This window comes from Cervus canadensis, chromosome X (assembly GCF_019320065.1).
Source record: "Cervus canadensis isolate Bull #8, Minnesota chromosome X, ASM1932006v1, whole genome shotgun sequence".
Classification (NCBI taxonomy): Eukaryota; Metazoa; Chordata; class Mammalia; order Artiodactyla; family Cervidae; genus Cervus; species Cervus canadensis.
The window spans coordinates 80,242,083-80,502,065 of NC_057419.1; the positions used below are offsets into that span (position 1 = coordinate 80,242,083).

A 259,983-nucleotide genomic window follows, 5' to 3' on the forward strand; every position below is an offset into this window, starting at 1 on the left:
TTTGATCTTTGTTAATTTGATTAATATGTGTCTTGGGGTGTTTTGCCTTGGGTTTATCCTGTTTGGGACTCTCTGGGTTTCTTGGACTTGTGTGACTATTTCCTTCCCCATTTTAGGGAAGTTTTCAGCTATTATCTCCTCGAGTATTTTCTCATGGCCTTTCTTTTTGTCTTCTTCTTCTGGAACTCCTATGATTCGAATGTTGGGGCGTTTCACAGTGTCCCATAGGTCCCTGAGGTTGTCCTCATTTCTTTTGATCCTTTTTTCTTTTTTTCTCTCTGCTTCATTTATTTCCACCATTTTATCTTCTATCTCACTTATCCTATCTTCTGCCTCCGTTATTCTACTCTTGGTTCCCTCCAAAGTGTTTTTTATCTCATTCATTGCATTATTCATTTTTAATTGACTCTTTTTTATTTCTTCTAGGTCTTTATTAAACATTTCTTGCATCTTCTCAATCTTTGTCTCCAGGCTATTTATCTGTAACTCCATTTTGTTTTCAAGATTTTGGATCATTTTTATTATCATTATTCTAAATTCTTTTTTCAGGTAGATTCCCTATCTCCTCCTCTTCTGTTTGACTTGGTGGGCATTTTTCAATGGTTCTACCTGTTGGGTATTTCTTTGCCTTTTTCAATCTTGTTTAGATTGCTGTGTCTGGAATGGGCTTTCTGTATTCTGGAGGTCTGTGGTTCCTTTTTATTGTGGAGGATTTACCCAGTGGGTGGGGTTAGACGATTGGCTTGTCAAGGTTTCCCGGTTAGGGAAGCTTGCGTCAGTGTTCTGGTGCGTGGAATTTGATTTCTTCTCTTTGGAGAGCAATGGAGTGCCCAGTAATGAGTTTTGAGTTGGGTCTATGTGTTAGGTGTCACCTTGGGCAGTCTGTATGTTGACATTCGGGGCTATGTTCCTGTGTTGCTGGAGAATTTGCGTGGTATGTCTTGCTCTAAAACTTACTGGCTCTTGGGTGGTGGTTGGTTTCAGTGTAGGTATGGAGGCTTTTGGACGGTCACTTATTGCTTAAAGTTCCATGAAGTCAGGAGTTTTCTGGTGTTCTCAGGTTTTGGGCTTAAGTTTCCTGCCTCTGGATTTCAGTTTTATTCTTCCTGTAGTCTCAGGACTTCTCCAACTATACAGCACTGATAATTAAACTTCTAGGTTAATGGCGAAAAGATTCTCCCCCGTTAGGGACACCCAGAGAGGTTCACAGAGTTACATGAACAGGAGAAAAGGGAGGAGGGAGATAGAGATGAGAAAAAAAAGAAAAAGGGGGACTCAAGAGGAGAGAGACAGATCTACGCAGCTGTCTGTTCCCAGAGTGTTCTCGTATCTCAGACACCTACAAGGATTCACAGAATTGGACTGGGAAGAGAAGGGGGAAGGAGGAAATAGAGGTGTTCTGAGGTAGAAAACAGAGAGTCAAGATTGGGAGAGAATAATCTTCGGTTTAAAGATAGGGCTTCTCTTTTTTTTTGGTAAGGTTATAGTGTAGTGAAAATGAAAATGAAGAGTAGTAGAGGAGTACTAGAGGACTTTAAAAGAAATAAGAGAAAAAGAAAAATAGAAAATGAAAGAGAAAACGGAAAGAAAAAAAAAGAAGAAAAAAGAAAAAAAAAGAAAAAAAAAACAAAAAAAAAAAGAAAGAAAAAAAAATTTTTTTTTCCCCTAATTAAAAAAATCGTGAAAATCTATGAAAATGAAAGTTAAGGAGTAATGGGGGAGTAATAGGGAATTTTAAAGGAAAATAAAAGAGAAAAAATAAAAAAGAAAAATATAAAAAGAAAAAAAAATTTTTTTTTTTTTTTCCTTACTTAGAAAAAAAAGTAAAAATATATCTAGGAGTTTCTCTGGAGCTGCTGCGGTCAGTGTGGGTTCGGCTCAGTTTCAGATAGCTCCTCGTTCCAGCTTACACTTCTCGATATCTACAGGGCCCTTCCAGTGAAGTCGGTGTTTTCTAGAGGGATTTTAATTTGTTGCACCAGTCCCTTCTGAAGCGGTTCCCTTTGTTTATTTGGCTTCTGTTTGCCGGTCTCTTCAGAGCCTCATTTCCGCCCTGACACAGGCGGGCGGAGGTGGACTCTTATTCAGTCAGCTAGTTCCGTTGCGCTGCTGGGAGGGGCTGACGCTGCGGGGAGGGGCTGGCGCTGCGGGGCGGGGCTGACGCTGCGGGGAAGGGCTGGCCCTGCGGGGGCGGGCTGACGCTGCCGGGAGGGGCTGACGCTGCTTTCTCCGTCTGCCGCTGCTCAGGCTCCCGGCTGTTCTATATGGAGCGCGCCCCGCGCTGCGCTAGGTTCCAGCCCTCGGGTGTTACACAAAAGCGCGGAAGGAAAAGCTGCGCCTGCTCTCTGTGCCTTCCCCGTCAGAGCGGTCCAGGCAGCGAGGGGCTTGATGGGCGCACTATCCCCAGGTGTGGCGCACTCACTCCCTTCCGCGGACCCAGTCTCAGTTTCCGCTGGCGCAGTCGGGTGCGCGCGCCTTCCGCCCTCTGCGTCCCCAGCCCCAGTCCCCGCCCGCGCCGGTCGGGTGCCTGCGCCCTGTGTCTCGCCGCGACCTTCCCCTCCCCCCTGCCTCCTGCCTCCGGCGGGGCTGGGCGGGTCCGCAGCCTGCGACCTCTTCTTGGGACTTTCTCCGTCCCTTTGTTCTGGGAACGGCCGGCAGTGTGTTCCGGCCGGTTTTCTCTCTCTCCCTTGGTCTCCCACAGTTCAAGTTGGCACCTCACAGAAGCTCCCTCCGATTGTCCTCAGGGCACTCAGGCCCGGACCCTAGCCCAAGCAAGGCCGCCTAAGACTCCCTTCCCGGGACGGGTCTCCGTCCTTAGCTCTTTTGTCTCACTTTTTATCCTTTATATTTTGTCCTACCTCCTTTCGAAGACAATGGTCTGCTTTTCTGGGCGCCTGATGACCTCAGCTAGCGATCAGAAGTTGTTTTGTGAGGTTTGCTCTGCATTCAGTTATTCTTTTGATGAATTTGTAGGAGAGAAAGTGGTCTCCCCGTCCTACTCCTCCGCCATCTTGGCTCCTCCCCACAAGTACTTCTTTATCCACTTTTCTGTCAATAGACATCTAGGTTGCTTCCATGTTCTGCCTATTATAAATAGTGCTGAAATGAACAATGGGATACATTTCTCTCTTTTTCAATTTTGATTTTCTCAGGATATATGCCTAGGAGTGGAATTGATGGGTCATATGGTGGTTTTATTCCTACTTTTTTCAGGAATTTCCCTAATGCCTTCCATAGTGGCTGTATCAATTTACATTTCCCACCAACAGTGCAAGAGTGTTCCCTTTTCTCCACACCCTCTCCAGCAATTATTGTCTGTAGATATTTTGACAATGGCCATTCTGACTGGAGTAAGGAGATATCTCATTATAGTTTTCATTGCATTTCTCTAAAAATGAATGATGTTGAAGATCTTTTCATTTGTTTGTCAACCATATGTGTATGTCTTCTTTGGGGAAATGTCTGTTTAGGTCTTTTTCCCACTTTTTGATTGGGTTGTTTGTTTTTCTGGCATTGAGTTGCATGAGCTGCTTGTGTATTTTGGAAATTAATCCTTTGTCAGTTGCTTCATTTGCTATTATTTTATCCCATTCTGGGGGTTGTCTTTTCACCTTGCTTATAGTTTCCTTTGCTGTGCAAAAGCTTTTAAGCTTAATCAGGTCCCACTTGCTTACTTTTGTTTTTATTTCCGTTACTCTAGAAGGTGGGTCATAGAGGATCTTGCTTTGATTTCTGTCATAGTGTGTTCTGCCTATGTTTTCCCCTAAGAGTTTTATAGTTTCTGGTCTCACATTAGATCTTTAATCCATAGTGTGTTAGGAAGTGTTCTAATTTTATTCTTTTACATTTAGTTGTCTAGGTTTCTTGGCACAATTTATTGAAGAGGCTGTCTTTGCCCCATTGTACATTCCTGCCTCCTTGTTAAAAATAAGGTACCCATAGGTTCATTGGTTTATTTCTGGGCTATCTACCTTGTTCCATTGTTCTATATTTCTATTTTCATGCCAGTACTATACTTTCTTGATGACTGTAGCTTTGTAGTATAATCAGAAGTTAGGAAGGTTGATTCCTCCAGATACATTCTTATTTCTCAGGACTGCTTTTTCTATTCAAGGTCTTTTGTGTTTCCATATGAATTATAAAATTTTTTGTTCTAGTTCTGTGAAAAATTACATTGATAATTTAATAAGATTCACATTGAATCTATAGATTGTGTTTGGTAGTATAGTCATTTTCACAATATTGATTTTTACCACTCAGGAGCATGTAATAGCTCTCCATCTGTTTATGTCATCTTTGGTTCCTTTCATTACTGTCTTATACTTTTCTGTGTACAATTCTTTTGTTGCGTTAGGTAAGTTTTTTCCTAGATATTTAGTTTTTTTTTTTTGTTGTTGTTGCAATGGTAAATGGCATTGATTCCTTGATTTCTCTTTCTGATTTTTTATTGTTAGTACATAGAAATGCAAGTGATTTCTGTATGTTGATTTTGTATCCTGCAACTTTGCTAAATTCACTAATTAGCTCTAGTAATTTTCTGATACTATCTTAGGGTTTTCTATGTACAGTATCATATCATCTGCAAACAGAGAGAGCTTTACTTCCTCTTTTTTGATCAGAATTTCTTTTATTTCCTTTTTTCATCTCTGACTGCTTTAGTTAGGACTTCCAAAACTATGTTGAATAATAGTGGTGAAAGTGGACACCCTTGTCTTGTACCTGATATTATGGGGAATGATTTCTGTTTTTCACCATTGAGAATAATGTTTGCTGTAGGCTTATCATATGTGGCCTTTACTATCTTGAGGTAGGTTCCTTCTATGCCCATTTTTTGAAGAGTTTTAATCATAAATGTGTGCTGAATTTTGTCAGAGACTTTTTCTGCATCTATTGAGATTATCATATGGTTTGTATCATTCAATTTCTTAATATACTGTATCACATTATTTGATTCATGTATATTGAAGAATCCTTGCATCCCTGGAATAAATCCAACTTGATCATGCTATATGAGCTTTTTGATGAGTTGCTGAATTCTGTTTGCTAAAATTTTGTTGACAATTTTTGCATCTATCTTCATCAGTGACATTGGCCTGTAGTTTTCTTTTTTTTATGTTGTCTTTGTCTGGCTTTGGTATCAGGGTGATGGTGGCCTTGTAGAATGAGCTTGGAAGTGTTCCTTCCTCTACAATTCTTTGAAAGAGTTTTAGAAGAATAGGCATTAGCTCTTCTCTAAATGTTAGATAGAATTCTTCTGTGAAGCTATCTGGTCCTGGGCTTTTGTTTTAGTTTTTGGTTTTTGTTTTTATTTATTTATTTATTTTAATCACAGCTTCAATTTCAGTGCCTGTGATAGGGTTGTTCATATTTTCTATCTCTTCCTGGTTCAACCTTTGAAGACTGAACTTTCTAAGAATCTGTCCATTTCTTCTAGGTTATCCATTATATTGCCATATAGTTGTTCATAATATCCTCTTATAATCCTTTGTATTTCTGCATTGTCTGTTGCAATCTCTCCTTTTTCATTTCTAATTTTGGTGACTTGATTCTTCTCTCTTTTTTTCTTGATGAGTGTCACTAAAGGCTTGTCAATTTTGTTTATCTTCTCAAAGAACCAGCTTTTAGATGTTTTAATCTTTATTACTGTTTTTTTTTTCATTTATTTTACATTTATTTCTGCTCTGTTCTTTATGATTTCTTTCCTTCTACTAATTTTGGCTTTTTTTTTTCTTTTTCCAGTTCATTTAAGTGTAAAGTTAGGTTGTCTATTCTATGTTTTTATTATTTCTTGAGGTAGGATTGTATTGCTATAAGCTTCATTCTTAGAACTGCTTTTGCTGCATCCCATAGGTTTTGAGTTGTCATCTCTTCATTGTCATTTTTTTTTCTAGAATTTTTTAAATGTCCCTTTTGATTTCCTCAATAACCTGTTGCTTATTTAGAAACATGTTGTTTAATCTCCATGTGTTTGTGTTTCTTAGTTTTTTTCTTGTAATTGATACCTAGTTTCATAGTGTTGTGGTCAGAGAAGATGTTTGATAAGGTTTCAATATTCTTAAATTAACTGAGGTTTGATTTGTGACACAGTAGGTGATCTCCCCTGGAGCATGTTCCATGTACTCTTGAGAAGAAGGTGTATTCTTTTGCATTTGGATAGAATCTCCTGAAGATATCAGTGAGATCCATCTAATCTAATGTATCATTTAAGACTTGTGTTTCCTTATTAATTTTCTGTTTTGAAGGTCTGTCCATTGGTGTGAGTAAGGTGTTAAAATCTCCTACTATTAATGTGTTACTGTCAATTTCTTCTTTTATATCTGTGTTTGTCTTATGTACTGAGGTGCTCCTATGTTGAGTGCATAGATATTTACAATTGTTATGTCTTCCTCTTGGGTTGACCCCTTGATCATTATGTAATGTCCTTCCTTATCTCTTGTAATCTTCTTTATTGTAAGGTTTATTTTGTCTGATATGAAGAGTGCTACTCCAGCTTTCTTTTGCTTCTCATTTGCATGGAATATATTTTTCCATCCTCTCACTTTCACTCTATATGCATCTTTAGGTCTGAAGTGGGTTTCTTGTAGACATCATAAATATGGGTCTTGTTTTTGTTCCTGTTCATCAAGTCTGTCTTTTGCTTGGAGCATTTAATCCATTTCCATTTAAAGTAATTATTGATATGTATGTCCCTATTGCCATTTTCTTAATTGTTTTGGCTTGATTTTGCAGATCTTTTTCCTTGTCTTATATTTCTTAACTCTATAAGTCTCTTTAACTTTTGTTTTAAAGCTGATTTACTGGTCCTGAATTCTCTTAACTTTTGCTTGTCTGAAAAGTGTTTGATTTCTCCATCAATTTTGAATGCGATCCTTGCTGGATACAATAATATTGGTTGTCGGTTTTTCCCTTTCAGTACTTTAAATATGTCCTGCCATTCCCTTCTGGCCTGCAGAGTTTCTGCTGAAAGATCAGCTGTTAAATGTATGGGATTTCCCTTGTATGTTACTTGTTGCTTCTCCCTTGCTGCTTTTAATAGTCTTTCTTTGTGTTTAGTCTTTGTTAGTTTGATTAGCATGTGTCTTGGTGTGTTTCTCCTTGGGTTTATACTGTATGGGACTCTTTGTGGCTCTTGGACTTTATTGTCTATTTCCTTTTTCATATTGGGGAAATTTTCAACTTTACTCTTTTCAAAAGTTTTCTCATACTCTTTCTTTTTCTCTTTTTCTTCTGGGACCCCTGTACTTTGAATGTTGGCACGTTTGATATTATCCCGGAGGTCTCTGAGACTATCCTCAGTTCTTTTCATTCGTTTTGTTTCTTTCTCCTCTTCAGAAGTTATTTCCATCATTTTATCTTCCAGGTCACTGATTCGTTCTTCTGCTTCAGATATTATGCTATTGATTCCCAACTGAGTGTTTGAATTTCATTAATTCTGTTGTTTGTCTCAGTATGTTTATTCTTTAATTCTTCTAGGTGTTTGTTAATTGATTCATGCATTCTTTCCATTTAGTTTTCAAGGTTTTCTTTTCTTTTTTTTTTAAATCATCATTATTCTGAATTCTTTTTTAGGTAATTTGCCTATTTTCTCTTCATTTATGTGGACTTCTGTGTTTCTAATTTGTTCGTTTATTTGTGTAGCATTTCTCTGCCTTTTCTGTATTTTTTTTAAATTATTGTGTTTGAGGTTTCCTTTTCCTAGGCTTCAAGGTTGAATTCTTGTTTCCTTTTGTTTTTTTGCCCTCCTAAGTTTGATCCAGGGGTTTGTGTAAGCTTCCTACAGGGTAAGATTTTTGCTGAGTTTTTTGCTTGTTTTGTTTTCTTTCTTTGTTTGTTTTTTCCTGTGATGGTCAAGGCTGAGTCCAGTAATCCTGGCTGCTGATGATTTGGTTTGTAATTGTGTTTGTTTGTTATTTAGATATGAGGTGTACAGCACAGGGTGCTACTTGTGGTTTGGTGATGCTAGACCTTGTATCCACCTGGTTTCCTTTGTGTGAGTTATCACTCTTTGATACTCCCTGGGACTAGTTCTTTGGTATTCTAGAGTCTTGGAGTCAGTGCCCCCACTCCAAAGGCTCAAGGATTCATCTCTGGTCAAGAATGAAGATTCCAGGAGTGGTCTGTTATGTCATTAATTGAGATTAAAGCAAACACCCCCAAATGAGAAACCAAAGAAAAACCCCAGACAAATGGCAGTTGCACACTTAGACAAATAATAGTTAGAATAATGGAATATACACATATACATATTCACCCATAAGCAAAGTCAAATCAGTCCAACTAAAATAAAGTACCATAGACTGTCCAGGTGAACAAAGGAAATAAAAAATTATATCTACCAGTTAAGAACAAAACTAACTAAAGCACAAACGGGAAAATGAAATGAAAGCAAGGTGCCAAGTTAGGAATAAAGTAACGGAAACAAAACTAACAAATATGTTCAGAGGAAAATAAAGAAAGAAAAGAAAGAATAGATACACATAGTTAAATAGAAGTAAATAGAGAAGATTTATATACATTAAAGATTAACAGCAAGGGGAAAATAATAGTAGGAAAAGCAAACAAAGAAATAAATGTAGAAAATCTAATAATAGGCTTAAAGAATTAAAATTTTAAAAAAAGAAAGGAAAAAAAAAAAAAAAAAAGGAAAACTCCACAGAACTCAAAAACCAAACATAGAGGCAGACATTTATAAAAACAATTAAAAATGTGACTGAGAAGAGAAAAAATAAATCAAAAGTTTAATTAAATTTCATAGTGCCAAGAAAATCGACATTTACAACAGAGGGGCAAAGAAAAGGAAAAAGAAGAAGAAATCCAAAATAATCTACAGAACAAGTCAAAACATAAAAATGATAAATGTTTTTCTCTGAGTCAGTGCTGTCAGAGTCCTTTCTCTCGCTGGGAGTCAGAGTCCACCTCACCTCCCTAGGATGCCCTCCAACACTGAGCTGATCTCTGGACCTGCTGTGGGGGCAGCTCAGATTCTAATCTAGTCCTACTCCTATGTGTACTTGCCACCAATATCCATAGCTATCGAAATTAGTGCGTTTTCTTTTGTGGGAGCTCTCAATGACCTTTTATATATTCCATAGACACAGAGTCTGCCTTGTTGATCATGTGGACTTAATCTGTAACTTGTACAGCTGGTGGGAAGGTTTTGGGTCTTCTTCCTTAGCCACACTGCCCCTGGGTTTCAATTGTGGTTTTATTTTCATCTCTGCATGTGGGTCATACACTGGATTTTTTTCCTGAGGCTTCCCTGGAGGACATGTGTTTGCCCCTTTGAGGGCCAGGTGTGGAGGTGGTGTCAGCTGCTTGGTTTGCGGGGGTTCTGGCAGCACCTGGTATTGAGGGGAGTTGGCAACTAGGACAGCAGGGAATATAGTGATCTAGAAGGATATGGCACCCAGTATTGGCCAATACACTCCAGTATTCTTGCCTGGAGACCGCCTCCCTCCCTGACAGAGAAATCTGGCATGCCACAGTCTCCAGGGTCACAAAGAGTCGGACATGACTGAAGTGGTCCTGTGTACATAAATGCAAGAATTGTTTTGCCTGGGGCAGTTCTGCCCCAGTGAGAGTTGAGAATGAAGGTGGCACAGTTGTTTGGCTTGCAGATACCTTGGCAGTGCCGCGTGTGCAGGGACACAGACTTCCTCTGCCACAGGAGTTATGTCCCTATCAGAGTCTTTTTTCGAGCCTCTTGTAGCTGGCGATCAGTAGGTCTCTTTAGCCAGTATTTCTCAATAGCTCCAACAGTTCAGGCATTTTGAGGACTCCCTTGCCTGGGATCCTTCTCTGTTGTTCAGCACATCAGGCACATAGAGGGGCCCCCTTTACTGGGGTCCTACTCTGTAGATCAGCAGGTCAAGCACTTACAGGAGCACCCTGGGTGGGGTCCTGCTATGTCGTTCAGTGAGTCAGGTGTTTGATGGGCCAGACTCTATTGTTCAGCTGCTAATGCTGGCATATGGGGAGAGAGAGGCCATGGTGATGGCTCCACTCACGACGCATGACTCAGCAGTATCACCTTGCTTCCATGGCTGCCCCACTTTGCTCCACTAGCATTTCCCACCACAGTCTTCTCCCTCACCTCCCCTCAAGCCTTCCCTCTGCAGTCAACAGCAGCCCTCGCCCTGGGATTGCTCCACAATCCCTAAAATCTAGCTCCCAGCCACTGCATCCCTGTCTGGGGTATGTATGGCTGTGGCAAGGACTGTCTGATTCTCATTTCATTTAGGCTGCCACAGATCTGTTGTTTCACTCTCAACCTTAAATGTTCCTCCTCTGAGTCAGACATTTGCTTTGATGTGGGGATTGGATCCCTGTTCCAGTTTCCCCACTCGCTGAGGGCAGGTCTAGTCCTACTAATACTCCAGTTTTTCCCCCTAATTCCTTCATCCTACCAAGTCTTGCATGGTTCAATATATTCTTTTCTTTTGGTCAGGTACTCCTGTCCACTCTCAACTGATTTTCTGCATGCACTTCTGTGTCTGAAGGTGTATTCCTGATATATCCATGGAGAGAGGTATACTCCACATCCACCTACCCCTCTGTCATCTTGTTCCCACTCTCTTGCCACCTCTTTTAGTATCTTCTGTTTCTGTTAGGTCCATGCCATTTACGTCCTTTGTTGTCCCCATCTTTGAATGAAATGTTCCTTTATTGTCCCCATCTTTGAAAGAAATGTTCCTCTGGTATCTCTAATTTTCTTGAAGAGATCACTAGTCTTTCCCATTCTATTGTTTTCCTCTATTTCTTTGCATTGGTCACTGAGAAAAGCTTTCTTATCTTCCCTTGTTATTCTTTGGAACTCTTTATTCAGTTAGATATATCTTTCCCTTTCTCTTTTGCTTTTAGCTTCTCTTTCTTTCTCAGCTATTTGTAAGGCCTCCTCAGACAACCATTTTGCCTTTTTGCATTTCTTTTTCTTGGGGATGGTCTTGATCCGTGCCTCCTATACAATGCCAGGAACCTCCGTCCATAGTTCTTCCAGCACTCTCTCTATCAGATATAATTCCTGGAATCTATTTATCACTTCCAATGTATAATCACAAGGTATTTGAATTAGATCATACCTGAATGGTCTAGTGGTTTCCCCTACTTTCTTCAGTTTAAGTCTGAATTTGGAAATAAGGAATTCATGATCTGAGCCACAGTCAGCTCCCACTCTTGTTTTTGCTGACTGTATAGAGCCTCTCCATCTTTGGCTACAAATAAGATAATTAAACTAATTTCAGTCTATATTGACCTTACGCTGATATCCATGTGTAGTCTTCTCTTGTGTTGTTGGAAGAGGGTGTTTTCTATGACCAGTGGGTCCTCTCAGCAAAACTCTGTTAGCCTTTGCCCTACTTCATTTTGTACTCCAAGGCCAAGTTTGCATGCTACTCCAGGTATCTACTGGACTCCTACTTTTGCATTCCAGTCCCTATAATGAAAAGGGCATTTTTTTTTTTTTTTGTGGGGGGGAGGGGTGTCTTGTAGGTTGTCACAGAAATGTTCATCTTCTTCACCATCACTGTTCGGGGCATAGACCTGGATTACTGTGATATTGAACTGTTTGCCTTGAAAAAGAACAGAGATCATTCTGTCCTTTTTGAGACTGAATCCAAGAACTGCGTCTCAGACTCTTTTGTTGACTATGAGGGCTACTCCATTTTTTCTAAGGTATTCCTGCCCACAGTAGTAGATATAATGGTCATCTGAGTTAAATTCCCCCATTCCAGTTCATTTTAGTTCACTGATTCCTTAAATGTTCACTCTTGCCATCTCTTGTTGTGACCACTTCCAATTTACCTTGGTTCATGGACCTAACATTTCAGGTTCCTAAGAAATGTTCTTTACAGCATTGGACTTTATTTCTATCACCAGTCACATCCTCAACTGCATCTTGTTTTTGCTTTGGCTCTGTCTCTTCATTCTTTTAGGTCAGAGTAAATTTTTATATTATTAAAATTTTATGCTACATGTCATGGAAAGCCTTTGTAATATGAAGACCAATATTCCTGGGTATCTCAGCAAAATTTCTGGTTTCTTTGCCATATATTCCATTCCTTCTGGACAAGTTCCAGTTCATCATTTTCTTAAGAGAAATATACCCAAGTGTGGTCTAACCATTACAGAGTAAATTTAGAGTTTTGTGCTCTGTTTCTGTATTTCAGATTCTTATTTATTCACTTAAGATTACATCAGTTATTTCTGTAGTCATATTCAGCTATTGATGTGAAAAATCAATGTGATGTGATGTGAAAATAGAAAGTTAGAATTTCAGGGAACCACCAAAATATTTAATCCAATCTCCTCAGTTTGAAAATAAAAAGACCAAAACTCAGAAAATGAATTTACAATAAATTCCTGAAACAATTTTCATACTGTTATAAATATCTCACTGTATTTTGTTCTTATTATATTAGAAGTGTACAATTTCTTCTTAGTAGTTTTGGTCATTTTTTCCAGGCTGTTAAGAGATTTTTGCCCATTGAATATGTCAAACAATGTATTTGACCATCTTCTGAACTTCACTGCATATCTGAATAACCATTTCTTCACCCAGTCAAGTCTTTCACAAAAACTTTAAAATAGAATAGGATAGAAGACCTCATTGCTATACCATGAGAACTCTTCCTTTAGTAAGACCTTCATGCCTTTACTATCTGTCTAGTTACTCAACTAGTTACAGATATATCCCTGTCTTATTGATTTGCTTTTGCATATTATGGGGCTTCTATGATAGCTCAGTTGGTAAAGAATCAGCTTGCAATGCAGGAGACCCCAATTTGATTCCTCAGTCAGAAAGATCCACTGGAGAAGGGGTAGGCTACACAATCCATTATTCTTGGGCTTCCTCTGTGGCTCAGCTGGTAAAGAATATGCCTGCAGTGTGGGAGATCTGGGTTTGATCCCTGGGTTGGGAAGATCCCCTGGAAAAGGAAAAGGCTACCCACTCCAGTATTCTTGCCTGGAGAATTCTATGGACTGTAGAGTCCATGGGGTCTCAGAGTCAGATATGACTGAGCGACTTTCACTTCAATCTGCATATTATACCATCAACAGGCTAATTTCTTCACTGTATTCCACAAGACAGTAATTTCAACTTTGATTGTGCATTCTATTTGCTTAGTTTGGAATAACTTAATTCATCTATTGATTTCTTTATCCTTTAATGCCAAGACGTCCTCTTTGTAGATTTTCTGGATGACTTAAATCCCCAGTGACTTCTTTTTAAGGGAAGTCCCTCTCCATTTCTGCAGTATATTACTTAACATATGTTTATATTTTCTTTTGTATTCTCTAATCATTTTCTATGTGAAAATTGTATCACTAACATTTTTTAATGATACTGAGTTGACTACCCTTGCATTACAAATTATTATCTCACCACTGAAACCTATAGCTAACTTCATACTCAGTGATGAAATGCTGAAAGCATTTACTCCAAGATCAAAAACAATACAAGAATGTCCTCTTTCAGGCTTCCCTTGTGGCTCAGTGGTAAAGAACCTGCTTGCTTCAATCTCTGGTCTGGGAAGATCCCACATGCCATGGAGCAACTTAGTCCATGGCACCATAACTAATGAGCCTGTGCTCTAGAGCCCATACCCTGCAACAAGATAAACCCACACAATGAGAAGCCTGTGCACTGCAACTAGAAAATAGGCCCTGCTTGCTGCAACTAAAGAAAAGCCTGGTGATGTGACCTGGCACAGTCAAAAATATAGATAAATAAATAAATAAAATTATTAAAAACAATGTACTTTCTCAGCATTTTTATTCAGCATACTATTGGAAGTCCTAGTGACAGCAATCAGACAAGAAATAAAAATAAAAAGAATCCAAATTTGAAAGGAAAAGTAAAGCTGTCACTGTAAATGGCACAATACTATATATATATATATATAATCCTAAAGATACCACCAAAATTACTATAACTCATCAATGACTTAATGTACAGACATCTATTGTGTCTATATATTATTAACAAACTATCAGAAAGAGGAAGAAAAAGAACCCCTTTTATAATTGTATTAAAAAAATAGCATACCTAAGAATAAACTGAACCAAGGAAATAGGAAAACAAACAAACAAACAAACAAACAAACAAGACACTGATGAAAGAAATTGAAGATGACACAAATGAATGGAAAATACACCATGCTCATCTGTTGTAAGAATTTATATTGCTAAAATGATCGTATCCCTCAAGGAAATCTACAGATTCAATGCAATCCCTGTCAAAATAGTAATAGCATTTTCCACAGAACTAGAATAAATAATTCTAAAATTTGCATGGAAATCCCAAAGACCTGGAATAGCCAAAATAATCTTGTGAGAGAGGAAAAAGCTGAAGGTATCACACTCTCTGATTTCAACTACACTATAAAGCTACAATAATCAAAAGAGCATGTTTAGACTTCCCATTCAAGATGGCAGAGTAGAAAGACATGGACTCATCTCCTCCTGCGAGAGCACCAAAATTACAGCTAGCTGTTGAACAGCCATTGACAGAAGGGCCCTGGAAACTACCAAAAAAAAAGTACCTACGTCCAAAGACAAAGAAGCTGCAGCAAGACGGTAGGAGAGACACAATCATGTTAAAATCAAATCCCATAATCCCTAGGGTGGGTGACTCACAAACTGGAGAACAATAACACCAAAAGAGTTCTTCCACTGTTGTGAAGTTTCAGAACCCCACGTCAGGCTTCCCATTTTGGGGACCCGACAAAGAGACTAGTAATCCCCAGGAAATATGACCTTAAAGGCCAGTGGGATTTCAGCATAGTATTTCAACAGGACTGGGGAAACAGAGGCTCCAGTCTTGGAAGGCAGAAAGAAAAGCTTGCACCATGACTTAGAGGAAATGAGCAGTGACTTCACAGGAGACTGAAACAAAACTACTTGCTAGTGTTGAGGGGTCTCTTGTGGAGATGTGGCTTGGCAGGGACTAACCACGGGGAACTGGTAGCAGTAGTCTGGAAGGCCCCCTTTGGGAACCTTCTTGGAGATCACCATTAACCCAACCATAGAGCCCTTAGACCCAAGGGCTGGGTCGCCTCAGGTCAAAAAACTACCAGACAGGGAGCACAACCTTGCCCATCAGCAGATAATTGAATTAAAGCTTTACTGAGCAAGGCCCTGGCCACCAGAGCAAGACCCAGTTTTTCCCATCACCAGTTCCTCCCTTCAGGAAGCTTACATAAAGCTCTTAGCTCCCTCTGTCAGAGGGCAGATAGAAGAAGCAAGAAGAGCCACAGTCCCACAGTGACTAGAACAAAACCACATTAAAAAAAGTTAATCAGCAGGAAAAAGCAAAATGTTTGTTTCAGATGAAGGGACAATGTAAAACCACAGAAAAACAACTGAATGAAGTGGAAATGGGCAACCTTCCAGAAAAAGAGTTTGGAATAATGATAGTGAAGATGATTCAGGATCTTGGAAAAAGAACAGAGATAAAGACTGAAAATATGCAATAAATGTTTACAAAAGACCTACAAAAACTAAAGAACAAATAAACAGAGATGAATAATACACTAGAAGGAATCCATAGCAGAATAACTTAAGAAAAGCCAGATAAATAACCTGGAGGACAAAATGGTGGAAATCACTGTCGCAGAACAGGATATAGTAAAACAGAAAGAAAAGAAATGAAGACAACTTAAGAGACCTCTGGAACAACATTAAATGCATCCACATTTTGCATTATAGGGGTCCGAGAAGAAGAAGAGAGAGAGAAAGGACCTGAGAAAATATTTGAAGAGATAATAGCTGAAAAGTTCCCTAACACGGGAAAGGAAATTGTCTACCTATTTTCTGTAGGTAGGCCTTTTTCTTCTCTTGTGTTTCCTGCCTAGAGAAGTTCCTTTAGCATTTGTTGTAAAACTGGTTTGGTGGTGCTGAGTGAGTTCTCTTAAAATTTGCTTGTCTGGAAAACTTTTGATTTTTCCATCAAATCTGAAGGAGAGTCTTGCTGAGTAGAGTTTTCTTCATTGTAGGTTCTTCCCTTTCATCAGTTTAAATATATCATGCCATCCCCTTCTGACTTTTAGTTTAGGTTGAGAAACCAGCTGGTAGCCTGATGGGAGTTCCCTTGTATGTTATTTTTCATTTTTTCCCTTGTTGCTTTTAATATTTTATCTGTCTTTAATTTTTGCCAGTTTGATTACTGTGTGTCCCGGCGAGTTCCTCTTTGGGTTTATCCTTTCTGGGACTCTCTGTGCTTCCTGGACTTGGTTGCAAAAGAGAGGGATGTGCAGGGGGTGGGTTAATTAGATGAAGAGGATTAAGAGGTATTAGCCTTCAGTTATATAATAAATAAGTCAGGGAGATGCAATATACAGTATAAGGAATATGGTCAATAATATTGTAATAACTTTGTGGGAACAGATGGCTACTAGACCTATTGTGGTGCTCATTCCATACTGTTTGTAAATTCCATGTCATTATGTAGTACACCTGAAATTAATATAATGCGACACTTAAACAATGTTTCAATTAAAGTATACCCCAGGACATGAGTAGGTTATATAAAAATACTATGTCATTTTATATAAAGGAGTTGGGCATTCTTGGATTTTGATATCTGTGGGGGCTTCCTTGTACCAATCCCCTATGGTTACCAAGAGATACACACATACAGACACATACATGAATTTGTCCTACTAATACAACTAAGTAGTAAGTTTCCACATTTTACCTTCGTTTCTCACTGTGCTGCTTTGTTCTCTCCCCCACACTCTCAAATACCCCACCAGGCTTTAGATTTGTGCTATGATAAAAGGAAATTTCTCCCAGTGTATTATTTTTGTACACAATTTATTCTGTGTAAGTAGTTTATTCTATTTTTTACTTGGTATTATGATTTTATAATTATCTTCATAATGACTGGTTTATCTTTAATTTGTTTATTTTTCCTTTTGTGCATCAGTTCAGTTCAATTGCTCAGTCCTGTCCGACTTTCTGTGACCCCATGGACTGCAGCACGCCAGGCATCCTGTCCATCACCAGCTCCCAGAGTTTACTCAAACTCATGTCCATCGAGTCCGTGTTGCCATCCAATCATCTCATCCTCTGTTGTCCCCTTCTCCTCCCACCTTCAATCTTTCCCAGCATCAGGGTCTTTTCAAAATGATTCAGCTCTTTGCATCAGGTGGCCAAAGTATCAGAGTTTCAGCTTCAACATCAGTCCTTCCAATGAATAATCAGGACTGATTTCCTTTAGGATTGACTGGTTGGATCTCCTTGAAGTCCAAGGGACTCTCAGGAGTCTTCTCCAACACCATAGTTCAAAAGCATAAGTTCTTTGGTGCTCAGCTTTTTTTATACTCTCTCACATCCATGCATTACTACTGGAAAAATCATAGCCTTGACCAGACAGACCTTTCTTGGCAAAGTAACATCTTAGCTTTTTAGGATGCTGTCCAAGTTGGTCATAACATTTCTCCCAAGGAGTAAGCATCTTTTAATTTCATGGCTGCAGTCACCATGGGCACTGACTTTGGAGCCCCAAAAATACAGTCAGCCACTGTTTCCACTGTTTCTCCATCTATTTGCCATGAATTGATGGGACAAGATGCCATGGTCTTTGTTTTCTGAATGTCGAGCTTTTTTCACTCTCCTCTTTCACTTTCAATAAGAGGCTCTTTAGTTCTTCTTCACTTTATGACATAAGGGTGGTGCCATCTGCATATCTGAGGTTATTGATGTTTCTCCTGGCAATCTTGATTCCAGCTTGTGCTTCATCCGGCCCAGTACATCATGTTTCTCATGATGTACTCTGCATATAAGTTAAATAAGCAGGGTGACAAGATACAGCCTTGATGCACCCCTTTTCCTATTTGGAACCAATCTGTAGTTTCCATGTCCAGTTCTAACTGTTGCTCCCTGACTTGCATACAGATTTCTCAAGAAGCAGGTCAGACAGTCTGGTATTCCCATCTCTTTCAGAATATTCCACAGTTTCTGGCAATCCACACAATCAAAGCTTTGGCATAGTCAATAAAGCAGAAAGAGAGGTCTTTCTGGAACTCCCTTGCTTTTGCGATGATCCAGCAGATGTTGGCAATCTGATCTTTGGTTCTTCTGCCTTTTCTAAATCCAGCTTGAACATCTGGAAGTTCACGGTTCACTTATTGCTGAAGCCTGGATTGGAGAATTTTGAGCATTACTTTACTAGTGTGTGAGATGAGTGCAACTGTGTGGTCGTTTGAGCATTCTTTGGCATTGCCTGTCTTAGGGATTGGAATGAAAACTGACCTTTTCCAATCCTGTGGCCACTGCTGAGTTTTCCAAATTTGCTGGCATACTGATTGCAGCACTTTCATACCACCATCTTTTAGAATTTGAAATAGGTCAACTGAAATCCCATCACCTCCACTAGCTTTGGTCATAGTGACGCTTCTTAAGGCCCACTTGACTTCACATTCTAGGATGTCTGGCTTTAGGTGAATTATCACACCATCGTGATTATCTGGGTCGTGAAGATCTTTTATGTACAGTTCTTCTGTGTATTCTTTCCACCTCTTCTTAATGTCTTCTGCTTCTGTTAGGTCTATACAATTTCTTTCCTTTATTGTCCCTATCTTTGCATGAAATTTTCCCTTGGTATCCCTAATTTTCTTGAAGAGATCTCTAGTCTTTCCTATTCTATTTTTTTCCTCTGATCCTTTGCACTGATCACTGAGGAAGGCTTTCTTATCTCTCCTTGCTATTCTTTGGAACTCTGCATTCAAATGGGTATATCTTTCCTTTTCTCCTTTGCTTTTCACTTCTCTTCCTTTCACAGCTATTTATAAGGCCTCTTCAAACAGCCATTTTGCTTTTTTGCATTTCTTTTTCCTAGGGATGGTCTTGATCCCTGTCTACTGTACAATGTCATGAATCTCCGCCTATAGTTCATCAGGCACTCTGTCTATCAGATTAAATCCCTTATATCTATTTCTCAGTTCCACTGCATAATCATTAGGGATTTGATTAGGTCATACTTGAATGGTCTAATGGTTTTCCCTACTTTCTTCAATTTAAGTTTGAATTTGGCAATAAGGAGTTCATGATCTGAGCCACAGTCAACTCCCAGTCTGTTTTTACTGACTGTATAGTGCTTCTCCATCTTTGGCCGCAAAGAATATAATCAATATAATTTTGATGTTGACCATCTGGTGATATCCATGTGTAGAGTCTTCTCTTGTGTTGCTGGAAAAGAATGTTTTCTATGACCATTGCATTCTCTTGGCAAAACACTATTAACCTTTTTCCTTCTTCATTCTGTACTCCAAGCCCTCATTTGCCTGTTATTCCATGTGTTTCTTGACTTCCTACTTTTGCATTCCCATCCCCTATAATGAAAATGACATCTTTTTTGGGTGTCAGAAGATCTTGTAGGTCTTCATAGAACTGTTCAACTTCAGCTTCTTCGGCATTCCTGGTCGGGGCATAGACTTGGATTACTGTGATATTGAATATGGTTTGCCTTGAAAACGAAAAGAGATCATTCTGTCGTTTTTGAGATTGCATCCAAGTACTGCATTTCAGACTCTTTTGTTGACTCTGATGGCTACTCCATATCTTCTAAGGGATTCTTGCTCACAGTAGCTGATATAATGGTCATCTGAGTGGAATTCACCCATTCCAGTCCAGTTTAATTTGCTGATTCCTAAAACGTGGACCTTCACTCTTGCCATCTCCTGTTTGACCACTTCCAATATGCCTTGATTCATGGACCTAACATTCCAGGTTCCTATGCAATATTGCTCTTTACAGCATTGGACCTTGCTGCCATCACCAATCACATCCACAACTGGGCATTGTTTTTATTTTGGCTCCATCCCTTCATTCTTTCTCGAGCTATTTCTCCATTAATTTCCCTAACATATTGGGCACCTACCCAGCTGGGGTGTTCATCTTTCAGTGTCCTATCATTTTCCCTTTCATAGTCTTATTATATATCTGTATCAAAACATATTTTTGTCACCAAATCCATAGGCATATATTTTTTGTTCTGGTTTCATTCTGTTTCAAACAATTGCACAATGAACAGTTTAATACACGTCTCCTAAGGTGTATGTGTGAGAGTTTCTATTGGTCACATGTTTGGGAGGGGAATCCTTGCATTACTGTTATTGGGAATGTGCATTTAAAGTTTATTAAATGTTGGGAAAATGGTTTTACTAGTAATTTAAAGGTAACTCTTGTGACATAATCTCATATCCTTATCAATTATTGGTATTTTAAGTCTATTTAATTTGTGCCAATGGACATGAAAAATGATGTCGCTTTCATAATTCATTTGTACTTTTCTGATCACACATGATTCTGAGCTTTACTTCACATTTTGGGGGAACATGCAGTTTTTTACTTTACTTCTGGATTTTCTGTTCACATAAATTGTTTTCTTTTTATATTGCTTGGTTAAATTTACTGCATTTTTGCAAAATAGTTGTGGACAGTACTGATTTCCTACACAGGAACCTGTGTGTGTGTGTGTGTGTGTGTGTGTGTGTGTGTGTGTGTTGTGTACTGATAGCAGTTTTATGAGAACAAAGTTGACATGTTAAAACAAAATTCAGTAAAATGTTTGTTGTCAGATGATAGTTTTTTTTTGTAATGTAAACTAATGCAGTTTTAAAAATCAAGACTAAAATGTTAGCTTTCCTATATTAGGATGGCCAAAAAAATCATTCGGGATTTTCTGTAACTGGAACAAAAGTTTTGGCCAGGCCTAATATTTTGTACTGAAAGAGGCTAGCATATTTTATTTTTTCTCTTTTTCCTTGTACAGCACATAGTGCATTTTTTCGCATTTCCTTATTACTTTACTTTGATCATTCTAAACCAACAGTCTTGCTTATAGACTTACATAGAAAAGATAAATGACATCATTCAAGTGAACTGTCAACTGTTAAGAACATTCCGTTTACCGTTTTTTATGAGAGAACAGTAACTCTTTTTAACTCTTAAAACCCTTAACCACTTTTCCAACCATCTCAATATGTTCTGCCCATCCCATTAACTAGCATTTTACTCAGTATTGAAGGCTATGACTTTTCCTGATTTTTTCATAATGTTCCATAAAACATAGAGATGTGCTCAAATAAATTTTTCCAACAATAAAACCCTCTGAAATAATGGTTTTATAATGAGAAATTGTATTTTTACTTTGCCTGTTTTTAGACAATAAACACCTTATAGATTAAATTGCCATTTTTGTCCTCACAGTATCTCACAAACTATGGAAAAGGCATATATTTTCTTTACTTTCTTTTACAAAAACAACTTGAGGCACAAGGCAGTTTTCATGATTTTGCTCACACAGAACACATAAGGGAACTGAGAATAAGATCAGTTCAAAGATTTCTTTTTAGGAAATCTTTATTGACTTCTCTCTAGTTATCTTTTGATGACTATGCTACTTTCATTTTATGTCTTTATTTAATCCAGGGGGTCCTTGAAGCCACATGCCCTGATAAACTTAGGCCATTCTTTTTGAATGGCATTTTATTCAAAACATTTTAACTATAAACTAGATATAACCATTTCATGGAGCTCACCATTTTTGCATGATCAAGGAGACATTAACCAGAGTTTAAAGAAATAAAACTGTTAAACAGAGCCCTTATATTATTATAAACTTCAATATATACATATTCATTCAGCTTTGATATTAATTAACATCTACAATTGCCTGTGAAAAGCTTCAGGTAAAATTTCACATTTGTGTATACAGTTTCATCTGTCCTCACAATTCATAATTTGAGAAATGTGGTTTGCATAATGTGTATTATAACAATTTCCACAGCCTGCACCTCAGTTCTCTAGTAGGTAGTTAATATAAAAAAAAATGACTCAAGCAATTTGCTCTACTGTTACTAAGCAGATACCAAACACAGAGTTATCCTTAAAACTTCTGACCTTGTAAACTTGAGCTCAGTTTTCTGCTCTATATAATGTTGTTTAGTAGCTAGGTCACATCTGACCCTTGCAACCCCATGGACTGTAGCCTGCCAGGCTCCTCTGTCCATGGGGTTTCCCAGGAAAGAGTCTATATTATATAACAATATAATTTAAACTGTATTGAAATTACTTTGAATCTGGCTTATTATGCTTAATTCATTTAGATTTTGGAGTTACAATTTTAATCAACTTTCTCTCTCTGTATAGAATGTGGAGAACCTTGGGTTCTCACTAAAAACACTTCCTAAATTGTTTCTTTTGGCCCTCTCTTATTCTCTTTCCTCCAATCTTGCAGACATCTTTACATAAACTGATCCACTTATAAGGCTTTTCTTTATATATATATATATACATATCCCCTTTATTTTGGATTTCCTTTCATTTAGGCCACCACAGAGCATTGAGTAGCGTTCTCTGTGCTGTAGAGTAGGTTCTCAATAGTTATCTGTTTTATACATAGTAGTGTATATATATATATAAATCCAAGTCCCCCAATTCATGCCACCACTCCCTTCCCCCCCTTGATATCCATATGTTTGTTCTATGTCTCTATTTCTGCTTTGCAAATAGGTTAATCTATACCATTTTTCTAGATTCCACATATATGCATTAATATATGATATTTGCTTTTTTCTTTCTGACTTCCTTTACTCTGTATGACAATCTGTAAGTCCATCCATGTCTCTGCAAATGGCATAATTTTATTCCTTTTTATGGCTGAATAATATTCATATATATATATGTATATATATATATATACCACATATTTTAAAACTTAATTTCTTTTTTAACTGAAGCATAATTGCTTTACAGAATTAACTTTGATGTTTTCTGTCAAACATCAACAAGAATCAGCCATAGGTACACCCATGTCCCCTCCCTACTGAACCTCCCTCCCATCTCACTCCCCATTGTGACACATCTTCTTTATTCATTATTCTGTTGATGGGCATTTAGGTTACTTCTATGTCCTGGATATTATGCTGAGAAAAATGGAGTGCATGTATCTTTTTGAATTATGATTTTCACCAAGTATATGCCCAAGAGTGAGATAACTAGATCACCTATTTTTAGCTTTTTAATAGACTCCCATACTGTTCTCCATAGTGTTTGTATCAATTTACATTCCCACCAACAATGTAGGAGGGTTCCCTTCCTCTCCACACACTTTCTAGAATTTATTATTTGCAGACTTTTTGATGATGGCCATTCTAACCAATGTGAGGTGGTACCTAATTGTAGTTTTCATTTTCATTTCTCTAATAATTAGTGATATTGAGCTTCTTTCTATGTGCCTTTTGGACACCTATATGTCTTCTTGGAGAAATGTCTGTTTAGGTCTTCTGCCCATTTCTTTATTGAGTTTTTAAAATGTTTTAGGGATTAACATATTTTAGATATTAATCCCTTGTTAATTGCTTAATTTTCAAATATTTTACCCATTCTGAGGTTTGTCTTGTTTATGGTTTCCTTTGCTTTGCAAAAGTTTTTAAGTTTAATTAGACCCCATTTGTTTATTTTTCTTTTTATTTTCATTAGTTTAGGAGGTGGATTAAAAAAGATCTTGCTGTGATTTTATGTCAGAGTGTGTTCTCCCTAAGTTTTCCTTAAGAGATGTATGGTATCTGGCCTTACATTTAGGTCATTAATCCATTTTGAGTTTACTTTTGTGTATGGTGTTAGGGAGTGTTCTAATTTCAGTCTTTTACATGTAGCTGTTCAGTTTTCACAGCACCACTTATTGAAGACACTGTCTTTTATCCATTGTATATTGTTGCCTCCTTTGCTATAGATTAGGTAACCATGGATAGATATATGAGTTTATCTCTGTGTTTCCTATCCTCTTCCTTGATCTGTATTTCTGTTTTTGTTCCTGTACCATATGATCTTGATTACTGTAGCTATCTAGTATAGTCTCAAGTCATAAATTGAATTTTATTTTTTAAATTTCTTTTGATTCTAAGCATAATTTTTCTTTGAAGAAGCATTTTAGCTATTAGTATTATAATTAAACAAAACAACATAGATCCATTTTATATTTTTCAAAGATATTAAACACATTAAAATTTTATTGGGAACTTATTATTAGTAGAGACAGATGAGTCTACTTTTGTGCTCAGTTCAGGTAATAACAATGGCTATTACTTTTTAATGAAATGAGATAGATGTGAGCAAAATTCAGTCATATTTGTGATTATAGATGTGAGCACTGAAGAAAGTTAGTTCATCTAAATCAGTGGATAAATTGAAGGAGTTTCCTTCAATTTATCATTCAATTATTTGATCTCCTTTTGCAGAGTCAGGAAACTGAGAGGGACTATGAGTCAATATTAATATTTTTTAACCTTCTTCAATATTTCATAGTGATTTTGGGCACAGTGACTTAGGACAGGATTGGTTGCGAGCAATGTGCTTAGCATTCGACTTTTCCAATCAGATATTGCTTTTCTTTTCACCATAGTGCTACCTGTAGTGGTTTGTGTCAAATGAATAGTTCAATGTCAGGACCATGATAGGTTGTTGATGTGTAGCTTTTACTGCACAGAAATCTATGACCATGTTACTTTAAGTTTTATAATCATATAATTACTGGAAAGAAGTAGAACCTAAGTACATTTGGATAATGTTAACTATGGAGGTGTCCTAGTAGCTAGCTAATTTAATTTGTTGTCCAGGATCTTATTCATAATGCAACATCATTAGCGCATATAGCTGCTAAGCTGGTGGGAGTTTTCAGTTTGTTTGCAGACTGGTTCCCCAACCTGTATAATTCTTAATGATTTAGAAGGGTATTTTAAACCATAACCATTTTTGCATTTTCTTTTTAAAATGCCAGCACTTATTGAGATAGTAAATTCTGTGATAATAAAATAATTTAAAATTTTTCATTCATTAGTTCTACTAGGTATTTATTAACATTAACTATTTAATATTTCACTAATTCCACATATATTAAATAGTATTAATAGATAGCAAGCAGATAATAATGAAATGGGTAGGAAATGATTAATAAAATATAATTCCTATCCTCACATACATCTTTATTTTTGTTTGAATATGCTTAAATCTTTCTTTTATAATCAGAAACTTCAAAGGGACCCTCATGCTTCATAATATATTATTGTTTTTATTTTCTAGATGGTTTATATACTTTTTTAGTCACTCTAAATTTTGTGTCACATATGTAAGAAAATGGTCATAATCTACATACTTTAAACAAACAAACAAAAAAAAACACACTCTTGGTAGAATCATACAAAGCATTGTATTATCAATGTTTAGATTTTGACAAGTATTGTTCATAAAAGATACACAGGGAAATACACAATTATATCGAATTGTTAACAAGCTCAGGGAATATATAAAACAAAATTAGGTTGCTGTTTCTTAGTATCCAAGAAGATATTATTTAGAGCTGCTTAGATGGCAAATTTAGTGATTCTTCTTGTGCCTACCACGTACTGTTTGCACTTCTATTTTAATACTTTATTCATTCTGCTTGGTATTTGCAGTTTGTTTACTCTTTGTCCAACATTGTGTTTTAGGCATATTGGGGAATACAAAGAATGTTATCTACCCAGATAACAGAAAGGGAATTTAGTTGTCAGGACTCACTGTGCCTGGGACTCATCAGAATTATTTGAGATTCTCTTCAGTTGTTTATATGTTAAATATCAGGAACTGACATCACAGTCACCAAGGAGAGAGGATGATACAAGTGAACACTGAGGTTTAAGGAGCCTACTGGAAAATAGGTTGGAAAGTTGGAGAAAGGAGTAATGTGTTTGTAACTGGTATAAAAATCTGCTGTATATCTATCTGTGTATTTATTAATTTCTTAGTGCTAGAAAAATATAAATATGCAAATTAATAGATATTGATTTATTATAAGGAATTGACTCGATTATGGAAGCTGACAGGTCCCAAGATTGTAGTCAGCAAGTTGGAGACCCAGAAGAGCTGATGGTATAGTTCTAATCCAAAGGCCTTGAGGTGTTGAGACCCAAGAAGAGTCAATATTTCAACCTGAGTCTGAAGTCAGGGAAAAAAGATAGTGTCCCAGCTTGATGGCAGTCAGGCAAGAGAAATTCCCTCTTGTTTGGGGAAGTGTCATCATTCTGCTTATTCAGGCTTTCAGAGGATTAGAAGAGGCCCACCCACATTATAGAACTTCCCTTGTGGCTCAAGCAGTAAAGAAACCACCTGCAATGCAGGAGATAGCCTGCAATATAGGAGACCAGGGTTCAGTCCCTGGGTCAGGAAGTTCCCCTGGAGAAGGAAATGGCAACCCACTCCAGTATTCTTGCCTGGAAAATCCCATGGACAGAGGAGCCCGGCAAGCTACAGTCCATGGGGTCACACAGAGTTGGACATGACTGAGCATCTAAACCACCACCACCCATATTAGGGAGGACGATCTATTACTCTATTGATATAAATGTTAAACTCATTCAAAAACACCCTCACAGAAACACCCAAAACAATACTTGACCAAATAGCTGGGTACCCTGTAGCCCATTTAAATTGACACATAAATTTACTACTATACATACACAAAAAAGAGGGGAAAGGAAATGGGATATTAGATTTATAGAAAACTGCAGGTATATTTTCTACTTATAAATTTTAAAAAATCCATTGCAAGTATAAACTTGGAAATTTGTTCAGCCTCTCCATATTATACATGAAGAAACAGATACAAACAAGTAAATGACTTGTTCAAGATCATACAGCTCATTAACCATAAAACCTGAACTAGAATCAAAACCTTATAATTTCAGTATTCTTTCTAAGGATATAGTGGTATAATTCCCCCTTATCACATGTGTGCATGATATGTAAGCTATAAAGTTCAAATTAAATTTCAAAACGGTATTGGCGAATACATTCTTTATACATTACTGTTATAGAAACATTTACCCCTGTACAAAGTAGAGATTATGAATCAGAGATTTCAAAGTACTTTGTGCACAGTTATTACTGAGATATGTGACAATTTGGAGTTACTTCAAAACATGCCTTTTGCACATCCTCTCATACGAACTTTTGAACAAAGAAAATAGACCTTTAACACTGCCTGTGAGAGTAAAGAGCATGATAAGGAAGTGTTTATACAGGCACTGAGCCAGAATAGACTATTCGTTTTCAAGTTTTGGTTTGTGAGAGAAGACATGCCTTCCTACCTATGAGCTTAGAAAAACACTGTTCTCTTCCTTCAGATGTAGACTTAAAATACTGTTAATACATCCTCTAGTGTTTTTAGCCATAGGTAACCAACACTTTATGTTTCTGAAATTGTTCAGGTTTTCAAACAAATATTTCTAAAAAGATAGTCACATTTTCAGACATTTTGTAAAAAATAACTACAAATGTGCATGAGGAGAATGGTGACAAGATACTTTTCCTTAATGAACCACCTTCAAATTTTCCATAAGAACACCAAAATAGATCATAATGAATTCCTTGTTACAAATTCTCCTAGGACAAAATGTCACATTTTTAGAAGTGGGCTGCCAGGAAATAATATCTGACAGAGGGTGGGGTGAGTAGAATTTAGAAACAAGTGTTTTAAAACACTTTGCTTTTGTTCACTTGCTTGGACTTAAAAGCCAAAACTACTATATACTTCAATTAGGAAGGAGCTGGGTTAGATATTTGCAAGTCCAGGCGGGAAGGCTGGGGGTTTGCAAATCTAGCAGCTGGAGCGTGTTGTGGTGGCTGCTTTCCTGTGCTAAGCTGATTTACTTGTTTAAGGTCTGACCTCATCATCCTGTCGGTGTGGGTTCCCACCTACACTGTTAGCTGCTGCTTTCTGCTTCAGCTGGAAAGCTGGAAGTATTCGCAGTGTACCACAAACAGTGGGGGAGGGGGAACAAGAAAGACTGCTCTCTCCACACTTGTGCTTTTGTTAGTCCTACAGAAGAGGCAGAAAAACAAGAGATAACAAAGGCTGTTTCCTTTCTGTGAGAGAAGGCTTTCGTCTTTCCTCCTGCAACAATGTCAGTATCTGGCAAGAAAGAGTTTGATGTGAAACAGATCCTAAGACTACGCTGGAGATGGTTTAGTCATCCTTCTCAAGGCTCACCCAACACTGGAAACTGCCTTCAGCAGGAAGGATATGAGCATAGAGGGACCCCGGTTCAGGGCAGACTGAAGAACCACTCTCGGGACAGAAATGGACTGAAGAAAAGCAACAGTCCTGTCCACCAGAGCATACTACCATCAGTGCCAGAATTGGCCCCTGCCCATCAAAGAGCCCTTCAGAACTGGCACTCACGAAAACTGATAGAACATCTTCGAGCAAATGAAGATACTCCTAAAGCAGTTCCAGGGAATTTGTTCAAAGAAGCTTATGAGAAACACTCACAAGATGTGGAGATGATGGCTGATGACAATACAGAAGATTCTACAGCAGGGTAGGAGTTTTTGAACACATAACAAAGTCATAGTTAGATTAATTTATCCTCTAAAGTGCTCATTTAGTGTTTAAATAAAAGTTTCATAATTTCTGAATTTGTATGCAGCCAATCAGGGTGTCCAAGTAATCCCCTTATCTAAGTCTATAAAGGAATATAGTCATAGTACATACTTTTGGTAATTAATGGGAAATATGCTTCAGAGTTGTGAGTTTACTTTCTCCATTCCATTCTGATTCTGTTAAGAATTCTGTTTCAGTTTTTAGAGATTAGTAATTATTATAATTGTTACTTTTCTGTAAATATCCTCTGTGGCTTGAATGTTCATATAGTTGTGTTTCATTCTTTCTTTTTTTGTAAAATTGTGATGGATTACATAGAGCTCTTTCTGACTTTGTCAGGCCAGCTCTGACTGCTCAGCACATCCTTGTTTATTCCTTAGTACATAGTTACCATACTGATGCTTTGTTAAATATTATCTTTATGTGAGAGTATGGAACGGCATTTGAGATTTATTTCAAATAGTATTAGGTTCCACAGCTAGTTTTCATTTATGAAAATATTTTGCATAAAACAAGTAATGAAATGCTGCTTACAGCAGTGAGATCTTAAAGTAGGAAATGGAACATATCAACTATTTTAGGATATTGAAATGTAATAAGAAATGATAATAAAGTGTTGTGTAAGTATAGCTCATAAAATCTTTGACCTCATTTGTATTTTTGTGTCTACCAGTATTGTTTGATTCTGTTTTATATTTTGGTTTTTTGGCCACAAGGCATGTGGGATCTTAGTTCCCTGACCAGGGATAAAATTCACACACCCTGCATTGAAAGGTGGAGTCTTAACCACTGGACCACCAGGGAAGTCCTGCACCAGTATTGTTTTAGTAGAAGAAAAGTATGTTCCCTCCTCTAATGCTGTCTAACATAACTTAATCTAGTATATCTTTACTTTATTTTCCTGTTTTCATTATCAGATTAGTGTAGACACAACTAATGATTTTGGTAATGTAATTACAGTGTAAAAGGCTATAGTAAAAAATGTATTTTTGAAATGGCTTAAATTTTATAGCAGTTCAACATGAAGGTATGCTAATTTATTTAGAAATCTGGATATTTTGTATATGGTATAAGTGTGGGCTTTCCCTGTGGTTCAGATGGTAAAGAATCTGCTTGCAATGCAGGGGACCCAGGCTTGATCCCTGGGTTGGGAAGATCCCCTGGAAAAGGGCATGGCTACCCACTGCAGTATTCTTGCCTGGAGAATTCCATGGACAGAGGAGCCTGGTGGACTACGGTCTATGGTGTCACAAGTATAGATGAGAAAGACTGGCAAATTCGCTTCTAGATAAAATTTTTTTCAGTATATCTACCTTGACAGTTCCTTGCGTCCATGATTTTTAAGTATAATTAATAGAAAAAAGGAACATAATAATATTATGACAAAAGGAAAAGCAACTGTGCAAAATGATGCTTTACAGGAACTCAGGCTTTCTGTATGAAATGTAAATAACTGTGGGGAATGCAGGTTGTATTTAGTACAAATACTTGAACTTTGAAAATAATATATAGTCCATACTTTAGATGAAGGGGATTTTCAAATTATCTCCCCTTATCATGAACAACAATTTTAAAAACTGCTAAATTTGGAAGTTAATATTAAATACATTTGACTCTGTTGTGGGCTTCCCTCATAGCTCAGTTGGTAAAGAGTATGTCTGCAATGCAGGAGACCTGGGTTCGATTCCTGGGTTGGGAAGATCCCCTGGAGAAGGAAATGGCAAGCCTCTCCAGTATTCTTGCCTGGTAAATCCCATGGACAGAGGAGCCTGGCGGGCTACAGTCCATGGGGTCGCAAGAGTCAGACACGACTTAGTGACTAAACCACTGTTGTAGGGAAGTTAAATTATCCACTGTGAATTCGTGACAAAAATTTTTTGAGGGTCCCTAAATTTATTTTCTTGCATGAGAATATATTTACAGTAAGTTAGCTGTTAAATGAAAATGCCAGATAAAATGTCAAATATAAAGTGTCACCAAGTAATATTTTAAAAATATATTTCTCCTTTTATTATTTAGTGTTCATATTCTAAAAAAGTTCTGTTAATATGCTATGGTTACAGTGCAAAGTTAACATTTATTAAAATAAATACAGGAAGTGGTTTTATAGATGTGCCAGGAATATTTTAAGCCGAAGAGAAGAGGTAAATTGAGCACTTAATTAATTGAAAATGATGGTTTATTAATCTATAATTACCCATTCTGAATTATTTCATCTTGGGTAAAGAAAGTTTGATAAGGAACTTTCTTATTTCCCACTTCTCTAATGCCTCTTTTTAAGCAAAACTGGGGAGCAGGAGGAAAAGATCCTGCAAAGTTGGCAGCAACCTACTATCCCCTCAGTAGAACTCTTGTGGTTAAATAACAAACAAAAATGGAAGTCAGTGTGGAGAACATAAGGTGAGTTCTAACACTTGGGGAAAAGTAAGGGTCCTTAAGTCATCCTGCTTTCTACAAATATTGCAGGGAATAGATAATGGACTAGTTTACCAAAATATAGTTGAATAACCTATAATTAAATCTAAAACAGATAGTAAAGCCAAGATATTAAAATTATATTAATACATTGGATAGGGAATTTTAAAACCCAAATCCATTCTATGTAATTGAATTTTAAGTTTGCATTTTATTTAGGAGCAGCTCTGCATCATGGTCCCACACTGTGTGTATGCACGTATCAGCATGCCTGTCATCAGAGGCTTAGGCTCAGTTATCATCTCCTTTTTGTTTCAGTTCCGTCAGTTCAGTCGCTCAGTCATGTACGACTCTTTTTGCCCTATGTGTACTAACTCTGCATCTTTGCTTCCCACAACAAGCTTGCTCAATGTCCTTTCTTTTCTTATATCATCCTTAGAATTCAAAAAATCAAACTATTTTGACAGTGTATTATGATCATGATTTTATATGACAGAATATTGTCATATGATTATATATATTAATTATTTATTTATTATTAGTAATAATTATATATATACATACATACATATATATATATATAAACTGCTCATGAAGAGATGATTTTGTAAGTACCCAGGAGTATAAAGTTGTTAAACTGCACTTGCTAAGACAAATGTGGTTATCTCCTCATTGTGCTTGAGAACACTGAATAAAATCCTGACGACCTGTGTATGGGCCCAGAGCAACATGCCCCAGTACAAAGTTGAAGATTCACAGGGATGTTTAGTTTTAAGGAATTGGCAGCAATGGGAATCATACCCTCACCCTATATGTTTCTGTGTAATTTGCTATTTGTATGATATATGATTTTGTGAATCTTTGGCAATATTACTCTGTTAGACAAGCCTCAAAATTCTATTTTACACCTTCTTGATTTTCAAGTGAGGTGTGCCTAGGGAAGAAAACGGAAGATGTCACTGTAAATTGTGATATCCTGAAGAAGGAGGGATTGAATGAATAAGATTTATAATTCATTAATAATTCATTCCACAAATATTGAGCACCACTGTGTGTCAGGCATACTTCTACACACTGGCGATAAACCAGGATCAAATCAGAGAACATGTTTTCATAGAGTATACATTCTAATAAGGAGAGAAACAATACAAATAAACCAAATGTAGTACTTTAGTAGTTGTAAGTAGTATGAAGAAAACATAATTAGAAGGAAGAAAGAGAAGAAAGGATCCTACTTCAGATAGGGAAGGACTGTCTGATGAAGTAACATTTAAGCAGAGATCTAAATGAAGTGAAAGGGCAGTCATGAGGATATCTGACATAAGAATTCAAAGCAAGTGAGAGGTTACTGCTGCTGTGCCACATGGGAGTCTATAACATCCATTCATATTTTTTCTTATTCAAATCAATACCACATGTCCCTACACAATCCATTGATTAATGTTTCAAACACTCTTAATTTAAGTGGTGAACTCAAAAATATGCCCTGCCTGTTGCTTATTACAGTGACTTTAAGATCACATGCGTATCCTCATGGCCACAGGGGTGACTTTCCATTCACCCTTTAACCATGGTGCCATTTTGTCCTCTGGGGATCTGGCTCTTCAGCCAGCAGACTATATGCTTCAGGTACAGAGGCCCCATGCCCTTTGTGAAAATGGACACATGATGATTTATTTGTTTTCTTCACAAAACAATCCAGATATGTCCAAACCAAATGCATTGTGTGTCTTCATCCTCAACACAAATCCACCTGTAATATGGAATATGCTTGGGAAATATTTATGCATAAGAGAAATCTTAAATAATAAAGCTTACTGTAATATCTTTTATCATAAAGTAGGAAGTAAAGTATGTGAGTATTTACAGGGAACACTTTCCAGAAAGACAGAACGGCAGTTTCAAGAGCCCTAAGATGGAGTGTGCTTTATATGTTCAAACGCAAGAAGGCTAGTGCAGCTGGAGTAGGGCTTTCAAAGGGGAGATTAATAGCAGATAGTTTTGAAAAGGCAACAATAACACAGCATTAAAAATAATAAGCATCTTTTACAGACATTTACTATATGCCAAGCACTAAATACATGTATTTTCTCATGTTCCCAAGAAAATTTTTGAATAAGAAGAGTGTTCACATCATTCTCTGGGTACTGTTTTATTGTATATCTGTTGTTGTTGCTTATCTTCTTTCAAGACAAAATTATGTGGCTTTATTAAGTTCAGAGTTAGGCTTTGTTTACTTAATTTTATACTGAATTACTGAGTAGTAACTATTATTTCCAAGGAAATAATAAGGAACATACTACAATTTTATTGTTGCTTATAGAAAGTTTAAGATTAAATCCCTTTGTCTATGGGTTAAAATGTACTATATAAAACTACACAAGTTATTCAATTGCTTTATTAAACTAATATAATTTTTAGAGTGTGTTAACACATAATTTAAATATAGTGCAATGTTTCCTAATATTCCTAATTCCTAATGGAACTTCTGTTGGTTGATTTTAAATCCTTGCTAGGCACAGCCTGTTTACTGAGAATGAGGCACCATGGTCTTCACAACTCATTCTTAACAGTGTGGTATTGTGTATATATTTAGGTTAACATTAGTTAAAATGTATTTAATATTTGAGAAATGTGGGGCTCCTTTCTATCTAGGGACCTTGCAATATGTTAGGACCATGTTTCTTTAAATATTATGATTACACACCTATAGTTGTTACTTCTGATATTTGAAAGACAAGAATCAGTTTCCTTCTGCATTTGGAAATTTAAATAAATAACTCAAAGTATCGGGTACTACTTAATATGTGATTTCAAGAGCAACATATTGATTACATTGACCTGCTACACATTGCCTAAATGTTCAGACACTTAGTACTTTTAGAGTTTATTTTTTTTTGAATTGTATATCTCCTTTTTGACTTTCATTAAGACATCAACCTCTTAATACTAATCTTTTTTTTAATTTCTTTCCTATGACCTTATAAGTAAAAATAGTTTCAATGCTATACACACACACACACACACACACACAAACAAACACATACACATGTGTACACACATATGTCATGTGTATACATGTAAGAAAAGGGAAAGTGTTAGTCAGTGTTGTGCCCAACTCTTTGTGAGCCATGGAATGTAGGCTACCAGGCTCCTTCTGTCCATGGAATTCTCCAGGTAAGAATACTGGAGTGGGTCGCCATTCTCTTCTCCAGGGGCTCTCCCTGACCTAGGGATTGAATCCGGGTTTCCTGCATTGCAGGTAGATTCTTTACTGCCTGAGCCACCAAGGAAGCCCTGTTTACATGTATATGTTATAGACATATATGTGCATGTGTATAATACATACATACACATATACAAACACATGCACACATACATGTGTGATGTGCATATACACATGTACATATATGTATATCGTGTATATAGTGTTCAGTGTTCTACAAGCTGAACCTGACACATCATGTGCAATAAAGTAGAAAATCCTCAAATAAATAGTCATGGGATTATGTTGAAGGGACACAGGAGCCAACTGAAAAAGCTCTCAATGGTCAAAGCTGGAACAATTTTAACAAACAAAAAAATTATTATAAACCTAATCAAAAATAAACATTCACAAGTCTGTATTGATATAGATCAATGACTAAATAAATGAGTTAGAGAAAAAAACAAATCTCTTATGTAGAAGAATTCCAAGTAATTTGTGTACATACTCTTCCTCAAGGAGGTGGAGCTGAATACTGTGCCTTATATGTGGGCTGCACATAGTGATATCTTTTAAAAAAGTGAGTATAGTCTGGAAGCATTGTAGGGGAAGAAAACGTTTACAGTGGAGAAATCTGAAGAATACTTGTCTCAGCCAGGTAATCTAGATTAACATGAAAACTGCTTAGTCATGTTGACAGTATATACACTTGGTATGATGTGATGAGAATGGCACTTAACTTCTGTCCGCTACCTCCAAAAACTCATTGTTACCATCTCAATCTAATCATGAGAATAACATTCAGTTCAGTTCAGTTGCTCAGTCGTGTCTGACTCTTTGCAACCCCCATGAATCACAGCACACCAGGCCTCCCTGTCCACCACCAACTCCTGGAACTTACTCAAACTCATGTTCATCTAGTTGGTGATGCCATCAAGCCATCTCATCCTCTGTCGTCCCTTTTTCCTCCTGTCCACAATCCCTCCCAGCATCAGGGTCTTTTCCAATGAATCAACTCTTCTCATTAGGTGGCCAAAGTACTGGAATTTCAGCTTCAGCATCAGTCCTTCCAATGAACACCCAGGACTGAGCTCCTTTAGGATGGACTGGTTGGATCTCCTTGCAGTCCAAGGGACTCTAAAGAGTCTTCTTCAACACCACAGTTCAAAAGCATCAATTTTTCGGCGCTCAGCTTTCTTCACAGTCCAACTCTCACATCCATACATGAACCCTGGGAAAACCATAGCCTTGACGAGATGGACCTTTGTTGGCAAAGTAATGTCTCTGCTGTTCAATATGCTATCTAGGTTGGTCATAACTTTCCTTCCAAGAAGTAAGAGTCTTTTAATTTCATGACTTCAGTCACCATCTGCAGTGATTTTGGAGCCCAAAAAAATAAAGTCTGACACTGTTTCCACTGTTTCTCCAACTATTTCCCATGAAGTGATGGGACCAGATGCCATGATCTTAGTTTTCTGAATGTTGAGCTTTAAAACAACTTTTACACTCTTCTCTTTCACTTTTATCTAGAGGTTTTTTAGTTCCTCTTCATGTTCTGCCATAAGGGTCATGTCATCTGCATATCTGAGGTTATTGATATTTCTCCCGGCAATCTTGATTCCAGGTTGTGCTTCATCCAGCCCAGTGTTTCTCATGATGTACTGTGCATATAAGTTAAACAAGCAGGGTGACAATATACAGCCTTGGCCTACTTCTTTTCCTATTTGGAACCAGTCTGCTGTTCCATGTCCAGTTCTAACTGTTGCTTCCTAACCTGACCAGGCTGAGAAACCTGAGCAGGTTTCTCAAGAGGCAGGTCAAGTGGTCTGGTATTCCCATCTTTTTCAGAATTTTCCACAGTTTATTGTGATCCACACAGTCAAAAACTTTGGCATAGTCAATAAAACAGAAATAGATGTTTATTTATTTATTTTTTTTCTGGAACTCTCTTGGTTTTTTGATGATCCAGTGGATGGTGGCAGTTTGATCTCTGGTTCCTCTGACAGACCCAAATGGGAGGACCTTTTTTTTTTTTTTTTTTTTCCTTTTTAAATCTCTTGTCTTTAGTACTTAAACAGTCAATGTCACCATAAAAAACCAAAGTCTGAGAAACAGTCACAGCCAAGAGTAGCCTAAGAATCCATGGTGAATAAATGTGATATGGAACACAAAAAAGACTTTAGATAAAAACTGAGGCAATATGATAAAAGAATGGACTTAACATAATTATGATGTATGAAAACTTGTTAATTGTAACAAGTGTGCCAGACTAGTGTAAGATATTAATAATAGGGGGAATTGGATGTGTGCTTTATAGGGACTTTCTGAAAGAATCTGGTCCACTGGAGAAGGGAATGGCAAACCACTTCAGTATTTTTGCCTTGAGAACCCCGTGAACAGTATGAGAAGGCAAAATGATAGGATACTGAAAGAGTAACTACCCAGGTCGGTAGGTGCCCAATATGCTACTGGACATCAGTGGAGAAATAACCCAAGAAATAATGAAGGGATGGAGCCAAAGCAAAAACAATACCCAGTTGTGGATGTAACTGGTGATAGAAGCAAGGTCCGATGCTGTAAAGAGCAATATTGCATAGGAACCTGGAATGTTAGGTCCATGAATTGAGGCAAATTGGAAATAGACAAACAGGAGTTGGTAAGAGTGAATGTTGACAATCTAGGAATCAGTGAACTAAAATGGACTGGAATGGGTGAATTTAACTCAGATGACCATTGTATCCACTACTGTGGGCAGGAATCCCATAGAAGAAATGGAGTAGCCATCATGGTCAACAAGAGAGTCTGAAATGCAATACTTGGAATGCAATCTCAAAAACGACAGAATGATCTCTGTTCGTTTCCAAGGCAAACCATTCAATATCACAGTAATCCAAGCCTATGCCCCAACCAGTAATGCTGAAGAAGCTGAATTTGAACTGTTCTATGAAGACCTACAAGACCTTTTAGAACTAACACCCAAAAAAGATGTCATTTTCATTTTAGGGAGCTGGAACACAAAAGTAGGAAGTCAAGAAACACCTGGAGTAACAGGCAAATTTGGCCTTGGAGTACAGAAAGAAGCAGGGCAAAGGCTAATAGAGTTTTGCCAGAGAACGCACAGGTCATAGCAAACACCCTCTTCCAACAACACAAGAAAAGACTCTACACATGGACATCACCAGATGGTCAACACCTAAATCAGATTGATTATATTCTTTGCAGCCAAAGATAGAGAAGCTCTATACAGTCAGCAAAAACAAGACCGGGAGCGGACTGTGGCTCTGATCAGAAGTCCTTATTACCAAGTTCAGTTTAAACTGAAGAAAGTAGGGAAAACCACTAGACCATTCAGGTATGACCTAAATCAAATCCTTTATGACTATATAGTAGAAGTGAGAAATACACTTAAGGGACTAGATCTGATAGACAGAGAGCCTGATGAACTATGGACAGAAGTTCATGACATTGTACAGGAGACAGGGATCAAGACCATCCCCATGGAAAGGAAATGCAAAAAGGCAAAATGGTTGTCTGAGGAGGCCTTACAAATAGCTGTGAAAGGAAGAGAAGTGAAAAGCAAAGGAGAAAAGGAAAGATATACCCATTTGAATGCAGAGTTCCAAAGAATAGCCAGGAGAGATAAGAAAGCCTTCCTCAGCAATCAATGCAAGAAATAGCGGAAAACAACAGAATGGGAAAGACTAGAGATCTCTTCAAGAAAATTAGAGATACCAAGGGAACATTTGATACAAAGATGGGTTCGATCAAGGAAAGAAATGGTATAACCCTAACAGAAGCAGAAGATATTAAAAACAGGTAGCAAGAATACACAGAAGAACTGCAAAAAAAATCTTCACTACCCAGATAATCACGATGGTGTGATAATTCACCTAGAGCCAGACATCTTGGAATATGAAGTCAAGTGGGCCTTAGAAAGCATCACTACACGCAAAGCTAGTGGATGTGATGGAATTCCAGTTGAGCTATTTCAAATCCTAAAAGATGATGCTGTGAAAGTGCTGCACTCAATATGACAGCAAATTTGGAAAACTCAGCAGTGGCCACAGGACTGGAAAAGGTCAGTTTTCATTCCAATCCCAAAGAAAGGCAGTCCCAAAGAATGCTCAAACTACCACACAATTGCACTCATCTCACACGCTAGTAAATTAATGCTCAAAATTCTCCAATCCAGGCTTCAGCAATACGTGAACCGTGAACTACCAGATGATCAAGCTGGTTTTAGAAAAGGCAGAGGAATCAGAGATCATATTGCCAACATCTGCTGGATCATCAGAAAAAAAAAAAAAAAAAACAAACAAACAAACAAGAGAATTCCAGAAAAAACATCTATTTCTGCTTTATTAACTATGCCAAAGCCTTTGTCTGTGTGGATCACAATAAACTGTGGAAAATTTTGAAAGAGATGGGAATAGCAGACCACCTGATCTGCCTCTTGAAAAGGTCAGGAAGCAACTGTTAGAACTGGACATGGAACAACAGACAGGTTCCAAGTAGGAAAAGGAGTTGTCAAGGCTGTATATTGTCACCCTGCCTATTTAACTTGTATGCAGAGTACATCATGAGAAATATTGGGGTGGAAGAATCACAAGCTGGATTCAAGATTGCTGGGAGAAATATCAATAACCTCAGATATGCAGAAGACACCACCCTTATGGCAGAAATTGAAGAACTAAAAAGCCTCTTGATGAAAGTGAAAGAGGAGAATGAAAAAGTCGGCTTAAAGCTTAACATTCAGTAAACTAAGATCATGGCATCTGGTTCCATCACCTCATGGGACATAAATGGGTAGACAGTGGAAACAGTGCCAGACTTTATTTTTTTTTTGGGGGGGGGGCTCCAAAATCATTGCAGATGGTGACTGCAGCCATGAAATTAATAGACTCTTACTCCTTGGAAGGAAAGTTATGACCAACCTAGATAGCATATTAAAAAGCAGAGACATTACTTTGCCAACAAATGTCCATCTGGTCAAGGGTATTGTGTTCCCAGTGGTCATGTTTGGATGTGAAAGTTCGACTGTGAATAAAGCTAAGCACCGAAAAAATGATTCTTCTGAACTATGGTGTTGGGACAGACTCTTGAGAGTCCCTTGGACTGCAAGGAGATCCAACCAGTCCATCCTAAAGGGATCAGTCCTGGGTGTTCATTGGAAGGACTGATGCTGAAGCTGAAATTCCAGTACTTTGGCCACCTCATGAGAAGAGTTGACTCATTGGAAAAGACCCTGATTCTGGGAGGGATTGGGGGCAGGAGGAGAAGGGGAGGCCAGAGGATGAGATGGCTTGATGGCATCACCGACTCGATGGAAATGAGTTTGAGTAAATTCCAGGAGTTCGTGATGGACAGGGAAGCCTGGCGTGCTGCAATTCATGGGGTCGGAAAGAGTCGGACACGACTGAGCGGCTGAACTGAAGTGAACTGAACTCATACTATCATTATACTATCACATTTACCTTTAAAAATGTACAATATTTTAGCAAAGGATATGCTGTAAGGTAAGGGAGGGAGTTAGAAAAGGCTAGGTTTAGAAAAAGCGCAAGACCGGCACTTTACAGGAACAGATCACCTTTAATGAGGCGAGAAGGGGTAGCAGTCAGAATAGCGAGGTGCTGAACTCACCCAAGAAAATAGTAAGTATATATAGGCATGTCTGTGGAAAGTTACTGTCTTAAGGGGGCCTGTTCTTCTCCAAGATATTTTGGAGTAGTTATCTCTTAAATGGCTGGGGCAAGGAATTTTGGAGATTGGCCAGAGGCTGGACCGGCTGGGAGCTGGGCGTAATCAACCTTAATGTCCTTTTTTTTTTTTTTTGCGAGAGAGTTCTTAGTGTCACATAGAATGGTGGGGAGGACCTGGAGGGGAGTTTTAACTCCAGGCTATTTTGAGCCATGTAACTTTCCTTCATATCCAATAAATAGATTTCATACATAAATACTAGTAGACCAACTAATTATAAGAATTTAGTATGTGGCATCATTTGTTTTGCTTATTTTTGTCCTTTGGCAACTGATTAGAAGGACACCAAATCAGAATCAGTGGGCTGTTATTAGATTGGTGGAAAAATAACAGCAATTTTGGACCCTGAATCTTAACTCATTATAACTAGGTGCAGATGCATCGTTATTAATCAAAACAGGAACCATTACAATCAACACATTTTTTCAATAAGAAATGTTCGTTTATTCCTGGAGCAAAAAAAAAAAAAAAAAAAAAATCTATGCTTCAAGATTTGGTGAACTCTTAGAAAGCATTTTCTATGTCCTGGTGGTTGTGGAAGCATTTTCCCTGCAAAAAAAAAAAAAAAAAGTTGTCAAGATGCTTGAAGAAGTGGTAGTCAGTTGATGAGAGGTCAGATGAATATGGGAGATGAGGTAAAACTTCGTAGCCCAATTCACTGAACTTTTGAAACTTTGGTTGTGTGACATGCACACACATGTCATGAAGAAGAATTGGACCCTTTCTGTGGACCAGTGCCAGCTGCAGGTGTTAGTTTTTTGGTGCATCTCATCAATTTGCTGAGCATACCTCTTAAATGTAATAGTTTCACCGGGATTCAGAAAGCTGTAGTGGGTCAGATGGGCAGTAGACCACCAAACAGTGACCATAATCTTTTTTTTTTTTTTTTTCATAATCTTTTTTATTGGTGCAAGTTTGACTTTGGGAAGTGCTTTGGAGCTTCTTCTCAGTCCAACCATTGAGCCAATTATTGCTGGGTTTGTATAAAATCCACTTTTGGGCGTACATAACAATCTAATCGAGAAATGGTTCATTGCTGTGTAGAATAAGAGAAGACAACACTTCAAAACGACAATTTTTTCTTTTATTTGCAGTCAGCTCAGGATACACCCACTTTTTTTTTCCCATTTATTTTTATTAGTTGAAGGCTAATTACTTTATAATATTGTAGTGGTTTTTGTCATACATTGGCATTAATCAGCCATGGATTTACATGTATTCCACATCCCAACCCCCCTCCCACCTCCCTCTCCACCCGGTTCCTCTGGGTCTTCCCAGTGCACCAGGCTTGAGCACTTGTCTCATGCATCCAGCCTGGGCTGGTGATCTGTTTCACCCTAGATAATATCCAGTTTCCTTCAAATGCCAAATGACCATAAAATGATCAACATTGAGTTCTTGGGCAACTTCTTGTGTAGTTGTAAGAGGATCAGCTTCGATGATGCTCTCAGTTGGTCATCATAAACTTCCAGTGGCCGACCAATATGTTCCTCACCTTCAGGGCTCTTGTCTCCTTTGCAAAAAAACTTCTTGAACCACCACTGAACGGTATGTTTATTAACAGTTCCTAGGCCAAATGCATTGTTGATGTTGCAAGTTGTCTCCACAGCTTTATGACCCATTTTGAATTAGAATAAGACAAATGCTTGAATTTGCTTTTTCCTAAAATCATTTCCATAGTCTAAAATGCATATAAAGAAAACAGCAGGTAATACTTCATTAGCAAAATCATAAATCAATAAATATGCATTAAAATAATGTATAACATAACCACAGTCATTTAAGAATGTATTCCAGTATCAAATGGCAAAGTTCAACAATGTGAAACCAAATTTACTTTTCCATCAACCTAATACCTCTTCTATGCAAAAATCCTATACATTGGCAACCAGATAATATCCTAAAGGTAATCCTAGGAAAATCAGCTAAAGTTATGAAACAACTAAAAACTACATGAAATTTCAGTTCCTATCCTGATGATATTGATTGTGTGTAACATTTGGTGTGGACCAACTTTTAAGGGCATCACAATTGATAAAGTCATAGTTGGAAACTCATTTTATTTAAATCACTCCAGAATAAACGAATCAAATTCACTCAATCAAGTCCAACTCTTTGTGACCCCATGGATTATACAGTCCATGGAATTCTCCAGGCCAGAATACTGGAGTGGGCAACCATTCCATTCTCCAGGAGATCTTCCCAATTCAGGGATCAAACCCAGGTCTCCTGCATTGCAGGCAGATTCTTTACCAACTGACCTACCAGGGAAGTCCTTGAATCACTCCAGAACACCGTGGATACTAATGAAGTGGCATACATTTATTGGTGCTTTCAAATGAAAACATAGCCTTCTATGTTTTTTTTCTGTTTCTTTATATTGCTGTCTGTAGTTTATCTCTCTGAAGGAAAATAATGGCACACATAAAACACACTTCTGTATATAAAAATCTTTATTACTCCATGCTACAATGAAAGATGCGGGCATTGAGTATATTTTATTCATGGTGATTACATTCCATTAAGGTTATAATTTCACTAAAGAGAGAGTGAAAAATGTATACCCATAGTGACTGAGAATTAAGATTTTTAAAATAGACTTTAAAATAACTATTTAATAGAATATAACTAAAAGTGAGAAAATCTAAATCAAATAGTTTTCATTATCTAATGTTTTAGGATGGAACAGGTTATTACTGAAAATGTATCCCACATAAGGTTTTACTCTGAAAACATTATAAAATATGTATTTCCAAAATCAATATATAGATATAATACATATCACTAGCCTTAGCACTGAAGGAGAACAATACCAGTGATCATATTATTGAAGCTATCAGAAGTGAATGCTTCATTACTCCTGGTCAATCTTTCTTAGCCTGTTACTGTTAGTCAAAGTGACTTAGCCTTTGCATACTTTCAAATGTTGTTTTACAGAATGGAAACTGTTGACCTCCTCACATACTGTTGTTTCTTCAGGAGCCATACTAAACCCCTTGCCAATTTTTTCAGCGGGTATTTAACATAGGTGATTTATTATTGGCCATTCCAGTGCTAGCTCAGTCAAGAGAAGCTATCTGTTAAATATGCTTGTCCACATTTTCCCTGTAAAACTATTAATAGATTGCTTTAGCACAATGGCATTTAGATGTCCTTTTTTGGTGAATGTTGATTATATTAGCTATAACAATTCCAATTGGCAATTACATGTTTAACAGATGATCACATAGCACTTTAGGGCAGCACGACTATTTAATTTGGTCTGAATTCTGTTGTAACAGTCAACAAATATTTGTTTAACTAAGATGTTGATATTTGTTTGTTTCCTCCATTCAGCAAGTGTTTATTGAACTGGCACTCTGAAGATGAAAGATAAGTAATAGAGGCTGATTCCCACTAGTGACTTACAATACTGTTGGGGAGATAAACTGCATCCACTTGGAAAGTTTTATGGCAATAAAAAAAAAGAGTGTATTGCAAAAAGAATTTAAGTTAATTGGTCATTAAGACCAATAGGCATTCAGAGACAAATAATTCTTTTGACCAGAGAAACTTTAGAAAGTTCCATATAGGGACGTGATTTGAGATCAGTCTTAACGATGGGTAGCATTTTGATGCAGATATGGAAAAGAATGAATCCTAGGTAGGAGGACAAACACAGTGCCTTGAAAAAGGCCCTGAAACGCGGTGTGCTCAAATGGCAGATTTCAGTTTGGCTGAAGTGAATGACATATTTTGGAGAATAGCATAAAATTAAACAAGAAAGGAAAGTTAGGCATAGATTATGGAAGATCTTAGAAGACAGAATAAGAACCATCTGGACTTTATCTTAGATGTCTGGGTTTATTAACCTCCAAGAATTTACTGAAGTATTTTGCATCTGTGAATAATTTTACAAAGAAGTTCCACTTGCTTTCTTCAGATTGCATCAGGAAAAAATAAAATAGAGATTAAAATATCTCCATAAAAAAAAAAAAGAAAGAAAAGAAATATCTCCAGCTGGCACTGGAGCTGCAGCTGCATGGTGCTGGAGCAGTGGTTGCACGGTGCTGGAGAGGAAGCTGCGTGGCACTGGAGATATTTTGAGGAGATACCCCACGTCCAAGGCAAAGGAGAAGCCCCAAAATGATGGTAGGAGGGGCAAAATCACTTTTAGAATGAAACCCCATATGTGCCAGAGATGCTCAGAGTGCTCAAACAAACCTTGTGTGCACCAGGACCCAGAGACCCCCTAGAGTCTGAGCCAGACCTGTGTTTGAGTGTCTCCTGTGGAGGTACAGGTCAGCAGTAGACTGCTGCAGGGACAGGGGCTCTGGGTAGAGCAGATCTAGGTATGGCATAAGCCCTCTTGGAGGAGATGGCCATTAACCCCACGACAGAGTTGCCAGAACTTACATAGGACTGGGGAGACAGATTCTTGGAGGGCACAAACAAAATCTTGTGTGCACCAGGACCCAGGAAAAAGGAGCAGTGACCCCAAAAGAGACTGACCCAGATTTGCCCATGAGTATCCAGGAGTCTCCGGTGGAGGCATGGGTGGGTGGTGGCCTGCTACAGGGGTGGGGACACTGAGTGTAGCAGTGCATGCATGGAACATTTTGAAGGAGATCGGCTTTATCTTCATTGCCTCCACTGCAGTTTGGCCTCAGGTCAAATAACAGGGAAGGGGCACATTCCCACCCATCAACAGAAAATTGGATAAAAGATTTACATCAGAGGGCAGACAGAATGAAAACCACAAGCACAGAAAACTAACCAATCTTATCACATGGATCACAGCCTTGTCTAACTAAATGAAACTATGAGCCATGCCCTGTAGGGCTACCCAAGATGGATGGATCGTGGTGGAGAATTCTGAAAAAACGTGGTCCACTGGAGAAGGGAATGGCAAACCACTTTAGTATTCTTTCTTTGAGAAACCCATGAACAGTATGAAAAGGCAAAAAGATAGGACACTGAAAGATGAATTCCCGAGGTCGGTTGGTGCCCAATATGCTACTGGAGATCAGTGGAGAAATAACTCCAGAAAGAATGAAGAGAAGGAGCCAAGGCAAAAACAACACACAGCTGTGGATGTGACTGGTGATGGAAGTAAAGTCCAATGCTCTAAAGAGCAATATTGCATAGGGACCCGGAATGTTAGGTCCATGAATCAAGACAAATTAGAAGTGGTCAAACAGAAGATGGCAAGAGTAAACATCAATATTTTAGGAATCAGTGAACTAAACTGGACTGGCATGGATGAATTCAACTCAGATGACCGTTACATCTACTACTGTGGACAAGAATCCCTTAGAAGATATGGAGTAGCCATCAGAGTTAACAAGAGTCAAAAATACAGTACTTGGATGCAGTCTCAAAGAGGAGAGAATTATCTCTGTTCCTTTCAAAGTAAACCATTCAATTTCAGAGTATTCCAAGTCTATACCCTGATAAGTAATACTGAAGAAGCTGAAGTTGAACAGTTCTATGAATACTTACAAGAACTTCTAGAACTAATACCCCAAAAAAGATGTCCTTTTCATTATAGGGAAGTGGAGTACAAAAGTAGGAAGTCAAGAAATACATGGAGTAACAGGCAAATTTGACCTTGGAGTACAGAATGAAGCAGGGCAAAGGCTAAAAAAACTTTTGACAAGAGAATGCACTGGTCATTGCAAACACCCTCTTCAAACAACACAGGAGAAGACTCTACATATGGACATCACCAGATGGTCAACACTGAAATCAGATTGATTATATTCTTTGCAGCCAAAGATGGAGAAGCTCTATACAGTAAGCAAAAAGAAGAACAGGGGCTGACTGTGGCTCAGATGATGAACACCTTATTGACAAATTCAGACTTAAATTGAAGAAAGCAAGGAAAAGCACTAGACCATTCAGGTATGACCTAAATCAAATCCCTCATGATTATACAGTGGAAGTGACAAATTGATTCAAGGAATAAGATCTGATAGACAGAGTGCCTGAAGAACTACAGACGGAGGTTCATGACATTGTACAGGAGGCAGTGATCAAGACCATCCCCAAGAAAAAGAAATGCAAAAAGACAGAAATGCAAAAAGGTCTGAGAAAGCCTTACAAATAGCTGTGTAAAGAAGAGAAATGAAAGGCAAAGGGGAAAAAGGAAAGATATACCCATTTGAAGGCAGAGTTGCAAAGAATAGCAAGGAGACATAAAAAAACCTTCCTCAGTGATCAATGCAAAGAAATAGAGGAAAACAATAGAATGAGAAAGACTAGAAATCTCAAGAAAATTAGAGGTACCAAGGGAACATTTCATGCAAAGATGGGCACAATAAAGGACAGAAATGTCATGAACCTAACAAAAGCAGACTATATTAAGAAGTGGTGGCAAGGATACACAGAGGAACTATGCAGAAAAGATCTTCATGACCCAGATAATCACGATGGTGTGATCACTCACCTAGAGCCAGACACCCTGCAATGCGATGTCAAGCGGGCATTGCGAAACATCACTGTGAACAAAGCTAGTGGAGGTACTGGAATTCCAGTTGAGCTATTTCAAATCCTAAATGATGATGCTGTGAAAGTGCTGCACTCAATATCCCAGCTAATTGGGAAAACTCAGCAGTGGCCACTTGATAGGAAAAGTTCAGTTTGCATTCCAATCCCAAAGAAAGGCAATGCCAAAGAATTCTCAAACTACCACACATTCGCACTCATCTCACATGCTAGCAAAGTAATGCTCAAAATTCTCCAAGCCAGGCTTCAACAGTACGTGAACCATGAACTTCCAGATGTTCGAGGTGGATTTAGAAAAAGCAGAGGAAACAGAGATCAAATTGCCAACATCCATTGGCCATTAAAAAAAGCAAGAGAATTCCAGAAAAAAAACATCTACTTCTGCTTTATTGACTATGCCAAAGTTTTTGACTGTGTCTATCATAACAAGCTGTGGAAAATTCTTTAAGAGATGGGAATACCAGACCACCAGACATGCCTCCTGAGAAATTTATATTCAGGTAAAGAAGCAACAGTTAGAACTGGACATGTAACTACAGACTGGTTACAAATAGGGAAAGGAGTATGTGAAGTCTGTATTTTGTCACCCTGCTTATTTAGCTTATATGCAGAGTACATTATGTGAAATGCCAGGCTGGATGAAGCACAAGCTGTGATCGAGATTGCTGGGAGAAATAACAATAACCTCAGATATGCAGATGACAACACCCTTATGGCAGAAAGTGAAGAAGAACTAAAAAGCCTCTTGATGAAAGTGAAAGAGGAAAGTGAAAAACTTAGCTTAAAACTCAACATTCAGAAAACTAAGATCATGGCATCCGGTCCCATCACTTCATGGCAAATACATGGGGTAACAATGGAAACAACAACAGACTTTGTTTTGAGGGGCTGTAAAGTCACTGCAGGTAGTGACTGAAGCTATGAGATTAAAAGAGGCTTGCTCCTTGGAAGAAAAGTTATGACCAACCTAGCCAGCGTTCTAAAAAACGGAGGCATTAGTTTACCAACAAAGGTCCGTCTAGTCAAAGCTATGGTTTTTCCAGTTTTTCCATCATGTATGGATGTGAGAGTTGGACTATAAAGAAAGCTGAGCATAGAATTAATGATTTTGAACTGTGGTGTTGGAGAAGAGTCTTGAGAGTCCCTTGGACTACAAGGACATCCAACCGGTCCATCCTAAAGAAGATCAAGCCTGAGTATTCATTGGAAGGACTGATGTTGAACCTGAAACTCCAGTACTCTGGCCTCTTGATGGGAAGAACTGACTCCTTTGAAAAGACCCTGCTTCTGGGAAAGATTGAAGGAGTGAGGAGAAAGGGACAACAGAGGATGAGCTGGTTGGATGGCATGACTGACTCAATGGATATTAGTTTGAGTAAGCTCCGGGCATTGGTGATGGACAGGGAAGCCTGACATGTTGCAGTCCATGGGGTCACAAAGAATCGGACACGAACGAGCGACTGAACTAAACTGAACTGAGAAATTAAAAACTATGATGTTTTTTTATGAAGGTCTGGTTGAATGAGATTTCAGTACTCAACACTTCCCTATACATTTGAGTTAGTGATTTTTAATTTCTAAAAATATCTTTTAGCTTTATTTTGTTTTTATCGTTACAAGAACACAACATTGAGATCTATCCTCTGAACAAAATTTTAAGTACACAATACAGTATAGACACAAAGTTGTATAGCAGAACTCTAGAACCTACTCTTGTATTATTGAAACCATACCCACTGAACAACACCTTTCCATTCCCTACTCCCTGCCAAATACCATTCTACTCTGTTTTTATGAGTTTGATTGTTTTTTGTACCTCATAAATTTGAAAACATAGTTTTTGTCCTTTTGTGACTGGCTTATTTCACTTAGCATGATGTGCTCCTGATTTACTCATGTTGTTATATAAAGCCCAATTTCTCTAAGATGAATAATACTCTATTGTGTGTCTATACATAATACAACACAGTGATACTCTACTACAATAATACTCTGTTGTATTGTATATACAATATTGTCTTTATGCTTTAATCCATAAGTGGACACTTAGGTTGTTTCTGTGTCTTGGATATTGTGACTATTGTTGCAATTAACACGGTAGTGAAGATACCTCCACAAGAAAGTAATTTCATTTTTTTTTAAGATATATATCCAGAAGTAGAATTTCTGGATCATGTGGTAGTTCTATTATTAATTTTGAGGGGGAAGTTCCAAACTGTTTTCTGTAGCAGCTGCACCATTTTACATCTACACCAACATTGTACAAAAGTTCTAATTTCTTCACATCTTCATAAACACTTATCACTTTTTTTGTTTTTGTTCTTTTTATTGTAATAGTCCTTCTAACACATTTGAGATGTCTCATTGTGAGTTTGATTTGTATTTCCCTGATGATTAGTGATGTTGAACACCTTTATATATATATGTTGGCCATTTGTATGTCTCCTTTGATGAAATGTCTATTTAAATTCTTTGCCCATTTTTAAATTAGGTTGTTTCTTTGCTATTGACATGTGAGTACCTTATATAGTTTAGATATTAACCCTTATCAAATAGATGGTTTACAAATATTTTATTCCCTTACATAGGTTGCTTTTGAGTCTTGTTTCCTTTGATATGTAGACACTTTTTAGTTTAATGTATTCCCACCAGTTTATTTTTGGATTTTGCTGGTGTTTGGTATTATATCCTGAAATTATTGCCAAGACCATTGTCATGAAGCTTTTCCTCTGTGTTTTCTGCTAGGAATTTTATAATTTCAGGTTTTCATTAAAATGTTTAATCCATTGTGACTTGGTTTTTGTGTATAGCATAAGGTCCAGTTTCATTATTTTGCAGGAAGATATCCAATTTTCCCAACACCATTGTTAGAGAGGCTATCCTTTTCCCAATGTCAGTTGTTGGCAGCCTTGTCAAAGATTAGTTAACCATATATGGGCGAATTTGTTTTCTTGGCTCTCAATTCTGTTTCATTGGCCTATAAGTCTGTTTATGCCAAAACCTATGCTGTTTTAATTGATGTTGCTTTGTAGTGTATTTTCAAATCAGGATGTGTGTTGCCTCCAGATTTTGTTCTTTCTCAAGATCTCTTTGGCTATTTGAGGTATTTTGTAGTTCCATATGAATTTTAGGATTTTTTTTTTTTCTATTCCTGTTAGAAAATTCCACTGGGATTTTGATAGAGACTGTACTGAATTTGTAGATAGCTTTGGGTTTTATTGGCATTTTAACTATTAATTTTTCTAATCTGGAAACACGGGATGTCCTTCCATTTCTTTGTCTTTAATTTGTTTCACCAATTTTTTATAATTCTCACTTTATTAATCTTTCATCTTCTTGATTAAATTTTTTCCTAAATGTTTTATTCTTTTTGATACTTTTGTAAATGGAATTATTTCTTAATTTTCTTTTTAGGTAAGCCTTTGTTAGTGTAGAAAAAAGGACTTTTATATGTTAATTTTTTATCCTGCAAATTTACTGAATTTGTTGATTAGTTTTTCCAGTTTTTGTTTTGTTTTGTTTTGTTTGTTTTTTTGTGTTTTTTTTGCAAGAGTCTTTAGGTTTCTCTACATTTAAGAGCATTTTGTCTGCAAACACAGATAATTTGTCTTCTTCCTTTCTAATTGTGATGAATTTTATTTCTTTTTCTTCTTAATTGCTCTGGCTAGGACTTCCAGTATTATGTTGATTTTAATGGAGTGTGGGAGGCAAATCATTTTCAGAGACACTAGTTAAATGAGCTGTTCCTGAAGCAATTATCTTTCCTCATAGTACAGATAGGATATTGGACTTCACTGTGTCTAAGAATCCTCTGGGGATCTTGTTAAAAATGTAGTTACTCAAAAAAAAAAAATGTAGTTACTCAGTATCTACTATCAGAGAATTTAACTTACTCATTTAAATTGAGATTTAGGATTCTGAATTTTAACAAACTTCTGAACCAAACTTAAAAAAAAGAAAAGAAAAGAAAAAAGAGACTTGGTCAACTCCTGCAAACCCAATTTGTCAGAATTCCTACAGGATCCCAATATTTTATATATTGATAAACATGCAATAAATAAAAATGTTGACCAAGAAAATGTCTTAAAATAGCCAACAACACTAATTTAACTTTTTGTTCTTAATGTGTAATGCATTTTATTAATTTCTGTGAAAGGATGACAAAGAAATAAAAACATAGATCCTACCCCTATGGAGTTTACAGTTGGAGTGAAAAAGTACACCCCCTCAACAAAACTGTTAAAAGCAATTACAAGGCAGCAGCTCGGTTCAGATCTCCTAGTGTTTAGTATTGAAACTATCCAGGATAATGAAGATGGAAGTAGGATTGATGACTCAGGACATGTTGAAATGCAAACACCAAGTTTAATCCGAGAATAGAAACAAATTTCAACCACATGGAAATTTTTATTATTGTTAATATCAACCCAGAAACAAAATAACCAATCACAATTTAACATCACTGTGGTCCCTCAACTCTCAGGTGAGCAATTTTGAAGGCTGGACAATGATTACTAAGATAATGTTGTATATACTATAGATATTTATTGAAAATACTGATTATATTTTGGAACATTACCTGCAGACTTGCCATCACCTGCTCATTCCCATAACTAATTCACTGCTCTTCTCTTTCTTTCTCCTCACATTTTTTTTGGTACTTGAGAGTTACTCTCTTCACCTTCTCTGTTATCTTTGCTCTCTGTATAAGCTAATACATTAAAAGTATGTAAGTTTAAAATTGTAATCCAAATTAAAGCAGCAAAAGGGAGAAATAAGGTATTGTCATTTTAAGTTAGCTAGGAAATGAGATGAAAAATGAAGCATTTCTCCACAAATTATGAATCTGATTAAGGTAATTTTAATAATAGATTTAGTAATCATCTTTCAGAAGTACTTGGCTGATCTAAATATTTTGCTACTTAAGGATAACACAAATTTGATAGCAATTACCATACATCTTGATAATATATCAAGATAATTTTATTTCTATATAATGTGCTATACATATACTTGAATTTGTCACATATGATCAAAGCAAGTTTATATGCTATAATTATTTTCACAACAATTTCATAATTACTTCATAACCATTTTCTGGAGAAAAAATAAATTTATGCTCTGATTTTTTTTATCTGTTTTCAGCTGACTTAAGTGTCTATAATTATTGAACATTTACGTATATCAAGATTTTGGTTAGAAAGATCTTTTAAAGAAATGGATGATGTGAAAAAAGCCTAAAACATAGAATGACTACAGCTAATTAGGGACAAAAATGGGACTAGAAGTAAAATTTCCTGACTTATTTACTTTAACCATTCTATTCTCTCATCAGCTTATTCAACCCCTTTCTTCTGGTAAATCTGTCAGTGTCCAAATATCATTATAACTGATGTTTAAAAGTGTCAATATATTGTAAAGTAATTAGCCTCCAATTAAAATAAATGAATTTATATTAAAAGGTGTCAATGTAAGGCTGATTACAGAATTTCTTATAATTAAATGTGTGAAATAACTGTTACATTTTAAATCAGATAACTGCCACAACAAATACGTCAGTTCAGTTCAGTCACTCAGTCATATCTGACTCTTTGCAACCTCATGGACTGCATGCAGCAGGCCAGGCTTCCCTGTCCATCACCAACTCCCAAAGTTTGCTCAAACTAATATCCATTGAGTCGGTGATGCCATCCAACCATCTCATCCTCTGTCATCCCTTTCTCCTCCTGCCTTCAACATTTCCCAGCCTCAGGGTCTTTTGCAGTGAGTCAGTTCTTCACATCAGGTGGCCAAAGTACTGGAGTTTCAGCTTCAGCATCAGTCCTTCCAATGAATATTCAAGACTGCTTTCCTTTAGGATGAACTGGTTGAATCTCCTTGCAGTAACATGACTCTCAAGAGTCTTCCCCAACACCACATTCAAAATCACAAATTTTTCAGCACTTAGTTTTCTTTGTAGTCCAACTCTGACAACTATACATGACTAAAAAAGGGCTTCCCTGGTGGCTCAGACGGCAAAGCGTCTGTCTGCAATGCTGGATACCGGATTCAATCCCTGGGTCGGGAAGATCCCCTGGAGAAAGAAATGGCAAACCACCCCAGTTCTCTTGCCTGGAAAATCCCATGGACAGAGGAGCCTGGTAGGCTACAGTCCATGGGGTCAAAAAGAGTCGGACACGACTGAGCGACTTTACTTTACTGGAAAAAACATAGCTTTGACTATGTTTGCAGACATTTGTCGGCAAAGTAATGTCTCTGGTTTTTATTATGCTGTCTAGGTTGGTCATAGCTTTTCTTCTAAGGATCAGGTGTCTTTTAATTTCATGGTTGCAGTCATTATCTGCAGTAATTTTGGAGCCCCCCAAAGATAAAGCCTGTCACTGTTTCCATTGTTTCCCCATCTATTTGTCACAAAATTATGGGACTGAATGCAATGATCTTACTTTTCTGAATACTCAGTTTTAAGCCAACATTTTCACTCTCCTATTTCACTTTCATCAAGGGGTTCTTTAGTTCTTCTTCTCTTTCTGCTATAAGGGTGATATCATTTGTGTGTCTGAGGCTATTGATATTTTTCCTGGCAGTCTTGATTCCAGTTTGTGCTTCATCTAGCCTGGCATTTTGCATGATGTACTCTGTATATAAGTTAAATAAGCAGGGTGACAATATACAGCCTTGACATAATCCTTTCCTAATTTTGACCCAGTCTATTGTTCCATGTCTGGTTCTGTCACTTCTTGGCCTGCATACAGGTTTTTAAGGGATCAGGTAATATGGTATGGTATTTTCATCTCTTTAAGTATTTTCCAGGTTGCTGTGATTCACACAGTCAAGGGCTTTAGCATACTCAATGAAGGAGAGGTAGATGCTTTCCTGGAATTTCCTTGCTTTTTCTATGATCCAACATATGTTGGCAATTTGACCTTTGGTTCCTCTGCATTTTCTAAATCCAGCTTGAACATCAGGAAGTTCTTGGTTCACATACTGTTTAAGCCTGGTTTGGATAATTTTGAGGATTACTTTGCTAGCATGTGAGATGAGTACATTTGTGTGGTAGTTTGAAAATTCCTTGACATTGCCTTTCTTTGGGATTGGAATGAAGACTGACCTTTTCCAGTCCTGTGGCCACTGCTGAGTTTTCCAAATTTGCTGTCATATTGAGTGAAGTACTTTCATAGCATCATCTTTGAGGATCTGAAATAGCGCAAGTTGAAATCCATCACCTCCACTAGCTTTGTTCGTAGTGATGCTTCCTAAGGCCCACCTAACTTTGCAATCCAGGATGTCTGGCTCTAGGTGAGTGATCACACCATCATGATTATCTGGGTCATGAAGTTCTTTTCTTGTATAGTTCTTCTATGTATTCTTGCCACCTCTTCTTAATATCTTTTGCTTCCGTTAGGTCCATACCATTTCTGTCCTTTATTGTGATCATTTTTACATGAGATATTCCCTTGGTATCTCTAATTTTCTTGAGGAGATCTCTTGTTTTTCCCATTGTGTTGTTTTCCACTAGTTTTACATTTATCCCTGAATAAGACTTTCTTATTTCTGAGTTGTTTTATTGTGCAATCATCAACTCTGGGCTTAAAGAAAAAAAAAAAAAGTTTGTCCTTTTCTCCCCTTTGAGAAGTCAAGACCTGTTTCTCCTTCTCTAGGGCTCTGGATCCCTTTCTCCTCCTGGGGGCTTCTTAACAACTTACCTAGGAATTCACTCTCTCATTCCCCCTTTTGTTTTAGGAGAATTATGTTGCCAAGGTAAAGGGTCATCATTTTCATTACATAACTACTTCCTGTTGTGATGTGGCACTGTCTCTAAACTGTTGATGCAACATATTCTCTTAACCCTCATACTGAGGGTCTCTGATCCAGTGGCCCCAAGTGATAGTTTGAGGAGGATGTTGCATTTATAATAGCCTGGACAACCATTTGTAATCTAAAGCCTTTCATGTGGTTAGAAACAAACCTCATTATACAGTTAAAGATGTAAGGCAAAATAGTCATTAAAACAACTTAAAAGCTAATCAAACTTAAAAGTCACATTATGTCCATAGTTAAGGTACAATGTCAGTCTATCTTAGTATTGTTAGATGTTATCAGATCAAGAAGAAGCATCACATATGATTGTTATTGGTGAAAGTATTCACAGAGTTGAAAAAAGTCATTTTCTTTAGGTGGAGAAATCAGCCATGCAAAGCCTTTCCCTGATGGGGAGGTTGAAAAGCTGAACGCTGAGTCGCATAGTAATTTCTAAGGTTTTAGGATCTATTGAAATATTTGTGCACAAAAACGGTCTGAAATTCAGACAGTCCCTTCTTCTTAGGGGCAGTTTGAGCCCTCATTAAAGCTATGGGTAAAACTTTAAACACCAACTTTTTGTGTTTCCTTAGTTAGCTGATGTAGATGCCTCTTAATAATATCATTAGACTTTTTAACTTTTTCTGAAGATTGGGGTCCCCAGGAACAGTGTAAGTGATATTCTATTCCTAGAGCTTTCAACACCCCTTGAGTTACAGCAGTTTTAAGGACAGAGCCATTGTCACTCTGAACTTTAGAGTTTAAGATCCCAGCTACATCATGAGAAGTCAGTACAGTAAGATTTGTGCATTAGTAATCCTATGAGCATTCTTTGGGATTGCTTTTCTTTGGGATTGGAATGAAAACTAACCTTTTCCAGTCCTGTGGCCACTGTTGAGTTTTCCAAATTTGCTGGCATATTGAATGCAGCACCTTCACAGCACCATCTTTAAGGATTTGAAATATCTCAACTGGAGTTCCAGCACCTCCACTAGCTTTGTTCATAGTGATGCTTTCTAAGGCCCGCTTGACTTCACATTCCAGGATGTCTGGCTCTAGGTGAGTGATCACACCATCGTGATTATCTGGGTTGTGAAGATCTTTTTTTGTACAGTTCTTCTGTGTATTCTTGCCACCTCTTCTTAATGTCCTCTGCGTCTGTTAGTTACATACAATTTCTGTCCTTTATTGAACCCATCTTTGTGTGAAATGTTCCCTTGGTATCTCTAATTTTCTTGAAGAGATCTCTAGTCTTTCCCATTCTGTTGTTTTCCTCTATTTCTTTGCACTGATCGCCCAAAGAATGCTCAAACTACCGCACAATTGCACTCATCTAACACGCTAGTAAAGTAATGCTCAACATTCTTCAAGCCAGGCTTCAGCAATACGTGAACTATGAAATTCCAGATGTTCAAGCTGGTTTTAGAAAAGGGACAGGAACCAGAGATAAAATTGCCAATATCCACTGAAACATTGAAAAAGCAAGACAGTTCCAGAAAAACATATATTTCTGCTTTATTGACTATGCCAAAGCCTTCGACTGTGTGGGTCACAATAAACTGTAGAAAATTCTGAAGGAGATGGGCATATCAGACCACCTGACCTGCCTCTTGAGAAAGCTGTATGCAGGTCAGGAAGCAACAGTTAGAACTGGACATGGAACAACAAACTAGTTCCAAATAGGAAAAGGAGTATGTCAAGGCTGTATTTTGTCACCCTGCTTGTTTAACATATGTGCAGAATATATCATGAGAAACGCTGGACCGGAAGAAGCACAAGCTGGAATCAAGATTGCCGGGAGAAATATCAATAACCTCAGATATGCAGACGACATCAATCTTATGGCAGAAAGTAAAGAGGAACTAAAAAGCCTCTTGATGAAAGTGAAAGAGGAGAGTGAAAAAGTTGGCTTAAAACTCAACATTAAGAAAACTAAGATCATGGCATTTGGTCCCAATACTTCATGGGAAACAGAGGGGAAACAGTGGAAACAGTGTCAGACTTTATTTTTGGGGCTGTAAAATCACTGCAGATGGTGACTGCAGCCATGAAATGAAAAGACACTTATTTCTTGGAAGGAAAGTTATGACCAACCTAGACAGCATATTAAAAAGCAGAGACATTACTTTGCCAACAAAGGTCCGTCTAGTCAAGGCTATGGTTTTTCCAGTGGTCATGTATGAACATGAGAGTTGGACTGTGAAGAAAGCTGAGCGCAGAAAATCTGATGATTTTGAACTGTGGTGTTGGGGAAGACTCTTGAGAGTCCCTTGGACTGCAAGGAGATCCAACCATCCTAAAGGAGATCAGTCCTGGGTGTTCATTGGAAGGACTGATGCTGAAGCTGAAACTCCAATACTTTGGCCACCTCATGAGAAGAGTTGACTCTTTGGAAGAGTCCCTGATGCTGGGAGGGATTGGGGGCAGGAGAAGATGGGGATGACTGAGGATGAGATGGCTGGATGGCATCACTGACTCGATGGACATGAGTTTGAGTAAGCTCTGGGAGTTGGTGGTGGACAGGGAGGCCTGGAGTGCTGTGATTCATGGGGTCGCAAAGAGTCGGACACGACTGAGCGACTGAACTGAGCTGAACTGAAACTTATGAGCTTTAGGCATTAGCAAAACAATGGTGATAATTACCCTCAAGCAATGTGATTGCCATATCCTTTTTTTTTTTTTTTTACTTAACAAACTAAGCTCTGATCCTGCAGGCAAGCTCAAAGTTGGAGCCTGCAGGAGTTTGAAGAGCCTTTTGAGTGTCTGGGGACCAAACCAGCTCGTCAGTTTAGGCTTGTTGAGTTTCAGTTAAAAGTTTATATGACGGCCAGGCAAGTTACCCATAACCCGGAATCCAAATGCTGCAATAGCCTGTAATGCCCAAGAATCATCTCAGTTGTCTTAATGTCATAGGTAGAGGATGATTTAGTATAGGTTTAACTCTAAAAAATATCCTTCAAATTAATGACTGAAAAAATAATTGGTTCTTTCAGGAATTTCAGGCAATAAACTATAAGGATTAGGTATTTATTATTCGTATATTTTGAACAAGTTTCCATTTGCCATTTGACAGTTTTACACCCAGAATAAGAGTGTTAGGACATTTTACCTACCTTTGTACCATAAAACATAGTTAACTCATCTTGTTCATTCCGTTTGCAGAAAATATCTAAAGCATTCAGTCAATTCAAGAATAGATGTTTTGCTTTATATAATAAATTGTCTATCATCACACAGAGGCTTCACGGTACACTCAGTTGTGCAAGAACAAGACAAAGAGTATCTCTGGTCAAGGAATCATCTACTCTTTTGGCTTCTGCCCATTAATAGTATGGGTAATCAAGAACTAAGATCATATTTATGTTGGTATTCCAAAGTAGGTCAATGTCGTAACTTTATTCAAAAATGAGGAGGTAATTAAAATAATAGTTTGTCTGAAAGCTAACCAACAAATACACTAAAACAATTAGGTCTTATTCTCTTATTTTCCTCTCAGCAATATAAAACTGGTAATAAACATATCTATGTAAAACTTTCAAGATAACTTTTAAAGTTACACTTTAACTTTTTTTTCTTTAAGCCCAATTGTCAGAATTCACATAAAAGTCTTATAATCCCCTTTCTTACCCTCTAGATAATTTAGTTAGTCTTCTGTTGATGGCTATACAATTAGTAAGAGTTTGGCCATGACAGATTTTGTTTACTTCTATGTTGAAAGAGGCTTGCAAAAATAAATGGATAAAAATTGCTGGTTGTACTCAAAATTCTCTGCCATTAAAATGAGAAGAAAATACTGGGAAAAAATATGAAAATTCATGAAACATCAGGTATTGCTTCCAATCAAGCTCAAATAATAGGTATTTACCCTTAATAAAATTATTTCCTTTTCTATTTCCCGTGTAACATGAATTTTTACATATTCATGAGAATTCTAGTCATCATTTAGCTAAAACATCAATCTGCTGAAGAGTGCGAAAAAGGCTCATGTGGGGGATATACCAAAATTATTAAGTTGCATTACTTTGTCTTTCATTTTGAATGAATACACTGATAGTCTTTCTAAGATTCTATTAAAACTGTGTAGACAGTTAATTAAGTCATTCTTAAATAGATTGATCACTTCATACTTTTAAAATATAGTTTGAAAGTGTTTGTAAAAGGTAGAATTTAAACATATATATATACCTATTTATTAAAATTTTATACCAAATCGCTTCTATTTTTTATAAGTAAATATAAACAATTTATTTTGTTTAATTCTGAAAGTGTACCTAAAAAGCACTTATATACTAATGAACTATTAATCATTTGTAATGATTAGACCATTTATGTCTTTAGTACTTTTAAGGTATTTCTTATTTTGTACTGATGTATGTAGTACCATTAGTGAAGGACACTGAAGGCTTGGGATGCATGAGATGATTTATTGATAGTAATGAGAGCAGTATGCATTGTGACATCAAAACACACCCTACTTATTGAATTTAAGACAGTTACTTAATTTCTTTGATTTGTAAATATCTTTATATTGAGGAATATCTTAATTATTCATCTTTGCTACCACTGCTATAGTGCTATTTCCCAAAAGGCATGCTTTGACCCTTGTGTGCAATCAAAAAAAAAAAAAAGGAAACTCATTATATCTAACACAATAATATGCCTTCTCCTCCCTATGTCCATCACCCTAAAAAGAAGAATGGCTCTTGAATTTATAATTACAGTGTTCGGATCACAAAAAGAGTCATTAAGGTCAAGGTCATACCTACACTGCTGAAAAATAATCAAGTGAATATGTGTGTAACTGAGTAAATTAAATATTTCTAGATATTTTCCCAATTTTGCTGCTTTAGTTGATAATGTGGGAACCAAGAGATCATTGATTTGGTGCAAGTTGTCCTTTAAAAATACATCTCTTTGACTACAAAAGACAGATGCAATAAAACAAGATAATTTTTATATATAATACTAGTTTGAGTTAGAAATAATGTTTTCTCCAGTGATTTTTTAAAATATATATCATATGATTTTCTAGTTTTTCAAATTTAAATGGAAATTCATGAATGACTGTGATTTTCATCTCAAAGGTCCAATAATAGTGTTCAACTCACACACACACACACACACACACACTCATACAAACACAAAAACACATGCACTCTTCCCAGAAAACGTCAAGCTTTCAAAAGCCATATCCTCTTTTCAATATACAATTAAATAAATATGATTTGTTTTACTCATGAATGCTTAAATAAATCTTAACTAATTTCAGATTTTACTTGTCTTTTTTAAAAGTTGTTCAATATCTAATTATTTTTTTCAATAGCTATAATCACTTTCTTCTCATTTAATGGAAACTAGAAGCACATTGCCAGAAAAAGAGCCATGGCAACATTTATATTTTTTGGTTTATATAATTAATTCAAGTTTGCTGAGAATTGACTCCAGAGTGCTACAAAAGTCATTATGAATTAGAAGGACATTTTAATATGAGCCCCCAAAATGTTCTTTCTGACTATGTTATAAAGTCAGGGTTGTGTTAGGAACCAACAATGGCAAAAAGATAATGTTTACTTGCCTAGGCATGAATGGTGAGTAGTATTGGTAATGGCTAATTACCCATTATAATGGGTGAGTAGTATTGATGTTAATTTCTGGAGACTACTGCATTTTGTTGTTGTTCAGTCACTAAGTCAGTCACTAAGTTCAAATCTGTGACCCCATGGAATGCATCACCAAAGCTTTCCTGTCCTTCACTATCTCCCAGAGTTTGCTCAGATTCATGTCCATTGAGTTGGTAATGCTTTCTAACCACCTCATCCCCTGCTGCCACCTTCTCCTTTTGGCTTAAATCTTTCTGACTCATTGGAAAAGACCCTGATACTGGGAAAGACTGAAGGAGAAGGAGAAGGGGACAACAGGGGATGAATGGTTGGATGGCATCACCGACTCAATGGACATGAGTTTGAGCAGGCTCCAGTAGTTGGTGATGGACAGGGAAACCTGGCGTGCATGGGGTTGCAAAGAGTCTGACACAACTGAGATACTGCACTGAACTGAACTTTCCAGTATGAGGGTCTTTTCCACAGTTAGCACTTCAGATTAGGTGGCCTAAATACTGGAGCTTCAGATTCAGCATAAGTCCTTCCAATGAATATCCAGGGTTGATTTCCTTTAGAATTGACTGATTTGATGTCCCTGTATACCAAGGAACTCTCAAAACTCTTCTCCAGTACCACAGTTTGAAAGCATCACTTATTTTGCTCTCAGTCTTCTTTATGGTCCAAATCTCACATCAGTACATAACTACTGGAAAAAACATACCTTTGACTGTATGGACCTTTGTTGGCAAAGCGATGTCTCTGCTTTTTAATATGCTGTCTAGGTTTGTGATAGTTTTCCTTCCAAGGAGTAAACAAGGTTGTTTACTTGGAATGTTTAATTTCATGGTTTCAGCCACAGTCTGCAGTGATTTTGGAGCCCAAGAAAGTAAAATCTGTTTACTTGGAATGTTTAATTTCATGGTTTAGCCACAGTCTGCAGTGATTTTGGAGCCCAAGAAAGTAAAATCTGTCACCTCTTCCATTTTTTCCCCTTCTATTTGCCATGAAGTGATGGGATAAAATGCATAGTCTTCATTTTTTGAATGTTGAGTTTTAAGTCAGCTTTTTCACTCTCATCTTTCACCTTCATCAAGAGGGCTTTTTAGTTCTTATTCATTTCCTGCCATTAGAGTGGTACTACCTGCATATCTGAGGTTGTTGATATTTTTGATTCCAGCTTGTGATTCATTCAGCCCAGCATTTCACATGAGGTCCTTCCTCTGCATAGAAGTAAAATAAACAGGGTGACAATATACAGTTTTGGCATATTCGGTTCCAAATTTTGAACCAGTTCACTGTTCCATGACCAGTCTGTTGCTTCTTGACCCATATAAAATTTCTCAGGAAGCAGGTAAGGTGGTCTGGCATTCCCATCTCTTTAAGGATTTTCCACAGTTTGCTGTGACCCACACAGACAAAGGCTTTAGTGTAGTCAATGAAGCAAAAGTACATGCTTTTTTCTGGAATCCCCTTTATTTTTCTATGATCCAAAGAACGTTGGCAATTTGATCTCTGGTTCCTCTGCCTTTTCTAAACACAATTGTACATCTGTAAGTTCTTGGTTTACATACTGCTGAAGTCTACCTTGAAAGATTTGAATATAACTTCCCTAGCATGTGAAATGAGAGCAACTGTATGGTAGTTTGAACATTTTTTTTTTTTGGCATTGCCCTTCTTTGGACATGGCATGAAAACTGAAGTTTTCCAATCCTGTGGCCACTGCTGAGTTTTCTAAATTTGCTGACATATTCAGTGCATCACTTTAACAGCATCATCTTTTAGGATTTAAAATAGCTCAGCTGGAATTCCATCACCTCACTGGCTTTGTTCATAGCAATGCTTCTTAAAGCCCACTTGACTTGACATTCCAGAACGTTTGTCTGACTCTAAGTGAGTGACCACACTGTTGTGATTATCCTAGTTATTAAGATCCTTCTTTATTTATTTTATTTATTTTGTATAGTTGTTCTGTGTATTCTTGGGCTCCCCTGATGGCTCAAATTGTAAAGAATCTGCCTGCAATGCAGGAGACCTGGAGTCAATCCCTGAATTGGAGAAGATCCCCTGGAACCAGGAAAGGCTACTCACTCCAGTAATCTTGCCTGGAGAATTCCTTGAAGAGAGGAGTCTGGTGGACTACAATCCATGGATGGCAAAGAGTTGGACACGACTGAGTGACTAACACTTAAACTTTTTTCTCTTGTGCATTCTTGCCACCTCTTCTTAGTCTCATCTGATTGTGTTAGGTCCTTACTGTTTCTGTGATTTATCTTGCATGAAATGTTCCCTTGATCTCTCCAATTTTCTTGAAAAGATATCTTGTCTTTCCCATTGTACTGTTTTCCTCAATTTCCTTGCATTGTTCATTTAAGAAACCCTCCTTATCTTTCCTTGCTATTCTCTGGAACTCTACATTCAGTTGGGTTATATCTATCCCTTTCTCCCTTGCTTTTCAGTTCTCTTCTGTTCTCAGCTATTTGTAAGGCCTCCTCAATCAACCACTTTGACTTCTTGCATTTCTTTTTCTTTTGGATAGTTTTTGTCACTGCCTCCTGTACAATGTTATGAACCTCTGCCCATAATTCTTCAGGTACTCTGTCTATCAGATCTAATATCCTGAATCTATTCATCACATCTACTGTATAATAATAAAGATTTACTTTGGATCACACCTGAATGGCTGAATGGCCTAGTGGTTTTCCCTACTTTCTTCAATTTAAGCCTGAATTTTGCAATAATGTGTTCATGATCTGAGCCACAGTCAGCTCCCGGTCTTGTTTTGGCTGACTGTATAGAGCTTCTCCATCTTTGGCTGCAAAGAAGGTGATCAATCTGATTTTGGAATTGACCATCTGGTGATGTCCATGTGTAGAGTCTTCTCTTGTGTTGTTGGAAGAGGGTGTTTCCTATGACCAGTGTGTTCTCTTGACTAAACTGTTATTATTAGCCTTTTCTCTGCTTCATTTTGTGCTCCAAGGCCAAACTTTCCTGTTTCTCCAGGTATCTCTTGACTTCCTACTTTTTCATTCCAGTGACCTACAATGAAAAGAACATCTTTTTTCAGTGTTAGTTCTAGAAGTTCTTGTAGGTTTTCAGAGAATCAGTCAACTTTATCTTCTTTGGCATTAGTAGTTGGGACATAGACTTGGATTACTGTAATTTTGAATGATTTGCCTTGGGAATGGAGATCATTCTGTCATTTTTGAGATCCACCCAAGTACCAGATTTTGGCTTCTTTTCTTGACTCTGAGGGCTACTCCATTTCTTCTAAGGGATTCTTGCCCACAATAGTAGATAAAATGGTCATCTGAATTAAAATTGCCCATTCCTGTCCATTTTAGGTCACTGATTCCTAAAATACTACTGTTCTCTCTTGCCATCTTCTGTTTTACCATCTCCAGTTTTTCTTGATTCATGGACCTAACATTCCAAGTCTTTATGCTGTATTGTTCTTTACAGAATTGGATTTTACTTTCGTTGCCAGACACATCTATAACTGAAGATCATTCCTGCTGCGGCCCAGGCACTCCATTCTTTTTGGAGTTTTAGTAATTGCCCTCCATTCACCCTCAGTAGAATACTGGACACCTGCCAACCTGGCGGGCTCATTTCTCTGTGTTATACCTTTTTTGCCTTTTCATATTGTTCATGGGGTTCTTGTGGCAAGAATACTGGAGTTGCTTGCCATTTCCTCCTTCAGTGGACCAAGTTTTGTCAGAACTCTTCACTGTGACCCATCCATCTTTGGTGGCCCTGCATAGCATGACTCGTATTTTCGTTGAGTTACACAAGCCCCTCACCATGACTAGGCTGTGATCCATGAACAAGTATTACTGTATTTATCTACCAAATTTTACTGTGTGTGCTGCAGTGGTATAGAATCTACCTGCCAATGCAGGAGATGCATGAGACTCAGTTTGGATTTGTGGGTTGGGAAGATCCCCTGGAGAAGAAAATGGTAACCCACTCTAGTATTCTTGCCTGGAAAATTCCATGAGCAGAGGAGCCTGGTGGGCTACAGTGCATGGGGTTACAAAGAGTTGGGCTCAACTGACTGACAGAGTATTAGTGCTAAATTTCGCTAGGTATGGTAATTTAATTAACAGAGCAATAATCTAAGATGACAAAATTGTCCTTGAAAAAAGTAACAATTTTTAGAGGACTGTTACTATATTTAGAACATATAATTAAAAGAGAAAATTATTTCTAGAAGTTCCTACTTAGTAAATTCTACTCATCCTGGCCACTTGGGAATTCATAATTTGAATTCAGTTTATTTAAAGAAAATGCTTATTTTTGTGGATTCTTAAGGGAAAATCCCACCCACTCCAGTACTCTTGCCTGGAAAATCCCATGGACGGAGGAGCCTGGTAGGCTGCAGTATATGGGGTCGCTAAGAGTCGGGCACGACTGAACGACTTTACTTTCACTTTTCACTTTCATGCATTGGAGAAAGTAATGGCAACCCACTCCAGAGTTCTTGCCTGGAGAATCCCAGGGACGGCGGATCCTGGTGGGCTGCCGTCTATGGGGTCGCACAGAGTCGAACACGACTGAAGCGACTTAGCAGCAGCAGCAGCAAGGGAAAATCCCAAATTCTGTCACAGTATATCACTCATGTGGTTTTGAATATAAGCTTCACCTAGCTTTACATTCCCCATCCTCATTCCTTTGTCTCTCTCTTCTTAAATTACAAAGAGTTTTGTGAGAAAACTTGAAGAGATATAACACTACAGGTTCCCGAAACTGCACCTAATCTTATATTTGTTACTGCATATATAATCTTATATATATTGCTTTCCTTTCTGGACATTGTTGTCCAAACCTTTGACTTTCACAGATCTCATTAAAGAGTGATAGGCTCTTTAAGAACTAAAATAAATCGCATGAGGTGTTCATTTTAATTCCCTATTTTATAAATAATCGTGACTAAAATATACAGTAACATTTGAGAAGAGAGCACTGCACAGTATATACAAGAATTTGCCATTTTAAGGAGATTATAAAATGCAAAAAAGACCAAGAATATATAAATTATAGTCTTCATATCATATATGCAATATAATGTACAGTGTATATATTTATAGACATTCATATATTCTTAGTAATGTTAAAACATTTAGTCATCTTTTCTTTAAATTGTTTCTTGCTCATTTTTGTGGAATCTCCTCCTGAGGACTTATCATTCAAAGTCTGCTGCATTTAATAAAGGGTTATAAGGAGGACTTAAAATTATTTTTTCTCAATTATAACTTTTTGTCCTTTTTTAAAAAATATAATTGAGCTCTGTTTTTTTTTTCCCACAGTGTGTCCAGTTCCCTTTATGTCTCCTGTCTATCATGGCAGTTTAACTGGTTTGCTTGAAGTGTCTGATTTTCATAGTCAATGATTTTTTTCTGGGTTTCAGCAATACTAAACATGTTTTTATGACTTTTTCCCCTAAATTTTCCATGTCTCCATAAAACATCTAAAATAATATGTCATTATAAAGTAATTAGCCTCCAACTAATAAAAATAAATGAAAAAAAAAAGCCTAGTTGATTTTCAAAGTGAGCTGTGACTGAAAAGCAGCAATGCAAATTTGTAAATAATTATTGTATCAATATCTATGAATTTTAAGCAGGCATCATTGAAAGATCAGTTCTGAGCTTTTACATAATAATACTCTCTTGCTGCTCTGCCAAATGCAAACAAATTTTCCTCCTGTCTCTTCATTTGCTCTGTGTTGTTAGCTGCAAACACAGAGAATAATTGCTAATTGTTATGACCAGCAGACAAAGTGTGACTTTGTAGTTTATGGCTTGTCTACCATAGAAGAATCATTATTTTCTTGGTCTACCACAGTTTGTATTTGATCTGCTCAAAATACCAAGCATCACTTATTTTGTGAAACCAATAGAAATGAAAAAGCATGAAATGGCGAATATGGTAAAGAAAAAATTAATTGTTAAGAGCAATGGAATTTTTCTTCAATTCGTGCTAACACACCTAAGTTGCCCAATGTTTTTAGCCAAAAAAAAAAAAAAGAGCTATTTATGGCTCCATACCCAACCAGGGATATTTTTCTTCCACACTATATATAAAAAAGCATGAGAGGGTGCACTCTGGATTTAAAGTATCAAAATCAAAGGCTAGTTCTGCAATATTTCTGTGTTATGACCTCAAGTGAATTATTTAACCTCTCAGCTTCTGAGTTTTAATATGAAAAAAATTATGTGAACCTATTTCATATGGTTGTGTGGAAGATAATTGAGGCAATAAAGATAAAGTTGTTGAAATAGTATCTTAAATATAAGTATTCAGTAAATGTTAGTTATCATTTACATTTTGAACAGTTTTCATCATACTTCATTCATCTTATGTAATAATGCAGATTGTTAAGCATACTATTGTTTCTTTTTTTTCCCCTTTATTTATTTATTTTTTTTTCCAGTGGGTTTTGTCATACATTGATATGAATCAGCCATAGATTTACACGTATTCCCCATCCCGATCCCCCCTCCCAGCTCCCTTTCCACCCGATTCCTCTGGGTCTTCCCAGTGCACCAGGCCCGAGCACTTGTCTCATGCATCCCACCTGGGCTGGTGATCTGTTTCACCATAGATAATATACATGCTGTTCTTTCAAAACATCCCACCCTCACCTTCTCCCACAGAGTTCAAAAGTCTGTTCTGTACTTCTGTGTCTCTTTTCCTGTTTTGCATATAGAGTTGTCATTACCATCTTTCTAAATTCCATATATATGTGTTAGTTAAGCATACTATTGTTTCTTACTGGTGATAGTAACTATCCCTTAATTAGTCACTGCTAATCATTGAGTTAATTACTTTATAATAGGTATGTCACTGTTATTTTACCAGTTCTTTCATTTAATTTCTCATTTGCAGAGATTTCTACATGTATTCATAACCAAGTCAATTATAAACATACTTCTCACCTTTGCTAAAGTGAATATTTGGAATGGTAATATTTAGCAGGTAACATTTTCTATACCAGTGGCTGATTCATGCAGATGTATGGCAAAAACCACCACAATATTGTAAAGTAAATTAGACTCCAATTAAAATAAATAATTTTAAAAAATATCTATTTTAATGTACCACTGTGTTTTTTAATTGTGGTAAAATCAAGTTAACAGAATATAACCTATAAGATAATAACCAGAGGGATGGGATGGGGAGGGAGGCGGGAGGGGGGATCGGGATGGGGAACACATGTAAATCCATGGCTGATTCATGTCAATGTATGGCAAAAACCACTACAATATTGTAAAGTAATTAGCCTCCAATTAATAAAAATAAATGAAAAAAAAATAAATAAACACTTTTAAGTCTGTTGATAATCTGGAAACACATTGTGGGACATGAATGCAATAAATGTTTCACAAGAGTAGGTAAATTCTCTATAAAGGAACAAAGAGTAAATATTTTGGGTTCTTCAGCCCATTAGTCTCTGTTGCTACTTCTCAACTCAGACTTTATCTCAAAAGAAGTCTTAGATAATAAGTAAATGAATTAGTATGAGAGTATTCCAGTAAGATCATATTTATGAACATTAAACTTGAAATTGTACATTAATATCTGTGTGCCCCTTTGATTCTGTTAACCAGTAAAAAAAAAAAAAAAAAAAAAACGTAAAATCCATTTTTAGCTCACAAACCATACAAAACAGATGGCTGTCTGGATTTGGCCCATGGCTATATCATTTGTCAACCCTTATTCTAGAAGCACTTTGTGAGACATGAAGGGAGTGTATTCCACAAGAGACAATCATGAAAATTCTGTCATTTTGACAGCCTTAGCTGAAATACTTTAAGCCTTGGATTTTCCCACTCACTGAGTCTTGGTCTTATTTCAGTAATATTTTGATTTAACACTTTATTTAGATTCAATTTTGTATGTCAAAGTTCTCCCACTACTATTAAGGAAGCTAAGATAATTCTGACTGAACTTTTTTTTTTTCCTTTTGTTTTGCACTGATACAAAATTGTAAATGAAAGTCAAGAAGGTGTATTTATTAGAAATTCCTCTCATGTCTGGAAAACAAAAATCACCTGAAAGTAAAACTCTTTAAACTACTATTTCATTCATATATCAATAAACATTTAGAAAGCATAATATATCCAAACTGCAGTCAAAGCGTGGGTCAGTGGTAGCCTGCTGCAGGGTCAGGGGGACTGAGTGCATGGGACATTTTGAAGAAGATTGTCATTATTTTAACTACCTTCACCTTAGTTTGGCCTCAGGTCAAAAAACATGGAGGGAGCACAGCCACACCCATCAACAGAAAATTAGATAAAAGATTTACTGACCATGGTCCCGCCTATCAGAACAAGACCCAGTTTCCCCACAGTCAGTCTCTCCCATCAGGAAGCTTTCATAAGCCTTTTATCCTTATCCTTCAGAGGGCAGAAAGAATGAGAACCACAATCACAGAAAACTAATCAAACTGATCACATGGACCACAGCCTTGTCTAACTCAATGAAACGATGAGCCATGCCATGTAGGGCCACCCAAGACAGATGGATCGTGGTAGAGAGTTCTTACGAAACGTGGCCCACTGGAGAAGGGAATGGCAAACCACTTCAATATTCTTGCCTTGAGAACCCCATGAATAGTATGAAAAGGTAAAAAGATAGGACACTGAAAGATGAACTCCCCAAGTCGGTAGGTGCCCAATGTGCTACTGGAGATCAGTGGAGAAATAACTCCAGAAAGAAAGAAGAGAAGGGGCCAAGGCAAAAACAACACGTAGCTGTGGATGTGACTGGTGATGGGAGTAAAGTCCGATGCTATAACGAACAATATTGCATAGGAGCCTGGAATGTTAGGTCCATGAATTAAGGTAAATTGGAAGTGGTCAAACAGGAGATGGCAAGAGTGAACATTGAAATTTTAGGAATCAGTGAACTAAACTGGACTGGAATGTGTGAATTTAACTCAGATGACCAGTATATCTACTACTTGGATGCAATCTCAAAAACGACAGAATGATCTCTATCCATTTTCAAGGCAAATTATTCAATGTCACAGTAATCAAAGTCTATGACCAAACCAGCAATGCTAAAGAAGCTGAAGTTGAATGGTTCTACAAACACCTACAAGATCTTCTAGAACTAACACCCCAAAAAGTTGTCCTTTCCATCATAGGGGACTGGAATGCAAAAGTAGGAAGTCAAGAGATAGCTGGAGTAACAGGCAAATTCAGCCTTGCAGTACAAAATGAAGCAGGACAAAGGCTCACAGAGTTTTGCCAAGAGTTTTCCATGCTGCTGGTAATAGAAAACACTCTCTTCCAACAACACAAGAGAAGACTCTACTCATGGACATCACTAGATGGTCAATACCAAAATAGACTGATTATATTCTTTGCAGCCAAAGATGGATAAGCTCTATAGAGACAGCATAAACAAGACTGTGAGCTGACTGTGGCTGAGACCATGAACTTCTTATTGCCAAATCCAGACTTAAATTGAAGAAAGCAGGGAAAACCACTATACCATTCAGGTATGATCTAAATCAAATCCCTTACTATTATACAGTGGAAGTGACAAATAGGATCAAGAGATTAGATTTGACAGACAGAGTGGGTGAATAACTATGGATGGAGGTTTGTGAGGCAGTGACCACACCCAAGAAAGAGAAATGCAAAAAGTAAAATGGTTGTCTGAGGTGGCCTTACAAATAGCTGAGAAAAAAAGAGAAGTGGAAGGCAATGGAGAAAGGGAAGGATATACTCATTTGAATGCAGGAGAATAGCAAGCAGAAATAAGAAAGCTTTCCTAAGGGTTCAATGGAAAGAAATAGAAGAAAACAATAGAATGGGAAAGATTAGAGATCTCTTCAAGAAAATTACAGATACCAGGGGAATATTTCAAGAAAGATGAGCACAATAAAGGACAGAAATGGTATGCACATAATGAAGCAGAAGATATTAAGAGGAGGTGGCAAGAATGCACAGAAGAACTATACAAAAAGATCTTAATGAGCCAGATAACCACGATGGTGTGACCACTCACCTAAAGGCAGACATCCTGGAATTCAAAGTCAAGTGGGCCTTAGGAAGCATTACAGCAATAAAAGCTAGTGGAGGTGATGGATTTCCAGTTGAGCTATTTCAAATCCTAAAAGATGATGCTGTGAAAGTGCTGCACTCAATATGCCAGCAAATTTGGAAAACTCAGCGGTGGCCACAGGACAGGAAAAGGTCAGTTTTCATTCCAATTTCAAAGAAAGGCAATGTCAAAGACTGTTCAGACTACCACACAATTGTATTCATCTCACATGCTAGCAAAGTAATGCTCAAAATTGTCCAAGCCAGATTTCTACAATATGTGAACTGTGAACTTCCAGATTTTCATGCTGGTTTTAGAAAATGCAGAGGAACCAGAGATCAAATTGCCAACATCCACTGGATCATCGAAAAAGCAAGAAAGTTCCAGAAAAAACATCTACTTCTGCTTTATTGACTATGCCAAAACCTTTGATTGTGTGAGTCACGGCAAACTGTGGGGAGTTCTTCAAGAAATGTTAATACCAGACCACCGTACTTGTCTCCTGAGAAATCTCTATGCAGGTCAAGAAGCAACAGTTAGAACTGGACATGGAACAACAAACTGGTTCCAAATTGAGAAAGGAGTACCTCAAGGCTGTATATTATCACCCTGCTTATTTAACTTATATGCAGAATACCTCGTGCGAAATGTCTGGCTGGATGAAGCACAAGCTGGAATCAAGATTGTCAGGAGAAATATCAATAACCTCAGACACACAGATGACACCACCCTTATGGCAGAAAGCAAAGAAGAGCTAAAGAGCCTCTTGATGAAAGTGAAAGAGAAGAGTGAAAATTTTGGCTTAAAACTCAACATTGAGAAAAGTAAGATCATGGTATCCAGTCCCATCACTTCATGATAAATAGATGGGGAGACAATGGAAACAGTAAGATACTTTATTTTTGGGGCCTCAATATTATTGCAGATGGTGACCACAACCATGAAATTACAATATGCTTGCTCCTTGGAAAAAAACTTTTGAACAACCAAGACAGCAGCGTATTACAAATCAGAGACATTATTTTGCCAACAAAGGTCCATCTAGTCAAAGCCATGGTTTTTCCAGCAGTCATGTATGGATGTGAGTGTTGGACTATAAAGAAAGCTGAGCACCGAAGAACTGATGCTTTTAAACTGTGGTTTTGGAGAAGACTCCTGAGAGTTCCTTGGAATGCAATGGATCAAACCAGTCAGTCCTGAAGGAAAACAGTCCTGAATATTCATTGAAAGGACTGATGCTGAAGCTGCAAGTCCAATACTTTTGGCTACGTGGTGGAAAGAGCTGACTCATTGGAAAAGACCCTGATACTGGGAAAGATTGAATGTGGCAGGAGAAGGGGATGGCAGAGGGTGAGTTGGTTGGATGGCATCACCAACTCAATGGATATGAGTTTGAGTAAGCTCCGGGAGTTGGGATAGGACAGGGAAGCCTGGCGTGCTCCAGTCTTTGGGGTCGCAAAGAGTTGGGCATGACTGAGCAACTGAACTGAACTCAACCTTATCAGAAAAAAATGATGTATTAAACAACTACTTTCCAGTTGCTTGCATTCTAGTAGATGATATAAGATAACATGCTTACCAAGATCAGTAATATAAGATAAAATGTAAAAAGTGCTACAATAATAGCATGTCCAATAAGTCATAGATATTGATTATATATTGTGAAGTAAATTTGAAAAATGCTTACAAAACTGTACCCTTAGTATTAAAAAAAAATATGAAACTGTAACTTTAGTCCTGGTATGTTAACTATTGCTATATTTTGTGTTTGTATGATGTATTTATTCCTTTGGGCAATAATTAGGTGCCTAATAGTTTCACAAAAAACAAGATGTTTCTCTATACTGGGAAAATGTTTATGCTAAGGTAAAGCCAGATACCTAAAGTAGTGTTGCAGACCTGGATTTGTTTTTAGAGTCCAGTGACATAATACTTCATTCTTGCTTCTGGAGTCTTGATGGCAGGACCTTATGCTGGCAATGTGTAATTTGAAGAAAATGAGAAAAACACCTCAAGTCTCACATATTCTGTCCTTATCTACCTTGCTAATTTACACATTGTGGGGGGAAGATTACTTTTTTTTTCTTCAAGGCAGTAAATAGCCCTGGCTTTTATGCTAATGGTTTTATAAAGGATCATATTTATTTGCAGACCTCTACTCTGTTTTCCACATGTTGTTAGGTTAATTTTATCATAATCCAAATAAGTTAACCATGAATCAAAATGGATCCTTAAATTTATCATAGTCCATTAACTGCTTAAATTACTAGAATATTAAATTACTGCTAACAACTAGATATTGTTACTTGTAAACAATGTCATCCCAGAAATCCACTTTAGCAAATAAAAGAATATTTAGATTTAATTAAATATGAGATAGAGATATATTTGGAAAAATAATCCAAAATATAGAAAAGAAACTTTATCAATAAGAACAAATTCTAAAAATGACCAATATGGTTTGAAAAATTGAAACATGTATTAAGAAACAGTTAACATTGCTCTGGTATTGAAATACAGATATGTACAAAGATATCTTGCCAAAGTTATTTAGTTGTAATGCACTGGCCACCAAGTTACAGATATATGAATGTGCATTTTTCTAAGATTTTTCTAACATAATTTTATAATCACATCATCAGAGTAAGATCAATTAGGCTTTTAATCAAGATCCATGTAAACTTATGTAATGCTACTGTTAAAGCATCAGTCCTTCCAATAAATATTCAGTCATTTATTTTACATAATTTCAGTTATTTCCACGCCTTGGCTGATATGAGCAATGCTGCTATGAACATAGGAATGCAGACATGTCTTTGATATGCAGATTTTATTTCTTTAGTAGAGAAACCTAGAATTGGGATTGTTAGATCATATGTAGTTCTATTTTTAATTTTTTGAGGAAACTCCGAACTGTGTTTCATAACAGATGCACTATTTTTCATTCCTACCAACAGTGTAAATGGTTGATTTCCTTTAGGATTGACTGGTTGTACCTCCTTGCTGTCCAAGGGACTCTCAACAGTCTTTTCCAACAACACAGTGTGAAATCATCAATTCTTCGGTGCTCAGCCTCCTTCATGGCCCAACTCTCACATCTGTACATGCCTACTGGAAAAAGCATAGCTTTGACTAAACAGACTATTGTTGACAAAGTGATGTCTCTGCTTTTTAAAAAACTGTTTAGGTTTGTCATAAGTTTTCTTCCATGGAGCAAGCATCTTTTAATTTCATGGCTGCAGTCAGCATCGGCAGTGATTTTGGAGCCTAAGAAAAGTCTCTCACTGTTTCCATTGTTTCCCCATCTATTTGCCATGAAGTGATAGGGCTGGATGACATAATCTTAGTTCTTTGAATGTTGAGTTTTAAGCCACCTTTTTCACTCTCCTCTTTCACCTTCATCAAGAGGCTCTTTAGTTCTTCTTCCCTTTCTGCCATAAGGGTGGTGTCATCTGCATATCTGAGGTTATTGATATTTCTCCCAGAAATATTGGTTACCCTTGTGATTCATCAGCCTGGCATTTCAAATTATGTATTCTGCATATAAATTAAATAATCATAAATTTAAAAAATAAAAATAATCAGAGTGACAATATTCAGCCTTGAGGTACCCTTTCCCAATTTTGAACCAGTCCATTCTTCCATGTCTGGTTTTACATATTGCTTCTTGACTTACACACAGGTTTCTCAGGAGGCAAGTTAGGTGGTCTGTTATTCCCATCTTTTGAAGTTTGTTGTGATCCACACAGTCAAAGGCTTTAGTGTAGTCAATGAAGCAGAAGTAGATATTTTTTTGGAATTCCCTTGCTTTTTCTGTGATCCAACAGATGTTGGCAATTTGATCTTTGGTTCCTCTGTCTTTTCTAAATCCAACTTGACCATCTGGAAGTTCTTGGTTCATGTAATGTTGAAGCCTGGCTTGAAGGATTTTGAGCATTACTTTGCTAGCATGTGAATGAGTGCAATAATGCAGTAGTTTGAACATTCGTTGACATTGCCCTTCTTTAGGATTGGAATAATAATTGACCTTTTCCAGTCCTGTGGCCACTGCTGTGTTTTCCAAATTTGCTGGCATACTGACTGCAGCACTTTAACAGTATCATATTTTAGGATTTGAAATAGCTCAGCTGGAATTCCATCACCTCCCCTAGCTTTGTTCATAGTGATGCTTCATAAGGCCTGCTTGACTTCACACTCCAGGATGTCTGGCGCTAGGTGAGTGATCATACCATCGTGGTTATTCCAGTCAACAAGACGTTTTTTGTACCTTTTTTCCTGTGTTTTCTTGCTGCCTCTTCTTAATCTCTTCTGCTTCTGTTAGATCCATACCATTTCTGTCCTTTATTGTGGCCATAATGACATGAAATGTTCCCTTGGTATCTCTAATTTTCTTGAAGAGATCTCTCGTCTTTCTAATTCTATTGTTGTCCTCTATCTCTTTACATTGCTTGTTCACTTAAGAAGGCTTTCTCATCTCTCCTTGCTATTCTTTGGAACTCTGTATTCAAATGGATATATCTTTCATTTTCTCCTTTGTCTTTCACTTCTCTTCTTTTCTCAGCTATTTTAAGGCCTCCTAAGACATTCATGCTTTTGAACTATGGTGTTGGAGAAGACTCTTGAGAGGTCCTTGGACTGCAAGGAGATCCAACCAGTCCATCCTAAAGGAGATAAGTCCTAGGTGTTCATTGGAGGGACTGATGCCTCCTGTACATACACTCCATTCATTGTTCTTCAGGCATTCTGTCTACCAGATGCAATCCCTTGAATCTATTTGTCACCTCCACCTCAACTGTAAGTGATTGATTTAGGTGATACCCGAATGGCCTAGTGGTTTTCCCTTCTTTCTTCCATCTAAGTAAGAATGTTGCAGTAAGGAGTTCATGATCTGAGCCACAGTCAGCTTCCAGTCTTCTGTTTTTCCCTTTGGCTTACTCTATACAGCTTTTCCATCTTCGACTGCAAAGAAGATGATCAATCGGATTTTGGTGTTGACCATCAAGTAATGTCTATGTGTCGAGTTGTCTCTTGTTTTGTTGGAAAAGCGTGTTTGCTATTACCAGTGTGTTCTCTTAGTAAAACTGTTAGCCTTTGCCCCACTTCATTTTGCACTCCTAGGCCAAACTTGCCTGTTACTCCAGGTATCTCTTGACTTGCTAATTTGCATTCCAGTCCCCTATGATGAAAAGAACATCTTCTTTGGTGTTAGTTCTAGAAGGGTCTTATAAGTTCATAGAACCATTCAACTGCAGCTTCCTTGACATTGGTTGTTCAGACATAGACTTAAATTATTTTGTATTGAATGGTTCCCCTTGGAAACCAACTGAGATCTTTCTGTTGTTTTTGAGATTGCACCCAAGTACTGCATTTTGAACTCTTTTGTTGACTATGAAGGCTAATCCTTTTCTTCTAAGAGATTCTTACCCACAATAGTAGATAAAATGGTCATTTGAATTAAATCTGCCCATATCCATCCATTTTAGTTCACTGATTTCTAAGATGTTGATGTTCATTCTTACCATCTCCTGCTTGACCACCTCCAATTTATCTTGATTCATGGACCTGACATTCCAGTTTCCCATGCAATATTTTGCTTTATAGCACTGGACTTTACTTTCACCACTAGACATCTACAACTGAGCTTCGTTTCCACTTTGGTCCAGGCGATTCATTCTTTCTTGAGCTATTAGTAATTGCCCTCTGCTCTTCCTCAGTAGCACAATGGACACCTTTTGACCTGGGGCTCATCTTCCAGTATCATATCTTTTTGCCTTTTCATAGTGTTTCTGTTCATATGGTTCTCACGGCAAGAATACTGGGGTGATTTGCCATTCTCTCCTCCAGTGGATCAAGTTTCATCAAAACTCTCCACTATGACTCATTTGTCTTGCATGGCCCTGCATAGCATGGCTCATAACTTCATTGAGTTACACAAGCCCTTGCCACAAAAAGACTGTGATCCATGAAGGGGAGATCACAAATTAGCTTAAGCCAAAACGGCTTCTTTTATTTCAAGAATGCCATTCTTGTTCTCTTTCTCTGAGGACCCTCGAACTCATCTGCTTACAGGAAGGCCAAGAAAACCCAGTGTGGCTTTTGAAGGTTTGCTTTTCTTTTTTAAGTTTCTGCAGCTATTATATCAAATATGTATGTAAGAAAATTGGACTCACAAACTGTCTCTTTTGGGAAACCTCCCAATTTCTTAGATGCCTGAAGAAATCTGACCTATTACAGCTGTTACAATTATCCATATCTTGATAAAATTTTATTATATGGTTAGTCATTATTAGTCTGTATTTAATCTCTGAAATTAACCAAGAAACAGACAAATGAGAAAAGATGCTTTATAAAGAGAGATTTATTTAGTAGTTAAGACTCTGACTCTCTATGGAGAGACTATCTGGATTCAAGTTCTGACTGTGTTGTTTAACAGCTTTATGACAAGCAGTTTACTTACCAGTCTGCACAGCCTATTTCTTTATCAGTGAAATTAGTTTAACAGAGTTGTCCAGAAGATGAAGTGAGTTACACTATAAGGGCTATGAGAAGTACTTGTCATATAGGAAGTGATTATTCGGTGTTAGCTAGGATTGTTATTGATATTGACACTGTAGGTGGAATTCATTTCAGAATATAAAGATTGCCTTAACATAAGTAATCGAAATTCTCATAATTATTCCTAACCTTTATATGAATAGGAAGAATAAGACAATCAAAGTTTGTCTAAATCTGCTTATATTTCTAGATGTTATAGATATTAGCACAGTTTTTTCTGGTTTAAAGTCTCTTCAAAGATGCCATGGCAATTCCAAGCTTAGCGTTTATCTAACCTTATTCCTCTTGAGTTTCTTCTCAATATTTCAAAGTCAGTTTAACTGAAACTCAGTGAGGAAAATAAATCGCAATATAGTATAAGCATACAAAATATGTGTGGAGAAGGGACAAGATAATCGATACTTCAAGGCAACGGTATTCCCTTTTGGTTCATATTTGTTTTGATGTATGTAGACATGCATGACAACACTAGGCCTTTAATATATTTTCTTGAGATTCAGATCATAAGACCTTCTAAAGCAAGGATCCCTAGCCTCTGCATGGCTTACCAGTACTGGTCCATGGCCTGTTGGGAACTGGGGCTGCACAGCAGGAGGTGAGCAGCAGGCAATGGAGCAAAGTTTCATCTGCTGCTTCGCATTACCATCTGAGCCATCCTCCCTGCCACCAGCACCCCCCCACACACACCGTGCTGCCCTTATTCCATGAAAAAAAATGTCTTCCAAGAAACTCGTCCTTAGTGCCAAAAAGGTTGGGGACCTTTGTTATAAAGAAAGTGGTGGGCTATTCACATATGTTATATAGTGCATGATTCATCAGCACTTGTACATAGGTAGGATCTCAATAAAATGTGCTATCAAAAAGTCTACAAATAATAAATGCTGGAGAGGGTGCAGAGAAAGGGGAACACCCTTACACTGTTGGTGGGAATGCAAACTAGTACAGCCACTATGGAGAACAGTGTGGAGATTCCTTAAAAACTGGAAATAGAACTGCCATATGACCCAGCAATCCCACTGCTCGGCATACACACCGAGGAAATCAGAATTGAAAGAGACATATGTACCCCCAATGTTCATTGTAGCACTGTTTACAATAGCTAAGACATGGAAGCAACCTAGATGTCCATCAGTCGATGAATGAATAAGAAAGTAGTGGTAATATACACAATGGAATATTACTCAACTATTAAAAAGAATGCATTTGAATCAGTTTTAATGAGGTGGATGAAACTGGAGCCTATTATACAGAGTGAAGTAAGTCAGAAAGAAAAAAACACCAATACAGTAAATTATGCATATATATGGAATTTAGGAAGATGATAATGATGACCCAATATGCAAGACAACAAAAGAGACACAGATGTAAAGAACAGACTTTTGGACTCTGTGGGAGAAGGCAAGGGTGGGAAGATTTGAGAGAATAGCATTGAAACATGAATATTACCATATGTGAAATAAATCTCCAGTCCAGGTTCAATACATGAGACAGGGCAGTTAGGGCTGGTGCACTGGGATGACCCTGAGGGATGCGATGGGGAGGGAGGTGGGAGGAGGTTCAGGATGGGGACACATGTACACCCATGGCTGATTCGTGTCAATATATGGCAAAAACCACTACAATATTGTAAAGTAATTAGCCTCTAATTAAAATAAATACATTTACAAAAAGATAAATAAAATATGCTGAATTGAATGAATCAGTATTTTACGTATTTTTTCCCCATAAGAAATGAGAAAGTAACATCTTCCAATCATTTAACATTTGGTGCAGAGGAATCATTCGTAATGCTTTTTCTGTGTAGGAAAGTCTGCTCACTCAAATTTTATTTTCACTAATTAATCTTAGGTGGTAAAATACTACAGCAATGGGATTCGGAATCTGTTTTGAAAAGATATACATTTTTTAACTGTATATATCCTCTTAGGACTATGAATTCAATATGTATTCAAGAATTATCTGTAATAAGTACATCAAAACCCAAACTGTTCTTCTCTGTTTATATGAGTTATATTTTTAGCTTGCAAATGATCGTTTCTCATATATCTTAAGACTGCCTTCTCTTTAAATGATAGATATTTCCCTTTGGTTTGGTAAACTCTTTTCAACAGAATTAGTCTACCATTTGTTTGAAATATTACAAATTCTGAATTAGCAAAGTTCAAATTAAGATGTTTGACAGGACAGTTAAAATAATTAATGCATGTGCTAAGTTGCTTCAGTCTTGTCTGACTCTTTGTGACCCTATGGACTATTTCTATAGCATGGGATTCTCCTGACAAGAATGCTGGAATGGGTTGCCATGTCCTCCTCCAGGGGATCTTCCCAACCCAGGGATACAACTCGCATTTCCTGCATTGGCAAACAGGTTCTTTACTGTTAGTGCCACCCGGGAAGCCCCAATAGTTAACATGAATGCAGAATATACTGACCCTTTAGCATTCCATTTGATAAAAATGATGATGGAAAACTTCCCAAACCTGTTAGAGAAATTTGAATATCTCATCATGTGAACCTCACATGTGAAACTCACTCAGTCATGCCCGACTCTTTGTGACAGGCTCCTCTGTCCATGGGATTCTCCAGGCAAGAATACTGGAGTGGGTCACCATGCCCCTCTCCAGGCAATCTTCCTGACCCAGAGACTGAACCTGCCTCTCTTACATCTCCTGCATTAGCAGGTTCTTCATTCAGCCTAAAGGTATATTAGTTAATCAACCTTTGATTAATCAAGCTTTGAGAATTGAATAGTCTTTATAATGTTCTGTCAGAAATTTTTCTGCCACAAGTAGAATTTTTTCTACTTTTATTTTTTAATTCTGTTCATATAACTACACTCTGAAAGATATCACTTTTTCACAGGTTCTGAGTATTTTAAACATCTGAAGTAAACATATAATCAGATTCACTTGATCCTATGAATGGTTCAGAAACATGGTTCAGCAAACAAAACTGTTATGTGATTCTCAGAGGATGCCAAACATGAGTTTAGAGGATTGTACTGTGCTGCTTTAAATAGAGCATCCTTAAATCACTGAGAGGGTGTGATTATTTCAGTACATCATTTATACTTCTGTCACTATGTCATCAACAGCTCTACGTTGGATTTGGTGATAGCATCACTCTCTGAAAAAAAAACCAAGAACAATGAATGTGGCCTAAATATTCAGATAAAGCATATATACAAATTACAGTAAAGCCATCCAGCTTAATTAGATTAAGATAAAACCTGTTATTCTGCTTTTGTTTCTTCTTGTAGTTTCTGTTTACCAAGAACACCATAAATCAAAGATTTGGTACAAGAGTTTAAAAAGTATAAATCAAAATCAAAACACTTCATTATAAATATGTAAATTTATTTTAAAAAATAAATACCATTCCCTCCTTTCATGTGTCTCTTCTAAAATCTGGTATATGCGTGCTTGCATGCCAAGTTGCTTCACTCGTGTCTGACTGTTTGTGACCCTATGTACTGTAGTCCGCCAGGCTCCTCTGTCCATGGGGCTCCCCAGACAAGAATACTGGAGTGGATTGCCATGTTCTCTTCCAGGGGATCTTCCCCACCCAGGGATCGAACCCATGTCTCCTGTGTCTCCTGTATTTGTAAGTGGTTTCTTTACCACTGGCACCACCTGGGAAGGCCAAATTCTGGTATAGAACTACATAGCTTTTTTTTTTTTTTTCCTTCTAAAATATCCATAGGTAAGATTTTTTTTTTTTTTTTTAGAGTACGATAAATGACATAGTTTCAAGAGTCCAGTCCTCTTGAAACAAGGTCTAAAAGTTGAGACTCTAAAATGCTGAAGTTAGTAGGTCAGTCAGGAAACTAATGCCGTTTTCAAATGACTTCTAAGCCAAGCATTCCCCAGATACCTTGTCTTCTTATATTAAAATATCTTGAGTTAAAAATGTAATTATCACAATGGAATATTGCTCAGCCATAAAAAGGAACACATTTGAGTCTGTTCTAACGAGGTGGATGAAACTAGAACCTATTATACAGAGTGAAATGAGTCAGAAAGAGAAAGATAAATGCCGTATTCTAACACATATATACAGAATCTAGAAAAATGGTATTGAAGAATTTACTTAAAGGGCAACAATGGAGAAACAGTCATAGAGAATAAGCTTATGGACATGGGGAGAGGGGAGGAAAGGGTGAGATGTATGGAAAGAGTAACATGAAAGCTTATATTTCCATATGTAAAATAGACAGCCAACGGGAATTTGCTGTATGGCTCAAGAAACTCAAACAGGGGCTCTATATCAACGTAGAGGGGTAGGAAGGGGAGGGAAATGGAAGGGAGGTTCAAAAGGGAGGGGATATATGTACAGCTATGGCTGATTCATGTTGAGATTTTGCAGAAAACAGCAAAATTCTGTAAAGCAATTTTCCTTCAATAAAAATAAATTGATTTTAAAAATCTAATTTCTAGGTCACTAATTTGCAATCCTCACATTTTATCAATATAATGAGTGATTTAAGAAGCTTTTTGAAATTGTAGTTCAAAAATTAGAGAACTTCTGTCTCAACAATCTTATCTTTTTTGAGATTTTCTTCAGAATACATGTACACTTTTTTCCATTTATTTTTATTTGTTGGAAGCTAATTATTTTACAATATTGTAGTGGATTTTGCCATACATTGGCATGAATCAGCCATGGTTTTACATGTGTCCCCCATCCCGATCCCCCCTCCCACCTCCCTCTCCATCCCATCATTATTTGGAATATAATACAAAGATTCCAACGTTCTGTAAGTTAAATGTGCAATGTCTAAAATGTCTAATGTTAAATGGTATTGTGGAATACTAGAAAGAAATAAGCCTTAAGATCAGACAGATCTTGGTTTGGCGTGAAGCTTAACTCTTAATTTACTAACAACATAATATTAGGCATTAAAAAAATCTTTCTGAGCTTGAATTTCCATTGCTGAAAAATAGAGATAAATTTTAACTTATAGTGAATATTAAATGAGTTAATATATGAGAAAATAACTAGCATGTTGCCTGGCTTATTATGATTACTAATATGCTGGCAATGTATGAGAATATGTAAGTCTTCCTTTTCTGATAAGTGAAAACCAAAATACAAGACTGTCTTATATTTACATGGGAATTTGCACCATAGCTAAAATGATAAACCACAGAGTTCATACTAAAATGAATTTAGATATATTGCTGTTCAAACTGTCTCCTACCATGTAAAAACTTAAGTATCCCATAAAGCAAGTGTCAGTTCTGTCAGCTCCCTTTTCAGCCTTACGAAGATGTTTTTGTTGTTATTTTTACAAAAATTCTTTTGGATCTAAAAGAAGAAAAACTCTTTTTGTAAATAAATATTTCACTTGATTAGCAAGTTAATATTGATTTTACTATGCTGGAAGAAGAGTAAAGACATTTAGAAGATATTTGAACATTACCCAGAGTAAATATATTAGCATGATACTCAACCTCTCCCTATTACTAATTTAATTATATTTAATTTAGACATGTAAAATTGATAGAAATTAATCATATTTTAGAATGAAGAGAAAGAGGTCACAAGTACAAGAAAAACAATTATTAAAGAGCTAACATTTTTCTATAATCATTATCATTAAAATTCACTATCAATAGTTTTCTTTATTTTTGTCCTGTGGATTATTTGTCTTTCATTACATTTTATGTCAAAACTAAGAAAAGCAACAGAAAAATCAAATAGCATTTGGAATATATGGTACTCTAAGTAGTAACACTTTAGCTTCCAGCATTCTCCTGAGAAAATCTTTTAAAAATATATTCTTTTGTCTTTATATGATGATATACAACATGTTAGTCTTATATTCCACATATATATCTTTATTATAGTCTCTAATTTTCATTTAGAATATAGATATGAGTATTCATTTTTCCATTTAATCTAGATCTAGGACTTGACATATACTTGGTAGCACACTTTCACTAAGGTGAGTAGGACTGCGATGTGTGTATCTGCCCAGATATATATCCAGACAATTTTTGTAAAACAATATTAGGGTTATACCAAGAAAGCTTGGAAAAGAATGGCACTAATGAGTATTTTTATATATACCAAATAGACTTCCATGGTGATACCAAAAAGGAAAAATATACATGTCTTGCTGGCAGACTTATAAACGTATAGGAAACAAGTATAACTCTTCATATTGGAAACACTTTGATATGCTTTATTTTCATCTCTAATAGTTTTTCTGTTTATATTAAATGAAACACTTGATAGGCATCAGAGATTCAATATATTATGGGAAATGTGGAAAATGTGCCTTGATTATGATAACTTATTGAAAAAGGAAATTTGAGTCGACATGTACCAATACTTAGTGATTTGGCAGCATTACTTGCAAATGCTTATACCAGATTTCATAACTTATTCAGAATTCTATAATTGTTCATTTTTGTTAGTAGATTAAAATTGTTATTTTGAATGGAAATATATCCATACACAATATTAAAATCTTTAGAATTATGAATACCTATAAGTAAAATTAATATATTTTCTAGGCATCATTCACTTGTCTAGGAACATTCATGATAAAATATTTTATATTTAAAAAAAATAAACCATAGTTAAAGAATTCTATCATTAACACAGGACTTCCCAGGTGGTGCTAGTGGTAAAGAATCTGCCTGCATTGCAGAACACACAAGAGACATGGGTTTGATCCCTGGGTCAGGAAGATCCCCTGGAGTAGAAAATGGCAGCCCACTCCAGCATTCTTGTCTGGAAAATTCCATGGCAAAGGAGCCTAGCAGGTTATTTCCATGGAGTCACAAAGAGTTGGATATGACTGAGCACACTGCAACATCATTAACACAGGAAGTTGATCTCTGTGTATTTAACATAAGTCACAAATTTTATGAATTTTATAAAGCAGATGAAGAACAATAATGTTACTGAGTCCAAGTCTTTACTGCTCCTTCATGACAGGCTAATAAATTGAGAGGTGAAGTTTTGGTGCAAAGAATAGCAATTTTATTCAGAAAGCCAGCCGACTGAGAAGATGGTCAATTAGTTCTTTTTTTTTTTTTTTTTTTTTTTTAATATACTAAAAGGGGCAGAGGTGGCTGGTTGTTACAAACTCCTTGGTGCCAGAATTGTTTGTTCTTACAAATGTCCATGTAGATCTGGTCACATATTTCTGAAAACCTCCAACAAGACAGATATTATTCTCTTTTCCACAATGTTTTGTCTTTATGTCTCTATATGAATGACACATACTATACCTTTAAATGTCAAGCCTGGAAGGCAGAGAGTTGAGAATGGGTTATGAGGTATATTTCAGGGGTTTTTTTTCTCCATTATATTAGCATAGTAAAAAAAAAATACTATCAGTAGTCCTTAGAAAACCATATTAAAACAATAAATAGGCAAACATTTTAATACCATATTAAAAACTGGTTTGGAGACTGTATACTTTCCTTGTCTCACCCGTTGTTCTCATTAGGAAACCCAAAGCTATAGCAGTTGCTATATAAAGCTTTCAGTTCAGTTCAGTCCCTCAGTCGTGTCTGACACTTTGCTACCCCATGGACTGCAGCATGCCAGGCCTCCCTGTGTATCACCAACTCACAGAGTTTACTCCATCTCATGTCCATTGAGTTGATGATGCTATCCAACCATCTCATCCTCTGTTGTCCCCTTCTCCTCCTGCCTTCATCTTTCCCAACATCAGGGTCTTTTGCAGTGAGTCAGTTCTTCACATCAGGTGGCCAAAGTATTGGAGCTTCAGCATCAATCCTTCCTATGAATATTTAAGAATAATTTCCTTTAGGATGGATTGTTTGGATCTCCTTGCAGTCTAAGGGACTCTCAAGAGTCTCCTCCAACACCACAGCTCAAAATCATCAATTCTTTGACACTCAGCTTTCTTTATAGTCCCACTCTCACATCCATACATGACTACTGGAAAAACCATAGCTTTGACTAGATGGACCTTTCTTGCAAAGTAATATACTGTCTACATTGTCTGCTTTATAATATACTGTCTACATTGGTCACAGCTTTTCTTCCAAAAAGCAAGTCTCTCATCAGTCTGAAATTTAACACATCAATCTTGACATCAAGGCGACTGTCATTTATGTATAGACTGTATGTATGGCTCATAATTTTCATTTATAGATCTCTTTCACATAGGGTTTTGTCCAGCATAGTGTAACACCCCCCCCCCCCAAAAAAAAAAGGGGAAGAAGAAGAAAGAAAGAAAGAAGAATTAGGTTCTCTTCAGTTAACTAACTTTTCCCAAAAGAAAATACACCAAACAGACCATTAGCTTTTCTTGATCCTGCTGCTGTTTAAGTCACAATTTTATATTTTTTTTCCTTGTCCTTTAAATTTGTGAATGTCCACCCCAACTCTGTCTGCCATACCCCTATCTCCCCAGCCAAAATGAGCCAGTGAGCCCTAATAAGCTGCTACTTTTGCCCCCTCATGTCTGGGCAGAGAACAGGCACATGAGGGAAGCCTACAGGCAGAGGCAGGGCCAAAGCCAAAGCACAACACCAGGGACTATGTAGGCAAAGGAAAGAAGAGGAAATTACTTCTGCAGCAACAGATATAGGAATTAAATCCCTACAATTAGCCTGAGACTGTGGACTTTGGGGGCAATTATAGACTTTGGAAGCAAGTACAAACTGGACTAAGGCCAGATTTGAGTATAAACTGATCCCACACTGCTCAAAAAACCTTTGGAAACCTTACTAGAAATATTGGAGGATTTTCTGAGTAGGCAGATTTACTGGAGCTCACTGTGTGGAGGGGTCAACAGAGAAATCATGAGGACATTCTTCTGCTAACACTCTCTACATTTTTTTTTTTTCTTTTTTGTCCTTTTCATATTGTTATAATGTTTTTTTCTTCATTATTCCTTTAATTTTTAAAACAAACTTTTTTTTAAAGCACCTTAGTTTTAAATAATTCCATTTTATGTTATTTTCTTATTTTATAGTACTATTCATAACTATTATATTTTCCCGATGTTTTTAATTTTCTATTTTTGCTAGGCTACTTTTTAGTATTCATTTTCAGTTATTCATTTGACTACTGGCTTGAATGTTCTCTTCTTTTTTCATTCCTGTTTTTCTCCATTTTTTCCTTTTTATCTCACACCCTTCTTCTTTGTAAGGGTGTGAGTTTCTTTGGGTGTTCTGGGATATTGAGTGTTATTTCCACCATTAGTCTTGGGCTTTGTTTTCTGCACTGTATGGCCTGTGGAGTCTTGGTGCTACACTAAGGAGTCAGACATGAATCTCCACCAGGTAGGAGACCCAAATCCAGGACTTTGGATCACCAGAGAACTTCCAACCTGATGGAACATTAAGTGGCAAAACATGTCCCAAAGTCCTCTATCTCAGCACTACGACAAAACCCCAGCCAATAGCCAGCAAGCCGCATGCCAGATATTTCACACCAGACCTTCAGCAAAACAGGAACACAGCACCACACATGAGTACATAGGCTTCCCAAAGCCATACCAAGCCCATAGATACCAGAAAACACACTATTGGGCCTGGCACTTCCCTTCAGAGGAACAAGATCCAGTTCTTTCCACCAGAACACAGGCATGAGTCCCCTAAACCAGGAAACCTTCACAAGGCACTGATCCAAACCCAGTCACAGGGGGGCAGACTCCAAAATTAAGAGGGATAATGACCTTCCAGCCTGCAGAAAAGAGATCCCAAACACCATAAATTAAATAAAATGAAAAGAAAGATAAATATGCACCAGATGAAGGAACATGATAAAAACTCCCAAGACCAAACAAATGAAGAGAAAATAGGCAGTCTACCTGAAAAATAACTCAGAGTAATGATAGTAAAGATGATCCAAAATCTTGGAAATAAGATGGATGCACAGATAAACAGACTGGAGGCACAGATTAAGAAGATACAAGAAATGTTTATCAAGGACCTAGAAGGAGTAAAGTATTGACAATACAATGAACAACACAATATCTGAGATTAAAAATACACTAGAGGGAACCAATTGCAGAATAACTGAGGCAGAACAGGTAAATGAGCTGGAGGATAGAATGGTGGAAATAACTGAAGAAGAGTAGAATAAAGAAATAAAGAATAAAAAGAAACAGGGGAACAGGGGAAATCTCAGAGACTTCTGGGATAAAATTAAGTGTATCAACATTCAAATTATAGGGGTCCTAGAAGAAGAAGAGAAAAAGAAAGAGTGAGAAAATATTTGAAGAGATTATATTCAAAAACTTCTCTAACATGGGAAAGGAAATATTCATCCAAGTCCAGGAAGAGACATATTAATCAAAATAATGAAAATTAAGCACAAAGAACAAATATTAAAAGCAGCAAAGCTAAAGCAACAAATAATATACCCATATAGTTACCATTGAATCCCCATAATGCTACTGGCTGAGCTCTCAAGATAAACTCTGCAGGCAAGAAGGGAGGGGTGAAATGTACTTAAAGTGATAAAAGGGGAAAAAAGCTACAAAGAAGACTACTCTATCCAGCAAGGATCTCATTCAGATTCGAAGGAGAAATCAAAAGCTTTACAGACAAGCAAAAGTGAAGAGAATTCAACACCACCAAATCAGCTTTAAAACAAATACTAAAGGAACTTCTCTAGGCAGGACACAAAAGAAAAAGAAAAGACCTACAAAAACAAACCCCAAATAATAAAGGAAGTGGTAATAGGATCATGCATATCAATAATTACCTTAAATGTAAATGATTTAAATGTTCCAACCAAAAAACACAGATTACTTGAATGAATACAAAAGCAAGAATGTGCTGTCCACAAGAGACCCACCTCATACCTAAGGACATGTACAGACTGAAATTGAGGAGCTGAAAAAAAGATATTCCATGCAAATGAAAAGCATAAGAAAGCAGGAATAGCAGTACCCATATCTGAAAATAAAAACAGACTTTAAAATAAAGACCATTAAAGAGACAAGGAAGGACACAACATAATGATTAAAGGGTCAATCCAAGAAGATATAGCAATTTTAAATCTATATGCACCCAACATAGAAGTAACTCAATACGTAAGACAAATGCTAACAACAATTAAAGGAAAAGTTGACAGTAACACATGATAGTGGGGGAATTTAACACCCAACTCACAACAATGGACAAATGATCCAGACTGAAAATTAATCAGGAAACAAAAGCTAGAAACAATACATTGGCCCAGTTAGACCTAATTGATATCTACAGGGCATTTCATCCAGAAAGAGTAGATTTCAGGTTTTCTCAAGTGCATATGGAACATTCTCTAAGATAGATTACATCTTGAGTCACAAATAAAGCCTTGGTAAATTTAAAAAAAATTGAAATAATTTCGACCATCCTTTCTGATGACAATGCTATAGTATTAGATATCAATCACAGTGAAGTTACTATAAAAAGCACATGCACATTCAGGATAAAAAATACACTTCTGAATAACAAAAAGGTCATTAAAAATTTTAAAAAGGAAATACAAAATACCTAGAAGCAAATAACAAGGAAAACAGGGCAACTGAAAACCTATAGGATGCAGTAAAAGCAGTTCTAAGAAGGAAGTTTATAGCCATACAAGCCTACCTAAAGAAGGAAGAGAAACATCAAATAAACAACTTAACTCTACACCTAAAGCAACAAGAAAAAGAACAGAGAAACCCCAAAGATAATAGAATGAAAAATATATATATAAATCAAAGCAGAAATAAATGAAAAAGAAATGGAGACAATAGCAAAGATGAATAAAAACTTGTTCTTTGAGAAGATAAACAAAGTTGGCAAACAGTTAGCCAGACTCATCAAGAAAAAAACAAATAAACAAACAGTGAATCAGTATAATTAAATATGAAAAGGGAAAAGGTGCAACACACAATGCAGAAATACAAAGGTTGATAAGAGATTACTGCAAGCAACTACATGCCAATAAAATGGACAACCTGGGGTAAAATTGGCAAATTCTTAGAAAAATATAACTTTCCAAAACTGAACCAGGAAGAAATAGAAAACATAAGGAAACTAATCACAAGCATGGAAATCAAAAAGGTTTCCAACAAATTCCAGAGCCAGATGGCTTCATAGACAAAATCTACCAAAAGTTTAGACAAGAGCTAACCCCTACATATCCTGCTAAAGCTATTCCAGAAAGTTGCAGAGGAATGAAAGCTCCCAAACTCATTCAACAAGGCCACCATCACCCTGATATCAAAACCAAACAAAGGTGCCACAAAAAGAGAAAATCACAGGCCAGTATCACTGATGAACATGGATACAAAAAGTCTTCAACAAAATTCTAGTAAACAGAACCCAATAACACATTAAATTTATCACACATTATGATTAACTGAGCTTTATCCCAGTGTGCAAGGATTCTTCAATGTATGCAAGTCAATCAATGTGATATACCATAGTAACTAACTGAAAGACAAAAACCATATAATTATCTCTATAGATGCAGAGAAAGCTTTTGAGAAAATTCAACACCCACTTATGATAAAGAATCTCCGGAAAGTAGGCATAGAAAGAACATCTACTGTGCTGTGCTTAGTTGCTCAGTTATGTCCAACGTTCTGTGACCCCATGGACTGTAGTCAGCCAGATTCCTCTGTCCATGAGAATTCTCCAGACAAGAATACTGGAGTGAGTTGTCATGCCTTCCTCCAGGTAGAAGGAACATACCTCAACATAATTAAGGGCATATATAAACAAACCCACAGCAAACATTATTCTTAATGGTGAAAAAGTGAAACCATTTCCTCTAAGATCAGACAAGATAAGGGTGCCCACTCTCACCAATAATATTCAACATAGTTTCAGAACTCCTAACCACAGCAATCAGAGAAGAAAAAAGTAATAGAATGAATTGAGATGAGAAAAGAATAAATAAAATTCATTCTTTGCAGATGACATGACACTATACATAGAAAACTCTAAAGATGCCTCCAGAAAACTAATAGAGCTAATCAATGAATATAGTACAGTTGCATGATATAAAATTAGAAATTCCTTGAATTCCCATATACTAACAATGAAAAATCAGAAAGAGAAATTAGGGAAACAACAACATTCACCATTGCAGCAAAAATAATAAAATATCTGGGAATAAACTTATCTAAAGAGACTAATAACCTTTATGCACAAAACTATAACACAACAGTGAAAGAAATCAAAGATGACACAAACAGATTAAGAGATATACCATGTTCTTAAATTGGAAGAATCAATATTGTAAAAATGACTACACTACTCAAAGCAATCTACAGATTCAATGCAATCCATATCAAACTATGAATGGTATTTTTCATAGAAATAGAGCAGAAAAAAATCACATTGTTTCAGGAAAAAAAAGATACCAAACAGCCAAAGTAATCTTGAGAAAGAAAAAAAGGTGCTAGAGGATTCAACCTTCCTGACTTCAGACTATACTACAGTAATCAAGACAGTGTGGTACTGGCACAAAAACAGAAATATAGACCAATGGAACAATACAGAAAGCCCAGAGATAAACCCACACACTATGGCCACCTTACTTTTGACAAAAGAGGCAAGAATATACAATGGAGAAAAGACAGCCTCTTTAGCAAGTGGTGCTGGGAAAACTGGACAGATACATGCAAAAGAATGAAACTAGAGCACCTCCTAGTACCATACACAAAAATAAACTCTAAATGGATTAAAAACATAAACATAAGGTCAAAAACTATAAACCTCTTAGAGGAAAACATACCACACTCCTTGACATAAATCAGAGCAAGATCCTCTATGACCCACCTCCTTGATTAATGGAAATAAAAACAAAAATAAACAAATGAGACCTAATCCAACTTAGAAACTTTGGCATAACATAGTAAAATATAAATAAAATGAAATACAATACTTAGAATGGGAGAAAATAATAGCAAATAAATCAACCAACATAGGATTGATCTTCAAAATATACAAGCAGCCCATGCATCTCAATACCAGAAAAGCAAACAGCACAACAAAAAGTAGTCAGAAAACCTTAACAGACATTTCTCTGAAGAAGACATACAAATAGCTAAGAAGAGGTACTCAACATTGCTCATTGTTAGTAAGTAAGTAAAGTCGCTCAGTCATGTCCGACTCTTTGCGACCCCACAGACTGTAGTCTACCAGGCTCCTCTGTCCATGGGATTTTCCAGGCAAGAGTACTGGAGTGGGTTGCCATTTCCTTCTCCAGGGGATCTTCCCGACCCAGGGATCGAACCCGGGTCTCCAGCATTGCAGACAGATGCTTTACTGTATGGGCCACCAGGGAAGCCCAAAGAAAGTGTCTGACTCTTTGTGACCCTATGGACTGTAACCCACCAGGCTCCTCTGTCCATGGGATTTTCCAGGCAAGAGTACTAGAGTGGATTGCCATTTCCTTCTCCAAGAGACATGTAAATCAAAACTATAATGAGGTATCACCTCAAACTGGTCAGAATGGCCTTCATAAAAAAAAATCTACCAACAATAAATGCTGGAAAGGATGTGGAGAAAAGGGAACCCTCTTGCACTGTTGGTGGTGATATAAATTAAAAGAGCCACTATGAAGAACAGTATGGAGATTCCTTAAAAAAAAAAAAAACTAGGAATAAAACTACCATATGATCCAACAATCTCACTACTGGGCATATATCCTGAGGAAACCGTAATTTAAAAAGATACATGTACTCAAATGTTCATTTCAGCATTATTGACAATAGCTAAGATATATAAGCAACCTAGATGTTCATTGAAAGAAGTGGTAGTACATATATGTAGTAGAATATTACTCAACCATAAAAATTAATGTATTTGAGTCAGTTATAATGAGGCAGATGAACCTAGTGCCTATTATAAAGAATGAAGTAAATCAGAAATAGAAAAACAAATATAATATATTAACATATATATGGAACCTAGAAAGATTGTACTGATGAAATTATTTGCAGGGCAACAATGGAGATGCAGACAGAGAACTGACTTGTGAACGTAGTAGGAGAAGAAGAGGGTAGCATGAATAGAGAGTAGCATTGAAACATATACTTTACCATATGTAAAATAGATAGCTGGTGGGAATTTGCTGTGTTACTTAGGGAGCACAAAGTTGGTGCTCCTTGACATTTTCTAGAGTGGTGGGTGGGTGGGAGAGAGGTTCAAGAGGGAGGGGACATATGTATACTTATGGCTGATTCATGTTGATGTATGGCAGAAACCAGCCCAATATATAAAGGGATTATCCTCCAATTAAAAATAAATACATTGGAGAGGGAGGTGGGAGGGGGGATCGGGATGGGGAATACATGTAAATCCATGGCTGATTCATGTCAATGTATGACAAAAACCACTACAATATTATAAAGTAATTAGCCTCCAACTAATAAAAATACATGAAGAAAAAAATAAAAATCAGTGAATATTAATTATTGCTTTCACTTTTGTTTCATATGTAATCTGTATATCCCAATGAAGGTAGTCAAATGCTAGTGCTGAACATGCTGTGCACTTTTCTACTACCAGGCATCTGGCTCAGAACTGCCATTACTTCACTCAGGGAAGACCTTCAAAAAGGGTCTCACTGCAACCAAATGCTAGCTATTTTCATTTTCTTTGTCAAGTCACTGTCAGGTGAAGTCTAGAACTGCCCTTCAGACTAACTCTGAGCAACTTCTTCCCAATGACTCAGTTCCCAAGTGCAGATTTCTCTTTTCTCAGTATTCATTGCCCGTTACCAGGTTTTGTAAATGCCCCATGGTTTTACTGGTGTTTAACTTCTATTCTTAGTCTACATTTTACTTTGCTACTTCTACATTCCTTCCAACATGTTATGAGAAGTTTAGTTGGGCAAAATAACAGCAGTATAACACTTTCAAACTTTTATTCACCTTGTTCTCCATTCCTAAAACGTCTTTCTCATTCTTTTCTGCTCAGCCAGGCCATGTCCATCCTTCAAGGCTAAGCTCACCTATATTCTTACTGTATCCTTCTAAAGCTATCCTATTTTTTTCTTTTCTGCTGCTTTCACTGATCATTGTAGTACTAGATGGTGATTATTATGATCAGATTATTATGATTGTAGTGTCAGTGCTGGTGCTTTTGGTGACTATGATAGATAATATTTAATGAATACTTCCTGTTGCATTATTTTAAAAAAAATCTTTGAGGTTGGCACTATTTTACAGATAAGAGGAACTGAGTATTAGGGAAGATTGGTAAATTTCTTAAAGTAATTAATTAAGTGTTGGAATGGAAATTAAGACTTTATCTGAGTAAAAGGTCTAAGTTCTTAATGACTACACTACACTGTTTCCTCTAAAGTTTTATTAATTTTTAAAATGCAATTGATGTAATTAATATTTAATAAGTTTTTGACATCACTTGTGATTTTGTCATTTATTATTGTTAGGTGCATGTAGTTTCTTTCAGCAAATGTTTATAAGCTAATGGCAAAAAGAACCTGACCTTATCATATTCAATTTTATATATGGCTTACTTTAGTTTTCTAGGACTGCCATAATGAAATACCACAGACTTGGTTATTTAAACAATATAAGTGTACTTTCTCATAATTCTGAAAATTAGAAATCCAAGAGCAAATAATTTTTTGTTTTGTTTTTGCAAATAAATTTTAAAATCTCAGAAGAAAGTGATTTCAACTTTGATGCATCATCATTTATAATAATTAAATAACAAAATTTTGAAATATATTGTCTGAAATATTAACAAGTGATAAACCTTCAGAGATGGCAAATGCTTTGGATTGAATGGAAATATTTTAGTTTCTGTTATTATCTATATATAATATTTCTTTACAAATAACAATTTCAATAATTTACAACAGATAATATCTTAAAATATGATCACATATGATATTAGGCTCACCAAAAATTTGTTCAGGTTTTCCCGTAATATTGTATAAAAGCCTGAATGAATTATTTGGCCAACCCAATATATTAAAAGACTTATTTGACTTGACACAAAAGAATGCATTATTTCTTCAGAGAAAAATCTAATACTTACTATAGATTTAAAATGCTGCTTAACTTATGTCACTCACAATCATAATATCTGCATGACTACAAGTTTATATTATGTGCATAGCTATCTTAGAAAGAAGAAGTTTTAAGTTTGTGATTTGCTCTTGAGATTTAATTTGTCCACTTCCAAGACTCCAAATGTAGTAAAGTTCAAGCTGTGTTTGTGCTCAGTCACTTCAGGTGTGTCAGACTCTTTATGATCCTATGGACTGTAGCCTCCTAGGCTCCTCTGTCCATGGGATTTTCTAGGCAAGAATACTGGAGTGGGTTGCCAAGCCCTCCTCCAGGGGATCTTTCTGACCCAGGGACTGAACCTGTGTCTCTTGTGTCTTCTGCATTGGCGGGTGAGTTCTTTATCACTAGAAAGTTCAAGCTACAATAGCATTTAAAATGTGCGTAAAAAAGTAATACCTTCATTAGACACTTACTGAATGCCTTTTATTTGCCAGGAAAAGCACATGGATGAAGCTTTAACAGCTCTCTAAAAAAGTCAGTACAAAAATTTTATTTAAGCAATAAAGTTGTCCCCCTGAATATAAGAGAACAGTTCTTAATACATACAAGCATCATCATATACAGAAAAATATAGAAATTAATTGAAAATTACCTTTTCTATAATGGGTTTTAGGAACTAAGGCAACACCATTAGAAGACATTTTAGGAGCTAAGGCAACACCATTATAAGAAGGCTAAGTTTCCATTTAATCTTCCTGGCTCACTTGAAAAGTAGGACTTACAAAAGAAAAACAAAAAGTATGAAGCTACTTGAGAAATGCTTAAATATTAATTTATGCACTCTGTTATCACCAACTGGTTCTTTTTTTTTTTACCTTTTTTAAAATATGAATCATTTTTAAAGCTTTTACTGAATTTGTTGCAATTTTGTTCTTGTTTTATGTTCTGGTTTCTTGGCTGTAAGGCATGAGGGATCTTACTTCCCTAATCAGGGATTGAACCCATACCCCTTGCATTGTAAGTCAAAATCCTAACCACTGAACCACCAGGGAATTTCCTTGTTGTGTTATTGCAGCATTTGAACTATGGTAAAAGACACATAATATAAAATAACTACATTCAGATTTTCAACTTCAAACTCAGAAGCTTGCCAAGAATGGCTTTACAAAGTATACTTTCATTGTTTAAAGCTTATATTTCCAAACAGCCTTCCAAAGTAGCCTCCAAAATTAATCATACCCTCACCATTTTTTAAAATACCACTTTTCATTTTTTCTTAAAGTAGTATTTTACAAAAGAGTTTTGCAGCAATAATCTCAAAGATTTGTGGTTTTTTTAATACTTGTTTTACTGCTAATCAGAAAATAGGAACTTCAAGTATTCTTAAAATTAAATAAAAATTATAGTGTAAAGCAGAAAGTGAAGAGGAACTAAAAAGCCTCTTGATGAAAGTGAAAGAGGAGAGTGAAAAAGTTGGCTTAAAGCTTAACATTCAGAAAACTAAGATCATGTTATCTGGTCCCATTACCTCATGGGAAATAGATGGGGAAACAGTGGAAACAGTGTCAGACTTTATTTATTTATTTTTTTTTTGGGGGGGGGCTCCAAAATCACTGCAGATGGTGACTGCAGCCATGAAATTAAAAGACACTTACTCCTTGAAAGGAAAGTTATGACCAACCTAGATAGCATATTAAAAGGCAGAGACATTACTTTGCCAACAAAGGTCCATATGGTCAAGGCTATGGTTTTTCCAGTGGTCATGTATGGATGAGAGAATTGGACTGTGAAGAAAGCTGATCACCGAAAAATTGATGCTTTTGGACTATGGTGTTGGAGAAGACTCTTGAGAGTCCCTTGGACTGCCAGGAGATCCAACAGGTCCATCCTAAAGGAGCTCAGTCCTGGGTGTTCATTGGAAGGACTGATGCTGAAGCTGAAACTCCAGTACTTTGGCCACCTCATGCGAAGAGTTGACTCATTGGAAAAGACCCTGATGCTGGGAGGGATTGTGGGCAGGAGGAGAAGGGGATGATGGAGGATGAGATGGCTGGATGGCATCACCGACTCGATGGACATGAGTTTGAGTAAACTCTGGGAGTTGGTGATAGACAGGGAGGCCTGGCATGCTGCAATTCATGAGGTCTCAAAGAGTCAGACACGACTGAGCGACTGAACTGAACTGAACTGAAAGCTTCTGTGATGTCAGTGCAATGGTGAGTTAAGAATCTCCAGAACCCTTGTCCTCTATATAAATATCAAGTAAGCAATCACAGTTTGATTTAAAAGGCTTTTTGGGAGCTTTGGAAGGAAATCAAGGATATACAGAAGTCAAGCAAATCAAGAAAAAGTCATATTGAAATCAATAGGAAATTTCATGGAATTTTTGCTTGCTCTTGTACCAGGGTGGCACAGCACAACTGGATGTAGGCAACTTATTTCTTCATTTCTCCCTCAAGTTATAAGAAATGAGTGAACATTTTTTGCTTCTTTCTGGTCTATCTACAGGATATGAAGCAAACTGATTTCAGTATTGCCTAACTCAGTGCTCAGATGAGAATAGCAGGGTGGTTTGAATCCCAGGTTAGAAGTCACAGAAAGTAGTGGCAGGTATCACAGCACGTGAAAAATGTAGAAAGACTATAGACCCATGGAAACCTGGGGGCAAGAGATTATAGGCAAAGGGATACAGTAGAATATTTAAGGCCCAACAAAGAAGCAGAGGTGAGACTTAGAGAAATTAAGACATGCATAAACAAGTGTGTATATGTGAGATTGGTATTAAAATGCACATATGCAAGTCTACAGAGATGCATTTTCAAAAAGGGCCTGAAAAGACCTCAACCTTCATGCTGGGCAGATTAGTGAAAGACTTCCCCCACACTGAACCATCATGCAAAGATTAGGAAAAGTGGCTGTTTTTCCAAATACCCAGTTTTAACAAAAGATCATAAGACATGCAAAGAAACGTGGAAACATGGCTCATTCAAAAGGAGCAAAATAAATATCCATAAACTGACCTTAAAGAGCCACATATTTTAACATTTCTAGACAAATAACTTAAACAACTTTCTTAAGTATCTTCAAAGAGCTAAAGGAAAACACAGGAAAGGAATTAAAAGAAGTCAGAAAAGCAATACATGAACAAAATAAGGATATCAAGAAAGAGATAGAAATTACCAAAAAAAAAAAAAAAACAGAAATTCTGGATGTGAAAAATACAATACTGAATTGAAGAATTTACAAGAGAATTTCAATAACAGACTTTAACTTACAGGAAAAAGATCTGTGAATTTGATGAAAAGTTATATGAACTTGTGATTATAAGGCAAGTTAAATTAACAAGTTATATGAACTTGTGAGTCCTTACAATTATACAGTGGAAGTGATAAATAGATTCAAGGAATTAGATCTGATAGACAGAGTACCTAGAAATATGGGCAGAGGTTCATAACATTGTGCATGAGGCAGTGATCAAGAACACCTCCAAGAAGAAGAAAGGCAAAATGGTTGTCTGCAGTGGTTGTCTGAAGAGGTCTTTCAAAAAGCTGAGAAAAGACGAGAAGCTAAAGGTAAAGGAGAAAAGGAAAGATACATCCATCTGAATGCAGAGTTCCAAAGAATAGCATGGAAAGATAAGAAAAGCTTCCTAAGTGATCAATGCAAAGACATAGGGGAAAACAATAGAATGGGAAAGACTAGAGATCACTTTAAGATAATCAAAGATACCAAGGGAATATTTTATGTAAAGATAGGCACAATAAAGGACAGAAATGGTATGGACCTAACAAAAGCAAAATATGTTAGTAAAATGTGGTTAGAATACACAGAAGAATTACACAAAAAAGATCTTCATGACCCAGATAGCCATAGTGGTGTGGTTACTCACCTAGAGCCAGACATCATGGGGTCTGAAGTCAAGTGGGCCTTAGAGAGCATCACTACAAACAAAGCTACTGGAGGTGATGGAACTCCAGTTGAGCTATTTTGAATCCTGAACGATGCTGTTGTTAAAGTGCTGAGCTCAATATGCCAGCAAATTTGGAAAACTCAGCAGTGGTCACAGGACTGGAAAAGGTCAATTTTCATTCCAGTCCCAAAGAAAGGCAATACCAAATAATGTTCAAATTACCACACAATGGCACCCATCTCACACGCTAGTTAAGTAATGCTCAAAATTTCCCAAGCCAGGCTTCAACAGTACATGAACCAGGAACTTCCAGATGTTCAAGTTGGATTTAGCAAAGGCAGAGGAACCAGAAATCAAATTGCCAACATCCATTGGATCCTAGGAAAAGCAAGAGAGTTTCAGAAAAACATCTAGTTCTGCTTTATTGACTATGCCAAATCTTTTGACTGTGTAGATCACAACAAATTGTGGAAAATTCTTCAAGTGATTGGAATACGAGACCGTTTGACCTGCCTTCTGAGAAATCTATATGCAGGTCAAGGAGCAACAGTTAGAACTGGACATGGAACAGCAGAATGCTTCCAAATTGGAAAGAAGTTTGTCAAGGCTGTATACTGTCACCCTCCTTATTTAACTTATATTCAGAGTACATCATGCAAAATGCTGGGCTGGATGAAGCACAAGCTGGAATCAAGGTTGCCAGGAGAAATATCAATAACCTCAGATATGCAGATGAGATCACCCTTATGGCAGAAAGGGAAGAGGAACTGAAGAGCTTCTTGATGAAAGTATAAAAAGAGAGTGAAAAGGCTGGCTTAAAATGCAACCTTCAAAAAACTAAGATCATGGCATTCGGTCCCATTACTTCCTGGCAAATAGATGGTGAAACAATGGAGACAGTGAGAGACTTCATTTTCTTGGGCTCTAAAATCATTATAGATGGTGACTGCAGACATAAAATTAAAAGACACCTTCTCTTTGGAAGAAAAGCTATGACCAACCTAGACAGCATATTAAAAGGTAAAAACATTACTTTGCTGACAAAGATCCATCTAGTTAAAGCTATGGTTTTTCCAGTAGTCATGTATGGATGTGAGAGTTGGATCATAACGAAAGCTGAGCACCAAAGAACTGAGGCTTTTGAACTCTGGTGTTGGAGAAGACTCTTGAGAGTCCCTTGGACTGCAAGGGATCAAGCCAGTCAATCCTGAAGGAAATCAGTCCTGAACATTCATTGGAAGGACTGATGCTGAAGCTGCAACTCCAATACTTTTGGCCACCTAATGTGAAGAACCGACTCATTGGAAAAGACCCTGATGCAGGGAAAGATTGAAGGCAGGAGGAGAAGGTGATGACAGAGGATGAGATTGTTGGATGGCATCTCACACTCGATGGATATGAGTTTTGAGAAAGTTCCTGGAGTTGGTAATGGACAGGGAAGCCTGGCATGCTGCAGTCAATTGTGTCACAAAGAGTCAGACATGACTGAGCAACTGAAATGAACTGAATTGATATGAACTTATCAAATCTCAAAAACACAAAGAAAAAAGTGAAAACTGTGAATGGAACCTTAGAGAATTAAGAACTATCATCAAACAGAACAGTATATTCAGAACTAAAATCCCAGGAGAAAAGAGAGAAAAGGGGCAGAGAAGCTTCTTAGAACACTTAATAAGGTCTTAGACATATGTTATTAATGAACACTTGAATGGAAAGGTGTTTAAAAAGTCTTACAGTATCATCCCATATATTGTTCATTTACAAAAAGAAAAAAAAATTACATTAAGAAAACAAAGATCTGGCAGTTACCATCTTAAACAAGTAATCATCTTAGCATCAGCAGCAGTGAGGCAGCTTGACATTCTGTATCTCTACTGATGCACTAAGAGATGCACCACAGAGTGAGAAGTTGTAATTTAAATATACTAAGAAAAGAAAAAAAGTTTTAAAAGGCATATTAGAACTATAGGGGCAATTATTCCATACAAATCTATCATATTAGATTTTACTGAGCTATTCATCTCTAGTGTTGCACACCTTAAGATGTAGAATATCCTTATTCCTAGTGATAGCTTACAGTGAACGATGTTGGAATTGTGATCTCCGAAGAAGATTTAGCTTTGTGACCAGGGACCAGGCTTGATCACTCAAGAACTTTTGTGTAGCAGAGTTTTATTAAAGTATAGAAAGGGATAGAGAAATCTTCTGACATAGATATCAGAAGGGGGATGGAAAGTGCCCCCAGTCACTAGTGCCTTATATACTTTTACCAGACCCACTCCCACAACATACATCTTAAATTATCAAGATTAAAGCTAACAACAGAAAGGTCTTACCGGACCCACTCCCACAATATAATTTTAAGATAACAGGATTTGTCAGAATGTTCTTAAGAAGGAAAAACATGTCCTTGAGCAGAATACATTGTTGTGATATAGTTTAAGATGAGTTGTTTTGTTGTGTAATCATTAGCTCATAAACTGAGAGAAAATAATATCTTATGTGACTAAGGCAAAGCAGTGTAGAAAAAATTGTTTGTCCTTTTCTCCTCCTTGAGAGCACTGTACCCCTTTCTCCTCCTCAGGTACCCTGGACTTCTTATCAACCTACCTAGGAATTGACTCTTTCACTAGGAAATGAATGCTTATATATTCAGGGATGAAGTGTCACATTGTCAAAACTTACTTTCAAATGATTCAGTAAAGCAGATAAAGTATTTGTGGTAACAGTTAAAAGTTGGCAGATCTTGGGGGATGTTATACTTTTTTTCTTTCCCTTAAACTTTTTTGCATATTTAAAAATTTCAGTGTCAAAATGTTTTCTAAATTCTTGAAATTCATCAAGATCATTAGCATCAATTCATCTCTTCTATGATCGTGATTTGTGAAAATATAAAGTTGTAACCAGTCAATTAATAAATATTTATTGTGCTCCTACTTATATACTTAAAAAGAAGAAATAATGGTAGTGAATTCCCAAAATTTGAGGAGAGATATAGATTTGAAATACAAGTAGCTAAATGAACTTTATGTAGGATAAACCAAAGAGACCCAGACACACTGTAATGAAATTGTAAAAGACAGAGTTGTCTAGAAAGCAGCAAGAAAGAAGTGAGTCAGTACATACAAGGGATTATCAATAAAATTATCAACAATTTTCTGAGAAGAAACCTTGCAAGACAGAAGGCAGTGGTATGATATACATTTGTCCCTCAGTATCCATGGGGAATTGATTCCAGGACCCACCACAGATACAGAAATCTGTGGATGGGTTCAACCCATGGATATGAAGGGCTTACTCTAAATAAAGTGTTGAAAGAAAAAAATATCTTGAATATTCTATATCTGTAAAAGCGGTCCTTTTTACAGGTGGCTCAGTGGTAAAGAATCCACCTGCCAATGCAGGAGACACAGCAAATGCAGGTTCCATCCCTGGGTCAGGAAGATCAGCTGGAGGAGGAAATGGCTACCCACTCCAGTATACTTGCCTTGAAAATCCCATGGACAGAGGAGCCTAGCAGGCCACAATCCACAGGGTCTCAAAGAATCAGACATGACTGAGTGACTGAGCATGCATGAAACCTTATCATGGTAATCATTTCACAATATATATGAATATCATTATCACATTGAGCATCTAAAACTTAATGTATTGTGTCAATTATATCTCAGTAAAGCAGAAACTATAAAAGTTGAAATAGGTTTATTTTCTTGATGGGAAACAATTGTAAACTGTTGTGCAACTCTCAGGCTTGAGATTCTCCAGGCAATATTTCTGATGTGCAATGAATACTTCATGGAGAGGCTTCAGAACATAACAAATTTGAAAAAAAAAAAATCCAGGTTATGCCTACAATTCTACCATATCATACCTAATGATTTAATTGTGATGTCAATAAAAAATTTTAAAAGTGGTTTGTATTTTGAAATTTATGTTTGTGCATATAAAATTAACATGAGGTCTGCAGCTGAAACATACATAGTTACATCCATTGTTACATTCCAGATATAAATACTAACCATGACACTTCAATTTAATGGAGGTTAGGGAGCAATAATAGCAAAATATTTAGGATTGGTGGGCAAATATTGTTTACTTTAATTCAATCTATTTATTTTAGAAGCAGAAGTGTCTAAATTTCCACTGGATATTTGCACACTCACTAGGAGAAACAAACCATATTCTCACACTTATCCCCCTTTCAGATTGGCTACACAGCATGCTGAAGACATGAGTGTTAGCAGATCTGAGGAGCAGTTCCATGCGGTAAACCATGCACAAAAAACTCTTCAAAAAATGGAGAACTACTTGAAAGAGAAACAATTGTGTGATGTGTTACTCATTGCTGGACACCTCCGGATTCCTGCTCATCGGTAAGTATACTAAGTATAGCAAGTATGAATGAGAAAGGATCAGTCCATTGATTATAAATTGGAGCTTTCAGGAAAATAGATTTTTATGTCATTATATTAAAAATGCACTAGCCCCTATGATCCATGTCACCCTGTGATATTTAAAAGAGCTAAACATTAGAGAAATTAGTGAAGAAAAACAGCACAAATTGTCTAAAGAAAATCAACAATTTACTTTTCTAATTTCACTATACTTTACTGAAATATGAAAGATGTATGCAGAAAGCATACTTATCAGTATTACACATTTACTGACTGTATTTCATGCTTTTCAGTGATATTATGGACTGTTTGAAGTTCCTATGAAACATTTCTCTTTCTAGGTTGGTTCTTAGTGCAGTGTCTGATTATTTTGCTGCAATGTTTACTAATGATGTGCTTGAAGCCAAACAAGAAGAGGTCAAGATGGAAGGAATCGATCCTAATGCACTTAATTCCTTAGTGCAGTATGCCTACACAGGTAAGTGCTTGGTCTGTATTAACTCATTCAACCCTCACAATATCTCTACATCATATAACTCACATTATTATTAGCCTGTGAGTCCATTATTAGTTAGTGAGAAAACGGAAGGATAGACCAATTAAGTAAATTTCCTAAGGTAGTAAGTGACAGAGTCAGTATTTAAATTCAAAAGTATAAAAGAGGAAGAGGTAAATAATATGCTATAAAATTTGGGATCATGAGAAAATATAGCTATATTAACACAAAGTTAAAAGTGCATGTCTGTCTGTCTCTCTCTGTGTCTCATGTTGTGGATACATTCTCATTTGTAAAACTAAGAGTGGAAATGGAATATTCTACCCCTATAGATTTAGTTTCTTTTCTTGAAATAATAATGTCATATTTACTCAAACCATATAACAAAGGTAACAGGAACAGTTTAGGGGCAAAGAAACATTCATTCATTCATTCCAAATTTATTGAGGAATGATTCACAAATATAATCATACATATTTAAAGTATACACGGGGCTTCCCTGGTGGCTCAGACAGTAAAGAATCCACCTGCAAAGCGGGAGTCCGAGGTTCAATCCCTGGGTTAGGAAGGTCCCAGGAGAAGGGAATGGCTACCCACTCCAGTATTCTTTCCTGGAGAATCCCATAGACAGAGGAGGCTGGCATGCTACAGTCCATGGGGTTGCAGAGTGAACATGACAGAGCAACAAATACATGCACACACATATACATTCCTTCAGTTCAGTTCAGTCACTCAGTCATGTCCGACTCTTTGCGACCCCATGAACCACAGCACTCCAGGACTCCCTGTCCATCACCAACTCCCGGAGTCCACCCAAACCCATTTCCATCGAGTTGGTGATGCGATTTAACCATCTCATCCTCTGCCATCCCCTTCTCCTCCTGCCCTCGATCTTTCCCAGCATCAGGGTCTTTTCCAGTAAGTCAGCTTTCCGCATCTGGTGGACAAAGTATTGGAGTTTCAGCTTGAACGTCAGTCCTTCCAATGAACACCCAGGACCGATCTCTTTTAGGATGGACTGGTTGGATCTCTTTGCAGTCCAAGGGACACTCAAGAGTCTTCTGCAACACCACAGTTCAAAAGCATCAATTTTTCGGTACTCAGCTTTCTTCACAGTCCAAATCTCACATCCATACATGACCACTGGAAAAGCCATATCCTTGACCAAACGAACCTTTGTTGGCAAAGTAATGTCTCTGCTTTTTAATATGCTGTCTAGGTTGGTCATAACTTTCCTTCCAAGGAGTAAGTGTCTTTTAATTTCATGGCTGCAATCACCATCTGCAGTGATTTTGGAGCCCAGAAAAACAAAGTCAGCCTCTGTTTCCCTGTTTCCCCATCTATTTGCCATGAAGTGATGGGACCAGATGCCATGATCTTAGTTTTCTGAATGCTAAGCTTTAAGCCAACTTTTTCACTCTCCTCTTTCACTTTCATCAAGAGGCTTTTTAGTTCCTCTTCACTTTCTGCCATAAGGGTGGTGTCATCTGCATATCTGAGGTTATTGATATTTCTGCCAGCAATCTTGATTCCAGCTTGTGCTTCATCCAGCCCAGCATTTCTCATGATGTACTCTGCATATAAGTTAAATAAGCAGGGTGACAATATATAGCCTTGATGTAATTTTTTTCCTATTTGGAACCAGTCTGTTGTTCCATGTCCAGTTCTAACTGTTGCTTCCTGACCTGCATACAGGTTTCTCAAGGGGCAGATCAGGTAGTCTGGTATTCCCATCTCTTTCAGAATTCTCCACAGTTTATTTGATCCACACAGTCAAAGGCTTTGGCATAGTCAATAAAGCAGAAATAGATGTTTTTTCTGAACTCTCTTGCTTTTTTGATGATCCAGCGGTTGTTGGCAATTTGATCTCTGGTTCCTCTGCCTTTTCTAAAACCAGCTTGAACATCTGGAAGTTCACGGTTCATGTATTGCTGAAGCCTGGCTTGGAGAATATTCAGTATTACTTCACTAGCGTGTGAGATGAGTGCAATTGTGCAGTAGTTTGGGCATTTCTTGACATTGCCTTTCTTTGGGATTGGAATGAAAACTGCCCTTTTCCAGTCCTGTGGCCATTGCTGAGTTTTCCATATTTGCTGACATATTGAGTGCAGCACTTTCGCAGCATCATCTTTCAGGATTTAAAATAGCTCAACTGGAATTCCATCACATCCACTAGCTTTGTTCGTAGTGATGCTTCCTAAGGCCCACTTGACTTCACATTTCAGAATGTCTGGCTCTAGGTGAGTGATCACACCATCATGATTATCTGGGTCATGAAGATCTTTATTGTACAGTTCTTCTGTGTATTCTTGCCACCTCTTCTTAATATCTACTGCTTCTGTCAGGTCTATATTATTTCTGTACGTTACTGAGCCCATCTTTGCATGCAATGTTCCACTATATGTGTATGTATGTGTATGTGTTAGGTCCATACCATTTCTGTCCTTTATTGAGCCCATCTTTCTTGAAATAAACTAGATATCTCTTCAAGAATGATGGACTCAATAAAAGACAGAAATGATATGGACCTAACACACATATATACCTATACATATAGTGGAATGATTACCAAGATCAAGGTAATTCACACATCTCTTATAGTTAACCCTTTTTCTGTTGTTTTGTTGGTGAGACCACTTAATATACACTTTTAGCAACTTTCAAGTATGCAGTACCCAATGCTAAGTCGCTTCAGTTATGCCCAACTCTTTGCAACCCTATGGACTGTAGCCTGCCAGGCTCCTCTTATCCCTGGGATTCTTCAGACAAGAATACTGGAGTGGGTTTCATGCCCTCTTCCAGGGGATGTTCCTGATCCAGGGATCAAACCTGCATTTTCTATGTCTCCTGCATTGTCTGAAGGATTCTTTACCACTAGTAGCACCTGGGAAGCCTGCAGTACCCAATACCAATACCATTAACTATAATCACCATGCTGCACTTCATATCCTAGAACTTCTTATAACTGAAAGTTTGTACCCTTCAATCTACATTTCCCCATCTTCCCTTCATGCCTCTATTCCATATATAAGTGACACCATATAGTATTTTTCTTTCTCTATCTTATTTCAGTTAACATAATGCTCTCCAGTTTTATCCATGTTGTCACAAATGGCAGAATTTCCATCTTTCTCATGGTTGAATATTATTCTTGTGTGTGTGTGTCACATTGTATTCATTCACTAATCTGTCAGTGGATATTTAAGTTATTTCCATATTTCATGAATAATGCTGCAATAAACATCGCAGTACGTGGGGTCACAAATAGTCAGACATGATTCAGTGACTAAAGAAAAACAACAAAACGTGGGAGAGCAACTACCTCTTTAAGATCCAGTTTTCCCTTTCTTGGAGTGGAATTACTGGACCCTATGGTAGTTCTTTGGCCACCTGATGAGAAGAACTGACTCATTTGAAAAGACCCTGATGCTGGGAAAGATTGAAGGCAAGAGCAGAAGGGGACCACAGAGGATGAGATGGTTGGTTGGCATCATCAACTCAATGGACATGAGTTTGAGTAAGCTCTGGGAGTTGGTGATGGACAGGGAGGCCTGGCATACTGCAGTCCATGTGGTCACAAAGTGACTGAACTGAACTGAACTGATGGTAGTTCTAATCTCTAATTTTTTTGTAAGAGCCTTCTTACTATTTGCCATAATGGTTAACCCAATTTATATTTTCACCAACAATGTACAAGGGTTCTCTTTTCTCCAAAGCCTCACCAACATTAACTGTCTCCTCTCATTTTGATAGTAGCCATCCTAACAGGTGTGAGGTGATATCTCATTGTGGTTTTTATTTGCATTTCCCTGATGACTAGTGATGTTGAACATCTTTTAATGTACCTGTTTGTTATTTGTATGTCTTCCTTGGGAAAAAAAAATTTCTAAATTTCTATTCAGATTCTTTGCCCATTTTTAATTGTATTATTTGCTTTTGTGCTATTGAGTTGCAGATATTTTCTCTCATTCTGTAAGTTTCTTCTCAATTTATTTTTGTATCCTTTGCTGTGGAGAATTTCTCTAGTTTGATGTTGTGTCACTTGTTTATTTTATCTTTTTCCCCTGTGCTTATGGTGTCTTACCCAGAAATTTTTTTTCCAAGACCAAGGAGTTTTATGCTGTCTTCTTCTATGGGTTCTATGGTTTCATTCATTGAGAAATGAACATCATTCTTCATAACCAGGCCAAGTTTCAATGTCTACAATAGGTCAAACTTTTTATCTGATTCTGAGAATAGTTTGTACTTCTGAGTTTCATGAGATAGAGGCAGGGCTCTCTTTTCAAAATCAGGATAGGAAACAACACAAGAAAGTCTGCTAATGGACTGGATCCCTTTACAACATATTTTAAAGGCTGAACCAAATATGGTATTATTCTTTTTTATAGTTATGCAATTAGATAGAATCCATATTATGGTATTTTAGAGAGAAAAATTATAAAATAATAATTCATAGTTTATATAATCCATATGAAATATTCTTTACAACTTCTCTAAGCTTGGCTAAAACTATAGAAACGTAACTTATCAAAATAGCATAACATTTACAATGATTCATCAGTAATTCTTGCTTAAAAATAATGATGCATCAATAAAAATTAAACAGCTTAAATTGCTCTGATCTTGATTTTTAAAAATCTTTATAGATATTTTAGCATAATCTGTTTTCTATACCTAAGAAAATAGTCATAAAAGCAGTTCTTTACCTGAGGACACTTGGCAGCATTTTCTTTCCTTTAAAAAAGTGCTAGAGATTAATTCCAGGTATAATATTTGAGCAAAGTCATCCTAATCAGCTAATACATGCAGATGCAGAAAAAAAAAATTGACATATAAGCTTAATGTTCTTATTTACCAAGACATTTTCCCACACAAATTGAAGTAGCTCAGTCGTGTCCGACTCTTTGCGACCCGTGGACTGTAGTCCGCCAGGTTCCTCCATCCATGGGATTCTCCAGGCAAGTGTACTGGAGTGGGTTGCCATGTCCCTCTCCAGGGGATCTTCCCGACCCAGGGATTGAACCCAGGTCTCCCTCATTGCAAGCAGACACTTTACCGTCTGAGCCACCAGGGGAGCCCCATGATCCTTAGGTAATATGTCATAAAGTTTCTTGAGTCATAGTGTAGACAATATTTGATATTAGATTTATATACAGGTCTAATATGGTATATAAACAAGCAATTGCTGTTCTTTGCAATGATAGTACTCACAGTTCATTTGCTCCAGTTGTTTTTCATAATCTTGTTCCTTTCAGCCATCTTGTTAGTGTTTGTACAGACTCACTTGCATATATTCACCTCAAGTGGCATTCCCTAAATAGTCACTATACACTAGGGAACAAAAAAATAGCCCTATTAATGAGATAAATTGAAAATTTTAGCTATCTCACATATTTGTGTCTTTCTTTATGGAATATATAATCATTCTTTAACTTTTCAAACAATCTAGGTGTCCTGCAATTGAAAGAAGATACTATTGAAAATTTGCTGGCTGCAGCTTGTCTCCTGCAGCTGACTCAAGTCATTGAAGTTTGCTCCAATTTTCTTATAAAGCAGCTCCACCCTTCAAACTGCTTAGGGATTCGATCATTTGGAGATGCCCAAGGCTGTACAAAGCTCCTAAATGTGGCACATAGATACACAATGGTAAAATCAATTGATCCATGTTGTATTTATAATATATTAACACAGTATCTAACCTAATGAAATGTTTACTGATATATGTGTGTGTAGAACCATTCCAAGGTAAATATTATAATGTTGGGACAACATTAAAAAACAATATAGATTTATATAATTTTCAAATTACTTGCACATAATAAATATTAGCTAAAAATATTGGTCTGGTTGATCTGTACACAGACAAATTTCACATTTTTGATGGTAAAAAGATTTAATTAAACCTCAAAACTTGGAGAAGTGAACATATTAGCAGTAATTAAACTGGACAAGTATATATTTCAAGTAGAATCCACAGTAATAAGAAATATAATTTTCCTGATGTTTGTATACTATTAGAACTTCATAAAGTTGTACAAATTATTGTTCCTAATGAAATTCAGATATCATTCCATATGTAAAAAGGAAATATTAATGGATCAGTGTTAACTGGAGGAGCTTAAGAGCTGTCAAAATTAGTAAATCAAACCATTCTATTGAATGGACTTTTTACTTTCCAGTTAAAACATGTAATTTAGTTTTAAACAATTCAGAGTTAAATTCCTTAATTAACTTAAAGTTCCTCTCAATTCTACTAGTAATTATAATAAACTAAATGAACATGTTTGATGTGTTAATTATTTAAAAGTGGCATTGGATAAGACTACCTTTATTCAGTCAAATGACAGTGACATGAAATATAGATTATCTGTAGGGAGACAAGTAGACAGAGGATATTAAATAAATCCTTACCATTCATGCTAAATCAAATTAAAAGATAAAATTTCAAGCTAAGAAAATAGCTACATTTATTTTAAGATTCAAAAATAAAAGACAAGTGCATAAAAGCGAACAATAAAGAATCACAACTAAAAGCAACAATAAAATTAATATTACAATTCTGTAATTGAGATGCATATAATTAAAACATATTTCTAGAGTTTTATATAGACCTTAAAATTTTCAAACTTGCAATATTTGGATTCTCTAAAAAAATTCTTGTAAAACTTCCTCTCTGTTCTTCCCACACTTGGTCATTTTTCAATATTTGACGTTTTAAACATGTTCCTGAAATGATACCTTTATATTGAGAATCATATTATAATGGATTGACATTTTAACATGTTATTTCGTTATGCTATTTGTATTCATATGTCCTAAATATAGATGCCATATAAACTATAGAACAGCAGTTCAAATGTTAATCCTACTACAAAAGCCAAACATGAAAACTTCCTGTTAAATTACTTAAATTCTTGAACTAAGTATTAACAGTTTCCTGTCTGGTATCTTACTCTTGCCGACAAAACACATTCTGATAAACAGCTTGAATTATTTTTGTTGCTCAAAATGAACTTGTCTTCCTTTTCCTATTATGTGACTGAAACTGAATGCTAAAGCAGGATGTACATAAAAATGCAATAATGTCTCCTTTAAGCCCTCTTTAGTTATTTTAGTATCTATTATAAATGTGGTAAAATATGCCAAGATCATGCTATAATAATGCTTTTATAATACTGCATTGATAGTTTAAAATGCAAATAACTTTAATGTCTAAGAATAATGTTAATCTCCAAAAATTTAGTTAGTCATTTGAACCATAGACTGAAGAAACAGATTGCCTTCTCTAATGTGAGTGGGCCGCATCCAGATATATCCTCATAGACACACCTAGAATAATGTTCGGCCAGAAGACTCCATGGCTGAGTCAAGTCGACACATAAAATTGACCGTCACAGTCATATAAATAGTAGTCTGCATCGATGAAACATTCAGGAAATAGGTTATATTCATTTAATATGATTTAACACAATGTAATTGTGGATTTTAAAAGATGAATACCAAATCAAGGGCAGACACACACACAAAAAAAGACACTTGGGAAGGTGATTAGAAGAAAATGTTTACCTTGAAATTAGGAGTAAAATAAAACAGTTAAAAATTAATCTTTAAACTTGACTAAATACCTGTTTTATACTATTGGATATTTCAGTGCCATATGTATATAATTTAATTAGCCATTGAGGTTTTACATACTAAGCTAATCTCCTTTTTTTTTTTTTTTTCTCTCTCTCTATTTTTATTTTCTTTCATCGGACAGTAGATAGAAAGGAGAACGAGATACGGGATCATGCATAATAGTTGTATGATTTCAAAGTTTACATACACTACCAGTAATAGGTAGACATAAGTTTTGCAGTGTTTTATTTTTTTCTTAACACTTTCATAAAAATTATATCATTTATGAAAGTCAGTTGCAGTATCAAATAAAATGAAGTAGACCTGAAGGCATAGATGTGAGTCCACACTTAGTCATTTACTGTGCAGGAGATCAACCAATTCATAGCCTGTTTTCTCATAACAGTAATTACACTTTCCACAAGATTGCATTGGTGATGACTTAATGTTTGTGAAAGAAATTTTTAAAGTGTGAAGTGCTGTACAAGTGTAATGAATTATTAGTTTTAGTACTAACTTCACCACTTTGCTATAGGTGAGAGGGTTTTCAACAAGGAACATCTGCTATAGTAAAATGAACAGTTCTCCCCCTGGTGCTTGCCTTAGTCACCAGCAGGCTCTTTGTCTAAAAAGGCAAGTCAACTTGGAATTTACGGTCTTAGAGCCTCCTGATGGGACTATCAAGCCTGATAATTGGTGTATGGAGAATTTTGTTATTAGGTTAACTGAGTTTCACAATGAATAAACTCAAGGGGATAAGTGGTTCATTGGCAGAAATCTCACCTCCCACAATGACTAAACTCAGAATGGAGATGAAAGAGTGATCTGGTTTATCCAGATCCCCCAGTTATAAAGAGGCTGTCTTAAGCTGCTTCCAAAATATCAGTTTACTAGGCAATGTAAATTACCAACTAGACATGTTTATATAAATTTTTAAAGTATATTTTACTGCATTTAAACTTAAGATGTTCACTATGAAAAATATTGGAAATGGTAATTGTGTTGTCAAAGAAAAATATATAATATTATAAATAGGAAAAACATAGTAGTATTTTGATTAAAAAAAGTTGAAACATAACTGTCTGAGATTTGATACTTGACAAAAATATAGCACAAATGACAGAAGGGAGAATTAAGGTAAAATATATAAAAATTGAAAGATAGCCCCACTCTCCCTCAACAAACAACTCCATGAGAGTCACTTTCAGATAAACCTTAACTTGTAGATCTTTATTCATTATAAAATATACCTTTGCCTTGATTAATAGATCATGTTTTTTCACAAGAGGAAGGAGTTTTTAATTGAACTCTTTTTTCTCATCGTGAAATAATTCAGTATGTTGCCCCCTCAAATGCATAGCCAGAGCTACCTCCCCCAGGCTTTCTTTGGTTCCTCAGTTTCAGAAGTCACATCCAACCCCCCTCTTATGGGTGGCAATGGCATCTATTTTTTATAAATGCATATATCTGTCTCTCTGACTTTTTCTGAAGTTTAACAAAGTGAAATTCTTTGATAAGCTTATTTTGTTAAGAAGTTAAAGTACAAAATTTCAGTAGCTCTTTCTTTTCTAGGAACACTTCATCGAGGTAATACAGAACCAAGAATTCCTCCTCCTTCCAGCTAATGAGATTTCAAAACTTTTGTGCAGTGATGACATTAATGTGCCTGATGAAGAAACCATTTTCCAAGCTCTAATGCTGTGGGTGGGGCATGATGTGCAGGCTAGGCAACAAGACCTAGCAATGCTGCTTTCTTACATCAGATTGCCGTTACTTCCACCACAGGTATGGGAACTTACCCAGGTAATGGAAGTTATAGTTCTAAATGACAACTGGACATTAATCTATTCTTTATTTGTTTTATACGGAGAATTTCTAGCACAGGATTTGTTTCACAGAAGGACAATACAGACTTCGGTTAGCAATATTAATAATAAGAGATGGGGAAAGAAGATTTAATAAAAGACCTACAGATAATCTCCAAACTTCAGCATACTCATTAGTTTCAGTTTTCTCTCACCAAACAGCACTTGTAACAAGCAGGGGAAATGACTAAATCTCTTTTTCTTTTCCTACCACCTTCTAGGAAAGGTGATAGTAATTATTACAGTAGCATCCCAGAGAAAACTCTAGGAATGAGTTAGATTCTGGATCAAACCTAGTAACTAACATGAGTAATTAACTACTATGATTGAAACCATGTTAAAGAGTTTCAGATGCACTAGAGCATCATTATAGTCAATAATCAACTTTATTGAAATACATAACAATGTTGTGTTAGTTTCAAGTGTATGGCAGATTTTATGTATATAAATATATATATTACATACATACATATATATATATACATACAAAATATACATATATATATATATATATGTTTTCATATATATATATGAAAACAGAGCATAACACCCTCCAGGATCATCCATGCTATTGCAAATGGGAATTTTTTTTTAATGGCTGAGTAGTATTCCAGCGTGTGTGTGTGTGTGTGTGTGTGTGTGTGTGTATACACCACATCTTCTGGTGAGTAGGGTTATGTCTCTGCTCAGTTAGTTGTTTCACCTGAGGCATCCCAAGATTAGTGCCTATAGTCTGTTGGATGGGGGCAGGTCTGGCTGCTAAGGCTATTAAGCTAAAGGGAATTTTCCAAAATGGTCCTTGCTAGGACCAGTGTCCACATGATAGAATGAACTCCCACAATGGTTGCTGCCCATGTCTGATTCTAAGGTGAGCTGCTGTCTATTGCCTTTCCTGGTGACTCTAAAATCAGCTGGTAGCTCTGACCCTGTCTCTTTTCAAGTTTCTGTTTTTTCCCTGGATCCCAGACCATGTGAAATTTTGTGTGTCCCCTTTAAGTATAGAGTCACTATTTCTCACAGCCCTCTGAGTCTCCTGAATATAAACCTTGCTGGCCTTCAAAGCTAAATAGTCTGGAGTCTTCCTGGTATAGGACACCTGCGCTAGGGAGCCTAATGTGGGGCTTAGAGCCCTCCCTCTTTTGAGGGGTTGTAGTTATTCTGTTTGTGGACCACCCACCCTAGGATTGTGCGTCTTGACTATACCAAGATTCTATCCCTCCTACCCAACTTGTGGTTCCTTCTTTACATCTTTAGTTGTAGATTATCTTTTCTAATAGGTTCTGGTCTTTTTTTTTTTTTTTTTTTAATCGATAGCTATCCTGGAAATAGTTGTAATTTTCATGTGCCCGGGAGAAGAGATGAATTCAGAGTCTTTATTCTCTGCCATCTTTGGAACTTCCAGTATATATTTACTGTTAAGACTGGAAGCTTGTTTGAAACTCAGCTTCTCAGGCCCCCAAAATCTACTGAAAAAATTTATGCAGTTGAAGCCAAGGAATCTGTATTTTAGCAAGTTTTTCAGGTGACTCTTAAAAATGTGACATTCACTGGTGTACAGGATCAGAAACCCTTAATTTAACACTGCATAAAGGAAGTACCTGGAATCTCACCAGCCAAGTCAAAACAGTGATCCATCAGAGATAACAAGTGGGGTGAGAACAGAGCTGAGTTTAACCAGTGCAGCACAGGAAACTTCAGGGAAGTTTTATGGGGTAAGATTAGTACTTCCTTTTCAACAACCTGCTTGCTCTTCCTGACAATATCCTATGACAGATAATGTGGACTCCAAACTTCTAAGAACCAATCTAAATGACCCTTGGAAAAATTCTTAAAACGCTCTTAACTTCTCCTCAACTAGTCTCAGGAAGAATACTTTACTTAGATTTTATTTCATTTAATTGGGGTCATATTATCTGTCAGGCAATATTGGTTAGAAAGGATTGATATCATATACTACTGACGATGAATTACCTAATTACTAACACATGTACTTTACCTGTATATACATGTACATATATAGATAAAAAAGCACCTGCTTTGTGCTTTGATTTGATGATAAAGATGCAGCCCCCATGGTGATATTACTTTAATTGGGCATGTTTGTGCTACCTCCCTTAAATCAACCAAAAATTTGACTGTTTCTCTAGCTACATGCAGTTGGACAGGAGATGCTTGCTTTGTGAAGACACAACCATTTACTTTGCTTTCAGTAACACATTTTATGAGTGCTTTTTCACTTTTACTCCTGGAGATTTTATGCAAAATACATATTCAAATGAGGAATAGTATGTCAAATAAATTGGCATTAGTAAATTAGTTACTACCATGAGGCTTTTATTGATAAAATGCTACTTAAGTAACTTAAAATATTAAATAATAACACATACATTAGAATTAGCTTGAGTTTCCCCCAAAATTATATAAATGAAAATGTTACATCTAATGATCTGTTCTTTACTTCATATACCATGCATCATTACTTTTCAGTTACTGGCAGATCTTGAAAACAGCTCCATGTTTACTGGTGATCTTGAATGTCAGAAACTCCTGATGGAAGCTATGAAGTATCATCTCTTACCTGAGAGAAGACCCATGATGCAAAGTCCTAGGACAAGGCCTAGAAAATCAACTGTGGGAGCACTTTACGCTGTAGGAGGAATGGATGCTATGAAAGGTAACAGAAGCAAATTAATTACTCTTCAGTTCAGTTCAGTTTAGTCGCTCAGTCGTGTCCAACTCTGTGTGACCCCGTGAATCGCAGGACGCTAGGCCTCCCTGTCCATCACCAAATCCCAGAGTCTACTCAAACTCATGTCCATCGAGTCAGTGATGCCATCCAGCCATCTCATCCTCTGGCCGCCCCTTCTCCTCCTGCCCCCAATCCCTCACAGCATCAGGGAATTTTCCAATGAGTCAATTCTTCACATGAGGTGGCCAAAGTATTGGAGTTTGAGCTTCAGCATCAGTCCTTCCAATGAACACCCAGGACTGATCTCCTCTAGGATGGACCGGTTGGATCCCCTTGCAGTCCAAGGGACTCTCAAGAGTCATCTCCAACACCACAGTTCAAAAGCATCAATTTTTCCACGCTCATCTTTCTTCACAGTCTAACTATCACATCCATACATGACCACTGGAAAAACCATAGCCTTGAACAGATGGACCTTTGTTGGTAAAGTAATGTCTCTGCTTTTTAATATGCTGTCTAGGTTAGTCATAACTTTCCTTCCAAAGAGTAAGCGTCTTTTAATTTCATGGCTGCAATCACCATCTGCAGTGATTTTGGAGCCCCCAAAAATAAAGTCTGACACTGTTTCCACTCTTTCCCCGTCTGTTTCCCATGAAGTGATGGGACCAGATGCCATGATCTTAGATTTCTGAATGTTGAGCTTTAAGCCAACTTTTTCACTCTCCTCTTTCACTTTCATCAAGAGGCTTTTTAGTTCCTCTTCACTCTCTGCCATAATGGTGGTGTCATCTGCATATCTGAGGTTATTGATATTTCTCCTGGCAAACTTGATTCCAGCTTGTGCTTCTCCCAGCCCAGCATTTCTCATGATGTACTGTGCATATAAGTTAAATAAGCAGGGTGACAATATACAGCCTTGACATACTGCTTTTCCTATTTGCAACCAGTCTGTTGTTCCATGTCCAGTTCTAACTGTTGCTTCCCGACCTGCATATAGGCTTCTCAAGAGGCAGGTCAGGTGGTCTGGTGTTCCCATCTCCTTCAGAATTTTCCACAGTTTATTGTGATCCACACAGTCGAAGGCTTTGGCAGAGTCAATAAAGCAGAAATAGATGTTTTTTCTGGAACTGTCTTGCTTTTTTGATGATCCAGCAGATGTTGGCAATTTGATCTCTGGTTTCTCTGCCTTTTCTAAAACCAGCCTGAACATCTGGAAGTTCACGGTCCACGTATTGCTGAAGCCTGGCTTGGAGAATATTGAGCATTACTTTACTAGCATGTGAGATGAGTGCAATTGTGCAGTAGTTTGAGCATTCTTTGGGATTGGAATGAAAACTGACCTTTTTCAGTTTAATTACTCTTAACACCCTCCAAATTGTGAGGGCGGTATTAAAGCTATATTGAAATGTGTGCACCTAAAGCTAAGTTTTATAAATAAAGTAATATAAATTTTCTGACACATTTTTCTTATTATTATTGCTTTATGGGATATAAGCCTTTCATTAGAGTTCCTTAACTGTTAATAGGTACTTTTTCTCTTATGAAAGCAGTTTATTTTGCTATGTATGATACATTTAATGTATTTATATTGAAGTATAGACTTATAATATCATATCAGTTTCACGTTTACAGCATGGTGATTCAGTATTTTTTTAGATGATACTCTAAATTATTACAAGATAATGGCTGTGTTAGTATACTGACAGGGAGGGAGGTGGGAGGGAGGATCAGGATGGGGAACACATGTAAATCCATGGCTGATTCATGTCAATGTATGGCAAAAACCACTACAATATTGTAATTAGCCTCCAACTAATAAAATAACTGGGAAAAAAATGAAGAAATTAAAAAAAATAATAATGGCTGTTATCCCCTGTGCTATAAAATGTATTCTTTCTACTTGTCCATTTTATTAACAGTAGATTGTATATGTTAATCCTACACATCTAATTTGTCCCTCCCTCCTTCCCTCTCACTTTTAGTAGCCATATGTTTGTTTTCTATAATATATGTGTGTATCTTTTTCTGTTTTGGATATACACTCATTTGTGTCAATTTTATTTTATTTCACATATAAGTGATATCATGTACATATTTATATTTGTCTGACTTATTTCACTAAGTTTAATATTGTCTAGGCCCATCAATGTTAGTGTAAATGGCAAAATTTCCCTCTTTTTGGCAGAATAATATTCCATTATGTGTGTCTGTATATATATGCAGACACACACAATGGAATATTATTATATATTTTTATTATATATTATATTATATATACTATATATACACATATTATATATATATATATATATATATATATATATATATACACATACACACACATATCGCATCTTTTTAATACATTTGTCTGTTGATGACACTTGGGTTGCTTCCATGTCTTGAGTAATGTGTATAGTTCTCCTGTGAACATTGTAGTGCATACATAATTTTGATTTAGCGTTTTTGTTTTTCTGTAGATACACCCCAAGAGTGGGATTTCTGGATCATATGATAGTTCTATTTTTAGTTTTTGAGGAACCGTCATACTATTTTCCATAGTGGTTATACCAATTTATATTCCCAACAATAGCGTACAAGGGTTCCCATTTATCTACATCCTCTCCATCATTTGTTATTTGGAATCTTTTTGATGATAGTCAGCTGATAGGTGTGAAGTGATATCTCATTGTGGTTTTGATTACCTTTCTTTAATAATTAGCAATGCTAAGCATCTTTTCATTTCCCAGTTAGCTATCTTTTTGTCTTCTTTGGAAAAATGTCTATTCAGTTCTACCCATTTTTTATTTTTTTGTATTGAGTTGTATGAGCTACATATTTTTGATATTGATTTCTTGTATTTCACATAATTTGCAAACATTTTCTCCATTCCATAGGATGCCTTTTCATTTTGTTGGTGTTTTCCTTCACTGTGCAATAGCATTCAAGCTTAATTAGACCCAGTTGTTTATTTTTTGCTTTTATTTCCTTTGCCTTAGGTGATGGAACCAAAAAATATTGCTGTGATTTATGTCAAGTAGTGTTCTGCTTTTTTTTCCTAGGAGTTTTATGGTGCCAGATCTTACATTTAGGTCTTTAAACCATTTTGATTTTATTTTTGTATATGGTATGAAGGAATATTCTTATCTCATTATTTTTCATGTAGCTGTTTAGTTTTCTCAGCACCACTTGTTGCAGACTATCTTTTCTCCATTGTATATGCATGCCTCCTTTGTTATAGATTAATTGACTATGTGTGTGGGGGGCTTATTTCTGTACTTTCTGTTCTGTATCATTGATCTTTGTATGTGTTTTGGTGCTAGTTCCATGCTGTTTTGATGACTTTAGCTTTGTGGTATGGTCTGAAGTCTGGGAGGGTGATACATCCAGCTTTGTTCTTTTTTTTCACAAGGATGTGTTGACAATTTGGGGTATTTTGTGACTCTTATGGCAGCAATTTTTTTTTTTTTTTTAATTTGAGCATTCGCTTTGCAGCCTAAGATCTTTTCAGGGAGAATTTAGAGATTTCTCATAAGTGGAAGGGATGAGGTCCTCCAAATTTGCTTTTTGACAGAAATAGGAGAATGACTTCTAATTTCTTGCTGTCAATTTCCTGATAGATGACCAAAGACCATTTACAAATAAACTTGAAGTGTTGATAACAAGATCAGCAATTCAATTCTGTAATAAAAATAACGATTTTACAAAAGAATTGTTTGCAATAGGAATAGGGAAAAATTTCTGAATCCATCATGTCTAACTTGAATACTTCTTAAAACATTATTTCCCACAGTTCTGTCTCTTTGTACTGATTTCTACCTATAGAACCATGTTGCCAAAACAATGAGGCAAGGATTTTGTAATTAAGAATTGGCTATGTAGGAACTAAAATCAATTCACTTAAAATTTGCCAAATCATACATGGAAATGTTTTGACGCCTTGTAGAAAATGATGCAAAAATCAAAGTTTTATGCTTCTGAAAACCTATTTTTTTTTTGGCATGTGCAATTGGAAGTCCATATAGGAAATATGTCAATTAATAATAAATATGTATAACAAGAGTTTGCAACTGTAATTATTTTCCAAAATTGTAGAGTAACTTCACAAAACTGTGTTCTTCAGAAAATAACAAATACAGTAAAATGTTATAATAGATTTCAAGTCTAGCAACTTGATATTTTACTGCATTTTTTTGAATAGAAAGAACACACACAGAATTTAAAAGGTGTCTTGTCTGATATTAAATCAAAAGGGTACTAAGCATAAAATGCAAAAATGGCTATCTATAATATTTGATTTTTAAAAAGTCCAACTAGCGGAATGAGAAATGGAAAAATTTGTGTTTATTTGTTTGGTTTTTGTATTTATTTACTTTTTTTGTTATTTTTTTCAGGTTCTTGTCTTTTAAGTTAACATTACACAAATTAATATATTACACAAGATGGTAATATGTATCTTCAACTCCTTAATAGCTTACAAAAATGAGTGAAATGTGAGTCTATAATCCCTTGACTCTGCTACCAGAGTTTGATATGGAAAGAAGTAAAGCCATCATTTTGAGACTCTTGAAATACTTAGTATATGAAACTATAAAAAGCTTTATGGAAAGTTGCAGAAAACTACAATAATAGTGAAAATTATTATAATACCTGATCCTTGATTGGCAATTTGCAGACATCATTCCTAATTCTCACAGAAATGCTACAAGATAGATTTTTATTACCTTAATTTTAGAGATGAGGAAACTAAGGCTCTCAAGGTTGGATAGCCATGCCAAGGAGAATCATCTTAGAACTACTGGACAGGGAATTATTACTCAAATTTAATGTTCTTTGTTGCTATATTGCCGCTATTTTATTTTTTTTTAATTTATTTTTATTAGTTGGAGGCTAATTACTTTACAATATTGTAGTGGTTTTTGCCATACATTGACATGAACCAGCCATGGATTTACATGTGTTCCCCATCCCGATCCCCGCTCCCACCTCCCTCCCCATCCCAATCCCTCTGTGTCTTCCCAGTGCACCAGCCCTGAGCACTTGTCTCATGCATCCAACCTGGGCTGGTGATCTGTTTCACCCTTGTATTGTGTATTTTATTTTTTTTATTTAATTTATTTTTTTTTCAATTAGTTTTATTAGTTGGAGGCTAATTACTTCACAACATTGCAGTGGGTTTTGTCATACATCGACATGAATCAGCCATAGAGTTACATGTGTTCCCCATCCCGATCCCCCCTCCCACCTCCCTCCCCATCCCAATCCCTCTGGGTCTTCCCAGTGCACCAGGCCCGAGCACTTGTCTCATGCATCCCACCTGGGCTGGTGATCTGTTTCACCCTTGTATTGCGTATTTTAGATGAAAGAGCACCAACAACAAAACTGACCCCTCTCTTTGAGGGTTTTAGAATAGAAAAACCAGAGTGAGCACATAGGAGCAAAAAAAGAAAGAAAAGAAAAGAAAAAAAAAAAAAACTATGTAAAGCAAAAATATTAAGGTGGTAGCATTTATCTATGTAAATCAATATTGCATTTTAAAAAATATCAATTTACATTCTTAAAAAATTTTCTATATGCATGCCTTTTTTTTTTTTACAATGTGTAGTTTTTTTTGTTTTTTGTTTTTTTATCTTTATAAGATACTTTTTGAACTTTCACCATTTGATGCTTAGGGAATATAGTATTTCCTCAGTCTTTAATTCCTTTTGACTCATACAATTACCTTGGAATTAGTTGCTAAATATAGATACCACACAAGTGTCTGGAATTAACTATAACCCCTACCGTGTTTATTAAAAGAGTCATCAAAAAGTTGTAAGTATGATCACTCAGTCAAAATTTTTAAATGGTTGAATGCTAAACTTCAGGCTTTTGTGCATGCCAGGTAGTCAGTAAAGTTTCACATACTAAAATGATGAATTCTGAGAGACAGTGTGGCAGGGAACAAATAAAGGCTAATATAGTGATTTTAAGTTCACTTTAATAATAGATGGAAGAAATCACTAAATTAGATATATTCACAACTACAGGAACAATCATTCTAAACAATACCACAAAGTTTAGTTGATCTTATTGGCCCTTGAATAGATCATAAGTGAGCTGAATCAGTTCAGCTCAGTTCAGTCGCTCAGTCATGTCCGACTCTTTGTGACCCCATGAATTGCAGCACTCCAGGCCTCCCTGTCCATCACCAAATCCCAGAGTCTACTCAAACTCATGTCCATCGAGTCGGTGATGCCATCCAGCCATCTCATCCTCTGTCGCCCCCTTCACTTCCTGCCCCCAATCCCTCACAGCATCAGGGTCTTTTCCAACGAGTCAACTCTTCACATGAGGTGCCCAAAGTATTGGAGTTTGAGCTTCAGCATCAGTCCTTCCAATGAACACCCAGGACTGATCCCATTTAAGATAGACTGGTTGGATCTCCTTGCAGTCCAAGGGACTCTCAAGAGTCTTCTCCAACACCACAGTTCAAAAACATCAATTCTTCAGCGCTCAGCTTTCTTCACAGTCCAACTCTCACATCCATATATGACCACTGGAAAAGCCATAACCTTGACTACTTTGTTGGCAAAGTAATGTCTCTGCTTTTTAATATGCTATCTAGGTTGGTCATAACATTCCTTCCAAGTAGTAAGCATCCTTTAATTTCATGGCTGCAATCACCATCTGCAATGATGTTGGAGCCCCAAAAAATAAAGTCTGACACTATTTCCACTCTTTCCTCATCTATTTCCCATGAAGGGACGGGACTGGATGCCATGATCTTAGATTTCTGAATGTTGAGCTTTAAGCCAACTTTTTCACTCTTCTTTCACTTTCATCAAGAGGCTTTTTAGTTCCTCTTCACTTTCTTCCATAAGGGTGGTGTCATCTGAATATCTGAGATATTATTGATATTTTTCCCAGCAATCTTGATTCCAGCTTGTGCTTCTCCCAGCCCAGTGTTTCTCATGATGTACTGTGCATATAAGTTAAATAAGCAGGGTGACAATATACAGCCTTGACATACTGCTTTTCCTATTTGCAACCAGTCTGTTGTTCCATGTCTAGTTCTAACTGTTGCTTCCTGACCTTCATATAGGTTTCTCAAGAGGAAGATCAGGTCGTCTGGTATCCCCATCTCTTTCAGAATTTTCCATAGTTTATTGTGATCCACACAGTCGAAGGCTTTGGCAGAGTCAATAAAGCAGAAATAGATGTTTTTTCTGGAACTGTCTTGTTTTTTTGATGATCCAGCAGATGTTGGCAATTTGATCTCTGGTTTCTCTGCCTTTTCTAAAACCAGCCTGAACATCTGGAAGTTCACGGTCCACGTATTGCTGAAGCCTGGCTTGGAGAATATTGAGCATTACTTTACTAGCATGTGAGATGAGTGCAATTGTGCGGTAGTTTGAGCATTCTTTGGGATTGCTTTTCTTTGGTATTTGAATGAAAACTGACCTTTTCACGTCCTGTGGCCACTGCTGAGTATTCCAAATTTGCTGTCATATTGAGTGCAGCACTTTTACAGCATCATCTTTCAGAATTTGAAATAGCTCAGCTGGAATTACAACTTTGAAATGAAGTAAGAAGCAATATTTGCAACATTTTTGGGCAGAAAGTTGACAAACACAGAAAAAAATGTGAAGTGAGTCCCAAAGAAAAAGATTAGTTAAGAAAAGGAAAACTCTTTTTCAATCAAATACAGAGTTGCCATAATAAGCCTGCTAGATGATCAACATTTTGATTAGTTGGAGCAACTGAACTGCAGAAGTAGGAAAATGGGCTAAAGACATTTCAGAATTAAAGATACAAAACTATCAGTCATATGTGTTCATAGATGCAGATAAAAGATATGGAATAAATTCATATTTTATATTTTATTTAATGTTTGGAAAAAATAACTTGGCTTTAAGCAGACTTCTACCTCATTTCAATATAAGTCTTCTATATATAGTTGATTAATGTAGCTTGGTACAATTTCCTACTTACTTCATCATTAATAGCTCCATAATTCTAGTAATTAGTGCAGACTAGTTTTCATTTCAGGAAGATCTCTTAGAGAAAATTAGAGATACCAAGGGAACATTTCATGAAAAGATGGACACAATAAAGGACAGAAATGTTATTATGTGAATCATGTGAAATAACACTGAAAGCCCATTTAAAAGAAATTTTCCTTTCTGTTTCTTTAGTCATTTGCATTTTAAATAAACACATACACACACACACCAAATTGAGTAAAATAAAAGGGCATAAATTAGTATATTGAATGTTCATAGGAAAGTAAAACCATAATGGAAGTGTAAACAGTTAGTAATACATTCCAAAGCAGTTTTTATTGTAAAATATGGTGTCTGGAACCTGTGCTAGTACTACCAGTAGCATATTATAGCCAAAGAGGTCATTATAAACATATAAACCATATATATTAAGTAAATATATTATTCTAACTTTTCCATTTGGATTCAGAAGTGGTGAAATATTATCCTTGCCTTGTCTTATGGGTTGGGGAATTATCTGAACTACTTATTTTAATTTGAACTGCAATCACCAATTCTATACTATAAATATAGATACATAAATATAATATGAATGATGAAAAATTTTTACACAAGTAGTTTTTAGCATTGTTCAATATCCCTTTAACAGGTACCACTACAATTGAAAAATATGACCTCCGGACCAACAGCTGGCTACACATTGGCACCATGAATGGGCGTAGGCTTCAGTTTGGAGTTGCTGTTATTGATAACAAACTCTATGTTGTGGGAGGAAGAGATGGTTTAAAAACTTTGAATACTGTGGAATGTTTTAATCCAGTTGGCAAAATCTGGACAGTGATGCCTCCCATGTCAACACACAGGCATGGCTTAGGTAAGAGTTTAATGTTGCATAGTTTCTAAAGATTGTACATTTACTAGAACTTAAATAAGTGCATATCATTGTAATTTAGTCATACTCTTCTATTCAAAATGTCTGAAAATTCTGAAAAGTTTAAATAAATGGTAAAATCCTGTGAAAGTTTTTTTCCTTGTTTCAGGTGTCATACTCATTGTAATTTTACCTCCATTCCACTAGTATTTTAAAGGGGTCCCAATTCAGGAAGGATAATGTCTTATAGAAAGAATGAATTGTTGAGGAGCATGCAACTACAAGTTTTCTTCTAAGGTCAGTTTAGAGAAAGAAAAAAAAAAAAAAAAAAACACTTGCTAATGGAGAGACATTGTGTTTCTAGTTACTAGTGTCCCTTCCCATAAGAATCAAATCTACATTTAGGCAAAAGCCTTTGGATGCAGTTTGAAGTCAGGACTATTTAGGAAAACCACTTTCATTGAGAGCAGCCCTAATTTATACTTAAGTCAGAGGTTCCCAAGAAGTTTAAGAAGGGATAGATACTTCTTGAACAGTGAGGAACTTTGATTCTCCTGATGGCTTGTCAAGGTCCGCTTTTCTTCATGCTAGACTCCGTATGTTTCAATACTGCAGAGTTTTTTTTTTTTTTTAAGAAAAGAATAATTGCATTGCTTTTAAAGAACCAAATTTTACACAGCTAAATTGTGACATATCCAGGATGGGTATTGTTTGCTCCAATATAAATGACAAATAATATCAAATGTAATTATTAAGTTCAGTTCTGTAAGTGTGATTGTTTTTAGAAAACATATCTTACAGAGACACCAAAGCAAATTTTAAAACTCGTAATTAATTGCTATTGCTAAAGGGATAGAAGAGGTAGAGTGGATGGCAAATTGAGATAGTGAAGAATGTGGTGGGAGGAACCAGTAATGTGAATTCCTAGTGCGGATGAGAAACAGAAAGGAACTATTCATAGAATCCAATGGAAAAAATCAGCCAAATATGGAGAAGCCCTATACAGTCAGCAAAAACAAAACTGGGAGCAGACTGGGGTTCAGATCATGAACTTGTTATTGCCAAATTCAGATTTAAATTGAAGAAAGTAGGGAAAACCACTAGACCATTCAGGCATGACCTAACTCAAATCCATTATGATTATACAGTGAAACTGATGAATAGATTCAAGGGACTACATCTGATAGACAGAGTGCCTGAAGAACAAAGGACAGAGGTTCCTGACATTGTACAGGAGGCAGGGATCAAGACAATCCCCAAGAAAGAGAAATGCAAAAAGGCAACAAGGTTGTCTGAGGAGGCCTTACAAACAGCTATGAAAAGAAGAGAAGGAAAAGGCAAAGGAGAAAAGGAAAGATATACCAAAGAAGTACAGAGTACCAAAGAAGAGCAAGGAAACATAAGAAAGCCTTCCTCAGTAACCAGTGAAAAGGAATAGAGGGAAACAATAAAATGGAAAAGACTAGAGATCTCCTCAAGAAAATGAGAGATACCAAGGGAAGGTTTCAGGCAAAGATGAACTCAATAAAGGACAGAAATGGTATGGATTTAACAAGAGCAGAAGATATTAAGAAGATGTGGTAAGAATACACAGAAGAACTAGACAAAAAAATCTTTATGACCCAGATAATCATGATGGTGTGATCACTCACCTAGAGCCAGACAGCCTGGAATGTGAAGTCAAGGGGGCCTTAGGAAGCATCACTACAAACAAAGGTAGTGGAGGTGATGGGATTCCAGTTGAGCTATTTTAAATCCTACAAGGCGATGCTGTGAAATGACTGCACTCAATATGCCAGCAAATTTGGCCAGTAGTGGCCACAGGACTGGAAAAAGTCAGTTTTCATTCCAATCCCAAAGAAAGGCAATGCCAGAGAATGCTCAAACTACCTCATAATTGCACTCATCTCACACGCTAGTGAAGTAATGCTCAAAATTCTCCAAGCCAGGCTTCAACAATACATGAACCATGAACTTCCAGATGTTCAAGCTGGCTTTAGAAAAGGCAGAGGAACCAGAGATCAAATTGTCCACAACCATTGGATCATAGAAAAAGCAAAAGATTTCCAGAAAAAAAAATCTACTTCTGCTTTATTGATTATGCCAGAACCTTTGACTGTGTGGATCACACTAATCTGTGGAAAATACTTCAAGAGATGGAATTATCAGACCATCTGACCTGCCTCCTGAGAAATCTGCATTCATGTCAAGCAGCAACAGTTAGGACTGGATCTGGAACAACAGACTGGTTCCAAATTGGGAAAGGGGTATGACAAGGCTGTATATTGTCACCCTCCTTATCAAACTTACATGCAGAGTACATCATGAGAAATGCTGAACTGGATGAAGCACAAGCTGGAATCAAGATTTACATGAGAAATATCAATAACCTCAGATATGCAGATGACACCATCTTTATGGCAGAAATTGAAGAAGAACTAAAGAGCCTCTTGATGAAAGTGAAAGACGAGAGTGAAAAAGTTGGCTTAAAGCTCAACATTCAGAAAACTAAGATTATGGCATCTGGTCCCATCACTTCATGGCAAATAAATGGGGGAACATTGGAAACAGTTACAGACTTTATTTTGGGGGGCTCCAAAATCACTGCAGATTGTGACTGCAGCCATGAAATTAAAAGACACTTGCTCTTGGAAGAAAAGTTAGGACCAACCTAGACATCATATTAAAAACAAGAAACATTACTTTGCCAACAAATGTCTGTCTAGTCAAAGCTATGTTTTTTCCTGAAGGCATGTATGATATGAGAGTTTTACTATAATGAAAGCTGAGCATGGAAAAATTGATACTTTTGAACTGCGGTGTTGGAAAAGACTCTTGAGAGTCCCTTGGACAGCATGGAGATCCAACCAGTCCATCCTAAAGGAAATCAGTTCCGAATATTCATTGGAAAGACTTATGCTGAAGCTGAAGCTCCAATACTTGGCCACCTGATTTGAACCACTGACACATTTGAAAAGACCCTGATCTGGGAAAGATTGAAGGTGGGTGGAGAAGGGGATGACAGAGGATGAGATGGTTGGATGTCATCACCGACTCAATGGCCATGAGTTTGAGTAAACTCGGGAGTTGGTGATGGACAGGGAGGCCTGGCTTGCTGCAGCCTATGGGGTTGCAAAGAGTTGGACATGACTGAGTGACTGAACTGAATAGAACAAATTTCTTTTTTCTTTTTTTTTTTTTTTTTTAACAAATTTCTAACTAAACCTCAAAAACCCCTGTCTACTAAGATGTCCTATGGGAATCATTTTTATCCCTTTAATAAAAATATGGGAATAGAAAGATCTATCAGAGTTATTATTTGTCTAAGATTCAGTATCATATCTCATTTATCTTTTATATTTGAAAAATGACATTTAAACTGTGACAGAAACATCATCTTCCCTTTTCTGTTAATCATAAGAAATGGTGTGTTTGCCTACTTTCTGTGACTTTAGCATTATAACCATGATAACATTCCATGATATTTCCTGGGGTTAAAAGACCATATTTAGTTTTAGTTTCAAATCAAGATTGGCAAATTATTCATTAAATAGCTATTTACAAAACTATTAATAGACAAAAATCAAATTTTTAAGTAGTTCTTTCCTTGTAAAATGAAACATCCAGTATATATGCCCTACCTAGGTGAGCTCTCATGCTATTTTTATCCTTTAGGTGTAGCCACACTTGAAGGACCAATGTATGCTGTTGGTGGCCATGATGGATGGAGTTATCTAAATACTGTAGAAAGATGGGACCCTGAGGGACGTCAGTGGAATTACGTGGCCAGTATGTCAACTCCTAGAAGCACAGTTGGTGTAGTCGCATTAAACAATAAGTGAGTAGAGCCAAACATGCATGCTTTTGCTCCCATTTTATGTAGTACAACACTTCAATGATGTGATATACCTAACAATAAGCATTCCCGGTGACTAGGACATCATAGTAATGGATTGTAAAAGGCCTTTGTTGGAACTCTCCCTTCATTATGATGGAAAATATTTATCTAAAATGAACACTTAATTAAATAGCCTGAGACCAGCAGTAACATTACTACCTGAGATCTATTTAGAAATGCTGAACCTTAACCCCAGTCCAGACCTCCTGAATCAGAATAGACATTTTAAGAAGATCCTCAAGTAACTTGTATTACACATTAACATTTAGAAACACTTTTGTAGGCAAGCCAGTTTCAATCTTACCCTTAAGAAGCTACCATTTTTTGGTTATAACTTATTCTCGACTTATCAAAACTTCAGTCTGTTTCTCTAATATGCTAAGTCTTTTTTCTCTTTATAACTCACTCTCCTAAGTGTTCTAGAATTATAGCTAGTCCCATCTTTCTGAATCTTTCCTACTTTCTGATCACTTTCCTATGAGAGAAAATAATATATTGAAACTTGATGATATTAGAAGTTTCTACAAGCTTGAATTATTCTTTTTGTAGGTAACTGGTAATTGTGTGCTTTCTGAAAAGGGATCTTTGGAGATCATGACAAGCATATAGGAGGAACTTGAATGATGAAAATTTCAGACATCAGGATGGGTCAGTGGCAGGAGACAATTTTGTGTGTCTGTATCCATAAAGTCAGTATCTCATCATATAATTGGGTTCAATAGAAAGTTCAATGCAGATATTTTTAGCACCTTGTGCACAAAGTAAGAACAGGAAACCCAGACTTACAGTTTTTTTAGGGTTTAAAATACTCCTAAATCTGATTATCTTTAGCCTAACCTGAATGATATCCTGTCACTCAGTAGTGATCTCTTACCTATTACAAAAGAGGCTGAAATAATTGAACTTAATTTAATTTTGTCTTGCTAACTTGCTATTTTTCACAACTGAGCATGAAGGGCAGTTATAGGCATATAGTTTAATAAATGTTGATCTTCTCTATTGGTGTGGGATTAAATTTAAATTAGACTAAAATAATAAAAAAAATCTACTTCTGCTTCATTGGCTACACAAAAGCCTTTGACTGTGTGGGTCACAACAAACTGTAGAAAATTCTTAAAGAGATAAAAATATCAGACCACCTTATCTGCCTCCTGAGAAACCTGCATGCAGGTCAGGAAGCAACAGTTAGAACTGTACATGGAACAATCAGTTCAGTTCAGTTCAGTCTCTCAGTCGTGTCCGACTCCTTGTGACCCCATGGAACAATGGACTGGTTCAAAATTGAGAAAGGAGTGTGTCAAGGCTGTGTGTTGTCACCCTGCTTATTTGACTTCTGTGAAGGGTGAAGTGAAAGTCGTTCAGTCATGTCTGACTCTTTGTGACCCTGTGGACTGTAACCTGCCAGGCTCCTCTGTTCATAGAATTCTCCAGGCAATTATACTGGAGTGGGTCTCCTGCAGTGCAGGATGATTCTTACCAGATGAGCATCAGGAAAGCCCCCTCTATACAGAGTACCTCATGAAAAATGTTGGACTGGATGAATCACAAGCTGGAATCAAGATTGCTGGGAGGAATATCAACAACCTCAGATGTGCAGATGATAGCACTCAAATGGCAGAAAGAAAACAGAACTAAAGGGATTCTTGATGAGGGTGAAAGAGCTGGCTTAAAACTCAGCATTCAAAGGATGAAGATCATGGCATCTGATTCCATCACTTCATGGCAAATAGGTGAGGAAAAATGGAAACAGTGACAAACGTCATTTTGGGGGGCTCCAAAATCACTATGGATGGTGACTGCAGCCATGAAATTAAAAGAAACTTGCTCCTTGAAAGGAAAGCTATGACACAACTAGACAGTATATTAAAAAGCAGATATAATATTTTGCTGACAAAGATCTGAATAGTCAAAGCTATGGTGTTTTCAGTAATAATATACGGTTGTGAGAGTTGGTGCATAAAAAAGGTGGAGTGCCAAATAATTGATGCTTTTGAACTGTGGGGCTGGAGGAGAGAGTCCCTTGGACATCAAGGAGATCCAACCAGTCAAGCCTAAAGGAAATCAACCCTGAATACTCATTGGAAAGACTGATGCTGAAGCTGAAACTCCAATACTTTGGCCAGCTGATGTGAAGAGCCGATTCACTGGAAAAGACCCTGATGCTGGGAAAGATTGAAGGCTGGAGGAGAAGGGGATGACAGAAGAGGAGATGGTTGGATGGCATCAGAGACTCAACGGACATGAGTTTGAGTGGACTCCAGGAGATAGTGAAGGACAGGGAAGCCTGGTGTGCTACAGTCCTTACAGTCACAGAGAGTAGGCCACGAGTTAGCAACTGAACAACAATAACAAATTAAAAACACTGCTAATCAAAAGAATTGGCATTTTAAAATTTATGAGAGAAATGTTATAGATAACACATCTTTCTAGGGAAAACAATCTGGTTTTTAGGTTTCATCCTATTCCCTTAGCTATTTGTTAAATTAATATCTTCTTAGTTACAAATTTTTTTACACTAAATAAAGTAGCTCACTAAGACATTAGAGAGTCTAATGCTAGGCAATTAAATTTAGCTAAAATTGTAAGGTTCCTGGATTTGGGTTTTGGAAAGATCTTATCAACTTTAAAAATGTTCAGCTTTATTGTAATTTAGTAGATAAATACTACAAATGCTTTTGTTATCTCTTTCCTTTCTCTGTAGTTCATTTCCCATATAAACCTTTAATCTATTATATCAAAGAACCTTTCAAAATATTATGAAGCAGGTAAGTTTGGGGTAAGGTAGACTTGAACAAATGCCTTCACAAATTCAGGCCTTTCACTATAAAATACTGAGGGAGTAGAATGCACTGTCCAATGCTGTGTACAGTGTATTTTCACTTTCATTCTATGCACATATATACACGCATACACATACTTCTGTCTTTATTCTAGGCTATATGCTATTGGTGGACGTGATGGAAGTTCCTGCCTCAAATCTATGGAATATTTTGACCCACACACTAACAAGTGGAGTCTGTGTGCTCCAATGTCCAAAAGACGTGGAGGTGTAGGAGTTGCAACATACAATGGATTCTTATATGTGGTTGGGGGTCATGATGCCCCTGCTTCTAACCATTGCTCCAGACTTTCTGCCTGTGTTGAACGGTAAAATATTTCTATTTATTCATTATTTATTTGATTATTTTTTTTCAGAAATAAGGAGGATTTTTAAGCTACCAAAAAGTAGTTTTCCAAGTAAGTGTTAATCCTTTCAGAGGTTTAATTATTTTTAAAATTTTATCCTTACTCCTAGGCTCAAAATATTTTGAAGAAATCCTGCATATGCATTCCAGATTCATCATGAGAAGTGTATGAAAAGAATGCATTGTTTTATCATTTAATAGTCACTCTATAAAATGAGACCGAAGTAAGAGTAAATATATTTTTATTACAAGCTATATTACTCAACTATTCACCAGCTCAAATCACAACTTTACTGTTTCAAAAACTGAATCAGTTCTCAAAGGATAAAGGCTTATCACTGCAAAATAAACAGGAAAAAAATCCCAAAGAGATGTGTTTATAATGTTCTGAACAATGACTGTATTGCATTAAGTATTTAATTTCTCACAGGTAGCTTCTTTGAATGGGAGACATTAATTTGGATTAACAAAGTGTGCTACATTTTTGTCTGTCATGTTGCTTTGTAGCTTTACCACTCATGTTCTATTCCTAAGATGGGAAGATCCCCTAGAGAAGGGAATAGCTACCCACTCCATTATTCTTGCCTGGAAAATTCCATGGGCAGAGGAGACTATCAGGCTACAGGCCACTAGATCACAAAGTCAGACATGACTGAGCAACTAACATTTTCACTTTTCCCTTTCAAGATAGAATGCATGAACACACACACACATTACATATATATGTGTCTGTGTGTGTGTGTCTGTGTGTGTATATAAAGTGAAGTGACATCACTCAGTTGTGTTCGACTCTTTGTGACCCCATGGACTGTAGCCTACCACACTCCTCTGTCCATGAGATTTTCCAAGCAAGAGTATTGGAGTGGGTTGGCATTTCTTTCTCCAGAGGATCTTCCTGACCCAAGGATCGAACATGGGTCTCCATCATTATAGGCAGATGCTTTACTCTCTGAACCACTAGGGAAGTCATATATATATATATACACACACACTCACACACAAACGTAGCAGCTGATAATAACCTAAGTCCAAGTGACAAATTTACAGTCAGTTAAGTTATCAGAATTCAGAAGACAGATCCGTATGGATGGCATCCTCAAGAGAAATTCATGAACCAGGTAGAATGTGTACTTTGTACGCATAAAAAAAGAATGGAGGGAATTTCAGATCTAGGGAAAAAATCGCAACCCAAGCCATGAAAGTAAAGGAGAAAGCTTCATAGATATGAGCAGAGACTTTAGACATAAAGGTATCTGGAAGAGCAATTAAAAACTCAATTACGTACCATATTTTTGATAGCCAGAAATGTCAAGATGAAAACTTTTGAATTTTATCTCGCAGACAAAAGGATAATTAAATTTGGGAGAAATGGAATATTACAATGAAAAATAGTTTGAGGAAAATTGATTTAACAGTCTTCCCTGTCCATCACCAACTCCCGGAGCTTGCTCAACCTCAGGTCCATGGAGTTGGTGATGCCATCCAACCATCTTATCCTCTGTCATCTCCTTCTCCTCCTGCCTTCAATCTTTCCCAGCATCAGGGTCTTTTCCAATGGGTCAGTTCTTCACATCAGGTGGCCAAAGTATTGGATATTATAGTTAAATATATGTGGGCTTCCCTGGTGGCTCAGAAGGTAAAGCCTTTGCCTGCAATGTGGGAGACCTGGGTTTGATCCCTGGGTCGGGAAGATCCCCTGGAGAAGGAAATGGCAACCCACTGGAGTACTCTTGCCTGGAAAATTCCAGGGTTAGAGGAGCCTGTTAGGTTACAGTTCATGGCATCGCAAAGAGTTGGACACAACTGAGTGACTCTAATGAGTCAGTTCTTCACATCGGGTGGCCAAAGTATTTGATGTTATAGTTAGATATATGTAAAAGTGAGCTTTTCCATATCAGTTTTCTCCAGAGTTAGTGAAGTAATAACTGATCACCTATTCATTATGCCATATTATTTTTTTAGTGTGGCAAAATATATATAACAAAATTTATCATTTGAAGCATTTTTAAGTACACAGTTCAGTGTCATTAAGTACATTCACATTGTTGTGAAACATTATCATCATCCACCTCCAGAATATTTTTCACTTCCTCAGATTGAAACTCTATCCTCATTAAACAATAAATCCCCATTCCTTCCTAACTTCAGTCCCTGGCAGCCACCATTTTACTTTTTGTTTCTATGAATTTCATAATTTTAGGTACCTAATAAAAGTGGAGTCATAAATAATCCTTTTGTGCCTGGCTTATTTTACTGAGCCTTATAATTCTTCAAGTTCCATACAAGTTATAGCATTTATCTGAATTTCTTTTCCTTTTTAAAGCTGAAAAATATTACATTATATATACATACCACATCATTTTGTTTATCCACTCATTCATCAACTTACAATTGGGATTGCATCACCTTTTGACTACTATGAGCAATACTGCTAGGAAATAGGTGTACAGATATCTGTTTGAACCTGTGCTTTCAATTCTTTTGGACATACACAGAAGTAGCATTTCTTTATCATAAATTCTATTTTTAAATGTTTAAGAAACCTCCATACTGTTTTCCTTTGAAGCTGCACCATTTTATATTCCCATCAGCAAAGCAAAAGAAATTCAATTTCTGTACATCCTCACCAACACTGATTTGTTTTTCATAGCTATCCCAATGGATTTGAAGTGATATCTCTTTGTGTTTGTGATTTGGGTTTCTCTATTGGTTAGATATGTTGAGCATCTTAGCATGTGCTATTAGTCATTTGTACATCTTCTTTATAGAAATGTCTATTTCAGTTCTTTGCCCGTTTTTATTTGGGTTGTTTGTCTTTTTGCTGTTGAGTTATAGGAGTTCTTTATATATTCTGCATATTAACCTCTTGTCAGATATGTGATTTGCACATCATTACTTTCATTCCATGGGTGACTTTTGCACTGATAATAGCACTCTTTGATGTGCAAATGTTTTTTAATATTAAATCCAATTTTTCTTCATAGTTTGTGTTTTTGTGGTCATAACCAAAAGATCTTTGCCAAATCCAATGTCATAAAACATTTCCCCTATGTATTCTTATAAGAGTTCCATAGTTCTAGCTCTTATGTTCAGACCTCTGATCCATTTGAGTAAATTTTTTTATATGGAGTAAGGTAAAAATACAACTTCATTATTTTACAGGTGCATATCCATTTTTCCTATCAATATTTGTTGAAAACTCTGTCCTTTCCTCATTGAAGGGTCTTGGAAACATTCTCAAAGATTATTTTACCATGTATGTGAGGGTTTATTTCTGGCTCTGTATTCTATATCATTAGTAATTATATGTCACTATGCCAGTACCACATTCTTTATTATTGTAGCTTTCTAGTAAGTTTTGAAATCAAGAAGTATTAAACCTCAATCTTTGTTCATATTTTCTCAAAATTATTTTGGATGATCTGGATCCCTGAGATTTTATATATGTTTATAATGGGTATTTCTATTTCTGCAAAAAAAGTTGCTGGGGTTTGGATAGACATTGCATAGATTCTGTAGATCACTTGGGTGATATTTTTCTACCTCATGGTGTCTTCTTTAATTTCTTCTTTTCCAGTGTATTTGCATTTTATTTCTCTATGTTGAATAGAAGTGGTGAAATTTCCTATTATTGTCTTATTCTTGATCTTGGAGAGAAAGCCTTCAGTCTTTCCTCACTGAGTATTATAGATCCGGGTTTTCTATATCTGGCCTTTATTATGTTGAGTTGGTTTTATTCTGGTCCTACTTTGGTTACTGTTCTTATCATTAAAAGATGATTGCAAATATTTTGTCACATACTTTTTCTGCATTAGTTGAGAGAATATGTGTTTTATCCTCTTCATTCTGCCAGTGTAGTGTATTTAGCTCAGTTCAGTTCAATCCAGTGGCTCAGCCATGTCTGACTCTTTGTAACCCCATGGACTGAAGCACGCCAGGCTTCCTTGTCCATCACTAAGTCCAGGAGCTTGCTCAAACTCAGGTCTATCGAGTTGGTGATGCCATCCAACCATCTCATCCTCTGTTGTCCCCTTTTCCTCCTGCATTCCATCTTTGGCAGCAACAAGGTTTTTTGCAATGAGTCATTTCTTTGCATCAGATGGCCAAAGTATTGGAGTTTCACCTTCAGCATCAGTCCTTACAATAAATATTAAGGACTGACTTCCTTTAGGACTGACTGGTTTGATCTCCTTGCAGTCCAAGGGACTCTCAAGAGTCTTCTCCAACATGACAGTTCAAAAGCCTCAATGGTTCAGCTCTCAGCTTTCTTTATGGTCCAACTCTCATATCCATACGTGACTACTGGAAAAACCATAGCTTTAATTAGATGGACTTTTGTTGGCAAAGTAATGTCTCTGCCCTTTAATATGTTGTCGAGGTTTGTCATAGCTTTTCTTCCAAGGAGCAAGCATCTTTTAATTTCCTGGCTGCAGTCACCATCTGCAGTGATTTTGGAGCCCCCCCAAAATAAATTCTTTCACTGTTTCCATTGTTTTGCCACCTATTTGCCATGAAGTGATAGGGCCAGATGCCATGATCTTAGTTTTTTGAATGTTGAGTTTTAAGCCAACATTTTCACTCTACTCTTTCACTTGCATCAAGAGGTTCTTTACTTCCTCTTTGCTTTCTGCCATAAGGGTGGTGTCATCTGCATATCTGAGGTGATTGATACTTCTCCAGGCAGTCTTGATTCCAGCTTGTGCTTCATCCAACCTGACATTTTGCATGATGTACTCTGCATATAAGTTAAATAAGCAGGATGACAATATACAGCCTTGATGTACTCCTTCCCCAATTTGGAACCAGTCCCTTGTTCCATGTCCAGTTCTCACTGCTGCTTCTTGACCTGCTTACAGATTTCTCAGGAGGCAAGTAAGGTGGTCTGGTATTCCCATATCTTTCAGAATTTTCCACAGTTAATTGTGATCTACACGATCAAAGGCTTTGGCATAGTCAATAAAGCAGAAATATATGTTTTTCTGGAGCTCTCTTGCTTTTTCTATGATCCAATGGGTGTTGTCAGTTTGATCTCTGGTTCCTCTGCCTTTCTAAAACCAGCTTGAACATCTGGAAGTTCTTGGTTCATGTATAGTATGTAGTGTATTACTTGGATTGATTTTTGTATGATAACCCATTGTTTCATTCCAGGAAGAAATCCTACTTTATTATGATATATAGTCATATTAATAATCTGGTGAATTCAATTTACTAGTACTACGTTGAACATTTTTGCATTCAGTATTTATTAGGAATATCAGTGTGTAGTTTCCTTATAGTGTCTTTGTGTGTCTTTGGTATGAATGGAATGCTGACCTTACAGAATGAGTTTTGATGTGTTACTTTTTTCAATATTTTGAAAGATTTTGAGAAGGATTAGTGTTAATTCTTCTTTAAATACATGATAGAATTCACCAGTGAATCCATCTGACCTTTGTCTTTTCTTTGCTGTGAGATTTTTGACTACAGTTGATCCTAAGGCAACATGAGTATGAGCTGCACAAATCCACTTATGTGGATTTTTTTTTTCAATAAATAAGTACTACAGTACTACTGGGCTCAATGAAGCACAGGCTGGAATCAAGATTGCTGGGAGAAGTATCAACAACCTCAGATATGCAGATGACATCATCCTTATGCCAGAAAGTGAAGAGGAACTAAAGAGCCTGTTAATGAAGGCAAATTAGGAATGAGAAAAATCTGGCTTAAAACTCAACATTCAAAAAACTAAGATCATAGCATCCCGTCCTACCAGTTCATGGCAAACAGATGGTCAAACAATGGAAACAGTGAGAGACTTTCTTTTCTTGGACTCCAAAATCACTGCAGATGGTGACTGCAACCATGAAATTAAAAGACACTTGCTCCTTGGTAGAAAAGTTATGACACACCTATTAAAAAGGCATATGACATTGCATATTAAAAAGCAGAGATATCACTTTGCCAACAAAGGTCTGTATAGTCAATGCTATAGTTTTTCCAATAGTTGTGTATGGGCCTGAGTGTTGGACCATATAGAAGGCTAAGCACCAAAGAATTGATACTTTCAAACTGTTGTGCTGGAGAAGACTCTTGAGAATCCTGTGGACTGCAAGGAGAACAAAGTCAATCCTAAAGGAAATCAGTCCTGAATATTCATTGGAAGGACTGATGCTGAACCTGAAGTTCCAATGCTTTGGCCACCTGACGCGAAGCACCAACTCATTGGAAAAGACCCTGATGCTGGGAAAGATTAAAGGCAGGAGGAGAAGGGGACAGCAGAGGAAAAGTTTGTTGGATGGCATCACTGACTCAATGGACATGACTTTGGGCAAGATCCAGGAAATGGTGAAGGACTGGGAAGCCTGGCATGCTGCATTCCATGGTATGGCAAAGAGTCAGACATAACTGAACAATTGAACAAGAACAACAGTACTATAGTAAATAGATGCTACAATCTATAGTTGGTTGAATCCACTGATACAGAACCATGGATATGGAGAGATGACTAAAGTTATACACAAACTTTCAACTGTACAGGGATCCTCTAACACTCACATTGTTCAAGGATCAACTGTAATTTGCTAGGAAACTTGATCTCCCTACAATTATAGGTCTATCATGGTTCAATCTTGATGAGTTGTGAGTTTCTAGAAATTTATCCATTTCATCAAGGTTAATCAAATTGTTAGTGAACAATTTTATCTTTTTTCTCATCCTCTCTTTTTCATAAAAGCAGTATTAATTTCCACTTCCTTTGATCTTATATGTGTTTTGTCCTTTTCTCAAACTCAATCTACCTAAAGGTTTATCAATTTTGAAATTTTGCAGAACCAACTCTTGATTTCATTGCTTTTTTTCTATTTTTTTCTATTATCTGTATTACTTATCTATGCCCTAACCTCTATTGTTTCCTACCTTATGCTAACTTTAGGTTTAGTTACGCTTCCTTTTCAAGTTTATAAAGGTGTAAAGTTAGGTTTTGATTTGCAATTTTTTTCCTTTTATATGTAAGCCTTTAAGGTTATAGACCTTTCTTTGCATTCCATAAGACACTTGTGAGTCATGTTTTCATTTTCACTTGCTTAGATATATTTTCTAATTTCCCTTATAATGTATTATTTGACTTGTTTAAGTGTGTATTCTTTTATTTCTATCTATGTGTGGACATATCACTTTTCCTTCTGTTGTTGAGTTAGAATTTCATTCCACTGTGAAAAGACTGCAAGTTTTCAGTCTTTTAAATTTATTAAGATTTGTTTTATGACCTACAATATGCTTTATCTTGGATAATATTTCTTGCTTGCTCATGAAAAATGTATCTTCTGAGTTTTAGGGGAGTAGCAATTGGCCTATAGTTTTTCATCTTTCATGTACTTACTGATCTTCTGTCTGGTTTATTCTATTCATTATTGTAAGTGGGGAATTGAATTCTACTAGTACTATAGAACCATATCTTCTTCTCGATCTTCCCCATCTTCTCTTCCTCTCTTTCTTCTTCTTCTCTTTCTGTTTCCACTTCTTACCTTAGAATGCATATATTAACCCACCTGATGTCTTTTCAGAAATCCCTTAGACTTTGTTCACTTTTCTTCATTCTTTTTGCTCCTCAGACTTGGTCATTAAAAAAAAAAAAAAAAACTTGTTTTCAAGTTCACTTTTCTTCCTTCTGCTTGCTCAAGTCTCCAATTAAACCTTCTAGTAAGGTTTTATTTTTTTATTTTTTTGTTGTTTATTTATTTATTTATTTTTGTCATACATTGATATGAATCAGCCATAGATTTACATGTATTCCCCATCCCGATCCCCCCTCCCACCTCCCTCTCCACCCGATTCCTCTGGGTCTTCCCAGTGCACCAGGCCCGAGCACTTGTCTCATGCATCCCACCTGGGCTGGTGATCTGTTTCAGCTAGTAAGGTTTTAAATTCAGTCATTTCATCTTTCAGCTCCAGAATTTATATTTTTTTCTTCTTTATAACTTATTTCCTCTGTTGACATTCTTATTTTGTTCATTTATCATTTATCTGTTTCCTTTAGTTTTTTGCCTGTTTTTCTTTTTGCTTTTTCAGATTATATGACAGTTCTCTTAATATCTTTCTCTGGTAAGACAGATGCCTGTGTCACTAACAGAAATGGCTCTGGAGGTTTATTTTGTTCTTTTGAGTAACATTCATTTTCCTATTTATTTGTATGCTTTGTGATGTTTGTTGAAAACTGGACATTTTGAAATAACCTTCCCAGTCCTTACAGATTGGCCCCATACATAGGCAGACTGTCACTAATTAATCACTAATTATGTTCTGTGTTTGAGACCAACCTAGCATTAAGATTGAGATTCTCAGACCTCAGAGGTATGGATGTGACTGGTGATGGCAGTAAACTCTGATGCTGTAAAGAGCAATACTGCATAGGAACATGGAATGTTAGGTCCATGAATCAAGGCAAATTGGAAGTGATCAAACAGGAGATGGCAAGAGTGAACATCGACATTTTAAGAATCAGCAAACTAAAATCGACGGGAATGTGTGAATTTAACTCAAATGACCATTTGAGTTAATATCTACTACTGTGGGCAGGGATTCCTTAGAAGAAATGCAGTAGCCATTATGGTCAACAAAAGAGACTGAAATGCAGTACTTGGATGCAACCTCAAAAATGACAGAGTGGTCTCTGTTTCCAAGGCAAACCATACAGTATCACAGTAATTCAAGTCTATGTCCCGACCAGTAATGCTATAGAAGCTGAAGTTGAATGATTATCTAGGACTAACACCCAAAAAAGATGTCCTTTTAATTTTAGGATACTGGAATGGAAAAGTAGGAAGTAAAGAGATACCTGGAATAACAGGCAAAACTCGTCTCACACGCTAGTAAAGTAATGCTAAAAATTCTCAAAGCCACGCTTCAATAGTACATGAACCATGAACTTCCAGGCATTCAAGCTTGTTTTAGAAAAGGCAGAGGAACCAGAGATCAAATTGCAAACATCTGCTGGATCATTGAAAGAGTTCCAGAAAAAAAAATCTACTTCTGCTTTATTGACTATGCCAGAGCCCTTGACTGTGTGGATCACAACAAACTGTGGAAAATTCTTCAACGGATAGGAATACCAGACTACCTGACCTGTCTCTTGAGAAATCTGTATTCAGGTCAAGAAGTAACAATTAGCACTTGACACATGACAATGGACGGGTTCCAAATCGGGAAAAGAGTATGTCAAGGCTGTATATTGTCACCCTGCTTAACTTATATGCAGAGTACATCATGAGAAACGCTGGGCTGGATGAAGCACAAGCTGGAATCAAGACTGCATGGAGAAATGTCAATAACCTCAGATATGCAGATGACACCACCCTGATGGCATAAAGTGATGAGGAATAAAGAGCCTCTTGATGAAAGTGAAAGAGGAGAGTTAAAAACGTTGGCTTAAAGCCCAACATTCAGAAAGCTAAGATCATGGCATCTGGTCCCATTACTTCATTGCAAATAAACGCGGAAACAGTGGAAACAGTGACATACTTTATTTTGGGGGCTCCAAAATCACTGCAGATGCTGACTGCAGCCATAAAATTAATAGATGCTTGCTCCTTGGAAGAAAAGTTAAGGTCAACCTAGACCACGTATTAAAAAGCAGAGACATTATTTGCCAACAAAGGTCATGATTTTCCCAGTAGTCATGTATGGATGTGAGAATTGGACTATAAAGAAAACTGAGATCCAAAGAGTTGATGCTCTTGAATTGTGATGTTGGGGAAGACTCTTGAGAGTCCCTTGGACTGCAAGGAGATCCAACAGTCAATCCTAAAGGAAATCAGTCATGAATGTTCAGTGGGAGGGCTGATGCTCATGGTGAGACTCCAATACTTTGGACCCTGATGTGAAGAACTGACTCAATGGAAAAGGCCCTGATGCTGGGAAAGATTGAAGGTGGGAAGAAAAGGGGACGACAGAGGATGAGATAGTTGGATGACATCACTGACTCAAAGGACATGAGTTTGAATAATCTCCAGCAGTTGGTGATGGACAAGGAAGCCTGGTGTGCTACAGTTCCTTGCTTCACAAAGTGTACCACATGACTGATTGACTGAATGGAATTACAAATAAAGTAACTGACGAATGATTAATCTCCATAATAAGCAAGCACCTCATGCAGCCCAATAACATAAAAAAAGAAAACCCAATCAAAAATTGGGCAGAAAACCTAAACAGACATTTCTCCAAAGAAGACCTTCAAATGCATAACAAATACATGAAAAGTTGCTCAACATTGCTTATTATTAGATAAATGCAAATCATAACTATGATGTATCATTTCACACTGGTCAGAATGTCCATCACAATAACTCTACCAACAATAAATTCTGGAGAGAATGTGTAGCAAAGGGAATCCACGTGCACTGTTGTTGGGAATGCAAATTGATACTGATTCCATGGAGAAATGTATGGATATTTCTCCAAAAAAATAAGAATAAAACTACCATATGATGCAGCAAATCCCACTACTGGGCATACACCCTGAGGAAACCATAACTGAAAAGACACATGTACCCCCACTGTTCATTGTAGCACTATTTACGATAGCCAGAACATGGAAGCAACCTAGATGTCCATCAACAGATGACTGAATAAAGATGTGGTACATATATACAATGGCATATTTCAGTTCAGTTCAGTCACTCTGTTGTGTCCGACTCTTTGTGTCCCCATGAACCACAGCACACCAGGCCTCTCTGTCCATCACCAACTCCCAGAGTCCATCCAAACCCATGTCCCTTGAGTCAGTGATGCCATCAAGCCATCTCATCCTCTGTCATCCCCTTCTCCTCCTGCCCTCAATCTTTCCCAGCATCAGGGTCTTTTCCAATGAGACAGCTCTTCGCATGAGGTGGCCAAACTATTGGAGTTGCAGCTTCAACATCAGTCCTTCTAATGAACACCCAGGACTGATCTTTAGGATGGACTGGTTGAATCTCCTTGCAGTCCAAGGGACTCTCAAGAGTCTTCTCCAACACCACAGGTAAAAAGCATCAATTCTTTGGCACTCAGCTTTCTTTATAGTCCAACTCTCACATCCATACATGACTACTGGAAAAACAACAGCCTTGACTACATGGACCTTTGTTGGCAAAGTAATGTCTCTGCTTTCTAAGTTGGTCATAACTTTCCTTGCAAGGAGTAAGCATCTTTTGATTTCATCGCTGCAGTCACCATCTGCAGTGATTTTGGAGACAAATAAATAAAGTCATCCACTGTTTCCACTCTTTCCCTATCTATTTGCCATGAATTGATGGTACCAGTTGCCATGATCTTAGTTTCTGAGTGTTGAGCTTTAAGCCAACTTTTTCACATGCCTCTTACACTTTCATCAAGAGGTGCTTTTGTTCTCTTCACGTTCTGCCATAAGGGTGGTGTCATCTGCATATCTGAGGTTATTGATATTTCTCCTGGTTATCTTGATTCCAGCTTTGCTTCTTCCAGCCCAGCATTTCTCTTGATGTACTCTGCATATAAGTTAAATAAGCAGGGTGACAATATACAGCCTTTACATACTCGTTTTCCTATTTGGAACCAGTCTGTTGTTCCATGTCCAGTTCTAACTTTTGCTTCCTGACTTGCATATAGTTTTCTCAAGAGGCAGGTCAGGTGGTCTGGTATTCCCATCTCTTTCAGAATTTTCAAGAGTTTATTGTGATCCACACAGTCAAAGGCTTTGGCATAGTCAATAAAGCAGAAATAGATGTTTTTCTGGAACTGTCTTGCTTTTTCGATGATCCAGCGGATGTCGGCAATTTGATCTCTGATTCCTCTGTCTTTTCTAAAGCCAGCTTGAACATCTGGAAGTTCACGGTTCACGTATTGCTGAAGCCTGGTTTGGAGAATTTTGAGGATTACTTTACTAGCGTGTGAGATGAGTGCAATTGTGCAGTAGTTTGAGCATTCTTTGGCATTGCCTTTCTTAGGGATTGGAATGAAAACTGACCTTTTCCAGTCCTGTGAGCACTGCTGAGTTTACAATTTTCCTGACATATTGAGTGCAGCACTTTCACAGCATCATCTTTCATGATTTGAAATAGCTCAACTGGGATTACATCACCTCCACTAGTTTTCTTCATAGTGATGCTTCCTAAGGCCTACTTGACTTCACATTCCAGTATGTCTGACTCTAGGTCAGTGATGATATCATCGTGATTAACTGGGTCATGAATATCTTTTCTTTTGTGTGTGTGTGTGAAGTTCTTTTTTTGTACAGTTCTTCTGTGTATTCTTGCCACCTCTTCTTAATATCTTTTGCTTCTGTTAGGTCCATACCATTTCTGTCCTTTATCAAACCCATCTTTGTATGAAATGTTCCTTTGGTATCTCTAATTTTCTTGAAGAGATCTCTAGTCCTTCCCATTCTGTTGTTTTCCTCTATTTCTTTGCATTGATCGCTGATGAAGGCTTTTTTATCTCTCCTTGCTATTCTTTGGAACTCTGCATTCAAATGGGAATATATTTCCTTTTCTCCTTTGCTTTTCACTTCTCTTCTTCTCACAGCTATTTGTAAGGCCTCCTCAGACAACCATTTTGCCTTTTTGCATTTATTTTCCATGGAGATGGTCTTGATCCCTGTCTCCTGTACAATGTCATGAAAGTCCATCCATAGTTCATCAGGCACTCTATCAGATCTAGTCCCTTAAATCTATTTCTCACTTCCACTGTATAGTCATAAGGGATTTGATTTAGGTCATACCTGAAAGGTTTATTGGTTTTCTCCACTTTCTTCAATTTAAGTCTGGATTTTGCCATAAGAAGTTCATTATCTGAGCCACAGTCCACTCCCTGTCTTGTTTTTGCTGACTATATCGAGTTTCTCCATCTTTGGCTGCAAATAATACAAGCAATCTGATTTTGGTGTTGGCCATCTTGTGATGTCCATGTGTAGAGTCTTCTCTTGTGTTGTTGGAAGAGGGTCTTTGCTATTATGAGTGTGTTCTCTTGGCAAAACTCTATTAGTCTTTGTCCTCCTTCATTCTGTACTCCAAGGCCAAATTTGCCTGTTTCTCCATGTGTTTCTTTACTTCCTATTTTTGTATTCCAGTACCCTATAATGAAAAGGACATATTTTTTTGGGTATTAGTTCTTAAAGGTCTTGTAAGTCTTCATAGAACCTTTCAACTTCAGCTTTGTCAGTGTTACTGGTTGGGACATAGACTTGGATTACCATAATATTGAATGGTTTGCCTTGGAACAGAAATCATTCTATTATTTTTGAGATTATCATGTGTAAAATAGATAGCTAATAGGAAGTTGCTATACTACACAGAGGGAGCTCAGTCTGGGGCTTTGTGACAACCTGGAAGATTGGGGTGGGGTGGGAGGTGGGAGTCAGATTCAAGATGGTGGGGATATGTGGCTGATTCATTTTGAAGTATGGCAGAAGTCATGTCAGTATTGTAAAGCAATTTTCCTTTGATTAAAAACAAATAATTTTTTTCTTAGTTTTAAAGATTAACATTTTGGTTTTTTATTTTTATTTTTTCATTTATTTTTATTAGTTGGAGGCTAATTACTTTACAATATTTTAGTGGTGGGATGTTTTGAGAGAATAGCATTGAAACAAAAACAAATAAATTTTAAAAACTAAATTTTTTTTTTTCTTTTAGGCACCAAAATTTTTATTAACCCACCTTCTTGCTCTCTTTTAACATTATAAACCAAATTAACCTCTTTTTGACCCAGAGCTATGATGGGAACCATCAAGTTACAATGTGCTTTTATGTTTCTCTGGCCCCTCTTAACCACTGGCTGTCATTCCTCTTGTCTTTTCTCACTTAACAATATATTCCAACCCCTGTAAAATAGGGACTAAAAGTACCAACCTCATTGTTCTGAGGTTTAAGAGAATGCTAAGCACTAAGCCAGGCTCTCCGGAGCATTCAAACTCCCACAGTTCCTCCACACCCTTTGACACAGCTCCTTCTCATCTGTCCTGGGCTGAGGAACCAATGAACCTGTAAACCAAGAACATGAGTCTAAAGTCCACAGGCCAAGTGAAGGCCTGGATGGTAAAGTGCATGGGCTTTCTGACCACCACTGCCAACTTCCAGCTTAAGGAAGGACTGAGTGAGCAGTTCCTGAACCCCTGAGCTCATGGTTCCCTGTGGGTAACCCCCATGTACCTCCATTATGACCAGCGCTAGAGGAGGGACTTCTCAATTCCCCCTGCCACACTTGGAACAGCATGAGGGATGCAGCAGAGGCCAAAGACTGAGTGACAAGCCCCAAGGAGTCGATGGGGAACATTATCAAACCAATCTCAAAGGTGGTGCCATTTGCTCTTGGGGAGGAGAGGTGGGACCCAGGCAAGGACAGCAGCTGGAAGGCAAAGGGCAGGCCCGGTTCTCAGTAGCGGTAGTGATCAGGCTTGAACGGGCCTTCGCGGGGCATGCCCAGGTACTGGGCCTGCTTCTCAGTCAGCTTGGTCAGCTTCACATTCAGCTTGCCCAGATGGGCTTCAGCCACGGCTTCATCCAGCTTCTTGGGCAGGAAGTGGACCCCAACAGGGTACTTGTCTGGGTGGGTCCAGAGCTCGATCTGCGCCAGCACCTGGTTGGTGAAGGAGTTGCTCATCACAAAGCTAGGGTGGCCCATGGCACAGCCCAGGTTGACCAGCCGGCCCTCGGCCAGCAGGATGATGCAGCACCCGTTCTTCAACAAGTAGCGGTCCACCTGGGGCTTGATGTTCACCTTCTCCACAGCGTTCTCGTTCAGCCACTTGACATCGATCTCCACGTCAAAGTGCCCGATGTTACACACAATGGCATCATCTTTCATCTGTTCAAAGTGCTGGCCAACGATGATGTCGATACAGCCCGTGGTGGTGACAAAGATGTTGCCCTCCTGACAGGCCTCATCCATGGTGGTCACCTCATAGCCCTCCATGGCAGCTTGAAGTGCGTTGATGGGGTCAATCTCCGTGATGATGACGCGCGCCCCGAATCCCCTCAGGGCCTGGGCACAGCCCTTGCCCACGTCGCCATAGCCCGCGACCACTGCCACCTTGCCCGCAATCATGACGTCTGTGGCCCGCTTGATGCCATCTATGAGGGACTCCCGGCAGCCATAGAGGTTGTCAAACTTGCTCTTGGTGACAGAGTCGTTGACATTGATGGCCGGCACCTTCAGGATCCCGTTGGCCATCATCTTGTACAGGTTGTGGACCCCCGTTGTGGTCTCTTCAGAGATGCCTCGGATGCCTGACAGGAGCTGCGGGTACTTGGTGTGGATGAGGTTGGTGAGATCACCACCGTCGTCCAGAATCATGTTGAGGGGCCCGTCCTTGAAGTGCAGCGTCTGCTCAATGCACCACAGGTACTCCTCGTCCGTTTCGCCCTTCCAGGCGTACACTGGAATGCCAGCCTTGGCAATGGCAGCTGCTGCATGGTCCTGGGTGGAGAAGATATTGCAGCTGGACCACCGCACCTCAGCACCCAGGGCAACGAGGGTCTCAATGAGAACGGCAGTCTCCACGGTCATGTGCAGGCAGCCGGCAATGCGGGCGCCCTTCAGAGGCTTGGAGGCCGAGTACATTTCCCGCATGTGCATCAGGCCCGGCATCTCGTTCTCTGCCAGGTCCAGGGCCTTGCGTCCCCAAGCGGCCAGGGTGATGTCAGCGACTTTGTAAGGCAGCTTGTCTGACATGCTGGCAGCGTTTCCGCACGGAGTGATGCACGCAGGCGAAAGGGGCCGGGCCTAGGGCTGGGAAGAGGCGCGGGCTGGGCGGCGCCGGGTAGGGCTTATAATAGCCATTTTCTTTTAATAAATTCAAATTAGTGTGAGATTTTCTTTCTGGAATACTAAAGTCTTATGTTTTTGTCTATTTCAGTATTGGAGGCTTTTTGTTTTATCTTAGTGGTTTAGCTTGTGTTGCATTTACTTGGTTTCTTATTTCTAAATGTATTGGATTAAGAAATTAGCTTTAGTCTATAAAGCATACATTTCATAAGGAAAAAAAAAAACTAGAATACATAAAAAAGTTTAATGAAGTCACCTTCCTCTCTTTCATTATTATGCCAGCATTTTCCTGGCTTTACTTAGAATGCCTGTAATTGTGTAATTCTATGTTGAGACCTGAAATAATGAGGAATTTGACTGCATTTTAGCACTGTAGATTGTTCACCATGAAATTAGCCTTACAATAATATGAGGTGTCTAAATCAATTTAAACAGGCATTTACACATACAACTAGGAAAATATAAACCCAAGGGAGGAAGCTGAATATACAGTTCATAATTCAGTCTACAAAATTAAATAGTTACCAACATATCCTAATAACTAATATTTAATTTTGTTTGCTGATATAATTATATTTCCAAATATACCACTTTTAATTTAATTTTTAATGGGAAAAAAGCACTTCATGCATACCAAAAAATGTATAGTATACTAGTTAAAAACACTAGATTTGGAGTCAGAAAGATCTGGGTGCAAATCCCAGATCTGTTATTTGCAAGTTATGGGACTTTGACCCAGTTACTTTACACCTCTAAACAGTTTCCTCATGTGAAAAGTGGGAATAATCAACCTCATAAGATACAGAATATTGAGTGTGTTGCCTGGCACATATTAAGTACTTAATGGAAGCTAGTTGCTGGTATTATTTTATTTGTATTATTTTATACTTAGTATTATTATTACTATCATTATCCCCTTATTAGCATTTTCTTTTAAAAATACTAAAGAATTAATTAGTGCTAATGTATAATTTTTGAAAAGTTATGCCTTTGATACAAATATGAGTAACATGTTAAATATTTTGAGTAATTCATTAATGTGGTAATTCATAAGGTATTAAAATTTTTTCAAAGAATTTTTGAAGAAAATACATAAAAACAGTTAGGAAAATGCTGAAAAATGCAGTAAAATCATTCATAGATGCAAGAGTAGTTAGTATCCTATAGACAATAAAACAATACTTGGGAGGATCATCATTTGGGGTTAGAAATTAAGTCTATCAATAATCTTAAATTGATTAAATCTTAAATGTCTCTATCAAAATCTTAAAATTTATTTTATTGTTATGTATAGGAATCACAAGAAAATTCAGTTTTCTACAACTTAATTTCTACACTTATAGAGTTGTAAAATAGTCTTGTCAGTAGAAAGTCAAAGATGCACACTCTATGGAATTAGATAATTCTCATTTCCATGTCTTAGACAATATTCCTGAAACTCTTTTTCTACTCAGACATCAACAGCTTGCCATAGGAGTCTCATCCAGTTAATTACGATAATCATTTAAATTAAAGTTTTCTAAAACCATCACATAAACTTGTGACTGCTGGGTCAGGGATTACCATTTCTATAATGCTGATGAGAAAATTATGGCAAAGAAGTAAAGCAAATAATCCATAATTACACCAAGTGGACGAATAAGTCTGTGACCAGTTCCCTTTACTTATGTCTGCATTTTATCTCCACTAGAATATATATACTTATAACCAAAGTAAGGAGAAACCAAAAAGCAAGAGAGAAATAAAATGGGAGAAACAGGTGTGTTTAATTTGAAGGTGATGCAGTGGCTAGCTTTTTCTTTAATAACTGCTCCTGTGTGTCCTTACAGATAATAACCAAGGTGACAATTTTCTTTCTTCAAAAGATTCTACATTCTCCAAACCTCTCTTGTTAATCAAGCAGTGTCCAGATATTAACATTAACCAGATTTTTGAACATTTATTATCATGTACATGCAGAAAAATCTTGGTCTCTGGATGCCAATCTATAAAAGAATCCTGTGAGCTCTGGTTCACCAGTCATACGTGTGTGTACTTGTATGAGTGTATTCTGTTAGCTGAATGCATCATCAATTAACAATCACAATTGTGTTGAAGATTCAGCTTAGCTAAAACACATAGCTGTGGATCTTCTGGTTGTGGGTTTCAGTATAACATCATAATTTAAGGTGAAATCCTTCATGATGCTCAACAATATATGGTGGATATTGGGGATATCTTAATTATTGCTTATTTCAGATATTATTGAAAATACTACTGGATGTGAAGACCAAGTTCAAGTGAAAGCTGGGGTTATATAATTTAGATTATGATTAAACAAAGAAAAACAAAAATCAGATGAGTAATACAAATATAAGGAAATTAACATGGTAATAAGTGAAAATATCTTTTGTAAAATAAATGTTTTCTTTGGCATTTACAGATAGGCCAGTATAAGATCAGAGAGAAATTCCACATATAACTGTATACGTTTTTTTGTTCACTGGTGTTTAAAACTATTTAAATCTTTTTTCTACAATAGAGAACCTTTTTAAAATTTAGTTTAATTTATTTATTTTTGGCTGTATTGGGTCTTCTTTGTTGAGAACAAGCTTTCCCTAGTTATGGAGATTGGGAGCTGCTCTTCATTGTGGTGTGCTGGCTTCTCATTGCAGAGGTTTTTCTTGTCTGGGAGCATAGGCTTCAGGCTCGAGGGCTTCAGTAGTTGCAGCATGTGAATTTCAGTAGTTGTGGCTCCTGGGCCCTAGAGATCAGGCTCTGTAGTTGTGTCCCATGAGCTTGATTGCCCCGTGGCCTGTGAAATCTTCCCAGATTTGGAAATCAAACCTGTGTCCCCTACACTGGCAGGTGGATTCTTAACTACTGGGACCACAAGGAAAGTTCTGTTCTCTTCTTTTAGATTTTATTATTATGTATTGGGTTCAAATTTTAGGAAATAATTCCTGGAAAGATTTTAATTAATACAGATTACTGAGTGCTCTGTCATTTTGCTTATAAAATATGTTTGAGGATGAAGAACTAACTTCAAATTAAAATGGAAATAAAAACCCCAGGGTCCTGTAAAGATGAATAAGAACTTTCATAGAAGAAATAATAAGAATAAGAAAAATAATAAAACTGTGGTCACTGTAACTACAAAGAGTATTAAAACCATGGTTACCATAGCTTATATAACAAAAAGGCAATTATATTCTGATTTACTTAAAATATGAGCTCTCATAAACAAGATCAGGCATCACATGCATAACTTTGATAAAGAATAAGAGAAAAATGTGTTCCATTATACTAAATGGCAAAAGGGGCATTTTTCACATAATGTTCAGATGACAATGTGTGAAGTTTCCTCAGAAAATCTGAGAACTGATTAAATAAACGCATGGCATTTTTTAAAGGAAATTGACTTTCACTATGCTTTGAGTGTCCTCTGGTGGCTGAAGAGAATTCTATCATAGCCTTAGTATTTATTACTCGGATTACATTTACTATTTATAGGGTATTTTTAAATTTATTTTTATCAGATAAGTATATATTTTATTAATGTATATTATTTTTAATTTTAACACTGCATAACTTTATTTTCAATTGTCTGCCTGAACTTCTTAAGGTATGATCCAAGAAATGATTCATGGTCAACTGTGGCACCTCTGAGTGTTCCTCGAGATGCTGTTGCTGTATGTCCCCTTGGAGACAGACTCTATGTGGTTGGAGGATATGATGGGCATACTTATTTGAACACTGTTGAATCGTATGATGCACAGAAAGATGAATGGAGAGAGGTACTCTCAATTTAAGTATCCAAATTGATATATTTCAGGTTTTAATTCAAAAATTAAAATATATGTTTGGAATTCATCCCATTCTCTTCCACTCTAGGGCTGAATAAAATTCTTTTAGTGAAATTTATAGCATGTGCTTTATTTAGCTATAGAAAGTTATTAATTGAGCTGTTTGATCATTAGTAGGATTCATCAGTATTTATATAAAGTGAGGACAAGACATTTTCTAAGGTTTATGGACTCAGTCCTCTTATAGAAAAGTGAATCAGATTCAATAATCCAAGAGCTTTACTCCCTGACAAATTTTCTATGTATTCATTTTGACTTGAGAAGCAAGGAATAATACCTTTATCTACAAATGTTTGTCCCTTCTTATTGGCTGATGCCCAGGGGAAAAATCTCTTAGTCTCCTCCTTATAAAGATTCTACAAATTGCAACACTCCTAACTACTAATTAGTCATTCAGGGATTTGGTGCACAGTAAAAGACTGGAATTAAACCCTCTAAAGAGTTCTGGGTATCAGCAGAAGAAATTTTAAGGAAAATATTAATATAAGAAGGGGCACAGAAAGAACATGAGTTTCTATCTCTTTACTCCAACAATATGATTCATTATGACCCTCAGAAACACTCAAGTTCTGCCATGTAGTTAGCTCTTAAATTTACAACGGTTAGGACCAGCTAGAAATGGAAGAAAATATTTAGCAAACAAAGATGTTGGCCAAATATGATTAAAAAAATGTTTTTCTAACCTTGTTTAAATTATTTTTCTGAAAATTATAGATAAGTAGTTAAGAGATGTAGATTCTATTTCAGGTATTTCACTTTTTCATTGTGTAATCTTGCAAAGGGTGAAAGAGAACAACTAGATAAACAGATTGTAACTACTATATCCCTAATTATTTTCATTCATTTTCTTGCTTATCCGTAACAAGAACATTGAAGGATGAGTATTATTAGTTTCAATTTTTTAAGTGAGAAAATTACAAGAGAGGTGAAACTTAAGCAAGACCACCTGTCCTTCAAACTCAGATCTACTTCATTTTAAAGACTATGCTGTTTCCACATTGGAATGTTATCTTGGCTGCATTTTCCATTGTCTTTATACAAGGTGAAGGCTGGGCCAGAATAGCTGAGGACTTTTTCAACTCCAATATATTATGCCAAAGACAGAGTTCATTCAAACAGCATTTCTTTCTTTGTTTTTGTTTTCTGCATTAGGAAGTTCCTGTTAATATTGGAAGAGCTGGTACATGTGTTGTGTTGGTGAAGCTACCAGAAACTATCTTTATCAAAGGGGAGGAAACGAAATAATCTCAAGAAATGGAGCAGGAAGAGAAGAGGAAGAAGAAACTTGTCCTTTCCTTCGATTAGTAATCAAACATGAAAATTCTTGTGCCATTTTAATGTGTAGTTATAAATGCTCTCATTTGTGAAGCTAAAGTAAGGTTCGAACATTAACTACATATAGGTGTTTAGTGTATATGTTGCTGCAGTTAATATAAATGAAAAGTCAGTAGTCTAGGTTTAGCCTTATTATTTTAAAATGTTAAAAACGTTTCAGGGAAATTGATAGTGACCAAAGTATTAAAGGTTATAAGAGTATGAGTAATTTTAAGTTAGTCTGATAAGTTAAAAAAACATTACAGTATACTAACACATATATATGGAATTTAGAAAGATGGTAAAGATAACCCTATATGCAAAACAGAAAAAGAGACACAGATGTACAGAACAGACTTTTGGACTCTGTGGGAGAAGGCGAGGGTGGGATGTTTCAAGAGAACAGCATCGAAACATGTGTATTATCTAGGGTGAAACAGATCACCAGCCCAGGTTGGATGCATGAGACAAGTGCTCGGGCCTGGTGCACTGGGAAGACCCAGAGGGATCGGGTGGAGAGAGAGGTGGGAGGGGGGATCAGGATGGGGAATACATGTAAATCCATGGCTGATTCATGTCAATGTATGACAAAAACCACTACAATATTGTAAAGTAATTAGCCTCCAACTAATAAAAATAAATGAAAAAAAAAATTTTCTATTTCCAAAAAATATAAGCACCCTATCATTTGGAACATAACTAATATAAAAGATCTAAAGCTTAAATTACAACATTTGATTTTCAGTAAGACATCATCTTCATATTCAAACAGTATCCCAAATAGCTAAATAGTACCTCACATTTACCAAGAGGTAAAAAAAAAATAGGTTAAAAAAAAGCTCATACATAATTTGTTATGCTGATCATAGTATGTTAACATTTTCACAGACATTCTTTTTATAGTACCATCTTTCACAGCACACATACAGATTTGGTAATTCCTTAATATGTTGTCTTGTTAGATTTGTTACCAGTAAAATAGTATTGTAATTTCATATACACAATTTATACAATATAGTGGTAACTATCTATCATATTGATACAAACTGTGACCTTAGCTTTTAAGTGTCAGGGCCTCACTTATATAAACATTAATATTATCCTTAAACATTTCTGCAAACTCTTGTAACACCTGTCATTATAAACAAATTTTAAAAATCAAAGCAATTTTTAAATAGTAGTAAAATTGAGATGTTCTGCAATATTAACACATGGAAACACCAAAATATTCAACATCCGTCGTTAACTCTATATCTTTTATGTGCAGTACACACTTTTATTTTAATTTTGTATTCATCCAGTAAAGAATGTTAAGGATATATGTAATCAGAAAGTCTTTAAATTAAGAAACAACAAAAAAGCCTAACTGGGTAGTATTTTACTTTTAACTTCTTACTTCCATGTTCAATTATTAAAAAAAAATAAATAAGAAAGTGCCAAAAAAAATGACTTCTTTATGACAGTAACTTTTCAAGTAAATTACAATTTTAGAATTTCTGCAATATGTTCTTTTAAATGAATTTTCGTATTGTAGTATGTGAAACAAACAAATAAAATCTGGAGATGCTTATAAAATGTACTACCTTTTAAGTTTTAAAAAAGAGCAACATAAACATATGAAGATATTTGTGCTTTGGCAAACTGAATTTAAATAAAATATATTTCCTCTGGTTATAAAGAGTGTGGCTTTAAATTATGTCAAATGCACCTTTAATTGACTTTTTAATATTCAAAGTTTCAATAGCTAAAATATTTAAATATGAAAATAAAATTCTCCTGTTTTGTTTCTTATTCCTGTCATTCACTGTCTTTAATTCTAAATAAAGAGCTATATACATGTTGAGTTTTAAGGGTAGAGATGGAAGCATAGAGATGCTATTAAAAAAAAAAAAAACACACACACACACCACAGAGTTCTGTTGGATTTTTAAATTCCTACCTTTTCTAAATCAATGCAGAGATAGAGTTACTTTTATCTGCAGAACAAAGTTTGACCTGTCAAGTTAAATTGGAGTATGATCCAGTGGGAAAAAGAAAGATCAAAAGACCTATCATAGCCAGTGGCCAACACTCCACTTCTGGGGCTATATTCAAAGGAAATGAAAACACTAACTTGAAAAGATATCTGCATCCTCATGTTCAGAGAAGCATTAATTACAAAGGCCAAGATATGGAAACAACCTAAGTGTCCACTGATGGATGAATGGATAAAGACACTGGGGTCTGTCTACCTACCTATCTATACAATGGAATATTATTTTGCCATAACAATGAGGAAATCTTACCATTTCAATAACATGGATAAATCTAGAAAACATTATGCTGAGTGAGATAAGTCAGAGAAAAACAAATATTACTTTATGATCTCTTGTGTGGAGTCTAAGAAAAAAGAGACTAAAAAGCCAAACTCATAGAAAAACATATCAGACATGTGGTTACTAAAGGCAGAGGGTGGATGAAAGAGGAATTGGAGGATTTTCCAGTTAAGATGTGTTTGTGTGTTAGTTGCTCAGGTGTGTCTAACTCTTTGTGACTCTGTGGAATGTAGCTTGCCAAGCTCCTCTGTCCATGGAATTCTCCAGGTAAGAATACTGGAGTGGATACCCATTCCCTTCTTCAGGGGATCTTCCCAAGCCAGAGATTGAACTTACATCTCCAGCACTGCAGGCAAATTTTTCATGAGCTACCAGGGAATTCCCAGTTATAATATAAATAAGTACTAAGACCATAATGTACAATGCAATGATTATAGTTAACACTTTTTTAAATGTAATACATAGGAAAGTTTTTAAGAGGTTAAGTCCTGTGCTTTCACACAAGGAGATTTTTTTTTTCTTTTTCTTCTTTCTCTTCTCTTTATTATATCTATATGAAATTATGGATGCTAGCTGAGCCTATTGCAATGATCATTTCACAATATATATGAATTAAGTCATCATGCAGTATGTATACAGTGATGCATTCATTGGGTCAATAAGACTAGAAAAAAATATATATTGTGCTGGGGCCACTATGGCCTAGCTGGGCTGCTAAAATCTGAGCAGATCTGAGCAGTCAGAATGGAGAGCTGCAGAGGCTCAGAGTACTAAAGTGCAACTTCACCTGCTTCAGTCAAATCTAGTTGGAGAAGGGAGTCACAGGGGCAGCCTCTTGCCACCATGACATGATGGAAATGACCTATCAGTATGGTTTAAGGTGACACAGATAAGAAAGGGAATTACTAATTTATAAACTCTTTCAAAAAGTGTAAGCGCTGATGCATTTAGACATTATACTCACATTGAAAAGAAAATATTGATTTTTCTTTAATCACTATAACCTTGCTCTCAGATTACCACCGCTCTGCAGCCCTCAGACAATATTATGATGACTGTCCAGACAGCTACTTTCTCATTATATTTATGGGGAATGTATGAACTTCTAAATATCTTCTATACTGCACAGGAGCTGAAGGAGACTCTAGGCACTAAACACAGGTCCTCTCTCTGCTTAACTATGCCATCCATCAACTTGATTCAGATTTGGTTGCTGGCACATTTTGATATGGAGCAAACACTGAAAAGAAGTCTCCCAAAGGGAGACTAGTTGGAGACTCCCAAATGGAGTAGAGAACTAGATGGAGTAGAGAACTAAAACTTGATATGGAGGGAACACTGAAAAGAAGTCTCCCAAATGGAGACTCCCAAAAGGAGTAGATAACCAGATGGAGTAGAGAACTAAACTCTAATTTCAGGTTTTCTCTTAAGCTCTCTAACAAGTTTCTCATCCCAAGATCTTATTTTGAGAAAAGATAAAAAAGACTATAAAACATGTATTTCTTCATCTGTCATCTTTGTCTTACCACAGGTACCTGAAGTAAGTTACCTGAAGAAGAGGGACAGATTTTTCAGTTACTTTTGCATTCCTGTTATAATCCTAATCTGCTCCCTTGTACAGACACACACACACACACTCTGCATACACAAACAATGGGAGAAATGAGCATATCTAGCAAAATACTGCAATCTCATACATGATAAATGTTAAAAGGTAAATCACATTAATAACTTTCAAAAACAATACTCCTGTGTCACAAATATTTATTTAGGATCTACTGTGTCTTAGGCCCTAGTGATATACACATAAATTAGGACTAAGTCTATGAAATCTCTACCAAATCTAGGTCAATATAATTTAGATTATATTCTGAGTAATGGAGAATCAGTATTTGATGGTCTCTCCTCTACAAAGGCAACTGAAATTTCCAAATTCACATATCATCTAAGGTCATGGAGATCCTCATACAAACAGCCTGATTCCACAAGCTAAATTCAGTATCTATCTGGGTGGTTACATAATCCTATCTGGATCATAATTAACTAGACCTTGCCAGAATACACACAGGTTCTGGCCCTTGGAGAATAACTAGTCTTATAGAAGAACAAACCTGAAAACACTTAATCAGAAGATTCTGAGAAAGTGATGTAAGCAAAATGGTGGCATAGGAATATCTGCTACTTATTCCTTTCCCTCCTCCTCACCAACATCAATTTGAATAATTAACCGTGCATGAAAATACCTTCACAAAGCAAATATTCTACGTGAGGGAACCACAGCACATAGGTGAACCACAGAAATAAGAAAGAACACGTTGATGAGTGTAAAAAAGATAGATTCATGCTACCTCATTACACAGCTCCTAAGCTAAGGCAGCCCAGTGTGAAAAGAGACACCTTCGGCATGGGAGGAGAGTAAAATGAGTGCCCAAATTTACCACAATCCCCAAAGAGGACCCACCCCAGTACCAAGTCAATTCTCACAGCTCTAGGTAGCTTGCTGTAGGCTCCTGCAACCTCAGGCCCCCACTCATCTTGGTACCTGTTGACTCCAGTGGCCACAGGCAGCTCCAGCAGCCCCCAAAGGCATCCTTGGTACCAGGCTCCCAGTAGACTCCCATGAACGCAGACTTCCATCTCACTCTGGGACCTACTGCAGCCAAAGATGGAGAAGCTCTATACAGTCAGCAAAAAAAAAAAAAAAAAAAAAAATTGTCTAGGGTGAAACAGATCACCGGCCCAGGTTGGATGCATGAGACAAGTGCTCGGGCCTGGTGCACTGGGAAGACCCAGAGGGATCGGGTGGAGAGGGAGGTGGGAGGGGGGATCGGGATGTAATACATGTAATTCCATGGCTGATTCATGTCAATGTATGACAAAAACCACTACAATATTGTAAAGTAATTAGCCTCCAACTAATAAAAATAAATGGAAAAAGAAAAAAGACCGGGAGCTGACTGTGGCTCAGATCAGGAACTCCTTATTGCCGAATTAAGACTTAAATTGAAGAAAGTAAAGGAAAACTACTAGACCTTTAAGGTATGACCTAAATCAAATCCCTAACGATTCCATATTATATATGGAAGTAAGAAATAGATTTAAAGGACTAAAACTGATAGAGTGCCTGATGAACTATGGATGGAGGTTCACGATATCGTACAGGAGACAGGGAGCAAGACAATCCCCCCAAAAAGAAATGCAAAAAAGTAAAATGGCTCTCTGAGGAAGCCTTACAAATAGCTGTGAAAAGAAGAGAAGCCAAAAGCAAAGGAGAAAAGGAAAGATATACCCGTTTGAATGCAGAGTTCTAAAGAATAGCAAGAAGAGATAAGAAAGCCTTCCTCAGTGATCGATGCAAAGAAACAGAGAAAAAACATAGAATGAGAAAGACTAGAGATCTCTTCAAGAAATTTAGAGATACCAAGGGAACATTTTATGCAAAGATGGGCTCAATAAAGGAGAGAAATGGTATGGACCTGACAGAAGCAGAAGATATTAAGAAGATGTGGCAAGAATACAAAAAAGAACTGTACAAAAAAGATCTTCACTACCCAGTTAACCACGATGGTGTGATCACTGATCTATAGCCAGACATCCTGGAATGTGAAGTCAAGTGGGCCTTAGGAAGCATCACTACGAACAAAGCTTGTGGAAGTGAAGGATTCCCAGTTGAGCTATTTCAAATCCTGAAAGATGAGGCTGTGAAAGTGCTGCACTCAATATGTCAGCAAATTTGGAAAGGTCAGCAGTGGCCACAGGACTGGATAAGATCAGTTTTCGTTCCAAACCCAAAGAAAAGCAATGCCAAAGAATGCTCAAATTACCACAGAATTGCACTCATCTCATGCTAGTAAAATAATGCTCAAAATTCTTCAAGCCAGGCTTCAAAAATACGTGAACTGTGAACTTCCAGATGTTCAAGCTGGTTTTAGAAAAAGCAGAGGAACCAGAGATCGAATTGCCAACATCTGCTGGATCATTGGAAAAGCAAGAGAGTTCCAGAAAAAAAAAACATCTATTTCTGCTTTATTGACTATGCCAAAGCCTTCGACTGTTTGGATCACAATAAACTATGGAAAATTCGTCAAGAGATGGGCATACCAGACCACCTGACCTGCTTCCTGAGAAATCTGTGTGCAGGTCAGGAAGCAACAGTTAGAACTGGACATGGAACAACAGACTGGTTCTAAACAGGAAAAGGAGTATGTCAAGGCTCTATATTGTCACCCTGCTTATTTAACTTATATACAGAATACATCATGAGAAGCACTGGGCTGGAGGAAGCACAAGCTGGAATCAAGATTGGTGGGAGAAATATCAATAACCTCAGATATGCAGATGACACCACACTTATGGCAGAAAGTGAAGAAGAAATAAAGAGCCTCTTAATGAAAGTGAACGAAGATAGTGAAAAAGTTGGCTTAAAGCTCAACATTCAGAAAACTAAGATCATGGCATCCAGTCCCATCACTTCATGGCAAATAGATGGAGAAACGGTGGAAACAGTGGTAGCCTTTATGTTTTTGTGCTCCAAAATCAATTCAGGTGGTGCCTGCAGCCATGGAATTATATGACACTTGCTCCTTGGAAGAAAAGTTATAAGCAACCTAGACTGCATGTTAAAGAGCAGAAACATTACTTTTGCCAACAAAGGTCGGTCTAGTCAAAGCTATTGTTTCTCCAGTAGTCATGCATGGAGTGTGAGTGTTGGACTATAAAGAAAGTTGAGCCCTGAAGAATTGATGCTTTTGAACTGTGATGTTGGAAAAAACTCTTGAGAATCCCTTGGACTGCAAGGAGACCCAGCCAGTCCTTCCTAAAGGAAATCAGTCCTGAATATTCATTGGAAAGATTGATGCTGAAGCTGAAACTCCAATACTTTGGCCACTTGATGTGAAGAGCTGACTCATTTGAAAAGACCCTAATGATGATCTGTTTCACCATAGATAGTATACATGCTGTTCTTTTGAAACATCCCACCCTCACCTTCTCCCACAGAGTTCAAAAGTCTGTTCTGTATTTCTGTGTCTCTTTTTCTGTTTTGCATATAGGGTTATCGTTACCATCTTTCTAAATTCCATATATATGTGTTGTGAAGTAATTAGCCTCCAACTAATAAAAAAATTTAAAAAAAAATAAAGGCAAATTGGGTTTTTAAAAATAAAAAAAAAAAAAAAAACCTTCAGCAGGTAACTTAAACACCCTCTTCGGTATGAAAAAAAAATGATTTGCAGTTAATAGCTTTAGATTAGCCCATTTTAATTCCTTATTCTCTAATAAACATTTTGTCTACAAAAAAAAAAAAAAAAAAAGACCCTAATGATGGGGAGGATTGAAGGCGGGAGGAGAAGGGGATGACAGAGGATGAGATGGTTGTATGGCATCACCGACTCAATGGACATGAGTTTGAGTAAACTCCAGGAGTTGGTGATGGACGAGGAGGCCTGGCATGCTGCAGTCAATGGGGTCGCAAAGAATTGGACACGACTGATCGACTGAAATGAACTGAACTGAACTGTGTCCAGCAGTCCCAGACAGCATCCATTACTTCAGGCAGTTTTTTGGCTCCAGGTTATTAGAAGGCCCTTTTGAATTCTGTTCTCTGCCAGGAAACTGGCCAGTTCCAGCAGTGCCAGGTGACTGGTGGCCAGAAGTGATTCTTTCTCTCCAGGAAGCTTCTTTGTCTCCATGCTTCCAGATGCCTCCATGAACCGAAGCCCTCAATGCACTCTGGCACCTGCTGGCTCTCACAGATTTAGGCATCTCCAGTGGCCCCAGGATCCCAACCCACCAATGTGCCAACTGACTCTCTTGGAACCAAATTCCTAACAAACTCTCGTCAATACACGCTCTCAGCTTACCCCAGCATCAGTTGGCTCCTATGGCATCAGGTAGCTCATGTAGCAACAGATTTCAATCGTGCCCCAGCATATTCCAGTAGTGGCTGGATTCTACTGCCCTGGATGTCTCTTGTAGCCTCAGGTTCCCAATAAATGGCAGAGACACAGGATTAAGAGAGAATCCAGCAGGTACCATTGCCAAACTAACTACAATATCAGAGACTTTCATAACCCATTCCAGCACCATGGAATTCAAGGACTCCAACAAGGAGGAGAAAACACTCCCAAACTAATTTTACAAGGCCAACATTACCCTGATACCAAATCCAGATAAGAATACCACAAAACAAGAGAAATACAGGCCAATATTACTATGAATATAAACACACACACACACACACACACACAATCAGCCTTAAAGAAGAAGTAAATACTGATACTTGCTACAACTTGGATGAAACTTGAGTTATGCTAAGTGAAATAAACGGCTCACAAAAACACAAACGCTGTATGATTCCATCTATATGAAATATATAAAATAACATAATTCATAAAGACAGAAAGTAGAGTAGTGGTTAGCAGGGATTTGGAGCCGGGAATAATAGGAAATTAATGTTTAATGGGCACAGAGTTTCAGTTTGGGGTGATGAAAATGTTCTGGTAGTGATGATGGCTACACAACAATGTAAATATAGTCAGTGTTGCTAAATTGTTGTTATTTTTGTCTCTAAGGTCCTGTCCAACTTTTTCCAATCCCATGGACTGTAGCATTCCAGGCTCTTCTGTTTCCCACTATATCCCAGGATTTGCCAATTACACTTAACTTTTAATGTTAATTTTATGTCATGCATATTTTACTACAATGAAAACAGAAAAATTAATGGATCATAGACCTAAACGTAAGACCCTTATCTAAGAGGGTTGTGTAAAACATTACTAAGCCTCTTAGATTAAAATTTAGGAGTTAATTTGCATGAACTCTGATAATGTTTTCTTAGAATGGCTCCAAAGTCATGGTAATAAAAGACAAAATAGATAAATTATACTTTATCAAAATTAAAAATATTGGTGTTTTAAAAGACACTATCAAAAAATCTGAATGGGATAAACTTGATATCTGGTAGGTGGTTTGCATCCAGAAGTTTTTAAAAAAAATAACTCACTAATGAAATGATACTTAATCCAATTTTAAAATGGGCAAAGGATTTTAATAGATATTTCTCCAAAAAAGATATGCAAATGTCCAATAAACACATGAAAACAAGCTCAAAATCATTAACTATCAGGAAAATACAAGTTGAAACCATAAAATAATAGTTTATACATGTTCTCTTTCTGATTTGTCATTGTTAGTTTATAGGAATTTAAGAGATTTATTTTGTGTATTAATTTATATCCTGCAACTTTACTATATTCATTGATAAGCTCTAGAAATTTTCTGGTGGCATTTTTAGGGTTTTATATGTGGAGAATGATGTCACTGCAAACAGGGACAGTTTTATTTCTTCTTTGCCAATCTGGATTCCTTTTATTTCTTTCCTTCTCTGATTGCTGTGGCTAGAACTTCCAAAACTAGGTTGAATAACAGTGTTGTGTGTGGGTACCGTTATCTTATTCCTGATTTTAGAGGAAATGCTTTCAGCTTTCCACCATTGAGGATAATGTTTGCTGTGTATTGGTCGGATATGGCCTTTATTATGGTAAGTGTATTCCTTATATGCCTACTTTCTGGAGACCTTTTTATCATAAATGGGTGTTGAATTTTGTCAAAAATTTTCTCTGCATCTATTGAGATGATCATGTGTTTTTTATCTTTCAATTTGTTAATATGGTGTATCACATTGATTGATTTGCATATACTGAAGAATCTTTGCATCCCTGGGATAAAGCCCACTTGGTCATGATGTATGATCATTTTAATGTGTTGTTGGATTCTGTTTGCTTGAATTTTGTTGAGAATTTTCACATCTAAGTTCATCAGTGATATTGGCCTGTGATTTTCTCTTTTTTGTGGCATCTTTGCCTGGTTTTGGTATCAGGGTGATAGTGGCCTCCTAGAGTGAGTTTGGGAGTTTTCCTTCCTCTGCAATTTTCTGGAAGATTTTGAGTAGGATAGGTGTTAGCTCTTCTCTAAAGTTTTGGTAGAGTTCACCTGTGAAGGCCTCTGGTCCTGGGCTTCTGTTTGTTGAAAGATCTTTGATTACAGTTTTGATTTACAGCTTGTGATTGGTCTGTTCATATTTTCTATTTTTACCTGGTTCAGTTTTGGAAGGTCATATTTTTTTTTAAGAATTTGTCCTTTTCCTCCAGGTTATTTATTTTGTTGCTATATAGTTGCTCATAATAGTCTCTTATGATAATTTGTATTTCTGTGTCATCTGTTGTAACATATTTTTCATTTTTAATTTTATTGATTTGAGTCTTCTCCCTTTCTATGGCAAAAACCAACATTATGTTGTAAAGCAATTATCCATGCACAGATGGCTATGTTTAAAATAGGTAACAAGCAAGGATGTACTGTATAGCACATGGAACTCTGCTCAGTGTTATGTCGTCGCCTGAATGGAAGGGGGTTTGGGGAAGAATGGATATGGCTGAGTCCCTTTGCTGTTCACATGAAACTCACAGAATTCTTAATTGGCTGCACACCAGTACAAAATAAAAAAAGTTTAAAAAATAGTACACACTCACTAGGATGACTGAAATTTTAAAAGATAGGTGTAACACGTTTGGCAAGTATTTTTGAAAAATTGAAAGAATCATATATTGCTGGTGAGAACATAAAATTATGCAGTCTCTTTGGAAATAACTTGATGATTCTTCAAAATGTTAAACATAGCATTATCTACCATATGACCCAACAATGCCACTCCTAGGCACAAATCTAATAGAGACCAAAACATGTATTCATGCAAAAATATGTTCTTGGATGTTCATAGTAGCATTACTCATAATAGTTAAAAATGGGGTAAAGTATATTCACCTGATGAATATACAAATATGGTATATCCATAAAATGGTAAGTGAAGTAGTCAGTAATGACCCACAGATTCAGTTAACGTTCAGTCACTCAGTCATATCCAACTCTTTGAGATCCCATGGATTGCAGCACGCCAGGCTACCCTGTCCATCACCAACACCTGAAGCTTGCTCAAACTCATGTCATTCGAGTTGGTGATGCCACCCCACCATCTCATCCTCTGTTGCCCCCTTCTCCTTCTGCCTCCAATCTTTCCCATCATCAGGGTCTTTTCAAATGAGTCAGTTTTTCACATCAGGTGGCCACAGTATTGGAGTTTCAGCTTTAGCATCAGTCCTTCCAATGAATATTTAGGACTGATTTCCTTTAGGATAGACTAGTTGGATATCCTTGCATTCCAAGGGACTCTCAAGAGTCTTTTTCAACATCACAGTTAAAAATCATCAAATCTTCAGGGCTCAGCTTTCTTTATAGTCCAACTCTCACACCCATACATAACTACTGGAAAAACCATGGCTTTGACTAGACAGACTTTGTTGGCAAACTAACATCTCTGCTTTTTAGTACTCTGTTCTAGATTGGTCACAGCTCTTTTTCCAAGGAGCAAGCGTCTTTTAACTTCCTGGCTGCAGTCACCATCTGCAGTGATTTTGGAGCCCCCCAAAAAAGTCTGCCACTGTTTCCACTGTTTCTCCAACTATTTGCAATGAAGTGATGGGACCGGAAGCCATAATCTTAGTTTTCTGAATGTTGAGATTTAAGCCAGCTTTTTCACTCTCCTCTTTCACTTTCATCAAGAGGTTCTTTAGTTCTTCTTTGCTTTCTGCCATACAGATGGTATCACCTGCGTATCTGAGGTTATTGGTATTTCTCCTGGCAATCTTGATTCCAGCTTGAGCTTCATCCAGCCCAGCATTTCGCATGATATACTCTGCATATAGGTTAAATAAACAGGGTAACAATATACACCCTTGACGTACTCCTTTCCCGATTTGGAACCAGTCCATTGTTCCATGTCCAGTTTTAATGGTTGCTTCTTGTCCTAAATACAGATTTCTCAGTAGGCAGGTAAGGTGGCCTGGTATTTCCATCTCTTGAGGAATTTCCCACAGTTTGTTGTGATCCACACAGTCGAAGGCTTTGGCATAATCAGTAAGGCAGTAGATGTTTTTCTGGACCTCTCTTGCTTTTTTGATGATCCAGAGGATGTTGGCAATTTGATCTCTGGCTCCTCTGAGTTTTCTAAATCCAGCTTGAACATATGGAAGTTCATGGTTCATGTACCTGGCTTGGAGAATTTTGAGCATTACTTTGCTAGCCTGTGAGATGAGTGCAATCATGTGGTCATTTGAGCAACTACAAATTCTATAGCATGAAAATAGCCATAGACAATGTGTAAGTGAATGTGAGTGGCTTTACTGCAATGATACTTTATTTATAGACACTGAAATTGCAATTTTTGCTTATTACAAAATAATATTCTTTTAATTGTCGTTCAACTTCTTAAAAATGCAAAAAAAAAAATGTTCTTAGCTCATGGGCTATACAAAAACAGAGTGTGGGCTATATTTGGTCTTCTGCCTGTGGGCTGCAGTGTATGGATCCCAACTCTAAATTCTTGTATTTGTTCAAACCAAAGGCATAGTAGTTAACAGCTTGGGTTTCAAAATTAGTCAGTCTATGTGCAAATGCTGGCTTAGATTTTTTTTTTTTTAATCTGTAAAGTAGGAATAACAGTAAAGTCAATAATAGTAAAGACCTCTTAAAGTTGTTGAGAATAATAGGAGTTGATTTGTAAAAAGAGTTTAGAAGAGTACTGAACATATGGAAAGCAACCAGTAAATGAAAAAATATTACTGTATGTTAAGTCCTATCCTAGATGTTTTCAACACATCTCATTCCAGCCTCAGAATAAGCCTTGCATGTATGTATTATTATGCCTCTTTAAAGGACAAGGAGTCTGAAGCTCTGATAAAAATGATTTGCACAATATTACATAGCTGGTAAGCAGGAGGGCCTGTCTCAGAGTCTGATTCAAATTTGTATCACTTCAGAGTTCATGCTTTTGCCCCTGTGCTGATCTCTGTGCGTCCATTTGCATTATACTATTGATAAAGGATCGAACTCTATCAACTTATTCATTTAATAGTGCCAAAATTTGTTTAAAGAATTGTTGATATTCACAATCAACATACTATTATGTGCATTTATACAAAATATCTTGTGAAATTCAAGAAGATGTGACAGTGTTATGGTTAGGTTTCTTTTTTTTTGGGGGGGGGTTACATTTATTTATTTATTTTTACTGGTAAAGGAAAGCACTTTACTGGAAAAGGAGAGCAGAGAATAGCATAGTAAGAGAAGTCAGGAGAACTGCTCTGCTACGTGGCTCATAGTCTCACTGTTTATTTTGTTTTATTTTTATATTGGAGTACAACTGATTAAAAATGTAGTGTTAGTTTCAGATGAACAGTGAAGGAATTCAGTCATACAAATACATGTATCCATTCTTACCCAAACTCTTCTCTCACCCAAGCTGCCATATATCATTGAGCAGAGTTCCCTGTGCTATACAGTAGATCCTTGCTGCTTGTCCATTTTGTAGAATATTTTTAAATTAAATAATTTATTTTTTAAATTTTTTTGAATGCACTGAATCTTTGTTTTGTTGCACTCGGTCTTTTTCCAGTTTGGCAAGTGGGGGCTACTCTCTAGTTGCCATGTGTGGGTTTCTCATTGAGATGGTGTCTCTTGTTGCAGAGCACCAGCTCTAGGGCATGGGCTCAGTAGATGTAGCACGTGGGGTTAGTTGCTCTGTGGCATGTGGAATCTTTCCAGACCAGAGATTGAACTCATGCCACCTGCATAGGCAGGAGGATTCTTTAGAGCTGGACCATCGGGTAAATCCTTGATATTCATTTTAAATATAGCAGTATGTACATGTTGATCCCAAACTCCGTGACTATCCCTCCCCCCCCCCCCACCCTTCATTCCAGTAACTGTAAGTTCATTCCCTGTCTGTAAATCTGTCCCTGTTTTGTAAATAAGTTGACATATAATTTCTTTTTACATTCCACATATAAGGGATATCATATGATATTTCTCTTTCTCTGTCTAACTTACTTCACTCAGTATGACAATCTCTAGGTCCACCTATGTTTCTGCAAATGGCATAATTCCATTTATTTTTAATGGCTGAGTAATATTCAATTGTATATATGCACCACATATTCTTTATTAATTCCTCTATCGATGGGTGTTTAAGTTGTTTCCATATTTCCACTTAAGTTAAGGCTATTGTAAATAGTGCTATAATGAATATTGAGGTGCATGCATCCTTTTAGACCATGATTTGCTCTGTATATATATATGCGCAGGAGTGGGATTGTAGTGTCATATGGTAGCTCTATTTATAGTTTTTTAAGAAACCTCCACACTGTTTTCAATAGTGGCTGTACCAATTTACATTCCCACCAACAGTATATAGTAGGGTTTCCTTCTCTCCACATCCTCCCGAACATTTATTTTTTTGTGTATTTTTTGATGATAGCCATTTTGATTGATGTGAGGTCATATCCAATTGTAGTTTTGATTTGTACTTTTTTAATAGAGTGATGAGAGATTAGATGAGTTGGTACAATGGCATCACCGATGCAATGGACATGAACTTGGGCAAACTCAGGGAGATGGTGAGGAACAGGGAGGCCTGGTGTCCTGCAGTCCATGGGGTCATGAAGAGTCAGACACAACTTGGCAACTGAACAACAATAATTAGCCATGTTGAGCATCTTTCCATGTGCTTCTCTCAGTCATATGTTTGTCTTCTTTGAAAAAATAGCAATTTAGATCCTCTGCCTACGTTTTGATTGGACTGTTTGTTTTGATGATAATAAGCCTCATGAGTTGTTTGCATAATGTGGAGACTGAATCCCTTACCAGTCACATCATTTGCAAATGTTTTCTCCCAGCCTGTGAGTTGTCTTTTCCTTTTGTTTATGGTTTCCTTTACTGTGCAAAAACATTTGAGTTTAATTAAGTCCCATTTATTTATGACTTTATTTCCGTTACTATTGGTGATGGATTGAAAAAGATATTGCTGCAAGTTATGTCAGAGAGTGGGCTTCCCAGGTGACATGTTATTTTTGTTCAGTCACTAAGGCGTGTCCAACTCTGCGACCCCACGGACTGCAGCATGCCAGGCTTCCCTGTCCTGGAGTTTGTTCAAACTCATGTTCATCGAGTCAGTGGTGCCATCCAACCATCTCATCCTCTGTCCCACCTTTCTCCTCCTGACCTCAATCTTTTCCAGCATCAGGCTCTTTTCCAAGGAGTCAACTCTTCGCATCAGGTGGCCAAAGTAATGGAGCTTCAGCTTCAGCATCAGTCCTTCCAATGAATATTCAGGATTGATTTCCTTTAGGATTGAATAGTTGGATCTCCTTGCTGTCCCATGGACTCTCACGAGTCTTTTCCAGTACCACAATTTGAAAGTATCGATTCTTCAGCATTCAGCCTTTTTATGGTCCAACTCTCATCCATATATGACTACTGGAAAACCATAGCTTTGACTATATGTACCTTTGTTGGCAAAGGGATATCTCTGCTTTTTAACATGCTGTCTAGGTTTGTCAAAACTTTTCTTGCACGGGGCAAGCATCTTTTTAAATAAAGTCTGTCACTGTTTCCATTTGTTCCCCATGTATTTGCCATGAAGTGTTGTGTTAGTTTCAGTTGTACAATAAAGTGAATCTGTTATATGTATACACATATCCACTCTTTTATTTTCTCATATAGGTCATTACATAGTATTAAATAGAGTTCCCTATGCTATACATCTGTTGGTGATGTTCATACTTCTAAAAAGTATACATACAGAAAAAATTTTCCTTTGGTTCATTAATTGTAAACTTATTGACTTCCTATCATAATAGACTTAGCTATCTTCTACCTCCTCCTCTCCCTTCCCAACTGCCCCTCTTCCACTGCTTCCAATATATAGGTAAATCACTGCATCACTTAAATCATTAATCAGCACGTTCATAGTTATTACTATGTAAACACTCACTGAATAGTCAAGTCTTGTCATCATATATATTTATTTACATTTTCCATATCTTCAGGCTATTATTTGTTTAGTTTTTTTCTTTGCATAATTTTCCAGTTGTTCTTAATTCTTTCTAGATGCACCATGACATTATTTATTATAGCAGCTGCTTTGCTGAATTTAGTTTTCTTGGATACCTCCTTCCTGGGGCCACCATCATTCTGCTCTAATCTGGACTGCTTTCTGCAGTTTTGCCATATGATCATTGTTGTTCTTAGTCACTAATTCATGTCCAACTCTCTTGCGATCCCATAGACTGTAGCCTGCCAGGTTCCTCTGCCCATGGACTTTCCCAGCAAGAGTACTGAAGTGGGTGGCCATTTCCTTTTCCAGGGAATCTTCCCAACCCAGTGATCTGACCTGCGTCTCCTTCATTGCAGATGGATTCTTTACCACTGAGCCAAAAGGGAAGCCCCCATATAATTGCTACACTGAGACTAATCTTCACAACTCTCTTGAATAAGACTCATTGATCCCTAAACCTAAGAATGACATTTAGCTGGTACATAACTATATGGCAGAGTAATCAACATCCCTCTTGATTGTTTGAGAATCTATTCTCAATAGTCAATGTCATGAAATATTGGTTGTTAAACATTTTTAACATTATCTTAAGGAACTCAGAGTTTTGTGATTCCTTACTGTATACCCTTATATTGTTGGCAAACATGTTCTTATAATAGATTTTCTAAGGATCTCCCTATTTCCCAACCATGATCTCTGTTCTAAATGCTTTCTCCAGGTCTGAAATTTTCTTGGATTCTATGGGAACATATCAGCTCATTTTCTATCTTACAGCAACTTACTGTAACCTATTGCACATCAATGTCCCTTCATCATTGGCTTTTATGACTTGTACAGTTTTCATTTATCTAACTTAAACTATTAAAATATTACTGTAATGCTAAAAGCTGTTAAAATATAAATTATAATGGCCTCAATTTAGAAGAAAAATTTTGTAACATTTTCCTGTAGATTCTTGCTTTAAATAGCTCTTTGCCTTTAAAATTGATTTTTCCATTATGGATTTAAATCAAAATTTCTAAGGATAATCTTCTTGCACCAAGTTTTGTAGTCAAATTAAGTCCTCTGAACAGAAGTTTTTAATTTAAACATAAAATACTTTAGCAGAATAGGAAATAACAGGACAAATCTCAAGTTAAAACTGGATACTGATTGTCTGGAAAACATTATATCTAGTATACAAAGAGGGGAAAATATTTCAGAAATGTTACATCTCAATGCTTGGTATATTGCCCAGAAAAGCACAGCTTCAAGAAGACTTCTAAGGCTTCAAGAAGAGTAAACACCAGCTGAAGTATCAGGGAAACTCAGCAAAAGTAAATCTAAAAATATCATCAGTACAATACATAAAATATAATTCCAATTATTAAGTGGCAAGTCATTAGAAAATCTTTAAAATGAACTGAACTGTCACATTCAAGAATGGAATATACAATGTTACCATTATTATTATTATTAGTTTTTTGTTTGCTATGCATCTTTGGGTATCTATCTATGTGTGTTAAGTGTACTAAGCAAATAAGTAATAAATGCAGCTTAGCACTAAGGAAAAAATGAGAAGAATACTATTCAATCAGTAAGTGGTTCTTTTTTCATTTATGAAGTATATTTTAATTGAAAAAAAAAGATTCTTAGAGAAAAATGTGACAAACTGAAAGTTGATGAAAGCAGTGTTGTAAAGGAGGTGCCTAAGAATATATTTTTAGAATATACTGTGTCCTTCCTTTTTTTATCAAAGTAAAGTTGAGGTTTCAATGCCAGTTTAATAACAATCCTTCTTAAATATATGTTGTTTGATAAACGGCTTTGGGAATGCTCTTGAGACTATTATACTTGAAAATCAAAGAGGTTTTGATAAACAAACAGGCTCCAATTGAGATGAAGGTGACAGCTTCAATGATAGTAATTGGATATTGAAGATTAGATGAAGAGAAATGTGAATATATATTTAAAAAAAAAAAGTGGTCTTAAAATGTCTTAAGCTTCTGGAACAAAATAATGTGGAAGCATTCCAAGATCCTAAAGAGAAACTGATCTAAGGCTATTTGGATTATTTCAAAGAAGGAAAAAGTCTAACCCTGAGATTGATTTAGTGTTTTTTATCCTACTTAGAAATTCTCACATGAGAATCTTTTTTTTTTTATTATTATTATTTTTTTTTCCAGTGGGTTTTGTCATACATTGATATGAATCAGCCATAGAGTTACACGCATTCCCAATCCCGATCCCCCCTCCCACCTCCCTCTCCACCCAATTCCTCTGGGTCTTCCCAGTGCACCAGGCCCGAGCACTTGTCTCATGCATCCCACCTGGGCTGGTGATCTGTTTCACCATAGATAGTATACATGCTGTTTCTTTCGAAATTATCCCACCCTTCACATTCTCCCACAAAGTTCCAAAGTCTGTTCTGTATTTCTGTGTCTCTTTTTCTTGCTTTGCATATAGGGTTATCGTTATCACCTTTCTAAATTCCATAAATATATGTGTTAGTATGCTGTAATGTTCTTTATCTTTCTGGCTACTTCACTCTGTATAATGGGCTCCAGCTTCATCCATCTCATTAGGACTGGTTCAAATGAATTCTTTTTAATGGCTGAGTAATATTCCATGGTGTATATGTACCACAGCTTCCTTATCCATTCTTCTGCCTCAGATATTCTGCTATTGGTTCCTTCTAGATCATTTTTAATTTCAGTGATTGTGTCTTTTGTCTCCATGGGTTTATTTTATATTTCTTCTAGGTCTTTGTTAAACATTTCTTGTATCTTTTCAATCTTTGTTTCCAGGCTATTTATCTGTAACTCCATTTTGTTTTCAAGATTTTGGATCATTTTTATTATCATTATTCTAAATTCTTTTTCAGGTAGATTCCCTATCTCCTCCTCTTTTGTTTGGCTTGGTGGGCATTTTTTCATGTTCCTTTACCTGCTGGGTATTTCTCTGCCTTGTCATCTTGTTTAGATTGCTGTATCTGGAGTGGGCTTTCTATTCTGGAGGTCTGTGGTTCCTTTTATTGTGGAGGATTTACCCAGTGGGTGGGGTTAGACGATTGGCTTGTTCAAAGATCCTGGTAGGGGAAGCTTGCGTCAGGTTCTGGTGGCGTGAACTTGATTCTTCTCTGTGTGGAGAGGCAATGGAGTGCCCAGTAATGAGTTTTGAGATGAGTCTATGTGTTTAGTTGTCCTGGGGCAGCCTGTATGTTGGATGTGCAGGGCTATGTTCCTGCGTTGCTGGAAAGAATTTGTGTCGGTTATGTCTTGCTGTTAAAACTTATTGGCTCTTGGGTGGTGGTTGGTTTCAGTGTAGGTAGGAGGCTTAGTGGACGCACCTTATTACTTAAAGTTCCATGTAGTCAGGGAGTTTTCTGGTATTCTCAGGTTTTTGGGCTTTAAGTCTCCCGGCCTCTGGATTTCATTTATTCTTCCTGTAGCTTCAGGACTTCTCCAACTATACAGCCCTGATAATAAAACTTCTAGGTTAATGGCTAAAAGATTCTCCCCCGTTAGGGACACCCAGAGAGGTTCACAGAGTTACATGAAGAAGAGGAGAGGGAGGAGGGAGATAGAGATGAACAGGAGGAGAAAAAGGGGGACTCAAGAGGAGAGAGACAGATCTATGCAGCTGTCTGTTCCCAGAGTGTTCTCCGTAGCCCAGTCACCTACAAGGATTCACAGAATTGGATTGGGAAGAGAAGGGGAAAGGAGGAAATAGAGGTGTTCTGAGGTAGAAAACAGAGAGTCAAGATTGGGAGAGAATAATCTTCGGTTTAAAAATAGGGCTTCTCTTCTTTTTTTTTTTGTGTAAGGTTATAGTGTATTGAAAATGAAAATTAAGGAGTAGTAGAGGAGTACTAGAGGACTTTAAAAGAAATAAGAGAAAAAGAAAAATAGAAAATAGAAGAGAAAAAGGAAAGAAAAAAAAGAAAAAAAAAGAAAGAAAAAGAAAAAAAAAAAAAGAAAAAAAAATTTTTTTTTTCCCCCTAATTAAAAAATCGTAAAAGTCTGTGGAAATGAAAGTTAAGGAGTAATGGGGGAGTAATAGGGGATTTTAAAGGAAAATAAAAGAGAAGAAAGAAAAAAGAAAAAAAAGAAAAAAATTTAAAAAATTAAAAAAATTTAAAAAAAAAAAAGAGAGAAAAAAGTAAAATTATATCTAGGAGTTTCTCTGGAGCTGTTGCGGTCAGTGTGGGTTCGGCTCAGTTTCAGATAGCTCCTCGTTCCAGCTTACGCTTCTCGATATCTACAGGCCCCTCCGGTGTAGTCAGCGTTTCCTAGAGGGATTTTAATCTGTTGCACCAGTCCCTTCTGAAGCGGTTCCCTTTGTTTATTTGGCTTCTGTTTGCCGGTCTCTTCAGAGCCTCATTTCCGCCCTGACACAGGTGGGCGGAGGTGGACTCTTATTCAGGTAGCTAGTTCTGTCGCTCTGCGGGGCAGGGAGGGGCTTGTGCTGCAGGGAGAGGCTGGCACTGTGGGGACAGGCTTGCGCCTCGGGGATGGGCTGGGGCTGCCGGGAGGGGCTGACGCTGCTTTCTCCGTCTGTGCTGCTCAGGCTCCCGGCTGTTCTATATGGAGCGCGCCCCGCGCTGCGCGAGGTTCCAGCCCTCGGGTGTTCCACAAAAGCGCGGAAGGAAAAGCTGTGCCTGCTCTCTGTGCCTTCCCCGTCAGAGCGGTCCAGGCAGCCAGGGGCTTGGTGGGCGCACTCTACCCAGGTGTGGCGCGCCCCCTCCCTTCCGCGGACCCAGTCTCAGTTTCCGCTGGCGCCAGTCGGGCGCGCGCGCCTTCCACCCTCCGCGTCCCCAGCCCCAGTCCCCGCCCGCGCCGGTCGTGTGCCTGCGCCCTGTGTCTCGCCGCGACCTTCCCCTCCCCCCTGCCTCCTGCCTCCAGCAGGGCTGGGCCGGTCCGCAGCCTGCGAGCTCCTCTCTGGACCCTCTCGGTCTCTTTGTTCTGCGAACGGCGGGCAGTGTGTTCGGCCGGTTAATTTACTCTCTCTCTTTTGGTCTCCCACAGTTCAAGTTGGCAACTCACAGAAGTTCCCTCCGATTGTCCTCAGGGCACTCGGGCCGGACCCTACCCCAAGCAATGCCGCCTAAGAGCTCCCGGGACGGATCTCCGTCCTTAGCTCTTTTGTCTCACTTTTTATCTTTTATATTTTGTCCTACCTCCTTTCGAAGACAATGGGCTGCTTTTCTGGGCGCCTGATGACCTCAGCTAGCGATCTGAAATTGTTTTGCGAAGTTTGCTCTGCATTCAGTTATTCTTTTGATGAATTTGTAGGAGAGAAAGTGGTCTCCCCGTCCTACTCCTCCGCCATCTTGGCTCCTCCTCCTCACCTGAGAATCTTGAGGAAAAAAGTGGATTTGTGAATTTAATATCATTTATTATTTTCTCATAGAAGAATCTGCAAGTCCTTTATAACATAATTTTATAAATACAACAAAAACAGGGTGGACAATCATAACAGTATAGAGCCAAAGTGTTAGGTTTCTATAGATAATGTAAGTGTTGAACAAGTGGGTATAGTTAAAATAGAATGACATAGCTCAAACAGTTATTGTATTTGATTTAATAAGGAAACTGGCAATAAAGAAAAATTTCTTTCCTTGTGAAAAGTTACTAGTCTAGACAGACTAGTAATATTATACTAGTAATATACTAGTAATATTATAATATAATACTGCACTAGGTCACAAGGGCCTTCTTATAGCCAGAAGATGCTCAAAAGTATATCAATAACCAGAGGCTTTCTTCACTGTGATTGAATAAAATAGATTCTCCAGAGTATATGAAAGAAACATTGAAAGGGAAAAACTTTCCTTTCTCTTAAAAAATGAATGACCACAATCACAATGAATTTCCTTGTTATGTGACTTCAATTCCCCAAGAATATTTTGTCTACTGTTGATACCCATTCAGAGCTATTGTTAACTATATACCGCTTTAAGGGAGACACATATGTTTCTATAAAGCAGTATCATTTTACCTCATGAAAAAATAAGACCTCAAAATGTCAATGGTATTTTTCTTCCTCTATTCTATTTTCTTATAGCTTGAGTGTTTTTATTAAGAGGAAAGGGTGCACACAAAGAGTCACAGAAGATACTGAGTTAGACTGGCTCACTAAAGATGCCATAACTCAAATATCCCAGTCAATTAGCCTTGGTCGTGAGCCAAGAAGGGAGAAAAAAAACAAAAAGAAAACTTTCACAAGACTCTGCACAATTTGTTCTAACTATGGATAACATTCAAAGTAGGTTGAAAGTTTTAATTTACACAATTAAGTAATTAAAGAAATTTCAATTGTACCTCAAAAAGGAGCCTTTGTAGAGCAGGGTCACAGGGTATTCAAAAGGAATATCCTAATTCAGTTCAACCCCTCTTATGTATCTTACACTTTTCCTCAGCATTAATAGTCTATAGTAAATCAAATCCCTTACTATTATTTAGTGGAAGTAACAAATAGATTCAAGGTGTTACATCTGATAGACAGAGTGCCTGAAGAACTATGGATGGAGGTTCGTGACACTGTACAGGAGGAAGGGATCAAGAACATCCCCAAGGAAAAGAAATGCAAAAAGCAAAATGGTTCTCTGAGGAAGCCTTACAAATAGCTGTGAATAGAAGAGAAGCAAAAGGCAAAGGAGAAAAGGAAATATATACCCATTTGAATGCAGAGTTCCAAAGAATAGCAAGGAGAGATAAGAAAGCCTTCCTCAGTGATCAATGCAAATAAATAGAGGAAGATAATAGAATGGAAAAATCTAGAGATCTCTTCAAGAAGATCAGAGATATCAAGGGAACATTTCATGCAAAGATGGGCACAATAAAGGACAGAAATGATACAGACAAAAAAGAAGATGATATTTAGAAGACATGGCAAGAATACATAAAAGAACTATAAAAAAAAGATCTTCATGACACAGATAATGGTTTGATCTCTCACCTAGAACCAGACATCCTGGAATGTGAAGTCAAGTGGGCCTTAGAAAGCACCACTACAAACAAAGCTAGTGGAGGTGCTGGAACTCCAGTTGAGCTATTTCAAATCCTGAAAGATGATTCTGTAAAAGTGCTGCACTCAATATGCCAGCAAATTTGGAAAACTCAGCAGTGGCCACAGGACTGGAAAAGGTCAGTTTTCATTCCAATCCCACATAAAGACATTGCCAAAGAATGCTTAAACTACTGCACAATTGCATACATCTCACACCCTAGCAAAGTAATGATCAAAATTCTCCAAGCCAGGCTTCAGCAATATGTGAACCATGAACTTCCAGATGTTCAAGTTGGATTTAGAAAAGGCAGAGGAACCAAAGATCAAATTGCCAACATCTGTTGGTTCATAGAAAAAGCAAGAGAGTTCCAGAAAAAACAAAACAAAACAAAAAAAAAACCACATCTATTTCTACTTTATTGACTATGCCAAATTCTTTGACTACGTGGATCACAACAAACTAAGGGAAATTCTGAAAGAGATGGAAATACCAGACCACCTAATCTGTCTCTTGAGAAACCTGTATGCAGGTCAGGGAGCAATAGTTATAACTAGACAAGGAACAACAAACTGGTTCCAAATAAGAAAAGGAGTACCTCATGTCTGTATATTGTGACCCTGCTTATTTAGCTTATATGCAGAGTACATCATGAGAAACCCTGGGCTGGAGGAAGCACAAGCTGGAATCAAGATTGCTGGGAGAAATATCAGTAACCTCAGATATGCAGATGATACCAGCATTGTGACAGAAATTGAACAAGACCTAAAGAGCCTCTTGATGAAAGTGAAAGAGGAAAATGAAAAAGTTGGCTTAAAGATTAACATTCAGAAAACTAAGATCATGGCATATGGTCCCATCACTTCATGACAAATGGATGGGGAAACAGTGGAAGCAGTGGCTGACTTTATTTTTTTGGGCTCCAAAATCACTGCAGATGGTGACTGCAGCCATGAAATTAAAAGACATTTACTTCTTGGAAGAAAAGTTATGATCAAACTAGATAGCATATTAAAAAACAGAGACACTACTCTGCCAACAAAGGTCCATCTAGTCAAGCCTGTGATTTTTCCATTAGTCATGTATGGATGTGAGAGTTGGACTATAAAGAAAGCTGAGCGCCAAAGAATTGATGCTTTTGAACTGTGGTGTTGGAGAAGATTCTTGAGAGTCCCTTGGATTGCAAGGAGATCCAACCAGTCAGTTCTAAAGGAAATCAGTCCTGCATATTCATTTGAAGAACTGATGCTGAAGCTTAATTTCCAGTACTTTGGTCACCTGATGTGAAGAGCTGACTCATTTGAAAATACCTTGATGCTGTGAAAGATTCAGAGCAGGAGGAGAAGGGGATGACAAAGGATGAAATGGTTGGATGGCATCTCCAACTCAATGGACTTGAGTTTTGTTAGACTCTGGGAATTGGTGTTGGACAGGGAGGCCTGGTGTGCTGCGGTTCATGGGGTCGCAAAGAGTCGGACACGACTGAGCAACTGAACTGAACTGAATGTTCAAAGATGACCATGATTTGCCATCTATCAATAATTCACATTTTTTTTTTGAAGAATCTGTTTACCTATTGTCCTGAGCAAGTAAGTAGAACTGCTGGGTGTTCTTTAACTTTGCAATTAATTGTAAAAACCTTTGTGAGCCTGACTATGATTTTCTAATCCTACCAGCAATATATGGTAGTCCCATTTAATTCACATTTGAAATATTTGGTGTTTGTTGACCTTGCAAATTTTAGTCATTTTAGTAGGTATGAAATAATATCTCATATAGTTTTTATTTTTCATTGGGCTGCTAAATAATAATATTATGCACATTTTCATGTCTTTAATGATCATTTTACATCTTCTTTCCAAAGTGTCTATTTAGTCTTTGAGACATCCTTTTAAGGTTTTATCTTTTGATTATTATTGACTTGTAAGTGTTCCTCATTTATCTTGGAATAACTTATTTGTCACATATAGGTACTGAAATTTCTTTTTCAGCCTCTGGTTTGCCTATTCATTTCTTAAACTTTTTAAAATTGAGATATAATTCACATATAGCATATTCATTACATGTTACTTTTATACACATTGCAAAATTATCACTACAGTAAATCTAGTTAACATCTGTCACCTTACATAAAAATTTGAGAAGCCTCAAATTTACTCTTTTAGGAACTTTCAATTATGCCATAAAGTATTATCAACTATAGTCACTGTGCCATATGTTATATCACCATGGTTTATTTATTTTATAACTGGAATTTTATAACTTTTGACCCCATTAACCCATTACCCAATCCTTACCCTCAACTAAGGGAACCACCAACCTTTTCTCTGTATCTATGTGTTTATTTTGTTTCTGTATTGTATTCTATACTTCACATATAAGTAAGATCATTTGTCTTTCTCATTCTGACATATTTTGCTTACAATAATAGCCTCAAGGCCCATTCATGTGTCACAAATGGAAAAATTTCTTCCCTTTATGACAGACTAACATTCCATTGTGGGTTGCATGTATAAACATATATAAACATACATACCATATCTTTATCCATTTGTCTAATGATGGACTTATAGGTTGTTTCTAAGTTCCTGCTGTCTGGAGCAATGCATATAAGTTGGGGTAAATAACAGACTAGTCAAAAGCTTGGTAGGAAAGACTGAGGAATGAGATGTTTTGCTGATAAGTGCTTTGCAAAACTCTGAAACATTACTGAGAATCTAGAAGGACTCAAATGCCCAGGACTCTGTACATGCTCAGAAGAGGTCTAAGAAAGCATTAGGCTTCCACTTAGAGGATCTGTACGAGTAAGAAGTGAGAGTCAAGTCATAGTAGCAAACCAAAAGACTGAATGCTGAGGGTGTACCATAACATGTATACAGAACACCTCAGCACTGGGAAACGTATTAGTGCCGAGTGTTTAAGGAAGCCTCTATGGAATCATTAGGTGACCAGGCTAACTGAGTACACTTCAGACAGAAGAATCACTGACCTTGAAGACAGGTCAATTGAGATTATGCAGTCAGAGAAGCAGAAAAATCAAAGTGAACACAAATGACTAGAACCTCAGAAGTCCTTGGAACAGTATCAAACATATAAATACTGCTCATAGAAGTTCCAGGAGAGAAAAGAAAAGAGTGTAGCTAATATTTGATGAAACAATAGCCAAAATATTCCCAAAGTTTATTTAAAAAATATTAATCTATATATCCAAGAAAACTAATGGGCTTTATTTACAATAAAATCAAAGAGAAGCAAAAAAAAAAGAAAAATGTCAAAGCCAAAAGTAAAGAAACTCATTAATGCAGCAAAAGAAAAACAAATAAAAAAAATTACTCATTACATACAAGGAAAACTCAATAATGGCTTATTTCTCATTAGAAATAATGGAGGCTAGAAAGAAATTGAATAATATCTTAAGAGTGGTAAAAAGTATCAACAAAAATGAAGAGAAATGCTTTAGATGCAAAGGCACAAGCAGTTCAATAGTGAAAGGATAGAAAAAGCTGTTACAAGCAAATAGTGATCAAAAAAGAGCTAGACTGATCATAGTAATATCAGACAAAATAAGTTTTAAGATAAAATTATTATGTGAGGAAAAGGACATGTTATAACAATAAAAGTGTAAATCCATCAAGAAGACATAGCAATTATAAACATGTGTAATCAACAACAAAACCCAAAATTATATGAAGAAAAACTGAAATAATTGAGAGGAAAATAAGACAACTCAACAAAAGTTGGAGACTCTCACTTTTGATAACTGAGAGGAAAACCAGAAAGAAGACCAGCAAGGAAATAGAAGACACTAGCAAAGCTATAAACCAAATAGATCTAACAGAAAACTGTAGAATACTCCACCCAAAAATAGCAGGATATACACTTTTTCTGAAGTATACAGTATAGGATAAGTCATATAGTAGGCAAAACCTTTCAATAAATTAAAAATATATTTCATACAAAGTTATGTGCTGTATCTGTAACAGAATTAATTAAGAAGTAAATAACAGAAGTAAATCTGGAAGGCAGCTAAGCTCACCACTATACCACCAACAGATAACATAAGGAAATTGAGGAAATTCACATATACATGTAAATTAAAGAACACTCTTAAAAATAACTGGTATATCGAAATAGAAATCACAAAAGAAATTAGAATATACTTTGGGATGAATGCAAAGACAAATACAACCAACTAAAACTTACAAGATGCAGCAAAAACAGTACAATGATGGAAATTTATAGCTATTAATATCTACACACACACACACACACACACACACAGAAAATCAGTGTCCCCCTCTATATAATGTCTTTCTTCTCTGGCTGCCTTTGAAATATTCTCCTTATTATTAGTCTTTAGTTTGTTGAATATGATGTGAATAGGTATAGATTTATTAATATTTATCCTTTTAAAATTTTATTTATTTTTAATTGAAGAATAATTGCTTTACAAAATTTTCTTATTTTCTATCAAATCTCAGCATGAATCAACCATAGGTATACATATATCCCCTCCCTTTTGAACCTCTCTCCCATATCTCTCTCCAACTCACCCCTCCAGGTTGATTCAGAGCCACTGTTTGAGTTTCCTGAGCCATTCAGCAAATTCCCGTTGGCTATCTCTTTTACATACGGTAATGCAAGTTTCAATGTTATTCTTTCCATATATCTCACCCTCTCCTTCCTTCTCCCCATGTCCACTAGTCTATGTTCTATGTCTATTTCTCCATTGCTGCCCTGTAGATAAATTCTTCAGTACTATTTTTCTAGATTCTGTATATATGCATTAAAATACAAATTTCTCTTTCTCTTTCTGACTTACTTCATTCTGTATACTAGGTTCTAGGTTCATCCACCTCATTAGAACTGACTCAAATGCATTCCTTTTTATGGCTGAATAATAGTCCCTTTTGTATATGTACCACTGCTTCTTTACCCATTCATCTGTTGATGGGCATCTAGGTTGGTTCCATGTTCTGACTATTGTAAATAGTACTGCAATGAACAATGGGAATCTTTTTTAATTTTGGTTTCCTCAGGGTATACACCTAAGAGTGTAATTGCTGGGTCATATGGTGGTTTTATTCCTAGTTTTTTTTAAGGAATCTCCATACCGTCTTCCATAGTGGCTGCATCAAATTACATTCTCAACAACAGCACAAGAAGTTTCCCTTTTCTCTACACCCTTTCCAGCATTTATTGTTTGTAGATTTTTTGATAATGGCCATCTGATCGATGTGAGATGATATCTCATTGTGGTTTTAGTTTTCATTTCTCTAATAATGAGTGATGTTGAGCATCATTTCATGAGTTTGTTTTTTAGCCATCTGTACGTCTTCTTTGAGGAAATGTCTGTTTAGGTCTTTTCCCCAGTTTTTGATTGGATTGTTTGTTTTTCTGGTAATAGGTTGTATGAGCTATATATATATATATATATATATATATATATTATATATATATATATATATATATATATATATATACCCTTCTTAATGTTGGCAGAGCATCTGCAATATGTAAGTGTATGTCTTTCACTAAATTTGGGGAAATGTCAGCCATTTTCACTCAAATATTTTTTCTCCCCCTGTCTCATTCTCTCTTCCTGAAAATCTAATTGTGTGAATGTCAAAATTATTGTCTGAATGGTCACTGAAGTTTTTTTCTTTTAATCTTTATTCTCATGATTCTTCCTATAGGATAATTTCCATTTGTCTGTCTTAAAGTTCACTGACCCTTTATTCTGCTGTCTCTAATCAATTTATGAGCCAATGTGTGAACATTTCATTTCATATATACTAATTTTCATTTATGTAATCACCCTTTGATTCTTTTTATTATTCCCATTTCTCTTTGATAGCCCCAATTAGCTTATTCATTGTGAAAAAATTTTAAATCCTTGAATCTACTTAACAAAGTTGCTTTGTTACAGTAGTTCAAATTGTACAGTAGTTGCTTTGTCACAGCTTTTGTAAACATGGATCTCATCCATTGCAGTTTCTTTCTTCCAGCGTGTAATCCCTACTTGTTTTTAATCTGCTTTTTTTTTTTTTTGCACTATTAAGGGTATTTTTATCCAGAGTTTAAAATTGCTAATTGTAACAGGTTATTCCAATCCAAGTACTCAGCCATTACTGAAACTAGAAATCTTGAAAAGTACTTTACTTTGAGCCAACTCTTCAAAGGAGGTAGAAATATTTATGACCCTGGAAGAGCTGATAGGAGACAACTTAGGGCTGTAAGGCTGCTGTTGTTGACCCTGAAATATAAACATCCATGCTCTAATTCTAATAGATTAATCTGTTTGCCATACTATAAACACATCATTTCTTTCATCTGAATGTGTGTTTTCACCTTGAAATGAATTAGCTTCTTCTGTCTATTCTACCAGTTCACATACCTGATTTTTCTTCAAAACTCAAAGAGTGACATTAGCAATATGGCAAACTAGGAAGCTCCAGGGCCTAATTTCCCTCCTCCCCGCCATGTGAATAATAAAAGAATGACTAAAGACAAACTAAATCACTTTGAATGGGCTCTGGAAATCAAAGATCTACAGCAACCAAGCAAATGGTCAATCAAGAAACAGCCATGTTCAAAGATGTCAGAATTTTTATGGTATTTTTTCATTGCCGTTGCCCTATATCTTCCCTGGTGTGGTGCAGCACTTTTGGGAGGAAGTGCTGCTACTACCAGACTCAAACCATACCTAACCTGGCTATGGGCTCCCTAAGGGATAGGTTTCTGCTTTGCCTAACTTGGAGCTCAAATGGAGAAAGACTGTGGAAAGCAGTGTCAGCACCTGACTTGAAAGTCAGATGAGGGAAATTCAACGTAGTTTGAATTTTCAGTTGGCAGAAAACATGGGAGTCTTTAGAGGGCACTGAGCATAAAACTTGCAGTTGACCTGCATACATGTGGATAATAGTGGCAAGAGAATGTGGGAATAGAAATAAAATATAAAAACCTAAGGTTCCAAGTAGAAGCCACATGAGATTACATGAGAATTAAGACTTTCATAAATAGTTGTGTATACAAGAAAATTGGAGGGGAAAAAAAAAGCACACACACAGACTCAAGCATAACACATGTTAAGAAAGAACCTGGGAAGAATTTAAGACTTCACCATGGGCTGAACCCAAGATGGAAATAATGCAGTATTAATTAATAAATGTGCTCCCCATTAGTCTTCAAAGATGAGAGAAGTGACTGCTTGTACAAAGTAAAAAATTTCAACAAAGAATCACAAAGCATACAAATAAATGGGTAAATATTGTTCCTAAAAGGATCAAAGTAAATCTCTTAAAACCATCCCAAAATAAAGGAGAAATTGAAAAAAAAAAATCCCAGAAGAAACACAAAATCAGACTTACTAGACAAATGTTTTAAAGGAAATGTCTTAAATGTGCACAGAGATAAAGGAAAACTATGCAAAAACAAAATGTAAATATTAACAAATACACAGAAGTTACAAAGGGAACTAAACAAATTCAAGAGCTGATAAAGACAATTAAGTTCAAAAGTTCATTGAGGGGATTAAGAGAGAAACTTGAAGGGACAGAAGAAATTGTCAGCAAACTTTAAGGCAGGTCATTTGAAATTATGAAGATTGAGGAGCAAGAGACAAAAAATGAGGAAAAGTAAATATATTTTAAGAATTATGAAACATTGTAAGTGAACCAATATATACATTATGGGATTTGCAGGAGAAAAGAAATAAAAAGTCAATAGCAAATCATTCCCTATCAGTAGTAATGTTCAATGAAAATGAATTAAAATCTCCAATCAAAAGACACACTGATAAAATGAATTAAAGAATAAAATCCAATTATATGTTATCTATAAGACACTCACTTTAGATCTAAGGATATGCATGGGTTGAAAGTGAACATATGGAGAAAAAAAAAAGTATTCCATGCAATTAGTAACCAAAAGAGAGCATGGATACACTAATAGCACATAAAATAGACATTAAGTCAAGTAATATATTAAGACACATGAAAGTATATTATATAGTGATAAAAGTGTCAACTCGCCAGAAAGATATAACAATAATAAGTATATATAAAACAACCATCAGAGCTCTAAATAAATGAAGCAAGTACTGACAGAATAGAAGGGAGAAAAATATAGCTCTATAGTAACACAGAAGACTTCAATATTCCACTTTCAATAGTGTATATAACAAACAGAAGATAAGAAAGGAAATGGAGGATTTGAACTACACTATAAACTAATTGGACCTAACATTCATAGAGAAAATAATCTACCTAACAAGACTAAATGCACATTTTCTCAAGAGTACATGAAACATTTTCCAGGAGAGACCATATGTTAAACCACAAAACAAGTGTCAATAAATTTAGAGAGACTGAAATCATATAACGTATCTTTTCCAGTTAAAATAAACTAGACGACAACTGTAGAGGGAAACTGGAAATAATACAAACATAATAAAAAACAGTCAACACTTAGGAAGAGAAAGAAATTACTTCTATACATGAAAATACACCTATGAAAACACATAGCTAATAACATAAAATGATCAAAGATTAAATTTTTTCCTCTAAAATCAGGAATAAGAAAAGGACACCTTATTTTGCCATTTTTTGTTTAACAGAGTACTGGAAGTCCTATTCAGAGCAATTATGCTAGGAAAAGAAATGAAATCATCCAATTTGGAAAAGGAGCAAAATTATCTCTGTTCATCAATGATATGATCTTATATGGAGAAAACACTAAAGGGTCTACACTCCTAAAATACTGTTAGAAGTAGTAAACAAATTAAAAAAAAAAAACTGTAGTATATAAAACAAATTAAAAAATCAATTTTGTGTCTATATACTAAAAATGAAATGGGAAATAAAATTAAGAAAACAATTCCCTTTAAAATAGCATCAAACAGAATAAAATACTTAGGACTAGACTTAACCAAGGAAATGTAAGACTTGTACAATGAAAACTATAAAATATTGATGAAAGAAATTAAAGACACACATACGCAAAGCATTCATTCACTAACTGGGATACTTAATACTATTAAGATGACAATACTAACCCAAACAATCTACAGATGCGATACAATCTATGTTATAATCCCATTTTTTTTGGTATTAATAGTAAAATCATCTTAATTTTATACAGAATCTCAAGGGACTCTGATAAACAAATAAGATTGAAAATAATTAACAAAATTAGAGGTCTCACATTTCCTGATTTCAAAACTTACTACAAAGCTACTGAAATCAAAACACTGATACTGGCACAATGACAAATACAGCTGACCCTTGAACAATATGGGTTTGAACTGCGTGGATATATTTAGATGCAGATTGTTTTCAATAAATATACAATTGGCCCTCTGTATTTGCATATTTTGTATTCATGGATTTGGCATCCATAAATTCAACCAGACTTGGACCAAAATGTCTATTCTGACTTGATTGAATCCATGGATGCAAAGCCTGAAGACATGAAGGGCTACTGTATGCACTGTTGTTCAGTCACTCAGTCATGTCTGACTCTTTTCTACCCCATGGACTGCAGCACGCCAGGCAACCCTTTGCTTCACTGTCTCATGGATTTTGCTCAAACTCATGTCCATTGAGTCAGTGATGCCATCTAACCATCTCATCCTCTATCATCCCCTTCTTCTGCCTTCATTCCCCCCCCCACCCCAGTATCAGGGTCTTTTCCAATGAGTCAGCTCTTAGCATCAGATGGCCAAAGTATTTGAATTTCAACTTCAGCATCAGTCCTTCCAATGAATATTCAGGTTTGATTTCTTTTACGACTGACTGATTTCATCACCTTGCTGTCTAAGGGACTCTCAAGAGTCTTCTCCAGCAGCACAGGTCTAAAGCGTCAATTATTTGGCACTCAGCCTTCTTTAAGGCCATATTCTCACATCCATACATGACTAGTGGAAAAAGCATTGCTTTGACTATACGGACATGTGCAGCCAAAGTGAGGTCTCTGCTTTTTTAAAACACTGTGATTTGTCACAGCATTCCTTCCAAAGAGCAAGCATCTTTTAATTTCATGGCTAAAGTCACTGTACACAGTGATTTTGGAGCCCAAGAAAATAAAATCTGTCACTGCTTCCCCTTCTATTCAGATGCCATGATCTTCATATTTTGAATGCTGAGTTGTAAGACAGCCTTTTCATTCTCCTCTGCCATCCTCTTCAAGAGGCCCTTTAGTTCCTCTTGGCTTTCTTCCACTAGAATGGTATCAACTGCATATCTGAGGTTGTAGATACTTATCCCAACAGCCTTGATTCCAGGTTGTAATTTACCCAGCCCAGTGTTCCCCATAATGTACTCTGCATATAAGTTAAATAAGCATAGTGACAACATACAGCCTTGATGCAATCCTTTCCCAATTTTGAACCAGTCCATTGTTCAATTCCTAGCTCTAACTGTTGCTTCTTGACCTGTATACAGATTTCTTAGGAGACAGGTAAAGTTGTCTGGTACTATCTGCTTGTCTCCTTAAAAAGTTCCAGTTTGTTGTGATCCACACAGTCAAAGGCTTTGGCACAGTTAATAAAGCAGAACTATATTTTTTTTTCTGGAACTCCTTTGTTTTTTCCATGATCCAGCAAAGATTGATAATTTGATCTCTGATTCCTCTGCCTCTTTGAAACCAAGCTTGTACATCTGGAAGACCTCAGTTTATATACTGCTGAAGCCCAGCTTGAAGGATTTTGAGCATAACTTTGTTAATGTGTGAAATGAGTGAAATTTTCTAGTAGTTTGAACATTGCTTGGCATTGCTTTTCTTTGGGATTGGAATGAAAACTGACCTTTTCCAATCCTTTGGCCACTGCCGAATTTTCCGAATTTATTGACATATTGAGTGCAGCACTTTAACAGCATTATTTTTTAGGATTTAAAATAACTCAGCTGGAATTCCATCACCTGCGCTAGTTTTGCTTGTAGTGGTGCTTCTTAAGGCTCACTTGACTTCACACTCCAGGATGTCTGACTCTAGATGAGTGACCATACCATTGTGGCTGTCTTGGTAGTTAAGACTTCTTTTGTGTGTAGTTCTTTTTTGTATTCTTGACACCTCTTCTTAATCTCTTCTGCTTTTGTTAGGTGTTTACTGTTTCTGTCCTTTATTGTGCCCATCTTTTCATGCAATGTTCCTTTGATTCTCCAATTTTCTTGAAGAAATATCTAGTCTTTCCCATTCTATTTTTTTTCTCTCAATTTATTTGCATTGTTCCCTTAATGCCTCATTAGCTCTCCTTGCTATTCTCTGGAACTCTGCATTCAGTTGAGTATGCCTTTCCCTTTCTTGGTTGCTTTTGCTTCTCTTCTTTCCCCAGCTATTTTTAAAACCTCCTCAGAAAACCACTTTGCCTTCTTGTATTTCTTTTTCTTTGGGATGGTTTTGGTCACTGCATCCTGTATAATGTTATGAACTTTTGTCCATCAGGCAATTATTTTCCAGGCACTGTGTCTACCAGATCTTATACCTTGAACTTATTTGTCACGTCCACTGTATAATCATAAGGGATTTGATTTAGGCCATGCCTGGATGGCTTAATGGTTTTTCCTACTCTCTTCAATTTAAACCTTAATTTTGCAATAAGTCAGCTCCTCATCTTGTTTTTGTGACTCTATAGAGATTCTCTTTTTTTTGACTGTAAAAACATAACAAATATAATTTCAGTATCGACCATCCAGTGATGTCTATGTGTCGAGTCATCTCTTGGGTTGTTGGAAATGGGTGTTTGCTGTGACAAGCATATTTTCTTGACAAAACTCTATTAGCCATTACCTTGCTTCATTCTGTACTCCAAGGCCAAAATTCCCTGTTATTCTGGGTATATCTTGACTTCCCACTTTTGCATTCTAACCCCATATGATGAAAAGGACATCTTTTTTTGGTGTTAGTTCTAGAAAGTGTAGTGGGTCTTCATAGAACCAGTCAACTTCATCTTCTTCAGCATCAGTAGTTGGAGCATTGACTTGGATAAGTGTGATGCTCTGTGGTTTGCCTTGGAAAGAAACTGAGATGGCTCTGTTGTTTTTGAGGTTGCACCCAAATACTCCATTTCAGACTCTTTTGTTGACTATGAGGACTATTCCAGGTCTTCTAAGGGATTCTTGCCTACAGTGGTAGATATGAAAGTGAAAGTGAAAGTTGTTCAGTTATCCAAATCTTAGTTATAAAATAAGTCATAGAGATATAGCCTACAGCATGGTGATTGTAGCTAATAATACTGTATTGCATATTTAAAAGGGACTAAGAGAAGAGATCTTAAATGTTCTCATCAGGAAAAAAAAAGTAACATTTTGGTGACTGTGTCTGGTGACAGGTGTTAACTAGATTTATTGTGGTGATCATTTCACAATATATACAAATACTGAATCATTTTTTGTACACTTTAAGTAATGGTTTATATCAATTATACCTCAATTTACAAAAAATGAAAGAAAAAGAGTTTTCTCAAATTTTCACCAGAACTTTATAAAATAACACTTAATTTTTCCATTCTGAAAAAAAAATCTCATTATTTTAACATACTAACACTGGTAAGGATGAGCATATTTTCATATATTTTTGGCTATTATATTTCTTTTTCTCTGAATTGAATGTACCTAAAGGTAGCACACATTTCTATCATGGTGCTTTTTAAAAATTTGTAGTTGTCCACTATTTATTCTGGATATTTAATTGTGTATACATATTTTAAACTATTTGGAAATAAAAAGATAATCCATGACAATGCCAAGATCATTAACAGAAGAAATTGAGATAAATGTAGAAAAATGAACTATAAAATAACTAATAAGTGAGCATTTATCTCATCTAAAAGTAAGAAAGGCATTTTAGGTATATATGTAATAAGGCAAAAGTCATAAAGGAGAAGAGCAGGTGGCTATATTACATTACAATAAGATTCTTCATATTAAAAAAACACAAATGCAAATTAAAAGCCAATTATATAGATGTAAAATATATATACACACAAACATATATGCTAGTTAAATTTACCAGTATCTAAAGATGCAAACTGCACAGGCAAATTATATAAAATAAGGCCAACATATATTATAAAATTCAAAAGCACTAATAATCAAAGAAAACTAAAATGAAACAGCAATATAACACAGTTTGCTTATCATATTATATTAATAAAATTTAAAAAATTACTGTATTTGGTACTAACTTGACAAACTTCTCCAAAGATAATTCTGCCAACTAATCATTCTCCCCTGCCATTTAGCATCTGTTTATCTTAAGTTTATCCACCCTTTTTGATCAGTGTCACATATTACATGTAAATCTATTTCCAGACAGATCTGCTCAGCAAATGTAATGCACATACATTCTTTACTAGAACCAATCACTTTTATCATACCTCCAAACATGGGCCTCAAGGATTGTTTTCACTTTCAAGTGGATGACTATTTCCTTTGCCAGGTACTGTGTTCAAGGTTAACTACAGCTGTTCTATTATTTTTTTGCATCGGTATCCAACATTTTCTGGCACATGTATTTGATTAATGACTTTTATCCTGTTATTTGTGATAGTTATTTATCTCTTCTGAAATTTGGATCCCTCAGTTACAGATGACCTCTAGTGCCCTGCAGTTTCTACCATGACAGAAATATTCAGTTTAGAGGATCTTTCCATCTACAAATCATACATGCTTCTTACTGGCAGTGTTTCAGGGATCAGATGAATATCTTTGACTTTCTTCAGCTTTTTCTTTGTGTGTGCTGTTCAACAAATGTTCAAATTTGACACTTTGTTGTTGTTCAATTGCTCAATCATGTCCAACTTTTTGTAACTACTTGGACTGCAGCACACTAGGCTTCCCTGTCCTTCACTATCTCCTGGAGTTTGCTCAAACGTATGTCCATTTAGTCAATGATGCCATCCAACCTTCTCTTCCTCTGTCATCCTTTTCTTCTCCTGCCCTTGATATTTTTCAGCATCAGGTCTTTTTCCAATGAGTCAGCTCTCTGCATCAGGTGGGCAAAGTATTGAAGCTTCAGCTTCAACATCAGTCTCTTTCAATGAGTATTCAGGGTTGAGTGTTCAAGGGACTCTCAAGAGTCTCTTCAATCACCACAGTTCTAAAGTATAAATCCTTTGGCACTTAGTCTTCTTTATAGTCCAACTTTCATATCCGTGCATGACTACTGGAAAAATCGTAGCTTCAACTAGAAGGACTTGGCCAGCAAAATGTTGTCACTGTCCTTCACTTTTTTCATATACTGTTTAGGTTTGTCATAAATTTTCTTCCAAGGAGCAGGTGTCTTTTAATTTCATGGCTACAGTCACTGTCCACAATGATTTTGGAGCCCAGGAAAATAAAGCCTGTCTCTGTTTCCATTTTTTCCCCACCTATCTGCCATGAAGTGATGGGGCTGGATATCAAGATCTTTGGGTTTTGAATGTTGCATTTTAAGCCAGCTTCTTCACTATCCTCTTTCACATTCATCAAGTATCTCTTTAGTGCCTCTTCACTTTCTGCCATTAGAGTGATATTATCTGCATATCTGAACTTGTTTTTAACACAGGATTTCCTAGATTTCCCGGACGAGTGCCACGGAAGTCAACTGAAAGCAGAAAAACCAAAAAGAAGACCTGGCATACAAAGCAATCTTGAGAAAGAAGAATGGAACAGGAAGAATCAACCTGCCTGACTTCAGGCTCTACTACAAAGCCACAGTCATCAAGAGAGTATGGTACTGGCACAAAGACAGAAATATAGATCAATGGAACAAAATAGAAAGCCCAGAGATAAATCCACGTACCTATGGACCCCTTATCTTCGACAATGGAGGCAAGGATGTACAATGGAAAAAAGACAACCTCGTTAACAAGTGGTGCTGGGAAAACTGGTCAACCACTTGTAAAAGAATGAAACTAGAACACCTTCTAACACCATACACAAAAATGAACTCAAAATGGATTAAATATCTAAAGGTAAGACCAGAAATTATAAAACCACTAGAGGAGAACATAGGCAAAACACTCTCCGACATAAATCACAGCAAGGTCATCTATGACCCACCTCCAGAATATTGGAAATAAAAACAAAAATAAATAAATGGGACCTAATTAAACTTAAAAGATTTTGCACAACAAAGGAAACTATAAGCAAGGTGAAAAGACAGCCCTCAGATTGGAAGAAAATAATAGCAAATGAAGAAACAAAGGATTAATCTCAAAAATATACAAGCAACTCCTGCAGCTCAACTCCAGAAAAAATAAATGACCCAATCAAAAAATGGGCCAAAGATCTAAACAGACATTTCTCCAAAGAAGACATACAGATGGCTAACAAACATATAAAAAGATGCTCAACATCACTCATTCTCAGAGAAATGCAAATCAAAACCACAATGAGGTAGCATTACACGCCAGTCAGGATGGCTGCTATCCAAAAGTCTACAAGCAATAAATGCTGGAGAGGGTGTGGAGAAAAGGGAACCCTCTTACACTGTTGGTGGGAATGCAAACTAGTACAGCCACTATGGAGAACAGTGTGGAGATTTCCTAAAAAACTGGAAATAGAACTGCCATATGACCCAGAAATCCCACTCCTGGGCATACACACGGAGGAAACCAGAAGTGAAAGAGACACATGTACCCCAATATTCATCACAAAGCTGTTTATAATAGCCAGAACATGGAAGCAACCTAGATGCCCATCAGCAGAGGAATGGATAAGAAAGCTATGGTACATATACACAATGGAATATTCAGTTCAGTTCAGTTCAGTTGCTCAGTCCTGTCCGAATCTTTGTGACCCCATGAATTGCAGCACGCCAGGCCTCCCTGTCCATCACAAACTCCCAGAGTTGACTCAAACTTACGCCCATCGAGTCGGTGGTGTCATCCCACCATTTCATCCTCTGCCGTCCCCTCCTCCTTCTGCCCCCAATCCCTCCCAGTATCAGGGTCTTTTTCAATGAGTCAACTCTTTGCATCAGGTGGCCAAAGTACTGGAGTTTCAGCTTCAGCATCAGTCCTTCCAATGAAAACCCAGGACAGCTCTCCTTTAGGATGGACTGGTTGGATCTCCTTGCAGTCCAAGGGACTCTCAAGAGTCTTCTCCAACACCACAGTTCAAAAACATCAATTCTTCGGCGCTCAGCTTTCTTCACAGTCCAACTCTCACATCCGTGCATGACCACTGGAAAAAACATAGCTTTGACTAGATGGACCTTTGCTGGCAAAGTAATGTCTTTGCTTTTTAATATGCTGTCTAGTATGGTCATAGATTTCCTTCCAAGGGGTAAGCGTCTAATTTCATGGCTGCAATCACCATCTGCAGTGATTTTGGAGCCCAAAAAAATAAACTCTGACACTGTTTCCACTGTCTACCCATCTATTTCCCATGAGGCCATGGGACCAGATGCCATGGTCTTAGTTTTCTGAATGTTAAGCTTTAAGCCAACATTTTCACTCTTCTATTTCACTTTCATCAAGAGGCTTTTTAGTTCCTCTTCACTCTCTGCCATAAGGGTGGTGTCATCTGCATATCTGAGGTGATTGATATTTCTCCCAGCAATCTTGATTCCAGCTTTTGCTTCTGCCAGACCAGCGTTTCTCATGAAGTACTCTGCATATAAGTTAAATAAGCAGGGTGACAATATACAGCCTTGAAATACTCCTTTTCCTATTTGGAACCAGTCTGCTGTTCCATGTCCAGCTCCAACTGTTGTTTCCTGACCTACATACAGGTTTCTCAAGAGGCAGGTCAGGTGGTCTGGTTTGCCCATCTCTTTCAGAATTTTCCACAGTTTATTGTGATTCACATAGTTGAAGGCTTTGGCATAGTCAATAAAGCAGAAATAGATGTTTTTCTGGAACTCTCTTGCTTTTTCGATGATCCAGCGGATGTTGGCAATTTGATCTCTGGTTCTTCTGCCTTTTCTAAAACCAGCTTGAACATTTGGAAGTTCACAGTTCACGTATTGCTGAAGCTTGGCTTGGAGAATTTTGAGCATTACCTTACTAGCGTGAGAGTTGAGTGGAATTGTGCGGTAGTTTGAGCATTCTTTGGGATTGCCTTTCTTAGGGATTAGAATGAAAACTGACCTTTTCCAGTCCTGTGGCCACTGTTAAGTTCTCAAAATTTGCTTGCATATTGAGTGCAGCACCTTCACAGCATCATCTTTTAGCATTTGAAATAGCTCAACTGGAATTCCATCACATCTACTAGCTTTGTTCGTAGTGATGCTTTCTAAGGCCCATTTGACTTCACATTCCAGGATGTCTGGCTCTAGGTCAGTGATCACAGCATTGTGATTATCTGGGTCATGACGATCTTTTTTGTACATTTCTTCTGTGTATTCTTGCCACCTCTTCTTAATATGCTTCTGTTAGGTCTGTATCATTTCTGCCCTTTATTGTGCCCATCTTTGCCTGAAATGTTCCCTTGATATCTCTAATTTTCTTGAAGAGATCTCTACTCTTTCCCATTCTGTTGTTTTTCTCTATTTCTGCATTGATTGCTGAGGAAGGCTTTCTTATCTCTCCTGGCTATTCTTTGGAACTCTGCTTTCAAATGGGAATATCTTTCCTTTTCTCCTAATGGAGTATTACTCAGTTATGGAATATCACTCAGTCATTAAAAGAATATATTTGAACCAGTTCTAATGAGATGGATAAACTGGAGCCCATTATACAGAGTGAAGTAAGCCACAAAGATAAACACCAATACAGTATACTAACGCATAAAAATGGAATTTAGAAAGATGGTAACGATAACCCTATATGCAAAACAGAAAAAGAGACACAGATATATAGAACAGACTTTTGGACTCTATGGGAGAAGATGAGTGTGGAATGTTCTGAGAGAACTACATCGAAACATGTATATTATCAAGTGTGAAACAGATCACCAGTCCAGGTTGGATGCATGAGAGAAGTGCTCGGGGCTGGTGCACTGGGATGACCCAGAGGGATGGGAAACACATGTAAATCCATGGCTGATTCATGTCAATGTATGGCAAAAACCACTACAATATTGTAATTAGCTTCCAACTAATAAAAATAAATGAAAAAAAAAAAGACCTGTCATAAAAGGATTTAATGAGTCATGTCTGGATGTGGTACAAACGCATCCACTGGAGGAAGCTCAGTTACATAGCCACACCCAAATTCAAGGCAGACAAATGCAGTCCAGCTGAATGCCAACAAACAGAACACATTTTGGTGTAAAATTGCAAGTCTGTTACAACTACCAATTGGGAGGAAATTTTCCATGTCTCAGGAACAGTTGGGTAATGCTGACATTACCATACCAAATAGTCAGTCTCATCCTGGGGTAATAGAGAATCAGATTCAGAGACTGGCACGTAGTTATCACTCATATCACTTAATTACACTTTATTGAAAAAATGAACGAATTTATGAGAAGAAATTAATGAATGAATAAGTGAATGAGAGCCTGAAAAAACACTAAAATTATCAAGAATAAGTTTGGGTCTTTCAGTTTAACATAACGACTAAGAACTATATAAATGCAGACTAACCTGAATTAAAATCTTGGCTCCGCTGCTTAATACAGCAATGACAGCAACTACTGTTAATATTGCAACTACTACCTCAGAGCTTCATGAAAACTTGTTGATCGTATAATCTATTTTTAACTAAGAGATTAACATTAATAAAATTTTAATTGAAATTATTACAGTTTCAATGCAGTTTAAAAATAGCCTCAATCCTACCCTAGAATTCTGTGACATTAATTTTTTTTTCCTGCCTGGCATATGTTGCAGCCTTTTAATATGATCTTTGAATGTCTAGGGTCAGACCATTTGGTATGTAAGCAAAGAAAATTCTTCTAGCAGAGCAGAGAGCGATCACTAGTAGCAGAATGATATTAATAAGAATAAATACTTCTCATTATTAATGAAAAACAATTGTCTCATGTCCACATTGCTAATTAATTTTCATTAAATGCAAGATTATTTGTAGTAAGTAAAGTGCAAACAATGAACTTAAATGAATCTGTTATTCTCCCTTGTTTCCCATTATTTTGTAAGAAACTTATAACATCAAGTATGCATGTTGTTTTACCAAGTATATTTGACAACATGATACTGCATTATGTATTTTGTTACTCAAAAGACTTCAAAGTCTCTGTAATCTCTGAAAATTGAGTTGAGTATCTTATTTCAATATTACATTAAATTCAGTATCCAGGTAACAGACAAAAATATAAAATTTGAGAATTAGCTGTCTTGCTTGTCTGTTAGATCAAATTTTCAGTCAATACTTTGTGTATGGTTACATGTTTTTCAAGTGGTTTGTTTTCATAAGTGTTTTAAAATCTCTAAAAACTGTCATGTTGATCATCTCTTTGGAAATCTGTATGATAATACTTATGCTTCCCCTGACAATTTGTCACAAATTCACAATGTCTAGGGATATGGGGCATATTTCTTATAGTCATATCACAAGCTTTGAAATATACAATACTTCTGTAATTCAATATCTGATATTTCCAGCTGATCGTCATGAGGGACTTGTGGATTACTATGTCTTAATGGAAAAGAGGCTATACTCTAAACGCAGATATTAGAGAAGGTTATTGGGCAAACATTCAAGAATGTTATTCAAATGTTTTCTCCACAAGTACAGTTAATAAGCAATACTTCTTTGGGGCCATCACCGCCATCTCAGGAAAATATAAAAATGTCAGACCAGAAGAACACTAATGTGCTCTTAAATTTTTAATTTCTACAATTTTATAATATAGATGAATCACATGACATCTATAACTGAGTTGGTATAAAATTACCCATTTTAATAGCAATTATCAATGCATAGAATGAATTTTACATACAGTTTAAAAATGTTGTTTACAAACATTGTTTCATTTGATTCATTTAGCCCTAAAAAATAAAATTAAAAATTAACCATAGTATCTTTATTTACAGATAAGAAAACAACAGTCAAAGGGTTCTTCCCAAAGTCCATAGCTTGTGTAGGTATGTGGGCAGAAAGACCAGGTATTCTGAGACTTTATTCTAGTTGGAAGCATAAAGTATGGTCACACAAAAGAGAGGGAGAAAAATAACTATGATTTTTCAGAATAAATTTTGGGCATCTTACTCCATGATAATGAAGAAGGATAAAAAGGTCATAGGAAGTGATGAAATCTTCAAATATTAAGCTATCTAAAATTATCTAATACTCTGTTTATACTAAAATATACTGAATCATTTAATGCTGGTTATTTAAGTACTGAACATCTATTGTGATTAAGGTCAATGGCAGTCCTTCCAGATTTCCTAAGAAAACACTACTGTGGAAAACTTCCAGGAAATGAAGAGTGAAATATAGTAAGAACTATGAAAAAAATGAAAATAAATCAACAATAACAAAAGGCACTCATAAAATTTCCCAACAGGGAAACATTGTGATAGTTTTATTTGAATCACACAATCAAATATGGTTGATGAAATAAGGGTGATATACTGGTAAAATCCATCTAAAGGAAAGTAATAATCACAACTAATTTCAGCATTCTACAAAAAAAAAAAAAAAACTTTTAACAGTCTTTCTGCAGAAGAATGACTTTAATACATTTTCCTCTGTATGAAAAATTCAACTGCTAAGGTCCACCTATGATATAAATCATCTTTGTATATATAATCAAACATTTTATTTTATTCTCTTTATGCATTCTACTGGATGTTGTTAAATAAACAAATAGGACTGCTGCAAAGGCTACATAAATCAATAAGTTCTTGTAAATTCCTGTGTCAGAAATTTTTCCATTTGTGGACAAATGTGATTTGTAGCAACAAGTATTTACAGTTGCTCCTTGAACAACTCGGGGGTTAAGGGCACCAAAATTCCTCCCCAACCCCCTGCACAGTTAAAGACTCTTGTATAACTTTATAGTCACCCTCTTTATCAGAGATGCTGCATCAACAAATCAACCAATTACAGATTGTGTAGTACTATAATACACATTTTATGAAAGAAACCCGTATATAAGTGGATCCATAAAATTCAAAGTCCTGTTATTCAAAGGTCAACTGTATATTAATACAAAATGAAAATATCTATACAAAAGATTTTGTATAAAATTTAGTTTTTTTTCATTCACACGATAATAAATATTCTTGAATCAATAGTCTAATTTCCAATCCATTTTTAAAGCTATCACATTCTAGCCAAAGAGAAATATGTTCCTTTGGAAGGAAGAAAGTCTTCATACCTCCATTTAAATCTAATTAAGAAAAAAAATACTGCACTTGCGCAGATGCTGCTAAAGAAACCATAAACATGTGTAGTTACCTTCCTTGTTACCATAACAACATCTAAAATATTGATGCTTAATAAATCAAGTTGTGAGAGAGTGCTAAGAACATAGAAGACAACCTCTGAAAAGAAACATGAAGTAAATTTACAAATTCACCACATTCCCTTCGGTTCTGTTCAGTCTCCCAGTCGTGTCCGAATCTTTGCAACCCCATGAATTGCATCACGCCAGGCCACCCTGTCTATCACCAACTCCCAGAGTTTACTCAAACTCATGCCCATCGAGTCGGTGAGGCCATTCAGCCATCTCATCCTCTGTCATCCCCTTCTCCTCCTACCCCCAATCCCTCCCAGCATCAGGGCCTTTTCCAATGAGTCAACACTTTGCATGAGGTGGCCAAAGTACTGGAGTTTCAGCTTCAGCATCAGTCCTTCCAATGAACACCCAGGACTGATCTCCTTTAGGATGGACTGGTTGGATCTTGCAGTCCAAGGGACTCTCAAGAGTCTTCTCCAACATGACAGTTCAAAAGCATCAATTTTGCGGTGCTCAGCTTCCCTCACAATCCATCTCTCACACCCATACATGACCACTGGAAAAACAATAGCCTTGGCTAGATGGTCCTTTGTTGGCAAAGTAATGTCTCTGCTTTTTAATATGCTATTTATATTGGTCATAACTTTCCTTCCAAGGAGTAAGTGTCTTTTAATTTCATGGCTGCAACGACCATCTGCAGTGATTTTGGAGCCCAGAAAAATAAAATCTGATACTGTTTCCACTGTTTCTCCATCTATTTCCCATGAAGTGATGGGACCAGATACCATGATCTTAGTTTTCTGAATGTTGAGCTTTAAGCCAACTTTTTCACTCTCTTCTTTCACTTTTATCAAGAGGCTTTTCAGTTCCTCCTCACTTTCTGCCGTAAGGGTGGTGTCATCTGCATATCTGAAGTTATTGATATTTCTCCTGACAATCTTGTGCTTCCTCCAGTCCAGCGTATCTCATGATGTACACTGCATCTAAGTTAAATAAGCAGGGTGACAATATACAGCCTTGACGTACTCTTTTTCCTATTTGGAACTAGTCTGTTGTTCCATGTCCAGTTCTAACTGTTGCTTCCTGACCTGCATACAGGTTTCTCAAGAGGCAGGTCAGGTGGTCTGGTATGCCCATCTCTTTCAGAATTTTCCACAGCTTATTGTGATCCACACAGTCGAAGGCCTTGACATAGTCAATAAAGCAGAAATAGATGTTTTTTCTGGAACTCTCTTGCTTTTTTGATGATCCAGCAGATATTGGCGATTTGACCTCTGGTTCCTCTGCCTTTTCCAATACCAGCTTGAAGATCTGGAACAGCTTGAACCAAAACCAGCTTGAACATCTGGAAGTTCAAGGTTCATGTATTACTAAAGGCTGGGTTGGAGAACGTTGAGCATCATTTTACTAGCATGTGAGATGAGTGGAATTGTGTGGTAGTTTGAGCATTCTTTGTGGTTGCCTTTCTTAGGGATTGGAATGAAAACTGACCTTTTCCAGTCCTGTGGCCACTGCTGAGTTTTCCAAATTTGCTGGCATATTGAATGCAATACTTTAACAGCATCATCTTTTAAGATTTGAAATAGCTCAACTGGAATTCCATCACATCCACTAGCTTTGTTCATAGTGATGCTTTCTAAGGCCCACTTGACTTCACATTCCAGGATGTCTGGCTCTAGGTCAGTGATCACACCATCATGATTATCTGGGTCATGAAGATCTTTTTTGTACATTTCTTCTGTGTATTCTTGCCACCTCTTCTTAATATCTTCTGCTTCTGTTAGGTCCATACCATTTCTGTCCTTTATTGAACCCATCTTTGCCTGAAATGTTCCCTTGGTATCTCTAGGTTTCTTGAAAAGATCTCTAGTCTTTCCCATTTTGTTGTTTTCCTCTATTTCTTTGCATTGATTGCTGAGGAAGGCTTTATTATCTCTCCTGGCTATTCTTTGGAACTCTGCATTCAAATGGGGATATCTTTCCTTTTCTCCTTTGCTTTTCACTTCTCTTCTTTTCACATCTATTTGTAAGGCCTCCTCAGACAATCATTTTGCCTTTTTGCATTTCTTTTCCATGTGGATATTCTGATCCTTGTCTCCTCTTCAATGTCATGAACCTCTGTCCGTAGTTCATCAGGCACTCTGTCTACCAGATCGAGTCCCTTAAATATATTTCTCACTTCCACTGTATAGTCATAAGGGATTTGATTTAGTTCGTACCTGAATGTCCTAGTTATTTTCCTTACTTTCTTCAATTTAAGTCTGAATTTGGCAATAAGGAGTTCATGATCTGAGCCACAGTCAGCTCCTGGTCTTGTTTTTGCTGACTGTATAGAACTTCTCCATCTTTGGCTTCAAAGAATATAATCAATATGATTTCAGTGTTGACCATCTTGTGATGTCCATGTGTAGAGTCTTCTCTTTTGTTGTTGGAAAAGGGTGTTTGCTATGACCAGTGCGTTCTCTTGGCAGAACCCTATTAGCCTTTGCCCTGCTTAATTCCATACTCCAAGACCAAATTTGTGCGTTACTCCTGGTGCACACCTTCCCTTAGACTCATTTAATGAAACTTTACTAAACTACTTTTTTTTTTTTTTTTTTTACTATACACATTGACCCAGAGAATTTGGAAAATTTTGGGGAAATATTGAAGTACATGAATGAAACTCTGTGTACATGTGTATCTACATCCTCCTATACCTTCTGTGGCAGACACTGTTGGCTATCTATACAAGAGTAACTTAACCATTTTTCTTACTTAAATGTCTTAGCTGGAAATCCCTTGATATCAGAAAAAGTGGTCCCATTCATAGATTAGTAGTAGGCATATAATCCAGTTCTTCCCAATAAAGATATAAAGAGACATTTGTTCAGAAAGGGGCACTTTTTAACAATCATTTCCTCTCTGATATAAGATGGGTACAGAAGACGACTTTAAGCACGGTTTAGAGACTTAAATGTGGCTTCTCTGGTGGCTCAGTTTTTAAAAAATTCACCTGCCAATGCAGGAGACACGGATTTGATCACTGGGTGGAAGAAGATCCCCTGGAGATGGTAATGGCAATCCACTGCACTATTCTGGCCTAGATAATTCCATGGATAGAAGAGTCTGGCAGGCTACAGTCCACGGGGGTCACAAAGGAGTCATACACCACACTGAGTGACTAAACAACAACAAACTAATATAATAGATATAGCCATTGTATCCATATTGTATTCATGAGAGAAAAGCCAAGAGGAATACAGAGAGAACTATCCAAAGCCCTGATCTCATTAACGTAATAAACTGGTGCCAGAATCTGACTCTTTGAGTTATTTATTGGAAAAGATTCTCTTATTTTAGACAATATGAATGGGCCATCAGTTTCTTATAGTCTATTACTAAGTTACACCCTATTCTGGTCTTTCATTTTTTTTCCCTCTATTGTTATCTATAGAGAGTATTTCAGGTAATCAAGATAAGGAGACAACTATATCTAAACACGGCTCTTCTCTAGTTGGACTGAGGCAAAACACTTGTGATAAGATTAAGAAGATGACCATGATGTTGAAGGGATATATGCAATTAAGAATGTAAGTGGTCAGAGAGTGTGTCAAGGGTGGAGACTATAATAGAATGGTGAAGATTTGTGTTGCCACTGTGCTGTCTCGACAGTGCTGCTTAATAGAGTGTGGCAGGGATAATATTATTTTATACCAGCATATATTGTTTATAGCATCTGTTCCAAGTAGTTGGTACTCAGGCTGTACTGATTCTTAATTACTTTGAATATGAATCATGACTTGTGGCAAATAATGACTGATTTGAATTAAGAAAATTTCAACCAAAGACTTCACTATGGTTCAGTATTGAAAGAAAATCCTAAATCAATAAAGCAATTACACTATTACTTTCTTTATTGCCAGTTTCTCATGATTTGGAGAAAATAATTCTGCTTTCTTGAAGCAAAATCAATCTACAACAGAGAGAGATCAAGATGATGAAGTAAGAGGAGGTGGAACTCACCTACCTCAACAAACACATGAAAAACACATCTATATGTGGAATAATCCTCACTGAAAACTAACTGGAAACTGGCAGAGAGACAACCAAGGCTGGAAGGAAAATATACCTGTAATCAGGTAGCAAGGGGGAAAAGCCAATTGGTTTGGGACCTGTGCTCCTAGAAGGAGACTTGGAGGAAAATGTAGGTTACATAGGCATATATCCACCCTGGGGACTGAGTGGTGAGAGTGAAAGATTAGATGCCACAGTCCAGGAGTCCGATACAGGTAAGTTGAAGTTCCTTAGCTAGTTGGAGGACTGCTGATACGAACACATGAATAGTGGGAAGCCTGGGCTGTATGCATGGACTCTTACTTGTCCCCAAGGCAGAGTGGGGAGAGGTCTGATCTAGTAGCTACAGGGTTTCCTATGACCACCTCAGCGAGTAACCCAGTCCAAGCCAAGTAAATGTTCCAGCCCAACTCTATGATCTGGGGCAGTCACTACAAGAAAGAAGACTCAAGCCTGAGATGCATAGGCCACAATGTCCTTCAGTGTAGCCTGGATGGAGCTTGAGGTAGCCTTTGTTGACACTTATTAAAGGATTGCTGATGGTGGCTGCTCCACTACAGACCACCACCTAGTACATGTCAAGAGTTGATGTGGGATATGCCAGCAAAGCACTGTGGCTTCACAAGGTGTGAGCAGCTGAGGCTAGGGGAAGTGCTCTGCTGTAGGAGACAAATGGGACATTCACTTAACACTGCATCTGAGTGGAAAAGGGGAAACAAATATGGGCACCTGCATGGGAAGGGCACTGAAGATAGCTCAGACCTATCTGTAGGCAACAGGGGCCAATAGTTCAGAAGAATCCCACATGTTTCAGCATTTCCCTCTCTGGAGCAAGGATTCTGGTGCAGGGAGAAAGGAAAACACACACTTAAAGAAACAGAGACAACCCAGGCCAACTCTTAGGACTTCTACTCCATCAACATGGGATCAGACCCCGCCTCTAATAAGGTGATGATGGCCACTGAGCAGAGCAAAAATCTCACCTCCTATGTGCCTCCAGCTATAGCCCTTCCATTTAAGCCCCACACATATCAAGGAAATATCTTTCCATATACCATGAGGAGGAGAAGGAAATGGCAACCCACTCCAGTAGTCTCGCCTGGAAAATCCCATGGATGGAGGAGCCTGGTAGGCTGCAGTCCATGGGGTTGCTAAGAGTTGGATACGACTGAGCAACTTCACTTTCACGCATTGGAGAAGGAAATGGCAACCCACTCCAGTGTTCTTGCCTGGAGAATCCCAGGGACAGCGGATTCATGTCAATATATGACAAAACCCACTGCAATGTTGTGAAGTAATTAGCCTCCAACTAATAAAAATAAATGAAAAAACAAAACCTATCCTACAAGCTAAATAAGTTAGAAAAAGAAGAAACAAAGTGAAAGTTAGGAGGAGGAAAGAAATAATAAAATTAGAGAGAAAATAAATAAAGTAGAGCTAAAAATAGAAAAGATCAGTAACATTGAGAACTTGTTTTGTAAAAAGTTAAAGAAAATGGAGAAAACTTTAACCAAGCTCACTAAGAAGAAAAGAGTGCATATATTACAAAACTACAGTCATCAAGACAGTATGGTACTGGCACAAAGACAGAAACACAGATCAATGGAACAAAATAGAAAGCCCAGAGATAAATGCACACACCTATGGATACCTTATCTTTGACAAAGGATGGAAGAATATACAATGGAGAAAAGACAATCTCTTTCACAAGTGGCAATGGGAAAACCGGTCAACCACTTGTAAAAGAATAAAACTAGAGAACTCTCTAACACCATACACAAAAATGAACTCAAAATGGATTAAAGATCTAACTGTAATACCAGAAACTATAAAACTCCTAGAGGAAAACATAGGCAAAACTCTCTCTGACATAAATAACAGCAGGATCCTTTATGATCCACCTCCCAGAATAATGGAAATAAAAGCAATAATAAACAAATGGGACCTAATTAAACTTGAAAACTTTTGTACAACGAAGGAAACTATAAGCAAGGTGGAAAGACAGCCTTCAAAATGGGAAAAAAATAATAGCAAACGAAGCAACTGACAAAGAATTAATCTCAAAAATATACAAGCTGATTCATATCAATGTATGACAAAACCCACTGGAAAAAAAAAATAAATAAAGGAGAAATTGAAAAAAATATATAAAAATAAAAAAAAAATTAAAAAAAAAGATAAGCTCAAGGGTGTATTGTACAAAGTGGGGACTACAGCCAATATTTTGTAAAAACTGTAAATGTAAAGTAATCTTTATAAATATAAAGTAACCTCTAAAAATTTTAATTTGAGGGATAATGGATACATGTATATGTTGTGGCTGAGTCCTTTCACTGCTCATTTGAAACTATCATAACTGTTTGTTAATCAGCCATACCCCAATACAAAATAAAAAGTTTAAAAAAAGAAAAATCTTAGCCAAAATAACAGTATAAAAATAAAATTTCTTAAAAATAATAAAATGTAATGTATATATATACAAGCGACTCCTGCAGCTCAAATCCAAAAAAATAAACTACCCAATCAAAAAATGGGCCAAAGAACTAAACAGACATTTCCCCAAAGAAGACATACAGATGGCTAACAAACACATGAAAGGATGATCAACATCACTCACTATGAGAGAAATCCAAATCAAAACCACAATGAGGTACTATCTCACGCTGGTTAGAATGGCCACTATCAAAATGTCTACAAACAATAAATGCTGCAGAGGGTGTGGAGAAAATGGAAACCTCTTACACTATTGTGGGAATGCAAACTAGTACAGCCACTATGGAGAACACTGTGGAGATTCCTTAAATACTGGAAATAGAACTGCCATACGACCCAACAATCCCACTGCACACCAAGGAAACCAAAGCTGAAAGAGACACGTGTACCCCAATGTTCACCAAAGCACTGTTTGCAATAGCCAGGACATGGAAGCAACCTAGATGGCCATTGGCAGACGAATGGATAAAAAAGCTGTGGTATATATACATAAAGGAATATTACTCAGATATTAAAGGTAATCCATTTGAATCAGTTCTAATGAGGTAGATAAAACTGGAGTCTATTATACAGAGTGAAGTAAGTCAGAAAGAAAAACACCAATACAGTATATTAATGAATATATATGAAATTTAGAAAGATGATAACAATGTCCCTATATGCAAGACAGCAAAAGAGACACAGGTGTAAAGAACAGACTTTTGGATTCTGTGGGAGAAGGCGAGGGTGGGATGATTTTGAGAGAATAACATTGTAAGATGTATTTTATCAGATATGAAATAGATCACCAGTCCAGGTTTGATGCATGAGACAGGGTGCTAAGGACAGGGTTCACTGAGATGACCCTGAGGGGAGGGATGGGGAGGGAGGTGGGAGGGGGATTCAAGATGGGGAACACATGTACACCCGTGGTTGATTCATGTCAGCGTATGGCTAAAACTAGCACAATACAATACTGTAAAGTTATTAGCCTCCAATTAAAATAAATTAATTTTAAAAAATAAGTGAGATACTGTTGGAGGGAAGAGCTAAGATGGCAGAGGAATAGGATGGGGAGACCACTTTCTCCCCAACAAATCCATCAAAAGAACATTTGAATGCTGAGCAGACTCCACAAAACAACTTCTGATCGCTAGTAGTGGACATCAGGCACCCAGAAAAGCAGCCCATTGTCTTTGAAAGGAGGTAGGATAAAATATAAAAGATAAAAATAGAGACAGAAGAGTTAGGGACACAGATCCACCCCAGGAAGGGAGTTTTAATAGAGGAAGTTTCCAAACACCAGCAAACTGTCTCACCGGCGGGTCTGGGGGAAGTTTTCGAATCTCGGAGGGCAACCTAACCAGGAGGAAAAATAAATAAAACCCGCAGATTACATGCCTAAAAGCAGCTCCCAGTAGAAAAGTAGCCCAGATGCTCACATCCGCCACCAGCAAATGGGGGCTGAATGGAGAGGAGCAGGCAGCATTGCTTAGGATAAAGACCGGGCCTGAATGCCCTGAAGGCAATCTGAGGGAGCTAACGTGGGATAGCAACTTAAACTGTGGGATAGCAAGAGAAAGAGAGAGAGAGAGAATTAACCTGTGAAAAGCCCTAACCTAAGGCACTGCTGGCCTGTTCGCAGAGCAAAGAACTGAACAATACCAGAGAAGAGCTCGCCGGCTGCGGACCAGACCATCCTGGAGGCAGGAGGCAGGGGGGAGGGGAAAGGGGCAAACTCGGTCCCAGACACGGCATCCACTACCAAACTGCAAACAGGCTTCCAGTTTCTAACCAAAGACTTCCGGAGATTCTGGATGGTTGACATCCACCAGGAGGGTTGAAGCCAGAGATCAGCTCCCCAAAAGAGACACAAGGTACACCGGACCAGGCACACCTGGAAACTGAGGCTGGGACCGCGGAAGGGATAAGGCACACTGCACCTGAGGAGAGTGCAGTCGTCAACTCCTGGTTCCCTGAGCTGCTCAGACCAGGGAAGGCACAAAATGCTGGCCCTACCGAGTCTGTGCCTTTGTGGAGTAATTGAGAACCTGAACCTCAGTGGCTTAGGCCTGGGAAGCACATGTAACTCAGGGCCCTCTGCCTATAGAGCAACCTGGAGCCTGAGCAGTGTAGACAGGGAAAGCACACACGTTGTGAATGGGGGCAAACCCAGTGTAGCCAGAACACTGCAAGTACTCCGCACACATGCCAGTGATAGTTGTTTGCAGTGCCCCTTCCTCCCCACAGCACGAATGAACAAGTGAACCTAAACAAGAGACCATCTCCGCCCCCTGAAGAGACCTGCAAACAGAAGCCAAATAAACAAAGGGAACTACTTTAGAAGTGACAGGTGCAACAGATTAAAATCCTTGTAGTTAACACTGACTACACTGGAAGGGGCCTATAGATATTGAGATGTATAAGCTGGATCAAGGAACTATCTGAAACTGAACTGAACCCACACTGCCCACAACAGCTCCAGAGAAATTCCTAGATATATTTTACTATTATTATTTTTTATTTTTTAATTAATTTTTTCTCTTTTTTTAAAAAGTGCTCTATTACTCCTTAAGTTTCATTTTCATAACACATAACCTTGCAAAAAAAAAAAAAAAGACCCTATTTTTAAAGCGAACTTCATATATATTTCTTAATTTATTTGTGGTTTCTTTTTTTTTTTTTTTTTAAATATTGTATGTTTAAGAGTCTAACCTCTACTCTAGATTTTTAAGCTTTATTTTTCAGTAATTGATATCAATTTTGGACATTTAAGAATCCAATCTTCAGTATCCATTTTTACTCAGGAATGTGATTACTGGTTTGATTACTCTCTCCCCCTTCTGACTCTCCTTTTTCTCCCCCAGATCACCTCTATTTCCTCCCTCCCCTTTCTCTTCACAATCCAATTCTGTGAATCTCTGTGGGTGGTCTGGGCTGTGGAGAACGCTTAGGTAGCACAGTACTGCCGAGATCTGTCTCTCTCCTCTTGAGCCCGCCTTTTCTCCTCCTGCTCACCTCTATCTCCTCCCTCCCTCTCCTCTTCTTCATGTAACTCTGTGAAGCTCTCTGGGTGTCCCTCACTGTGGAGAATCTTTTCACCATTAACCTAGAAGTTTTATTATCAGTGTTGTATGGATGGATAAGTCTTGAGGCTACTGGAAGAATAAGCCTGAAATCCAGAGGCAGGAGGCTTAAGCCCAAAACCTGAGAACACCAGAGAACTCCTGACTACAGGAAACATTATATAATATGTAGATCATCCAAAAGACTCCATACCTACACTGAAACCAACCACCACCCAAGAGCCAATAAGTTCCAGAGCAAGACAAACCACACAAATTATCCAGCAATGCAGGAACATAGCTCTGAGCATCAACATATAGGCTGCCCAAAGTCACACCAAACACATAGACCCATCTCAAAACTCACTACTGGACACTCCATTGCACGTCAGGGATAAGAAATCCAGCTCCACCCACCAAAACACCGATGCAAGCTTCCCTAACCAGGAAACCGTGACAAGCCAATCGTCCAACTCCACCCAATGGGAGAAATCTCCAAAATAAAAAGGAACCACAGACCACCAGAATACAAAAAGGCCACCACAAACACAGCAATCTAAACAAGATGAAAAGGCAGAGAAATACCCAGCAGGTAAAGGAACATGAAAAATGCCCACCAAGCCAACAAAAGAGGAGGAGATAGGAAATCTATCTGTTAAAGAATTTAGAATAATGATAATAAAAATGATCCAAATCTTGAAAACAAAATAGAGTTACAGATAAATAGCCTGGAGACAAGGATTGAGAAGACGCAAGAAATGTTTAATAAGGACCTAGAAGAAATAAAAAAGAGTCAATTAAAAATGAATAATGCAATAAATGAAATTAAAAAAAAAAAAAAGAAAGAAAAAAACTCTGGAGGGAACCACCGGTAGAATAACAGAGGCAGAAGATAGGAGAAGTGAGGTAGAAGATAAAATGGTGGAAATAAATGAAGCAGAGAGGAAAAAAGAAAAAAGAATCAAAAGAAATGAGGACAACCTCAGGGACCTCTGGAACAAAGTGAAACACCCCAACATTCGAATCATAGGAGTCCCAGAAGAAGAAGACAAAAAGAAAGACCATGAGAAAATACTCGAGGAGATAGTAGCTGAAAATTTCCCTAAAATGGGGAAGGAAATAGTCACGTAAGTCCAAGAAACCCAGAGAGTTCCAAGCAGGATAAATCCAAGGTGAAACACCCCAAGACACATATTAATCAAATTAACAAAGATCAAACACAAAGAACAAATATTAAAAGCAACAAGGGAAAACAACATACAACACACAAGGTGATTTCTGTAAGGATAACAGCTGATCTTTCAATAGAAACTCTTCATGCCAGAAGGTAATGGCAGGACATACTTAAAATAATGAAAGAGAATAACCTACAACCCAGATTACTGTACCCAGCAAGGATCTCATTCAGATATGAAGGATAATTCAAAAGCTTTACAGACAAGCAAAAGCTGAGAGAATTCAGCACCACCAAACCAGCTCTTGAACAAATGCTAAAGGATCTTCTCTAGACAGGAAACACAGAAAGGTTATATGAACGCGAACCCAAAACAACAAAGTAAATGACAACGGGACCATACTTATCAATAATTACCTTAAATGTAAATGGGCTGAATGCCCCTACCAAAAGAAAAAGACTGACTGCATGGATACAAAAGCAAGACCCCTATATATGCTGTCTACAAGAGACCAACCTGAAAACAAGGGACACATACAGGGTGAAAGTGAAGGGCTGGAGAAAAATATTTCATGCAAATGGAGACCAAAAGAAAACAGGAGTTGAAATACTCATATCAGATAAAATAGACTTTGAAATAAAGGCTGTGTTAAGAGACAAAGAAAGACACTAGATAATGGTCACAAGATCAATCCAAGAAGAAGATATAACAATTATAAATATATATGCACTGAACATAGGAGCACCACAATATGCAAGGCAAATGCTCACAAGAATGAAAGGGGAAATTAACAGTAACACAATAACAGTGGGAGACTTTAACGCCCCAATCACACCTATGGATAGATCAACTAAACAGAAAATTATCAAGGAAACACAAACTTTAAATGACACAATGGACCAACTAGACCTAATTGATATCTATAGGACATTTCACCCAAAAACAATCAATTTCACCTTTTTCTCAAGTGCACATGGAACCTTCTCCAGAATAGATCACATCCTGGGCCATAAATTTATCCTTGGTAAATTAAAAAAAAAAATTGAAATCATTCCAGTCATCTTTTCTGACCACAATGCAGTAAGTTTAGATCTCAATTACAGGAAAAAAAAAAAGCTATTAAAAAGTCAAACATATGGAGGCTAAATAACACACTTCTGAATAACCAACAAATCATAGAAGAAATCAAAAAAGAAATCAAAATATGCATAGAAATGAATGAAAATTAAAACACAACAACCCAAAACCTATGGGACACTGTAAATCAGTGCTAGGGCAGAGAGTGAAGAGGAACTAAAAAGCCTCTTGATGAAAGTGAAAGAGGAGAGTGAAAAAGTTGGCTTAAAGCTTAACATTCAGAAAACTAAGATCATGGCATCTGGTCCCAACACCTCATGGGAAATAGACGGGGAGACAGTGGAAACAGTGTTAGACTTTATTTTTCTGGGCTCCAAAATCACTGCAGATGGTAACTGCAGCCATGAAATTAAAAGACTCTTACTCCTTGGAAGGAAAGTTATGACCAACCAAGATAGCATATTAAAAAGCAAAGACATTACTTTGTCAACAAAGGTCCGTCCAGTCAAGGCTATGGCTTTTCCAGTGGTCATGTAAATTTATATATATATATATATATATATATATATATATATATATAATGAATAAACATCAAGGTCCTACTGTTTAGCACAGATAACTATATTCAGCATCCTATGATAGGGATTGGCAATCAACATGGCAAAGGAATAGGACATGGAGCTCACTTTCTCCCACAAAAACATAAAAAAAAATACATGCCAAGTGGAACAATTCACACAAAATTGCTACTGAAAGAAGACCTCAGACTTCTGAAAAGACAAGAAAACATCCACATAACTGGGTAGGACAAAAAGAAAAAGAAGGAATCAGGATGGGACCTACACCCCAGGGAGGAAGCTGTAGAAGAGGAAAGGTTCCCACACTCGGGGAAGTCACCTCACAGGTGGGGAATCAGAGGATCCTAGGAGGAGAGGGCAGCAATTGGTTTGTGGAAGGCAAACAGAGAGTAACCTGCACAGGTCAGCATCATTGCCCTGTGCTTCCCAGCCTGTGACACTCCTCTGTCAGTGCAGATGGGGCCTGGGTGCTGAAGCTCAGATTTCAGAGATAAGACCGAGGGAGAGGACCGAGATTGTGAGGAAACATCCTGAAGAGGCTCAGCTGTGGCAGCTGAGGGTGTACTAGAAGAATCCTGAGCCCAACAAAGAGGCAAGGTGCCATTATTCTGGAGTGCATGAGGAAAGGGGCAAGACCACCAAAAAAGCTGCTTTCCCTGTGAGTACTTCCAGGCAACATTATGCCACCTACAGGAACTCTGGGAGTGGATGTGAATCGCTGTGGCCATTGTGAACTCCAGAGGTGGGCACTAGCCACTAAGAGACCTGCAAACAGGTAGTTGGCCGTGTCCCTGGGTCCTGGGATGGTGCAGATAACATCCATCCCTAGGAAATCTGCAAGCAGGTGCTGGACTGTGCTCCTGTTATCCTAGGAGGGTGCAGAAATGAGCCACTCATAGAAGACCCTGCCCTCACTGTCCTGGGAGTATGCAAAGGCCATTGTCTGCACACCCCATATTAAGCGGATAATGACCAGCATACACTAAAGGAAGAGGCAGCAAGCATCCAAACTAAAACCAGCCCTTCCATTCTGGAGAAGAGGGTAGAGTAGAAGGACTTGTGTTCAACTCCTTTCACAAAAACACCAAAATCACAACTAACTGCTGAACAAATATTGATAGAAAAGACTGGAACCTACCAAGAAATATATTTTACATTCAAAGACAAAAAAGAAACCACAACGAGATGGCAGGAGAGGTGCTTTTGTGACATAATCAAATTCAATACCCACCAGGTGGGTGACCCACAGACTGGAAAATAATTATATAGTATAATGTAATTATTATAATTTCCAGTTCCAGGTTATCCCATAAAAGTAAGAGGCTTGAGCCCTATGGCAGGCTCCACAGCTTGAGGGTCCAGCACTGGAAGGAGGAACCCCCAAAGTAATTGGCTTTGAAGGCCCGTGGAACATGAGTGCAGGAGCTTCACAGGACTGGGAGAAATAGACTCCATTCCTGAAGGGCACACTTAGGGTTTCACGTACACTGGGACCCAGCAAAAGCACTAAATCCACAGGAGCTGGGATTGACCTACAATAAAATTTTGGACAGTCTCCTGGGGAAAGTGAGCATCAGCTGTTGTTTACTGTGAGGAGGCAAGCACATTGGTGACAGAGGCCCCAGAGAATACTGAACAGTGTGACCTCTCCCAGAGGTCACCATTCTGGCTTCAAGACCTAGCCCTACCCAATAGTCTATAGGCTCCAGTGCTGGAATGCCTCAACTGAATGTCAAACAAGCAGTAGGAAGGGAATAGACTCATCCATCAGCAGACAGTCTGCCTAAAGCCATACTAATTTCAGAGCCACCTATAAGTGATAGAGAGCACTCTTTAGGCAGGTTGATAGGGGTCTGTGGGCCCAGTCACATAGTCACTCTCGTCCTGGAATTTATGGTCGTTTTGGATTTATGGCTGTTCAAATCAGGAGCAGGAGCTGCGGAGCTGGTTAATCAATAACACTGGAGCCATAAGGGCTGTTTTTCTTTCTTTCTTTCTTTTATTTTTTTGATGTTATCAAGAGACCATCATTATAAGATCTAAGGAAAACAAACTGACCCAATGTTAACTACCAAATTCTATACAAAAGCTATTAACAAGCCAAAAGGTATATAATAAGATGTCTTAAAGCTGTGGATGGTTCTCTTCCTACCTTCTTCTGGTGTCTATGTCAGAAACTGTCTCTGTAATTTCTTAACTTTAGATAAAGCTGTTCAGTTCAGTTCAGTGTAGCCACTCAGTCATGTCTGACTGTTTGCAATCCCATGAACTGCAGCACACCAGGCTTCCCTTACCATTACCAACTCCCAGAGCTTGCTCAAACTCATATCCATCGAGTCAGTGATGCCATCCAACTATCTTATCCTCTGTTGTCCCCTTCTCCTCCTGCCTTCAATCTTTCCAAGCATCAGAGTCTTTCTTCCAGTGAGATGGCTCTTTGCATCAGGTGGCCAAAGTATTGGAGTTTCAACTTCAGCATCAGTCATTCCAATGAATATTCAGGGCTGATTTCCTTTAGGGCTGACTGGTGAATTTGACGTCAAAGGCCAGTGGACTTTGATTACAGAATGTCCACAGGACTGGGGAAACAGGCTCTTGGAGGGTACAAATAAAACCTTGGGCACATCAGGACCCAGGAAAAAGGAGCAGTGATGCCACAAGAGACTGAGCCAGACTTGCCTGTGAGTGTCCAGGAGGTTCCAGTGGAAGCATGGGTCAACCATGGCCTGCTTTGGGGTCAGGGGCACTGAACACAACAGTCCTGGGAGCCACAGCATGCTGGCATAAGTCCTTTTGAAGGAGGTTTCCATTAACATTGTTACCCCTACCATACAGAAAGGGACTACAACCCCTCCTACCAAGAGAAAATTGGATTAAAGATTTACTGAGCATGGGCCAGATTCCTCAGCCTGTCCCTCCCATCAGGAAGCTTCCACAAGCCTCATATCCTTATCTGTCAGATGGCAAACAAAATGAAAACCACAATTACAAAAACTAACCAAACTGATCCCAAGGATCACAGCCTTGTCCAACTCAATGAAACCATGAACCATGAACCATGCTGTGTTTCTGCGTAGGGCCACCCAAGAGAGGTGGGGTCATGGTGGAGAGCTCTGACAAAACGTGGTCCACTGGAGAAGGGAATGGCAAACCACTTCAATATTTTTGCCTTGAGAACCTCAAGAACAAACCGTTGTTACTCTGCTGCAAATACCTGAGGAACTGAGTTCCTTTGGTCCTGGAGTGGATTTTTTTTTTTTTTTTCTTCAGAGACTATGAACACATAGCTGACACCACATGTCATGGAACATAAGCACACTCCTAGACACAGATCTGCCCACTAGAAGGGCAAGACCCAGCACCACCCACAGTGAGCAGACACTGCCCCACCAGGAAGCCTCTACAAGCCTCAGTACTAACCTCATTCACCAGAGGACAGACACCAGAAACAGGAGGAGCTATGGTCCTCCAGGCAGCAGAAATAAGTGCAAAAATAGAAAGTTAGACAAATAAGATGATAGAGAAATATGTTTCAGATGAGGGAACAAGATAACAATCCAAAATAACAGCTGAATGAAGAGGTGATAGGCTACCTACTTGAAGAAGAATTTAGAATAATGATCCAATATCTCAAAAAAAGAATGGAGGCACAAACCAAGAAGTTGCAAGAGATGTTTTAAAAGAGATAGAAGACTTAAATAACAAAAATACAGAGATGAACAATAATAACTGGAATGAAAAACATACTAGGAGAAATTGATAGCAGAATAAATGAGACGAAAGCATAAATGAGTGAGCTGGAAGACAGAATAATGGAAATCACTGCCATAGAACAGAATAAAGAAAAATAGTAAAAAGAAATGAGGTTACTCGCAGAAACCTCTGGGACAATACTAAATGCACCAACATTTACATTGTAGGGGTACCAGAAGAAGAAGAAGAGAGACAAAAGGACTTGAGACAACATTTGAAGAAATTATACTTAAAAGCCTCCTTAATATGAGAAAGTGAGTGAGTGAGTGAGTGAAGTCGCTCAGTCGTGTCCGACTTTTTGCGACCCTGTGGACTGTAGCCCACCAGGCTCTTCCATCAATGGGATTCTCCAGGCAAGAATACTGGAGTGGGTTGCCATTTCTTTCTCCAGGGGATCTTCCCGACCCAGGGATCAAACCTGGGTCTCCCGCATTGCAGGCAGACATTTTAACCTCTGAGCCACCAAGGAAGCCTAAATATGACACAGGAAACATTCAAATCGAGGAAGTGCAGAGAGTCTCAAACAACATATTCCCAAGGAAAAACATGCCAAGACATATACTAATCAAACTGACAATAATTAAAAACAAAGAACACTATTTAAAAAAAAAATGATATACAAGGGAACCCCTATAAAGACATTGGCTAATTTTTCAGCAGAGACTCTGCAGTCCAGAAGGGAGTGGCATGATATATCAATATTTAAAGTGATGAAAGTGAAAAAATTACACCCAAGAATACTCTACCCAGCAAGACACTTATTTAGATTTGATGGAAAAATCAAAAGCTTTATAGACAAGCAAAAGCTAAGAGAATTAAGCACCAGAAACCAGCATTACAACAAATCCTAAAGGAACTGAAGGAGAAAAGAGGTCACAACTAGAGTAAAAAAGGTTATGAATGTCAAACATCACTGACAAAGGCAAATATATGGTAATCATAGGAAATCATCCACACTCAAGTATGATATCAAAACCAGCAATCATGGCGAAAGTACAAATGTAGGATATTGGAAATGCATTTGAAATTAAGAGATCAGCGACATAAACCAATCTTGTACATGCATAGACTGTAATATCAAAATCTCATGGGAAAAACAAAGCAAAAATCTTCAATATATGTATAACTGAATCACTTTCCTGTACAGCAGTAATTAACACAACATTGAAAATCAACTATACTTCAATTAAAAAAATAATTGTATAAAATTTTCAATATCCTATTGTGCTTACCAATGTACAATAATTGATTAATGTGATATAGAGCAACAAGATGAACTTTGGAATCAGAGAGACTTTGTTTCTAGATTTCGCCACTTATTAGCTATGTGTGATGCTGGAGAAGTTACTTAATATCTCCAAGCTTCAGTTTCCAGATTTATAAAATGGAAATGATAATATTCTCTTCATAGAGTGTGGAGATGAAATAACATAATGACTTTAACTGATTAGCATAGTGCCTGATGATGTGCTGATAAATGTTTAACAACCAGATTTCATGGGGGAACAAAGCCCTTATTTGTAGTTTGCAAATTCCCATGATATGCATATTCCTACCACAACCAATTTCAAGTTGTCAATCTTAAGCCACTGTATGCAGAGTTGGGAAGAGACGTGCATAATCAGTTCTCAGAAGCTGTCACCAGCTCACTCCAGCATGGCCCTGGAGGTGCAAAATAATGACATTTAACATTATAATCATTAAAGTTGTCCAATCATTGTTGACAATGTGGTTAAGAACAATACTTTTTCATTAGTCTGCATTTAGCAATACGTGGACATTTTATCAGAAGCCTTATAACAGATATGACAATGGTGTAATCTGGAATTTGAAGAGAAACACACATATCTAACTCAAAGTTCCTTTTCTGTTACAAGAAACAACTAACTAATGATCCAGGAAGGCTTTGGTGGAGCAACAAAGTAGAACTATAAAATACAGTCTTCATAATAGATAATTTGGAAAATACATGTTGTATATTTGAGAAGGGATTCTCTGGAAATGAGCAACAGAAACTCATAGGAGAACCAACTTTGCTTTGACTTACTTCCATAGCCAGGGAACCAATTTGTATCGTTATGGAAAATTTATGAAAATACAAATGGGAAATAAGTAAAGAAAAAAAAATACATTAAGATAAATGCCGGTTTACCTGCTTCTTCCATATAATTTACAAACTTAACATGAAATTATACCACATAAGTAGAGAAACTTTCAGAAATCTTCCTCAAATTGTAAATAGTTCAGTTCAGTTGCTCAGTTGTCTCCGACTTTTTCTGACCCCGTGGACAGCAGCAGGCCAGGCTTCCCTGTCCATTACCAACTCCTGAAGCTTGTTCAAACTCGTGTCATTCAAGTTGGTGATGACACCCAACCATCTTATCCTCTGTCATCCCCTTCTCCTCCTCCTGCCTTCAATCTTTCACAGCATCAAGGTCTTTTCCAATGAGTCAGTTCTTCATATCAGGTGGCCAAATTATTAAGTTTCAGTTTCAGCATCAGTTCTTCCAATGAATATCCAGGACTGATTTCCTTCAAGACTGACTGATTGGATCTCCTTGAAGTCCAAGGGACTCTCAAGAGTCTTCTCCAAACCACAATTTAAAAGCATCAATTCTGCAGTGCTCAGTTTTCTTTATGGTCTAACTCTCACATCCATACATGACTACTGGAAAAACCATAGCTTTGACTAGACAGACATTTGTTGGCAAAGTAATGTCTCTGCTTCTTAATATGCTGTCTAGGTTGGTCATAGCTTTTCTTCCAGGAGCAAGTGTCTTATAATTTCATGGCTGCCATCACCATCTGCAGTGATTTTGGAGCCCCCTAAAATAAAATCTGTCATTGTTTCCATTGTTTCCCCATGTATCTGCCATGAAGTGATGGGACCAAATGCTATGATCTTTGTTTTTGAATGTTGAGTTTTAAGCCAGCTTTTTCATTCTCCTCTTTCATTTCCATCAAGAGGCTCTTTAGTTCCTCTTCTCTTTCTGCCATAAGTGTTGTGTTATTTGCATATCTAAAGTTGTTGATATTTCTCTCAGAAATCTTGATTCCAGTTTGTGCTTCATCCAGTCCAGCATTTCACATGATGTACTCTACATATGAGTTAAATAATCCGGGTGACAAGATACAGTCTTGACGTTCTCCTTTCCCAATTTGGAACCAGTCTCTTGTTCCATGTCCTGCTCTAATGGTTGCTTCTTGACCTGTATACAGACTTCTCAAGAGGCAGGTAAAGTGGTCTGGTATTCCCATCTCTTTAAGAATTTTCCACAGTTTGTTGTGATATACAGAGTCAAAGGCCTTGGCATAGTCAATAAAGTAGAAATAGATGTTTTTCTGGAACACTCTTGCTTTTTCTAGTACCTAGTGGATTGTGGCAATTTAGTCTCTGGTTCCTCTGGCTTTTCTATATCCAGCTAGAACATCTGGAAGTTTTCGGTTCTCGTATTGTTAAAGCCTCAGTTGGAGAATTTTGAGCATTATTTTGTAGCACGTAAGATGAGTGCAATTGTGTGGTAGTTTGAACATTCTTTGGCATTGCCTTTCTTTGGGATTGGAATGAAAACTGACCTTTCCCAGTCCTGTGGCCACTGCTGAGTTTTCCAAATTTGCTGTCATATTGAGTACAGCACTTTCACAGCATCATCTTTTAACACTTGAAACAGCTTAAAATCTCAACTGGAATTCCATCACCTCTACTAGCTTTGTTCATAGTGATGCTTCCTAAGGCCCACTTGACTTCGGACTCCAGGATCTCTGGCTCTAGGTGAGTGATCACACCATCATTGTTATCTGGGTCATTAAGATCTTTTTTGTATCCATTAAGATCATTAAGCCATTAAGATCTTCATATTCTTGCCACCTTTTCTTAATTTCTTCTGCTTCTGTTAGTTCCATACAATTTGTCCTTTATTGTGCCTATCTTTGCATGAAGATGTAAATCTTTGCATGTGAATTGTTAATATCTGGTTATTTACGTCTCATAATCATTGAACTGACACTTAACAGACATCTTCATTTTTTTTCTCATAGTATCCATGATTCTCTCATATTTTCAATAAAATTTATTATAAAAGACATTCAACATACAGAATTACTTTCATATGATGTTCAAGTTATGTCTAAACATGACCACAGTTGTTAATTTCTTTTATCACTGAACTCAATGTTTGCTCTCAGAATATTTCCCTTGTTGGCTGTTTCCTCTTCAAATAAAATATTTTTAGAAATAATAGTGTGACCTTTCCTTTATCCCAAACTTTTCCTCATTAGTTTTCAAATGTCACAGATATTTTACTGATGCCTAAAGACAAATTTCTGACTGGTGAAATATTTCAACTCAAAACCTTGATGTACTTTAACATACCAAGTCTATGAAAAAAAAAAAAAAAAAGGATGTTTCCTTTATTGCTAGAATCCCTCTATCTTGTTTTTCAGAATATATCATCTTATAGAGGATTTTAAGTTATATCCTAGAGCAGAAGCCCTTGGTTTGGAATCAAAGCAGAATTAAACAATCAATATACATAATATTCTATGCAATTGTTTCTGTCAAATTTACAGGGCAGAAATCTATGCTTGAGTACATGCAATACCCTTAGCTAACCATTCTATATCACCCTGCAGAGACGCTGAAGCTATGAAAAAATAGACCCTGGATATACACTATGAGCTTGGTTATTACGTTAAAAAGTTTTCATTCTCATTATTGTCATTTTTGACTAAGATGTTGAGTGAGTGAGTGAAAGTCGCTCAGTTGTGTCCAACTCTTTGCGACCCCATAGACTGTAGCCCACCGGTATTTCCTCTGTCCATGGGATTCTCCAGGCAAGAATACTGGAGTGGGTTGCCATTCCCTTCTCCAAACACATGTTGAACCATTCTGCAAAAGAAATGTATGTACATTGTTAACATATACTCTTAACATTAAAAATAATATACCATGCAACCTTTTCTTTAATCATGTACTTTACTGAACTACAAAATGATTTATTTACTCTTACTCATGACTTTAAATATCCATGAAAATGAAAGATGATCAGTCTTTCTGACTCTTTGTGACCCCATAAGTGATTCTTAACAGTGTATATAGAAAATATAAAGGGGTGCTTCTAAAAAATACAGATATGATTTACTCTTGGAAATTCTGATTCAAGGTCTAATTTTTTTTTTCCTGAGCACTGTTGTTTTTAACCATACAAGTTCTAATGTACAGCTGGGATTGTGAGCCATTGTCTCAAGCAGTAACTCATAACCATATGGCAATATATATATATAATGTCTGTTTTCTAAGTGGTCTTCTACACAAAGTAAGGGCTTCAAAACCTTCCATCAGCATGACCTGGGACCTTGTTAGAAACACAGAACCCTGGCCCTTCCTGAGACATTCAGACTTGTATTTAACAAGCCTCAAGTTCCCCTCATAAAGACATTAAAATTAAGAAACACCAAATAGGCAAACAGATTTCGCTATTTAAAAGTGAGGAAAGATGTTTATCTTTTTTCTCAAGAAGCAATAATAATACTAACACCTTATTGTAGAAGCATAATTTATCTTTCCTGAATACACACTCTAGATCTCCAAGTGATTGCTGAATATAGTCTCTTTATTCATCTCCTGAATGAACTTGAATGGCTTCCTATTTTTCAGCTAAAAGAGTTCTAGATTCCACTCTGGAAATAGATTTTCATGTTCTTTTATCACAGCTGCTTTCAGATTATGGCTGAACAACTCTGGGTTTTATGCAGGTCAAAGGGAATTCATGTGTAATTTTGTTAAAGTTAGTAGAGAGATGGGTCTCTCTGTTCCATGACTTCACAGAACATGTCAATGGGCTTTGGAGAACAGGGCCAAAATCAGGAAACTCTGCCTTTCTTAGATGACATGATATGACAGAATTCCCTCCTTCACTCTGCTACCTTTGTCTGTCTGTTAGACAGACACCAAATCATACATGTTGAAAAAATCTACATATATGATTCCACACTCCAAATAATTTATGTTGAAATTGAAATACTTGGTCTTATATTTCTAAAGTCACTAAATGATCTGTTCATATTAAGGAGTTTTGTCACCAGTATCAAACAACATTTTTTATAATATATGATTCTTGGGCTTTATCTCACTGCATCTATTATAAAAGTTGGCTTTTTTTATGCTCTTGTTCCTTTATTATAGAATCACATATAAAAATGCATGATTACATACAAGCAAAAATATGAGATTCATTAAATGTTATTGCTATAAATTGTAATATGTACAATTACAATGCAGGCATACAGTTTTTAAAGTTGGATTAACATTACTTGAAAAGAGTAAATTAAGATTTTAAATTTTAGGAATGTAAACAAATTAAGATGTAATTCAAGTCTAAGGAAGAGTTGTGCTTCTCAAAGGAAACTGCAGAGCACTAATTTGCATTTTAGTAGTCAGTAATAAGGGTTATCAGGTATTATGTTCCATGTATGACCTTTTTAAGTTTCTAGGTAATGTGCCTCAATTAATTGTCTGTAGCATCATAAAGAACCCTTTTCACTGCAGCATGACTATGAAAAGCAATAAAATTCTTTCAATTAAGCTGAAGTGTGAAACACCCAACTGACCTTAGCACTTAGTAATATCTCACTGTATTAATACAGATTTTCTGTTCACATAAATTACAATGTGGTCAAAAATCTGACTAGCTCAGCTAATGCTTTCCTATAAGACCTTCTGAGTTTTGTGAAGTCATAGAAATGACTACCCTTTAAAATTTGTATTTCATTGTTAGCTGTCTAAATTAAAAGACACTTACTTCTTGGAAGAAAAGTTATGACCGACCTAGACAGCATATTAAAAAGCATAGACGTTACTTTGCCAAAGGTCCATCTAGTTAAGGCTCTGGTTTTTCCAGTAGTCATGTATGGATGTGAGAGTTGGACTATAAAGAAAGCTGAACACCGAAGAATTGATGCTTTTGAACTGTGGTGTTGGAGAAGACTCTTGAGAGTCCCTTGGACTGCAAGGAGATCCAACCAGTCCATCCTAAAGGAAATCAGTCCTGAATATTCATTGGAAGAACTGATGTTGAAGCTGAAACTCCAATACTTTGGCCACCTGATGCAAAGAGCTGACTCATTTGAAAAGACCCTGATGCTGGGAAAGATTGAAGGTGGGAGGAGAAGGAGACAACAGAGGATGACATGGTTGGATGGCATCACGGACTCAATGGACATGAGTCTGAGCAAGCTCTATGATTTATTGATGGCAGGGAAGCCTGGAGAGCTGCAGTCCATGGGGTTGCAAAGCATTGGACATGACTGAATGGCTGTACTGAACTGACTGATACAACTCTTTACAGAAAAAAAGTTACTGCTAATTTTAGATGTAGACTTTACCACCACTGGCCCCTTCATGGATAACAACCTTGTCATGGTGAAGGGACTTGTGTGACTCAATTAAGCTATGAGCCGTGACAATTGTGTTCATTTCACATGCTAATAAGGTTATGCTCAAAATCACTCAAGCTCGGCTTCAGCAGTATGTGAACTGAGAGCTTCCAGCTGTACAAGCCAGGTCTAGAAAAGGCAGACGAACCAGAGATCCAATTGTCAACATTTGTTGAATCATAGAGATTAGAAAGGTGATTCCAGAAAAATATCTACTTCCACTTCATTGACTACGTGAATGTCTTTGACTGTGTGGATCACAACAAACTGGAAAATTCTTAAACAGATGAGAATACCAGAACATCTTACCTGTCTCCTGAGAAACTTGTATGCAGATCAGGAAACAACAGTTAGAACTGGACATGGAACAACAGACTAGCTTCAAATTGGGAAAGGAGCACATCAAACCTGTATATTGTGACTCCATTTATTTAACTTATATGCAGAGTACATCAAGTGAAATGCAAGGTTGGATAACTCACAGCTGGAATATTGCCAGGAGAAATATCAACAACCTCAGATATGCAGATGATATCACTCTAATGGCAGAAAGGCAAGAGGAACTAAATAACTTCATGATGAAGGTGAAAAAGGAGAGTGAATAAGAGGCTTAAAATTCAACATTCAAAAAGCTAAGATAATTACATCTGGTCCTGCCACTTCCTGGCAAACAGGAGGGGGAAAAGTAGAAGCAATGACATATTTTATTTTCTTGGACTCCAAAATCAACATGGACAGTGACTGCAGCCATGAAATTAAAAGATGCTTGCTCCTTGGAAGGAAAGTTATGACAAACCTAGACAGAGAAAAAGAAAAAAACAGAGAAATCATTTTCCCGACAAAATTCCAGAGAGTCAAAATTATGTGAAAATTGGACCATAAATAAGGCTGAGTGCTGAAGAATTGATGTTTTTGAATTGCTGTGCTGGAGAAGTCTCTTGAGAATTCCTTGGACTTCAAGGAGATTAAACCAGTCAATTCTAAAGGAAATCAACCTTGAATATTCATTGGAAGGACTGATTCTGAAACTGAAGCTCTAATACTTTGTCCACCTGATGCAAAGAGCTGTCTCTTTGGATTCATCATCTTACCTTGATGCTGAGTAAGATTGAGGGCAATCGGAGAAGGGGGTGACAGAGGATGAGATGGTTGGATGGTATCACCAACTCAATGAATATGAGATTAAGCAAGCTCTGGGAGATAGTAAAGGACAGGGAAGCCTAGCATGCTGCAGTTCATAGGAATGAAAAGATTTGGACACGATTTACCAACTGAACAACAATAATTCCACCAATGGATATAAAAATCCAACATTATAAAGTCATACACTAATTTAAAAAGCAAGAGAAAAATAAGTTTTACAATATCCTAAGAGCTGCCTCTTGCCTTAGTTCCATGGCTGATCTATCAGAAGCAACAATAAATTAATTATGTCAAAACTGGCCAGCTACCAAGATAATGTGTGTGCATGCTAAGGCGCTTCAGTCTTGTCCAACTCTTTGTCTGCCAGACTCCTCTGTCCATGGGATTATTCAGGCAAGAATACCAGAGTGGTTTGCCATGCCTTTCTACAGGGAATCTTCCAGACCAGGGATTGAACCCATGTCTCTTTAATCTACCTGCATTGGCAGGTGGGTTCTTACCACTCACACTTCCTGAGAATAGTAATCTCAATTAAACAACATTCATGTTGAAGAAGCTTAGAGACAATATGCTGAATATGATCAATGTGATGAATACTGGACTCTTTGTCTAATTTATCTGCTAAACTCTCTGATATTGATCCTCAGTTCCTAATCTCTCTGAGCTTTTCTCCCCGCAAAGAGATGTGGGTTAGTATTATTTATATATCTTCATTGTTGACCTCAAATTTTTGCTGTGAAAATCTAATAAAATGGTGGATGTGTAAATGCCTTATAAAGTATAAAATATAGAAGCGTTAAGTTGGCCTACTTTCCTCACTATTTGAAGAAAAACTAGAGCTGCCAAATAAATTATTTGCAGTGTAGAGACCTATATTAAAATATTATTAGTTGTTTTATTTGAAGTTCATATTTAACTGTGCATAATATTTGCTACACAATAGCAACCTTAATAATAACATAATCATTTGTACATTATATCGTTAATAAAATAATTTAACATGCATCCTTTAAATAAAAGAATATTTGGAATAATGATTATATCATTATCTCTATTGTGCATAAAAAGAAAATGACCCCTAGTGAGGTTAAATCACCTGTCAAAAGTAGTGCAAAAAGTAGGTGTGTGTCAAGTGTTGGGATCAGTTTTTAATCCAATTGCTGCGGACTCTTTAAATCTGTTTGTTAACCCTTTTGGTGCTTCCCAGGTGGTGATTGTGTTAAAGAACCCACTTGCTTACACAAGAGACATTAAAAGACGTGGCATTGATCCCTGGGTTGGAAAGATCCCCTAGAAGATGAAAGGGTAATCTACTCCAGTACTCTTGCCTGGAGAATCCCATGGACTGAGGAGCCTGGCAGGCTACAGTCCATTGGGTGTAAAGATTCAGACATGACTGTTGGACTCAATAATCTCTTTCAAAGTAATATATAATTTTGGGAGGCTTTTAGGAATTAAGTAATCAATTAGCTTTAAAAGCAAAAAAGAAATAAAAAGTAAAAGCCACTGTTTAAAAGTTTTGCCTGGTATATGATAAAGTGTGTGTGTGTGTGTGTGTGTGTGTGTGTGTGTGTGCATGCTCAGTCATGTCTCACTCTTTGGGACCCCATGGACTATAGCCCACCAGGTTCCTCTGTCCATGGGATTCTCTAGGCAAGAATACTGGAGCAGGTTTTAGATTGCCATTTCTTTCTCCAGGGAATCCCCCCAAGCTAGGGATTTTCTGTGTCTCTTGCATTGCAGGTGTACTCTTTACCTGCTGAGCCAGATGACTCATTGTTACAGCAACTGGAAAAGGTCCCATAATAGCTATTCTCTTCTTCTGAAAGAGAAACTGGCTTTTAGGTGGGCATAGGGCTTTCCAGATTAAATACTACATTTCTCAGCTTCCCTTGTGACTAAGTGTGGCCTTGTAACTAAAACAGGATTTTATAAAAGGAAAAGTGAAGTTGCTCAGTCACATCCAAATCTTTGCAAAGACCATGGCTTTTATTTGCCTTTGTTTTGTTCCTGTTACTGAATGCAGATATGATGGGAACACATTTTAGATAATGAGGTGGAAACCATCTGATAATAATGGGAGAACAGCAAGTTTGGAGAAGTTCACTTCCTGTCTCTATCACATTTTGATAATTCTTGCAGTATTCAAACTTTTTCATTATTATATTCGCTATGGTGATATGTGATCAGTGATCTTTGATGTTACTGTTGAAAAAGATTACAATTCACTGAAGGTTCAGATGATGGTTAGAATATTTTAGCAATAAGGTATTTTAAAATTAATGTAAGTACAAGATGTATTGAACAGTCTTTTGGACTCTGTGGGAGAGAGCGAGGGCAGGATGATATGGGAGAATGGCATTGAAATATGTAAATTATCATATGTGAAATGAATCGCCAGTCCAGGTTTGATGCATGAGACAGGATGCTCAGAGCTGGTGCACTGGGATGACCCAGAGGGATGGGATGAGGAGGGAGGTGGGAGGGGTTTCAGGATGGGGAACACATGTACACTCATGGAGGATTCAAGTCAATGTATGGCAAAACAAATACAATAATGTAAAGTAAAATAATAAATTTTTTAAAAAAAACATATAAGGGACTTGTGAGTGAATTACTTATTTTACAGTAATTACAGTAAGTAACCAAGGCACGGTGAATAAAACAGATTGTTATTTGTGGGAAAGGTTGTTTGGAATATATATTTGTTGTTAATTAAAACAACAACAACAACAAAAAAAACTATTTCTGTAAAGAAGTTGCTTTAGGATTTAACAATATATTTTGAAATATAATCTACTTTACTTAAATGCCACAGTCCTAAAATGCATTCCAGATATTCAAATATTAATATTAAAATATATTACATATCCATTTAAATTTCTAAAGAGGATAAATGTGTTTATCAATTTTAAAGAGCAATTAGATAAAACTAGTATTTAAACTTATTTCTTTTTTAAATCTTTAATTCAGAGAACCTCTAAATCTATCATTGAGTAAATACGTCTAGTAGTTATGGAAAATCAGTAACCATTCTCATGGGTCCTTACTTTTTTTAAACCAGTTAGCTGGTCTTTGCTAGCTTTCATGATGGTTTTGAGTGTTGGGGAGTTTGCAATTTCCTCAGTTCTGTCTTGCTGCAGCAAAAATTTGAAGTGACATATGGACCAGTGTTACAACTCAGTGTTACTGTTTGGTCACAGCTCAGTTTTATTTGGCAAGAAAAGGAAAGGGAAAGGAAAATACATTCTTGAGGCATGAGGGCAGGCTGACCCAAAAGAAGTGCGGAGGAGAGAGAAAACCACTCAATTTTGGCTCTTCTTTTAGTATGTTTCTTTTTTTTTTTTTTTCCTCCTCCCCCTGAGCCTACCCTATGTAAATTGGGGTAGCCAGGAAGGCTGTTAGCTTCACATGAGATTCTCACTCAGGTGTTTGGGACCTTCCTTTGTTCTATTTTTGTGGGCTTTTTCCTTTCTTTGTCTTTTAGCCACCACTATTATGGACTCCTTTTTCCTCTTCTAACTACCTAACATTCTGCCCTCAAGAGATGGGAGGCACAATTTTTGGGGAACAGGGGCATCGAGGTTTCTCTTGCTACTTCCTGATGAGCTGGGATGGCGAGGGGCATTGGGCCTTCCCCTCTTGCTAGTCTCAAGCCTCAGAGTCTTTATAGCAGTGCCCATCTAAGGGTGAGTGATATTTTCTGTGGTTGGGTGTAGTTTTATATACCCTTGTTGAACTGGCACTGCATGTTGTAGCTTGTCGACCTGGGCAGAGACAAAATGGGTTAGAGTACTAAAATAGGATTATACACAGAGCAATCATAAGCATCATCAATATGGTGATAACAGGTGTTAGTAGGGAGCATTAGCCAACTCCAGATTCCCTCTCAAAAGAAGGATCTCCCAAAGAGAGATTGTAGCCACCCAGAGAACTCTCCAGATCATTCTTTGAAATCCTTTAGGATCTGAATGTTTTTCTTGAGGACTGTGAGACTTTCTTTAACTCAGCTGGAGGTATTTACCCAGAAACAACAGGTCTCATTCAAGATGGCTCAAGTCTCTCCTTGTTTGGGGATCAGGAGCTCTATCACCTGCCTATTTTGGAGGACAACCCCTGCCAAGCTGTGTTGGCTCTTTAGAGCTATCCTGAGAAACCTTATCCCCAGAAGCTTAATTTTGGGGATGTTCGTTAGAATGGCAGTCATTTGTAGTCCTGAATAGGTTTCTGAAATCTCCCAGGGGCTCACAGGTGTATTGAGTGTCCTCTTCTGTTCTCTTCCATGGCTTGACTCTTGAGTAGTGAATCCAGGAGTCATGTACTGGTGCCTTGACTGTTGTGGGGGTAGGAAGTATTACAGGGTAGGGACCCTTCCGTGTGGGCTGGAGTTGAGCCATTGGGTACCCATAATTCATTCCTGAAAGCTGAAGCCTCCAGGAATGGAGATAATAAGTAATGTCCAGTGCTTTAGAGACTCCTTGGGTGACCTTAGAAGTAAATGATGTTCTATTGTCACTTTGTAGTGACCTGGACAGACCAAATCTCAGAATGATTTCATGGAACAGTTTTTTACCACCACCTCAGCCTTCTCACTCTGGGTGGGAAAGTCTTTAATCCATCCTGTGAATGTATCTATCATGACTAGTAAGTATTTATACCCTTGAGAAACTGGCATCTGGGTGAAGTTCATCTGCCAGTCCTCTCCTGGGTAGGTCCCATGCTGTCAGATGTGCTGGGCGAGCTGGGGTCTTTGAGCTCCTTGAGGGTTGTTTAATTGTCAAGTGGGACAAGAGGAGACCACTTGCCTTATAGTTGCTTGGAGGCCTGTTCCTCTGAAGGACTTTTGCAGTAATCTTTGGAGGGCCTTCTCCCCTAAATGAGCAGTGACATGTAAGGAGTTAACTAACTTCCATTGAAAGTTCCCAGGCAGAAAAAGGAGTCCCTCTTTTTGGAGCCACCCCATATGATCATGAAAGCCCTCACTTTTAGTTCTAAGAGTCTCACCTTCAGTATATGAAGGAGTTTAAGGCAAATTAGTCTGTGGAACTAAGGTGGCAACCCCAATTAGGTCATTGTTCTGTAAGGCTGCTCTCTTAGCTGCCTGATCTGCTGCTTGGTTCCCTCGTGCCACTTCTGTGCTCCCTTTTTTGTGTCTTTTACAACGGGAGACTGAAACCTCAGCAGGCAGATGGACTGTCTCCAAGAGTCTAAGGATTTGATCACCATATTTGATTGAGGACCCTTGGGTGATCAAGTGGCCTCTTTCTTTCCAAAGAGCAGCTTGTGCAAGTAGCACCAGAAAGGCATACTTAGAGTCAGAGGCTATTCTTTTTCCCCATCCCAGCTTTAAAGCTCAAATCAGGGCTATGAGCTCAGCTAATTTGGCTGAAGTACCTGGTGGCAAAGATTTAGCTTCTATGGTCTCAAAATTGGAGACTACTGGATATCCAGCTCTTTTTCCATCCAAGACAAAGCTGCTTCCATCAGTGTACCAGATTTTCTCAGGATTGGTCAGAGGACCTTCTGACAATGCCTCTTAGGTTTTTGTCCAATGGTTCAAAGTTTCTAGGCAAGAGTGAAAGGGGAGCAAGTCCTCAGTGTTAGGCAGGAGGATAACTGGGTTAAAAACTTCACAAGGGAATATAGTCAGGCTTGGATTTCCCATCAGCACTACTTGATATCTGAGGATACTTTAGTCAAACATCCATAAATGGCCTCTCCCATTCAGGAGCTGTTTCCCTTGGTGGCTGGTTAAATAGTTAGTTTGCCCCCAAAAGAGCATTCTAAAGCATCTTCTATCAGGACTGTAATAGCTGCAAGATTTCAAAAGCAGGGAAAGATTTTTTCCCAATAAGGGAGTAGGACATTCAGGGACCACCAGAAACTGGTGAGAAAATAGTGGTCCATACCAGCAACAAAGAAGTGCTTGAGTGAACCCTTTTGTAATTATTTTTCCTGTAGCATCCAAAATGGTACAAGTTTGGGAGGAGAAGGCTCCAGAGTAGGAGGTCAGGACAGATAGGTAGCCCTGTGTCAACCAAGAAATTCTTGGACCTACCTGCCATATTCAGTTGCACCCTTAGCTCCAGCCCCATGATGGTTATCTGTGACAGGCAGGCTGGCTGGAGTGGGCTGCTTTAGTCCTGTTGAAACATTGTGAGGGAAGGTTTGGCTCTTGGGTCCAAGGGCAGAGTGCCACCCAGTGTCCCAATTGATGGAATTTGTAGCGAGCTGTTTTAGGAGACTTTTCAGGGTTTGGGCACTCTTTGGCCTAATGTCCCGTCTGTCTACAGATTAAGCATTTGCCTCATGCCTTGTTCTTCAAAGACTCAGTTTTGCCATAGGGCTTCCCTGGAGGGTGGCCAGAATCTGGGTATGCCTTTGTCTTTTTCCTATCCTCCCTTTCTTGGGCCTTGGCCTCCCTCTCCTGTTCTCTGTTATAAAATGTATTGGTGGCTGTCTGGATCATCACATCTAAAGAGGCAGCAGGGTCCTGCTGCTGTAGCTGTTGTAACTTTAGTCTGATGTCTGATGCACATTGGGACAGGGATTTGTCCTTTAAAGTCACCTGTCCCTCATAAGAGTCTAAATCCAGATTGGTAAACTTTTGGAGGGTCTCTTTTAGCCTTTCCAGTAAGGCAATGGAGTTCTCATTTGGCTCCTGAGTTATTGCTGAGACCCAGACATAGCTGATAACTTTTGCTAGGCTGCTTTTAGTCCTGCCTTTACACAGATCAGAAAGTGATTCCTTTCCCACATGTGCTCAGGGTCATTATAATTCCAGTTAGGATCAGAGGAGGGGGCCTCGGTTCCCCACAATAGGTATTTATTGCTTGACATGTGAAGCCACGAGGCATAACTTCAGGCTTCCTTTAAGACCTTGGCATAGGCAGGGTTATACTGTTCATGGGGTTCTCAAGGCAAGAATACTGAAGTGATTTGCCATTCCCTTCTCCAGTGGACCACATTCTGTCAGACCTCTCCACCATGACCCATCCATCTTGGGATGCCCCAAATGGCATGACTTAGTTTCACTGAGTTAGACAAAGCTGTGGAACAGTATGAAAAGGCAAAATGATAAGATACTGAAAGAGGAACTCCCCAGGTCAGTAGGTGCCCAATATGCTACTGGAGATCAGTGGAGAAATAACTCCAGAACAAATGAAGGGATGGAGCCAAAGCAAAAGCAATACACAGTTGTGGATGTGACTGGTGATAGAAGTAAGGTCCGATGCTGTAAAGAGTAATATGGCATAGGAACCTGGAATGTTAGGTCCATGAATCAAGGCAAATTGGAAGTAGTCAAACAGGAGATGGCAAGAGTGAATGTCGACATTCTAGGAATCAGCAAACGAAAATGGACTGGAATGGGTGAATTTAACTCAGATGACCATTATATCTACTACTATGGGCAGTAATCCCTTAGAAAAAAATGAAGTAGCCATCATGATCAACAAAAGAGTCCAAAATGCAGTACTTGGATGCAATCTCAAAAATGACAGAATGATCTCTGTTCGTTTCCAAGGCAAACCATTCAGTATCATGGTAATACAAGTCTATGCCCCAAACACTAATGCTGAAGAAGCTGAAGTTGAATGGTTCTATGAAGACCTACAAGACCTTTTAGAACTAACACCCAAAAAAGACGTCCTTTTCATAATAGGGGACTGGAATGCAAAAATAGGAAGTCAAGAAACACCTGGAGTAACACGGAAATTTAGCCTTGGAGTACGGAATGAAGCAGGGCAAAGACTAATAGAGTTTTGCCAAGAGAACTCACTGGTCATAGCAAACACCCTTTTCCAACAACACAAGACTCTACACATGGACATCACCAGATGGTCAACACTGAAATCAGATTGATTATATTATTTGCACCAATGATGGAGAAGCTTTATATAGTCAGCAAAAACAAGACTGGGATCTGACTGTGGCTCAGATCATGATCTCCTTATTGCCAAATTCAGACTTAACTTGAAGAAAGAAGGGAAAACCCTTAGACCATTCAAGTATGACCTAAATCAAATCCCTTATAACTATATAGTGGAAGTGAGAAATAGATTAAGGGACTAGATCTGATCGAGTGCCTGATGAACTATGGATGGAGATTTGTGACATTGTACAGGAGACAGGGATCAAGATCATCAAGACTGAAATGCATCCCTATGGAAAAGAAATGCAAAAAAGCAAAATGATTGTCTGAGGAAGGCTTACAAATAGCTGTGAAAAGCAGAGAAGCAAAAAGCAAAGAAAATATATTCCCATTTGAATACAGAGTTCCAAAGAATAGCAAGGAGAGATAAGAAAGCCTTCCTCAGCAATCAATGCAAAGAGATAGAGTAAAACAACAGAATGGGAAAGACTAGAGATCTCTTCTACAAAATTAGAGATACCAAGGGAACATTTCAGGCAAAGATGGGTTCAATAAAGGACAGAAATGGTATGGACCTAACAGAAGCAGAAGATATTAAGAAGAGGTGGCAAGAACACACAGAAGAACTGTACAAAAAAAGAACTTCATGACCCAGATAATCACGATGGTGTGATCACTGACCTAGAGCCAGACATCCTGGAATGTGAAGTCAAGTGGGCATTAGAAAACACCACTACAAACAAAGCTAGTGGAGGTGATGGAATTCCAGTTGAGCTATTTCAAATCCTGAAAGATGATGCTGTCAAAGTGCTGCACTCAATATGCCAGCAAATTTGGAAAACTCATCAGTGGCCACAGGTCGGTTTTCATTCTAATCCCAAAGAAAGGCAATCCCAAGGAATGCTCAAACTACTGCACAAATGCACTCATCTAACATGCTAGTAAAGGAATGCTCAAAATTCTCCAAGCCAGGCTTCAGCAATATGTGAACCGTGAACTTCCAGATGTTCAAGCTGGTTTTGGAAAAGGAAGAGGAACCAGAGATCAAATTGCCAACATCCGCTGGATCATCGAAAAAGCAAGAGAGTTAAAAAAAAAAAAAAAAACAACAAAACATCTATTTCTGCTTTATTGACTATGCCAAAGCCTTTGACTGTGTGGATCACAAGAAACTGTCAAAAATTTTGAAAGAGATGGGAATAGCAGACCACCTGAACTGCCTCTTGAGAAACCTGTATACAGGTCAGGAAGCAACAGTTAGAACTGGATATGGAACAACAGACTGGTTCCAAATAGGAAAAGGAGTGCGTCAAGGCTGTGTATTGTGACCCTGTTTATTTAACTTATATGCAGAGTACATCATGAGAAATGCTGGGCTGGAAGAAGCCCAAGCTAGAATCAAGATTGCCGAGAGAAATATCAATAACCTCAGATATGCAGATGACACCACCCTTATGGCAGAAAGTGAAGAGGAAGTAAAGAGCTTTTTCATGAAAGTGAAAGAGGAGAGTTAAAATGTTGGCTTAAAGCCCAACATTCAGAAAACTAAGATCACTGCATCTGCTCCCTTCACTTCATGGGAAATAGATGGGGAAACAGTGGAAACAGTTTCTGACTTTATTTGGGGGGCTCCAAAATCACTGCAGATGGTGATTGCAGTCATAAAATTGGTAACTAATTTATTGCAGGTTCTGCAAAATTGCTCAGTTCAGTTCAGTCGCTCAGTCATGTCTGACTCTTTGTGACCCCATGGACTGCAGCACCCCAGGCTTCCCTGTCTATCACCAACTCCAGGAGCTTGCTCAAATTCATGTCCATTGAATCGGTGATGCCATCCAGCCATCTCATCCTCTGTCATCCACTTCTCCTCCTGCCTTCAATCTTGCCCAGCATCAGGGTCTTTTCAAATGAGTCGGTTCTTCGCATCAGGTGTTCAAAGTACTGAAATTTAAGCTTCGGCATCAGTTCCTCCAATGAATGTTCAGGATTTCATTTAGAATGGACTAGTTTGATCGCCTTGCAGTCCAAGGGACTCTCAAGAGTCTTCTCCAATACCACAGTTCAAAAGCATCAATTCTTCAGCACTCAGCTTTCTTTATAGTCCAATTCTCACATCCATACATGACTACTGGAAAAACCATAGCTTTGACGAGATGGACTGTTGTCAGCAAAATAATGTCTCTGGTTTTAGTATGCTGTCTAGTTTGGTCATAACTTTTCTTCCAAGGAGCAAGCGTCTTTTAATTTCATGGCTGCAGTCACCATCTGCAGTGATTTTTGAGCTTTCCAAAATAAAGTCTGTCACTGTTTCCATTGTTTCCCATCTATTTGCCATGAAGTTATGGGACTGGATGCCATGATCTTCCTTTCTTGAATGTTGAGCTTTAAGCCAACTTTTTCACCCTCCTCTTCTTTCACTTTCATCAAGAGGCTCTTTAGTTCTTTGCTTTCTGCCATAAGGGTTGTGTCATCTGCGTATCTGAGGTTATTGATGTTTCTCCCAGCAATCTTGACTTCAGCTTGTGCTTCATCCAGATCAGCATTTTGCGTGATATTTTCTTCATAATAAGTTAAATTAGCAGGGTGACAATACACAGGCTTGGCATACTCCTTTCCTAATTTGGAACCAGTCTGTTGTTCCACGTCCAGTTCTAACTGCTGTTTCTTGACTTGCATACAGATTTATCAGGAGGCAGATCAGGTGATCTGGCATTCCCATCTCTTGAAGAATTTTCCACAGTTTGTTGTGTTCCACACAGTCAAAGTATTTGGCATAGTCAATAAAGCAGAAGTAGATGTATTTCTGGAACTTTCTTCCTTTTTCAATCATCCAATGGATGTTGGCAATTTGATCTCTGGTTCCTTTGCCTTTTCCAAATCTAGCTTGTATATCTGGAAGTTCACAGTTCACATACTGTTGAAACCTGGCTTAGAGAATTTTGAGCATTACTTGGCTAGCATATAAGATAGGTGCAATTCTGTGGTAGTTTGAACATTCTTTGGCATTGCCTTTTTATTGGGATTGGAATGAAAATTTACCTTTTCCAGTCCTGTGGCTACTGCTGGGTTTTCCAAATTTGCTGGCATATTGAGTGTGACACTTTCATAGCATCATCTTTTAGGATTTGAAATAGCTCAGCTGGAATTCCTTCACCTCCACGGCTTTGTTCGTAGTGATGTTTCCTAAGGCCAGCTTGACTTCACAATCCAGGATATCTGGCTCTAGGTGAAAAGTGAAAGTGAAAGTTGAGTCCTGGCCAACTCTTTGCCACCCTATTGACTATACAGTTCATGGAATTCTTCAGGATAGAATATGTAGTGGGTAGCCTTTCCCTTCTCTGGGGGATATTCCCAACCCAGGGATTGAACCCAGGTCTCCTGAATTGCAGGCGGATTCATTACCAGCTGAGCCACCAGGGAAGCCCAAAACAGCTGGGTATGACCACTTTCAACACAACCTAAAAAGTTTTCTGTTAATACTTGCTTTTCATGTTTCTAATTAATTTCTTGAGTTCAACCACCCAAATTTATCTATATATTTGTCTGACATTTAGCAAACTAAAAGTTCAGTTCTGTATCATTTTTTGGAAGAATGTCTACATGTAATGCTAACCACATTATATAATGGCTGAACTATGGATAGAATAAAATACATTAACCACTATCTCTCTCCTCAGGTAAACACAAAGATGTAAGAAATTGTGGCATTAAAACATTTTTATGGGTCAAATCTTTATAAAGTGTTACTAAGAAAAACATATGTAAAGAACATGTTTTTTCATAAAATTTCCCTAGTGTTTAGAGTATTGATATTTTGTGAATATTTTTATATCTAAAATGTGCTCTATATATACTGGCAAAATATGATTAAAATATAGTATTTTTTCTTAAAAGGATTATCTGCCAGTTAAGTAATTGTTTGAAATTAAGTATTTTCAGGTGCAAACAACATATTGCCTTATTGTATGAGATTCTGGAACTCACAGCCCATATTTAATTTTTTCTTCTCAGTTTAAAATCTTGTGTGATTATGCAAGCTGAGCACCAAAGAATGGAGGTTTTTGAACTGTGGTGTTGGAGAAGAATTTTGAGAGTAACTTGGACAACAAGGAGATCAAACCAATCACTCCTATAGGAAATCAATCCTGAATATTAATTGGAAGGACTGATGCTAAAGCTGAAGCTCCAAAACTTTGGCTCCCTGATGCAAAGAGCTGACTCATTGGAAAAGACCCTGATGCTAGGAAAAATTGAGGGCAAGCGAAGTGGATGACAGAGGATGAGATGGTTGGATGGCATTATTGACTCAATGGACATGAGTTTGAAGAAATTCAAGGAGATAGTTATGGACAGAGAAACCTAGTGTGCTGCAGTTCAGGGGGTCACAAATAGACATGACTTAGCAACAGAACAAAAACAACAATATTTATATTAATTCACTTTGACATTTAATTTGTAATCTAATTTTCTTTTTGGGAGCACTTCTCCCAGGGATAGGGAAGGATAAATTCAGAGGCTGTGATTAACATATACACACTACTGTATATAAAACAGATAACAAACAAGGACTTACTTTATAGCACAGGCCACTATTCTCAATATATCGTAATAACCTAGAAGGTAAAAGAATCTGAAAATATGTATATATCCAAAAGACTATTTAAATTCACCAGCATAAAGAAAGTTAAACTAGTAAGAACATAAAACAATTATCAGTGTGATTATTCTTGACTCACGTCTAGAATTCTATGAATATATGACTCTACCATCCATCTGTGAGACCTTACCTGTCCTGAGTTAGGTCTTCCCATTTTGTTGCTTTTTTCTGTCTAAAAATATACTTTAAATTTCTGTAATGATCTGAAAACAAAAGACTCAAGTGTTAAAAACATAATCATTAAAACAGACCTAGAGGGATGGGATCAGGGAGGGGAGAGAGGCACAAGAGGGAGGGACTATATATTTATAATCATGACTGATCCACATTGTTGTATGGCAGAAACCAACACAACACTGTAAAAAAAAAATAAAAATAAATTTAATAAATAAATGAACAACAACAAAACAACAGCTTAACATTTAACTAGGTTAAAATAGTACCAATTTATACCCTAAATTTCACCCATGGCTTAGTTTGAAAAATCAGTTGACTTATAAAAAATAACTGATTCCTAAATATTGCCTAGTGACATTGGAAAATATATATTTAATGAAGGAACCAATGTAAGTACAGAAAACTATGCATAAAACTGAGTACAGAGGTCTTTACTTTTCTCTATAGTTATTGTCACCATCTTTTCCTAGAATGGCATGAAGGTGGTGAAGCTTTCAATAGTCACTTTCATTCATCTGTGGCTTGTCATTAAACTGTATAAGCGTATGTCAAACAGTTTATGCTCAAGTTTGACATAAATTATGTTCTATGCCTAGGATTTAATAAAACGTTTTTGATCATTCAAATTTGAGAGTTATTCGTTAATTCTTTCTACTTAGCACGGAACTACACTTTTATGACAGAACTGTTTTTCTATCAAATATAAGTTGGATAATTCTTATCAAAATCCTGGTTTATTTTTTGGGGGGAGAGTGGATACATGTATACATATGGCTGGGTCCCTTTACTGTCCCCTTGAAACTGTCATAACATTGCCAATTCACTATACTCCAATACCAATATGAATAAAAGTTTTTAAAAAGTGAGCATGGAGGGGGTTCCCAAGATGGTGAAGGAATAGGATGGGGAGACCACTTTCTCCTAAAAAAATACATCAAAAGATCAACTGCATGTGTAGAAACTTCCACAAAACAACTTCTGAACACAGGCAGAGGACCCCTGGTACCCAGAAAGATAAACCAATCTCTTCAAAATGAGGTAGGACAAAAGATAAAGATGAAAAGAAGAGACAAAGGATTTAGGGATGAAGATCCATCCTGGGAAGGGAGGCATGAAAGAGAAATTTCCACACAATAGAAGCCCTCTCACAGGTGGGATCAGTGGGGCGCTTTGCAATCTGAGACGACAGTATAACCAAAAAAATAGAAATAAAATCACCACAGAATTCTCTATAAATGGTAATTGCCAGCTGAAAAGTGACTGCCCTTGTGGGGCACCTGCCAGCCTAAACGGGCTTAGTCCTGGGAACTACACGCCACCTTGGGCTGTGGTCCAATCCCCATGTGGTCCATCCACTGTGAGCGATCCCCACACATCTCAGCAGTGTTTGCTTGCAGTGTCCCTACCTCTCTACAGCTCAACTGAGAAATTGAGCCTGAATAAGTAGCCACTTTTCTTTTTTCCCAGTGGGTTTTGTCATACATTGATATGAATCAGCCATAGAGTTACACAAGTAGCCACTTTTTGTTTCCACTGTTTCCCAATCTATTTGCCATGAAGTGATGAGACCAGATGCCATGATCTTCGTTTTCTGATGTTGAGTTTTAAGCCACCTTTTTCACCCTCCTCTTTCACTTTCATCAAGAGGCCCTTTAGTTTTTTGATTTCTGACATAATTGTGGTGTCATCTGTGTATCTGAGATTATTGATATTTCTCACATCAATCTTGATTCCAGCTTGTACTTCATCTAGTCCAGCATCTCTCATGATGAAAGCTACATATAAGTTAAGTAAGCATAGTGATAATATACAGTTTTGCATACTCCTTTCCAGATTTGGATCCAGTCTGTTGTTCCATGTACAGTTATAACTGTTGCTTCTTGACCTCCATACAGATTTCTCAGGAGGTAGGTCAGGTGGTCTGGTATTCCCATCTTTTGAAGAATTCTCCACAGTTAGCTGTAATCCACAAAGTCGGAGGCTTTGGCGTAGTCAATAAAGCAGAAGTAGATGTTTTTCTGGAACTCTCTTGTTGTTTCTATGATCCAACTGATGTTGACAATTTGATCTCTGGTTCTTCTGCCTTTTCTAAATCCAGCTTGAATATCTGCAAGTTCACAGTTCAGGTACTGTTGAAGCCTGGCCTGGAGAATTTTGAGCATTATTTTATTAGTGTGTGAGATGAGAGCAATTGTGTGGTAGTTTGAGCATTCTTTGGAATTGTCTTTCTTAGGGATTGGAATGAAAACTGACCTTTTCCAGTCCTGTGGCCACTGCTGAGTTTTCCAAATTTGCCTGCATATTGAGTGCAGAACTTTCACAGCATCATCTTTTAGGATTTGAAATAGCTCAACTGTAATTATATCACCTCCACTAGCTTTGTTTGTACTGATGCTTCCTAAGGCCCACTTGATTTCACATTCCAGATGTCTGGTTCTAGGTAAGTGATCACACCATTGTGATTATCTGGGTCTTAAAATCCTTTTTGTATAGTTCTGTGTATTATTGCCACCTCTTTTTAATACCTTCTGCTTCTGTTAGGTCCATACAATTTCTGTCTTTTATTGAGCCCATTTTTGCATGAAATATTCCCTTGGTAACTCTAATTTTCTTGAAGAGTTCTCCAGTCTTTCCCATTCTATTGTTTTCCTCTATTTCTTTGCACTGATCGCTGAGGAAGGCTTTCTATCTTTCCTTGCTATTCTTTGGAACTCTGCATTCAAGTGGGTATATCTTTCTTTTCCCCCTTTGCCTTTCACTTCTCTTCATTTCATAACTATTTGTAAGGCCTCCTTAGACAGCCACTTTGCCTTTTTGCATTTATTTTTCTTGGGAATGGTCTTGATCACTGCCTCCTATAAAATATCACAAACCTCCATCCATAGTTCTTCAAGCACTCTGTTTATCAGATCTAATCCATTGAATGTATTTGTCACTTCCATTATATAATCATATGGGATTTGATCTTGGTAATACCTGAATGGTCTAGTGGTTTACCCTACTGTCTTCAATTTAAGTCTGAATTTGGCAATAATGTGTTATTGATATGAGCCACAGTCAGCCCCCAGGCTTGTTTTTGCTGACTGTATAGAGCTTCTCCATCTTTGACCACAAAGAATATAATCAATCTGATTTTGGTATTGACCATCTGGTGATGTCCATGTGTAGAGTATTCTCTTGTATTGTTGGAAAAGAGTGTTTGCTATGACCAGTGCATTCTCTTGGCAAAACTCTATTACCCTGTGCCCTGCTTCATTCTGTACTCCAAAGCCAAATTTTCCTGTTACTCCAGGTATCTCTTGACTTCCTACTTTTGCATTCCCATCCCCTATAATGAAAAGGACATCTTTTTTGGGTGTTAGTTGTAGAAAGTCTTGTATGTCTTCATAGAACCATTCAACTTCAGAAGATATACAGATGGCTAATGCACATATGAAAAGATACTCAATAGCACTCATTATTAGAGAAATGCAAATCAAAACCACAATGAGGTATCAACTCATACAGGTTAGAATGGTCATCATCAGAAAGTCTACAAATTAATTCTGGAGAGTGAGTGGAGAAAATGGAACCCTCTTACACTGTTGGTTGGAATGCAAACTGGTACAGCCACTAAGGAGAACAGTGTAGAGATTCCTTAACATTCTATAGGAATAGAACTGCCATGTCACCCAGGAATCTCACTGCTAGGTATATACCCCGAGTAAACCAGAATTGAAAGAGACACATGAATCCCAATGTTCATTGCAGCACCATTTAAAATAGCTAGGGCATGGAAGCAACCTAGATGTCCATCGGCAGATGAATGAAAAAGGAATTTGTGGTATATATACATAATTGGATATTACTCAGCCTTAAAAAGTGATGCATTAGAGTCAGTTCTAATGAGGTGGATGAATCTGGTACCTATTATGCAGAGTGAAGCAAGCAAAAAGAAAAAGATAAATACTGTATATTAATGCACATATACGGAATTTAGAAAGACAATGCCATATTAATTTTTAATGGCTATGGGAATGCCTTCTTGTAACAACATTTCATCCCAACTCCTTATTATTGGCCAATTAAATTATTTTCACTAATTCAAAAAAAAAAAAAAAGACAATGCCAATGATCCTATATGCATGACAGGAAAGGAGACACAGACATAAAGAACAGACTTTTTGACTCAGTGGGAGAAGGCAAGTGTGGGATGATTTGAGAGAACAGCACTGAAACATGTACATTACCATATGTAAAATAGATTACTGGTGAAAGTTTGATACATGAAGCAGGTCATCCAAAGCCAGTGCTCTGGGACAACCCAGAGGTATAGGGTGGGGAGGGAGGTGGGAGGGATTTTGGATGGAGGAATACATGTATACCTGTGGCTGATTCATACTGATATATGGCAAAACTATCACAATACTGTAAAGCAATCATCCTTCAATTAAAATAAATAAATTAACAAAAAATAAAGGTATAGATAAATATTGTCTGCAGAAGAAAATAAGCATAAAAAAGCAGAGAGCATGATTGATTTTGCCACATAGAAGTTTGAATCGTGTTAGTAGATAAATACAGTTTAAAATTTAAAAAGGGCAATCTTAATTTATTAACATTAAATTTTAATAACAACAATCTTATAATCTTATTATATAACTTAGACTCATATAGTTTTTTTAAGTGAGGCTAGAAAGGCCAAAGGAACTGTTTTTTCTATGTCTAGGAATATAGACAAGTATATACATATTTTAAGATCGTAGCATTCACTATACTGCATTACTGACAATATTTAGAAATTATCAAGCAAATTGATAAAAAAAAATTCAATTTTCATTTGGATTGTTTTATAATACATAAATAGCAATCTGAATTGTTCTCTGCAGGCACACTGCTTATAAAAGCATTTAGAAAACATTTCTGTTTATGCCATATCTACAGGAAATTTATCTATAAGTGATTGTTCCTACTGAATTTATCAATAGCTTCATACTGGACACAGTGATAAAATCTCCTAATTGAATGAGTGTATTATTATGTTATTCTACTTAATAAATGCTAGTTAATTGAATAGTATTTAATACTGTTCATTATGAATATCATATGCATGATTAATATGATATAATTACATTTCATTTCAGATTTCCAATTGCATTCTTTTCTACCAAATCATAAGATGTCATTCTTGGTTTATTGTAAGCTACTTCATCCCACAAATTCATTTAGTTCTTATTTTCTTCAAAAAACACTTGAAGTTTTATTAACTGGTCAGAATACCTCAGTTACTTATACTTAGTTACTCTACTTTTATAAACCCTGTATAATTTTATAAGCTTCTTAGAGTGATTGGTTGCAAATATTTACAGTAACAATAGAAATGACAAAACTAACTACAGTTGATCCTCAGTATTTGCAGGAGATTGGTTCTAGGAACCCCTGTGGATACCAAAATTCATGGATGCTCAAGTTCATTATACAAAATGACATAGTACAGTCAGCACTCTATCCACAGTATCTCTTTTCTCAAACTAGCAGTAGTTCTCAGAAATTTTTCTTTCTTTGAGGTGTAAAAGACTTGGGTCTTGTAGTTCATCTGAACCAGAAATGGCCGTATAGAAATTAGTCCAGGGTTTATGTGTAAATGTGGTTTTCTTAACAGTTTAAATATTACTTGATTCTATGTCTAGCATAATATGTTTTGCGAATTCTCTTAGTGAACAGAATTTAGCCACTGCAGATGGTGACTGCAGCCATGAAATTAACAGACATGTGCTCCTTGGAAGAAAACCTATGACAAATCTAGATAGTATATTTAAAAGCAGAGACATTACTTTGCTGACAAAGGTCCATCTAGTCAAAGCTATGGTTTTTCCAGTAGTCATGTACGGATGTGAGAGTTGGACCAGAAAGAAGGCTGAACACTGAAGAATTGATGCTTTTGAACTGTGGTGTTGGAGAAGACTCTTGAGAGTCCCTTGGACAGCAAGGAGATCAAGCCAGTCCATCCTAAAGGAAATTAGTCCTGAATATTCATTGGAAGAACTGGTGCTGAAGCTGAAGCTCCAATACTTTGGCCACCTGATGTGAAGAGCCAACTCATTTGAAAAGACCCTGATGCTGGGAAAGACTAAGGCAAGAGGAGAAGGGGACCACAGAGGATGAGATGGTTGGATGTCATCACTGATTCAATGAAGATGAGTTTGAGCAAGCTCTGGGAAATGGTGAAGGATAGGGCATCCTGGTGTGCTGCAGTCCATAGGGTCGCAAGGAGTCACACATGACTGAGCAACTGAACAATAACAAAAAGTCACCATTTTTAGCCAGCAGTCTTGGCCAAGTCATATACACCTATGTATGCCCTTTATTTTCTGTGCTGTTAATGTCTGTTTCAGTATTTTAAATAGATGCAGTGGCAGGAAACAGGAGAACAAAACCAGTAATTTCTTTTTTTAATGCATATTTTTTTTAATTTTAATTGGAAGATTATTGCTTTACAATGTTGTATTATTTCCTGCTGTACAACAACATGAATCAGCTATAAGTATACATATATCCCCTCCTTCTTGAGCCTTCCTTACACCCCCTCATTGCACCCTTCAAGGTGACCACAGAGCACCAATTTGCTACACAGCAAGAGCTTGTTATTTTTAAGTAGTTTTCAAAAGTTGAGAATACAAAGCTTTCAAGGGTTAGAATTATATTAACCCATACATTAATGTTCTAGTTTCAATTTTAAAAGTTTTCATCCATCTTTACTTTTCATGTCTCAATAGAACTCAGAGATTTTGATTGAAAAAGAAATAGCAACATCTATAAGAATGTTCTACAACTAACGCAAAGAACCTTAATTTAGATAAGTTGCAATCTCCTGAGAGATAAATAAAAGCAAAGGTGAAATCAGAATATCTCATTATGTAACTGCCTGTCTCAATTTATAACATTTAAGCAGAGTGAGTTCTACTTAACTCTTGACTTGCCAATGTGTATCTCAATGATTTGAATATTTTGTTCATGACTGAACATAAAACACTACAATGTGGAAAAGAGTTCCACATTGATATATCTTATCACAACAACATTCTGTTTTGCAGATCGATAATATACTGTATGGGGGTTAATATCAATAATAATCACCAAAAGTAATACTATGGGAAGCTGAATATTTTAATATTTTTAACGGACACTGCAAATTCAATCCAATCAACACCTAGTATACAGGTTATGCCTAAAATTTTCAAAATGGATTGATTTTAATTTCAGTTAATATTAATCACTAGGTTTATTTTTTATTTTTATTTTAATTAGAGACTAATTACTTTACAATATTGTAGTGGTTTTTGCCATACACTGACATGAATCAGCCATGGGTGTACATGTGTTCCCCATCCTGAGTCCCCTTTCCACCTCCGTCCCCAGAGTGAAGTAAGCCAGAAAGAAAAACACTAGTCACTAGCTTTAGACCTTAAATATCAATTTAATAATTTATTAAATTCAAAAACATAAATACAAAAAAATAAACAAATAAATACACCCCAATGTGAACAGCAGCACTGTTCACAATAACCAAGACTTGTAAATAACCTAAATGTCCATTAACAGATGAATGGACGAAGAAGATGTGGTATATACATATGATGAAATACTAAGCCATAAAAAAGAATGAAATAATGCCATTTGTACCCATATGGATGGACTTAGAGGTTATGATACTAAATGAAGTCAGACAGAGAAAGACAAATATCACATATCATGTACATGCGGAATGAAAAAAAAAAACGATACAAATGAACTAATTTACAAACAGAAACAGACTCACAGAGATAGAAAGCAAACTTATGGTTAACAAAGGGAAAAGTGGGGAAGTGATAAATTGTGAGTTTGGGATTAACATATACACACTCTCTATATAAAATAGATCAACAATAAGGACCTAGCAAAGAAAACTGTATTCAGTAACTTGTAATAATCTATAATGGAAAATAATCTGAAAATGAATATATATATATGTATATTAATTAAACACCTTGTACACTTGAAACTAATACAACATTGCAAATCTACTATACTTCAGTTGAGAAAAAAAGAAGTATTTTAGGCAAAATTTAGTTATACCGAAACTTCACTGAATAATTATGAACAAGATAAATGCATGCAGTCAGTAAACCCAGAGGTTTACTTCAGAGCAACATTGTTCACAATAACCAAAACTTGTAAACAACCTAAATGTCCATTAACAAATGAATGGATGAAGAAGATGTGGTATATACATATGATCAAATACTAAGCCATAAAAAAAGAATGAAATAATGTCATTTGCAGCAATGTGGATGGACTTAACAAATAACATGATTTGTGGACAAAGTTCACTGAATTTCTTATTCTCAAATTTGATCAGCATAAACTTCAACTGTACACAATTATATGATCTAAGAATGTCATAAAAAGGCACAAGTCTACAGTGTTTATAACACTTTTGCTCATCAAACTTCAATTTTAAACTGAATTCTGTTTTCCAGTCTAGCGTGTAAGGAGCTTCGAATTTGCCACTCCATCCCAATAGCAAGTAAAAAGCTGAACAGAGTGAAAAATCAACTTTTCTTAGATCCACAAGTGAGGTGTGGACACAGGGTAAATCATTGGCCCTGTGATTAGAGAGACAGACAGGAAAATACAGGGAGTCATGGCTTGCCAGTACAGAGATTCATGAGTAGAAAAAACAAAGGGAACAAATGCCAGGGAAACCTGAACTATAATTAAGGAATCATTGTATGTTCAGTGTGGACAAGTCTTAGAGCTAAAAAGAAAAAAAAAAATCCAGAAGGAACCAGTTATAGGGGTGCTCCCCCACTTTTGTGAGTTTTATCTCTAAGAGTTCTACCAGGTCCTCACAGTGAATAGAGGGGAAAAAAGTTATCTTTTGCTTATGGCAGAAGAAGTGGAGAAATAATCACTTTTGAACATACCAGAGCATTCTGTTCTTCTTTACAAGGTCTTCCCTCAAGGAGAAACTAGATAACCAAAGACTAATCTGCTGGGTTTTTTTCAGTTGAACCTATCTGAGGGAAAGGAAATATTCAATCGCAGCTGGCTGTAGCTTTCCACATAGGGAAATGAAATACCCACATCTAGCTCTGTCTAGCCATTCTTCTTGACCTAAGGGGGTTGGGGGTAGAGGAGAAGCACTACTGCAGTTCACAGTCCAGGAGAAGAGGCTCACCAAAAGACAGAGAGTTAACTGCGTGTGTGTTCCTAGTCAGTCAGTCGTGTCCTATTTTTTTGTGACCTCATGGACTGTAGCCCGCCAAACTCCTCTGTCCATGGAATTTTCCAAGCAAGGATACTGGAATAGTTCTGACATTTCATCTTCCAGGGGATCTTCATGACCCAGGGATCCGACCCTCGTCTCTTGCATCTTCTGCATTGGCAGGTATATTCTTTACCACTGTGTCACCCAGGAAGCCCATGTAATCATAGAATTACACAAAGCTTCCCTTCCCCCTAGACTTTACCACAATGCATCACTAAAGGCCTGTTTACTGTAGTTCATTTTACATAATACCTCATGTCTACTTTTAAATAAAAGCATACTAAAAGGCAAAAAGCACAGTTTGAAGAGCCTGAACAAGTATCATATTGTCACAAAATTCAGAATATTAAACATTCTACAATAAAAAATTCCCAGTTATTTCAGAAACTAAATTCAAGAAAAAGATAAATTAAACTGAAAACCTATAGATTAAAAAATATTATAAGACATTGATTAATCACAATGCATGGGTCTTACTTGGATCGGATGTGCAGGAACTGAAATAAAAATAAATTAATCAGGGAAATTTATATATGATCTATATATCTGATGATATCATGGAATTAATGTTTGAATATTAACTGGATATTTAAGTATATTAAATAAGTGAGGTTTGCTTATAAGGAGTGACAATATTATTTTGGTTATGGTTAAAAAATAATATGTCCACTCTGACTTATGTATGAAAATATCCTATAGTGAAAGAGAGGAGAAAACTGGAGGACTCTTGTAGGAGTTAAGACAAGATATGATAGTGACTTGGGCTCGAGTGACAAAAGGGAGTGTGGTAAGTAAATGTATTCAAGAAGATAGAATCAGTAGAACATGATGATAAAGTGAATGTGGAAGATGAGTGTAGTGTCAGACATGACTCTGTTTGTGTTGATTTGGACAAATGGGTGGATAGAGGTATAGTTCTCTTCCCTGAGGCAAGAGAAAATGGAGAAAAAGCAGATTTGGGGAAGCAGAGCATAGTTTTGGTAAAACACCTCCATTCTGTGAAACACCCAAGTGAAAATGTCAAGGAGATCCATTGATCTGCAGTTTAATGGAGAGGTGTAAGCAGATTATATATGTAAATGTGGGAGCAATCTTCATACAGATTTTATTTAAAGACAGGAGTCTAGAGATTACCTAGGTTGTGAGTTTAGACAGAAAAGGAATGAATGGCCAGCAGAGCCCAGCTGATAAAATCAAATAGTTATAAATCAGCAACAGGATAGTAAATTCTTCTGAAAAGAACTAGCCAAATATGGAAGAAAACCATAAGTGTGATGTGTAGAGATCAATGGAGTGCTTTAAGAAAGCAAGATTTACTAATTTTGTTTGAAACAATATTTGTATCATAATCTATTGATACCCCAATTACCCCAAAATTACCAGCTTAAAACAACACAAATTTATTATATCACATAGTTGCTAAAGGTCAAGAATCTGAAGGCAGCTTAACTAATCATTTGGGTTCTGAGTCCTTCATGAGTTTACAATCAAGCTCTTATTCAGAGCTTCAGTCATCTAAAGACTTGACTGGGATTGGAGGGTCTACTTCTAAGATGATTTGCTCACTCACATGGCTATTATCAGCATGCCTCAGTTCCTTGTGAAATTGTTGTCAGGAGGTCTCAGTTTTTCTCTGCTATGGACTACATGTTTGTATTCCCCAAATTTATACACTGAAGCTCAAATCCTAAATATGATGTTATTTGAAGATGGGGATATGGGAGGGTAATTGGGACATGAAGATGCATTCCTCATGAAGAGATTAGTGCCCTTAGAAGATGAGGCAGGAAAGAGTGTGAGCACCCACCACCTTCTACCAGCCTCTTTCCTTGTCATATGATGACATAATAATGAAAAAGGCTCTCACCAAATCAGAAAGCACCTTGTTCTAGAACTTCCCAGCTTCCAAAACTATGACAAATAAATTTGCTGGGTTTTTTTTTCTTCTTTAGCTGCCCCATATATAGAATATTTTGTTACTGCATATCAAATTGACTAAGATATTATCCATATGAACATCTTCTCCAACAATGGCAGGTAATTTCCTAGTAATCTAAGAGAGAGGGAGCAAGGAGGAAATCACAGTTCCTTTTCTCAGTCTCTGGAGTTGTCTACCATCACTTCCATTTTATCATATTTCATTAGAAGTGGCCCACTAAGTCCAGAACACACTCAATGGGAGGGGAATTAGGTTGCATATCTTGAAAGGAGGAACTCAAATAATTCATTAATGTATTTTTATTTATTTATTTGTGGCTGTGCTGAGTCTTCGTTGCTGCACATGGGCTTTCTCTACTTGCAGCAAGCATGGACAACTCTCTCATTGTGGTGCATAGGCTTCTAATTATGGTGGCTTCTCTTGTTGCAGAGCACAGGCTCTGGACCACAGGCTTACTAGTTGTGGCATACAGGCTTAGTTGCCCTGCAGCATGTAGAATCTTGCCAGACGAGGGAATGAACCCATGTTCCCTGAATTGGCAGTCGGATTCTGAACACTGGACTACCAGGGAAGTCCACATTGACATATCTTTAAAACTATAAGAGGAGACTTTCTTCTGACAATAATTTATTTGTTCATCTTCCATGTAAAATATATCCATCTCTTCTTAAGGAACTTAAAGTTCTCATTCTATTACAGAATCTTATTACATTTCAAAGTGCACAAAGTCATCATCCAAATTAGGTGTTATAGATGAAACTCCTCAGGTATATTTTCATAAATAAAGAACCTCAAGTACATTTTTTCTCCATCTGAAGACTTGGGAATGAAAGAAACAAGTTATATGTCCCCTACACACCTACCATGCAACTGGTTAAACAGGAGGGAAGGGAGGAGGGCACAACTTATTAAAGAATGAAATAGCCCAAGGATAATATGATGTAAACAGATTAGAACCAAATAGGTTCATGATGGACTTTCACTAAACCTTGAGCCTCAATACACACTCTTTGTAACACATTAGCAACCTAAATGACACACCCACAGGCACCATGACTGTTCCAATGCTAACCATTAAAGGAAAAAAAAAAAAAAAAAAAAGTGGGGGGGCATGGCCCAATTCCTGGAAATTCCCACACCTTCCACAAATAGCTGGGATACTATTTCTAATTAACATTCAGTTCAGTTCAGTCATTCAGTCATGTCTGACTTTGTGATCCCATGGACTGCAGCAAGCCAGGCTTCCCTGTACATCACCAACTCCAGGCGCTTGGTCAAACTCATATCCAACAGGTCGGTGATGCCATCCAAGCATCTCATACTCTGTGGTCCCCTTCTCCTCCTGCCTTCAACCTTTCCTAGTATCAGGGTCTTTTCCAATGAGTCAGTCAAATCAGGTGGCCAAAGAATTGGAGCTTCAGCTTCAGCATCAGTCCTTCCAATGAATGTTCAGGACTGATTTCCTTTGGATGGACTGTTTTCATCTCCTTGTTGTCCAAGGGACTCTCAAGAGTCTTCTCCAACACCACGTTTCAAAAGCATCAATTCGTCAGTGCTCAGCTTTCTTTGGGGTCCAACTCTCACATCCTTACATGACTACTGGAGAAAACATGATTTTCAATAGACAGATCTTTGTTGGAGAAGTAAGGTTTCTGTTTTTTAATATGTTGTCTAGATTGGTTATAGCTTTTCTTCCAAGGAACAGGTGTCTTTTAATTTCAAGGCTGTAGTCACCATCTGCAGTGATTTTGGAGTCCCCCAAAATAAAGTCTCTCAATGTTTCCATTGTTTCCCCATCTATTTGCCATGAAGTTGTAGGACTGAATGCCACAGTCTTAGTTTTCTGAATGTTCTGAATGTTACGTCAACTTTTTACTCTCCTCTTTCACTATCATCAAGAGGCTTTTTAGTTCTTCTTTGCTTTATGCCATAAAGGTGGTGTCATCTGCATATCTGAGGTTACTGATATTTTTCCCAGCAATCTTGATTCCAGACTGTGCTTCATCCAGCCCAGTATTTCACATGATGTACTCTGAATATAAGTTAAACAAGCAGGGTGACAATATACAGCCTGACATATTCCTTTTCTGATTTGGAACATGTCTGTTGTTCTAAGTCCAGGCCTAACTGTTGCTTCTTGACCTGCATAAAGATTTCTCAGGAAGCAGAAAAGGTGTTCTGGTATTTCCATCTCTTGAAGAATTTCCCACAGTTTATTGTGATCCACACAGTCAAAGGCTTTGGCATCATCAATAAAGCAGTAGTAGATTTTTTTTCTGGAACTCTCTTGCTGTTTTGATGATCCAACAGATATTGGCAACAAACCTATGAAATTACTCACTCTTATAAAAGCTGACAACCCTTTACCCTGAGGGCACTCTCACCTTCTGAGATGACCCACATTCTGCCTGTGCAGTGTGTTTCTCTCTAAATAAATCTCCTTCCCTATCACTTTGTCTCTCACTGAATTCTTTCTGTGATGAGACATCAAGAATCCTCATTAAGTCCTGAGATCAGGTGTGCTATAACAGTTAAAAAGCCATGGGTCTAAGTCCCAATCTAAATTGCACAGTTTCAACAGGACAGACATAGTATAAGTGCTGTGGACAATACTTTTCAAAAAAGGGGAAACTGGCAGCATCATAATCATAGAAATTCTGAAATCCAGTCAGTCAGATGTTTGAAGTTCCCTTATTTGGACTCAGGACCATGCAGAAGCATGCCGGCTGTGATCAAATGCACAGAAGTGTGGCCATGAGGAGCTACCCCTCGCCCAAGGTAAGGGGCGGTGACTGAGAGTGCCAGGCTGCTACGGCACAGGAGCGGCTGAGAGGAGCTACCCCACATCCGAGATCATGGGCAGCGGCCAAGAGGATCTACCCCACGTCCGAGGCTAGGGGCCACAGCCGAGAGGAGCTACCCCACGTCTGAGGTCATGGGCAGTGGCCGAGAGGAGCTACTCCACGTTCAAGGTCAGGAGGGGCAGCCATGAGGAGATACTCCTCATCCAAGGTAAGGAGCAGCGGCTGTGCTTTGCTGGAGCAACCGTGAAGAGATACCCCAAGTCCAAGGTAGGAGAAACCCAAGTAGTACGGTCGGTGTTGCAAGAGGGCATCAAAGGGCAGGCACACTGAAAGCATAATCACAGAAAACTAGCTAATCTGATCACACTGACCACAGTCTTGTCTAACTCAATGAAACCGAGCCATTCCGTGTGGGGCCACCCAAGACGGATGGGTCATGGTGGAGAGGTCTGACAGAATGTGGCCCACTGGAGAAGGGAATGGCAAACCACTTCACTATTCTTGCCTTGAGAACCTCATGAGAAGTATGAAAAGGCAAAATGATAGGATACTGAAAGAGGAACTTCCCAGGTCGGTAGGTACCCAATATGTCACTGGAGATCAGTGGAGAAATAACTCCAGAAAGAATGAAGGGATGGAGCCAAAGCAAAAGCAATACCCAGTTGTGGATATGACTGGTGATAGAAACAAGGTCCGGTGCTGTAAAGAGCAATATTGCATAGGAACCTGGAATGTTAGGTCCATGAATCAAGGCAAATTGGAAGTGGTCAAACAGGAGATGGCAAAAGTGAATGTCGACATCCTAGGAATCAGCAAACAAAAATAGACTGTGATGGGTGAATTTAACTCAGATGACCATTATATCTACTACTGTGGGCAGGAATCGCTTAGAAGACATGGAGTAGCCATCATGGTCAACAAAAGAGTCCAAAATGCAGTACTTGGATGCAATCTCAAAAATGACAGAATGATCTCTGTTCATTTCCAAGGCAAACCTTTCAATGTCACAGTAATCCAAACCTATGCCCCAACCAGTAACGCTGAAGAAGCTGAAGTTGAATGGTTCTATGAAGTCCTTCAGGACCTTTTAGAACTAACACCCCAAAAAGACATCCTTTTCATTATAGGGGACTGGATTGCAAAAGTAGGAAGTCAAGAAACACCTGGAGTAACAGGCAACTTTGGCCTTGGAGTACAGAATAAAGCAGGGCAAAGGCTAATAGAGTTTTGTCAAGAGAACACACTGATCAAAGCAAACACCCTCTTCCAACAACACAAGAGAAGACTCTACACATCGACATCACCAGATGGTCAACACCAAAATCAGATTGATTACATTCTTTGAATCCAAAGATGGAGAAGCTCTATACAGTCAGCAAAAACAAGACCAGGAGCTGACTATGGCTCAGATCATGAACTTGTTATTGCCAAATTCAGACTTAAACTGAAGAAAGTAGGGAAAACCACTAGACCATTCAGATATGACCTAAATCAAATCCCTTATGACTATACAGTGGAAGTGAGAAATAGAGTTAAGGGACTAGGTCTGATAGACAGACAGAGTGCCTGATGAACTATGGATGGAAGTTCATGACATTGTACAGGAGACAAGGATCAAGACCATCCCCAAGGAAAAGAAATGCAAAAAGGCAAAATGGTTGTCTGAGGAGGCCTTACAAATAGCTGTGAAAAGAAGAGAAGCCAAAAGCAAAGGAGAAAGCAAAAGATATTCCCATTTGAATGAGGAGTTCTAAAGAATAGCCAGGAGATATAAGAAAGCCTTTCTCAGCGATCAATGCAAAGAAATAGAGGAAAACAACAGAATGGGAAAGACTAGAGATTGTTTCAAGAAAATTAGAGATACCAAGGGAACATTTCATACAAAGATAGGTTTGATAAAGGATAGAAATTATATAGACCTAACAGAAGCAGAAGATATTAAGAAGTGGTGGCAAGAATACACAGAAGAAGTATACAGAAGAAGATCTTCATGACCCAGATAATTATGATGGTGTGATCACTCACCTAGAGCCAGAAATCCTAGAACGTGAAGTCAAGTGGTCCTCAGGAAACATCACTACGAACAAAGCTAGTGGATGTCATGGAATTCCAGTTGAGCTATTTCAAATCCTAAAAGTTGATGCTGTGAAAGTGCTGCAGTCAATATGCCAGCAAATTTAGAAAACTCAGCAGTGGCCACAGGACTGGTAAGGTCAGTTTTCAATCCAATCCCTAAGAAACGTAATGCCAAAGAATGTTCGAACTACAGCACAATTGCTCTCATCTGACATGCTAGCAAAATAATGCTCAAAATTCTCCAGGCCAGGCTTCAATACATGAACCATGAACTTCGAGATGTTCAAGCTGCTTTTAAAAACGGCAGAGGAAACGGAGATCAAATTGCCAACAGTTGCTGGATCATCAAAAAAGCAAGAGAATTCCAGGAAAAATATATATATATATAAGTATATATATATACTTCTGCTTTATTGACAATGCCAAAGCCTTTGACTGCGTGGATTAAAATAAACTGTGGAAAATTCTTAGAGATTGGCATACCAGACCACCTGACCTGCTTCTTGAGAAACCTGTATGCAGGTCAGGAAACAACAGTTAGAACTGCACATGGAAAAACAGACTGGTTCCAAATAGGAAAAGGAGTATGTCCAGGCTGTATACTGTCACCATACTTATTTAACTTATATGCAGAGTACATCATGAGAAATGCTGGGCTGGAAGAAGCACAAGCTGGAGTCAAGATTGCCAGGAGAAATGTCAGAAACCTCAGATATGCAGATGACACCACCCTTATGGCAGAAAGTGAAGAGGAAGTAAAGAGCCTCTTGATGAAAGTGAAAGAAGAGAGTGAAAACATTGGCTTAAAGCTCAGCATTCAGAAAACTAAGATCATGACATCTGGTCCCATCACTTCATGGGAAAGAGATGGGGAAACAGTGAAAACAGAGTCAGAATTTATTTTTCTGGGCTCCCCGAAAATCACTGCAGATGGTGATTGCAGCCATGAAGTTAAAAGACACTTACTCCTTGGAAGGAAATTTATGACTAACCTGGATAACATATTTAAAAACAGAGATGTTACTTTGCCTACAAAGGTCTATTTAGTCAAGGCTATTGTTTTTCCAGTAGTCATGTATAGATATGAGAGTTGGATGGTGAAAAAAGCTGAGCACCAAAGAATTGATGGTTTTGAACTGTGGTGTTGGAGAAGACTTTTGAGAGTCCCTTGGACTGCAAGGTGTTCCAATCGGTCCATCCTGGATGGGGAATACGTGTAAATCTATGGCTGATTCATATCAATGTATGACAAAACCCACTGAAAAAATAAATAAATAAATAAATAAAGGAAAAAAAGAAAAAAGAAAAAAAAAAATAATAAAGGGGATCAGTCCTGGGTATTCATTGGAAGGACTGATGTTGAAGCTGAAACTGCAATACTTTGGCCACCTAATACGAAGAGCCGACTCCTTGGGAGAGATCCTGATGCTGGGAAAGATTGAAGGCAGGAGGAGAAGGGGACGACAGAGGATGAGATCGTTGGATGGCATCATCGACTCCATGGACATAGGTTTGGATGGACTCTGGGAGTTCGTGATGGACATCGAGGCCTGTTGTGCTGCGGTTCATGGGGTCACAGGGAGTCAGACACGACTGAGTGACTGAACTGAACTGAAAGCCTTTGACTGTGTGGATCACAATAAACTGTGGAAAATTCAAAGAGATGGGAATACCAGACCACCTAATCTTCCTCTTGAGAAACTTGTATGCAGGTCAGAAAGCAACAGTTAGAACTGGGCATGGGACAACAGACTGGTTCCAAATAGGAAAAGGAGTATTCCAAGGCTGTATATTGTCATTATGCTTATTTAACTTTTATGCAGATTACATCATGAGAAATGCTGGACTAGAAGAATCCCAAGGTGGAATCAAGTTTGCTGGCAGAAATATCAAAAACCTCAGATATGTAGATGACACCACCCTTATGGTGGAAATTAAAGAAGAACTGAAGAGCCTTGTGATGAAAGTTAAAGAGTAGAGTGAAAAAGTTGGCTTAAAGCTCAACATGCAGAAAACTAAAATCATGGCATCCAGTCCCATCACTTCATGGCAAATAAATAGAGAAACAGTGGCAATTGTGGCAAACTTTGCCTTTTGGGCTTCAAAATCACTGCAGATGGTGACTGCAGCCATGAAATAGAAAGATACTTGTTCCTTGGAAGGAAAGTTATGACCAACCTAGACAGCATATGAAAAAGCAGAGACATTACTTTGTCAAGAAAGGTCCATCTAGTCAAGGCTATGTTTATTTCCAGTAGTCATGTATGGATGTGAGAGTTGGACTCTAAAGAAAGCTGAGAGTTGAAGAAATGATGCTTTTGAACTGTGGTGTTGGAGAAGACTCTTGAGAGTCCCTTGGACTGCAAGGAGATCCAACCAGCCCATCCTAAAGGAAATAAGTTCTGAATGTTCATTGGAAGGACTGATGTTAAAGCTGAAACTCCAGTCCTTTGGCCACCTGATGTGAAGAGCCGACTCATTTGAAAAGACTCTGATACTCAGAAAGATTCAAGGCGGGAGGAGAAGGGGACAACAGAGGATGAGATGGTTGAATGGCATCACTGACTCAATGGATATGAGTTTGAGTAAACTCCGGAAGTTGGTGATGAACATGGAGACCTGGTGTGCTGCAGTCCATGGATTCCCTAATAGTCGGACACGACTGAGCGACTGAACCTAACTGAACTGCCTGATCCTTAAACTCCTTAAGATATTTGTATTCTTCATATCACAGAAAGACCACCTGAGGCTACTTGAAGGAATCAGAGTTTATGGAAAAGATAAAATGAGACCAGACTAGAGAGTTCAGGCCTTGCACACACATTTGAACCATTGTTATAAAACACCTCATCAAATTATCTGGGGTTGGGACACCTAGTTTTTCGGTGCAGAAGTCCACTGTGTCCCCCTTTGCCTTTTAATGCAATAAAACTTACCTACTTCACTCAAAACTCTCTGAGATTTGATTCAGCACTGGTAAACAGAGACTGAGGTTTAGGCATCAGTCTTTTATTATTATTACTATTTCTTTGGCTGTATCAGGTCTTAGTCATGGTATGTGGGATCTAGTTCCCTGACCGGGGATCAAACCCAGGCCCTCTGCTCTGGGAGCGGGCATTCTTAACCACTGTACCACCAGGGAAGTCCCTCAGCATCAGTCTTAGTATTTTGCAGCCCTACTTTTGGCTTCATCTTTAGACCACAATTTCTTTGTATGAGATCTGAAAAGTATCCTTTAGATTTAGAGACAGTAGGATCATCAATGTCCTTAGAAAAATAAATTTTAATGGAGTAGTCAGTGGAGAAGACAGTGCAATTGAATTAATGAGTGCATATGGGATGTGAGTAAGTAGAGAAAAAAGTGTATATATTTATAAAATCTTAACTATAATGAAGAACAAAGAAATAGGGCAGTAACAGAAGGAGACTGCATGCTTAAGAAAGATAAGTAAAACTATAATGACATGAATAAGCATTTGCAAGGGACTTTAAGGAGAGTTTTCTGATTAGATGGTGAAAGAAAGTGAAAGTGAAATTTCTCAGTCCTGTCTGACTCTTTGCGACCTCACGGATTGTAGCCTGCCAGGCTCTTCTGTCCATGGAATTCTCTAGGCAAGAATACTGGAGTGGGTTGCAATTTTATTTCCCAGGGGTTTATGGTTACAGAACCCATATAAATAGGGGACTTTTATAGTCAGAAAGCTCCTGCCAAGTAGCATAATGATAGAACCACAATCAAAAGGCTGCTATTATCAGGAAACAACTAGAACAGGGAAGCTTGTGCAGTCTTGAAGCTACTGTAAATGCTCTGAGCCCTGAAACCACTACACACTCACTATAGTATGTGCCAAGATAATGAAAGCTCCAAACTCCACCTGTGTCTGGGTTACTAGGAAGCTATTAACCTGATACTGAAATCTCTGCTAACTCTACTGTACAGGAACAAAATACTATTGCCTTCTAATTTTATACAAATTAATTCAATAAGCCAACATAGTCACTTTTTAAACTCTAGTAGCTAGTTTGAGACAGTTTGAGAAATGTAGTCTTCAGTTTCCCAATCTTTGTCATTATAAAATGATGCAGGATTCAATGTTAACTGCCAATTTACCATAGTCACACCTCAAAATGTAGCATCTTGATTCTGAAACTCAGAATAAAATAAAAAACTAATGAAATTACAAAATAGCAAAATAATATTCAAGTGGGATCAGTGTTGTATTAAAGCTCATTTGTAGTGACTCACAAGGGCCAACTCCTTAATGTTATGGAATTGTGTAAGCCAGGTGACATGTTTTTGGCAGCCTGAAATCATGGAGGTGGTATTTTAGCACAAAAATCCTGAAATGCCACAAAAACAAGGATTCTCCCAACCAAAATAATTACTTAAAAGTTTATCAACAATCTGCTTCAGTGGATTGCACTTTTATAGCAATCACGGTGTTTGTTTGTTTGTTTGTTTTGATGCTCTAATATTTTAGGCTTTAATAAATGGAACAATAAATATCTTTCCAAAGAACACTAGAGAAAGAATTATGTTCCATAGACTCTGTGAATTCTAGTAAATACAGATAAGCAATATTTGGCTAGAGTTCTGAACCTATTTCTTTTTAACAAACTTAATAAACCCTGAACTAATATTGTTATTATGCTAGGGAACTCTGGTTCAATTTTTTCAGGGCCTTTTGAAGTTCCATAGTTTCACATACAGTGAATTTAAGCTTAATTAACTGAGATAAATTTCACAACTAGTGGATCCAGAATATAAATCCATAAGTGCCTGCCTATAATTTGCCTATCATTTTCCACAATAATTCTATAATCTAGAATTATATCTAGAAATATGTTACACAATGACAAGTCCTATGTAAAAATAAGATCATATATTAGTAAAAAATAATGCCCATTTCATTATAAGGGACTGGAATGCAGAAGTAGGAAGTCAAGAAACACCTGGAGTAACAGGGAAATTTGGGCTTGGAGTAGAGAATGAAGCAGCGCAAAGGCTAGTAGAGTCTTGCCAAGAGAACACAGTGGTCATAGCAAACACCCTCTTCCAACAACACAAGAGAAGACTCTACACATGGACATCACCGGATGGTCAACACCGAAACCAGATTGATTATATTCTTTGCAGCCAAAGATGGAGAAGCTCTATACAGTCAGCAAAAACAAGACCAGGAGCTGTCTATGGCTCAGATCATGAATTTTTTATTGCCAAATTCAGGCTTAATTTGAAGAAAGTGGGGAAAAGCACTAGACCATTCAGATATGACCTAAATAAAGCCCCTTACAATTATACAGTGGAAGTAACAAACAGATTCAAGGGATTAGATCTGATAGACAGAGTGCCTGAAGAACTATGGACTGAGGTTTGTGACATTGTATAGAAGGGAGTGATCAAGACCATCCCCAAGAAAAAGAAATGCAAAAAGGCAAAATGGTTGTCTGAGGAGGCCTTACAAATAGCTATGAAAAGAAGAAAAGCAAAAGGCAAAGGAGAAAAAGAAAGATACACCCATTTGAATACAGAGTTCCAAAGAACAGCAAGGAGATATAAGCCTTCTTCAGTGATTAAAGCAAAGAAATAGAGGAAAACAATAGAATGGGAAAGACTAGGATCTCTTCAAGAAAATTAGCGATATGAAGAGAACTTTTCATGCAAAGATGGGCACAAAAAAGGACATAAATTGTATGGATCTAACAAAAGCAGATGTTAAAAAGAGGTGACAAGAATACACAGAAGAACTATACAAAATATATCTTTATGACCCAGATAATCACGATGGTGTGATCACTCACCTAGAGCCAGACATCCTGGAATGTGAAGTCAAGTGGGCCTTAGGAAGCCTCACTATGAACAAAGCTAGTGGATGTGATGGAATTGCAGTTGAGCTGTTTCAAACTCTAGAAGATGATGCTGTGAAAGTGCTGCACTCAGTATGCCAGTAAATTCGGAAAGCTCAGCAGTGGCCACAGGACTGGAAAAGGTCAGTTTTCATTCCAATCCCCAAAAATGTTCAAACTACCACACAATTGCACTCATCTCACATGCTTGTAAAGTAATGCTCAAAATTCTCCAACTGAGGCTTCAGCAATACTTGAACCGAGAATTTCTAGATGTTCAAGCTGTATTTAGAAAAGGCAGAGGAACCAGAGGTCAAATTGCCGACATCCGTTGGATCATAGAAAAATCAAGAGAGTTCCAGAAAAAAAATCTATTTCTACTTTATTGAGTGTGCCAAATCCTTTGACTGTGTGGAACATAACAAACTGTGGAAGATTCTTCAAGAGATGGGAATATCAGACCATTTTACCTGCCTCCTGAGAAATCTGTATGCAGGTCAAGAAGCAACGGTTAGAACTGAACATGGACTGGTTCCAAATCTGGAAAGTAGTACATCAAAGCTGTTTATTGTCACCCTGCTTATTTAACTTCTATGCAGACTGCATCATGGGAAATGCTCGACTGAATGAAGCACAAGCTGGACTCAAGATTGCTGGGAGAAATATCAATTACCTCAGATATGCAGATGATACCATTCTTATGGCAGAAAGTGAAGAAGAACTAAAGAGCCTCTTGATGAAAGTGAAAGAGGAGAGTGAAAAAGCTAGCTTAAAACTCAACATTCAGAAAACTAAGATCCTGGCATCCAGTCCCAAAACTTTATGGCCAATATAAGGGGAAACAATGGAAACAGTAACAGCCTTTATTTTTGGGGGGAAGGGCTCCAAAATCACTGCAGATGGTGACTGCAGCCATGAAATTAAAAGACACTTGTTCCTTGGAAGGAAAGTTATAACCAACCTAGACAGCACATTGAAAAGCAGAGACATTACTTTGCCAACAAAGGTCCATTTAGTCAAAGTTATGTTTTTTTCCAGTAGTCATTTGTGGATGTGAGATTTGGACCATAAAGAAAGCTGAGCATCAAAGAATAGACGCTTTTGAACTGTGTGGTGTTGGAGAAGACTCTTGAGAGTCCCTTGGACAGCAAAAAAATCCAACCAGTCCATCCTAAAGGAATCAGTCCTCCTGAATATTCACTGGAAGGATTGATGCTGAACCTGAAATTCTGATACTTTGGTCACCTGATGTGAAGAACGGACTCATTTGAAAAGACTCTGATGCTGGAAAAAACTGATGGCAGGAGGAGAAGGAGATGACAGAGGATGAGATGATAGGATGGTATAATCAACTCAATCAACATGAGTTTTAGTAGACTCCAGGAATTGGTGATAGACAGGGAGGCCTGGAGTGCTGCAGTCCATGGGGTCACAGGGAGTCTGACATGACTGAGTGACTGAACTGACTGATTAGTGAAAAACATGATTTTTGGTTGTATGCTACAATGAATTTCAATTAATATTGAACCGAGGATTGCAATTTACTAAAGCAAATATAGCCATTTGCTTTGCCTGTATAAATCTAAGTGCAAAAGTTATATAGAAAGCAGTTACCTACAAATATTACCAAGTGCAGTATGCTTTTTATAGCCCACAATGATAATTAGCTAAGTCTGGGCAAAAGACAAGATGACAGAGGAGTAGGTAGATGTGGAGGGCATTTCTCTCCATGGATGCATCAGAAATACATCTTCAGATGAAGACAATCTTCCAGATCACTCACTAAAAGTGGGCAGGAGTCCTTCACCACCAGAATGGAATATATAGATCTATGCAAAACACAATAAGATGAAGGAAGGAAGGGAAAAATAGGAGACTGAGCAGGACTGGACACTCACCAGGGTATGAGGGAATTGAAGCAGGAGTCAGATCCCCACATCAGAGCAATTGTTTGGGACAGAGGAGAAGCATATGAGGTTGTTGGAGAGTGCAGTAGCTGATCTGTGACAGTCTGAATGAAGTGAGAACCACACAGACAATCCTTGCAGCAGCCCTACATACCCCAGGCAGGGATTCAAGTACCTTGGAATGCTTGGAGGCTGAGGGCTGGAGGATAAGGATTGGAGAGCAATCCCAGGGTGAGATCTGCTGTTGACTGTGGGGAAACAGACCAAAGGGACTTGAGGGAGGATATCACAGTGGGAAATGCCTGTGGAGGACAGTTGGGCAGCCATGGAGACAAGGCAATAATGCTGAGATATGCACAGATTTGGAGTCATCACTTTAACCTCTCCCTACCCACATGCCAGTGATGGCAGTTGAACAATAGAGACAGACCCTAGAGAGGGTGGCCCTTTAAGTGCCTGACATACCAAGCAATAAAGAAGGACCCCAGTCAGAGGGGACTGTTAAGCACCTGCTGCGCCAGGCAACAGAGAGGGACCAGCCATAGAGGCCCTTTGAATGTAAGCTGCCAGAGGCTAGAAAAAACCTAATAGCACCATATCTCTTGCTTCCATGGCCATCAGATCCCCTGCCTACCTGGAACTATTAGGGTCCTTTCAATCCAAGCAACTGTGCCAGCTTCACACCCACTGTGACAAACCCAAGTCCTCCAGGGCAGCCTCAGGAACAAACTCCTGTGGATTACCCACATGCAGAGATAGGGATAATACCGCAATCAAACTCCAGGGGCAGTGGGACTAAGGAAGAGGATGGAAAATCTCCCCACCAGCTGTGCAAGCTACATATATAAAAAGGCAATGAGAGTTAACACAAAAGAAAACACACTAGCTCAGGCAGCAGGGGACATTGGAGGCAAGAATATGCAAGAAGAGGGCCAGATTAGAGTCTGAGCTGTCCCCAGCAGATCCAGAGACCAGCCCAGTATTGGAGGTAATCCTAGGGAGGCAGAGATGGAATGTGACTCACATCAAGGGAAGGGACACTGACAGTTGAGATCTGAGAAAAACGTTTCTTAATTACTCTAAAATTTTGATTCATTCTGTAGTTGGTTTTGCATTTTTTCTTTTTTTTCTCTGTTTATGTGGTTGTTGATTTATTATTATCATTATTGACTCTATTCAAGCTTTTGAGAACTGTGTGTTTGTTTGAATCCCATTAAATACCACAATAAACGGCTTGTGGTCAAAAGGAATTAGAAAAATCTCATAATCTCAAAAAGCAAGAAAAATATCAAATCAATAACCTAACTTTACACCTAAAACAACTGGAAAAAGAAAAACAACAACAAAAAACAAAAACAAAGTTAGAAGGAAACACATCATAAAAATCAGAGCAGAAATAAATGAAAAAGAAATGAAGTAAATAATAGCAAAGATTAATAACACTAAAAGCTGGTTCTTTGAGAAGATACACAAAACTGACAAACAACTAACCAAACTCATCAAGAATTAAAGGGAGAAGAATCAAATCAATAAAAATAGAAATGAAAAAAGAGAGGTTACAACAATGCAGAAATACAAAGGACTATAGGAGACTATTATGAGCAACTATATGCCAATAAAATGGACAACTTGAAAGAAAAGGACAGATTCTTAGAAAAGTTCAACCTCCCAAGACTGAACCAGGAAGAAATAGAAATTATGAACAAGCCAATCACAAACACTGAAATTGAAACTGTGATAAAAAAGTCTCTCAGAAAACAAGCCCAGGGCCAGATGGCTTCAAAAGTGAATTCTAACAAACATTTAGAGAAGAGTTATTGCTTATTCTTCTCAAACTCTTCCAAAAAATTTCAGAGGAAGAAACATTTGCAAACTCACTCTATAAAGACATCTGATACCAAAAACAGATATAGACATCACTAAAAAAGAAAATTACAGGCCAGTATCACTATAGACATAGATGCAAAACTCCTCCTCAAAATTTGAGCCAACAGAATTCAACAACACATTAAAAGATATCACACACCATGATCAAGTTGGGTTTATCCCAGGAATGCAAGGATACTTCAATATATGCAAACCAATCAATGTGATACACCATATTAACAAACTGAAAGATAAAAACGATATGATAATATCAATAGATTCAGAAAAAAGCTTTCAACAAAATTCAGCACTCATTTATATATATATATATAAAAAAAAACTGCAGAAAATGGGCATAGAAGGAAGCTACCTCAACATAGTAAAGACCATATATAATAAACCCACAGCAAACATTATTCTCAGTCGTGAAAAACTTAAAGCATTTCCTCTGAAATCAGGAACAAGATAAGGGTACCCACTCTCACTACTATTATTCAACAAAGTTTTGGAAGTCCTAGCCACAGCAGTCAGAGAATAAAAAGAAATAAAATGAATCCAGATTGGAAAAGAAGTAAAACTCTCACTGTTTGCAGACGACATGATACTATACATAGAAAACCCTAAAGAAGCTATCAGAAAACTATGAGTCAATCAACAAATTTAGAAAAGTCACAGTATACAAAAATAATGCATAAGAATATCTTGCATTCCTAGGATTCTTTAATATCCGCAAATCAATCAATGTAATACACCACATTAACAAATTGAAAGATAAAAACCATATGATTATCTCAATAGATGCAGAGAAAGCCTTTGACAAAATTCAACACTCATTTATGATTAAAACTCTCCAAAAAGCAGGAATAGAAGGAACATACCTCAACATAATAAAAGCTATATATGACAAACCCACAGCAAGCATCACCCTCAATGGTGAAAAATTGAAGGCATTTCCCCTGAAATCAGGAACAAGACAAGGGTGCCCACTCTCACCACTACTATTCAACATAGTGTTGGAAATTTTGGCCACAGCAATCAGAGCAGAAAAGGAGTAAAAGGAATCCAGATAGGAAAAGAAGAAGTGAAACTCTCACCGTTTGCAGATGACATGATCCTCTACATAGAAAACCCTAAAGACTCTACCAGAAAATTACTAGAGCTAATCAAATGAA

General features: G+C 37.3%; 2 protein-coding genes and 1 long non-coding RNA gene across 4 annotated transcripts; 1 reads left to right on the plus strand and 2 right to left on the minus strand.

The window, feature by feature from the left end:
* The first annotated feature begins 27,716 nt into the window (after window positions 1-27,716).
* On the plus strand, window positions 27,717-151,438 carry KLHL4 (kelch like family member 4). Of its 2 annotated transcripts, XM_043458950.1 has the most exons (11): window positions 27,719-28,361; window positions 101,376-101,543; window positions 101,906-102,042; window positions 107,510-107,706; window positions 111,250-111,462; window positions 114,030-114,216; window positions 122,863-123,087; window positions 126,760-126,922; window positions 129,917-130,129; window positions 149,525-149,696; window positions 150,918-151,438. In XM_043458950.1, the coding sequence occupies exons 1-11, from the start codon at window positions 27,943-27,945 to the stop codon at window positions 151,008-151,010; spliced, it is 2,187 nt and encodes a 728-aa protein (XP_043314885.1). In that variant the 5' UTR covers window positions 27,719-27,942; the 3' UTR covers window positions 151,011-151,438. The 2 variants fall into 2 exon arrangements, with proteins under 2 accessions (XP_043314886.1, XP_043314885.1); XM_043458951.1 differs by lacking the exon at window positions 149,525-149,696 and having other exon boundaries at window positions 27,717-28,361.
* LOC122435071 (adenosylhomocysteinase-like) lies at window positions 143,772-145,917 on the minus strand. The gene has a single exon (XM_043458952.1). It carries the CDS (start codon window positions 145,825-145,827, stop codon window positions 144,529-144,531), a length of 1,299 nt encoding a protein of 432 aa, XP_043314887.1. The 5' UTR covers window positions 145,828-145,917; the 3' UTR covers window positions 143,772-144,528.
* An 83,494-nt stretch (window positions 151,439-234,932) lies between the features above and the next one.
* LOC122435453 lies at window positions 234,933-254,165 on the minus strand. The gene is made up of 3 exons (XR_006267671.1): window positions 254,155-254,165; window positions 252,620-252,625; window positions 234,933-235,132 (listed from the first exon to the last, which is right to left on the minus strand). It is a non-coding gene; the product is annotated as an uncharacterized LOC122435453 (long non-coding RNA).
* Between the last annotated feature and the right edge of the window lie 5,818 nt (window positions 254,166-259,983).

Excerpts from the sequence above, each read along its gene's own strand:
- LOC122435071 (XM_043458952.1), bottom strand. The coding sequence starts at position 145,827 with ATGTCAGACAAGCTGCCTTACAAAGTCGCTGACATCACCCTGGCCGCT.
- KLHL4 (XM_043458950.1), top strand. The coding sequence starts at position 27,943 with ATGTCAGTATCTGGCAAGAAAGAGTTTGATGTGAAACAGATCCTAAGA. Across the intron at positions 126,923-129,916 it reads GTAGTCGCATTAAACAATAA|GCTATATGCTATTGGTGGAC; the intron begins GTGAGTAGAGCC and ends TCTTTATTCTAG. Across the intron at positions 149,697-150,917 it reads AGAAAGATGAATGGAGAGAG|GAAGTTCCTGTTAATATTGG; the intron begins GTACTCTCAATT and ends TTTCTGCATTAG.